This window comes from Amia ocellicauda, chromosome 4, assembly GCF_036373705.1.
Source record: "Amia ocellicauda isolate fAmiCal2 chromosome 4, fAmiCal2.hap1, whole genome shotgun sequence".
In the NCBI taxonomy this organism is placed as follows: domain Eukaryota; kingdom Metazoa; phylum Chordata; class Actinopteri; order Amiiformes; family Amiidae; genus Amia; species Amia ocellicauda.
In genome coordinates this window covers 21,117,659-21,406,016 of record NC_089853.1, presented here as the reverse complement: position 1 = coordinate 21,406,016, position 288,358 = coordinate 21,117,659, and the positions used below count along the sequence as shown (strand labels likewise).

The 288,358-nt window shown below is 37.5% G+C and overlaps 2 protein-coding genes across 3 annotated transcripts; both read left to right on the top strand.

The window, feature by feature from the left end:
* Positions 1-14,403: 14,403 nt before the first annotated feature.
* On the top strand, positions 14,404-32,560 carry LOC136748791 (protein unc-13 homolog B-like). The gene is made up of 10 exons (XM_066702836.1): positions 14,404-14,629; positions 15,346-15,375; positions 17,550-17,649; positions 18,231-18,348; positions 18,527-18,650; positions 19,558-19,631; positions 21,139-21,214; positions 24,967-25,105; positions 28,075-28,200; positions 32,254-32,560. Exons 1-10 carry the CDS (start codon positions 14,608-14,610, stop codon positions 32,558-32,560), a joined length of 1,116 nt encoding a protein of 371 aa, XP_066558933.1. The 5' UTR covers positions 14,404-14,607.
* Positions 32,561-91,327: 58,767 nt separating this feature from the next.
* On the top strand, positions 91,328-230,325 carry unc13c (unc-13 homolog C (C. elegans)). 2 transcript variants are annotated; one of them, XM_066701362.1, is made up of 33 exons: positions 91,328-91,997; positions 96,824-100,066; positions 110,618-110,640; positions 111,251-111,315; positions 115,406-115,484; positions 120,503-120,556; positions 124,790-125,009; positions 129,134-129,361; positions 131,683-131,824; positions 142,387-142,556; positions 143,518-143,633; positions 143,737-143,900; positions 148,885-149,035; positions 149,178-149,246; positions 154,718-154,807; positions 156,224-156,352; positions 164,713-164,846; positions 167,495-167,580; positions 194,444-194,570; positions 198,483-198,579; positions 200,579-200,722; positions 201,873-201,950; positions 203,683-203,760; positions 204,097-204,123; positions 209,127-209,215; positions 209,572-209,715; positions 210,511-210,634; positions 211,100-211,159; positions 214,724-214,804; positions 217,333-217,480; positions 227,666-227,758; positions 228,551-228,710; positions 228,971-230,325. In XM_066701362.1, the coding sequence occupies exons 2-33, from the start codon at positions 97,069-97,071 to the stop codon at positions 229,254-229,256; spliced, it is 6,654 nt and encodes a 2,217-aa protein (XP_066557459.1). In that variant the 5' UTR covers positions 91,328-91,997; positions 96,824-97,068; the 3' UTR covers positions 229,257-230,325. The 2 variants fall into 2 exon arrangements, with proteins under 2 accessions (XP_066557459.1, XP_066557460.1); XM_066701363.1 differs by lacking the exon at positions 204,097-204,123.
* Positions 230,326-288,358: the final 58,033 nt, after the last annotated feature.

Genomic DNA, 288,358 nt, shown 5'->3' with positions numbered 1-288,358 from the left:
CAATGTATTTCCAAAACAAGATGCCCTTAGAAAAGACACCCTTACACAAGACGCACCAATGACTCTTGGACTCATAGATAATATGCCTTTTCTAAATAAATAAATAAAGTAGTAAATAATTAAAATGCAAACAAATCATGAGTCACAAAGCATCAAGTTGTTAATTTTAGAAGTACACAGAGCCAGTGTTTGCAGCTAATGATCTAAATTACTCATGAGGTGACAGATACAGTCATGCACAGCAGCCAGATTCAACAGAGCACACCTTTATTTTCTGAAACACCAAGCTGTACACTGTTTGCAGATGAAGATAAAACCCAGACTTTCAAAACTCCCGTCACTGATACTGTCAATGAGTCTTGGATAAAAAGAAAATCATTAAGTTTAAGAGAATTTATCAGTGAGTTAGTAAGAATGGAATTACAAAGATTACTAACAAACTTCTTACACAAGGTGCAGACAATCCCTGTTAATGTTCTACTTGCTGCCAGCGCTACTTATTTCACATATGTTTGTATAGCTGATGCCTTACACATTTATTTTATTGACATTTCTCAGATAAAGAAGTTGAGATCACAATGCATAGTTAGGACACTGTCAACATGCACCATGATCTCATCGTAAACTCAGCCAGCATTCGCAAGCGCCATGCTTTCTTTCTGAAGCAAACAGATTTTGCTCAGAAAAATTAAAAATTGAATCTTATCAGAATTTCAGGTGGCATTTCAGTTCTGATACTTTACCTTTTCTCTCACGTTAGGGACACAAATTATCAGTTCTTCCTTTCCCTTTGGACTACATGATGTTTTTTAAAAAGACAACCACATTCATTTTATATTGATTCTGAACAAATTAATTATTATGGGTTTTAACTAACATCTCCTTATGACACAGAACTAGGAAAGACAGTAGGCGCTGTGTAGGTAGTAGGTAATATTTGTAGTTAATGAAATACACTGATGTGCAAACATTAGTTTCAACAGCAGATTGTATGCACTTTCAATAAGATTCATTTATAGCAGGGAACACTCAATCATGTGGTGTTCAATAATCTGTATGAAGGGAAACTGGGGCTGACAGTAAAGGACAGATGTCATTTGTTGTTAAATTCAGCTTCTTTTAGTTGAAGGTACCTGAGATATCACTTCAGCTGTAGGAAAAAAAAAAAAGATGTTTAGATATTTAAGTCTGACAAACTGACCAGAAATGAAAAATGGTGCACAGAGAGATACTTTTGATTTAACTAGAAAGAACCATTAAGTTCAAGGTCTCTTTTGCAGCAGAGACCTGTGGGCATGAGGTACAAGCAGAGAGATGCACATTTATCTTAATTAAGATATGGAAGACTTTGTAGGGTCAAATTGGTAAACCTGTTACAAATGTCATCATCATCATCATCATCATCAGCCTTTATCATGCCACTGCTGGATAAAGGCCTCCCCAAGATATTTCCATTTATTTCCATGTACAGTGTCTCTTTTCCAGGTCACGCCAGCAAAGCTTCCGATTTCATCTTCTCATGTTTTATGTGGTCTTCTTCTAGGTCTTTTGTCACCTCTTGGGACACATTTGATAGCTCATTTGCCCATCTTAGGTCTGTAATTCTTGCAATGTGTCCATCCCTTTACCATTTTCACTCTTCCAGTGATGTCACACACTTTTGTTTGTTTCCAATTATTTTGTTTCTCTGTCTCTTCTTGTTATTCCAGCATACATCTTTCCCTGCTTCTTTGTGTTGTCTGCAGTTTCTGTATCATTTTTGCATTTAGTGACCAGGTTTCAGAGGCAAAAGAGAGCACTGGTAGTATGTTTGATAATTTGTTTTCTCTTCAGGCAAATGGGGAGATTTCCTTTCAGTAATTTGCCAAATCGTCCAAATGGAGTACATCCCATAAAACATGATAGATATAACATAAAAAAGGATCTCAGTGTTTAAACCCTCATCCATAAACACCACCTGCTAAATCACATTGCTCCCAGTCACACTGGTCCACCAATTGGTCCACTAATACTTCTTCAGCCAGGAACCTAACTGATCAGAGGGATTCTAAACCCCGTTGTGACCAGGCCCAGCTTTGTCTAGCTTCAAGGATCTCACAGGGTTAGGCATTGGGATGCAGTAGCTGCTTCAATATCCCCCTTGAATATTCAGCATGTCTATCATGAGCAAATCCATTATACTGACAAAGCCACCAAGACAAATCAACCAATATCATAGTTTTTTTGTTGTTCTCCTAGAGTCAGAATGACAGACCTGCAGTACAATGTGTCACAACTGAGAATTCTCCAATGAAGTAGCAGCAATCTATTACAATGAACTAAGTACATACAGTAGGAGCTGCACTTTAAAAGCTACCTCAACACGAGTACATCAAGCCTGGGAGCTACTTCCACAGACAGCAGTGTGCACAGGGCAGTCTAGTGCTTTCAACACACTGCCTACTGTAGACGCTCCTCACACACATCTCCCTGCAGAAGGAACCACAGCACTATTCTTAATAATTTCACATTATATGGGCTGCAATAATATGGTGCCTTCTGGTGTTCTCTTTGCTGTGTCTACGATCCACTTAAGTGCAGTCTGTTCACTTATATGACTTATCGTTACAAATTACCGGTCTAGAAAGCATTGTGGCCATAGCTGAGAGGAATGACATATCTGTTTCTTGCTGTGGTGGGTAATTACACCCTGCTGCCTGGCAGAAAAACCTCCCAATACAAGGAATAGTCATTACCCTGCATTTTGCCTACAACAAATTGTAGGGATACTGCCATTACAGCTCGTCAATGTGTCACCCCGGCAATCATTTATTGGAGTGACATCCTATTGAAAATGGTTCATTTCTTCTAAAGTAAACACAATCCTGAAACCATAACGCTTCCAGTGAGTGCATTGCCTCTCGTCTGTCACTGGGTCCCTGCCAGTGCTGTGACTGAGGAGAGTCAACACTGCCACCAAGTGGATACTCCCAGGGCTGCATCAGGATGCAGAAGCCTTAAAATGCAAATTTCTAATATTTTGAAATATTAAAAAGTACTACAATTAATCACAGTAATAAAAACTGTGAAAATGATGATCTTTAAAGAATTTAAGTTAGAGGTTAAATTTACAACAGAACAGGGATACATGATCAACACAGCTTATATGACTACCCTGGTCATGTCTCATCCTTTTGACTTTTCACAACAGTTCGCTTTAGACCATCAATACATCTATTAATGCATTGTATCCATCTAATTGTATCTATTAATATATAGATACAATTGCAAAAGTTCAATTTCTAAAGCATAATAACACCTGTTTGATCGATTGGTCTATGCTATATTGCCTACTTGTTTTTTCCATTCTCCTGCAAGGGGCCAACAGAAAATTTAATCTGTAGAGATTGCATCAAAAACACTTGACTATAAGGATTTCAGGTTTTAGTGATTTGAAAATTACACACACACACACCTTATACACACAAACACAGGTAAATGATCACACTTATTGCTTTAGGCAACCTAAAGGCTAACGTTAAGTAAATTAAAATAATTTTCCTGAGGCACCTTATGAATAAAACATGTTTAACAATTCAGAAAACCACATGCTTGATACCTTAAAACTTAAATTTCTAAACCTGTGGTTGCAAAGACATTTATTTATTTAAAAAAATAAAACCTATGTTAAAAAGCAGCATAAGTCCCATTTCTAACTGTGAATACACATGTGTAGAGCATGTAAGGCATTATTTTCAATAAAACAGAACTGAATTAATATATTAATAAATAAAAAGGTCTAATAAACTAATCAATAATATCCAGAAAAGCCTGCAGTGACTTAGATTCACCAGAGTGGGGCAGTGGCCCACCTGTTTGTCATTCAGTAAAGTGAACAAATCAATTGTAAAAACGGTAAATAAGGGACTCACCATTGACAGGCAGGTATTCAACACTCTGAGATGTCCTCCATTTCCGTCACCTAAAATGGTACATAGAGCAATTAGAGTAGTCTGTACTAGTATCTGCATGATATGTTCTCCTTGTGCCATGTTTACTTCACATTCCAACATAGGAGAACTAACTTAAAGAAAATTAGTTTTGTAAAACTTCACTTCACTGCTGCTTTAAAATGTCACACAATGTCTGGAAGCCCAACAGTGAGGGATGTGAACACCAACAGAACAACAATGCTGTTCTGAACAGAAACAACAGGGAATCACACAAATGAAAAGAAACATAATGACACAAATAATACAATATTTAGAAGCATAAAAAATACATACAGTATATTAATTATGCTTGGGCAAAATATGAAAAGAAATTAAACAAATCCAGCATATAAATAAGGTATGCAGTTGTGTATTTAATCATATCCAAATATAGCACAATTATAAGAACAAAAGAACATAAGAACATAAGAAAGTTTACAAACGAGAGGAGGCCATTCAACCCATCGTGCTCGTTTGGTGTCCATTAATAATTGAGTGATCCAAGGATCCTATCCAGTCTATTTTTAAATGTTTCCAAACTTTCAGCTTCAACCACATCGCTGGGGAGTTTGTTCCAGATTGTGACAACTCTCTGTGTGAAGAAGTGTCTCCTGTTTTCCATCATGAATGCCTTGAAGCCCAATTTCCATTTTTGTCCCCGGGTCCGTGTGTCCCTGTTGATCTGGAAAAGCTCCTCTGGTTTGATGTGGTCGAGGCCCTTCATGATTTTGAAGACTTGAATCAAGTCCCCACGTAGTCTCCTCTGTTCCAGGGTGAAAAGGTTCAGGTCCCTCAGTCTCTCAGTAGGACATTCCCTTCAGACCTGGAATAAGTCTGGTTGCTCTCCTCTGAACTGCCTCTAGAGCAGCGATATCTTTCTTGAAGTGTGGAGCCCAGAACTGTCCACAGTATCCAGATGAGCTCTAACTAGTGCATTGTACAGTCTGAACATCACTGCCCTTGTTCTCAATTCTACACTTTTGACAATATACCCTAACAGTCTGTTTGCCTTTTTTATTGCTTCCGCACATTGTTTGGATGGAGAAAGTGAGGAGTCCACATAGACTTCTAGGTCTTTCTCATGCGTTACTTCATCTAGTTCTATTCCTCCCATAGTGTAATTATAGTGGACATTTTTGTTACCTGCATGTATTACCTTGCACTTGTCCACATTGAATTTCATCTGCCAGGTGTCAGCCCACAACTGAATATTATCTAAGTCCCTTTGAATAGCCTATGCTGCCAAGATTGTATCTGCTGAGCCACCTATTTTAGTATCATCTGCAAATTTGACAAGTTTGCTAACTATCCAAGAGTCCATATCATTAATATAGATTAGAAACAGCAAAGGCCCTAATACTGATCCCTGAACTCCTGAACTACTGAACTCCACTAACAACCTCACTCCAGTTAGAAGCAACTCCTCTAATTGACACGCTCTGTTTCCTATACATCAACCAGTTCATAATCCATCTACTTCCATTACCCTGAATGCCTACAGCTTCCAATTTGAGGATCAGTCATTGGTGTGGAACCATATCAGAAGATTTTGAAAATCTAAGTATATCATATCATATGCTTTCACATGATCTACAGCTGCAGTTGCATGTTGAAAAAATTCTAACAAATTAGTAAGACATGATCTGCCTCGTCTAAACCCATGTTGACTATCTCCAAGAATATGGTTATGTTCTATGCAGGTGTTAAAAAGATCTGCTAGTTTTAAAAGAGATTTAAGCTTCTGCAGTATGACATTATAATTAGCATAATTTCACAGCATGATCTGGACAGCCTTCAGGGTTGTAATGAGCTGACCGGCTTCTGAAGAAAACGTCTTTGCATCAGCACAATCAACCCCGAAATGAAAACCAAATCAAAAACAAGCAAACCCACACTTGCAGTAGATCAAGCACTCAGTTACTCATGTAGCCTGTGACATGGCCGTGCCCACACCATGAGTGGACATGAGTTTCTGCTATTGGTCTTAGTGCACTGAGTCTTGTGTTCTCTTGTTACAAAATGCAGTTCATCAAACATGTATCCAGGTGAATCAAAACCCACTCTGATTCCAGTATTATGTTGTAGGCCTAGTATTATACATTTTAATTTTATTGTAATTTATTAATTCATGTGCCTAGTAGGCCTCCATGTTTTGGGGGTAAGATTATATAAGATTTTGGATTTAAAAAAAATCAATTAAAATATATTTAGATTGTAAAGGATAATTATTAATATGATTAATGATAATGATATACAATAATAATCAGAAACATACGTGCGTCCTCGTAGCAGACCCAACACGTGCCATGCTACAAGCGTGTTTAAAAGATAAATCATGAGACCACTAGAGGGTGTGAACACCACACATTATCATTTATAACTATAGTTTTTCCATGTTAAACTATGCTTTACCATGTGCTTACCACACGACAATATTTTAGGGACAAAAGTGTCACAGCTTCATACTTAGCTCATAAAGTCCCGTATGACATTTCTCAATCCCTTACGACACTTCCAACACAGACCCTCTGGCCGCGTTCACGACACTTCTCTGCCGCTAGAATGCAGACGGGAGTCTGCGTGTGACGTCACGGTCTGCGCAGACGGAGCGTGGACAGCTTTGGCTTCGGAGCTGCAGACTCAGCAGAACAAACATGGAGTCGCTGCTGAGAGAAGTCAGGCCTAATCACAGAAGTTCATGCAATCGAAGTTCCTTCGTGCTGCACCAGCTTCACACTTTACAGTGTAATCAGAAAATGGGCCATTTACTCAGTTCATATCAGATTAAGTTGCTTTACGATCCGTTAATAGTCTTTAATTAGTTTAAATCTTTATTCCTACTCATTGTTGGGACACTTAAGGGTTAAATACTCACAAACAGATTTTGTTTGTGTGTGTACAATATTATATATACACTGGTTTCGAATCTACATTAAACCTGTGCATTCAGAGAAATACAGATGTACAATATTTTGTATGTATTATTTGTTGTTTTGAAGCCGCGGCTGCAGCAGCGCAGTTCCTCTCGAGCAGCTGCGCGGCTGTGCAGACTGGCGCAATGAAATGCCGTTTGAGAACAGATAGGCGTGCAGATGGGGTGTGTAAGGCGCTATGAAATGCGGGTTGCGGAGATACTGACAGAATCGCGGAATTCAGGGCCTTTGTTCCGCTATTCTGTTTTATTGTTCAACCAAACTGTAGAACTAGTTACTACACAAATACAAAATAAAGGTAGTATTAATAAATACACAACATAAACTGAATAAAATGAATATTTAAAAGACGGATGTGCAAATTACATTGCAAATGGTTTCATTGTTATAAAGTTTCCGACTTAAAATCCCGACTTTAAAAGGAGCATTTGAAATACACTCTTTAGATTAAAATATGTATTTTAAAGAACTATATATAAATGAAGCCGTTTCTCTGTTGTTATTGTTGTTTTGAAGTTTTACACACGTGTGATTTCAGTGAAGTTGTGTGTGGAGGTCCTGTGCCACAAACACCGACATGACTGCCTGGCTTTAACGAGGATCGGAGCTGCAATGTGCACTATTCGTTTAAAAAACACTTCTTGAATGGAGCATAATGGTATCCTGTCAATTTGCCACACACATTTCATCCCAAGCTTTTCTATCACAAACAATAAGGTCACTGACAAAAGACTGTCAAGTTATCTTTTGGAAATCACTACTTAAGCTGTGCTGAAAACAAACAGCTCTATAATAAATAATACATAACAGATACAGTACGTATTCAATTCAGCAGCTACATAAATAAAACTGTCTCGTTTAATTTAGATTGAATACTTCTTAATGTCCTACACGGGTCCAAAACAGCCTTTAATGAAATCATACAGTTAGCCATGGCAGTTGTAGTCTTTTCAGCTCTTTAATCTCAGCGCTTTGTATCAATAACTTGGGCTACATGGTTATACCTGAGCAGCTTCCTACAGAAACTGTACAACTACAGGCATCACTCTGTGGGCTTGTTGACACGGGCTGCGTTCAGCTGCGCACACTTTGGTCATTCTGCATGAATCTGACCACTGAGTCAATGTGACTGCAGAGCTATGAATACAAACACACTTCTTAGCATCAAAATACTAAATACTGAAACAAAAACAGCCCACAATGTAAAAAAATAAATGAAAACATGTCCAAATATATATTCTGGTATAATAGGCTATGACGATTCTAACTTAAAATTAAACTCACAAACTGCTCATTGAAGGGCCACAGTGAGACTCAATCCCGGGTTTCCTGCGCCACAATGCAGAGGCCTTATGGCAGCTCCACACAGACAGGCTTCAGAATCGCTACATTAAAAATAAAAGGCGGTATTAACAATACATTATATTTAATCTGGGAAAATAAGTAATTTGTTGCATGTTACAATTCAGCTTGTAATGTAACACTGCTACTAGGCATCAGGGGGGGCCCTAGCCCCTCGGGGCCTCACGCAACTGCATGGTTTGCATGTTGGGAAACCATGCCACTGCCCATGACTCAGTGGTTTAGAGAGTTTCTGCAGGACTACAGACAATGCAATGAGAAAACAAGATCCATTCCTGCAGGCTTTGGTCACTTTGCCACACAATGTCCCTATTGCTCTGAAATCAAGTCTTTATTAAACCTGGCAGTTTCAGGTACAGGACAGTTGGTGGGCCTCCCATCAACACAACAGGGTCAGTCATTTGATGAATGCCCAAACAGCTGCTGATTTCACAGACTGTGATCTACATTTAAGTCACAGGCATACAATTGACCAGGGGGAATGTATAGCTTTTCATTGCTGCACAGTATTCAAAAGGGTTAATCTACACATATTAACATTATACTAGAATAATCTGACATTCATTTACTTCTGTTACATACAAATCAAAATGGGTTGAGCTTTGAATGTTAAAATATAGATAACAAAAGTTTAATTTTAAAATCCCATTGGCCACATGTGTTTGGACCCAGGGCCCTGACCAATTTGGTGTCCCTTGCATCGCAGCCAATCATCGTGTTCATACACTCACACAGAAACTGCACAGCATGTCACATGTGCACATGTCTTTGAGATGTTCTTTATTAAAAAAAAAAAAACACAAAATAAAAACAGTATTAAAGAAACAAGTGACATAAAACGAATTATAAATACAATATAAATAAGAGTATTGCACGAAAAAACTATATTAAACTATATTACAGAAAACGTGTTGTGGGGGCTTTCGCTTCTTGCTAATATTTCGAATTAATAGTATTAAAATACTATTAGAATAAAAATAGTAAAAGTAAAATTAAAAAAAAAAAAAAAATCTTCACTCATGTGGGCGCCCATGGATGGACAGCGCCCCTAGCATTTGCCTATTCCGCCTGTTTGGACCTGTATCTGCTCTTGTTTTCAAATGCCACAGAATGAGAGACATTTTTTGTTACCAAGTCTCCCAACCAGGGACGCTGCTAGACGTCAGGGTTTAGGGGGGCAACGAAACGATGCCCAGGAGCTGCTGACGGTGTTCTCCGGTAAGAGCGGGGGGTGGGGGGTGATGACGGTGTTTTCTCCGGTAAGACAGGGGGGGTGCTGACGGTCCTTAGCCTTAGGGGGTTATAGCCCCCCTAAAATAGGTCTAGCGACGTCCCTGCTCCCAACTCCTATTTTTCTCCATTACATATATAATTGTTTATCGGATTGCAAACAAACAGCCGGTGTCTCTTATAACGCACTGTTTTAATGGAAACACATTGCGGTTCAATTCATATCGTTTAATGCGTAATTCGGATTAGTCCCGTTCAGTTTCACAGCGCATTGACAGCTGATGAGCGCAGCGCTGTCACTGCAGTCAGACACTGTGTTCACACTGCAGACTCGACCAATACAGTCACTTCACCAGCACTCACTCGCCTCTGCGTTTTTCTGTGCAGATGTGAGCGACATTCACCAGTGCATGTGTGACAGAGAGTGAAATGAATACAGTTCAGTCGCCTGAGCTATACTGTCGGTGCCGGTATTTTATTTTGCGTTTCTATTGAAGCTGCAGTGTGACAGCCGAGGCTCTGGGGGCGTGGCTTGAGATGCGTCACTCATGACGCGTTTCCCCGCCCAGGGCCGCTGCGCTCATATTGACAGACAGGCCGCATCGAAAACTTTAAAACACGGGTGTACGTTTTCACCGGCCCAGGAGCCTCACATATTAGTTGAGGCGGCTCTGGGCCAGATGCGTCCTTTCCCCAAGACAGCGGAGGAGATCCGCGAGGAAACTGTGCCGCCACACGTAACCATGGCGACGTTAACGCTATGACGTCACACTGGTTCCCGATACATAAATAGCGCTGCTTGAGCGAAGCATTCAGATCCTGAGCTCACCTGACAGAGCTGACGTCCCACCACACGCCTTAGCGACCCACCTGTTTTTGGACTATCTACCTGAGAAAATGTTTTTTCCGGGGAGAATCCTGCCGTTAGTTTTTCCAGCAGCGCTGGTGCTTATGGGCTGGTATTGGTATAAGTCGCGCAAGAACAAGCCCGACCCCAGTACCGACAAATGCTGCAATACCCATCCACGACCCATTTTCAATGCCCTGGCTGAGGGAAGGAGGTTCTCACCCAAGATTTGACGGTACATGGCCCCGTCCATCGTCCCTTTGATGCGGTGCAGTTGTCCTGTCCCCTTAGCAGAAAAACACCCCCAAAGCATAATGTTTCCACCTCCATGTTTGACGGTGGGGATGGTGTTCTTGGGGTCATTCCTCCTCCTCCAAACACGGCGAGTTGAGTTGATGCCAAAGAGCTCGATTTTGGTCTCATCTGACCACAACACTTTCACCCAGTTCTCCTCTGAATCATTCAGATGTTCATTGGCAAACTTCAGACGGGCCTGTACATGTGCTTTCTTGAGCAGGGGGACCTTGCGGGCGCTGCAGGATTTCAGTCCTTCACGGCATAGTGTGTTACCAATTGTTTTCTTGGTGACTATGGTCCCAGCTGCCTTGAGATCATTAACAAGATCCTCCCGTGTAGTTCTGGGCTGATTCCTCACCGTTCTCATGATCATTGAAACTCCACGAGGTGAGATCTTGCATGGAGCCCCAGACCGAGGGAGACTGACAGTTATTTTGTGTTTCTTCCATTTGCGAATAATCGCACCAACTGTGGTCATCTTCTCACCAAGCTGCTTGGCGATGGTCTTGTAGCCCATTCCAGACTTGTGTAGGTCTACAATCTTGTCCCTGACATCCTTGGACAGCTCTTTGGTCTTGGCCATGGTGGAGAGTTTGGAATCTGATTGATTGATTGCTTCTGTGGACAGGTGTCTTTTATACAGGTAACGTGCTGAGATTAGGAGCACTCCCTTTAAGAGAGTGCTCCTAATCTCAGCTCGTTAGCTGTATAAAAGACACCTGGGTGCCAGAAATCTTGCTGATTGATAGGGGATCAAATACTTATTTCCCTTATTAACATGCAAATCAATTTATTACTTTTTGAAATGCGTTTTTCTGGATTTTTTTGTTGTTATTCTGTCTCTCACTGTTAAAATACACCTACCATTAAAATTATAGACTGATCATTTCTTTGTCAGTGGGCAAACGTACAAAATCAGCAGGGGATCAAATACGTTTTTTCCCTCACTGTAGAAGAGAGAAAAGCGCCACTGGATCTCCTTGCAATCCCTTAATGCATCACGTCTGAAAGATAGGGAAAGGAGAAGTTTATGGTCTTGTTTAGATAGAGGATCTTTGCTTGTAAGCTGCCTCCTACCTTTGTTTTTTGCTTATTGGTTATTCCGGATTTGTATATTACACAGGGCTTATGATGTAAAACAGCTTTATTACTCTTCGGGCTCTTTACATTTTATGATCAATAATTATAATAAATAATAATAACACTTATATATACTTTAACTTACTATCATGGACCTACCTGCTATACAATAACAACAACTAAGCCTTAATTTTACATACAATCCTGATGCATACTCATTCTACCCTAAATTATATAGTACTACCCCTGCTTTGATTGCAGTCTATCGCTGATATTAACCTGCATACTACTGCATAATAATACATATCCAATAATATAGCATGCATAAAGTACTGTCGCATGCAGACAAAGTATCTTCAGATACATTAAACAGTAGTTAGACATTGACATCTATTTTAAGAGTCACTAGAAGTAAATTGAGTGGAGCTCCCTGCTGAAATTATTAATTTAGTATTTCCATTGTCTGTTCTTGAGAAGATTTACAAATCATTTTGCACTACTACATCTCTGTAGATACGCAAGTAAAGGGTACCAGTGTGTGTGTGTGTGTTTGGTTTATTTGGACTGTTTGGTCCAGACAGCTCCAGAGACTAATTTCCCAATACCGATGCTCCCTTATAGCCTTGACTTTAATTGTGCAGCGGATGGTGAAAGGCCTGACTGGGATGGACCAGCTTTCATCTTCATAAGTGGATTAACAGAATAACACATAAGTGCATGTTTGGGGGCGTGGGGGGGGGATTACTTAGCTGTATGATTTGTTTTGTTTTCATTTAGTAATTTGCATTTCGTGTAGGTGGGGATCTGGTGCCAGCAACAATAAATCATGCCTCACTGAATATTTGTATTTGGAAATGCAGCAGTAAGTCTTCGGCATTTCGCCTGCATTTGGGCTTCTGTGATGTGCTACAAATTAACTTGTTATGTTGGAGCTTCTGTGTTGACGTGAATACACAATTAGAGAAAAAAAAAATCACCTCGTTGGCTCCATCCGTGTGTTTCAGTGTGCATTTGTGACCTAGACCCTCAAGAATTCAAGATATTTTCACTTGAACTTTTATTCCTTAGTATGCGCATTTCCTCATTGCACACCACTTCCTCTTACAGCCCCCTATTGTGTTTGGTGTATGACATCATCACTGGATTGATACAGCACTTTCCCTCCTCAGCTGTCTTTTCATTCTGAGAATTCCTTCTGGGAAAACCGAGATGATAACTTGAAGCCAACTCCCTTTGTCTAAACCTCTCACTGCCTTTAATCAGGCCTAACTGATAACCACACATAACCTGTTACACTAAATGGAAAATAAAGATTTGATTTTCAGAACACCAAGCAGAGATTAATTCCCTTGTGCACCATGTGATTAAAACAAAACAAAGAAACATGTTTGTTTGTCTTTAACATATCTGGAACCCAATATATAAAGGGTAACAGCTGGTACTACACCTGTGTATGCAAATACATAGCCTACGTGTATCTGATGACATTGTTTGTTTTTCTGCATCAAAGAAAATAATATGTGCAAAATTGAGATGATGTGTTGTCACTTACTTTTAATTGAAGTTTCTTTATTTTATTTGATCACTGCATTAGCTTCTATTGGTGGTTCCTCTCTTGTATTTAGTTAATGTTTTAACTGGCAATGCTTAACATTTTTTATGGCATTTTAAGTACCAGTTTCCCTTTAAAACAAATTGTTTCCTTGACCTCCAAGTTAGAATCCTATTACAAAAGCAACAAAAGGAAGTTGAAATTCCTGTTCCAGAACTTTACAAATCTATAGCACCTCCTTGGAACCTTTATATTCACAGGCCTCACATAAATTGCAGCATAACAGCAGATAGATAGAAGTAAAGAGCTCAAAACATGGTAAATTCACTTAAATTCTCAAAATACATTTATATATTTGAGTTGCTTTCCATCAAGGATAATTTAGCACTTAATGAATGAGCTGTTGATTTAAACCAATCCTTTCCAGTGAAGTGCTACAAATACTGTATCTAGGTGGGAGAAGCAATTAACAACTAAGCACATACAATGATTGTCAATAATGTGCTTATGTATACACGTTATATAGGTCTGAGATTTAGGGAATGTGTGTATTTTGAGGGAGAGGTGAATGTGGTGGACTGCTTTACACTATACTGTATGTGGGGAGGAAATGCCACTACATTACTCTCAGTAAATACATTTTTGTAACTTCCAAGCAACAACATATGGAGGAATTTGATTTTGTCCATAAATTGCATCTAGAACTTTAACTGAGACTGAAAAGTTCATATTGTTTGCACACACCTACAGCAATAGTTCTGTCATTGTTATAACTAAGCTAAAATGTTTTACTGTCTGAATTTCACCCTACATAAAATGTAGACTACGTAAAAAAAATGTAAATGATGTATTACAAATGTGTACATGATGGTACATTTTTAGTAGAATTAACTTTAAAAAAATCATGACATGTTGCTTATTTATGAGCAAAATAAATTAATACACTTGTTGGAGTAGTGTGCCATAACATAATCAAAAAATAATATGTCACATAAGGTAAATATTGTAATACCAATACACGCTGATAGCTGATGTATGAGCAACTCTGAACCACTTGCAATAAAGGTTTGGTCTGTCTTGGCTGTCAGACTGCAAAACACTGAAATCCCATTTGCTCGAAGTGGATTGGAGAATTGAGCGGTTTTATTTGCATAGGATAGGCTGTACTCCCGGGTTGAGAGCTGGACATTGTGTCGCTCCAGTCCAAAAATATGTCAGTCCTCCGGTCCCTTCTGTCTAGAGTGGAGGGATCCTGTAAGTGTCTCTTGGAGGAAGCAGGGAGACAGCAGGGCGGACAAAGCTCCCAGCAAGTCAAGCTGTGCGCACTTGGGGAGGATGGCATTACTCTGCGTAAAAGGTAAACGCATTGGATACAAACTTTGCTAAGTGTATCGAGTTCCCGCTGGTAGATCTCTTAAGGGAACTAGAATACAAAAGTGCACAGATATATTCAGTTTATCGAATGGCTTAATTAATACAATTTGACAGTTTGGTTATGTGCGACAGAGAAAAGCATGTATAAAATAGTGATTGTTTGTACCTTTTTTCCGGCTTTCCCAAATCAAACGTAGGCGTTGAGACGCAGACACATGGTTTCTTCAGATCCATCGTACAAGTGTATCCTATTTTATTAAATCGACTGTTTCGTCAGTTTGTTTTTCCTTTAGACCTAAGTGTTGTCCTTTGTATAGGCATATTGCTTAATACTTTCGTGTTTGTAATAATGAAATAGAGAGATGTCTATGAAGAAAAATGCTGCATGCTAAATTGTTGTAAAATGGAAATAAAATAAAAGAAAAAGTGCCGGCGTTTTCAGTGCTGTCTTTTCCCTCTGTGTCAGTGGGTTAGGGCATAGGTTTTAATGGCACATAGGCGCACACACACACACACACACACACATATACTTTTATAGCTTATTAAATTGATTTGATTCAAAAACCATTGTTGTAGCAAACAAATTGTGGATATTATTTATGTATTTAATGGCAGACGCCTATATCCAGGGCGACTTACAAAATTTAAGAGCATTACAATATGACTTGTCAATGAGTGATTTTCCTGTTTGTTTTCTAGTTAAAAGAGGAAAACTCCATGGACCACCTGGTAAGTTAATAAAAATACATATATGGCATTTTAAATATTACTTACACTTTTATTATTATTACTTTAGTATTAGAAGTAGTAGTATTTTTTTTTGCCACTTCTTCAGTTTGTATTGTAAAAAAAAGCCTTCATCTTTAACAACAAAAAGTCTTCAAAATTTAATCTGATGATGACAACATGTAAATAATAAATATATTGTTAATGGAAATAAACATGAATATGGTTTTTAACAAATAAGCCTGTAAATGGGTCTTTGTTAAAACACATTTAGTGATGTCATGAATGATATTTAAAAGTCTGAGCTCTGAATTCAAAGGCAAAATTATTTGAGCCAGGAGTATAGGTTTATATTTCCCAGTGGAAAAATGAACCTAAGTAAGTATGGAAATGCAATAGATGAAAGCATTCTGTATGTACTGTTTGGGGTTTGGCCAAGTGCAGCTGGTAGCTCAACAGTGTTTTAAATAAGACTAATCACTTATGAAATATGCATCTGTGCCTCTGGGGACAGAACAAAAAATACCTGTGGCTTTTAACGAAAGCAGGGTAGTCCAAGACTCCAGTGGCTTCTAAAGAAATTAGAAACTGTGTTGAGCCAAAGAAAAATATGTCACATCCACTTTGGACACAGAATAGAAAATCAGGTTGGGCACCGACTGCTTTTTAAGATCTCTAGTGAGAACTGTTTCAAAGTAGTTTATCAGCAGGTTAGCATCCTAAAAAGTGCAAGACATGAAAAATAGCCATCAAGACAGGTATGTTTAAATAACAACTATAATACAAATCATAATAATTATAATATTAATAGTAAATAATCAAATCAGTAAATCATTTTGGAATGTGATTTACCCATTATTTCAGTTATTTTCTTTCTCTCTCTCTCTGTGTATATATATATATATATATATATGTATATATGTATATATGTATATATGTATATATATACACACACACTACCAGTCAAATGTTTTAGAATACCTACATTTTATCAGTTTTTATTTAAATTTACACAGTTTGGTGTCTCAATGTATTCTTTCTACAATGGAAATCAAATATTGTTCGGAAAGTTCTTCCCAACTCTGTTGCAGAAGTTCCCACAAATATGTTGCACTTGTAGGTTGCATTTTCTTTTAGACTTCTGTCCAGTTCATCCCATGTTTTGGGTCATTATCTTGCTGTAGGATGAACCCCTGACCAACTAGGCATATACTAGAGGGTATTGCATGGCGCTGCAAAATGCTGTGGTAGCCGTTTTGGTTCAGGGTGCCACTCACTCTGTGCAAATCACCGACTCTAGATCCAGCAAAAGAGCCCCAGACCATCACCTCCTCCATGTTTGACAGTTGTTGTCACATTCTGAGGAACCATCCTTTCACCTACTCGACAGCGTACAAAAACTCTTTGTGATGAACTGAAGATTTCAAATTTGGATTCATCTGTCCATTAGACCTTCTTCCAGTCTTCAGTAGTCCACTGGCAGTGCTTCATGGCCCAGGCAAGCCTCTTTTTCTTATTTTGCCATCTTAGCAATGGCTTTCTTACTGCCACTCGACCTGTGGCTCGAAGTCTTCTCTTCACAGCTGAAACTGAGACTTGCTTACTTCGACCAGTGTTAAGCTGTGCTTGAGGCTGTTGTCCTGTGAGCCGCCTATCATGCAAGCTGTTGACTCTCGGTAACTTGTCTTCTGATTGTGTTGTGGCTTTGGGTCTGCCAGACCTCTTCCTGTCATAGTTTCCTCCAGTTTCCAAGTGCCTTTTGATGGTGTAGGAAACTGTACTTAAAAACTGCTTACATTTCAATATAAACTGGAAAAATTGGGCTGTTCTAAAAAAAGACCGGTAGTGTACATTATTATTATTATTATTATTTATTTATTGGCAGACGCCTTTATCCAGGGCTTTACAAAGTGCAAGAATGCAGTACAGTTCAGAGCATAATGCAATTTACAAATTCCAATTTACATACGCCTATAGGTATAGCCCAGACACACTTATCATTATCATTTTTAGTATTTGTGAGAACAAATAACAATGTAAACCAGTTAGAATGATGGAGCTCTCAGTCAAAGACATTTTTTCACATTGTGGACTACTGTACATGTGTATTTCATCAGTTTTGCATTATACTCTTTTACAAGAAAATGAGTGACTAATATTTTTTTTCTAACACTTAGATAAATTCAATACGTATGTGATCCTTAAAGTGCAGAATTTAAAGAGCACTACTGTCACAAGAAGAGGTAATGAGCCGTGCTGGGAACAGGACTATATGTTGTAAGTATCGGACTCAGCATTTGATGTGCATCTGTACAACTATAGTGAAACTTTAAAGTGACTTTGTCCTTAATGACCTTCCCTGTCTTTAATTTAACCCATTTTTCATTTTGGGGATGAAATGTATAAACCATTTTATTCGGGGTGGGGGAAGCTTGTTTTGCTTGTTTTTAAGAACAATCATAATTGTGATTGGCCATTCTAAAAGTAACTGGTGATTGACTAATAGGCATGAGGGTATGGAGGGTTAAAAAGGGCAGGCTTTAAGATTCAGATTAGGTTTGATTTGAGGCAAGAAGATTCACCTTTGCCTTCTGACCTACAGGGTTAACATGGGCCATTAAGTAATACATCTGTACTCTATTGTTCTGCTCCCAGATTTTTCTTGCATATAATAAAGGACTCAAAATATATCTTACTAATGCTGTACCTGGGCAGGATCAATTAATGTTTAACCTTAGAATCTGCAGTTATGCATTGATTTTTCTCTGTATATTAAAAAATATCTTGTAAGAATTCAATTTGAATGTACCATTATTCTGACTCTTATGTCAAATTGCGCTTTTTATTATTATTTTCAGTGAAATTAATGATCTGCAAAAGGGTCTTATTGTAGAGGTGTGGGATAAGCGCTTAATATGGGACATGCTTCTGGGCTCCGTGTGGATCCCATTGAGAAGTATCGGGCATGCAATAGAGGTACGCAAATGTCAATATTGATCATCATATATATATTGTTCAATTGCATAATATGACAAGTTTAATTTTACTAGTCATTTTACAATATCATTTTGTCTGGAAAATAATCTACAGATGTCCCAGAACAACTACTCAGTAGCTGGAGGTTTCTCTTGTTTGTGTTTTGATGTCTCTTTAGGAAGGGCCTGGAGAATGGTGGGCCTTGAACACCAATGTTTTCACGGATGGAAGTGAAATATGCGGTGCTGAGAATCCAACTCTTCACCAGATCCTGTTAGAGGTCTTCTTCGAATCACCCGCAGGTGTGAACATCGTTTATCATAAATGACAGTTTTTTAATCACAGAATTTGTTTTTTTTAATTTTGTTGTAATGTAGTAGTTTCCCCTTCAATAGGTCAAACTCTTATATCACGTTAAAGAAAAGCTGCATCATACATAGTTATATAGGGCTGGTATTGAAATCTTTATGTGCATGCAAATGTAATTTTCTGACGTGTCTTGGTTATGTATATGGTACATGCATGGTCATTATGTGAGAAATGTAATATTTTGAACGACCACGAACAAACATTTTAGATTTATTGACGTTTTTTCTTATTTTTTTAAAGTAAATTAACACTTTTAAATTGCTATTTCTAAGCTTCTTTGTGGTGCACCAATACTCTACTTTTTTACAGTGATCATCACTGCAAAGATGCATTAGAATGTGTTTTGAGGTTTCCTGCAGGAATCAGTCTATTGTAAATAAAAATGTTACTCTTGGAGCCGTATCACTTGGATACAGTCTCTGCATATTTTCTAGACCAGTTATAAATCAGTTATAAATACAAACTGATGTTGTACTTTTAAGTTACAATACAAGTTACAAAGTTTTATACCATTGTAATACATGGTTTGGTTTATAATCTTTTCTTCAGAAATTAAAACCTGAAATAACTCAATTAACAGAAGTCAGAGCAGCAGCCATTTACCATGTGGAGGGTAAAGGTTAAAACAGAGATAAGATGATTCTAATAAGAAGTAAATACACAACCACCTATTTTTAAGTACTTCATAAACCATGTGGACTTAAATGTGATGCAGTCATGTTCAAAACTATTTACTAGTAACTTGGTTGATTTGAAACTGAATCACTGAGATTATTTGGTTTTTGTAATTGTTTCTTGTACTTTGATTCTAAACTGTTTTCTTAATATATATTGTTTTAGAAATCCCAGAAGATGAAGCCCATTTCCTAATACAAAGATTTAAAACATTAAGCACAGATGAGAGTACACATCAGGTAGGTTACTGTCTGACACAGCAGGGTTTCTGCAGTCATTTGAAAGTTTAAAGATTTTCCTTCAGTGATAGATTTTTGTATAATTTACATTTAATATCCAGCATTTTAGTTAATTTGTTCAAAACAGGAAGAGGGAAATGCACTGATTCCTTCCTTGTTCTTGAGAACATCAATATTGTTGAAGCTCTGTGTCAATATTTACAACTTCAGAACACTGTGGGGATAATCGTGGATACCTGGAGTGTGACCGAGCCACTAATTTATAATATGAACATGTTAAGATTTTTTTATTTTTGTTTTTGGGAACACATACTTAATTTTGTATATGTTAGATTGTTACATGCCTTTGCCAGACATTTTGCAAAGTATGAGCACACTTTTCTACAACAGGAAATAGTTTTAATCTTTGTTTTCATTGACAATAATCTCCACATGCAGCTGTCAACCCCTTAACCTTCAACAGATAAGGGCTATTTTGACAGCTATTCGCAAAATTTGGTCTAATTTTAAGGTATTCATTTTAAGCTGTTTGTAAATCCTTTTCTGCTATTAGTACATCTGTTTAACATAGGTGTGCATTTCATAGGTTAAGCCTATATAGTATTTACATTGTCTTTTCCTAGCATTATTCTTTCAATCATTTCAGTGTTTCATCATTACTATTCCAGTGAAATTTAGGCTACCTCTGGAACATGCTCCATTTCTTTCAGAGACCATTTCATTTCTAGCTACAAAAAATAACATCCAGGAATCATTGCAAGTATACTGCTCATCTTACTTAATTTTTAAACATTTTCCAAAACTGTGAGGTACAAAGAAGGTTAATAAATTAGTTAATATAGATCTCTGTGACACTTTGTAAAGCATACGGTTAGGATGAGTAGGTGTAACATTCTGCTCTGAATAAATGCAACCATTTTGATTCCTAATTAAACCTTGTTACTATGCCTCTGCTGTGTGATACTTCTATTAATACCTAAGCAAGTTTCTAAAGAATAGGTTGTTGTGATTTTATATAGTGATTGTGGACCCAAAGATTGGTCCATAAAACGTCTCAGTGTCTAAGCACTATACAAATTGCTTTCTGTTGATGAGAATTTTTTATATTGCTTGTGTGGGGCTGAACATTTATTGGTTCATTAATTTACACAAATTTGCTTATTTTGGATGTAGGACTTGGCAGCTGGCTGGTGAAAAGCCTCATTTACATATTCACTGCATGGTTAATTATGGACCTGTGGATACTGAAACACAAGCGCTTTCAATATAGTCCAGATATGCCAAATGTTTATTTTTTGTTTGTTTTTTACAATAATTAAATATGTAAAATGTGTCATTTGGGTGCATTTTGTTTTTTATGATCTGTATTTCTCACCTATGCCAGTACAGAGGATACTATCTTGTTTGAGCCTTTTAAGAACCATATTTTGTAACTTCTATCCTTTTGAAAAGAATTTGATGCACCCCACAATTCAAACTATGATGATGATGATGTTGTTTTTTATAGGTCTCTGGAGAGGGAGTTGAGTCATCTAAGAACACAGACAACCACACAGACTGTATTGAAGATGCTTCCCGCTGTGGTAAGTTGTGTTTCTTAACTTCACTGAGGAATCAATTAAACAAATCGCTGAAAAAGTCAGCCTCCATTGATTTTGATGACGGTAAATATTGTGGTATTGTTCATGAGATACAGATCATAAAAGCTGTCCATAATCGAGACCCCCACCCAACTTTTACATTGTTATAATTTCTTCAATTATATAAATGTGGATTGTGGTGGGGGTGTTTTAAAGCTCTTGGATTTAGTTCTCTTTTAATGTTATTAATTGTTCAGGTCTGTCAGAACTAAAATTAATTATAATAATTTCTTCCAAAGGCAAATATGCATAACAAACTTAATCAAAACCAAAAGAGGTCATGCTTTTTCGTATAGAATGACCGTTAGAATGGCCCATCTTACATTGTATTACCATGTTGTTTTTCAATTGACATGACGTTGAGAAGCATTTTTGTATTTTAGCACTAGAGGTCACTATAGCACTATGTATGTGGTGAAAGATTTTTTTATATCATTACTATTTATTTGTCCACACATTTTGTATACTGTCACTAACAAAATGAAGGTACTTAAACTGGCAAGCAGTTTGTTCACTGTTTTGTTTTGTTCTCTGTGGCTGTTTTGTTCTCATTATTACACATGAAATAGTCAGTTTCCTAGCAATTGTAATTACATTTCTTCTTAACCTTTGCCAGCTATTATTTGATATTGCTAGTTAAAGCACAGTACTAACAATGTATTATTCATGTTTCAACATACACTCACCTAAAGGATTATTAGGAACACCATACTAATACTGTGTTTGACCCCTTTCGCCTTCAGAACTGCCTTAATTCTACGTGGCATTGATTCAACAAGGTGCTGAAAGCATTCTTTAGAAATGTTGGCCCATATTGATAGGATAGCATCTTGCAGTTGATGGAGATTTGTGGGATGCACATCCAGGGCACGAAGCTCCCGTTCCACCACATCCCAAAGATGCTCTATTGGGTTGAGATCTGGTGACTGTGGGGGCCAGTTTAGTACAGTGAACTCATTGTCATGTTCAAGAAACCAATTTGAAATGATTCGACCTTTGTGACATGGTGCATTATCCTGCTGGAAGTAGCCATCAGAGGATGGGTACATGGTGGTCATAAAGGGATGGACATGGTCAGAAACAATGCTCAGGTAGGCCGTGGCATTTAAACGATGCCCAATTGGCACTAAGGGGCCTAAAGTGTGCCAAGAAAACATCCCCCACACCATTACACCACCACCACCAGCCTGCACAGTGGTAACAAGGCATGATGGATCCATGTTCTCATTCTGTTTACGCCAAATTCTGACCATCTGAATGTCTCAACAGAAATCGAGACTCATCAGACCAGGCAACATTTTTCCAGTCTTCAACTGTCCAATTTTGGTGAGCTTGTGCAAATTGTAGCCTCTTTTTTCCTATTTGTAGTGGAGATGAGTGGTACCCGGTGGGGTCTTCTGCTGTTGTAGCCCATCCGCCTCAAGGTTGTACGTGTTGTGGCTTCACAAATGCTTTGCTGCATACCTCGGTTGTAACGAGTGGTTATTTCAGTCAAAGTTGCTCTTCTATCAGCTTGAATCAGTCGGCCCATTCTCCTCTGACCTCTAGCATCAACAAGGCATTTTCGCCCACAGGACTGCCGCATACTGGATGTTTTTCCCTTCTCACACCATTCTTTGTAAACCCTAGAAATGGTTGTGCGTGAAAATCCCAGTAACTGAGCAGATTGTGAAATACTCAGACTGGCCCGTCTGGCACCAACAACCATGCCACGCTCAAAATTGCTTAAATCACCTTTCTTTCCCATTCAGACATTCAGTTTGGAGTTCAGGAGATTGTCTTGACCAGGACCACACCCCTAAATGCATTGAAGCAACTGCCATGTGATTGGTTGGTTAGATAATTGCATTAATGAGAAATTGAACAGGTGTTCCTTATAATCCTTTAGGTGAGTGTATATACACACCCACTCAAACTGTTCTGCTGTGAAGAAAATCCATACTCATCTTCAAACAATCACGGCTACTGGAAAACAATAAAGATAGCAGTCAGGCAGGTGCATTGGAACAGAGGTGAATGCCAGTAGCTCTACCAATTCTCAAAGGGTGTCAGCTTTAACTTCTAAGATTAAAGTCTGTACAACATAATAGCTCTGTGGTGCCGTGGCAACCACTGCACTACTCTTCAATTAAGAGAGAGACTTCATGTAGAAACCTTTCATGATAGATTAGTGGTTGCATGGGCTGTTTCAGTGGCTATGCTCCTTACAATGTCCCTGTGTGGGAATCCAGGAGCAATGGAGCAGCAACAACCACAAAAAGCCTACTATAAACAAAAGTATTTCCTTTTTCTTGTATCTATATTTTTTTATACATTTAATGTCTTCCTTACTCTTCCAAATAAATTATGTAACATGTAACATGTAACCAGTACATAGAGAAGGGAGTTGCATTCATCATATCTCTTCAGTTCCTGCCTTCCGATTTGAAGTATTAATTATATTAATGTGGAATGCCTATTTGTAAATACATTTAATATACCCCTTTTATCCTTTTTAACCTCAATATCTGTCCATGCCAACTAAACTGTTCTGCTAAATATAATAATTTGCTTTAGTGTATTGTATATGTGAAATGAAATGAGTCATGTACACCACACAGTGAGAAAAGACAGAGAGACAGAGTTTTATTTGAATGCATGCCCATCAGAAGCCCATAGCATGTCCAGGTGACTTTTGCTGTACATTTGTAGGTTACTGTATGAATGGTGGTCATGTAGCATTTCCGTAGTGGTGTTTTAATACATTTCTAAGCTGTACATTAAGTCAAACTGTGCCCTCGGGAGCAAATGCATTTCCAGTATAGATTGTAGACAGTAAATAGACAGTAAAGCCTTACAGGAGTAGAATGTACGATCGCAGGAGGAACATTTTTCAGAGGAATGCTCAAGAAAAGTCGCAAGAAAGAAAGCAGCCTTTTATTTAATGCATTTCTAATGAGAGAGTGCAGCTGCCCTGTGGCTTTGATAATGGCATCTTCAGTTATTTAACATCTCATGTTTCACACGTGTAATCATTTGTATTGTCCTTGAACTGGGTGAACGACAGCACTGACGGTGGGAATGGAGAGCAGGACTAGATTCAATCTAACAATAAAGTTTCTTATTGGTACATTCTTGCTTTAACTTCTGTGATTTTTCTTTTTGGATTGTAGAATTATGTGGCAGAAGATTGCACACGTTAACATTGGAACAGAAAAACATTAAAGATAGATGGAGAGTTTCAGAAATATTGTACATATTGTGATTACCTAATAAAATAGTTAATTTCTAAATTAATTAATTACTTTCTTAAAAATGGGCTTGTAAATTAACAATGTTTTTGTTGTTTGCTTGTACGCCAGTACTTTATAAGATCAATATAGTTAAAGAATGAATTTGTAAAACAAATTTAATTTATTATTGAAAGATGTAGTAATCTTGCCATGTGTGCAGTTTAATCCCATCATCTTTACTAATTCAAAGTGATTTGCTACATAGCATTATTTATATTTGAATTCAGCCATGAGAGAGAGAGTGAACAATGCACAGGTGGACACTATAATGCCCATTAGCTACACCCTGAGTGCACCATTAGCTGTTCGCCCCATCTTAATGACACCAAGAGTTTCATCCCTTTAAAATGACTTCTGTTCATCACTTGATCAGCCTAGTAGCTTGGTGACTGTTTACATTTGTGTGTCCCCTGTAACCTGCAGCTCCCCATGAAAATCATGACTGCGATGTTTGCAGTCCTCACAGTGCTATGTCACTCCAAGGAGCTGTCCAGAATCGACTCATAACCTTCCATGTTGGACCATTAAAGCTGAAAAGCAATGATGCGAACGGCAATTCCAGGTAACCTGCATGAACGCAGCTCTTTAAATAATGGGACTTATTTGGGAATGGGATTTTTGTCTGTTTAAAATAACATGGAAATTACCGAAATGTCTCAAAATCTATACATTTATACATTTGGTCGGCAATGTTAGATGTTGATTTTTTTTTCCTGTTTAAAGCTCCTTGCCCTTATTGCATGTTATGCTGGGTATTGACTACTGTTACAGCTTATTATCTCGAATAGCCCAGTGGGTTCCCTATTGAGAGTGACTGGGTTATTGGCTAATTTGTTTGAAATGATACATCACTGTATGTAGCCTGAATTTTTACATCTTGATGAGTTTGTTTAGCTTAATGGCATACCCCCATGACCCAAAGCCAGCTGTCATCTTGAAAATGATGTCAGGATGTGGACAATTAAATGGAATTGTTGTCACATACAGTGGTCTGAATCCCTCCACATTCTCTGTAAATGTTAGCCTCATCCATTAATACGTTTGTGAGCTGCAGATTGCATTTCTGCATAACTACCAGCTAAATTATTTCCCGAAGGACCCAGTCACAAAGATCTGCTGGTGCTCTTTTACATTTGTACATGCCTTTGAGCTGACTGCTAGGTGTATTTGTAGTGGAAATCAAGGTGAAAGGCTACAATGCAGAATGGAAAAGGCCAGCAAAAATGAATTTCCTCTCTTTTATCGTACGTATCCCAGCGGAGGGAGTATGAGTACCGAACTGAAGAACCTTAAGTTGGTGATAAGATCAAAGCTGTCATGTCTTCAAATGCAATGGCACTGAAAGACTTTAAGTGTCTGCTCTGGTACAGGGGAAACTTTCTTTCTTATACGGAGGTAGAGGGAATTGCTTGTGCATGCCGGTGTTTGTTTATTTATCTATTTTTTGTTTTTTACCTGAGAGCGCTTCTTATGAAAATTAAAATGTGCGATTGAATCTGAAGTCACTGATGAACTGCACTTCTATTACACTACTACTGTCACTGTTATTACACGGCAGATAATGCACAAGGATGTTCCTGTGTGGGGTTGAGATACCACAACACAGCCCTTATCTTGAAGAAACACAACCAAGTTAAACTGTGATATTTTAAATCCTGGGCATTTCAAATAAAGATTCCTTGAGTGTGGTTCCTCACACTCTGAGACCCCAATAAAGCTCCCTCACTGGCCTTTCATCCTGATTGGAAAGAAAAAATCCCAACACAAGAGTTCAACATCACAAAAACAGTATGAGGTGGTGATGACTAACCACAGAGGTGAGATTCAAAATGTTCTGCCACATTCATTTTACTTCAGGGGAAAAAAATAATAATCAAGTGGTGTCTCTTAAAACCTAACTTTAAGGTTTTTGCAGTGAGCAAGTACAGTCTTGTATTTTAATCTCATATATTTTTTATATATCTAAGTTTGTCAGATGTCAGTGCAGATCTTTTGTAACTCAGTTACCAAGACAGAGTCAAAATCATAAATATAAAGGCTAATATCATCATAGGTGCGATAAACCATACAGTGGTCACCAGCTGTGCTACTGTGCACTGCATAATGAATAAAGCTGAACACATTTGTCAACATAGCTTGTTTTTTGGGCGGTGAATTTGATGGCTTGGTGATTAAAACTTAAAGCAGAATGTGTCACTGTGGTACATTAGATATAAATAATTGACCCTCATCTGAGGGCACTTACAATTCTGTCACAGTTACTTTGTGGATGGCCTATTACACCAGATGTTTCACTAAGATGTGGGTTACAGTTCTCTTCTCACTCTTGGAATGTACTTAGCAATATTGGCCATCACTTTAAAATATTAGAAATGTAAGCAAATGTCTTGAAAATACAATGGTTAATGAAATAAGGTCCTAGACAGTTATATATTGGTTCTTTAGTATGTAGCATTTAACATATGTCATAAATATTTGACAACCTCCAACTTTATTTTCAATATAAAAGTCAGGATTACTCATGTGATAAAGTGATCTTTATTACCAAGCGTTACATTCCATTATTTTACATATTCTTGTGGCCTGCCTTTGACAGGAGAGCCAGAAAACAGGTTGAGGCTGGGGAGAGGAGGTCAATTCAAACTCACGGCAGGGGACGCTGTTTGTAGCGGGTTTAAATAGATTATTCCAATTTATTCATTGAGTTTTCAGTTTCTGTGTCAGCCAGTGGGCTAAGTTTTGCTGTATGTGTAGCAAATGTGTTTAAGGACTGGATACTGTGAGTTTCCTGCCTGAAACATCACATTATCTGAATACACAAATATTAGCACTCGTCCTGGACTAGCCCATGTTATTTAAGGTAGGATAATCCAAGCCTAGTGCCCAAAAAAACTACAGAAGTTCACATTTCCATATGCTTCTCCAGTGTGAAGAGCTGAAATATTATTGAAGGGGAAGTAGTACCCCCTGCAGGACATAAATTTACATAATTGCTTTTCTGGTTTTATAGGTCTGAATGTAAGGCAATGTGGTGCTGTATTCTTGGACGGCTATACAAATTGGTTGCCACAGGATAGAACTTATTTAAAAAAATGCTGCTCCCTGGTGTTCTTCCGGACAGGACAATGCCATGATTGATGAAACTAGTACTATAGTACTTTTCCACCAAGACAATCATTTGTTGTACTGTGTGATGATGATGACAAAAAGAGCCTTAGTCAGACACAATGCAATAGTTGGGAATGGCATTTTAAAGGAAGTGCTGTGTGCCAGTGAAGGCAATTACATGAGATGTTTTAATTTACACATTACTATCATAAACTTTTTCTTTTTTTTATGTATTGGACAGATTGATGTGCTTATGAGCAGGAAGTACTGGAGTGAAAGAGCAGATGCATGTGATTGTGCATCTATAAATCAAGGAAGATCAACAACAAATAAACACAAATAATGAAAAACTGTACAAGAGTGACATGATGTAATTATCTCAAACACATTTGTAATGTTTACATCTGTGTAATTATTCCATAGGAAACAAGGTAATGTAGACTTGCCTGTGAACCACAAGAATGATGTAGAATCGTGCTCAACCTGTAGCCAGACCCCCAGCTCTCAGCTGTCCTTGGAAAGCAGGCATCTACTTGAATTGACAGACAGGTGAGAAATAGAATATCCATATGGCTGTCATTATGCTATGAGCTTGTATTCTCCATTCCCAAGGTCAAGGCCGGATCACACTGCGGTGATCACTGGGTTGCCCACAATGGGGTGCCCACCCTGGAGCTGCCTTTTTGTGAAGTGACCTTCTACAAACTTTAGTCTGAGATCTTTGCATTTCCCACTTAGATGTAACCTTTCCTTGTAAATAATAATGTGCTCACCCATGTTCTTAACTGAATATTTATTAGGCTTATTTCTTTCAGCACAGTGCACATGCCGTATGGGGACTAGTACACATTTATCCAGGTAGTGATAGCTGCAAATTAAGAAATATCTATTGTCTGTTTAAGGTTATTCTGTAGCTGGGGTAATTGCATGTAGGTGTGAATATAGTAAATGGGAGTAAGAATTTGAGGTAGAGCTCACTGTTCTGCACTAAATATCATGAATACACTAGAACTATGCAAATGACTGTGCAAAGTTACTGAACACACTGGCAGAGTAGTTTCAAGAAAACCAGCTGGTCCAGAAAGAGTTTTGCATAAGACCTGCAACTTCGCAGCTGGAGATCCCATTCTCAAGGTTGATTTTAAAACCATACAGTCATCTTTATTTTCTTTGTAACCAGCTTAATGTATATCTGTTCTTGAGGCATTGGCAAGAATGAGGTATGTGTTGGTACAGATTTTAAAGTATAATCATTTAATCTATGCTGTTGGTTTTTATTATGTCTCTTCATGTTTTGTATTCTTTTGAAAATCTCTTTTAAAGCAAGCTTAGATGTATAATGCAAGATCAATTCATATGTATAATTTAATTCAGTTTATAAAAATCACTAGTTTAATTGAGAAGGAGTCTTATAAGCAGTCATTAGAAGATTTAGATTGTTGATTCTCAAACTCACACAAAGAATATACATGTGCTAATTTTGGACTCCTAATGTATTAGGTATTAGGGAGTATTAGGTATATTAGGGCTATTGCTAATCTAATCTGCTTAATTCAAACAGTTACATCAACAAGGAGCTGTTTACTCTTGTCACTTCAAATAATTACTGCCACATTCAATAATTATCTATAGCACTTATAGTATTCTGACACTCGGTTTTGGAAACATCAGCAATACTAGTGCAACACTTGATATCCAGTGTTGTAGGGAACTTGATTGTAGCTGACAGTTGGGTACAGTAAGAAAGTAGCTTGTGCCAATGACGCTCACATTTTAATTGAATTATTTTAATTTGTGTCATTGAAAATACAAAAAACAAATGCAAATTAGGTCCCTACCAGTACAATTAATGTTGTCTTCAGTCTACAACTTTGGACCTTATGGTACATTATACTTGGCAAAGTAAAATGAATAAACAATGTTAACTAATTGTGATCTGTTTACCCTTTAATTTATCATTCAGCTCAACATTTAATACAATAACAAAAACATCAAGGTTATCAGGTTGTCTTGTGGGATTTGTATGTGCTACAATTATATTGGTTCTTATTTTTTTACATTGTAGATGTTGGTTAATTCAGAAATGTTTGTCAGGAAATAGAAATACATATTTATTTATAGCTGTAATAGTTTCACCATGTAGAGCCTTTTTTAAACCCTAGTTCAGAATATATCTGTATAAACAATGTAATTACACTTGTGTTGGCTGGAGTTTCATTTTCTGTTCAGTGTCTCTCACAAAACTGACAGCTTTGAATGAATAAGAAATCTTGTTGGTTTTATTTCTACTTACAGCAAGTGACATGCTCAACAAATAAAAATCCATATGATGAACAAAGAAAGGAGACAACTCTCCTTCCATATCTGTCGTTTATCTAACGGTTTGCCAAATATTATGGAAAATGTTTTTTTTTATGAATTTGTCTCATTTCTCTTAAACTTTGAACATCATAAAACAATGTGTTTTTTGTGTCATTTCCTTATTGCGAAAAAAAAGAAAGAATTATGTCATATTAACCAATGCCCCCAAGTAAAAAGGTTCATCTGCCATGAAGAGATGTATATCAGTAAATTTCTGCATCACCTAAAGGCAGATTTTAGTTTATTTTTTATCTGGGTAGAATGAGTTCTATCCCCGGAGGCCTGAGGTCTTGGGGACACCGAAGCACACAAGGGATTGTGGAATACAGCTATGTGAAAGCACAGTTATTTTTCAACTTACTGGAGCATAAAGCCCCAAGAAAAAATCTAATTTTTATTAAACAGTACCCTGCAGAGAGGACTGATACAGTGAAGGGCTCTCATAAGCACTGCATTGAAAAGCAATTACAATAAAGTATCAATGTTAGCATAGCGTGGTTCAGTGAATTTCTGAATGTGTACCATTATGTTTGAATTCTCTCTATATATTACCAGTGAAAGAGGAAAAGTGTAGCAGATAATTGCAGGCCTGTTTCATTTGTACTGGAGCCCCGGCTATAACACAGTTGTACATGGGCAGCATTTACTTTAGTCTTGTATGTCCATTCGTGCTGAATGATGTCCATGTTGAATTATGCTTGTTTTTGTATGTAGTTTTTTAAATTTTATATTGAAAATAAAACTTATTTACTAATTAGTAGTCTTGTGACAATATCAACATAATGTAGTCAACATGATTCTGTATCAATGTCATTTCTGTTAAAGCTTTGGCATTGGCAAGTCTAGGGAGCCATGGCTTGTCCTTTATCAATATCAGTGTCGTCTGTCTTTGTTACTTCTGAAGAACAGCCACATATTTCCATTTTAGCTCTCTGTGCCAACTGATACTGTTTTGGATGCTTCAGCATTCTGGTGCCAGGAGTTACTGTTAGATAACAGATTCATTAAAAACTATATATATTTAGAGAGTGCTTTTCAAATATAATTTCTTCAAAGTAAAATACAAAAACTGCTTGATTCTCCCCTATCCATTTCCTGTCAGACACTAGAGATTAAATGAGCTCCTTCTACAACAATTTATCATTAATTTTCTGGATACAACCCTTTTGAGTGTCTTGCTGGATCTCTCTGTGTTATTGTCAATTCAGAATAAATGGTAACGGCTATTTGTGCTTGGATAAGATTCATCATTACATCAACAGAATACTGCAGGGTATTGTTAGCCTCTTTGGTGCTTGTTCTTCTTTTAACTGGCCCACTGAGATTGAAACTAGAGTAATTGGATAATTTTCTGTGCCTGGATGCTGATGTTTTTTTTTTTTTTTTTTTTTAATTGTTATCGTTTTGTTTTTATCAGCCTTGGGAATATATGTCTTTCTTTTATGGTGTTGCTTTGGCAAAACTTCATTGTGAACATGTTGACATGTCTATAAAGATTAATGTGAAAGTGAAAAAATCACTTAAGGCATTCTTAAGTGACTTAAGTCACTTTCACCAGTGTGTTGCTATCTATCGATTCTTATTTAATGTTATACTCTGTATAATCAATTATAAAAATCATACATTATAAATCATTCATCATGAATCATACATTTTAACATCTAAATATATTGTAGATTAAATACAAGTTGTTCGGCAAAAACTACAACTCCACTAGTGCTTTAAGTGAATCCCTTGACTAGGCTCTGGTCTTGCAACATGTTTGCACTAGCTATATAAATGCAATGTGTAGTTTTGTTTTTCTCTTCCTGATGAAGCACTTAAAAAACTTAGCTGACCTTGTTAGAGAGCCTGTTGCAGTCATTTAAGTTCCCTTCCTATGCAATATTATACCACTTTTCTCAGTCCTTCCTGATACAAACCACACTGATCGGAAGTGACACCTTTCCTTAGCAGTTAGAGAGCCTATGCATCACTGGTAGCCATTTATTCAGAGGTCCTACACTGTGTGTGGTGAAGAGGCAGCTGGCACGGCAGCATGTTTCTGTGCCTGGTCTCAATTCCAGTGGGCTTTCATCCCACTAAACACATCTCGCACACATTAAGGAATGGTAACCATAAACAGGCCGTTATGCACGTATGCTTTTAGTAACCCATCAGTATTCTATATGCATCAAAATTTAATGAACCTGTCCTGTGAACATAACTTTTTATTTCCTCCCAACCCCATGTTATCCTCAGCTGTTCTGCAGGGAGCAGACCGTGTTCTTCAGCGAATCTCAGTCAGCTTACCCCAGAAGCCAGCTACTCGGAAGCCAGTGAGTGTGATGCCACACATGAGTTGGTGGCTGACCTGGACTGTGTCTCCCAGTCGACGGGCTACAGTCCCCAGCCCCTCTCCCCCAGCCCCCTGAGCGACCAGGAGGACAGTACCTGCTGTAGCCGGAGCTCCTCCAGCTGTAGCTGCACCTCAAAGAATCCTGCAAAGATCGACAGAGACGCAGAGGTTGCTTACAGCAACGGGGTACCAAGGGAGGGGAAAATGTAAGTGAATCTTATTCAAAACCACAGGACATGAATCTAATTTCTTATTTTTTGGGGGGTGGAAGCAAAATCAATGAAAGATGTAGTATATGATGTTTATAAAAAAAAAGATATTGGTGTAATATTTACAGCATAGTCTCTGTGGGAATGCGAAAGAGTTCGCTGCCCAGAATAGCAGTTTGATTTACATATTTGTTCTGCTTTCTGATATTGCCAGCTCATACAATATTTAAACCTAAATGTGTCATTCAGCTGTGCTAACTTCATGAGTTAAACCGAAGCCAACCAAAAGAGGAAAAAAATTGACATGTTTTACGATTTAAGTAAAGTATATCAAAGTGCCACATTTACTAAAGTCGCTGTCAGGCTAAATTATCATTCATTACTCTCCAGCATTTTTTTTTCTTTCTTTCTTTCACAAATCACTTAAATAATTGTTGCATCAACAGAACATTTTGAAAAAAAAAAAATTAGGTGAACATTTTTACTTTTCCATTGAAAGAAATACAATTGTACCTCAGTGCTAATGGAAATGGAGATCAATGTACTGCCATTGGCACCTGGCATATGAAGCTTCATGAGGTAATTTCACTGCAACTGATGAAAGCTATAAATTAACAAAAAGGTTCAAAGGCCAACAAAATAGCTTCAGTCTCTACACATAGACATATGTGTATCTATATATCATTATAGATGTCGATGAGGTATGAATTGGCTGAACCAAATACTTTTTCCACCATTACTTAATCTGTAAAAAATGCCTCTCTGGTTTGGTTCTTCCCCGAAAATTGGCTAGGTACAAAATGCACTGGGCAGCTGTTTAGCACTACCATCATTAATGATGATTTGTAAATGTCTCAATTCCTTTAGTGCTCCTTCTTAAATTAGGATTCAGAGTCAGATTTATGCTTCTACAAAAACACAGGTGCCAAGAGTCAACCATTTTATTAAGGAATTGAGACAGTGGTTAATGTGCTCTATCATGTATATTTAGGAATGTGGATATATTATTTTAGTTTGTGTGGTTTAAATTCAGCAATGCAATCCGTGTGATAAGAAGGGAAGAGAGAGTTCAGTTTGAGAAAATACAACTCGACTGAGCGTGAGAGAGTTTGATGGACAATTCGTTTCAGTCTTGAATTCAATTACCATTTATTAAAAAATCAAGTTCTGTCATTTCATGTTTAACACCACATGAAAATGCATCCCTGTGACTAAATTAGTTTTCTAGATGTGACAAATATGTATTTATCATATATACATTGCAATTTGGAATTTAACATGTTTGTCCTGCACATTGAAGTTACCAGTAAGGTCTTTAATAAAACAAAACATTTTGAGTAGGCAATGAAAAGGCCACAGGTATTAAGTGAGCTGAAATAATCTGTGTTGGCATGTTTATATGTGTATGTGATGGAGCTTACTCTGGTGCTTGCAAAAATCTTTCTTTAGGGCAAATTTCCCTGATTGATATGAAGAGATGTGCACATCAAGCTCAAATGAACACAGATCCTCTATGTGAAATCCAGGTGATTACCTGGCAAGTTATTTTCATTGTTGAACAGAATATCTTAGTTATACCCCTCTTTGTAGCAATAGTGACTGCTACAAACTGCATAATTTCATTTTAATCAGTGTGTATTAATGAGACAGGTGAATGTTTTTCTTCCTAAACCAAGACATGTAAATGCTCTTAAAGGCTTTTCCTGGATGATGTATGGACTTGTCCTATACTTCAAAAGGAAAAATAAAAAGCTTGATTATTATTGTGAAAATGACTTACCATACCATAACACACCTCTAACAGATATAAGAACGATTACTCATGTATATAGTGCACTGCTTTGAATATCCCTTTGTCTAGAAAGAGATTTTGACTGTATGGTTGGAACTTAAATCTTAAATCAATTTAAAAGGTTTGTCAGATTATTATTATTATTTGTTTTTATATATATATATATTTTAAATTTCCAGTGTTTTATTTTAGTGGTTTTGTCTAATCTATCCAATTTAATACATAATGTGACAGTCCAAGTCTCATCAGTCGAGAGCTGATATTTTAGTGCCTCTTTGTTTTGGTGCCAGGGAGAAATTTCACTCCTGCAGATGTCACTGTGACTTCTAAAAGTATTCAAAGGAAACAGTCTATTCGGAGTGTTACAGGGAACTGCATACCGTATATGTCAAAGTAAGCTGCTTTCTGTGTAAAATGGAACTTAAATATTAAACATTTAATGCATTGCAGGAAAATTAATGCACTTCAGGGAGGCAAGTAAGCTAGAGTGATTTAGGTGTTTTGTGCAGTTTTTTAAATCTATTTTTGAAGGATCCTGTTCAGACTTGAGGTTATAATATTATGCAACTCCAAGAATTGTGTGATATATTTCAGTAATCCGTAGATTGTGAACATGAACCACTTTTGTCAGTACTTGATTGATGGCAATAAATTATCTATATCTATAAAATGACACTCTACCTTGGTAACTCGCTATATTAAAATAAATCCAATGGAATTGTTTAACAGTCTTCATTCAGACTTTTGTTCTGGACTTTATGCACCATAATATCAGTACAGTATTCTGTCTTTCATGTTGAAATACCAGACTAAGTGTGCCTGTAATTGGAGGGGAAAAATATATTTTCCACAAAAACAAATGACCATGGCATTTTTTTTTCCTGCTTGGTATTTCAAGAGGCTTAATGGAATATAATTGTATGACTTGTGGATACCGGCATGAAGTTAGGAGACAGAAACACAAATGAGTCAATGAACAGTGTAGGCTGATTTAAGAGAGTAAGAACAAGGACAACAAGTAGAAATCTGGAGTAAAGAATGGGAAAAGCACTTGAAAAGCTCAGAGGAAAAGATGAAAACAGTGAATTATACCCTCCTAATTAAGCAAATACAAAAAAATACCCCACTTAGCATTATTGCAGGTTTCTGTCATAAAGGGTTTGTCTAGCCTCAGCACAGAGCAGATCGACAGGATATACCTGGATATACCTGGTTGCCCATACATACTTTGCATACATTTCAGGTTGGACTGCTACAAACATGAAACTAAAACACACCGAACACTGATGTATAATTTTGCCTGCTAATGAGCATGCTTTCCTATCATCTTTCATCTGTCTTTTGAGATTTTTTTTTTTTTTAAATAGTGGTAGGTAACCACAGTGACTGGGTTACGGGGGTGCAGTAATTAATTACATTTTGAATTGTCAGCTGATTTTGACAAAGTATTTCTTAAACAAAATGTCTGTGTAACTTGGTGCTACTGGCAGAGTTGAATTAGCTTGCACTCCAAGACACTTTCATCCCAGGGTTTGGGCTCATTTGATCTTATACCCGGTCTCATTGAAGCTGATTAAGGCTGATAATAATAACAGGTCACGTAGAGTCTTCATCAGCCTCTACATCCATTAAGCCTAAACTTCTATCTGTGTGTGTGTGTGTGTGTGTGTGTGTGTGTATGGTCTGCCTACACCATATACAACATTCATCAAGAATATTGAACCCTTTTAAAAGTCACATTTTAAAATCCAGCACTCTGAGAAATAACCAATAACATTTAATGTTCCAATCTGTCTTCAGAGACCTCAATCAAATCTCAGTGAATACATTTATACATGTATCTATCTTTTCTCCATATTCTGACCTGCACTAAAAATGCAGTGATTCTTATTGTCAGGTATAGGTTGAATGTTGGTGTAGGCATATTCTTGATCTTCTGAAGTGATTTCCAAATAACAGGATGAATCTTCCCTGTTGGCATGGTCTATCCTTTGTCATAAGCTGACATAATATAATTGGCAGGTACTAGTGACCATGCAGTATAGTTTAACAGCTCATATGTTGAAAAATAATGATGTCACTGGTTAGTGTGCTACTGCTTCTTTCTGATGTTACAGATTTACAGATGGCTTAGAACTAACATATAATGAAAGCATTAATCTTTCTTCTTAAATCAATGCTTTAGAGCTACAGTTTTTGTGTTTCTGATCGTTGGCAAAGCAGATGCTACATCCATCAATGTTAAGATACACTGGGTATGATTCAGACTTTATTGCCTTTTAGTCAGGTTTGTGACTATAAAACACTTTGCCCAATTTACTAATATGCAAATGGTTAATCTGATTTAAAAGATCTCTTGTGATCGTGCTGGATTTGTTTGATATTATCACTAGTGGTATGGCCAGTAGTCAAATTCGATTTTTTATCAATCAAAGCTGAGGAAATGTGCACATTCATGTGAGGTGTTGACGTTCTGCAGGTTACATCTGTCCACCAGGTCAACTCGGCAGATAAACTGAATAATTAGTCTTTCGGATTAATTGATGGTTTACCTTACAAAACATAATTGTCAATGAGATGGGGCAAACAACTTACAGATGTACATAGATATATAAAGTAATAAACATGGGAAATTAGTTAAGTTGTTGTGAAAATTATTTGTTGTACATTCATCTTATTTATTTAGGCATCACACAGTTTTTCTCCTTGTACCACCAGTAACAAATGCATTCATTTGGATTTTATGCAGTTGCATTGTATTGTTCTTCTATTATCAAGCGCAGACATCTTTTGACATTGACACACTCTGAAGGTTGCTAGATTGATCTGGCTGAAGTATAGGCATTGATCACAAAACAAGCTGAAAGGAGCATGATCGTTTCAACTCGATTCCCAAAGGACAGGAGTATGCATTCAAGAAAAGCCGGCCCTTATTCTCAAGGTATTGATGAGACTCCTATGCAGACACATCCCAGATCCACACTGAGGAAGTATATCTGTGGTGCAACAGTAGCACATTGACTGCACAGAAGGGCAGGATTTATGGGGTAGCTTTCTTGGTCAAGCTGTTTTCGCTAAAGGATGTCAGTGCTTGGTATTGGTAACACGACAACAATAAAATGTAAGCAAAATAACATTGAACCCCCTACTGTAGAAATCAATATTTATATTACTTAAACATTTGTTCTGAGGGCAAGACTGCCTTCACCCTCAATTATTTTTTAACTAGTCTTTGCTTGATATGCTTGGTTGCCTTTCAGAGCTTAATCCTTAGCTGCCAAGGCAAAGGGCAGAACATTTAATAATCATTAGCAGTAACAGACATTCTGTAGTAAATTGGACAAGCTATCTGAAAGCATTCTTTCTTTATCTTTCTTTTTTCCCTAGCATGTTTCTGTCAAAAGAGAAAATGCACAATAGTGAAGGTTTTTAATCAGTTGATCACATCTCGGTCTTATTCTTGAGTACCTGTCTTCTGGAATAATAAGCAGCTTAATATTAGTAGTTTTAGTTGTGGCTTAAGTCGTGTATGTTTTTAATAAGTGGTCTTTTCTTGCTCTCGTTTTGCAGATGAAAATATTTACTTTCTTTATTATCCAGTTTAATGGCTTATAAATTAAAAGGCAAAACATTATATTAATTCCCAGTGTTGACTTGTTTTAAAATAGCCCATAGTCATACTGAGATGTTAATCTGTGCATGTGTAGCATAAAATGCAATAAGCATTTTGTTGGCTTTCTATCTATTAGATGTTTATTGGTGAAATTAGCTCACAATTGTCTATTTAAGAAGAAAGGGGGCTATAATTAGCTCATGATTACTGCATGCTAAGAGAGTGAGAAGAGCAATTTACCCCAGTTAGTATTTCAAAACAATGCATTTCTCTGAGCTAGCTTCCAAATAGTTGATAATTTTAAGACAAATTTGTCAAATTGCCTTCAGCTACAGCTTCTTTAATGATGCTGAATGTAAGAATCTCTAAACAGTTTTCTAGGGTGCACCGCATCTAAAACACACCTGTACACAGTGCACACACTCTCATCTTTGCTTGGTTGTTGTCCATATTGGTTAGTCTTAATTGGTGTGAAATTATACTGGAACAAGGAAAATGAATTAAAAAAAAAAACTGAGTAAATTGTAGCATACTTTTTAAATATATTTTGTCAGTAAGAATATCTGTGCTTTGTAAGTTTAAATATAGCAAGACCCTGAGACATCAGAAAAACTTTAAAGTAATTACAATGATATCTTACATGCAGACACATTGGGAATCAGAATAACTCGTTTTTTATTTGGCAGCATTTGGGCAGTTGTAGAATGGGAAATGAAACTTCACAACCCACATAACTGATAAAACTGCCTTTCAATTCTGTAAATTTTAATTGAACAAAATCATAATTTAAATGTTACTAATAATTGAAATGGTTTTCTAATAACACAAAGCACATTTAACAGGAAGGCCAAAGCAATGGCGGTAGAATTTTCCCGGGGAGCTCCAGTTTGTTCTGTTTGTTGATTCAGCATTGCTGTCCACTAAAACCTCCCCATCAGCTTTTGTTATCCTACTTTAACATGTCTTTCATGTGAGACCAGACTCGAAATTAACTGTAGTCTGTTGTTCATCCCTTTTCATGGCTGTAGTTATATCAGTTTTTTGACTGACTGCTTATCAAATGAGAAATGACATTGCCAGTATTTTCCAACCTAGCAGATGCTAGACTGCTGTCCAAGGCAAGCATCTCAGTGTGCCTGTGGGAGCGTCAGTCCTCTATGTGCCACATGATACGATGATGCACTGGGTTACCGTGGGTGAAGCACTGATGTGTGTTTTTGAATATACACCTGTGTCTAGTCATATTTAAAAGGAGAATCTCGATGACCGTGAATGCTCTTTTTCTTCTTCTTGGTCTCTGATTTTTGAATTGCTGAAGGCTAGTATAATAATAGGCAGCTGCTCATATATCTTTTACCCATCTTATAAGGAAAATCTCACCATCTTTTTCCGTACTCTAGGTGGCATTCAGATGAAAATTATATTGGTTTAATTCAGTGTTACAGCGAAGAGGTCTGTGCTCTTGATTGCCCCACAGTAGGAATAAGATCAAGAGCTGAAAGGACAATGAAAGGATATGACCCTTTTTCTGGGAGGCAGAGCAGTCAGGGTAGTGTAGGCGGGCTTATGATTTATAATCCCGGAAAATTACTCGAACTTCAGAGAGGAGAGATGAAGAGTCATTACCACGTACTTCAAACACACAGGAAAGGGTGCCTATATTTACTTCCTTTGCAATCGGTTAAAGCTCATAGTTCCATAGAATTTCCACAACTAGAAAGTTTTTTTCCCCTGGACATGGTTGCTTGCTTTTCCTTGACGGCAAGGATCCATTCACACAAAAAACAGATTTCCGGCAAGAGCGCTGTAGCTAGGGAATGAGATGTTACAGAAGCCTGTGGGTTTGGGAGAGGAGACACGGACCGATATTCTGGATGTGTTTGTACAAGTTCGATCATTTCCCCATTTTGCCATTGTGTTTACTGGGCTATTGGTTCTAACCATTCTGGTTAGAACCAAAAGTCTGGGTTTGCAGATCTGTGATTGATTGATTGCTCAGAACAACTTATTTTATTTTTCATTTTTTTAAGTTTGACATTACGGCATTAAAATAACATTTAAATAATTTGAAACAAACTACCATCAGAATTACTGTAATGTAGTCTAAAGGCTCGTTCACACTAGAGGTTTGTTTCGTATTTAGTGCTCTTCGGTTCTTTTGGGGGAAAGTATGAACAACAAATTTCGATTGGCAAATGAACTGAAACGAAACAACAAAAGACTTAGTCTTGGTCCGTTTGGCAAAATAACTGAGTTCGGTTCAGTTGGAAAAAGTAGAATGTGACACAGGAGGGTCTCGGTTCTTTTTCAAAAAGAAAACGAACTCCACATTTCCCCCAAAAGCGTGTACAGTACCAGTTAAGATAACGTGTGCATTTGTATTTGTTCATTTACTTATTGTTAACGGTAACGTCAGTAATCTGACAACAATTGGATATTGGGTATTCATCAAGGGTGTAACAAAGGTATTTCTCATTTTTTTCAAAATGGAATATAATGCAAATTAAAGTTAATATATCAGAACGTACAATTTTATCTAAAGATGTTGCATGTGAGTGAATAATTTTTCAATCATTTTGCGGCTTATTTGTACTTTTTTTTGGGTGAGAAAATAATTATCAGAACCCTTAATTTAATGTATTATGTAAAGTAGCAGTATATGTTTAAAAGTATGGCAGTAGCAGTAAAATACTCCTAGATGGATATTTAGAGGACGTCACACTACTGTATATTTTTTGTATATATTTGTATATAGGCAAAACAATCACCATTCGGCAGCGCAACGTGCACTGATAATAATAGTATAGCAGTCTATTGTTGTATTCAGTAACTTCATACAGTATGTTTAAATATTGGATGCGTTCATGATACAGACAATCGTCACAGATTCTGAAAATGAATTGCTTTGCTTGTCAGATCTGCATACATTCTGAACACGCCCATGTATAATTTGGTTGTATCAGAAGTAGACTGTCAAATGTGTTAGACTACTGCATGTAGTTATTTTATTGCCGTCATATGTATTTGTTATTGTATGCATTATGATGCCATTTCTTATATGCACTAATCATGTAAAATGTAAATATCCGGTGTATTATTCATACAAAACGAACCGAGCTCACTTGATTATTGCAATATGATCTGAGTCCTGAGAAAACACAGAAACACAGAGGCGATTCTAGGGTAAGTGGGGGCCCCAGGCAAAATAAATCCTGATGGTGAAGCCACGCGGTGGCGGAGTTTTCTCCCGTGAGAGCAGGGGGGGGTTCACATTTGGGGGCCCCCCCTCAGCCCGGGGCCCCAGGCAATTGCCTAGGATGCCAACCCCCTTGCGATGAACCTGCACAGAAGTGAACCACAAAAACCCGAGCACATATGTACACAAGGCAAGTGTGAACAGAAGCACTGACTGATACATTGTTTCAAAACAAATGAACCGAACCGATTTAGGTTGAAACAAACCCAGTGTGAGGGTGTAACATGTTTGTCTGTATTGATTGGTTTCATCACCCACAAGGTGAAGGGTGGGGGTCGGGTGCGATGCCAGATTGGCAGCAGTAGGGATGGGCCTGGACGTACTGGACCTTGGTGATGGAGACTAGCTTGTGGGACATGGAACGTCACTGGTGGGGAAAGAGCCGGAGCTGGTGGAGGAGGTGGAAGGTACCGACTAGATATAGTTGGTCTCACCTCCACACATAGTATTGGCTCTGGAACCAAACTTCTCGATTGGGGGTGGACCTGCGTGAGCGGCCCCGGGTGGGTGTGGGGATACTCACAAGTCTCAGGCTGGGTGCTGCACAGTTGGAGTTTGTCCCTGTAGACGAGAGGGTTGCCTCCATGAGGCTTCATGTCTCAGAGAGGAAAACTTTGACTGTTGTTCAGTCAACAGCAGTTCAGAGTATTTGGCCTTCTTGGAGAAGGTGGGTATGGTGCTCGATAGGGTGCAGCCTACCGACTCTGTAGTCCTATTAGGGGACTTCAGCGCTCATGTAGAGAATGATGGAGATACTTGGAGGGGGGTGATTGGGAGGAACAGCCTCCCTGATCTGAACCTGAGTGGTGAGTTGTTATTGGACTTCTGTGCTAGTCATGGATTGTCCATAACGGACACCATGTTCAAGCACAAGGATGCTCATAAGCGTATGTGGTACCAGAGCACCTTGGGCCGAAGGTCGATGATTGACTTTATAGTTGTATCAGCGGACCTAAGGCTGTATGTTTTGGACACTCAGGTGAAGAGAGGGGCAGAGCTGTCAACTGATCACCACTTGGTGGTTAGTTGGATCCAACGAATGCTGGTCAGATAGACCCGGGAGACGCAAACGAGCAGTGAGGGTCTGCTGGGAACGTCTGGCTGACGATACAGTGAGGAAAGATTTCAACTCCCACCTCCAGACAAATTTCTCCTATATCCCGAGTGAGGTCAAGGACATTGTTCAAGACCTCAATTGTGGAGGCGGCCGCAACAAGCTGTGGCATTAAGGTGGTTGGTGCCTGTCAAGATGGCAACCCTAGGACCCGCTGGTGGACACCAGTGGTGAGGGAAGCTGTCAAGTCGAAGAAAGAGGCCTTCTAAGCAATGCTCGCGTATAGGTCTCCGGAGTCGATTGAAAGGTACCAGCTGGCCAAGAGGGCTGCAGCAGTAGAGGTAACCAAAGCGAAAGCTCGGGTATGGGAGGAGTTTGGAAAGGCCATGGAAAATGACTATTGCATGGCTTCAAAGTTGTTCTGGCAAACCATTCGGCACCCATACTGTTCTCCGCAAGGGTGAGGAAACACTGTCCACTACTGGGGCGATCATTGAGAGGTGGAAGGAACACTTTGAGGAACTCCCCAAACCCGGTGGACACGCCCTCCTCGCAGGAGGCAGTGCTGGATAGCTCCTGCGAGATCGGATCTATCGCTGTAGCTGAGGTTGCTGCGGTGGTTGAGGGTTGAGGGTAGACGAGATTCGTCCGGAGATGTTGAAAGCGCTGGACAGTGTTGGGGTGGCATGGCTAACATGTCTCTTCAATGTTGCATGGAAGGCGGATATAGCTCCTTTGGATTGGCAAACTGTGGTAGTGCTCCCTATCTTCAAGAAAGGGTATCAGAGGGTGTGTTCCAACTACAGAGGGATCACACTCCTCAGCCTCCCTGGTAAAACCTATGCCAGAGTGCTGGAGAGGAGACTTCATCCGATAGCTGAACCTCGGATTCAGGAGGAACAATGTGGATTCCGTCCAGGCCGTGGACCTGCACTTTGTCCTTTCACAGATATTTGAGGGGGCATGGGAGTATGCTAATCCAGTCTACATGTGTTATGTGGAATTGGAGAAGGCATATGACCGTGTTCCCCGGGATGTCTTGTGGGATGTGTTGTGGGAGTATGGGGTGATGGAGCCGCTTATGCGTGTCATCTGGTCCTTTTATTCCCAAAGCAAAAGCTGTGTCCGTATTCTCGGTGTTAAGTCAAAAACGTGGTGGGTGTTGGACTCCACCAAGGGTGCGTCTTGTCTCCACTCCTGTTTGTGATTTTCATGGACAGGATATCAAGACGCAGCTGAGGTAGGGAGAGTATCCAGTTTGGGGGCTTGGAGGTGGCATTGCTGCTGTTTGCAGATGATGTTGTGCTTCTTGCCCGACTGTGATCTCCGACACATACTCGAGCGTTTCGCTGCCAAGTGTCAAGCAGTTGGGATGAGAATCAGGATCTCCAAGTCTGTGGCCATGGTTCTCTCTCAGAAAAGAGTGGATTGCCCTCTTCAGCTTAGGGGTGAGCAGCTGCCCTTAGTGGAGTAGTTTAAGTACCTTGGGGTTTTGTTCACGAGTGATGGTAAGGGGGAGCGTGAGATTGACAGCCGGATCGCTGCAGCGTCTGCAGTATTGCAGGCGCTGTATCGGTCCGTGGTGGTAAAGCGGGAGCTGAGTCGGACAAGGCTCGCAGTTTACACGTCAGTCTACCTCCCCATCCTCACCAACGTCATGAGCATTGGGTAATGACCGAAAGGACGAAATCGTGGGTGCGAGTGGCAGAAATGAGGTTTTTGTGCAGGGTTGCTGGACTCACCCTTTGGGATAGGGTGAGGAGCTCAGTAATCCTGGAGAGCCTTGGAGTAGAATCGCTACTGGCATCTGGTAAGGATGCCCCCCGGGAGGTTGCCTGTGCAGCTCTACCAGGCACGTTCCACTGGGCGGAGACCCCGAGGCCGACCCGGGCCACGCTGGAGGGATTATATCTACCGGCTGGCCTGGGAATGCCTGGGAATCCCCCAGGAGGAGCTGGAATCTGTTGCTGGGGAAAGGGAGGTCTGGTCTGCCCTACTTAGTATGCTGCCACCCCGACCCTCACCAGGACAAGCGGTGTAGAAAATGGATGGATGGATGGATGATTTAAAGGTATATAACATCTGACATATGTGTGACAATAGTTAGCATTACATACGCCAACCTGTTGGTTCATCAATAACACTCAGAATTGCTGCGACTATATTATTTTCAACCTCCGCCATTTCTAACTACCTAGTCCATTTCTTGTTATGGTCACAAGTTGTTGGTCAAAGGTGGCTTAACCTTTGTGTCGTGGTCACAAAAATGCACCCCTATTCTGATTGGTTAGAACATAAGAACATAAGAAAGTATACAAACGAGGCCATTCGATCCATCGTGTTTGTTTGGTGTCCATTAATAATTGAGTGATCCAAGGATCCTATCCAGTCTGTTTTTAAATGTTCCCAAACTTTCAGCTTCAACCACATCACTGGGGAGTTTGTTCAAGATTGTCACCACTCTCTGTGTAAAGAAGTGTCTCCTGTTTTCTGTTTTGAATGCCTTGAAGCCCAATTTCCATTTGTGTCCCCGGGTGCGTGTGTCCCTGCTGATCTGGAAAAGCTCCTCTGGTTGGATGTGGTCGATGCCCTTCATGATTTTGAAGACTTGGATCAAGTCCCCACGTAGTCTCCTCTGTTCCAGGGTGAAAAGGTTCAGTTCCCTCCATCTCTCCGAGTAGGACATTCCCTTCAGACCTGGGATAAGTCTGGTTGCTCTCCTGTGAACTGCCTCTAGAGCAGTTTTTCTTGAAGTGGAGCCCAGAACTGCACACAGTATCCAGATGAGCTCTAACTAGTGCATTGTACACTCTGAACATTACTGCCCTTGTTTTAAATTCTACACTTTTGACAATATACCCTAACAGTCTGTTTGCCTTTTTTATTGCTTCCCCACATTGTTTGGATGGAGAAAGTGAGGAGTCCACATAGACTCCCAGGTCTTTCTCATGCAATACTTCATTTAGTTCTATTCCTCCCATAGTGTAATTATTGTGGACATTTTTGTTACCTGCATGTATTACCTTGCACTTGTCCACATTGAATTTCATCTGCCAGGTGTCGGCCCACAACTGAATATTATTTAAGTCCCTTTGAATAACCTGTGCTGCCGAGATTGTATCTGCTGAGCCACCTATTTTAGTATCATCTGCAAATTTGACAAGTTTGCTAACTATCCCAGAGTCCAGATCATTAATATAGATTAGAAAAAGCAAAGGCCCTAGTACTGATCCATGTGGAACTCCACTAACAACCTCACTCCAGTTAGAAGCAAATCCTCTAATCGACACCCTGTTTCCTATACATCAACCAGTTTATAATCCATCTACTTACATTACCCTGAATGCCTACAGCTTCCAATTTGATGATCAGTCTTTGGTGTGGAACCTTATCAAGAGCTTTTTGAAAATCTAAGATTATCATATCATATGCTTTCATGTGATCTACAGCTGCAGCTGCATGTTCAAAATAATCTAATAAATTAGTAAGACATGATGTGCCTCGTCTAAACCCATGTTGACTATCTCCAAGAATATGGTTTTCATTAAGATGCTTCTCTATTTTCTGGTTACGTCAGTTAGCTGACGCAATGCGACGACCATGCAAGGAGGTGACGCATCATTTGCCGGCAATCATTTTCCTGCTCCATTCACACAGACCCACTGCTGGCAAATTGCTTGCAATTAGACTAGGAATCTTGCCAGAAAATTACCAGCAACGATTAACCGGCAATAACTCATTCACACAAAATGCCACCAAATTGCCGTACATTTTTTCAGTGTGAATGGGGTTTTAGACTGGCATTTTTCTTTAAAGGGAAGTAGTTAATTCCCTTATGCAATTGATGCTGAATCAAGCATCCTAAAAAAAAAACTGGATGGAGAACGTGCGATTGTGTCTGTTTCATGACAGGTCTTTGTACTGTTTCTGAAAATAGCTTGCTTGGGATTAAGCTTTGCTGCTTAAAATTCCTATATTGTTGACACCTTGAATTTGCTTTTTTTTCTTCAACTTTGTAAATAATTCAATACTTTGGGGAAGCAAAAATGTCTGGTCGTATTGGTTTCATTCTTAATTGTCAGACTTCTGGCTTCATTCCAAAAACAGGGTCTCTGCTGACATCTCCGGATGTGGCTTTTTTCCAGCCTCTTAGCCACTAAAATGAAAGTGTGCTTTTATTATGGAACAGAGATAGGTTAGTTGTTATAAAAATAACAATGGGCAGCAACTTCAATAGCAGTGTGGAACACCACTTAGGACTTGTAAGAAGAGGGTTGTGAGTTTAAATTTCAGCTGAGATCATGTCAGTTTTAACAGAAATGTGTTAAATTGTGTTTTAATTGAAAAATGTATATATTCTGTCCATCTCAGAGCTGCTCTCCAGAAACTTGGTTTAAGATCAAGTTTTGGTCTAGATGCAATGCTGGGCTTGGGGTACAGCTAGGTTAAATTACAGATACAGGTAGGAATGGCCCAAAAATTAAGTTTAGGGTTCAGCAAATGAGGTTCTTATATATTCTTTGCACTAGTAGATGTTTACCTGTAACTTAATACACAGTTCTTTAGAGAGAGGTGGGGAAATTAGACAATTAACTTACCAGTGGATCAGAAAATATTGACCGTGCTTTGTGGTTGACCTATATTCAATCCCTTTTCCATGCATATCAATCAGGATGCCACAACCTGAAAGCAGCAAACACATTAATATGAGCTCTGGGATACGAGTTTGCCTTCTCTGGTACTTAACATAAAAATATCCAGTAAAAGAATCTCTCTCTCTCTGTATGTATGTATGTATCTGTGTGAATGCGTGCGTGTTTGTGTGTCTGTGTGTGTATGTCTTGATATTAAATTATATATATTCACCGATCAGCCATAACATTATGACCACCTGCCTAATATTGTGTAGGTCCCCATTTGCCGCCATAGCAGCCCTGACCCGTCGAGGCATGGACTCCACTAGACCTCCGAAGGTGTGCTGTGGTATCTGGCACCAATACGTTAGCAGCAGATCCTTTAAGTCCTGTAAGTTGCAAGGTGGGGCCTCCATGGATCGGACTTGTTTGTCCAGCACATCCCACAGATGCTCAATTGGATTGAGATCTGGGGAATTTGGAGTCCAAATCTACACTTTGAACTTGTGATTCATCAAACCAGGCCACCTTCTTCCATTGCTCCGTGGTCCAGTTCTGATGCTCACATGCCCATTGTAGGCGCTTTCGGCAGTGGACAGGGGTCAGCATGGGCACCCTGACTGGTCTGCAGCTACGCAGCCCCATACGCAACAAACTGTGATGCACTGTGTGTTCTGACACCTTTCTATCAGAACCAGCATTAACTTTTTCAGCAATTTGAGCTACAGTAGCTCGTCTGTTGGATCGGACCACACAGGCCAGCCTTCGCTCCCCACTGGTTGGAATGGGCTCCTGTTGCCGGTTCACCGCTTTTCCTTCCTTGGACCACTTTTGATAGGTACTGACCACTGCAGACCGGGAACATCCCACAAGAGCTGCAGTTTTGGAGATGCTCTGACCCAGTCATCTAGCCATCACAATCTGGCCCTTGTCAAAGTCCTTACGCTTGCCCATTTTTCCTGCTTCTAACACATCAACTTTGAGGACAAAATGTTCACTTGCTGCCTAATATATCCCACCCACTGACAGGTGCCATGATAACGAGATTCTCAGTGTTATTCACTTCACCTGTCAGTGGTCATAATGTTATGGCTGATCGGTGTGTATATATATTTTTTATTGTTATTATTTTTTTTTTTTACATAATGGCAAGATTTACCATGTTTATAAAATACTTTCATAGAAAAAGTCCTTGCTTATTTTAGTTTCACCCTTTCAAAACTATATATTAAGACAAATCTAGATTTTGCATTGAAAAATTTCACTTTAGTATACATCTTTCACCTGTAGAGATGCCTTTGTGTGTGTGGTGTTTTCTTTGAAGATGTATTTATACATACTGCCCCAGAAACTCTCTTAGTCACCACGGACATTTAAAACAGTAACACAATAAAGACAGTATTTAAGACAATGAAGAAAGGTGTGTGTATCTCTGTTTCTGGGTATTAATATTGTGAGAGCTGGCAAGATGTGGTGAGGAAATTAACAAATAGACAAAGGGTTTGTTAGACCAGGAGTGCTGCTTGCTCTGTCCTCTGTCCTGTTCTCTGAGATGCTGATCTGAATCCCAGCAAGGAATACTCCAATGCTCTGATGCATGACTAGGTGAGGCTGGTACAACCCCAAAAAGTTGGGACAGTATGGAAAATGAAAAAAACAAACAAAAAGTCATTCAAAAATTCAATTCACCCTGTACTATATTGAAAACACATTTTTAACACATTATTTGATGTTTTACTTTGTGAATTTAATTTATTTTAGAAAATATACACTCATTTCAAATCTGATGACTGCAACACACTCCAAAAAAGTTGGGACAGTCGACTGTTTACCACTGTGTAACATCACCTTTTCTTTTAATAACACTTATTAAGGGTTTGGGCACTGAAGACACCAGTTGGTTAAGTTTAGCAATTTTCCCCCATTCATCCATTATGCATTTCTTCAGCTGCGCAACTGTACGGGGCCTTCGTTGCCTTATTTTGCGCTTCATAATGCGCCACACATTCTCAATCGGAGACAGGTCAGGACTGCAGGCAGGCCATGCTAGCACCCGCAATCTCTGCTTACGCAACCATGCGCTTGTAATCCGGGCAGAATGTGGTTTGGCGTTATCCCGCTGGAAATTGCAGGGACGTCCCTGGAAAAGACGACGTCTGGATGGCAGCATATGTTGCTCCAAAATGTGTACATATCTTTCTGCATTAATGGTGCCTTCACAGATGTGCAAGTTACCCATGCCATGGGCACTGACACACCCCCATACCATGACAGACGCTGGCTTTTGGACCTGACACTGATAACAGCTTGGATGGTCCTTTTCCTCTTTGGCCTGGAGAACACAACGGCTGTTTTGTCCAAAAAGTATTTGAAATGTTGACTCGTCGGACCACAAAACACGATTCCACTGTGCTACTGTCCATCTCAGATGAGACCGAGCCCAGAGAAGTCGGCGGCGCTTCTGGACAGTGTTGATGTATGGCTTCTGCTATGCATAGTAAAGCCTTAACTTGCATCTGTGGATGCAGCGGCAAATGGTGTTGACTGACAAAGGTTTACCAAAGTATTCCTGAGCCCATGTCAGGATATCCATTACAGACGGTTTTTAAGACAGTGACTTCTGAGGGATCGGAGATCACGTGCATTCAGAAGTGGTTTCGGTCTTGCCCTTTACGCACCAAGATTTGACCGGATTCCTTGAATCTTTTAATTATATTGTGCAGTGTAGAAGGTGAAATGCCCAAAATCCTACCGATTTGTCTTTGGGGAATGTTGTTCTCAAAGTGTTGGATTATTCGCTGACGCATCTGTTGGCAGATTGGCGAGCCTCAACCCTTCCTTGCTCTTGAAGGACTAGGCCTTTTTTGGGGGCTCCTTATATACTATGATTACACGATTGCCTCACCTGTTTCACATCACCTACTTATTTCAATTTGTCACATTGCTATTAGTCCTAAATTGCCCCTGTCCCAACTTTTTTGGAATGTGTTGCATGCATCAGTTTCAAAATAAACGTTTATCTTAAAAAAATAAAATAAAAAAAAAAAACTATGCAGTTGATTAGGTAAAACATCAAATACCTTGTCTTTATACGTTTTTTGTTTAAATACAAGTTAAAGTACATTTACAAATCACTCTTCTTTGTTTTTATTCGCATTTTCCATACTGTCCCAACTTTTTTGGAATTGGGGTTGTATTATAACTTGGACCCACGTATGGTGACAGTATTTGTTTTCTACTATGTTTTTCTTTTCAGTCAGTTTTTCAGATGTTCTGCGGTTCTCCAGGGTGACGGGTAGTTTGGCACTTTCCCTGTGCTGCTCACTTTTTTCTGTGGACCTGTGAGAGCTTTATAATAAATAACCTTTGAGTTCTATTTAACTTATACAGCAGTGCTTTTTGTTATGTTTACCTGTTATTATCAGTAGCAGCAGGCAGTACAGTGATGGCTGTTTTGTTGCTGCCTTGATTTACCGCTTACAGACAGATCAATTTTTACAGTATAGTAAGGCTGCAACAGGTATGAGTAGAACTTTGTTGAAATTAAAGTGTGATATACAACTACATTCTCCTTGTACCAGAATTCCGTGAGCTAAGCAATTGGGGGACATTTAAAGTTGTATATATACACATTGTATACCTTAAAATGACAATATATGTTTGTCTGTCTACACCGTGCCTATTGAAAGTCTATACCCCCTTTCAAAATTTTCACCTTTTGTTGCCTTATAGCCTGGAATTCAAATGCATTAAAATAGATTTTGTTTTTCATTTATCTTCACATCCTCCCCCTCAACTTCCAAGTGAAAACATATTCTAGAAAGTGGTATATAATCAAAAATAACAACCAAAATATCTTTGTTGGATAAATGTCCACACCTCTTTTAATAGCAATCCTAAATTAGCTCAAGTGTAACCAGTCACCTTCAAAATCACACACCAAGTTAAGTGGCCTCCACCTGTGTTCAATTTTAGTGAAACACATGATTTCAAGATAAATTCAGCAGTTCCTGTAGGTTCCCTCTGCTAGGTAGTGCATGAGTACCAAGGAGATGGTATGGTACTCAAGAAAGCCGTCCTTGAATTCACCTGTTACTGTATGTTTTGCCATGACTCTCCCTCTTTGTGCAGTTTTTCCTATGAAAGCTGAAGTTATCAATGCGCAGCAGCTTCCGTTCACTCCTCAGATGGTTTTCAAATCAGGTGGCGCAGGCAGCTTCAGAAGGCTTTTATTTTGGCACTGTGTACTTACAGCAGTTGGTGTTTTCAAAGCTGTCTTCCAAAGTAGTGTTTGTATCTAAATCAATTGGCTTGCATAATACTGGAAGGTGCGTGTGTGTATGTGTGTGTGTATGTAAATATATATATGTATATGTATATGTTTTTCTGCATGCTGAGATCATCGTAAATCATCAGGAATAGACTCTGGCTGTGAGAAGTGATGGGACGTGAACACCTGCTAGTGTAATATTACATGTTCAGTAAGCACAGAGGCTGTGTGTGTGCAATGTGTTTTTTTATGTAGCCCGAAGCCTACCACAATAACTGTTGCACTGTTGAAACAAGTGAATAAAACAAACAGCCATATATTCAAAATATCCCCTTAGTGCTTTTTGCCTCCTACGGTGTTCATTTGGTATTCAAGACGGTAGCGTTACGGCAATATGGAATAGGATTCTAATCAAACTAATGACATTTACTGAATTCTACCCTTTCTAGTCATCAGGGCTGTTGTGTTTTTGACCACAAATCCTACATTGAATTATTTTGGTGTGTGGAAGGGATTAAAAAAAATAATAATAAAATAAGAATTTAACAATTGGTAATTATATGAGCGGCTCTCCCAGTGGCAGCAGCAGAAGGTATGCGCCTCAAGGAGAACAGAAGGGGGGTGATATATAAGCAGTAGGTGAGAGATACTCTGCAGTGTTACATTTCCATGTTGCAAGAGGAGTCAGCACGACTTTATTAATGTCAATGGCAGTAAGCTGAAGATTACAAAAAGCCAGGATGAATTGTTTATGTGTTGATGAGGGGATTCACTTTGTAGCCAAGGCAGGTTGAAGCATTTAAGATCTCTCTCCTACTGACTAGTCCGCAGGGCTGATGATACCTTTAGATACCAACAGGCACACAAAGTTTTATTTATGTTTAAACGTAGCCTAATTGAAAATTGTAATTCTGTTTATTGACCTAGAACTAGATGTAGGTCAGTGATTTTGAATAAATACATTAATTTACCAAAGCTCTAGATTAAAGTGTGCCATAATGTTCAATCAGTCCGTCATATGTTTGAAATTATTTTGCAGACATTATCAATTGAACTGTGAACAAAGTAAGGCTATAGGGCAATGAGTGCTTAAATTCCAAATTACGATGATCAGTAAAAGAAACTAAATGGCACAAAGCATAAAAAACATATGAAAGGATACAAATGAAAGGAGACCATTTGGCTGATCTTGCTTGCTTGGTTGCTGGTAGCTTGTCTGAAAATCTCATTCAGCCATTTCTCAGAGGATCACATGGAATCAAATTCAACAGCGTGACTGGGTTCCTTATTCTAGACAACACAACACGTTAAAGAATCACCTCCTATTTCCACACTACAGTATTTTTAAAATACATCAAGCTGTACTCTTGTGATATGTGCAAATCACTTGCATCCTTTATTCTGTGCCCACAGTTTTTTGTGTGGTTGATATGATTGTGTTTACCTGAATGCGTGTTTCTGTTTTGTTTTATTTCAGGGAGGAGGATGTGATTTGCACCAACAGCATTGCAAAAAGCAGGTGGACCTCTGCTGTTCAAAAAGTAAGAGGATGGATATGTTTTTTGTGTAATCATTACTGTAGTTTCAACCGGAACATTGAAAAGTAAGTTTCATAGCAGAGTACCTATAAAATAGTACTTAGTGCTAATAATTTATGTTGGCCCTTTTGAATCAAACAGAGATTCCTGACCTACATGCAAGACAGCAGCCTATTTCTCATAACAGTAAATCTCAAACAAGCAGCTATTCTTTTATTTAAAAGTATTTATTTTAATACACTGTGTAGTACAACATACTTAGAAAAACTGCTGGTTCAATAGATCTCAATATGTGTATTAATGTAGTACAGAATTAAAATCAACATGAATCTTGAATGACTGTTAAGCTGCATCCCAGTAAGTTGTATCAATTCAATGCACATTTATTTGTGTGTATATATATATATATATATAAAATATAATATGTGTGTGTGTACACATGTGTATCTACAGTGACCCTCATTTTAACAGACTAATGGTTGAGGGGGATGTCTGTAGAGTCCCATTGTCCATTGGCCAACTGATGTTTTGAGCACTAAATCACACCCCACGACATGGAGACCATGGACTGATAGTTTAAATATTTTAAAATATTATAATGATTTTCATAATAAAAAATCAACACAGTAATAATAATAGTGTAATAATACCTGTACATTAAGAATACACATGCAGAAGCATAAAGTACATACCTTGAAAATTCTAGATAGATCAAGTAGGTTTTATTTGAAATAATGTTTGTTAAACCGAGGGTTTTCTGTATGTGTGTGTGTGTGTGTGTGTGTGTAAATTATATATATATATATATATATATATATATATATATATATGTATGTCATGCACACATACAATTAATGAAGGCATTGATAAGAATCTCTGTTTCCAAATGCATTTAAAGGTATTATATAGATTTTTATAAGCCCAATACTCATACTTGATTTTCAGTCAAACATTCATTTTTAAGTTGTACACCATATAATCATGGCCCAAATATGATGCATGAACCAACTGTTATGTGGCAGATGCTGCACAATCATTCCTTGCTAATGACTTTCTGAAACTCCAGGTAGATACCATCTGCTTTACATTAACCATGGTGGGCTCTATTTCCTGCAACTCAATACCCTGGATGGAAAATGAATGATACTTGGCCAATCACTGTGTTAATTTGCAAAAGTCTTACCTTGCCTTGAAAAATGGCAAATGCGAACTATTTATTTAGTTTTTTCTGTGGAGTATTGCATGGAGAAGTTCCATTGCTTTAATGCCTTTTTTCTGTTTCTCTTAAGGTATATATATATATATATATATATATATATATATATATATATATATATATATATATATATATATAAACACTATGAACGGGACAATTAAAATAGATGAAAAATGGCAAACAGAAATTATATTATATTGGAGATTAAGATTGAGGTGGAGATTAAACAATAGATTTCATTGTAGAAACCCCTGATCTATCCGCAAGCTTTGCATAAAAGGAAATTTAATATTGCAGTTTCTACTCTTCAAATGTAAAACTGTCACCTTTGTTTTATTCTAGCTCACTGATTTTCTACTACGGAAATATGAAATATTAAAAAAAGGACGCAAGGCCAAAAAAGTTTAATTTTGCAGCTGAATATTTGGCATGATATAGTATTTTTCGACTATATTACTCATGAAACGTTTAAAAGGAAATTCAGAACATTAAACAAACCTGAAACCCACATTATAATCTACCTAAGGTCATCAGTGTGTTTTATGTCTGTCTCTATCTCTGTGTGGTGGTGTGAAGTATTGCCATTTTATTATGTTCACCATTGAATACTGTAAAACCTATACTTAGAAAAGGAAAAGGGTATTTGTAGCCAAAACCTGCGTGGTATCCTGCTAGTTGCAATGCTGGTCTCTTAGAGATTAATATTCTCCTTTCATCTGAGAGACCTTTACTGAAGTCTGTGGAAATAAGTTGTCTTGTTTACAATGACAGCCTCAAGTAAGATGATGATGAGGTTGAAAATAAGTCTTCTGTTAAGCATCCTGGTTAATCCCAGTGGAAGTCATTGCCATGTTTGAGAGCTGACTGCTGTGCGCCAGCTCTGAGTTTTGAATGTCATCTCAATGTAATGTTGGTAAATATCTGCTTATTCAAAGCTGTGATGTAGCAGGCTTTTTAGGACTCCTTAAATCAGTACCTGCTTTAGACCTGGAATAGTGTTAATTTGGTTAATCTAAGTGAATAATTCTTATATAATATCATATTCATAATATAAAAAAATTAGGAGAGGGTGACTTTTTTTTTATAGAGCCTTCATTGTATCAGGATGAGGAAGAAATCTGGAAAATGGGGAGCAAGAGTTCTCCTGGCTGACTTGTTAAATATATTCATATAATTGAAGACATTTTAATATATTTGTTATGCTTTTATAATAACATTTCTGCATTTTTCTTCCTAGAAGTTTCTATCCAATGTATCATGTAATGTGAAATATATTATTTCTGTGCACCATCTTGAAAACAAGATGGAATTTCAGTGGGATAAATTAAGTTGTCTTTATTTAAGGAGTTAAAGCAACTGTCTTGTCCAGTCTTGGTTTAATGCAGTATATGTTTTTTAATAAAAGACTGGTTTAGTCAGACTAGAGTGAATGCATGAAAAATAATTGATGTGAGAGAAGCCTCAAAATGCTGACACAGGCAGATCCCTTGTATCCTCTGCTAAATGATAAGTTTTCAGTGCCAGTGCTAAAGCAATTCTACGTTGTGGCACAAAACCAAGACCTATGTGCTTTACAGCAGGAAAGGCAAGTTAAATCATTAATTTAGTATTTAGAGATCTTACAGTAAACAGAGCAGAAGGATTTAAGAAGTAGGTTAACCTTATCACTGATCAGGTACTTATAGACTTGCCAAGAAAACCTTCATTTTTATGAAGTAATGACTGTTGCTGTGCACTTCAGAGATTTCATATCCTCTAGTGCCCATCACACAGCCTAATACAATTTTTATTTGTTTGGTTTAATATGTGAATACTCCTACTAAACTGCCCCTGGCCCTCCCTGTGTCTCCTGTGTACAAATTCCCCTTAATACTGTTTTAATCACATGAAAGCCTTGTGGTTTTAAGCTTGTATTCATTTTATCATATGTTTAACGGCAGTCTTTTATCTTAATTTGCTTTACAAAGACCTGAGTTTTGACGCACATGAATCTCAGCATTTTTGATCAATTTAGCATCAAGCTGTTGAACATCTAAAGGCTGTCACATTATGCCTACACTCTTTTTCACCAATTAGGCCTACACTCTATTGATCCACTAAAGAAAAATGTGTGATGGGGGGCTCCATAAATAGAACTGATTGTTTTGATTTTTCAGATTTAAAGCTAAACAATCAATTTATTGTGGAAATGCAATATTCATCTGTCTGTCCTAAGGCATGCTATTTATGATACCCCAGTGCTTGTTTATATATATTCCAATGTATATTCAGTATGCTTTCTTAACTCTGAGAGTGACAAGGTGATTGAGCTTTATCCTCCAATTAGCAACGTTATTTACATATCAATTAGCAATATCGTGCAGCTCAGAGGTAATAAATGCATGTTAAAGGATGGCAAGAATAAGATGATTCCTCGTGCTCTTAGCTAATGAAGTGTCTGTGGACTTCCAGGATTACACATAGTCGATATCCTGATTTAGACAACCAAACTGACTGTTCTAACACAAGCCCACATCTCTCTTTGCTTGTGCTCAAGTGTAGCATAGTCTTGTTTGATTTGGATTAGCATGTAACTATGCAGCATTACCTGTTTAACTTGTCATGATAAATTTGCTTCATGATTTGCCATTCTACAATATGTATTTGCAAGGAAAACGGAATTTATGATGCATCCTACCTTCTGAAACACGGTGAAGTTATTCACATTGATTGCAGCCATAGTTAGTGCTGCACAATCTGAAATGTGTTCCAAGCAAATTACAATTTCATTATCTTGTAATGGGAACTTGTATTTTATTCAAATTTGCAATATTTTAACAAAAATCTAAAGATGCCCTAAATGCTTACTGTTACAGGGAATAAGCCTTGCCTTTCTTATGGAAATTATTTTCGATGTTGGTGCTCATGAATTGAATTTAAATAGTGTCCCGTAAATTTCTTATTACTGCAGATAAATAAATACATTTGGAGCTATGTATTTTAATATGGTGGAATTCATCTGTTTTGGTCAGTTAAATTGACATTTTTATTTTCATACATAGTTAAATTACTATTTATAATACATCATAATATTGTCTCTAATTTTCCATATTTACTAATACTTTGCAGCTTTGGTTTATCTGAGCCAAATGATGATAAGTTTTAAATTGGAACTTTAACAAAAGCTTGTGAATTGCTTATGTGGTTAGTATGGAGCAGTTACTTTATTCAGTTTATCCACTTTGTTTCCATGGTTTTGTCTGTGTTTCGGAGAAGAGTAACCTCCTGAAGAGTGTTATGCTTTTTGAACAAAACAAAGATGAATCTTCCTCAGATACATTTGAAGGTTAGCCCTTCCCATGAAGCAGGAAATGCAAATTGTACACTTCACTTTTCCAAACTTTCTTACTCTTCATTTACCATTCCCTCAATGCACCATGAATAATAACATTTTCCAGTCCTGTTTTATTAAACTTTATTGAAATGTAGTTATATGTTTTTCCCCAAGAGAGTATATTCAATAAATATCTATTTAATTATCCATGTAAAGAAATAAGCTGGAATAACAATACAAAAAGCAATTAATATATCTTTCCCCACTGAGTGCAGTTAGATGGTTCGTCTTTATCCAAGGATACTTCATGTACTGTGAGCACAGTTTTAAAAATGCAGGGAGAAGTGTGACCTATGCTTTTTGTTTGTTGAAGTCTGTATCATAAAAGTTATTTACTGTTCACACAAAAGAAACCGATTCTTTTCTCTATGCGCATTCAGAAAGGAGTGTGGAGTCCAACACTTCATACATATTATATATCCATTAGAAGTGAAGGGTAGACATTGCATATGTGGAAAAAAGATCACTAGGACAATGAATTCAACCACAAAATACCATTTGTGTTTACTGAAGTCTGCACTATGGCAGAGATGAATGAATAATTTCACAGTTCCTCATTTTTCCCTTTGTTTTTTCTGCAAAAAGTATAAATAAAACACATACATATGGCTAAGCTGTTTTGTCAATTTATGAGTGTTCGGTACAGTTTTGCAGATTTTTTTTAAAGTTGGTTTGTGAAGATGTGATAAATCTTCAATGCCTGATATCAAACATTGCACTGCATTGAGTATTTTTATTTTTGTTAGTGAATGTGTGTCATCAGATTGACTTGGTTATATAAAAAGCTAAATGAAGGGCAAAGTGCTTGAATGGCTACTGTATAATGCCCACAATGAATTAAACACACATGAAATCTCTAATCTGCTGTAAGGCACATGATACTTGGCTAACACTATTCAACAGAATTTGCATATTCTTCTCACTATCCCATATTGTGCAAAAGAAGATAGAGGAAATTCCCCATTATCACACATGCACATTGTGGATCGATTTTACGCTGTGGTTTAGAAGCAAGGTTCATATTGTTAATAATTATGATATGCTTAGGATGCTGTAAGGTAAACACTCTGGACACCAAAGTTACAGCCTTGAATGTGAAATCTTAGACTTAATGCACTGCCCTGTAGTCCTGGCCCTGCAGGATACTAGTCCTACAGTTTTGATACGTAATGTTAAATAGTGTGTCAGTAGAGACCTTGAAAGCATGTTAACCTGTACTAGTTAAGCATATGATGGGTCCAGTTAGGTCATTCAGAGCTTAGTTTGAAAGCAAACCAGAAGGCCCTTTGCATTTCTACAAGCAGCTTGGTGGACCTCTGCCCTCAAACCTTTTTGAAGCACCTAGCTGAATTTCGTATTTGCACTTGTATTGATGTAATAGGCCATGAAGTTTAAACAAAAATCAGTCTCTTATTCATATTTAATGTGTTTAGAAGTCTTCTGCTAAAGATATATAAGAAGTACTGTGGGGTTATTTTGGCGATTCTACGGATTTGTCCAAGGCAGTTTTTCCTTTTACAGCACTGTCCCTTAATTTTTCATGTCCAATTGTGGTTGCAAGAAATTGACATTCAATTTTTGACTCTTAAAGCCAGTCTTCAATTTATTCTGGAGGTTTAGTTTAGAGTGATGTGTTTTTCCGTGTATCTTTCAGGGCAAGTAATATATTTCTTGATATCCTTAAATGTTATAAAAGGTTACAACTTGCCATGTATACATAGTTGATGGCCATCGCCAGTGGAAGAAGAAATGCATGATTGGTTAACCTACTTCTTAAAGCCTTCTGCTCTTAAAGCCTTCAGCCCAGTTCATTTTGATAATCCTTTTAATTGATAACTCTTCCCTGTTTTATTGCTCAAGGCTTTATTAAACACTCAAATCTCCTTGCCGTCTGCCTGATGTTTGTCGCTTCATTCTTGTGTGTTTATGGCAGTTTATCCAGCTTTCTTTTTTTTTCGTCCGAAAATCGGCTTTGGTTGGGTTGCATGAGTACTAATATTGATGGCTTCCGTGCTCCCATGTGTTTACTGCTGTTTTGTAAATGCACATTACAGCCAAAAAATACATTACATTTTCCTTTCATACAACAATTCTTGATCAAACTTCCAAAAAACTTTTTATACACTGCAAATCTATCTACAAAGGTGACATCTGCATTTTAATTAGATGAACCCTGTCCGATTTACAGGTGGATCGCAGTGGATTAGAGTATTCCACATCTCTTCACAGTTATAGTGATGCACAACTGAGTATTATAATGCATCACTTGTCTTTAAGAGGAAAACCCACACATGAAATGCTGAGCTGAAGCCCCCTTAATTTAGGAAATTTAACTCTTTTCTAGTTTTCCCATTTTTATATACTTTGTGAAACAAATTCGTTTTTAATTGGTAGAAAGACATGATTTTAAATGCAGTATACACTCACCGATTAAGTGAATGCAATATGTGTGTGTGGGGGGGGGTGTTCTAAGGGAATATCCAGATTGCTATGTAATAGAGGGCCTTAAAAACAGCTTCTCTTTGCCCTTAATGAATACTGCTTCATTTGAGCATTTATGTTGTTAAAATAAATTTCCTTAAACATCACATCAATGCTTTTTGTATGTTTTGACTATTCTCGTGGGGCAAAAACTGTAATTAACTTATTCTAATTAGAAGTAATTTGTGATAGCTTGTGATGCTAACAAAAGCAGACTTTGCTTTAAGGAAGATGAACACGAAGGCTGCCTTTTTCAGATACTGAGAAATACTAACCTTGATGCATCCAAGCATCTGAGCAGACTTCTAAATATTTTAGCAGATGAATAAAAAAGATGTGTTGTCTTTGATGCAATGCAAAATGCAATGTGTTGATGCAAAACCAACTTACAAATACACTCCTAGAAGTAGTTCTCTTTATACTTCTTTATAAAATAGGGATGTTATATTTTTTAAATTTTGCAGACAGGTAGAGCTCTGTATTTGTCATGGGCATTAAGAAATCCAGATTTGGGAGGTACTTCTGTCAGCCAGGCATACTTTGAAGCAAAGGGGTTCAGATGAAACTGAAAATATTAAAGTGGTTTTGCAAACTCAATCTGTCCAGGTATGCACATATATCCAGACATTTTGTATTTATTGTTTGACTGTAGCAAAATGAATGACATAGTAATAAGGCAGCATCCACATCATTCAGTGAAATGGGATGAAAATAATAACTTTAAGCTTTTTTCCCCATCAGACTTTACTAGAAACTATTAACCTCTAATGTGTCTCTGCAGAACCTGCTTCAAATAGTATGCATAGATTTTGATGCATCCTCAGGTTAAATTGCCTCAGCTTAAACAATTTGCAGTCTCATTTGGAAAGTTTGTTACCTATCGTTCCAGCAGTGTTTTGAGGTGAATAGACCACCCCAAGGAATAAGATACGTTTCAGAGTTTGTAAATGGATAAGTAGATTCTCCTTATTTTTTCATGTTGTACAACCACATATGTCTTTGGAGAGATGATAACGATAGATTATGAATGCAACCCTGGTTATCTGGAAAAGAGAATACTACCCAAAGGGGGTGGGGCATTTTCATTATCCTTGGGAATTCAGTGAACGTACAGAACTGCCTCTATAGGCCATCATGTGCATTGTAGACTCTCTCTCAGTCGTCGCTGTCGCAAAAGGTCTTGAGCCCAATGTGGAAGGGCAAGGCCTCCAGTGCTCTGTAGGTGTGGTCAGTTCCAAGGCAGGCCACACAGGTTGTGTGTCCATCAGGCAACACAGCACCTCGACGTGGCAGAATGGTGAAAGGTGGTGATGGAGTGGGGAGTGCTATGTTCCATCATGCAGTGAGAGGGTTGTAGAATAGTGTCAGTGTCCGTAAGCAAACGTCCCGTTTAACCATAAAAAGATCTGACTCGCTCCCTTCCCAACAACCAGAAAATTGATCTCTGCTCTTTTTATGCAGGTTTGGAGGCAGTCAGGTAGAGAGCGGTGGAACAGGTGACCAGCCACTCATTTCCTCCCCCGGGGTCGGGGGATGTGCAGGGCAGTTCAGGGCGGTGATATGTTATTATTATTAGGTAAGTGAGAGGAGTCCCAATGAATGGCAAGAAGAGGTTAAGTGTCGAAGAGCGTCAGTAGATAAAGCAGGCAGCAATGGGAAGGTCTGCCTCATGACAGCCTATAGACACAGCTTTGTTAGACAGTTATTTTCATTGAGTTCCCACAGCAATGACAATGTCCCACCCCCTTTGGGTAGTATTTTTGTCTTGAAAGATGATAACCTCTCTACACAAATTGTCCAGCATTTCTGAAAAATAAACAAGTTTACTACACAGTTTAAGATGATACAATAATATGCAATGTATGAACGTGGATCATTCTAAATGCAGAAGTCTTGCTTAGAAGCATTTATAGACCTGTCTTTGGAATTGCCCTGAATCTCAGTAGCTATAAATAGAACTATGCATCATGTTTCAGTTAAATAGTCACACCCAGCTCTCACTGGGTATAAATGAGGCCTTTTGGCTCTTCCGCGATACAACAAAGTCCTGCTGATTGCACATCTCACTGGGGAAAAAAAACAACAGAAAATACCAGCACTGCCAAAACACTGGCTAATGAAGTGTTACATCCTTAACAGCAAGAAGTAAAAACATGATAAGGGTGGGAGAAGATATTGAAGATGATTTTGAGTTTTGTAAAGTTAACATCTAACAAAAACCTGAAACATGAAGAGAGGATGAGGAAAGTACGACAGAAAACTTGGAAGAAGAAAGATAATTAAAAATGCTAAACCTAAACTGGTTCTGAATCATAATCTGAACCAACCTTCCTGTGGCACATCACAATTCCAGTTCTTAATTAAGCCCTTTTTAGCCAGAGACCTTTAAATGTACCCAGTGGAAACCCACCATCAAGTATAGGTTTGTCATTTTGGAATGGGTGGTTCAGCTGAGTGTTATATTTACAGTAATCCTGGACTTTATCTGTTTATTTGCAAAAGGGTGAGACACAGTCTGAGGTGTCATTCCCATTTTAGCAGTTCCTGGGCCTAATTGGAAGCTGAATGTATTAAAGTCCTTGACTAGCCTTTGAATCTGTAATCTGGGAGCTGAAATTAAGCACATTTTAAGGGATCTGCATTGAACAGTAAAAATCTGCATGATTTATTTTGTGCTTGTCAGATTAATTCATTGGGAATCTGTACATTTAATTGAGACCCTTTAGCTGGATTGCACTATATATTCAGATTCTCCCATCCATTCAATCCTAGTAGTTATGGAGAACTGACAACATTTTGAGCCTGAAAATATTCTGGGGTTGATGTTTTTCTACATCACTAATTTACCAGCTGGTGGGTCTGGTTAGTTACTGGCTAGTTGAAGTTTGTTCCTCCAGGAATCCAAAAGGCTCATCAGTTCTTCAGCAGGAAGGAAAATTAGGCCAGACCTTGATATCAGCTAACACTAAAAAAATACCATTATAAATTCTCCCCTTTTAGGACCACTGCAGAAAGCCCCTATATTGTTCATGATTCTTTCAAACATTTTGTTTTCCAAAATGTCTTCTCATTTGAGTTTTTTTTAATATAAAATAATACATCATCTAATATGGGAGGAATAAATCAGACAGATGGATATGATTTGTATAATATAAAAAAGTGATTTACATCATTGTACATATTACTAAAATTGAGACAGCAGCTTCTTGACTATGCGATGAAGTGATTTTGAGTTACATGACAAATAAAAGAGAGATATGAAAATGCTTAATTACTAATCGAGGGAGATCCAAAAATAAAACCTATTTGGTGCACAAAGGACTGTGTTAATTAAATACAGTAAGTTATCCCTTGACTAAGTGCTTGTATTTCCAGGAGTTTAACCTCGCATATGACCATGACATGACCGATGTATGCCATGTATCCAGAGCTTTTAATGCACTGAACTGTTGAAGATGTGTGACAGTAGACTCAATTAAAAATTCTCATCTGTGAACTGAAAACATACTTATCAATTTCCTGGTATGTTCTCCTGCTGCAAGATGTTATTTAATGAATTCAATTCCTTCTTGTGCCATTTTTGTTTCTGAGCAGAAGAAAATGTACATGGAATAATAGAGTCTAGAAGAAGACTGTGGGGCTAGCAGTAATGTTCAATAATGCAACAGATGTTTGCATAATTTAGAATTGATCTGAATTTAGTTTGGGGGATGTTGCTACTGGAAAATAAACAAACAAACAAACAAACAAATAAATGGGCTCTCCAGAACATACATTGAATAAACTGTCAGAACATGAAACGAATGGTGGAATAATGCCCAGAAGGAAATCTGCTTTAAATGCAAAGCTCACTCAACCCTTTACAGTCCCAGAAGGACCCAAGCTGATTTATTTGCCTGTTGCCACATCTAGGGTCTACACTTTAAAGCTTTTGTAAGAATAATAGGTTAATTCAAATATGCTACTCTAAGAACAGGAAGATCCACATAACACTAGATTTGAATATCATACTTATAGCCTCAAAAACTAAAAAGGAGTCCTTTGGGAGAGAACAGCTCCAGGGGATAGTTAGTCTTAGATTGTATTTAATTGTAATATCATTACTGACTGAGAAAAAAATCATGCAAAATGAAAAGAATCTCACTGTAATGTTTCCAGATTAAAGACACCAAGTGATTTCATTATTTTTTCAGTGCAGCTCTAAACTGCATTGCCCTACAGACTTCTAGAAGCAGGCTATGATGAGAATAATTTCTCAAATATGACATTATTTTTATTAATTTGCAAAGTGATCGAATTATTGTGCATTTCTGTAGTGGGAGGCTGCAAGATGACATTTTGTTTGTACATGCAGATTTGTTTTCTACTATCACATCTTTTCTCATTTTACTGATGTGGATCCATCAGAAATCAACAAATTAATTAATCTTACCCATCCACTGTAAAATACCACACTAATCCTGTTATTGGATTACTCATAATGGTCATTACTGAGGGGTCTGAGGCCCAACTCATTTTGCAAACCAGATTAAGTAATTTGTAGGAATTTAAAACAGTTGGATGCCATTCTACTGTGCCACCAGAGTACGAAATTATATTACTATACTGTCATTGTCATTCCCATCTGGAAAGGTGCTTTATCACACCTTGACCTACAATGCCAGCCTGGTTACTTACTGCTAGTGAAGAAAATAAAGACCAAAAAAACATTGACTCTTTAGCATTGTTCTCCTACTTACCTACTCATCAATCAAAAAAGATTGCAGATTAGCTTGTAACGTGCACTTTTGGCGCTCTTGGAATTTTCATCTTTTGAATATTTTTGAGAGAGAGGCCTGTGTGTTTAAGTGCTTCATAAAGCAGCTGAAGGAAGCCACCAGACCTTGATATTTTACATGGTAAAACTAGGAATTTCACACATACAGAACAGAACCAATGTGCAAGTATTTCACTGAACTAACACGTCTGAGTATTCAGATACAGTAAAGGTAAACACTACTTATTGTTATATATCTATTGCATTATCCGGCTCTCCCTGTGATTGCCTTGAAATCAGCTTGCTTATCTTTTCTATCTGTTTAACCAATTTATATCATTTAAGTTTGTATCCCTTGATATGACTTTAAAATGTTTCACTTGTGACAACCCATACTGTAAACCTATTTAACCCCCCCAAAGCCTCACATTAAGGAAAACTAATAGACAAATGTGCTTGCTTCACTGCTTCTTGAATCGGAAAATAACTTGTGAGCCGTTCAACCAAGCAGGCAAGCAAGCATAGTAATGGATGTCACATTTTTTTAGATGAGCAGAATCTCATAGCAATGGTTTGACGGAATATGTTGAAACCTATAGAAACGCTGCTTCTGTTACTGTGAAACATGACTGTAAATCATGCAGGACTTTACGTGAGACATGTTGTTTTGAAGGCAAAGGGTGGTTGCACCAAATATGGATTGATTTAGATTTTTCTTCTGTTCACTCACTTTGCATTTAGTTAATTGATAAATATGATCTATTAACATGTCTATTTTTGAAATCATTCTTACTTTACAACATTGTTTCACACCTGCCTAAAACTTTTGCACAGTACTGTATATTTCAATATTGTCAACACATCTGTATAGCAGCCACAGCAGCTTGTGACTAAGACATTTTTGACAATTAAGTCCCATTAGTATTAAACCCTCAATGATTTGTCTCACTACTGTCCAATTGTAGCCCAATTTGAATGTATAACCCTGTTGAGAGGGGATCCAACATTATCTTTTTAATATGTCCTTATTTATTTTTGTAATATGAGTTTTGTCAGCTAATGCTTAATGTTATTCAGAAGATGAGAACATAAAAGCAAAGTGCATGCTTAAATTACTGAAGCAGTTTTGACCTATACAGTGCCCTAAGTTGAAGTGTAAGTTGACTTAAAGGAGATTTAATATGTACTGTTACATAACCTTCAGCAGAGAATTCCTTCTCTGTGGTCTAAAATTCCTTCAGATAATCTGAGCTCTGCTTCCTTTAAATATTACTCCTGACAGCTCAGGCTTAATTGGTATTAACTGCCAAACTATATATTTTCCAAAAATGAAGCATACATGCCAGTACAGGATAGCAATAGTAAAACATTTTTTTTTTCTTGGTTTAACAAAAATAAAACAAATATGTGATTATTTTCTTCTAACTGAATTTCATGTTTAGTTACCATCAACTCCTGTTTTGTTTTCTGCCTGAGCCCTTTGTAGCAGAACAAAGATAACTGTTGCAGGCTATCAAATGTACATGGCATATAAATACGATTGGCTTTTGATCAAAAAGCCTTGAAGAAACTGCACTGAACTATTTTGTATGCTGCAATTGTCCGATACTAAACATGAGCATTTTTCTTCCATATTCTGTTCGTTCTCTTGGTTTTAGTGGTGGGTCAAAGGTTACAGACCTATGGATAGTTATTGTAGCTCGTTGAAGGCATTCTGAACGCAGATTAAAAATACAAAACATACATTTAGATTTTGCCTTTAGTTACACGAGTGAAAGGGAGTGGATTACATTTCCATTACACTGCCCTCACTGCAACATCTGTGACTGTGCTGGTGCAGTGTGGGTAAGGTAGTGCTTTCATCATTCAGAACACTACCTGTTTATTTCTCTCGGCTCTACAGCTCTAGCTGATTGGCAGGATGATCTTCATGAACCCTGGGGATCATGGTTTGAATCCAGCCTCTTCTTCCCTGTATGTTTTATTAGGGATTAATACCAAGCCAACATAACTTGTGCCCTGGGGTAAATAAAATGGCACCTGTGGGTAAAACCAGGTAGTTAATGTGTTTACGCATGTGTATGTTCATCATCACGATACTCACATGATGGACTGTGTGACTTACTCTATGCGGCTTTGCCAGGCTCCTGGGGCAATGAAAGTGGGGGTTTGTGGCAGTCGGCCCACTTCTGAATCTCTGAGCTTGGGTGGAGTGAGTGTGTGGATTAGTCAAGATTTTCATTAAGTGGACAAAGTACTGTGTAGTGGATTGCTGCTAATAGCTATAGTGATGCTAGGAATCTAAACATGTCTGTAATATTCACACATGCAAAGAGTCCATTTTTAGTTGAGCCACAGGCAGCCAAAGTGGATTCAAGTGGCAGGCAGACAAGAACACACCCTGGCATCTAGTAAATGTCAAATATATACATTTTGTCTCCACAGATTTCTTGATGTGCTGCATTTATTTATTGGTTGGTTTGTTTGTTTTAGTTTTTTACATTCTTCAAATGAAAATGCAAAGCTGTAGCAGACTAGCATGGCAATATTTCCCAGCTGTTTATTTCATTATGTATCAATTTATATGTATTCTAATGAGCAAATTCACTAAAGTGTCATGGATGAATAGGTGTGATTGATATACATTTTAACAGAACAGACATATTACTAAAGTTTGTATTGGAATAAAATAAGCAACTTACTAGTTAACATTTCATGGTCAACCATGTTATATTTTGTTGTTCCTTTTCTTGTATAAATAGTGTGATGTTAAATACATTAGCTCTTTGACCTATAGACAACATTCATGCCTTGTCATCTATATATTTTTGAATTCTCTCAATTCTATGCCTTAGTGCCTTATTAGCTTAGTGCTCGCTTTTAGCTTCTTAACTAAAGAAGCAGAAAGGATTTTGTTGAATGAAATTCTTCCTTTTGATGTTGCGCCCTAAACCACAAGCTTCAGGAAATTTCAGTACCTTGCTCTTCTCCACAAAATGGAAGCAGGAGATGCATGCCAGTGAATAACAACAGGCTATCTGGTAAGGGGGGAGGGGGGGATGAATCAATCTGAACTTTCAGAGCTCCAGCCAGCTGTTGATCCAGTTCTGGTCCCATGGCTTTATCAAAGGGGTTTGGAAATCAGAGTCATGACTGGGGCATCAAAAGGGCCAGTGTATGCTGTATAGCCCTATGCAATTCAGGCCTTTGAAATTAGATTTGTCTTGTATCCAAGAACACAGGTTTATATTATATTTATAGACTTCCATTTGCTCATGGTCCACCTGTTTGTTTGTTTGTTTGTTTGTTTTCTCCATATTTATTTTTTTATATATATATATATATATATACACATACATACATATATTTATATATATACATACATATATATACATATATATTGTAGGATTTTACAGATTTTTAATGCACAGTAGTTAAAATAAAAAATAAAAGACCTGTAGATAAAATACTTTGCACACTATTACTGCATGTAAGACTTTTCTCTCTGAAATGTACCTTCCCTCTTACATTATTTAAATAGAATATAATTAAAATAAATACTTCAGCCTAATTGCAAATGAGATCCAATTGTGCTGTATTTTTCTCTACGAACACTCATACACGAAAAACAAAATCCTAACAATTTATTTATAGATACTTTTTGTTTTTTAATATGGAGCCATTTAAGGAGTCACATGGGGGAAAGCAGATTACAGTATTACTCACCCTGCATGATGTAAATGAATTATACAACAAGATAAATGACTGCTTCAAAACTAATTCCACAATAAACAGTGACACTTTGTCGGAGAAGAAACCAAGGGGGATACATTTCTGCACAGTAACAAACATTTCACTATTTTGGAAAGTGTCATCTGTTGATAAATATCTCACCTTTCAAATATTTATGAGCCCAATATAATTCTATAGATTTGTTTTCAAAGTTCCATACTTTAGAAGTCTGTCTGTTCAGTTTGAAAACTGAACATTTACTGATCATTTTTACACAGTTTTTAATCTTCATTTCTATTTTCTCACTGCATGGACATTGAAAGCCATGGATCTAGCTACCCTTGTGCTTTAATGTTTCTATGTATGCCTCCTCATGTTTGCTTTAAATTACATTACAGTCCTGGAAATAAAATAGTATATTTAAAAAAACACTGAACTTCCTATAAACCCTAGCAATTGTTAACATTGTTAACTATCTCATGAGAAGCTGATGTATGTGACCTTTTGTTTTCAGTAGTTTATGAGTAAGTAAAACATATTTTTCTTAAGTAACAATATTGTTCATCAAAGAAAGTCTAAATTCATTTTCACAACATCTTTATAGCACATTATGTTAGAATTTACATTGTGCTTTATTTTTTATTCATTTGAGAAGTATATTTGTATTGTTATGAAAGGAATAGTTGCTTTGGTCCAGATTGTCTCAATTTTGACAGCCATGCATTTCAAATGATCCATTATCCATTAATTTTTATTTTTAATATTTTTTGTGTAGCAGTACAGAAAACGAGCAAACATGCGCCAGCATTTACCCAGACTTTCTCAATCCTGATTGGGTTGAAGTTTTGATTTGCCTGTTATCATGTAATTCTGAAGTTCATGGAAAAACAATAAAACAATTATTTTGTGACATTGTGTAATTTAATCAATTCATGAGAATAAATTCAATTTATGGCATTTACATAACAGTTTTTACAGATGGCATTGAGCTAACCCTGAGGTACTTATGATTTTAGTTTGCAGGATGCCTAGGAAAGGTGTATTGAAATGGTGAACCAGGAGGTGTTGCTATGGAAATCCATCCCATAATGTAGGTACTTGACTAATCAGTACCACTGGTATATCCTCTAAGCTGCATAATTATGGTACTAGACTGCGTTTTCAAAACTATATAAAGTAGTACTTGTCGATAAGGGCCAACTGCACATCAGGGAAATAACTAAATTCAGTCCAAATGAAAGCTGGGTGTGCAAGCTTATACAACTTCAATTTCACCAGCAGTCGACTAATAACTAAAGGAAAAGCAAGCTTGGATGTGGACCTGACATGGACTACATCTCTAATTGCTTGGTTCACGAATATAGCAGCTCCTTTGGGATTATCTAAGTTACACACTGTGCAGCATTAAAGGAATAGATCTGCTTTTAATATGATTGAGACACGGATGTTCAGACGGAATAGCTTCAGCGACAAAGCAGTAGACCATTTGCGTTGTAAGGTAGAATGTGTGTTTTCTTTTATTGTTGTTATTGGAGGGATGTATTTATTCATCTGAAATGTATGATGCAAGTTCATACAGGGATGCAATTTTGTATTTCTTCTCAGAGATGCTCTTCAAAACATGCAGGACCCTCAGGAGTGTTGTCAGTGTATATCGGTATCAGTTTGTGTGTTTGCATTCGACTACCATTGTTGCATGTGTGTGATTGTACTCAGTATTGCTTTCTGCCATTTTTGTGTCAGGTCTTCACTTCCTTTACTCTCTGCTCTGGATGGTAATTGAAGTGTGGTCATGGGATTTCACCACTATTATATTATTATATTATGCTTTAGATTGACATTGATCTAGAGAGTAGTAGATTATTGCCCAGGCAAGCCTCCTATGAAGCTGTTGTTTATAATATTACACTAATAATTATGAAAATCTTTGTACAGTATGTATGTATGCAATAAATGTATGTTACATGTCCTGTAATTTGATTGAGAGAAGTGAGTCAGTGTCCTAAACTACATTTAATGTCCTGGATTTTGGCATACACACTTGCACAGTGGTCCAGCAACCGAGCTTTATTTAACTATTGACAGAATAAACAGGTTTTTAGAAATGTTTTCATACACTTATGTAGCTTATATCCTTTGTTTGGAAAACTCCTTCAGCACTAGGGATAAAGCCACTGATAATAGACATGTATAAAGTTAAAAAAGTTGGTTTTGAATATGAAAATCCCAAAAAGAAAAACAGCGAATGACAACAATTAATGATGAATCTAATAACAAAAAGACAAAGGACCATATTTTTTTATATAGGTTGAGTGGATTGAGAGCAAATTATTACTGGTACAGTATGAGGAATGAGATGTTTCAATCAATTTTGTAAAAACTAGATCCATGGTTAAGATATTTGATTGAATATAATACCCATTATAAATATATAGTTTTGTGATATGTGTACATGTGATACCTTGTGTTGTCCAGAGTGTTGCAACTGTGTTTGTTTGTTTGTACTCACTCCACAGGACACCACTGAAATGATCTGTTTACATCTCACTGAAATCTGGTAAAATGTGTTTTAATAAATCAATAAATCCACTAATTGTCTCCCAGCCCATTCCACAACACTGCACACCCCAAGACTCTTAATGTGAGTTTGGTTGTGTGACAGTCTTGACCCTTTGTCCAAAATCTCTCCAGATGGGTTTCCGTACTGTATAGGTCCTGACAGAGCCATCCATCATTTTGACCTTTTTCACAGCTAGAAACTGGCTGGCATCCTAAAAAAAGAACTGTCTGTGTGAACTCTAACTTAAATAGTAACAGCTGCTACCAACACATAGAAAATAGATCATTATTTTGTCATCATCTTTTCAACCTTGTTTGCCACTTGTTTTCAGTATTTACACAAATAAAATAAAATAAAAGAAAGGAATCTCTTATTTACCTGACATGACATCATTGTGACATGACAATTTGAACGAAGCTTGGAAAAAGTTATGTACAGCTCTGGAAAAAATGAAGAGACGACTGCAATTTTGTTCTTAAATCAGCATCTCTACATGTATGGTAGCCATTCCATTCCATTCATATTTGTATTTGGAATTTGGGAGAAATGTTGTCAGTAATTTATAGAATAAAACAAAAATGTAAATAAATAGTAAAACCAGAGAAACTGATAATATTGCAGCGGTCTCTTCATTTTTTCCAGAGCTGTATATTAGTTAATATAATGATGTACGCTTAATAATGAATAGCAGTTTGAGTGTGAAAAGGAAGGTCAGGATGTAGCCTTAAGGAGTGTTTGAGCTGACTGATGTAGCACAGTAAATTCAAAACAGCTGTTGTGTTTCATGCCTTCATGTTGCTCATCAACAGCCTTTTGCTTAGAGTACAGTGTTCTGCTCTGACCAACAAAAACATAATGATATGAAACGTGTTGGGAAATTCCTGTGTTCCATGGGTAACAATTACATAAGCCTTTGAAAGTTGAATTATCGGACGCTGTCAATGAGAAACAACCCTTATGTAATCCATTAATGTATAATTTTTTTGTTTGTGTCAGCTAAACACTTGTGCTGAGGCCTTGCGGAGTAAGTTCTATGAATTGCAATTGGACTTTGGTTTGGGGGACTTGGACTTGGACAATAAGGATTTGACTGCATCCCTGGTATGTTTTATATGTCCGTTAAGCAGTATGGTATGTTCCAGGTGCACGTATGCAGGGGTAAAGGGGCTTCACGTGTGGTGGTGCTGGTGCTGAAAAACAACTGCAGTTAACATGCCATAACACATGTAAATGTATTCGCTCCCTCCCGCTCCTGAGCTACAAAATTCAAAATCACTGCTACACTAGAACAGTATGCTGTGCCATTGTGATAAAACTGCAGTTGTTTTTGCTTTGTTTTTAACTGGCAACCTCTGATAAGCTTACTGCTGCTGCATCAAATAATTAATAACAATTCCTACATTCAGCCTTTAATGTCACTTTAAGTTATTCATGAATGTCATTTTAAAACGTTAATGTTGGTAACATAAGAGCCCAAGAGCACTTAAGATTCAAGAGTGTTCCAACCTTTGTATAGGATGGCTGGAAATAGTTTTTGATGTGAAATATGCAATCAAAATATTTCCCAAACTTGCTCAGTGTGGTTGGTGCAGGAAAAAGTTGAAAGCCCATCCATCCTGATGACAAAGTCATTGACAGGCCTGGATCAGAGAGATCAAGCATTATTCTCAGTTTAAGCAACATTTAGAGCTGATGCAAACAGCCAACACACAGAGTGTAGATGGATGTCATCCCTGAGAATTTGGGCAATCACACTTTCTGGTGAAGACAAGGAGATAAGTGCGGCCATCAATAATGATCCCACCCCATACTATGACACCCTGAGCACCACATCTCTGTCAGTAGACTGCACTGTGATGCATTAGTGGGAGGAGTAATTCCTCTCCTCTTTACTCCACACTCTGTCAGCAGCACCCAGGTATGGGTCATCTTCAGTGCTCTTGACAGGAAAAAGGTGGCCATCGATGTGGGAGTCCTTGTTTGTGTTGTCAGTGTTGTCAAATTTCAGTTGTTGTCCTGCTATTACAATTCACATTTATTTACATATATATGGACTACTATTTTAATATTAATCAGTTAATCATATCTGAATTTTTCTCCGCCTCAGTTTTAGATGAGATTGACTTACCAAGCAATGGATAAAAAAGCTTAGAATATTTATGTTTGTAATTATAATACATTTATTTTACAACATACATTGAACTTTCCTGTTATCCTTCAGTTTCTGTGACTAACATTGTATAAAAGTAATAACAAAGAAATATTGCCTGAAGCACTCTTAAATTATTCAGAGACCATAAAACCTTTTCTAAAAAGCTGTTCATCTTTCAAAAGAATGTTTCAGTGAAACAGGAGTTGGCTTTTTCGGTTCCCAAGTGAGCTAGTTCAATTAATTATTAGCATATTCAGATTAAAAGATGCAAATAAATATGCTTGAGCTTTGAAATATAAGTCAAAACAAAACCTTAAGAAAACTTTATTTGTTGCAGCATTTAATGGGGTGAGTGTCATAAAAAATACAATGTATATTCTGGTTAGGGATGAGTCATTTTGGTACAAAAAAAATATTCTGGGTGAAATAATATTACTGAGTAAAACTGGGTTATACTGGGTAAAGCTGTCTTATCAGAATGATGCAAACCTCAGACCAGAGGAAATCTAATATGCTTTCACTTTTATTGAGTTTTTATTGACTGCTTTGACTACATCGCGGCATGGTTCCCCAGCCTTTGCAGTGATGGTGAAGAATCTTGACACGGAAAGTTTCAATTTGGCGAACCATTTATGACCTGCTTAGACTGCAATTTTCCCGTGCTGATCAATGGCCGTACTTTTTTCTGATGCGTTATAGAAAAGGACAAAACATGAAAATTGTCCTCCCTCACCAATTACATTTTGCTTCATCCCATCAGCAGGAATCCTCCATAAGATTCTTCATACTATATATACCGTGGAACTAGTGTCATAAATACAGCCTTAGCCAAGGCACTTATTAAAATTTAAGAACTCACTTTATCTTAGTGACATATCTTCTGTCTTGCCCTTGAAAAATACTCAGGCCAAGTGTCTAGAGGTTTAGTGCAGTTTTGTTTTAACTAATAGCATACTGTACTTTACTAATTTTATGTTTTGTACAGTGAGTGGGAAAACAGCCCATTTCAAGAATGCAACTGTGTTTCGGGGATTCTGTGTTCCAGCAATTTCACGACTCGCGAATGGCTGCGGTTACATATATATTACTTTCTTGCCTTTTGAGGTGTATCCCTCGAAAAACAAGAAGGTTTACTGAGCCTTGGCTTTTTCTTTCCAAAATATAGACATCTCTGTTTTTCTGTAGGAACCCAATACCTGCCTTCCTACTGTGCTACTTTACACTTTGCGATAATGGAGACATTGCTATCTTCATTTTCAATTGTACTTTTCAATTACATTCATCAGCCCATAATTGAGGTGCTTTGTCTTCTAGAGTGAGACACTTTTTTTTCCTTTTATTTTTTTGTTTTCTGTTTTGCAATTCCCCTCCAGAGCACATCAGATGGGCCTTCCATTAATTAAACTGATGGCATACTTTGCTTCTTTTTAATGAAAGAATAATTAGTTGGTACAAGTAGAACCCAGTGTTGGTTTGCAGGCACATTTTTCTTACATGGATTCTAGATGACCCTGGGGGAGATTGTATTTGCTATTTTATTGTTCAAATTTTTAAATACAAATTTCTCATAAAACCAAAAGGAGGGGGGGGGGTGCAAAATGTCTTAACTACCAACATCTACACTGCAGTGTAGCTCTATTAGGAAAAGCAGCATGATGTTCTCGGATATTATACAGGGACATCCTGCGGAGTGACTGTAAACAGAATGGTATTGGAGCAGTGACTTTGGTATCCTAGCAATGTTAATCCTTTCATATGTTTTACTTTTTAACTATATCCCACTAAACATACATGACATCAATGCCTTGTTTACAATATGGTTTACAGTATTTACAATATATGCATTACATTTTTGTTTAGAAATGTGTAAATAAATATTGCAGCTTTACATTTTGAAAACAGTAGGTTACATACAGCTTATACAATATAATATGTTTCACTTGCTTGCTTGCTTGTGTCACTGTCTTCTGACTGAAAGTTACATGTTAAAGAAAATTCAGGACAAATCTTTTGTCTTCCAAAGATAATTTGTAATGATTACAAATTTAATTCAATGAAAATTAATTTAGTTTTCCTTGCATGCATCAATGGGTTTTAATTAAAATGCAAAGAAGTTGCTTTGTATTCATTTTAGATTAATCATAATTAATATGCCATTCTTCATCTTTTGTTCTTAGAATAACTACCTAGTAAAGAGGTATACACTTTTTGGGGAATTATTGAATTTATTTGTCCTTGTTATTGCCGAATTAGAATATATAGATTTTAGGGGTAATACAACTTTGAAAATTGTACTTTGGATCTGAGGTTACTTAAAAAATATGAATCCAATAACTAAATACAGTTTTGAATTCAAAGGTTACAGTATAGGAAGCTCCTGACTCAACTCGGGCTTCAATCAAATTGGCAGTCACCAGTCTTGAAATAACTTAAGAAAATTATGCATCCTAAGTTTATTCTTTTTGGTTGACATTGTTGTGCCTCTTCATATTGATAAAACCTGATTTCCCTTGAGGTGCTGCAAAGCTGCTGCTGTGATTGGATCTTAAGCTCTAGCTTTTTTATGAGGACTTTTGTGATTTATTTGTCCCCTGCAGAGCTCCTTGTGTATAGACAATCCCTGATAATCACCACAGCAACCAGTGTACTAGGCTGGGCAGACAGAGTTCCAGCAGCTGCAGGTTAATCTATGGCCATTGCGAACCAGTGTATGCTTCAGTGCAGAGCGATCCGAATCTAATGTTGGGTTGGTTAAAACCCAGGGCTGTCACGTCATATTACAAGAATTGCAGCCCACCTCTGGAAGGAGTTTGAGTCTGAGAATTACACCCTGCGGAGCATAATTTTGCATTAATAAAAGTGTTTATCTGCAATAAATTCACGTCAGTTGAGACGTGTGAGCCGATGATTATTGTAATTAATTATTATAATTATAAAGTAAATGGCTTTGGAAATGCTTTGAAAGGTCACTACAGTAAATGTTACATTTTTCTTAGGGGTATTTTGTAGATTGTCAGAAAATTCAACTGCAACAGATATCGCATGTCTATAGTGATGCCATCTGCTGTGTTTTAATGGAGGTCTGTAGATATGTCTGTTACTTTTCGTATTGGAATGGTTCTCCCATTATCTCGAGGAAAAAATGAAAACATAACGAACATAACTATAATCACAAGAGAACTAATACCAAGTATTTAAGATTCAGTAGACATTTACATTTTAATATTACACCTCCACATTTGATGTCAGAGCTGTTAACATACCTTAACAATTTTTATACAATGGAAGTTAGAAATCTTACCCCTTTTTCTAATTTGGGGGTTGGCACAGGCCAGTTCTCTCTGGTGTGCCCTTTGACCCCTGGCAGAGGAAAGATTAGCTAGAAGTTCTGGGAAGTTCAACAGTAATTGTAAACCAAGACTCTCAACTCACCTATTGATCATACGTCTGTGATGCCTCTCTGATTTGCAACATCTAATCCATTATGATTTCCACATCTGAATCTTACATTAAATCACTGGAAGATCAGATATTAAATTATGACTGTTGTAGTTTTTTTTTTTCATTAAAAGTCTGCCGTCTGCTTTGTTCATGTACATTTTTGCAGATCCCTCTAATTTCACATTGCAGCTGTTTTATCAAATATGATTAGCTTTGGATAAAGACACAAGAAAAACAATGCACTTATACCAGATCGCTGAAGCCCTCCTGAGGACCATACAGCTGCGATAGTTATACTGCTACAGGAGGACGCTAAGCATTGCATTAGGCTTAAATTAACAAATGCACATTTTCAAGTATCTGGTTTATAATGAGAACATGGCACCAGGTTGCAAGAGCATGTGAACAGTTAGGGAGAGGTCATCACTGGTTTCAGACTTCCTCTTTGTCTGCAATTTGAAGCTTCTGCTATATGTTAATTTTCTTCCCCTCTCAAACACATTAACAATTCCCAGAATTTTAACATCTGTGTGACTTAATCCACAGTGAGTACTTTCAATTGAAGTTCTTGCTTCTCCCTTATAAACCCTACAGCTGTATACAGTTAAACTCCTTCATGCTATTCACCTGCTTCTGACAGAACTGAGACTAGTCTGTATATATTTTTTGTTTGTTTGTTTGTTTAAATTGATCAAATCTAAGATTAACTTTAAATTACGGATGCCACCTTTGTTATCTGAAATGGAGAAACAGTTCCCCAAGGTCTGGGTTATCAGTATGGGTCATCAGCTTTGACACAGAAACATATGAAAAGCCTTACAGCCAAGCAGGCTGATAGGCCCCTGCATGGAACTGCGTGTGTCGTAATTGTTTCGGAGTATCCTCTAACTCTATATTAGTGATGGGCGATATGAACTGAAATTAATATCATTATATTTTTCATTGTACGGATGATAACGATATGATATCACAATATACACATTTTATAAGCCCCTCAAATATTATAATTATTATTCATGAAAGCAGATTGCTTTTAGCCTTATAAGAACATAAGAAAGTTTACAAATGAGAGGAGGCCATTCGACCCATCATGCTTGTTTGGTTTCCATTAATATCTAAGTGATCCAAGGATCCTATCCAGTCTATTTTTAAATATTCCCAAACTTTCAGCTTCTACCACATCGCTGGGGAGTTGGTTACAGATTGTGACAACTCTGTGTGAAAAATACAAATTGGACATAGTATGCATGTGAAAAGCTTTTTTTATTGTGTATTTTTTGTTTAACGTCTGTGGCAAATTTGTGCAATCGCATAACATAAATATAGGTATATGAATTATATAAGTATAAAGTATAATTGAATGTGAAAATATTTCAGTTACTCAGGATGTAAAGAAAATTAGAACAGTTTTTGCTACATGGAAAGGAAACTTTTTTTGTCTGTTTTCAGCATAACACCAGTCATTACAATGTAATCTTTTCAAAATGTAACTTTGTAAACATGCCAAAAGAGTGATTCATTCTGGGCATGGTCATTTTCTGTAGGAAGTCTGCTTACAGGCATTTAGCCGGAGTTGTCGATAAAATGTGGTGAGATTAAAGAGTTGAAAAACAGACTTCAAATGCCGTGGGTAACTAGGATTTAATGCAAGGCTGTTTTGGATTAGTTGTAGGACATTAAGAATTTTACCTAAATCAAAAGAAACAGTAAGTGACTGGGTTTTATTTATGTAGTGAATTGAATAGTACTGTATCTGTTATTTATGATGTATAAATACCTCTATTGGGGATTTATTCATGTAATTTGTAAGTGAATATGTACTGTATCTGTTATTTATTATTTATTATAGCGATTTTTGTTTTTTGCACAGCTTATGATGTATTGTCTTTGCCGGTGACCATAAGTAGTGATTTCTAACAAAAAAACTTGTTGATCACAATTTTTTGTCGGTGAGTAATTGTCGGTGACTTATTTTCAGTGATGAATTGTGGGTGATGAAAGGTCATGATGAAACGTGTGACAGATTGATGGGATATCCATCCGCTCATGCAAATGAAATAGCGCAATAGATAACATGCTTCTTGTTTTTTTTCTTTGATACAGTATGTTTATATTAAAAGCAAAATATTTGTAATTATTACTGTATCACGCAACTGAAAGTTTGAACAAAATATAGGCCTAAATGCCTTATTTCATTGTTTTTTAAATTATCACAATATCCATGATATGGCAAAATTCACATTCATACTGGTATACCCCCCACCCCTACTCTATATATAATATAATATTTTTATATTATAATGCATTATATATAGTGATTTTTTATTTACTGTATCATACTTACCTATAATTTGTGAACCCATGTTCTACGGACTGGAAGTCTGCGGTCTGTATGCTTGGGCTGTTATAGGTGTCTGGCCAAGTGGGACACTGCACACTGGGGCCTATCGGCAGCTTTTCTATAAGGCTTTTCATGCGTTTCTGTGTTAAAGATGATGACCCATACTCCCTTGGGGAACTGTTTCAGAATTAAAAGCTATCCTGAACACCACACACAAACTTATATCCAGTCATTCATTCATTAGCAATAACCACCAAATCCAGTACAGGGACACTGTGACAAACCTACATATGCATTTAATTGACACACAAAGCATGATTATTGCTCCCAAATACATTATTATCTCCTTTCTATGCTTGAGTCTGACATATACATGTTACTGCCTCCACACAAAAATGCACACCTGTGCTATTTATGTGTGTCATCACATAGGCTGTCAACACTTTTCTGTTCTTGCCAAAGCAAAATGAAGAACGTCTGGAGACCTGTGTATTTGGCTTTTGAAATATGTGTTAAAAGAGCACTTTTCGCAATTAAATTTTTTGTATATCTTTTATGCTGCATACAATAGCTATTTACACTTCTGTATGGGATACATGATTCTGTTCCCTGATACTGAAATGAGGTTCCTTGATATTGGACTGTATAAGTAACTGCAACATAATTATAGATATATTTGTTTTAGAAATTAAGAACTCATTATACTAGAGTTATAAAAACAACAGATAATTCTGTGATACATCTCAAGGTATTAATTGTAGGTTCATGCATGTATAAGTACTGTAGAGATTTACTTACTGAAATTGAGTTTCACATTATGCTGTTTATCAACAGATTAATTCCTCATTTTTTTGGCTGACAGTTCTTAACTAAAAAAAAATCAAGTATTTCTTTTAGAAATAAAATTACATTTATATTGCAATATTTGTTTTGTCCTCATTTTATTTTTTAATTTAGTTTGTGCCATTCTAATCTCCAGTTATTTAAATGATGTATCTAATTTGCTTGATTCAAAATGTTTGCAGCAGCAATAGACAAAGATTGACAAAGACAGAGAGAGAGAGAGAAACAAAAGGCCCCATCTACTGAATTAATATGACTAAATTCCCATGATGAAATCTGGAAAAGCATTTACCTAAATAGTGAAATTAATCCTGCTGTACCACTTGATTTATTTGATTCCTTGCATTGGAAATGTATGTATGCATTCAACATTGTGATGAATTGCATGCTTAGGTTGAGGTTTGGGGTAGTGCAGCTGATTAACAGGTAGTGAAAGTTAACAGTTGTGTTTTACTAACTCTTGTCTTGATTTTGATGGTGAGGGTACACCTGAGTTGAAGCCGCAGCCATATCATGTTGTTTGCAAATGGTGTTTTTGTGTTTGTTTTACTCCCCATGTAAGTTGCATTTAGGTATCAGTTAAAATTTCTCAAATTACATTGTTCGTTTGGTGTGATTTTCCTTTCTTCACTAGAAGAAGAAAATATCTTCCATCACTGTGATTGGTTGTACGCTGAACTCATTCATCCAGTCTGACTGACTAGAGGCACAACTAGCTCAATGTGACACTCAAAATCTAATGTTTTGTTTTAGCAATTTCATTTCACTGTTACAGTATAGAAGGGGTTCCTAATGTTTAGTGTTCTCGGTATATGACCAAAGGCGTGTATGCATTTAAAATTACCTTTCCACATAACAGCGGAAAGTGATAGAATCTTGATGTACTTTATCGAGACATTACGTCTCCCTAGTTAATTTATGGAAAACTGTGACCATAAAGGAAACTAGAGTTGATTCTATGTGATGATGATTAAAAACACTTCTAAAAAGCAATGCAATATTATATACTCTCAGTAAAACTCACTGTAATATTCTGAGACGATTGATTTTCAGTCCTATAGCAGACAGATCTTCTCAAAAGCTCACAGGTACATTGCTACTCGGATATAGGACATTGTCCCTGTGTCCCTCTCTATGAAGGTTTTATATCCGCAATGGGAAAATGCCTTTCTACCGTATAGACAAATCCAGAATTTTGTGACTGTTTCTTTACTGAAGTAAGCCGTTTCCCGGTCTTTGACGTGACATTTTGCACTTTTCCAAGGAATAATGCAGGCTTTAAGTCTTCCTTGAAGTAAACACTTTCTGGCTTTTGAGCTTGTTGAATGTGTAGAAAGCTGTAGGACACAACAACTACTTTTGTTATTAATTCAAAAAATAATATAACCACTACTTTAACTGTAATAGGAAAATGTGCTGCTGGATTTATGGTTTTCAATTACAAATTGTAAATTACCTGAAATGATCATTCATCTCTTCGTACCAGGTATAATTAAGTTTTTATGTAAAGTTCCGCATGTTCAGGGATTAATTTCCCCTTTGTATTTTGGTGTAGTCATCTGATTTAAGTGTTGCAGTAGGATCTGTATCAATGTTTTGCAGTACAAGATATTAATCATCGTGTGCCGCTTACCATTACACCTTTTGTGTCAGCTGGGACAGTCACATTATGCTGCCTTTCCTTTTCCTGGGTCTTTTTATTTTTTAATTTATGGATTAAACTAACTAATGAGTGTCTGAAGTGAATGAAAAGAGTAATCTGCTGGGAAACTATATTCCCTAATCATCATTACATGCATGTAGAACGTGTGCATACTCTTAATAGGTAAACGTTATGCAAATCTGATTAGTACTGAGAAAGTTTAAAAGTATAAATATGCATGTATATATTATTAACCTTGAAATTCCTACATGAATAATTAAAAGTAGTTTAGGTGGGATGACTCTGTATTAGTATTTAACACAGTGAAGTCATGTTTACATTAAGAACATCACTTTGACAGTTTTCATTTCAAGCAGTGCTTTTGGATATTTTCTTCAACAGACCATTTGATTAGGACCAAACCTCTGGGATCTAAACTGAAGTCGCTCTTGCTGTCAGTGTGTCCTTAGTTTGGTGAATTGCAGTGTTCATTACTTACAGTATCAGACAGATAACAAGTCTTGACTGTGAGGATAGGGCATGACAGGTACTGAACAAGAAAAGACCAAAGTCTGTCACTGTACATTTTAAACACCCCAAACAATCTGGTTGGCAGCAAAGCCCCCCAGTGGATTTAAAAAAAACGGTTTAAATAACAACAAATCTCTTATAATCTCATGGTTGGTAAAAATAAAATTATGCCAAAAAGCATCACCACCGTGTTGCGTTACTATAGAAATTAAATACTAACGTAGAACAAATGATCCAGGGCATTGCTCGGTAAGAATGTCAGCTCTGATCGTTCAAAAGTACCTTTCAAGTATTACAGAACAGATCCATTTAGGTAACACAGTGAAAGACTGTCAAGATTCAAGAGCCGGCATTCGGAACAGAATGTGACCTACTCTAAATCCCAGGCCATGTAAGTTGATGTTTGATACTAATCTTCACCCTCTGCTTAGACTGTACCGTATATAAAGAAAAACACAATTCAATTGACATGATTAGTGTTACTAAGCCCAGACATTCCCCATTTATAAATCTTATACTGTTGGCTAGAAGAGAGATTATGGGACAGAAACACCGATATGAACCATTATTTTTTTCCAAAGCTGTCTTGAGAGGGATAAAGGTAAATAGAGCATATCAATTGGAAAATGATTTGACTGTTTGACTGTTTGTGACACTGACAAACAAAATATGGAACGAGAAGAAAGGGGGAAAACCCTCAATAATAAATCCGTTTTGAAGCAGAATTTTGAGCTTGGAATGCAGGGGAATCAACTAAATAGTATTTCTTGAAAAGATTATTATAGACAAAAAAGTATATTCCTTAATAATAATAAGGACACAGAGCAATTTAGTTGATAAAGAAATACTGTACAGTAGTACTTGGATGGAGGTACACTACCAGAATCAGAAGACAAGTTTCTGAGAGTCAACAGCTTGCATGATAGGCGGCTCACAGGACAACAGCCTCAAGCACAGCTTAACACTGGTCGAAGTAAGCAAGTCTCAGTTTCAGCTGTGAAGAGAAGACTTCGAGCTGCAGGTTTGACAGATCGAGTGGCAGTAAGAAAGCCATTGATAAGATGGCAAAATAAGAAAAAGAGGCTTGCCTGGGCCATGAAGCACCGCCAGTGGACTACAGAAGACTGGCAGAAGGTCTAATGGACCGATGAATGAGAATTTTTAATCTTTGGTTCATCACAGACAAACTTGCACCACTCACAAAAACATGCAAGTATCATAGCAATGTTTAAAAAGATGTGTGATTTGGTGGTTTGTTTGTAAATATTGTTTCTATTTTGATAGGGCTTGACTTTTCCATTTGCAATAATAGTTGTTCTAATGTAACTGTGGCTAGGTTTGATAAATGTTTATGTTAAGACATTGCAGCAGATTAAATTTGCACTTTTCATATAATGTCCCTAGGCTCTCTTTCCCTGCTTTGTTATTGCCTTCTGCTTTCAAATTCTTGGCCTTTTTACATGTTTTATAAAGATGTTTGGGAAACATAAACAGTTGTAGTCCGGCCATCACTCTTGATATATTTTACACAAAAGACCATCTATTTAAGAGGAAATTAATTATATTAATTGCATCTCATTGTTTTAGTTAATTACTTTGTTAGCAGGTTGTTGTCTGAACAGTCTGTAAACACCCACCATATAAAAGAAGCAGTAGCATCCTACCTGTGTAAGATATCATAGACACAGAGCAAAATGCTTAGCACAATGGAAAATCAGGAAAACACAGCACTTTGGTACATGCATGGTGCAGAAATAAATCTAAAACATTGTGCCCTTTTACAGGGAGGATAGATATCATGTCTTTCCAAGGATACAAATGTAGTCCAAACTGTGGTGTCTGCAAGCATGTCATTTTTTATATTTGTCACTTCCAGCAACAGTGTTTACAGGCTGTGATGACTCTGGCTCTGAACCAGGACTCCATGAAGATGGATACTACAAGGATCTTTCTCCAGACGATGGCCCATCTGTTTCCCCAGACAGATTTGGATAGATATACATTTTTGGTCTTCATTGTTGTTGTTACTTATTAATTAAGACCTATATTGCCACCCTCCCCCACTTTATAAATAGAAATGGAATGAAGAACAAATCTTTAGACTTCAGAATGATCCTGTGCTGCTGAACTGGACTGATGCTGCACCAGGTTCTGTTTGTAAGAACCACCTGGATTTACACTACCGGTCAAAAATTTTAGAACACCTAAATTGTACCAGAAATTTAAGCAGTTTAATGTCTCAGCGTACTCTGAAGTGAAAGCATACAACAAATAAACAATTGAAGATAAAAAATGTAACCCCTTAAGCTGACAAACCCCTCTGGTACCATAAAAAGGGCACCAAATCCATGTGCTTCTCTTTAATCCCATGTGTACTTTTCACTGTTGTGTTGTTTGCCAAGTGTTTGGTATCCTGTACTCCACACCACAATGATTTTACATAATTGGATCTGAACTTCTCTGTGTTTAATAGAACATCAAATTAATTGTTAGGTTGTTCTGAACAAAACAAGCCTATTTACAAAGAAATCCGATCGAAACTGAGTGATCTGTGACCGTCTGAATGAGACACCCCTTCCCCCTCCCCCCCCCACCCTGAACAGACTGCACATTTACCACCCGGGCTCTGAATGATGGCAGGCGACATGGAAACTGTAAATTGGATGTGTTTGAGAATGAAACGCGCTGGTAGCCAAGAGAATAAGCTTTCAAACGATGTGCTCATTGTAGGAACACAGTGTAACTTTATGCACAGGAGCTGCGCGTAACACTGCCAAATAATGCTTAAGAGGGTGTAGTAACACAGTACTCTGAAATGTACATTGTTTTTTAGTTTTTGGTAACCTAAACTTTTATTTTTTAACCTCTGGCAGTTTAATGCTTACCTTTGTACCATTTCAGGTTATTCACTGGACTTGCACTGCTTAAATTTCAATAAAAACTGGAAAAATGGGAGTGACCGGTAGTGTAGATAAAGGCTATTTCTTTTCAGGTAGAAATGCAGAAAGTGGCTGAATGTCTTTGAGGCACACAATTATCCACGAAAAAACACATATATGTATTTTTCCTATTGGGAAATTTAGGTGACGATGTGAAAGTATAATTTATTGAATGCTTAAATTGTGAAATGTGAATATTTTTCTAAATCACATATATAAAGGCTTCTTTAACAGGTTTTAATTAAACCTTTTGGTAGAAATTACTTATTTCCAAGTACAAGATTAATTCAGAATCCTGCTTGCATGAAAAAGGAAATACTTTCATTATAATATTGATTTTATTTACGTTATTATTATTATTATTATTATTATTATTATTATTATTATTATTATTATTGCGTACAATTTTACATATACATTAGGAAAATCTTGGAATGAAAGGCTACCTGCTGCCAGTACAAGTAGGAAAAAAATTATGTGACATTCAGGGCAGACTCTTGTGATACACTTTTAAGACCACTTATTGAAAATAAAAACTCAAAAGCAACACAGTTGCTGTGGAAATAGTGAAAAAGAAAAGGACATGAATCACATTTTCACATTATTTTTAACTAATTTGATTAATATTATATTCGCATTACACAGACACAGAATACAAGTCTAGGACATCTACGACACATGATTCAGAAAGATGTATATGGTTCTGTAATAGTACATTAACTCTACTTTATTCAAGACAATGAGCTACATTTAGTCCTAGCTAATCACAAATGTCAAACACAATGGCAGTTCTAGTCTGGGGTAGAACCAAAAACACGATGTTTCATCAGCATTGCATGTGCAGATGTGTGTTCATCAGCCGCACATGCAGCAGCGGATAGAGTGAAAAAGGAGATGCAGTCTAGTGATGCATTGATTTTGACAATTCTTGATTATCTAACCAGCAGTGTACGACTTCCTGTGATAGATAAACCAGCTGAATTACTCGGTTAATAGGTATAAGCATTTACTGCTAATTAAATGATCAACGATAAGCAAAGGGAATAAAAAAGAAAATAAGAATCCAAAAGTATTTAATGTCAAAGCATATCTTTCCCGGAGTAAATTTTTTAGGCACTTGTTGATAAGAATCGGGCTGTTGTTTCTTGCGTTTTCTTCTAAGTAAATGGTTTTCCATAGCAGGTGTGCAGTAAGAATGCCAAGTTCAATTCATTACGTCTTGGTCTTTCTAGTGTTTCACAGGTTGGTAGGACTAAGTCTTCAATCCACGCAATCCGTCCATGTGTGTTCTGAAGGCACTCTTTGACAAACTCGTGTTTTGTACTGCCACATACATTTTAACATATCTTTGAATGCTCTTAAAATCCATATGTAGCTTCCTAATTTGCAACTCAGTCTTTGTGTTCAGAACATGTTTTGGTCTAATGCTGAAGCTAGAAAACTTTATAAAAATATCAAGTGAAGGAAGTTGTTTTTTTACCTCTCCAAACTAGTTTTCAGTGACTTCAGACAAATCCCTTTAGGTACTAAATGCCTCATGGTTAAACTTCAACTTAAATATCTTGCACAATGATCAAAGGAAGAAGAAGAATAATCTTGTTTAGAAGTATATTTGTCTAATGGTGGTTCTGTATGAACTTGTATTGCTATGGCAGGTTTTAATTGGCTCTGCAATAGGATATTTTTTCATAACATATTTTGTTCCCATTAAAACATTCTCTTATACCCCTAATTGCATTGTACTGTAGTCAAAAACTTTAGATGTGATGATCAAAGTGATGAGTTTGTTTCATAATTGAATCAGTGTTTTATTTATTTATGGCAATGATTTGAACAGGTTCAAAATATTCCTCATATCCATTTTATCTTCTGTATTTAATTTTCTGTCAATTGACTATTTGCTTTAAAAATATGAAGGGATATATCAGGAAAACAATTTCACTATTGAATTAACAGTAAGTATGTGTTGTGAATGGTAATGACAAGACAACAAAACAACAAAACACCAACCGGTGAGAGATGTGAAGCATCAAAAGGGAGCCAGACATCAGACATTATGCATTTAACTTGAGCAGCTACCATCCAAAGGCTTTGAGAACTAAACAAAAAGAAGAAACAAACTAATTCATTTCTAAAAAACAGATAGGGCATGTTTATGAAAAGGACACTGTTCTGGAAATAATGACATTAAAATAAGGACTCCTGTAAATGGTATTTTGCTCTTAGTTGCAGTTTTTGCCTTCAAGTACTAATACCAGCAAAGACCAGTCAGTCTTTTATCCATAATTATGTATCTCATTAGAATGATAATATTACCAAACAAATACCCCTTTTAAAATGAGATTTAGAGAATAAAATATATTTAAAAATACTGTAGTGTCAAGAGAAGACAGCTGTTTTTTAACATAATATCCCCTATTGCATTAACACTGCATTCAGGAAGCAAACATGTAGCTCCAGTATTTGGGAATACTTGTAAGAATACAAGACTGAATACATATGTCATATTCAGTGTCATTGAAGTAACCATATACTGTATTCAGCCAATGGCACCTTACTTGAGAGCTCACATTAAAGCTTATCCATGAAAAATAAATGTATTAATTTCAGGGCTGTAATGAAGGAAATATTTTGGTGAAAATTTGCACAATGTATTGGTTGCATCAGTATACATTTATGTGATTTATTATGTAATATTTTAGGGGTTTGTTACGTTTGTTGAGACCTTAACAGTCACTAGTGTTCTCAGAAAGTGAAGCATTACTTCTTTACTGTCCCAAATAAACTTTACAGGTTTGGTGTTTGTAAAAATAAAAAGCAGAAAACTCCTGAAGGGGTTACAATGATTTATGCATGTGATGGAAAAGTTATAAGTTACATCTATATTTAGACAATTCTTTGAAGCCAGAAAGATGACTTAAATAATGCTGAAAGATAGCCTCTGTCATCTTGTCACCAACAGTAAGAAATCCCTTAACACAGGGTGCCAGACTGTGGTTTAAATTAAATATACTAATTATTTATTTTTTCAAACTTTTACATTTCTTTAATTGTGCAGGTGTGTGTGTATATAATATAATCCTACTCAATTTTCTTTTCTAGAGTTATAGTAATTAATCAGCCTTTTTGTGCAACAGAAAGCCAGAGGGATAAAGATTTTATCTGCATTGCAGCATTCAACCACGTTCTAGCAGGGTTTTAGAGCTCGATTCAAGGAAGACATAAATGCTCTCCATTACCTACAGTTACCACCATTTTGGCATTTATGTATTGTAGCAAGAGGTTTAGAAATGCATTTATTTCTGTATCAAAACAATGTAGCTGAAACACTATAGCTATTTGTAATAAAGTGTATGGTTCTGTATTACAAATATTTGCTTCGGAGTATTTTAAGTGAAAATACTTCTAATAAAATCACGTTGTTTCATGACTAAACTAATGTAGTGATCTGGTGCATCTCAATAACAGCTTTAAATTGTCACATGGCCATTTTGCTAGACTGTTTGTTGATGTAATTGTTATTTCTGGATAAATATATATATATATATATATATATATATATATATGCTTCTTTTATTCTAAAAGTACAGAGGAGCTTATGTGTTTTGTGCAAGCCTGTAATGAACAGATATATAAATATATTTTATTTTATTTTCCACAAAGTTTTTTGCACTGCCAGTTCTGCAGTTTGAGATTTATTTATTTGTATTCCCTACTCAGTGCTCATATTTTCTACATGATTATCAGGACATATATATAATGTCAGTCACTTTTTCTTTCTCTCACACCTCTAATTTACCGTGGTATGTGCTGACATAAAACTAGAATTGTAGGTGTCAGGTGTAATCTACTGAAGAATAGGGAAGTCTGTATTGCAGATGTTAGTAACTCTGGGATTAAAATCAAAGCATGTTTTTTATAGTGTGGCTCTGTGACCTTTAGTGTGTCTGTAATATTCTTAAATGTCAAAGAAGTTGGTCTTTTATGATACCGGTTGTTACAGATTCTACATTTTATCTTCCAGAAGCTCGGCTACTTCAAATGCTAATACATTCATTTCTCAGACCTGATTCAACTTTTTTTTTTTTTTTACCCATGCCATTTAATTCATATGGAAAATAACTTGCAGCCTCTAATTACTTTTCATCATCCTCAAAAAGTAGTATGCTTCCAATGACATCTCCAATTCAGTGTGTTCCCTGTCCATTTTTGTCACAGAGACAAGAGATTTTCCCTGCACTTGATATACTTTTTTTGGGATCTGCGGTATGCAACCAGGTCCCTGCAATTCGACATTCCTCGAAGAGCCTAGCACATTTCACATTGCTCTTGTTCTTGATTACAAACACACTCCTACCTTGCACTGGACATATTTATGTGCATGTATACGAGTTGAAAATGGCATAAACACCAAACTGAATCTGAGATCTGTTTTGTAAAAATATTAATACATTTTGCTTCATACTGTTTAATAGAAACAAAATACCCTCAATGCTAACATATACTCAATACAATATAGCTACTAAAACACAGCTGACTTAAAGAGAAGTTATAAAATGTGTGGAATGTAGTTAGAATGGTTTCAGGGCATGTGGGAAATACTGGCACATCTTAGGTCTTCACTGTGCTTGAATAAACCAAATAATATACCATGACATCATTAGAAATTAGAGTCTGCGATGGTCGCCTTAGTATTACACACAATTTCAGTGTTACAATTCACAATGGATCAGGAAACAGATGACACAGAAGTGATCATTTTAGCGTGAAAGTTCTCTGCATGAGTCAGATATTCAATTTCCTTTGACATCACAGAAACTGGAGTACATATCAGTATGGGTCCTGGCCACTGGCTTGAGTGACCACTGTTGGAATTTCACTTTTGTTTCTATGCTAATCAGTTATCTATAAAGCAAAAGCAAGTGACGTATTTTGTTTCAAGTTAATATATAATTATATTGCACACAAATGAAGTTAGCTACTGCTAAACCTGTAACAGAATAGTAAAGAATGTATTTAATTTCTATTCTGAAGATGGCTAATGTTTCTCAGAATTTGATTTGAATTCGACTCCAAATGATTTGTATCTTTACATGATACTGTAGACCTTGTAAATGGAGCCTCCAATGAAAATAACTTGTTATATATTCATGCAGTTGTCTCAATCATTACATTTATTTAGTTCAACTGTTTTGCATATGCATTACTCCATTACAGGCATCTAAGTAAAACCTTTGTATTTTATTTTATTTTGCACATGATAAAGGAGGTCATGGGCATTATCCCTTAAGCAGAATGTCATATGAAGTTGTTTTTAAATGTTTGTTGTCGTGCTTTTCCAGTGATCTTGGATTAAAGAGCATCAGTAAATGCCATTAGAATAATACAAAAGATTGTTTTTGGAGAAATGCATACCAAGTCATTCTCAGATGAACATTACCTTTTACCCCAGTAGGGGGTGTGCAGTTGCCATGCATGGATTCAGGGTTTGGTGATTGAACTAGAGAAAAAAAGGCCTTTCTCCATTATGATGGAGAAAATGCAATGTTCTTTGTATTCAAGGCAATTAGTGCTTCTAGTCTTCGGATACCATGATACATCAAGAGAATGTACTCCTACTGAAAATGATACATTATATTAAAAACATGATTTAATTGTATGTGTATTATTTTATTTAACAGCATTTGCTGCTACAGTAATTTACTAAGTGTTTTTATTTTAGACAGACAATAACAGATAGTGTAATTAAGTTCTCTACTTAGGACTCTTACCAGTACAGTCTACAAAAACATTTTACACAATCAGTGTTCACACAGAAATAATTTAAATATAAATAAGTGTTAATACTGGGGATAAACCTGCAGTCACATTCAGTGTTATATTTTATCATATGATTTGTCATACAAAACTCTCTCTAGGTGAATCAGAGTTATTGTTAAGATTCTTGATTTTTAAAGCACAGATTAGTTCCTGGGAGGCCAGAGTGCGACTGAAAGCTGGTAATTATGTTTTCTTATTCTACAACAATTTAAGATGATGCTGGTGCTTTTATTGTTATTAAATTAGGATGATAACTGGATTTGGCAATCAGTTACATGTATTCATGCAAGATTGTCTAATAGTAGGTACATATATATATATATATATATATATATATATATATATATATACACACACAAGCACACATATATGGAAAATAAAAGCCAATGAAACTCCATTTTGCATTTGTATATCTTTATGTAATACTTTCAGATTAATCAATTTTGTTACAGTTTGTGAAGCTGCTCCAGTGAGTTGCTTTAAATAAACCTCTCATCATTCGCACCTCTTAGCTTTATATTGAATTGATCCATTTACCACCCTTACCCAGAGCTGTTAAAATGAGCCAAGATCAATGCTCATCAAATTCCTCAAAAGAGCCATTATTGCAACGTTCAGCATGTGAGCAAATGGGACCAGAAATCATGAAAGCAGTGAGGGTCACGTTCAACTGGTAAATTAAAGGTAAAGTGAGACGCGGCCCTGGCAACCACATTTCCTCAGCAGACCGGAGGCTGAGTCTCAGACTGTTATCAGCGCTGCAGCCACTGATGTGTCTTCTCGCTTTCTGAGAGCATCACATGTGTTTTATCTCTGAGCAAAAAGCTTTCGCTAAGCGCATTTCTCTCCATCTGGGAAGCAGGGGAGCTGCTTTCTACACTGGAGTGAGAGCAGACCCAGCTGATGCAGTGAGGAATGACTTCAGTGGCAGGCTGAAGGGGAGAGCGATCTGTGAAGTAACCAGCAGTCCTTCATGCATCAGGATGCGTACTTTTTTCCAGACACTGGCTGCTGTAGCATCTCAGTAGTTTGCGAGAGGGGGGACCCTGACTATCAGTTGCATCACCCGGGCTTCCAATAAGCATAAAGGGAGAGGGGACAAAAAGGCAGAATGGCTTGCTGCTGCACCTTGAATTGAGAGCTATGAACTGTTGCAGAGATTTATGTGGCAAACGTGTTGCAAAGTTGTTCAAATGTACTGAATGCAGCCAAGGGAACGTGTTGGAATTTGGAGGCGACAGAGATACTACTGCGGACTAACAGAATGCCTGATTGCACATGAGTTAAATCATTAGGAAGCAGCTTCATGTTGTGTTGTACGATTTTCTGGCTCAATGGCAAAAGGTTTTCTTCTTTTTCTTATTCTGCTTCTGCATTAATGGGAGACACTGAATTGTAATTTCAGTTACTGGTGGGTAAATGTAGTTTGCTTTTATAAGGAATCTCAAAACCAGGTATGTACTTCTCTGTTTGTCTATGTTGTAGATGTGCCAGTGTGTGATATATTATTTCTTGTTGCTTAGTAGCATAGCTTACATTTTTTACAGTAAACTTACACTATAGAGGAATATGCAAGGCTCTCTCTTGTATATATTGTGGGTGTATAATTTATAAATATATGTATTATATAACATAACAAAAAATAATATTAAGAATGCCTTTTTTGGAATGTTTACCTGTGTTTTTATTTTTTAAGCTGTCTGTGTGTATAAGGTTACCGTTTCTACAGTTTATGCTAATGCACATATGCATACATGCTTTTCTGACTGATAATTCAAATGAACTGCCTGCAGCTTTGCTTTGAAGGGATAGCTTGAGTACAGCGTATGGTAGATTAGCTCCACAACTAGTGCATGGGGAGAAAAAAAAGCGGTCTAATTCTGAGAGCTTCTGTGTTGCTGTCATCCACAGCCCTTAACTGCTGGAGCTCATGTATGCATGAAGAATGAGCATAGGCAGCATACTGATGTAGAATACCAGAGCATTTAATTGCTACATATTTAAATTAATATTGAACTGCTCAATGTACAGAAGCACTTGGTTGTATGCTCACTGTGCCTCCTGAAGAGCAATGTTTTATTGTGGTGAAATGTATACTTTCAAAGCAATGTACAAAAAACAACAACCTTTGCTGTAAAAAAAAAAAAAATCCCAACATATTTTGTTGTCAGCCATGTTGCACAGGCAGCAGTAGTAAAACCACTTACCGTAATTATGGTAGTGGGTGGGTGGGGCTCTTTTTTCTACTGCTATCTTGTGCATTTATCAGGAGCTGTAGATGTCTCATGAGTGCCAGTCACTGCGATTTCACAGGTCACAGAACCTGTGTCTGTAATATATTGATAATGTTTGACTCAGTATCTGCCTCTGCAGAAGCTTCCAAAGCAAAACATATCTAATTCAGGAATAAAACAAAATTCCCTTTTGTAATTGACTTGCTTATTAGTGTCACAGGAGAGGCAAAAATAAATCTTCCTTTTTCGTTTCTGCATGTTGTCTCTAAGATCCATTTTACATTATATGAGGCAACTCAATTTAGCTTCTAAATCTTATTTCAAGTCAGATCTCATACATTGCTTGGCAACCTAATAATCCATATAGAAAGTATAGTCATACTGCATGCAAATTGACTGTTCATTCAGTGTTCGGACCTGTAACAGTTATCTTTATCTGGACTCCAATTTTTTACACTGCCTAATTGGTGTTTTATAAAAATTAAAAGGAAGGCTGCTCTAAAGTGGCTTGGTGGCAGGTCCTTGCTTTTAGTAAGTTACAGTAAAGCTTAAGTGATGCTGTGGGCAACTGGTTCCAATCACCCGTATCATCCCTAGTACACATCCTTGGCTCATGTTTCTCCCTGGGATGTTGTTCCTCTGATCAAGTTACTTTAAGTTATTTGTTGTATGGCTTAAAATAATTTGTATACCCAATATTTATTTCCTGTACAAAATCAATAATGTTATATCAACTATTTGAACATTTCAGCGAATTAGTCTTAAAATATAGATAAAATGTATCTACATTCGTGTTTGCTGCATATTACCAGCTGCACCTTCCAGGAATGTGGATATTATCCACTCATTGATTCTTCATGTCTTTAAATGAGATCAGAATATTGTTTCTATAAGATGAGGAAAGATGATCAGATGTCAGGGTTTAAATAGACAGTTTCTTCTTGTTTTTTCACTAAAGAGCAGACATGGAGTCATAGGTGTCAAGGCTAGGGTTCAGTTGAGCAGTTCCTCAAATGCTTTCTTCAATTAGTGTAGAAAAGTGGCACCTGAGGAGAATAAAGAAGAAGTCTTTACACTGTGCTTTTCACTGCCAGCAAAGGGTCCCCTTTCTTCCACAAAGGGTCCTGGTTTATAGCAGATGAAAAAAAGAGAAGCTGTAAACCAGTGACCCAGTGCTTTAAAACTAAAACAACATGGTGCCAGTATTTTATCACATCATTGTGTTATCAGAAGTCCCTGTTGTCATGCAGGTATTGAAGCGAAGCTGTAAGGAGAGTGAACATCATATAGAGGTTTATCAGCCAACGCCTGATAAGACTGGGACATGCTGATTCAAATAGAAAGGCTCACACATGGGAAACTGGGATTAAAAAATGTCACTGTATCTTCAGATTTAATAATAAGAACATCCCAAGTTACACTTTATTTCACAGAGTAACTGTAAAGAGAGATTTATTTATTTATAAAATCCTTTTGCATTTAGCACTAGGAAATCATATTAACATATTAAAGATCTATGTTTTTCATATTAGATTCCCCCTTTTCATAAGCTTCAGCCTCTAGTGACCCAAAGCCATTTGTATTTTCATTTCACTGTATGCTGAAAATGTCATTTTTGTGGGCTTACCTGTAATACAAAGCTGACAATGTCTATGTATAAAAAGGCTGGTCAAGAGATTGATTGACAGATTGACATCACCTGACAACTCTGGTCTTGCGGTTCTGATCTAAGCCATTTTGCCCTGCCATCACAGGTGTCAACTTTCAGCTGAACCAGATGTGTTCCTTCACAAAGATACTAATTAAGTGCCAAATGGCTCTCGAAATGAAATGCCACAAAGCTCATACAACCAAACATGTGCCTTTAACCCATTTGACAGACAATTGTCAATATATTGACTAATTAGTTACTGGAGATGTAGAAGTACAAAATCAATAATGTTTAATGCTTCTGTCTTTAAAGTTAGACCCAGTATCAACAAAGATGTGCACTTAATTGCACATCCAATAGCTCATTGAAGTCTACAATTTTAGGCAAGATCAGGCAGCATATGCATTACGATTGCCGTATAATCAGCTTATGCCCATAATGTACAATTCTTTTTCTATTATTCTGAGATGGAATTGTGTAATTCCTCATTACAGTGCTGTCCACCTCAAACCTTGATTTATTTAGTTGTGAATTCAGAGGGCCTAATTTGTATACTCTCACGTATCATACAAAAAATGCTTCAGTGTTACTGTTATGTAACAGTATAACAAATGTATGGAAGATTAGTTAAATGCACTTTTTAAAATTATATTTAAAAAATGTATATGAAAACAATTAAATCAAGTGGTATGCATGTTTACTTTTTAAGGTAAAAGTTTAGGTGGTGAAATCGGTAACAATGTCACATTATTGTGCTGACCAGTCTGAATTATAGCAAAATCATTGTATCTACCCTTTATTAAAGGTTGATATACAGCAGACAAGAATTAAAGCATCATGCAACTTAAAATGAGCTGATATTGACTCGGCCAAGTTAGGGTTTGATCTCTTTTCAGCACTGTTTCCTAAGCCTAATTGCCAGTGGTGCAAAATCATTAACAAGGTCTCCCTCATGTGAAAGAAAAACAGTCTGCTATCTCAGGCTGCAACTTTATCTCATTAGGCAATGACTTTTTTTTAAGTTCCTATTGTTATGTTTTTAACTTTAATCTCTGTGAAAAGCAGTCACAATCACTTAATCACATAAATTTCACCAATGGAATTATATATAAAATTCATAAACGTATTTGTTTCCTGTACAAATTCTGGATCTCTGAAAAGTGAAGTAATCTATTTACCTGTTATCTTTATTATCTTCATAAGCTGTTCTTGCATGCACTTTAATATGTACTTTGAATACTTTTTAAGATAAATTGTTGCTTCCAAATAAGTGTGCCAAATGGAAAAACGAATGTAGCTTGTAAAGATAGCAGGGAAACCCAAACCCAAATATCATAATTGGCAAGCATTTGAATTTGAGTGTTTGCCAGTATCTTTTGTCATACTACAGTACACTTGCTTAACACTTTTTAAAGTTGTAAAATGATGATACATACACTGAACATTTCCCTTCAGCTAACATCTTTTAAATGTAATATGTTACTACATATGCTCAACATGAGTTATTATGAATCTTCCCACCTCCAGCCTTCTGTGCCGCTAAAATGAACCTTTTGCATTGCACTCTTTAGTAATATATTAAATGTATATCATGGGGCATCAAGATATTATTAAAAATCCTATAATTTATAGAATATAGCTTCTAAATTGTTATTTACATTCTGTTTATGTAAACAGTGTTTTATTCCATTCGTGATGAAATTGTGTGTTGTCATTATAGAAGCCCCAGAGAATATAGTTATTGTATGTTGCTTGAATTTGTATCGCCAAACTTACACTAGCATTATAATCAGTGTGCACAATTCTTTTAACAGCCTTAGACAAATGTGTTTTAGTCACATGTGCATTTCAGGAATTCGCGATAGGATCACCCCTTGAGATCTCTGCTCCACAGCAGTTTGGGGTGTTGAGGCAATTCAAATAATGGCTGTTGTAACAAGTCTGCATTTTAGTGATATCAGTGTTTTAGCTAGCTTGACAGAGTTTGGCCTGTACATTGAGAATTTGCAAGACCTATTGGTCATCCTCAGTAGAAGAAAAATGGGGAAACATGTCAAGTTGGTATTTCCTGTGTTGTTGTTTTTTAAATCTGACCTGTTTTAGTTGACTGTGACAAATGTGTATAAGTGGTTGATGCAGCTGTTTTAGTAATCACTGTATATTTTACTAACAGACGTAACAGGCAAGTTTGCTTCTGCTATCCCTTCAATGATGGTTGCTGTTCATTTGGAATATATTTGATTTCCATTGAGTGAATGTCTACAATGACTGTGTGCATTGACAAAAAATGTAAAACTCTGTTTGCTGTGTTACTGCTATTACGAAAGATCTTACCTGTACATATTGTCCATATAATGTGTTTATTGTGTATTTAAACAACATTTTTTCCTTGTAGAGTAATGCGGTTAGCCATGAGGAAAGCCACTGGATTTTACAATGTTTCTGGTCCTCCCCTAGGATTTATATTTTTTGCTCTCTTACATAATAAAAATTAAAGACAGCTTTGAGGGCCACTTCATCCTGTCACATAGGCTTTTGACTTTCTAAACAATTTTTGCATATGGGTGTGCTTGTGATTCTGGATTCTCAGCCAGATCAGCTTTATTGTGTTTGGAAAACAGTGACAAAACATTGCCCTCCATGGTTTCTGCCCTACTCAAGAGCCTGCCATCTTACCTTCTAAAGATTTGCAAAGGAATGTTTACAAAGAAACTGGCAAATACAACAAAGAAGAAAGAGAGCAGTCAAAACAAAAAGGAGCTAAAATTGACCCCGGCGGCCCAAGTTCGGAATCCAACATTATCTACAGCAATAAAAAGCACAGTCAAAAAAATCGCCAAATGTTCATCAGCACGCAACTTATCCCTTGAAGAAGAGGACGGCAAAAACGAGTTCTCGCTCTCACCAACGTTTAGTTACCGTGTAGCAATCGCAAACGGACTCCAAAAAAATCTGCTTTTAGTTAACAATAATGAAAGTCTCCTCCAAGAGGTCTTGTCCCTTGATAGCAGTTATTCTGGCTCTCTGAGTGAGTTGAAAGTTGGTCATAGATTCGATGAACAAAAAGCTCTTACCATGCCAGTAAGAAGGAATAGAAAAAGCTTGAGCAGCCTGGCCCCCTCTGAAGGCAGTTCTGAGGGGGAGCGTACGCTGCACACACTGCGGCTTGGCGCACTGCGCAAACTAAGAAAATGGAAGAAAAGCCAAGAATGTGTCTCCTCCGATTCAGAGGTAAGCAACTGGAAGAAAACTCTGGGTATCCGAAGCAAGTCTTTGGACAGAGCGGGACGTCAACAGAGAACAGCAACGCTCGAGCCTGGCTTCAGCTCCACGGGCTGCATCAGTCAGACACACGATGTCATGGAAATGATTTTCAAAGAGCTTCAGGGAATAAGTCAAATTGAAACTGAACTCTCTGAGCTGCGAGGCCACGTCAATGCCCTCAAGCACTCCATTGACGAAATCTCCAGCAGCGTGGAAGTCGTGCAGAGCGAGATCGAACAGTTGCGCTCTGGCTTTGTGCAGTCCAGACGAGAAACGCGTGACATACATGACTACATCAAACAAATCAGTCACCAAGGTAACAAAGTGAGCCTGAGATTCTTAAATGTGCCTGAGGATAAGCAGGAAAAAGTTGAAACACTCATTTACCAAATTTTAAAAGAGAAAATGGGTTTCGCTGATGCACAGAAGACACTCAAAATTGAACTAGCCCATCGTTTGGGGCAACAAAGAGAATGTCCCAACGCTAAACCTCGGCCCATTATAGTTTTCTTTGCAAATCCACAAGATAGGGATTTAGTATTAAAGAAATGTTATAAATTGAAGGGCACAGGCATATCAGTCTCCACCGACAGCCTTGCTCACGAATCAAAAGAGAGGAAAGACAAAGGCATGACATCTTCTCAGACATATGAAAGCATGGACATCAAGGTGTCAGTGAAAGAGAGGTCTGAGCTGGATGACTGGGACTCCATGGACAGTGATAAAGAGTTAGAAACGGACTTAAATAGGAATAAATATGCAATCATTTCCAAAGCACCATTCAAGAGTAAATCTGACAAAAAAAAAGCGGAGTCGCATGACACCAGAACCCATGAGAGGTCAGCTTCCGGAAGCGCATATTCCAGCACCGTACAGTATGCCGACGACAGCTTTCAGTCACCTGGATATGATGGCGATGAGAAGCAGACAAAGCCTTATTACACAGATTTAACTCCTGTGTGGCTTTCCCAGAGCGATTACTCCACACCCAAACTTAGCCGTTCAGAATCAGATTTTTCTAAGCTCTGCCAGTCCTACTCTGAGGATTTTTCAGAGAGCCAGTATTTTAGTCGAGCCAATGGATGCTCCCTTTTGTCATCTTCAGATAGAGAACTTTGGCAGAGAAAACAAGAAGACATGGCCTCTTCTTGGTACACTAGCCCACCTAGTCAAAACTTAAGTCAGGAAAATCCACCTTACGTGGAGCCAAATGAAGTGGAAAACACTGAAACCATTGACAGCGGTGTTAGCAATGGACTGGTGTGTATTTCAGGGGACAGAAGCCACTATAGTGATTCCCAGTTGTCTTTGCAAGGTGATCTTTCACCTTGGAAGGATTGGCATCATTTAGAACAAGGTGCTGACTCAGGCCTTGATGCTTCTACTCTGCAGAACGTAGTTTCTGAGGTAAATAGCCCATTTGATCCCATTGCGAATAATTTCCCAGAAAACATTACAAAATGTCAAGAGGTGGACCTTCAATTTGAAGGAGAAGGAGAGAATTATATGACACTTGGAAGCAGTTCCTCAACTTGCCCGGGATTCGAGAGTGAAACTGTGAGTCAGCTGGATGCCCAGAGTGACCCTTACCCAGAATCCAATGCAAATCATTTCTATCAAACCCCAAACAGGTCCTCAATCATGTACCGTAGTCAGAGTGAAATCAGGAGTGACAATTGTGAGGAAGTGCCCAAATCATGGCATAGCAGGCTTAGCATAGACTTGACTGATAAAACATTCAGCTTCCCTAAATTTGGATCTACTCTCCAGCGGGCCAAATCCGCACTAGAAGTGGTGTTTACCAAAAGCAGCCAGAGCCTGAGTGCTGCGGAGGAGCCAAGCAATTCTACATTCATGGGCCGATTTAGGACTTTGTCGCAGTCGACCGCAAATGACTCCAGTACAACAATTAATTCTGATGTATACACTGAGCCTTACTACTACAGGGCAGATGATGAAGAATATAGTGAACAGGCAGTCGACAATGAAACAGATTATGTTGAAGTTATGGAACAAGTGCTTGCCAAACTGGAGAATCGGACAAATGCAAATGATCCCGAGGAACAATACCAATCGTACGATGTCTCTCAGGAAGGAAATTATGTGCTGGAATATGATTGTAGCTACGATGAGCAGTATGATACCCCGTATAGTGAGGAATATGATGATAACGAATTAGCAGGAGAAACACCAGAGTTTGAATCATTATTATATGTGGAAGAGACTGAGGAAAAGGAGGATGAAAACCAAAATATCCCAGAAGAAACAGTGGAGATTCAACCCAAAAAGAGGATACGACCCACCTTCAAAGAAGCAGCATTGAGGGCATATAGAAAGCAGATGGCAGAACTGGAAGAAAAGCTGCTTGCTGGAGGTACATACAATGATTTCTTGATTAGATATTTAGATCCTGATTTTGAAAATAAGAATTAGACTTCATCAAAGTAATGTATTGTTATGTACTAGTAACATGAAGACAGTAGGTGTTTAATGAAAAGTACCAGCAATGTACATCATTAAAATGAATATGTAATATTTAAATATGTCTTCGGAACAAGAAGAAAATACATTTTTATGGGGCATTACTTTTTTTCTAAAGCAAAATATTAATTAAGACTAAGTAATTGGATGTGCAGCAGATGGTAATTGCCACGTTTGCTAATCAAATATAATGTAAAATCTTCAGGGGGAGAATAAGGTTTTTGAGTTTTAAGTAATTGGTGACTTGGAGGCATTTATCAGGCAGGAGAGGAAACCCCAGTGTCTGTTACTGTAGAAGCATTAAGACTGGAACATTGAAGATGCAGATTTTCTTACAAACGGTGATCCAGGGAAGATGATAGCTGTATTCTTTTGTTCGTTTTTCAAATCTGATTTGTGTGTGTGTGTGTGTGTGTGTGTGTGTGTGTGTTGAGCTGGGTATTTTGTATTTAATATTTGAGACTTGATGGGAATTCCATTGAGCCTTTCTTCTAATTGGTCATACAATAGTTTATTTCCAGATGGTACCGTACATATTGTTTTCTGAAGTGTTTCTCATGTACGTGTGCCTTTGTGTGATGGTAGGGTTTAGCCATAAATCAGCAGTGGTTACCAAACTGAACTGTGTGATTAAAGTAATTTATAATATTGTGTTGGAAGTCATCATCCAAGCTTTCATATATGGGCAGGGTAGCAGAATAAAGTCAAGTCCTAGTCCCGTTCAGGGCACTGGCGAACAGCGCTCTCATGATTGTGTAGCAGGGTCATGTTTCGAAATCGGGGTCAGTGCCCAAACCAGGGTCGTCTGTCCGTAATTAAGGTCCTCATCTGGTATCTGGTCAGTCGGTTATTTTGACTTATCGCTTTCTGTCACACTGCTCACGCTCTCCTTACGCCCTCCCCTCTATTCCCCAAAGTTACTCTGTAATGTCTGTGTGCTTTTAATATTGTGTGTTGATAAGCTTCAGGTGAGGCTGTCTGGCCGAGCCGGCAGGTAGGATCCTAGTACGTTTCCATGTCCACGTCAGGTGTAAATGGGAGAAGGGGGAGACGCTTGCAGCCACATATACCTGCCATCGTAGATCATACTCGTTGGGGCATCACAATATATATGTACAAATTTTTGTTTGTTTTGTTTTGTTTGGTAGAAAGCACAGTTGAAGAATACCTGTTGAAGCTGAGGATGTTTAGCCATTATATTATCTCTTAAATATAAATATATTCCCTTAACGGTGATGGATGAGGGTGTTGAATGAACATTAGCAGTAGTAGCATAATCATGGGAGAAGCAGCTGTTTTATTCATATCCTTAAACTGTGCTCTGTTACATTTAGTAAAACACTACACTTATTCAACCTGTATTGTAAGTCTCTACAAGCTAGAACCAAGGTTTGCAGAAAAACAATTAAGATCAAGAATGATGTTTAAAAAACATGTATTTTATGTATATTTTATATTCATTTTATATTTAAAAGATTCTGAAATTGAAGACACAGAGAAACATATTCAGCTGTACCAATGCCATGTTGGATGGCAGTATATTGATTCAGAGTGGGAACAATCAACTTAACTGTGTGGAACAACATGAGCTGGGTAAACCAGAAAAGAAGTTTGCAATGGTTTTCCATTACAGTTGGCGTGGTGCCTAGGGACTCTCTTCTACCTTATTTAAAACAAACAAGCCTCAGACTTTCATATGGCAACTGTTCTCACAGTACACCTTTTACATAAGACACAACAAGAACAAGTAAGCCAGTGGCTGAGGTCAGCGCTCAATGAAAGCATATCACTTTTATGTTATAATTGTAGTTAAATAGTTTTCAGTGTACTTCTGTTTTGTTGTTGTTGTTGTTTTGAATGGAGTCACAAATATTGACTTAAACCATTTTATTACAATCTGTTATGGTAATTCAATAATGAGTCACATGAATATGTTTAATCTAACAATTCTCAGATTTGTGGCGTTCCAAGTAATCTACCTTATTAGGTATAAAATATGCACTTAGCTGTTTAGTTTTTGTTTGCACTGTCATTTAATGTGTTAGAACATCAGTCTAACAGGGGTCTGAGATAAAGACAGTCACGTCTCCTTAGTAAGATAAATCAAAAAATGTAGGTTACCAGATCGTGTTTCCCTTTAAATCTGTGCTTTATTTCTTCATTTAAAAGTGTTTTGGCAAGCTATTGTGATTCTGTTTATTGTAAAGAAAAGCAACGTCTTTCTGTCCCCCCTCTGTACAACACATATGGATTTGCCCAATAGTGTATTAAATGTGAAATCAGTTTAGGGCAGAGCTGAAGTTGTCTATTTAATGTCTTTCATACACTTAGGAAGATTAGATTGTTTATCTTTGACTCCAATTACTCCAGTTTTCATTCAATATATAAGCATATGACTATTGTTCTCATACTATGACTTGTTGTATGAAACATAATGCAAGCCCACAAGTGTGCTGGACTGTCCTGCTTTGCATTACAATTTATGTATCATGTAACTGTAGGCACGTTTGAATTCACTGGAAATACCCCATGACATATCATTTGACATACCATTGTAAAAGCTTAGTCAACTGAGTGTGAAAGGGATAATTGGATTTTGTTCAATGTTACGTTCAGCAACCCATTTAGATTTTCCATAATTTTAGAAAGGATTTTTTACCCCCAAAGGAATATCCTCTAATACCTGAGGACACTGTACAAATTTAGGATCAAACATGAGCCTTTCAATAAGTGTTTTTGGCAGTCGACTCAAATGAAATCAAATTAAGTCAGTCTCATCTTACATGTGAAGTCAATAGATTTGATTAACAGTACTTTTTATTGTCTGTAATTTATGATATATATATATATATAATATATATATATATATATATATGTATGTATGTATAATGTTGTTCTTCAATATGTCTGATTTTAAAGTTTTCCTCTATTGCCTTATTTCTCATATTTGGTAGTAGCAATAGTTGAGATTTCCACCAATGCTGCACTGAGATACCTTTGGTAGTCACATAGTGATTAATCACCTGGGACATACAGCATGAATAAAATATAACAAGCACATTTATCTTTAAAGGGATGATATAGAACACTACCAAGCAATAACAGTACTGTTTTCAAATCAACAGTATCTCTGCAGTATTATTCCAATAGAAATGCTCTCTTTAGGACAGAGTGTCTTATTCTAGACTTTAGACTTTAAAGAAAATCCTTGTAACTCATATTTTTTCTGTAAGCTCATAGACTAATGCAGTGCAGCACCTTGGACTTTTAGTTGTCCATTTAAATACTTATTTATTTATATCCAAGGCACAGTAATTAATTCTGCTCTTTCAGAATACAGCACCCAGTCTCAGCACTGTTTACCCCAAATGTTGATATGACAAAAAGAAATGTGTCTGCACCTTGCAATAGAGTGGGGAATGGATTCCTCTTTATATACAGGGTTGCTGGGCTTGATGAATCAGGGGTGTCAAACTCCAGTCCTCCAGGGCTGTAGGGTCTTCAGGTTTCTGTTCCAGCTGAGCTTCCAATCAGTTAATTGAAAAAATTGTTTAGTTGGACAGATTGAACATTTTTCTCCTTTGTGTTGGACCAGAATTTTTTGTGGTATATCTTTATATCAGGTAGCTTTGTATAACCTAGGGCAAATATTGTAAATTTGTGTTCTTGAATCGTTTGTGGATGGCAAATATACAGATTTTTGTTACATCCATCACAGTCTGATAAAACATATATATATATATATATATATATATATATATATATGATGTATCACATGAAAACAATTTGCATCCACAGAGCAATCCATCTGGATTAACTAGCTAGCAGCGGTGAAATGTAATGAAGCCTTGATATATACAGTATAGATATGTATATTTACACCGATCAGCCATAACATTATGACCACTGACAGGTGAAGTGAATAACACTGAGAATCTCATTATCATGGCACCTGTCAGTGGGTGGGATATATTAGGCAGCAAGTGAACATTTTGTCCTCAAAGTTGATATGTTAGAAGCAGGAAAAATGGGCAAGCGTAAGGATCTGAGCGTCTCTGACAAGGGCCAAATTGTGATGGCTAGATGACTGGGTCAGAGCATCTCCAAAACTGCAGCTCTTGTGGGGTGTTCCCAGTCTGCAGTGGTCAGTACCTATCAAAAGTGGTCCAAGGAAGGAAAAGCGGTGAACCGGCGACAGGGTCATGGGCAGCCAAGGCTCATTGATGCACGTGGGGAGCGAAGGCTGGCCTGTGTGGTCCGATCCAACAGACGAGCTACTGTAGCTCAAATTGCTGAAAATGTTAATGCTGGTTCTGATAGAAAGGTGTCGCAGTTTGTTGCGTATGGGGCTGCGTAGCCGCAGACCAGTCAGGGTGCCCATGCTGACCCCTGTCTACTGCCGAAAGCACCTATAATGGGCACATGAGTATCAGAACTGGACCACTGAGCAATGGAAGAAGGTGGCCTGGTTCTGATGAATCATGAGTTCAAGGTGTTGACTTGGCCTCCAAATTCCCCAGATCTCAATCCAATCGAGCATGTGTGGGATGTGCTGGACAAACAAGTCCGATCCATGGAGGCCCCACCTCGCAACTTACAGGACTTAAAGGATCTGCTGCTAACGTCTTGGTGCCAGATACCACAGCACACCTTCAGAGGTTTAGTGTCTATGAGTCCATGCCACAACGGGTCAGGGCAGTTTTGGCGGCAAAAGGGGGACCTACACAATATTAGGTAGGTGGTCATAATGTTATGGCTGATCGGTGTATATATATGTATATGTATATGTGTGTATATATATATATATATATATATATATATATATATATATATATATATATATATATATATATATATATATATATATATACATACATACAGTGAGGGAAAAAAGTATTTGATCCCCTGCTGATTTTGTACGTTTGCCCACTGACAAAGAAATGATCAGTCTATAATTTTAATGGTAGGTGTATTTTAACAGTGAGAGACAGAATAACAACAAAAAAATCCAGAAAAATGCATTTCAAAAAAGTTATAAATTGATTTGCATGTTAATGAGGGAAATAAGTATTTGATTCCCTATCAATCAGCAAGATTTCTGGCTCCCAGGTGTCTTTTATACAGGTAACGAGCTGAGATTAGCAGCACTCTCTTAAAGGGAGAGCTCCTAATCTCAGCTCGTTACCTGTATAAAAGACACCTGTCCACAGAAGCAATCAATCAATCAGATTCCAAACTCTCCACCATGGCCAAGACCAAAGAGCTGTCCAAGGATGTCAGGGACAAGATTGTAGACCTACACAAGGCTGGAATGGGCTACAAGACCATCGCCAAGCAGCTTGGTGAGAAGGTGACAACAGTTGGTGCGATTATTCGCAAATGGAAGAAACACAAAATAACTGTCAGTCTCCCTCGGTCTGGGGCTCCATGCAAGATCTCACCTCGTGGAGTTTCAATGATCATGAGAACGGTGAGGAATCTTGTTAATGATCTCAAGGCAGCTGGGACCATTGTCACCAAGAAAACAATTGGTAACACACTACGCCGTGAAGGACTGAAATCCTGCAGCGCCCGCAAGGTCCCCCTGCTCAAGAAAGCACATGTACAGGCCCGTCTGAAGTTTGCCAATGAACATCTGAATGATTCAGAGGAGAACTGGGTGAAAGTGTTGTGGTCAGATGAGACCAAAATCGAGCTCTTTGGCATCAACTCAACTCGCCGTGTTTGGAGGAGGAGGAATGACCCCAAGAACACCATCCCCACCGTCAAACATGGAGGTGGAAACATTATGCTTTAGGGGTGTTTTTCTGCTAAGGGGAGAGGACAACTGCACCGCATCAAAGGGACGATGGACGGGGCCATGTACCGTCAAATCTCGGGTGAGAACCTCCTTCCCTCAGCCAGGGCATTGAAAATGGGTTGTGGATGGTATTCCAGCATGACAATAACCCAAAACACACAGCCAAGGCAACAAAGGAGTGGCTCAAGAAGAAGCACATTAAGATCCTGGAGTGGCCTAGCCAGTCTCCAGGCCTTAATCCCATAGAAAATCTGTGGAGGGAGCTGAAGGTTGGAGTTGCCAAACGTCAGCCTCGAAACCTTAATGACTTGGAGAGGATCTGCAAAGAGGAGTGGGACAAAATCCCTCCTGAGATGTGTGCAAACCTGGTGGCCAACTACAAGAAACGTCTGTCCTCTGTGATTGCCAACAAGGGTTTTGCCACCAAGTACTAAGTCGAAGGGGTCAAATACTTATTTCCCTCATTAACATGCAAATCAATTTATAGCTTTTTTGAAATGCATTTTTCTGGATTTTGTTGTTGTTATTCTGTCTCTCACTGTTAAAATACACCTACCATTAAAATTATAGACTGATCATTTTGTTTGTCAGTGGGCAAACATACAAAATCAGCAGGGGATCAAATACTTTTTTCCCCCACTGTATATATGAGCACATTACCCTGCTTAGAATGCCTGGTGTCTTGGGGAGACCCACAGCATCAGTGTGATGTATTCCTAGTATGATTATTTTTTACATTTTAATTAGATTTATTCATTTTAGGGGGGAAGGGCAGCTTAATCCCCTATAACACTGTTTATTTCCCAAGGTTTACTGCATGCTTGTGCTAGTACGGATACAAACTTTACTATCATAATTTGTCTGTTTTTGTCTGCTCATTCCTGACCATGCTGTCTGTTCTTGTGGCTTTTCAGCTGAATCTCCATGGGTTTATACTCTCTGCCAGCCCAGTCTTCACTTCAGTAGAACAGCTACTGGAGTGAGATGCTAATTCTCATTCCCAAGGGCATTTTCAAACCCGGTCAGCATTGTTCAGAATATTCATTTTAGTCTAGTAGTAAGATGTCTTATTTTTTGAAATGTTGAACCCTGGACTACTTTCTTCCTTGATTAAGTATGCTGTACACATGCATTTGCCATAGAGCTTTATTATATACACACACATGTATACATACATTTCTGATGTGCAAAATGTGAGCATACAGAAATTTGATTGTGCTTGAATTTCTAGTGCAGGTGAAACTGAAGACTGGTTTTCTTTCATTGTTAGTTACAGCTTGGTTGTATTTTATGGCTTTATGGTCCAGTATATGTGCAGTTGTTATTTTACTTTATCTGAAAGTGGTAGGAACGCTGTATTCTATGTAGACTTGTGTAGTTGTGTTGAAACAAGCAATATTTGGAAAATGTAATTATCCCTGTGGCTGTTTAATCCACTTCATTAAGTATGTTTTACCAGATCCCACAGGGTTCTCGTACTGGTTCATTGATTTCTCCCATCTCTGCACTGTGTCTGAATGATGACCCCCCCCCCTCCCAGCCATACTCTCGTCTTTTACGTAATCAGACCACAACCTATTTAACTTTTTTACAATGTGGTCCATGCTTTGTAATAATTGTGATGAAATCGATTTAATTAAATCATCGTGTTTTGTAACACTTCATGCGATCAGTAATTCAGTTTTATTAAGGCTTTCCAATTAATGCAGAAATGCGTGGATTCATTTTATTTAGTTGCTGTCCATTCCGTACATTACAAGGTTTTGCTTTGCCCCATTGATGCTAGATTTTCTTTCTTTGTTAGCTGTAATAAAATCCTGTGGTGTCTTATGTATTATGTTGAATTATACATGTCCCATCGAAAGCAGTGAATATCAATCACATGCAAATATTAGATCATTTAATATTTCCCTGACCTGTAAGCTCTATGTTTAAAAGAGGCTTTTGGACTAAAGATTTTAGATTGAGCCAAACGCTCTTAACTCCCTAGATGTTTAAAGCTTCATAATGGAAAACTAATCTGAAGCTATCTTTATTTTTTCACCAGTTATGAAATTCAGTCAGTTTACAATCATCTTTTGTATTGCTAAGTGCACTTTCCTCAAATAAAAAAAGAACTTTATTAAGAGCGCAAAATAAATATAGTTTTCTAATTTTAAATAGCTTAATTTAGATAATTGGGTGAACCATTTTGCCTTTTGTGATAGTACAGTGTTCTGTATTTTAGCTGAAAGTAGATAATCTGCAACTGCTATTGGTAATTTCACTACTCACATATCTTGTGTGTACTGGGTGGCTCCTTTCTGCTCAAATGAATCACCATGTTAATTCACAAATGTAGGAGCGGTGTTATTGGACAAGTGTTTTTGGGAGCGATTGTTAAAGGGAAACACCTCTATATTGTACCAGGTCCCTATTTACTGCACTTCATAAATTTCCATGTGCTTTCCACTACTGGTTTAATATGTCTTTTTCAGAAACCTAACCATGACATTTTAATTAAAAGGTGGAAGATAACAGTTTTAACAGAAATATCAAGGCAAAGCCAAACAGAACTTATCATGGGATTTAGAACCAGCAAGAAATGACAAAAGAGACAGGTGAACTTAAAATAACATTTTTATCATATGTATTTGGGGAACAAGAGTCTCTGTCTGTGTCAAAGATTAAAGGCACATATTGTGTAGCATCTAACCAAATTAGACAATGCATTTTATTGTATTGTTTAATAGCTTGAAGCCTGAGGCCAGCTTATGAATAGATGCTATGGCTGCGATCCTGTCCTCTGGACAGTGTTGAGTATTTCTGTATTTCTGGCACACACCAAGGGACCATTCTCCTAATATCCAGATTGCAGATTGCCTGGTCCTATGAATAATGCTGCCATCCTGCTGTTGGAGATAAACAGAAGGGCTGGAATGCAGATAAATCCATTTTCATCTGGCACTCGAGCCTTCCAGGCCACACATTTGTAGAGTAATATTGTATAATGCAGCAAAAGACAATGTTTGATAAATTCAAAGGAAAAGATGACAATAATATCATTAAATAATGTCCTGTTAGTTTACATATGCGAAACTGATCTTGTTGATTGAATATGATTAGGGTTAAATGTGTGCAGGGTGGTTTTGAATAGGAGGTCCCTGTGATCACAATTAACTCAATGTAAGCTTTATGTTGTTTACTTCATGAATGCTCACAAAAGAATCACAGGCTGTTACACACTGACAGCAATGTTGTGAGTAATGTGAATGGCAAAAAGTATGGTTTCAATGCATATTAATCGGGCATTATTTGCCTGATTTCATGTCTCACAAGAGTCTGATTAAATTATTCACAGTCATTGTATTACACAATGCACTTAACCAGAGGACATAATTTGTATTTTTGTACACAATATTATTGTTGGTAAAAATAATTTCATTACTGTTTTTGATTGAAGTGCATTAAAATCATGCAGTCTCTTATTTAGATTATTCGCTGCACTGAAAATGCCCTTAAGGATTTTTGAGGTTGGTAAAAATAACAATATCTAACTGCAAGAAGGTTAGAAGAACAGAAATGCTCTCTGAAATGTCAATCCATCCAATGTTTGACTATCCCTGTCTGCACAGAACATGGGGATTAGTTAGTAGGCTGAGGGGATCACTACTTCTTGGGTTTTGATCCTTATCAACATGTTTCAATTTTTCTTTTCAAACTGGCTTATAAAATGCCTGGGTAGACTTCTAGTTGTTGTTGATTCATATTTTTGATTATACATAAATTCATGATTTGCATAATTAAGAAGTACTTGCTTGAACTACTAAATTGTTTGTCAACTGCGAGTTTCCTCCTGTGTCCTGTGTCTTGACTGGTATTTTGTAACTGTTGATTTTTTTGATAACTGGGTCTGCATATATGTAGACAAGGTATCCATATAGACTGGATATATGGGCTTTGTTGTGGGTGACAAGGCATAAAGAAATATGTCTTCCACAAGACTGGTGGATACTGGACCTTATGCCCTTGGCCAATAATCAACCACTGGTATCCTTTTGTTGAATCAGGATGTCACAGCAGAGGAATACAAGATATTACATTGTTCACATCACTATTCTTGTACAGATACTGGGGTTTCCAACTTCTTGTAGGCGTGTATTTATTGATATGGCAATATGGTAATGATACATTATAGTTACGAAGTTTGCAAAAAAGTGACAATTGACTGACATTGTTTAGACTTGAAGATCAAATTAGACAGTTTTATTGTTGTCATTCCCCTTTGAAAATGAAGCAAAAAAAACATATGCTGCACAAGCCGTTATCCATACCACACCAGTTATGTACCATTTCTATTGCTGAACATTAACAATAAGCATGATACCGTTTTATACAAGAAAAAGATGCAAGAATGTGCGTCTTGGCATATGCAACACCTCTGCAGAATTTAATTACTAAGGATTACCTTCTGGATCTCTCTAGAGACAAAATTATGTTGGTGCTTTTTAAAACATACAAGGATATGCAGCAATGCATCCATAAATTCTTGTTTTACAAAAAGATAGCCTCGGATACAACAGTCTGTTTTGTTTTATATAATAAACTACCCATAAAGAAGTCATTTTCTAACGTGCTATTCCCCTCTCCTTGGTTCTTTTTCAGATAGCACTGCTTTGGACTCCCAGGTCTTTAATTGCTGTTATTCATCTTTCATTCAGGCTAATTTCTTTTAGTTTTTCTGTCTTTTCTGTTTCCATTCTCTGTCAGTGTGTTGTACGTGACCATTTCATACTGTCACTAGAATGTTCTGCATGTGTTATGAGGTGCTTCTTTAAAAAAATATTATTTTAAATTAAATTATCAAGAAACTAAATGCATTTGTAAACTGGACAATTCTACAATATGAAGACTAACTCATGCACACTAAGGTAAAATTTGCAAATAGTGCATGCTTTGTGGATCAGTAAAATATTGCTTTAAGCAGTTCCAAAGCTATTGACGCAGTCTTAATTATTACAGTGTTATAGGTCTTATTTTAAAATTAAACAAAATTAAGTACAATATTCAGTCCAACAGTATAGGATTTTCTATGCATTCTTGTGCAGATTCTTAAACCACATTAAATCAAATGGATGTGTCACTATTGCCTACATGTATTTTTATGACTGAACTTTATATGTATGTAATACAAACCTTTGAATAATGTAAGATGTGCTTGAATAATGTTTTAAAATGGTGGCCTGTAAACATATAAAGAATGCATTAAATTAACAATTTAATTACCTTTCTTTGAAGGCGCGACTAGCAAGTGGCAATGTTTTGGATGCTTCAAAACTTTATGGGCTGCAGGCCGCTGGAGGGTAAGTTTAATTCATTTTAAAACCCATTTCTAAGCAGAATATGGCAGTTTTACCTGCAATGTATAATCTTAATGCCTGCAATGTAGTATTTCAAAAGGATATAGAAATAGATATATTGTGTACAGAACAATATGTTCAGTAATTTTGCTAAATGTTTCAATAAACTAAAGTGATGAAGTTAAGGTTAGAGTTGTCTTTCTACTCACTTAACTGAATTAGGTGTTGATTTCTAGCTTGAAATCGTGTTGCGGGCTAGCTCTGGAGTTCAGGCTGTTGTTGGGGCATAAAATTGGGTAGGTAACTATTGCTGTAATACTAGTCAGTGGTTCTGAACGTGTCACTTGCTGTGCAGGTGTCTACCTGCATATCTTCACAGGGGTGTAAAATTGATCACTAGGGCAATGTGAAGCAATACTGACTTTACAGCGCTTACGGCTTTAAAAACATCACAACATATAGAGGGTTCACAGAGGATATGCTCCCGTTAATTTTGTATAAATGTATGAACATTTTGACAAGGGAATAACAAAACCAATCTAAATCACTACTGTAGGCACGTAGATCACTCCTTCCACTGACTCTTGCCTGTGGCTCCTCTCAGCATTGTCCTGGAGGTCTGGCAATCCCTAATGTTCACTATATTTGCTCTTTCAGAGAACTTCTCATTCATTTCTCAAACCTTTTGCTCCCTGTACTGTTATTTATGAGGAGCAGGTATTTCTTTATTTCCTAGTACTTGAAGTGCCCTTCAGTTATTACTGATGGAGTCCTTTGACAAGAACCTGTCCCTAATAAACAGAGGCTTTGAGTTATGCCTGGATACAGAGACCAGCTTCCATCAAGATAATAAACATTACATCTGAAAGTATAATAATATTATTGTATTTGTATTAATTGTGGTGCATTTGATTAAGCATTAACGTAAATCTCCATTATTAGATTCCTGTTTTTTGGTTTGGTTAGTTTAATTATAAATGTATATACATTGTTATTTCACAAGTATGTATTTATGCAAACACAATATTTTTTCAAAAAGCCTTTTTAAAAATGTGTAATTATAAAGTACCTGGTTAAATTAACTGGCCTAGATAATTCATTTTGTGTGCATAACAGATGACCTGGGAGCAGCTGTGAAAATGGAAGGAATTTGCAAATGGTTACTGAACAGCATAATTGCAAAATTACCTTTAAATGCATTTAAAAATTGGTAATTTTGCAATTATGCTGTTCCATTACTGCTCCATTACTGCAACCCATGGCAATCTCCATTATTGTGGAGTGGGCTTCAGATTTCATATAGTGCTCTTCTGAAAGTGAAACATGCTCTAAAGGAGAATAGGGGCCACCAACCTATGGGATATTGCCTGTCAGGACACAAGTTACTGAGCTTTGATTTGTATCCGAGTTGCTGAAGGCCTTCGTGGGAACTGATGTAGGAAACTGACACTTTTTGAACTGAAAGAGAACATGTAATCAGATCTCTGATAACTAGTCTACACTGTGTAGAACAATGGGATTTGGGGGTCATATTACTCTCTATTTAATATGATATAATGAAATAAGAATAATATATGTATAATAATAATGCTAATATTTCTGCTCATTTGCTAAACTCTAATAGGCTCATGGCAACCATCCTTTTATTTTAGTGATCGTAAGAATTGGATTCCTGTTTCGACCGATATTGTTAATGCCTGAGACAAATGTTAGAGGTTATAGCCTTTTAAAATGATGAGTTATTCTATTGCTGATTTTTATTTTTATTGTTTTGCTCTGATGATTTTCGATGGACAGTGCACGTAAGAAGTCACAGACACTCTTCTTGGTTGATTTAATTCCCTCCAGATTCCCTAATATGAACATTTGAATGTAGCTGATGAGATTGTGTAATAATGTTAACAGACAGCAATGTGTCTGTTCTGTCAGCAATAACATCAGGATGACCTAAATAACATGTCTACAATTTCATCTGTGGGAGGTGTCTAGATCTTGAAACGGGAGTAATCATTAACTTTTCTTATTTTCAAGCTGCTTTCTATTTTTTTCAATAGAGCTTACTAGTTTGTTTAAACTGGTATTATAGTTATTATGAGTTACCTCTGTTTGGTTTGTTATGTATGTACAACAGGGACATCCTGCTTGCTCAACATCAGGAACAATATCCTGAATGATCCTTTCCAGGAAAACATAAAACTACAATTTGTATCCACATATTTTGCCCTGGGCATCCAGTCTACTGATGTCAACATAATCTTGACTAACCATGCCAATAAGTAGTTCATTTAATTAACTGAGAGTGGGGAAGGACAGAAAATTATAAGACCCTGTAGCATTTAAGGACCAGTGTTGGAAATCTCTGTGGCATTCAGTACTTCTTTGTTGTAATTGCTTTAGTTATGACCTCCTAAGTCCGCTGTGAAAGGTGTTTCCACAGCATTCTTAATTCTAAAAATAAGACCGGAGTCCATCCTCCGCCCATATTTATTTAATTTTAAGCACCAGTGGCAGGTTAATAATTGCTTCAGTCTTTGTAATAAAGCTCTGCAGATTATGTTTGCATTTGAACTACAAATATTTAGCTGCAGTGTCACAGAAACTATAAATGTAGTACACATTTAATAAGCCACAGTAAACTGAAGTATTCCAGTTAATATAGTTATGAGTTTCGCATGATTATATTCCATGTTTCCAAGTTTTTTCAATCTTAGGGTATTACACTGGTCACATTCAGGTACATTGGAAGGTAGCTGTTTGTGATTTTGCTTCTTGCAGTAATCTGAGATGAACATACAGTATAAACACAATAGTATCTTACAAGATGTGGTGCTGAAACATGAACTGGCTGCCTCACAGCTAGATGTAGATGCTTCATTGGAAGATTTCAATTCCATGAGAAATGGAGAACAACCATGGGAGTGTTACTTAGATTTGCAGCTAGGTATTGATGGACAAGAAGCATTAAGCGGCAAAAATGTTGATGGGATTTTGGGAAAACTTTGGAAGACTTCAAGGAAAACGAGTAGGGATAACACAGACAGGTAATTTTGTTAGTCTTTTAAACTATGGTATGACATGTTCGATTCACCTTATTCCATAGGTGTTTTGTTTTGTCGTTAATGATAAGCATGATGATAAGCATTCTTCATAAACAGCAATCTATTACCACCATTTTCCACTTATTGAAGATAATTATAGTTGAGGTTAATATTTTCCTTTGAGTTTTCAGAACGATAATCTAATTTAATTACCTCAGAAACATTTGATTGGTGATATTTAAACATAAGAGATAAATAGCAATTTGCCAGAAGAAGTATGCGCTTTCTGGACGAGAGAGTCCCTTTAGAGAAAATTATTGTACCACACTGGCTTTTGCCTGTTGTTGTATTTGAATTCTTTAATATATTTTTGTCTTTTCTTACTTTCTTTCTCTCTTTTTTATAACTTAATATTTAGTCCTTTGTTGGTTAGCTGGCTCTGTTTCCTATCTGAAAACTGACCATTGCAATGTTCTGCTTGCTTGAATCTGTTGGTTGGAGACAACGAACTAGACTGTATGATGATGTGTATCAGTGCCAGGTTTTACAGTTGTCTTTAAATCAGTGGTTGATCTTGATCTTAGCTAGTTAAAGTGCAGTATTTTGTATGATATATTACTCACTATACTCAGCATATTCTGAGAGACAATGTTGAAAAAAGTATCATGAAATTAATTACATCAGGCTTTTATAATAGCAACACATATACAACAGAAACCGAGTTGTTGTTTTTTGCTTGCTTTACGTTTTTTCAGCTATTCCTATTTCATTTTCTCTTCAGGATTTTCTGATCCATAGCAAAACAGATCTGCTTTGTACAAATGGACATTTGGAAGCCCCTTCTCACCTGAAGCACTAGTCACTGTGCTAACTTGCCATTTCTAGATGTAGTATGAAGTACTACATAATATGTTCAGGGAAAATGTAAAGAAATATGCCTTGAGTTGTTTGCTAACCTAGTAAATCAAGCCAAATGCAGCCTTTTAGTTTCAAGATCTCACATGCTGAATGGCATTATTATGATATTAATATACACTAAATCTGTCTTCCCCTAGGCCTGGCAGTATACTTTATGGTATTGACAGCATGCCAGATTTACGGCGAAAGAGGACGATGCCCATTGTTCGAGACCTGGTGAGTTATCTCCTTCAATGGGACTGTGTTGATTTATTTAAAAATGATCTGCCTTATACTTCATTATAGAGGACGTGTGGGATTACATTCTTGCCTGCAATAGCATCCTATATCCCTGTGTAAAATCAATCTAACAATGCTATACTTCATTCTCATTTACAGTCATCGTAACCCAACATCATTGGATACAACAAAGTATGTTGCAGGATTATAATAGCTCAGAGGATATATCGTAATTTAATTAGAAGTTAAAAAATGTTGCATGTATAGCCTACAGAAACAGTCCCTACACAGTCCGTGGTGCTGCCATCCCAAGTTAACTTGTGTGCATTGTATTGATTCAACTTAAAACCTGGCGTTGGAATGTGAGAACAGTTCAGATCATGTAACATGGGCCAGTGCTACATTAAGCTTCTATGTTTTATGTGAAAAGTGTTACTGTTGGTATCTTATATTAAGTTATTATTTAAATGTTTTTTTCTGTCTTGTCTTGTACTATCAATACCATTATTTGTCAGTTAATTCACACACATCTATTATCACTTATTCTATTGATTTGCAAGTTTACAATTAGTGGTATCTATGTTGTAGAATTAAATATGTGTCTTCTTAAACATAGGGTTTCAGTCGACCACATACTTGTAATCCTCATCTACATGGAAGTCAAATGTACTATTAGTATTACTAATATTCCATATTAAATGAAATTCTTAATTGCATCTTAAATTTCTACTGTTTAAACCATAAATTACTCTTTCTTACACAACACACATACAGTGAGGGAAAAAAGTATTTGATCCCCTGCTGATTTTGTACGTTTGTCCACTGACAAAGAAATGATCAGTCTATAATTTTAATGGTAGGTGTATTTTAACAGTGAGAGACAGAATAATAACAAAAAAATCCAGAAAAACACATTTCAAAAAAGTTATAAATTGATTTGCATGTTAATCCGTCGTCCCTTTGATGCGGTGCAGTTGTCCTGTCCCCTTAGCAGAAAACCACCCTCAAAGCATAATGTTTCCACCTCCATGTTTGACGGTGGGGATGGTGTTCTTGGGGTCATTCCTCCTCCTCCAAACACGGCGAGTTGAGTTGATGCCAAAGAGCTCGATTTTGGTCTCATCTGACCACAACACTTTCACCCAGTTCTCCTCTGAATCATTCAGATGTTCATTGGCAAACTTCAGACGGGCCTGTACATGTGCTTTCTTGAGCAGGGGGACCTTGCGGGCGCTGCAGGATTTCAGTCCTTTACAGCGTAGTGTGTTACCAATTGTTTTCTTGGTGACTATGGTCCCAGCTGCCTTGAGATCATTAACAAGATCCTCCCATGTAGTTCTGGGCTGATTCCGCACCGTTCTCATGATCATTGAAACTCCACGAGGTGAGATCTTGCATGGAGCCCCAGACCGACGGAGACTGACAGTTATTTTGTGTTTCTTTCATTTGCGAATAATCGCACCAACTGTTGTCACCTTCTCACCAAGCTGCTTGGCGATGGTCACAATTGGCCCATTCCAGCCTTGTGTAGGTCTACAATCTTGTCCCTGACATCCTTGGACAGCTCTTTGGTCTTGGCCATGGTGGAGAGTTTGGAATCTGATTGATTGATTGCTTCTGTGGACAGGTGTCTTTTATACAGGTAATGAGCTGAGATTAGGAGCACTCCCTTTAAGAGAGTGCTGCTAATCTCAGCTCGTTACCTGTATAAAAGACACCTGGGAGCCAGAAATCTTGCTGATTGATAGGGGATCAAATACTTATTTCCCTCATTAACATGCAAATCAATTTATAACTATTTTGAAATGCGTTTTTCTGGATTTTTTTGTTATTCTGTCTCTCACTGTTAAAATACACCTACCATTAAAATTATAGACTGATCATTTCTTTGTCAGTGGGCAAACATACAAAATCAGCAGGGGATCAAATACTTTTTTCCCTCACTGTACATGTCATAGAAAACTCAATTAAAACAAGATACTCTATATTGTATATGTAAATACTTTAATTTATTAATTGATGCTTACATAATACTCAAAAAAGTTGATGCTGTATTTGTCCATATCTCTCATGAAAATAAAAACGCACATTTACCTGGTAAGTATGTGTTGTTGTTTTTTTTTTTGTTTGTTTCTTGTTTTTTTGTTTGGTTTTTGCGTATATACTTATCATTTGTACATACCCATACTGACTATGGGTGATATTTTTCAGTGAGTTGTCATGGTTTAAGCCTCTTGCTACTTGGTTGTTTCTTTGCTCAGTTGTTTTTTTATGAGTGAAGCTTGAAATTTTGACAACTCAGCCCAAAAATATACATGAGGACATCATTGAATCTCGATTAACAGTGCCCGGGCTTATAAACCATGTAAAAGCGATATGCAACAAAGCCTTTTACACCCCAGATGAAGTCATTCAATTCAAGGGTTGTATTTGGACTTGATTTTTTTTCTTTTTTGAATTCTACAATCTCTGTTCTGATTGGCTGGGTGATATGCTACTGTGCAGTGAACATTGACCTAAAAATGTGTTGGCCAGGGGTTAGATATTAGGGATGGGGAGCTACAAAATTCTATGCAAACCCATCATTAGAACTGAATATTATTCAAGACACAGGTTTCTCAACTTTGAGCCCATATGACTCTTGACTTCAGCCTGAGCCTGTAATGCCTGTAGCAACCTCAGCATTTTCAGTGCATGTTCAGTAAATTTACATTAACACACTTCAGTTCATGTAGAGTTCACTATCCCCCCCTCCCCCCAGCCTACATTTTATGCATTAGATAAATATCGCTTTCCATGGACCTCTGCCATAATTTGGCTGTTAGATAAGGAAGAATGGGAAAGAACAATCCAATATTGTCAGCTGTCAATGTCTGCATTATTTGTAGTCCATGCTCCAGTACTAAACAGATCTGCAACATTTTCTTTATTTCCACCAAAAATATTTAAAGTTTGCATTTTAATAACAGCGTCAGTTAGCATTGTGCTGTTTGCTGCACAAATTAGATTTTTTTGGGTTGTTTGTGACATGCGCAGTCTAGACAGCAGAAATATTAGAAATTCTTCACATAGCATACAGAACGCAAAGCATGATATTGACATTTTATTTATGCATGTGTAAAAATATATTCCTTGACTCCGATGGGTAAATAATAATTTCATACACTTCACTCTGCTGTGTCCTGGAAAAATGATCACTTACTTATTGCATGGCATAAGAACCGCCCATGCACTCAATATAAGCCAGCACTGTCTATTCCAGACAATTGCTAATTGTTGATTATGATCTGTATTTAATTTCTTGCCTGATTAAACTGTTTTATTCTGTATTTTCTTTTCACCTTGCTGCTGGATATCATAGGCCTTGGTAAGTTAAGAGTTGCATATTTCACAATTTTTGTAAACACCCACAATGACTTTCACTGCCTAAAAAGTTAAATAAATGACCCTGTACATTTTAATTGCCCTTGGTTTACAGAATGTAATCATTTTTTCTTTCTGTTTTACACTGTAACAACTGATGGTCTATATATATATATATATATATATATATATATATATATATATATATATATACACACACACACACACACACACACACACACACACACACACGCATACGCATACACACACACACAATGCAAACAATAGAGACCTGTGGAGAAAGGGACGTATGAATTTGCAGAATATTCATCTGTTATGTCGCCTTCGTTTTCCTAAACATTCCCAGGGTATCCCTAAAATCCCCCCTGTTTTGTTAACTAAATTACAGTATTTACCAGTCCAGTCTGTTGAATGGCTTTCTTCAGCATATGGAGGACACTAATGCAGCCTTCCATGTACCAGACACAGACGAGAACAGATACTAGAATTTCGCGGCTTGGAATAATCATAGACCTAGCATTTAAAAATGTAATTGCTATTTTACTGCTATGCCATTATCTTTCATCTTTTTTTTGGTATTCATTCTTATTATTATCACAAGCATTTTTTTTTTAATTTGGCTTCTCCTCCTAGAAACTTAGATACATTAAACCATTGAAATTTGTGAGTCTAGCCTTGGTATCTTCAATAAGCTGTAGAAATGGAATGGATTGAAATGCACAGCCAGTGTGGAAAAACCTTTTTATCGCCTGCTGCTCTACAGAACTTTGATAAAATTTGCCTTAAACTGGCTTTGACTACTAGGAGAGCCTTAATCCAATTGTAACCCCTAGGAAAAGCATTCAGTTTATCTTAACAGACCAAAAAGCAATGCCTCTTCCTGCAATAGGTTCTTGAGGCTATTTTGTGGAATAATTAATGTGGGTCTCAAAGCAATAAAAACAGATTTGGTCAAGTGTGCACCAAAATGCAGTATTCACCATATACTTTTGCAGAAAGTCAGGACATTTAACATCAATCAGTAAATTAAAGCCATTAAAAAGAAGGAACAAACACCACAATAAAAGAAAACTATAACAGTTACGCTGAAAGGCTTTTGAGAATATGCAGCAAATCACAGTTTAGTGTGATGCACTTGATGCTTGTAGCTCACAATATCTCACAATTGTTGGTAACTGTAAAAGCCATGATAACTGTGCTTATGGATTTTGATTTAAATGTCTATATTCAGAAGCAGTTTGCATGCTCCTCCAGCACTAAGGCATGCTATCAGAAATTAAAAATACATTATAATTTTCTGTAAATAGAAACATTTCACCCAGTTCTTTTTACAGAACAATATAAATAAATATAATAGTCAGTAACATGCATTGTATAATCAGTACGCACACACACACACACACACACACACACTAATATATATGGGGTTATTGCATTACTCAATCTGGATCATTTAATGTATGGTAATTCTTTAAAGTGATTTTTTAAAGTCAATGTAATGCTAATATCCCTGTAAGGAAATCATGTATTTTTAAGCAGAGTTCATGAGAATGTTTTATAATTATCTTTGTTTATTTATTTGATTGATTGATTTTTTTTCTACCATCCTTTAGACTTTGGCTGCTCGAAAGGCAGGCATATCATTTGCCCTCGTGACCAGATCTACCTTAAACAATGAAGACCTGGTGAGTCTCTCTGTTTTATATGGTATCGGCAGATCAGAACTGCGGTGACTAATAGGAAGCAACAGAGGAAATCTAATGTAATGTGCCATGCATAAATGCATAGCGGAGGCTGTTCTGGGAAAATATTTAGACAAATTCATTCTGACTAATTTTACACTAAGTGAAAACAGACAGTTTCGTGCTCTAGATGTGCCATTTAAATACACTAGACAACATATAATGCACTCTGTGGGGCAACTACAGACACACCACTGAGATGTTGAATTTGTGCTACTTTTTTGTTTTGATAGTTTGTGGACGTAACACATTCCTATGAAAACAATGAGTGAAAGCATAGAGTGTGTATGATTGATATTTGGTATTCTATTTGGTTCTTACTTCAAGCATATAAACTTTTCTGATCTATTTATGTTGGAGAACACAAAAAGAGGCTTGAATTAATGACGGAGAAATGTGCTTTCCTGTTTTGGACCCCCAGAAGGACTTGCATTAATTAATTGTAATCCCCTTTTTACAATTTGAATAAAAAAGAGAGCTTTATGTGTTATAGATAATCTTACATTGCCTTTTTAGCAAAATATGTTCCAAGATCAATCACTCAAAATGCTGCAGGAATACCTTGCAAATGCAAAGCAGTTTAATATAATACTTCTTAGGGTATTCAGCTGATTCTTCTGTGCACATTGTTACATAGAACAAGACTGACATTTCACTTTAAAGGAAATAATATGTATTTATATTGATGGAGGTGCTGAAGTTGATAAGGATTAAAGGACCAGAGCATGCAAGGGTGATTACAGCTCTTGTAGCCAATGTGGAGAGTGATATCACAAATTGCGGCAGCATTTCAAAGTAAATTTAGGACAACCAGATGTCAGGGTGTTATCCAGTGCATTAAGTACACAGCACAGTATCCCTGTAAGGAATTCCAATCCAACATGTTCAAACAAACACAGCCATATGTTAAATATGTTAATAGTGAAGAGTGACATATCCACATTAAGCCTTATGTAAGCTACAGTAATCTTTAACACCAGAGAACAAATCCTTACATAATGAACAAGGGAGGCCGTGTATTGGAATTCCAGCGTGATATCGTAACTAGGTCATTCATGAATTTACTTTTCACTCACTATGTTTGTTGTCCAGAATATAATTTGATATCTGGTGATACCTGGTGTAACAGAACACATTATTGTGTACAGTATGATTTCCTGTAATACTGAAGTTTGTCGTGGTCCATGCATCTCTATGTATTGTTCTTACGGTGTAGTGTTGGACAGTGTGGCGCATGTTTTGCAGCACCACAGTAGTTATCAAGGGGCATTGTGGGTGATTTTTGGATTGTTAGTTATGAGAGCTCTTCAGCATTTAAGATATGTGTTCTGGATGTTTGTTTTTTTCAGTGACAATACAACAGCAAAACAGACTAACACTTTTGAGATATAACAAATCAAATACGTCTCATTTGGTTTTGATTTTGAGTTCGATTACATTACTAACAATCTAAGAGCACACTTCATTATTTTACAAGTTTCTGCAAGACCCCATCTTTGATGAGGCTGTGTCACTGTTTCATTGCCTCTCAGTATGCACTCAGTATTTCTTGCTGGTTGCATTGAAATGTGCTGTCTGTTTTGTTTTGCCTGTAAAATGACACCACACATAGTTACAACGCTGTAGATTTTTCATTGGTTAGTTTCTTTATTTATATGTTGTGAAATGCAATTTCTTCTGCTGACATGCAGATGCTGCCAGAAATAAAGATGACACTATGTTCGGCTACACATTTGGTGCCCATCAATCTTCCTTTGTAAATACAAAAGATCAATAATTCATGTGTGAGGGATGTAGCTCAGTTTATGTAATTGCAGACAGTATTACTTTAGATGTTAAAAGCCAATTAAGATGGAACATGAGCTGTCAAAGCAACTTGGTAAACAATGTCCAAGTCTTTGCTGAGTGCCCCAGTTATTATGGTTTATTTAATAAAAGCACAAATTACCCAGATTGTCAGCTGCTTTAACTGGCACTTCCGCATTTTACAAAGCATGATTCATTAGCAAGAATACAAAATAAAAACAAAATGCATTTTCAAATTAATTATGGATTTTCTCTTTGCTTAGAGTAAGTATGTAAATGTATTTGTTTTTTCTCTATGTGAGTGTAAACTGCATGCTTGTGTGGACAGGGTAAATAAGGCTTTGAATTTAAATAATTAATTTTTAAATTAAATATCAGGGCTGCCCACCTGAAATCTCTCCAAGTATTTATTTGTCCTGGCTGTTTGTGGAGGGTGCTGATATGTGCAGTGGCCTCCTGAGATTTTGTGTTGCCCTCCAGTTCTTATCACACATATTAAACGGCTCAGCTCCCTTAAGTCTGCTGGAGAGAGTTTCTTGCTGGGGCAATTTGCCGAGCTGTGAAGTCAGTGGATAACACGTTGACATCTGGTTTGTCTAAATTCCCTTGGATTAAATGTGCAGTAATTTAAAATCTCTCAGTTTATTGGATGTTTCATTCAATTATGTCACTAGCTCCGTTGTAATGATCTGGCTTTGGATTCGATGTCTCTGCCTTTCACTCCAAAGAGTATTTGATGTTAATGTTCATTCACTAATGAGAAAAAATCTGCCCCCCTACAGGTATTTATCTATGTGCAACACAGTCTGCACCTACTGGCAACATTAAAGCAATACTTTATAAGGTTCTTAACACCGAGTCCTTTTTAAACAAAATCAAACTACAGGAACAAGATGCTCAGAGGTTTATATAACTAAAATAGTGAGTCAGTCGTGAGTTACTGTAGCCCCCCATTTCTTGTAATATGTTACAAAGGATTGGTTTGTAGTTTGAATTTATGTATTCATTGAACATAAATGCCCTGTTTTTAATGAGATTCCTCTTCATGTTTGCTCTCTGGGTCCTTAGGCTGTGGAGAGTTTTATTTCAATATCCGTGTGTTAGAGGGAATTAGGTTTAATAAATTGGTAATAGGCTTTGTAGCGGGAGACAAAAAATTTAAATAAAAAGATTATATGGCACGCTTGTCCTAAGTAGGTTGTATTTCACTGGAATCAGGTTTGTTTAGGGTGTGCTGCCTAGCAGACCATATCAAAGACTTCAGATTTATTGCACATGCATCGAATTCCTGTGTCTGTTGATGACATGTGGAGTATGTGATGCTTACACATACATACATACATACATACATTGATGTGACAAAATCATATAGCTGATTAGAGTTGTTTATGCCAATAACCCATTTGAGTTTAAACTCATAAACCATTGGAACGGCATTTAAACCAATTGCAATATGACTCACGACTGTTCAGCCTTGACCTTCAAGCCATTGAATACAATCAACAGAAAAGAGACATACATTTGGCATTCTAAAATGATATGGTTCGTATGAACATAGATACAAACAAGAAAATAATGTGTGTGTGTGATCAATTAATACACTTTCTTTCATATGTGTATGTTGTGTATTTTTATGGCATTTGAAACAGTCCATATGAATTATGATAACATTTTATGATAGATTTACATTATTTATCAGAGAGTTTGTGTCTAAAGCAATGGTCATCATGTCCTATAATTCATGCAGTAATGCACCAAAAATAGATCCATAGCTCTGTTTAAATACATATGGAGTCTACACCCATGGCACTGACTTGATAAACAATCCAAACAGTGTTCAGTACAGTGAGTGCACCGACATCTACCAATCACGTAGTCATATAACAATGCAGGTAATACAGTTTTGATTGCAATGTCATTTTGTGCTCAAATTATAATTTTATTTAATAGGTAATTTCCAGGTTTTTCATTTAAAGATGTTATCAGGTCTGTGACTGCCTTATATGCAAAAAGACATTGAAAGCAGCAGCACGAAGCTTGAAATGATGGGAGAGGGTAGAGGAGTGCTTTCTTGCCTTTCTGTTTTAATTGGAGTTCAATTTTGGCCTTGAGGGAAAATAATTCTCGCTGTCTGTATCCCAGAGGGTCAGACAGAACAGCCTGTTATGACTTTTGCTTGCTGAGAACAGGCCATGACAGTTCTATCTTTAATGGTGGGATTTTGTCATGTGATGAAATAAAGCTATTTCCTAATGCCCCCTTGAGTGACTGTAAGTGACTGTATAGCAGCTACATCTTTCATGTGTGCTAAATAACATTTAAGATCTAACAGCGCTTCACTTCATTTTTTTGTATTATTTTCTTTCCCAGAAACTGCATGTATTCAAGAAAACATTGCAGGCCTTAATTTATCCAATTTCATCAACCACACCTCACAACTTCGAAGTCTGGACAGCAACAACGCCCACTTACTGCTATGAGTGCGAAGGACTGCTGTGGGGCATCGCCAGGCAGGGCATGCGCTGCACAGAGTGTGGCGTTAAGTGCCATGAAAAGTGCCAAGATCTCCTAAATGCCGACTGTCTACAGCGTGAGTATTTTACGCTCAGTTAACATTGCCTTTGGAATCTTTTTTTTCTTTGCAAACTAACTGGTAGTCACTCATCCACATAGGATTGCAAATGACTCTCTGCAGTTGATATGTACTACACACACAAAACAAATGGCACCTGCATGGCAGTCAAAAGCATGCTTACAAAGCAGCGCACGCTGCAAATGTCATTGTACAACATGCCTCCTGGCAAAGAATAAAAAAAGTGCTGTTGGAGATCATTTGTCAGAAAGAAACTTTCTTAGGGAACATTTTTAGGGAACATATCACAAAGATTTGTGTCAGAAACTTTGCAGATGCAACTGATTCTGACCTTTTCAACAACATTCTAGCTTAAAGAATTAAAGGGGAAAAAAAGTTGATTATATTAGATAAATGAGACTTAATAAAACAGAATTCAAACATTTAACATTGTACTTTTAGTGACTATGAACACCTTATTTGCACAGAGCCGAAACGTAAAACCCTGTCTTCAGTATCATTATAGCTAGATCTTACTTCACCATTTTCAGAAGTTTTAAAATTCCTATAATGCAGTTACAAGAGTTTTTAATGCTATCTTTCAAGGATACTATTGATCAATATGAGCTACTTTTACCTCACATTGAAGGACAGAAACCCATTTTTCCCCCATCTGATTAACATATAAATAATATCCAATCCTTAGATACCTCTCTGTTCTGTATGGGAATACTCAACTTTTATTGATTAAGTTTTGCGACATGTGAAAGCATTACCTGTAAAAACTGTACACACCGTCAAAGAGTGGGCTGTGCATGATCACAAGGTATTGTTTCAGTTGAGTTCCTAAGTAGAAATATACCATGCTATCGCCACATCAATGTTTGTTGTGAAGATACTATACATATTTAAATAATCGTGTTTTTGGAATCCCTGTAAATTCTAGAATGTGTACTGCATGTTTTCACAGTATTTAGGTCAACATCCTAAATTAAAAAAACAACAACTAAAAAACTGATTGTTTGTGGGTAGTTCTGATCGGATTTTAATATAACAGAGGATACAAACCACGTCACAGCATTTTCCTCTTCAGATTCATTCCCAGGAAAATCATTGCAGTTTATATTGACGGTTCAGTTTTACAGATTGTTGATGAGGTAGCCTGTTGTTGGTCGCCTTTTTTTCCTCTGGAATATAATGCCAAAGCAAGCATTACAAACCAAGAAAACATCACACGCCACACTCTGACCCACTTCTTGTCAGTCGTACAGCTTATCTCATGGGGGCGTGTTCATTTTCAAAATATGATTATCTGCATCCGTGTAGTCACAGCTGTGAAGGCATTTATGTGAGTGTTTAGTTATTATTAATGTTTAAGAAAATGGGATGCCTTAGCGAGAGCACTAGGAACAGAGAAATAGTTTCTTTCTTTTTTCTAAATATTAAATCAAATTTAGGAATTGAAGACTGTTAAATTGTTTTTCTGTGGAGCTTGATTTGTTTGACTTAATGTTTAAGTATTATGACAAGAAGAATCAATGATAATTTCAATGATACTTCACGTATCCATTGATCTGTACTGTTCTGGAATCTGTGAGCCAGTCTATTATGCATCAAGGGTCACGCCGAGGGCAGTATTTATACCACTTATAGACCAGAAATGGGTTCTTTAATGCTCTGATGTATGTCTTGCTTTTTCATATCTGAAATGACTGTTTATAAGCTTTGGAGTGATTTTAAAAAGGCAATTTTCTATATATAAAATGGATTTAACAAAATAACTGTCCAAAGTATAAAATAGAAATAATACATATATATATATATATATACAGTGAGGGGAAAAAAGTATTTGATCCCCTGCTGATTTTCTACGTTTGCCCACTGACAAAGAAATGATCAGTCTATAATTTTAATGGTAGGTGTATTTTAACAGTGAGAGACAGAATAACAACAACAAAATCCAGAAAAACGCATTTCAAAAAAGTTATAAATTGATTTGCATGTTAATGAGGGAAATAAGTATTTGACCCCTTCGACTTAGTACTTGGTGGCAAAACCCTTGTTGGCAATCACAGAGGTCAGACGTTTCTTGTAGTTGGCCACCAGGTTTGCACACATCTCAGGAGGGATTTTGTCCCACTCCTCTTTGCAGATCCTCTCCAAGTCATTAAGGTTTCGAGGCTGATGTATGGAAACTCGAATCTTCAGCTCCCTCCACAGATTTTCTATGGGATTAAGGTCTGGAGACTGGCTATGCCACTCCAGGACCTTAATGTGCTTCTTCTTGAGCCACTCCTTTGTTGCCTTGGCTGTGTTTTGGGTCATTGTCATGCTGGAATATCCATCCACGACCCATTCCAAGATTTGATGGGACATGGCCCCGTCCATCGTCCCTTTGATGCGGTGCAGTTGTCCTGTCCCCTTAGCAGAAAAACACCCCCAAAGCATAATGTTTCCACCTCCATGTTTGACGGTGGGGATGGTGTTCTTGGGGTCATTCCTCCTCCTCCAAACACGGTGAGTTGAGTTGATGCCAAAGAGCTTGATTTTGGTCTCATCTGACCACAACACATTCACCCAGTTCTCCTCTGAATCATTCAGATGTTCATTGGAAACTTCAGACGGGCCTGTACATGTGCTTTCTTGAGCAGGGGGACCTTGCGGGCGCTGCAGGATTTCAGTCCTTCACAGCGTAGTGTGTTACCAATTGTTTTCTTGGTGACAATGGTCCCAGCTGCCTTGAGATCATTAACAAGATCCTCCCGTGTAGTTCTGGGCTGATTCCTCACCGTTCTCATGATCATTGAAACTCCACGAGGTGAGATCTTGCATGGAGCCCCAGACCGAGGGAGACTGACAGTTATTTTGTGTTTCTTCTATTTGCGAATAATCGCACAAACTGTTGTCACCTTCTCACCAAGCTGCTTGGTGATGGTCTTGTAGCCCATTCCAGCCTTGTGTAGGTCTACAATCTTGTCCCTGACATCCTTGGACAGCTCTTTGGTCTTGGCCATGGTGGAGAGTTTGGAATCTGATTGATTGATTGCTTCTGTGGACAGGTGTCTTTTATACAGGTAACGAGCTGAGATTAGGAGCACTCCTAATGGTGCTCCTAATCTCAGCTCGTTACCTATATAAAAGACACCTGGGAGCCAGAAATCTTGCTGATTGATATCAAATACTTATTTCCCTCATTAACATGCAAATCAATTTACAACTTTTTTGAAATGCATTTTTCTGGATTTTGTTGTTGTTATTCTGTCTCTCACTGTTAAAATACACCTACCATTAAAATTATAGACTGATCATTTCTTTGTCAGTGGGCAAACGTACAAAATCAGCAGGGGATCAAATATTTTTTTCCCTCACTGTATATACATATTGCTACTGTGGTACAGCAGAAAAGTGCATTAGCTTTATAATTTTCACCATTTCAGGAAAGTTCTGATTGCTGCTCTCTGCTGTAAGGATGTTGTGAAACATTTTAAAGTTACTCATCCTCTCCCTTTCATACACTAATGAATTGCCTGAAAACCTAATCAAGTGATTTGCATTATGACTAATGATGCATTCAATGCTTAAAGGTTAAGTAAACTCCATTACAACAAAGGTTACATTATATTTTCATTTCTAAGTGTTGATTATGTGCACAGTGAATGTAAAAGAGCTTGTGAAATACAATTAATTGTCTCTTTTTAATGATTGTGACTGTTCCATTTTGTACAGCAATACTTTGATTATTCATGTTCAAACACATTTTAACAACACAATGTATTTTTTTTTAATTGATTTCCTATATTGATGACCATACTTGAGATTAAAGACATAGACTGCAAAATTCAATAATGTTGAAAAAGTAAAAATTGTGCTTAAGTTTAGATTGGGGGTTTAGACTGGGGTGATCAACAAAATAACCTGGATGAATCTGTTTAATGTGAAGGGAAGTGTTAATACATGCCTTCCAAAGACACTGAATTTCTCCCAGAGTTTAAACTATAACTATAATTTGGTTTCTCAGACCTCAATTACTATCATTCTTGGACTACCCTACCTGGCTAATCCAAGAGTAGTGCTGATGTGGGTGTGTGAAACCAGCCCTTAGAGAAATGGGTACATGTGTGAAAATGTTATCTGCTCTGTAGGGGCTGCGGAAAAAAGTTCCAAACATGGGGCGGAGGACAAAACCCAAAACATCATCATGGCAATGAAGGAGAGGATGAAAATCAGAGAGAGGAACAGGCCTGAGGTTTTTGAGGTGATTCAGGAAATGTTTCTGATCTCGAAAGAGGACTTTTCAACGCACCTGAAAACAGCAAAACAGAGTGTACTGGAAGGCACTTCAAAGTGGTCAGCCAAAATCACAATTACAGGTACCCTTTAAGGTTTTTATTGGTGTTTTTTTATAATATGTGCCTAAAACAGCAAATAAAACATTGATATACAAAATGCTTAAGAGGTGTCTACAACAAATATAACTTTAACTACAGCTACAGTCCCTCTGAGACCCTCCCAGTCTTCAGCAGTTCCCTTACATGAAAAACACTGTCAGCCTCTTAGGGAGTCAAGCAAGATCACTGCAAATGTCTCCATTTATATAATAAATGCCAATAATAATAAAACAATATAAGAATAATTATAATATTGTACAACCTCTTCAATTTAAAGCAAACAGGGACAAACTGAGAGGCATGCAAGAGATGCTGGTATGAAGAAAGTGTTGCTATTTTAAAGCTCATATATGCATTTCTTGGTTGTAACTTTTGCTAGCTGAATTAAGTGTGTAGACAAAAGGTAATGAAAAACATGTTCCCAGACTTTACTCACATTGCCACCAGGGAACATCACTTCCTTCATTGCTGTAGGAAAAAAAATCACATCCTGCTCTTTGCTCAGGGAGAGAGATAGTATTATTTATTTAACATTTCTCCTTTGAATGACAAATTAAATGTATTCACCTGAATACCATAGAGATTTTATTACATTTGTACCAGATTTTAATTTTACCTGAAGCTGTCAGAAGATGGTCAGCCTTTCAATTTTCGATTTCACTCGTTAATTATATTATTAGTAAAATCAGCCCTGGGCTAACTTGGTGACCAGATGTGTCTGCAAGATATAATTCTGTCCATCAGCAGGAAATCTCCTGAAATGACCATATTAAAAGGATTAATTTCACATAAGCCTTGTGGTACAGAAATATAAAACATCAAGATGTTCTAGACTTCAGACGCTGGGAGTAAATCAAGGCTTCTGGATCTGTACTGGAATTCCACAGAACTAAATAAACAGTCAAGTGAAAGCTCTGCAATTGCTATAACCACACCCTTTCTGTAATTTCGGTTGGTTTTTGTATAACTAAAAGATTTTCAATTGTGCCTTTGTTTGTTGATTTGTACAATAAGTAAAAAAACAGAAAAAGAAAAAGAGGAAGAAATGTTGAGTTAATACTGGTCCACAACAGTAATCTCCCTTCTAATCTGTGTGGAGGATGGCCGGGCGTTTTCAATCATGGTGTTCGCCAGGTGCGTTGCTCAGCAGCAAAGAAGACATGGTCTCCACGGCAACCGAGCCTAGCAAGGCAGAAATTCAATTGCAGTGTCATTTGCCTGCACCTGTCTTGACTTTGTGGCTTCAGTAAGAATAAGTTATTGCCACGACTGCACTTTTTTTTCCACCCTTGCATTGGGCGATACATGTAAACAGCCACACTTGAATGAATTCAAGGAAAGTGCAGGGTTGTCTTATGACAATGATACATTTATGTGTGTGTAAAGTCAGAGCAGAATTAATATAACTGGTGTCGTGTAATAATTGGATTAGGGGAAAGAGAGGGTCACAGGTGGGATGTCATAGACACTTGTCACAGATTACTGTGTTTCTTAACCTTTACCATGCTCTCTGTGACCCTACAGTATTGCTTCATTTATCAGGATAGTTTATCATACTCCAGCAGGACTTCCCTCATTAAAAAACAAAAGTAATAATCATGCTAGCTTCTCCAGATGCAGACAAATCCAGGTGACATCACTGTAGATCTGTATACTCTATTACACTGTATTGAACTGAGTAGCTATGAATCGGACATTAAGCAGTGCTGCCATAATCAAATACAGTCACATCTGCAGTCTTAATTCTACTCCAATGCTTATTGATGTATTTCAACAAAACACCTGAAATGCCTTTCATGTGTTTTCCATGATCACAGATATCCTGATGTATTGAAAGGTACTTAACAATTATCCTAATTTTACAGTCTTTGACATCCTTTCAGAAAACACAGGCAAAGAAATTATGCATTCTCTGCATTCATGTGAAAGCATAAATGGCTGATCCGCCAGGGGACAAGTGATAATTCATGATGGGTTTTCAATTTATGTGTAATACTAAACTCTCACAAGTACTGCCACTGAGTAAATGTAATTGATAGCTTTAAGATTGCAGTGGTGATAAAAACATAAAAATAAAGCTAACTACTTGTATATTTAGTGTACAGTTTAATATTTTTTTTAACAGAATGCATTATAGAGAGATACTGTACTGTGCAATTTTTAAATAAGCATTGGCTTATTTAGAGTTATGTGATGTTTTAGCCCTACAATCCAGTAAATCTAACTGTCAGTCAGTACCAATTCATGCTTCACCCCATTCTGTTCATCGCAGGGTGCTAAAATCTTTCCTTTCTCCTCCACAGTCCTGTGTGCTCAGGGTTTGCAAGCCAAGGACAAGACAGGCTCCAGTGACCCATATGTTACAGTGCAAGTTGGCAAAACCAAAAGGAGGACAAAAACAATCTTTGGAAATCTGAACCCCGTCTGGGATGAAAAATTCCACTTGTAAGTATAATTGCTTAGCTTCTGGAGGCAAATAATTAAGCTCAGTCTATTTTAATGGAAGCATCTAAATTATGATATCAGAAGAAGAAAAAAACATCTAATGATGAAAGTGTGAGTGAAAGTGTGTAAAATAAGTGATTTGAATGAATGTTAAATGACTTCTTCTGCCTTCCTTGAATCTCTGAGTAATATAATTAAATATAAATGAATCACATACAAATGGAATATTTCTAAAGCTGAAGCAGCCCTTAAAACCCTGCTCAAATGCTCATTTTATTTCTTTCCATTATGACCGGACACCCATGTGATTTTAAAGACAACACTGTTGTTGTCGAAGTGTTCAAGGAGCGACTCTGCTATGAACTTTGAAAATGGATGTAGTGAAATATCATTTGTATGCTTAACAGCTTCCCCTATAGGAAAAAAATGGATTTATTTTCATAGTCCAAAGTCAGCAGCATTGCCTTTTGTATCCTTGAGTCTGCCTTAATAGTTTAAGAGACGTATCATAGAAGCTGCTTGGAGTGATTAAACACATATTTTGCCTGCCTATTTTCTTGGGCTATAGTATAAAAGAAGCAAGCTTGTTCATAAAGCATGCTACAAAATCAAAGAAGTACAAACCGAAGAAAGCATAAAGTTTGAATGTGTTTTTAATTTAGATGCGATTAATTGTTTTTATGTGATACACTCAGCTTTGTGTTTTACTTTCTGGACTTAATTCCACATGTCATCTTTAGTTTTATTGTTTTAAAAGATTGGAGAGACTGTAATGATTCCCTTTATTATTATTATTATTATTATTATTATTATTATTATTATTATTATTATTATATGTTTTCCACTCTTACTGTGATAGAGATTCTGCAATATGATGTTGTATTACCATCAAGAGATTATGAAGGAAAAAACCTCCTTCCATTTTTTATTTTTTTATTTAATAAAAATAATTTATGACACCATCTACATTTATGGCCTTATTATGCTTTTAAGTCTTCAGTTTTATAATTCTTTAATTCGTCTCGGTGGCTCATTAAAATACATAAAATGTTCATGTCTGGTCATTAGAAAAACTGTCAGTTTAATAATAGCAGTGATAAGTTCAGCTGGTGGTTAATATTTTCTGATATGCTCTTTAACAGAAAGCAGTTCCCCATTACTATTCTCTGGATTGACAGCAGTAGGGGTTATAGGGTGGCACCCGGAGAAATATAAGCCTTTTTTCTTACAATCAGTTCCTATTTTTGTCACGGATGGCCCTGGATGATAAGTTTTGCTCTGGACAGGATTCCTTAATATTTTCTGCAAATAGACACACTGTTTATTATATTTTTACTCTTTTGAAGAGATTTGTCACTTCATGACATGGAGAACTGTTAGGATGAGTTAACTATATCTAATCAGCTCATGGAATTTGCCATAAGATCATATTGGCAGGGTCCTCTTATGCAATTCATACTGTAATGGATTAAATGCAGTATAAAAATACAAACACACTGGAATGAAAAGCATAGTGGATTTCTTATCTTTTTTCTTGGTGTGTGCATGAATGCTGGTGTGTTTGTGTAAAGATATTCTGTTTGCTCAAATGACATTTAAATCTTTGAAACCAAACACTATCCACCCCAATAGAAACAAATCAAATTAATACATGTGATAGGAGAGGTACACATGTGTTGAGCAAAATCCACACCTTTTACTTTTTAATATTTGCTGTGTTCTTTTTTACACCCACTGTGGTTTGTGTCCAAGCCAGATAATCTTCTGTTTCGAGACCTTTTTCACCCTTATTCCAGACTGGCTGTACTGTATGCAGCAATTTAGTCGGTATTCAATTAATAGAAGAAGATGAGACTTGACCTGCACAAACTGGAAAGTGTTTCGCTCAAACAGCAGATACTTCATTACAGGACTCTTCTCTTTACACTGTCAGCTAAGCCTATGGTTACATCTGCCTAATGCTTCCTCAGCTGTTACATGAAGCATAGATGTTCTCCTTGTAAGCTAGAGTGGAGGAGATAATATAATTGTATAATTGTAAGGTTGTATATTTTTTGTTGGTCAATTCCACAGCCAATGACTTTCTAGCAAAAAGCCAACATTGTAATTGCAAAGTGTTAGATCTGTCTGGAGTCCAATAAATCACGTTTTTTATTTATTTTTATATTTGTTTTATTTGTCTCTTCCCTCCAACGACAACAACAACAGGAAAGAAAAACAGGATAAACTTTGTCATGATTTTTCCCAAAGTGGCCGAGGTACAATTGCAATATTTCAGGCTCTGGCTATGAGGTGTGCTGAAGAAAATTGCCTTGATTAATGCAATAAGACTGATTGTTTTTCTTAAGTCTTTCTTCTGTACTGCATCCCCCTTTTTGAAAGTGATGTAGTGCCAGACCCTATGATAAAGAAGTACAGTATGATTCTCACAATAAAAGCTTTCGAAATTTCCTGCACGTACCATCATGAATGAAAACACAATATATTTTGGGTAGTTGTGTGTGACAGGGGTGCAGTGCTGTGATGCTCAGCCAGTGCCCCACAGCACAAAAAGATTCTTGTATTGATGATAGAAAGGTTGTAAAACCATCTGCTGCCCAGGGACTTCACTGCAGCACATAGATCATTATTTCAGACTGGCTATCCCAAACACACTGCACAAAGTCTCATCTCCGAGGATGGGAATTCAGATGTAATACAACCAAGATATGAAAAAATCATTTACCTTTTTCCCTTCATTGTGAGTGCTCTTGTTATTAATAGAAGACCAACACCAAGCAGTTTAAGCAGTTACCCTTAGTTAATTCCTCATAAGCAATGTTCTTGAGTTACATTTGCAGCTTTTCTGATCCTGGAGGCTTTAGCATAGTTATTATGATAACTGCTTTATGCAGTAATTCACCAATAAGTACCACATCTGCTTAATCCAATTCATGTAGTCCAAGAATGTCCTCACTGTGCTTTAAAAACACAAAATTAACGAATAAATACATTAATCCAAACACTTGTTTGTAAAACAAATTGTAAATGATCAACCTCACAAATAGGCACTGTAAGCATTGTTCCATTGCTTTAGCTTCATCATGGGAGAAGTGTAAAGTAGCTTAAGCCACATACTATTTATACATAATAAATAGAAAATTAGGAGAACCCTTAAGATGCATGTTGATATAAAAAGCGCCCTGATGAACCCTGTTTGTTATCATCAGAGGCCAATCTTTTTCAGCCTCTATTTGCCTATGGGTTTCCCAGTGTCTTGATTTCAATATCCAAAATTCCAGGGAAGAAAAATAATTAAATGTTTTATAGAACAGCAGCCTTAGGAAGGCAGGTAATGGTGTTAATTATTAATTCAGGATCTGAGTGGTGCCTGTAATCTGAGCCTCTCTCTACAAAGTACTGTTGAAACATACAGTGAGGGAAAAAAGTATTTGATCCCCTGCTGATTTTGTACATTTGCCCACTGACAAAGAAATGATCAGTCTATAATTTTAATGGTAGGTGTATTTTAACAGTGAGAGACAGAATAACAACAAAAAAATCCAGAAAAACGCATTTCAAAAAAGTTGTAAATTGATTTGCATGTTAATGAGGGAAATAAGTATTTGATCCCCTATCAATCAGCAAGATTTCTGGCTCCCAGGTGTCTTTTATACAGGTAACGAGCTGAGATTAGGACCACTCTCTTAAAGGGAGCGCTCCTAATCTCAGCTCGTTACCTGTATAAAAGACACCTGTCCACAGAAGCAATCAATCAATCAGATTCCAAACTCTCCACCATGGCCAAGACCAAAGAGCTGTCCAAGGATGTCAGGGACAAGATTGTAGACCTACACAAGGCTGGAATGGGTTACAAGACCATCGCCAAGCAGCTTGGTGAGAAGGTGACAACAGTTGGTGCGATTATTCGCAAATGGAAGAAACACAAAATAACTGTCAGTCTCCCTTGGTCTGGGGCTCCATGCAAGATCTCACCTCGTGGAGTTTCAATGATCATGAGAACAGTGAGGAATCAGCCCAGAACTACACGGGAGGATCTTGTTAATGATCTCAAGGCAGCTGGGACCATAGTCACCAAGAAAACAATTGGTAACACACTACGCCGTGAAGGACTGAAATCCTGCAGCACCCGCAAGGTCCCCCTGCTCAAGAAAGCACATGTACAGGCCCGTCTGAAGTTTGCCAATGAACATCTGAATGATTCAGAGGAGAACTGGGTGAAAGTGTTGTGGTCAGATGAGACCAAAATCGAGGAGGAGGAATGACCCCAAGAACACCATCCCCACCGTCAAACATGGAGGTGGAAACATTATGCTTTGGGGGTGTTTTTCTGCTAAGGGGACAGGACAACTGCACCGCATTAAAGGGATGATGGACGGGGCCATGTACCATCAAATCTTGGGTGAGAACCTCCTTCCCTCAGCCAGGGCATTGAAAATGGGTCGTGGATGGGTATTCCTGCATGACAATGACCCAAAACACACAGCCAAGGCAACAAAGGAGTGGCTCAAGAAGAAGCACATTAAGGTCCTGGAGTGGCATAGCCCGTCTCCAGACCTTAATCCCATAGAAAATCTGTGGAGGGAGCTGAAGGTTCGAGTTTCCATACATCAGCCTCGAAACCTTCATGACTTGGAGAGGATCTGCAAAGAGGAGTGGGACAAAATCCCTCCTGAGATGTGTGCAAACCTGGTGGCCAACTACAAGAAACGTCTGACCTCTGTGATTGCCAACAAGGGTTTTGCCACCAAGTACTAAGTCGAAGGGGTCAAATACTTATTTCCCTCATTAACATGCAAATCAATTTATAACTTTTTTGAAATGCATTTTTCTGGATTTTGTTGTTGTTATTGTCTCTCACTGTTAAAATACACCTACCATTAAAATTATAGACTGATCATTTCTTTGTCAGTGGGCAAACGTAGAAAATCAGCAGGGGATCAAATACTTTTTTCCCTCACTGTAAGTCTAAACGAAAAAAGAACAAAGTACAAGAGGACAGTCGAAAGTAAAACTGCTTCCAGATAGGTGGATATCTGGACTCGAGAGAAGGTCCTGTGCAGTCCTGTGTGACTGTGTCTTCAGAGAACAGAGGAGGACACTGCTATGAGAGGCTGTTCAAGTCAATTTTACAGCTTGTTTAATATGACACATGCTGAAATGGCTATAACATATGGTGAAATGGCTATAGCATAGCCATTTCACCATATGTAATTCAAAAAGCTGTAATTTTGACTTCTAATATTAGCCCCTCATGTGACAGTATGGGGTGGTTTCACAGACCCAGATCAGCAGTAGTCTTGGACTATCCAATGTTACTTTATGTAGAGCAGTCCAAGACTAGTGCTAATCAATGTCTGTGAAACCAGCTGTAAGTGTTTGTGTCAGTGCCTGCAGAAATATTACTACAAGCAGTCAGGTGATACAATCGGATTGTTGTTTGACATTTTGTAAATAGTGAGGTTATATAATTTAATTTAATTATCTTGAACTGTGTTAGAAAACAGGAAAAATTATGAAAAAATAAACTGGTTTGAAATTGTTTAAATTACTCTAGTCTAGGAGACACTGTGAAAGACTCCTCATGAACACAAATTTGCCAACCAATTTAATCAGGAAGTAATGGAAATGCATGATGATGCCTTTTTTCACTAATTTAATGTTAGCCTTTTATGGAACATATAATTGGAGAAGGGGATATTAATAAAAGCAGTAGTTGTATCTTTATCATTTCATATGAATTTATGTATTTTGCTTATAATTACATATTTTTAATGAAAGGATCATTTGTTTGTTGTTTATCTCCAGTGAACTTGGTTATTTTCTCTTCCTATTTTGTTCTCTCACTGTAGGCGGCAGGGGTGGGTGGTGCACAGAAAGCAGTTTAGGAATTTGAGAGCCTACAGTTAAAATTACTCAAGATAAATACAATTGACTGACTCAGCACGTTTGTTTGCAGAAGTTTTAAACAATGCATGCTGTAATTATAGAAACCACTTTTTAAAGTATTTGCTTTAGAATTGTACTGAGTAAGTGTCCTGGATTTATAAACGTTGTTTTCTTTTAGTTATTTTTAAAACCCAAGGATGTTTATTTTGACTTGTTCTAGAGCTGTACACTCCAAATGCATAGCCACCAATGCCACTAAAATCCAGTGTAAGATCAAAAATTACGTATTCATTTAGGAAAGGAGAGAGAACAGGGATTGAGGAGATTTAAGAGGGATTGGAAGCAGTGGGTTGTTTTTATTCCCTCACTGCATTCCAACTAAATCCAATGTCAGTGTTTTCATCAATTTAACACATGCGCGTGCACCAGATTTTTTTTTTTTTAAAAGCACACAGAAGCAACAAATCGATATATATTTGACTTAAATTTGTAAGACATTCTGTTTCCAGAATAGCAATTATTAATTAGGAGGGAGAATTTGGATTGTATTGTGTAGTTAATTAATCAATAAACCAAAGTACACCGGTCAGCCATAACATTATGACCGCTGACAGGTGAAGTGAATAACTCTGATAGTCTCGTTATCATGGCACCTGTCAGTGGGTGGGATATATTAGGCAGCAAGTGAACATTTTGTCCTCAAAGTTGATGTGTTAGAAGCAGGAAAAATGGGCAAGCATAAGGATCTGAGCGACTTTGACAAGGGCCAAATTGTGATGGCTAGACACCTTCAGAGGTCTAGTGGAGTCCATGCCTCGAAGGGTCAGGGCTGTTTTAGCGGCAAAAGGGGGACCTACACAATATTATGCAGGTGGTTATAATGTTATGGCTGATCGGTGTATCTCATCATGGTGGCCAATGTTTTTTCTTTCTGTTGTCCCTATGTTTCATTTATCTACTTAAAAAACTGAATCTATGTTTAGTATAAACATTATGATCTTGTCACAGCAGCTAAGGTTAAATCTACATCCTTAAAATGATTACTCACAGTGTAGTGCTGTAGAGATGTTTACCATGTTCTAAATAATAAAAATGAATGAAGTAATTAATAATAGTAATAATAATATACAGTAGTTTATTGTGATCTATCCTAGGGAAACCTACCATTACAGTCAAACAGAGTCTCCAAAGTGTATTTTTTTTCCCCTTGAGAAAAGTCCTATGCAATATATAACAACTTGACAATCCTCCCACGTGCAAATGCATTCAGGCTTAATTCCATTGCATCTGACAGTCCCCTCAAACCTTCGCTCCCACCTCTTTGCCTGGCAAGGATCCCCATCTGTGAGCTCTGTGTCCTAGCGAACCCACGGCCAACCTCCGCTCACCGCGCTATGCGTGAAGAGAGCCAAGCAGTGATGCCCCTCATGCGGAGGCCCGTGGTGAATGTGTACCACATGTCTGCTCTGTGGAGAGTCACAGCTGAGAGCGTAGGGGAGCACTGACACCTTCTGTTTCAGCAGCTTTCAGTGGAGGGCTTTTCCCATTGCACATGAGCTTATTTGGACATATCATTTGGTTCTGCTTTATTGCTGTAGTAATGTATGAGAAAAGGGCGGTGCACAAGCCTGGTTCTGAAAGGACTGGCAGTGTCTTTCCATTGTCACGGCTGAGCTCTCCAGTCTGACACATGAATGCTTTAATTCAACTGATTGAGCACCACGGCCCAATTTCAATTTATATTTTTTTCATTGTAATGCGAGTGTATGATTGAAACATATCTGATTATTTGTATTCTGTTCTGATCTGCTTTGTGCATGTACACATTCCACCAGTGGATTCAAACCAGTGCTCGTCTAAGCAGTTAAAAAATGATCTAGTGATCTATTATGTTCTAACCATTGGATTTAGGATTGTTTACACTGAGTGCTATCTGTTTCTGCTAGTGCTCCAACATTTTTTGAGTACACAACAACAAATCAGCTGAAGAGTGTTTGGCAGTATTTGAGTTACTGTATTATGCAAGTGTGTGCAGCTTGGTATGCTTTAATGTCCAATGGGGTGGGGCAGTTTAGTACTTTACATTTGCATTTAGGGCTGGCTGTGAAATCCCTTTGTATTATTTAAAACCAGCTACCCCTAGCTGCAGTGGGACTATCTCTTGCTTGATTTACTTTTTATTTTTTGCTCAGAGCTCTTTTTTTTTCTTCTATCAGTGTGTCCAGGAAATTTGCCTGGACTCTTTGCTTGAGAACAGCAAGATGTTAGGATAAAGGAGTGTTACACTTATTATTTTGTCGATATGTTTTGTGATGGGTGCATGCCTCAGGCACACCAATTGCCCAATTTAGAACAGTTGTGTGTGTGTGTGTGTGTGTGTGTGTGTGTGTGTGTGTGTGTGTGTGTGCATAAATGTTTGGATAATGCTAGAGCTTGAAATCTAACACAAATACATTATTTCTGGCAGTTGTAAATGCAGCATACAATTATTTTCATTCACATATTCTCTAAGACCAAACATTTCAAGCTATATATTGAGAGTGAATTGATAATAACAACACTAAAGGACAAATATCTCTGTGTGTCAAAATCAAACTCCAATTTTGTATCAGCAATGCATTAGTGTAGTACTAGATTATCTCCACATTTGATACAACCCACCTTTTCTGTTGTAGTAACTCATTGATTACAATTCCTAGGTGGATTGGAACATATAGATTAATTCTCTAAGTCTTGTTTAGCCTTTACTTTTGTTTGTACTAAGTTCAGGTTTGACATGTTGTATCTCTATTAACATCTCAGTGCTGATTTAAGGCTTCAGTTGTTAGGCTGTGTGTGTTGAAGTGAGTGATGGACACACTCTGACAGTTCATCGTTTCACAATTCTGAACTGCTTAGTTTTCTTTCCAAACCTCAGATCTGCGTAAATGAGCAGGAAAAATGCAGACCACTTTATATCATTATGAATTTGTTTTACTAACGTGATAGGCCACATCCCCCGTACTCTACTCCCCATTGGGTTCTTCTCCTTGCCTTTTATTGTACAACTGTATCAGTGACTGTAAACTCCCCTCTTTAGACATTTCATTTACTTTAAACTTGGCTTTTCCGAAAAGCCTCAGATCTGTAGCACAGCAGAGAAGACAGAGATTCATGTCATTTAAAGCAACATTTAAACAGTCAATGATGGGAACAGTCCCCGTTGTATGTTTCAATCGATTACTAAAGCACTCATTCACGCTCTGTTTTGGGATTTATTTAGGTTGGTATTATGTGATGTGTATATACACTCACCTAAAGGATTATTAGGAACACCTGTTCAATTTCTCATTAATGCAATTATCTAACCAACCAATCACATGGCAGTTGCTTCAATGCATTTAGGGGTGTGGTCCTGGTCAAGACAATCTCCTGAACTCCAAACTGAATGTCTGAATGGGAAAGAAAGGTGATTTAAGCAATTTTGAGCGTGGCATGGTTGTTGGTGCCAGACGGGCCGGTCTGAGTATTTCACAATCTGCTCAGTTACTGGGATTTTCACGCACAACCATTTCTAGGGTTTACAAAGAATGGTGTGAAAAGGGAAAAACATCCAGTATGCGGCAGTCCTGTGGGCGAAAATGCCTTGTTGATGCTAGAGGTCAGAGGAGAATGGGCCGACTGATTCAAGCTGATAGAAGAGCAACTTTGACTGAAATAACCACTCGTTACAACCGAGGTATGCAGCAAAGCATTTGTGAAGCCACAACACGTACAACCTTGAGGCGGATGGGCTACAACAGCAGAAGACCCCACCGGGTACCACTCATCTCCACTACAAATAGGAAAAAGAGGCTACAATTTGCACAAGCTCACCAAAATTGGACAGTTGAAGACTGGAAAAATGTTGCCTGGTCTGATGAATCTCGATTTCTGTTGAGACATTCAGATGGTAGAGTCAGAATTTGGCGTAAACAGAATGAGAACATGGATCCATCATGCCTTGTTACCACTGTGCAGGCTGGTGGTGGTGGTGTAATGGTGTGGGGGATGTTTTCTTGGCACACTTTAGGCCCCTTAGTGCCAATTGGGCATCGTTTAAATGCCACGGCCTACCTGAGCATTGTTTCTGACCATGTCCATCCCTTTATGACCACCATGTACCCATCCTCTGATGGCTACTTCCAGCAGGATAATGCACCATGTCACAAAGGTCGAATCATTTCAAATTGGTTTCTTGAACATGACAATGAGTTCACTGTACTAAACTGGCCCCCACAGTCACCAGATCTCAACCCAATAGAGCATCTTTGGGATGTGGTGGAACGGGAGCTTCGTGCCCTGGATGTGCATCCCACAAATCTCCATCAACTGCAAGATGCTATCCTATCAATATGGGCCAACATTTCTAAAGAATGCTTTCAGCACCTTGTTGAATCAATGCCACGTAGAATTAAGGCAGTTCTGAAGGCGAAAGGGGGTCAAACACAGTATTAGTATGGTGTTCCTAATAATCCTTTAGGTGAGTGTATATGTATATATATAAGATAATTATAGTGAATTGTAAGATAAGTTCCTTTATAAAGGGTTTTGATTACATAGTGTCTTGTAGATTCATGATAGCAAGTGATATTTAAACATGGCTGCTGTTTTTGTTTTTGTTTTTTGTGTGTGTGTCTGTCTGTCTGTCTCAGTGAATGTCACAACTCCACAGACAGGATAAAGGTGAGAGTCTGGGATGAAGACGACGATATCAAGTCTCGAGTAAAGCAGCATTTCAAAAAAGAATCTGATGACTTTCTTGGCCAAACAATCATTGAAGTGAGAACGCTGAGTGGGGAAATGGACGTCTGGTACAACCTAGGTATGTTCAATAAGCTCATACTTTGTCCAGAAAAATGGGGATGGTAATAAGACTAGTATGGCACATTACCTTTGACTGTTATACAGACTAGTCATACAGCTCAGCTTTAAAATCTGCAACTGGCCCAATGAATGGAAAAACTATGTTTGAGTATAAAAAAAATTAAATACAAAATCCTCAAAATACACAAATTAAAACTGAATCCCAGAAGTAATAAAATCTTCTTGGCTATATCCATTAAATACCACTTTAATTTCATTTTTTAAATGTCCAAATTTCTATTTAATACAAAATTATTGTATTGCTTCATAAATCTGTCCCCACCATGTTACAATGTGCTATAAAGAATAGTTATACGTATTTAATATGGAATTAGAGGGGCAGTTTCAAAGTTATTACGTATTGTAATGCCCCCTGGCTTTTTGATTAATATCTTTGTAAAAATGGCAATTTGCTTTCTTTTGTCTAGGTCTTTCTGGTTATTTTTCTTTGGCAGAGGCTGTATCTGTAACATTAAGGTCAAAGTGCAGTGGAGTTACAGCCACAGCTGAAATAAATTATGTTGTCAAATATATACTTGTGTAACACCACAATTGCCACCCTTTGGGATCATTTATTATATCACCACGAAAGTCTGTGCTAGGAAACTGACAGCTGGAGGAGACATCCTTAGAAAAATGTTGCTCGAGGCAGACTCTGTACAGCACACTTCAAACCAGCACTGATCCCTGTCAATTAAGTAAAAAATAATTAAGTAGTGAGACAGTGCTGTAACAGTGTAACCCCTAATTTGCTCACCATTTTGTTTCTAAGGAACATGCAGCCAAGATCAAACACAAACATGACAATATTTTCACCTTCCTGGATTTAACCCTACTAGTCAATGCCAATAAGTCAAATGCAAAAATAAAATGCTCAGTAACTAGTCCTGTACTGTGATTTGTTTTCTATGTCTCTCCAGAAAAGCGAACAGATAAATCAGCGGTATCTGGTGCCATTCGACTGAAGATCAGCGTAGAAATGAAAGGCGAAGAAAAAGTGGCTCCATACCATGGGCAGTATACATGCTTACATGAGGTAATATTCCTTTAACACCTGTCTGCCTGTCTGTCTGTCTATCTCTATTTATCGATCTTCCTTTTTGGAGCAGCAGATTTATGCAGGGTTTGCTTGTTTCTAGAACCTGTTTCATTATTTGACTGAAGTAAAGAATGGTGGAGTGGTGAAGATCCCTGAGGTCAAAGGTGATGAAGCCTGGAAGGTTTACTTTGACGACGTATCTCAAGAAATTGTTGATGAGTTTGCCATGCGATATGGAGTAGAATCTATATACCAGGCAATGACGTGAGTAAATTACATCTCAAAATTATACACTTTTGTGTAAGGTTACTTTGTTCTAACATTTACTGAAGGGGTCATAAATTGAAAATCTTAAGCAGATCATCTGATACTTGTCTTTCTGACTTAGTTAAAGCTTAGGGGAGGTGCTGAAAGAGCTATATGTGTCAGAAGGATGAAAGCTGACTCTCATGTAGACACGATTTCCATGTTTCACCAGGGATTTATGAGAAGTATGAAACTGTGCGTCTTTCCCTCCATGGACTTTCAGTCCAGGCCAGACTTGAAATCATTCTTGTCTTAATGGCTTTATAAATCATGATGTATATTCTTCAGGCAAGGTTTCAGAATGCTCCCTTTTCAGACTTAGATTGCAAAGCTTTCACAGCCTTCAGAGCCTCCAAGGCCCCAAATCCCCCTCTCAGGGAATGGTCTTCAAAGGAAGGACCAATTTAGAGCTGGGAGTTGCATGGCCTTGTGCTGGCCTGTTTAAGTGAGAATACAATGTTACAGAAGCAGGGGAAAAGGACCTGTATAGTGTATCCTGTTACATACATTGATGAATAGTAATACATTCATATTTTAATAATAATTCATTCTTTTCTCTTTCTTTATTTGGGCATCCAATCTGTTGTTTAATATGTATTTTGAAGGCAGTCCTAAGGTAAAAAACATGAGGGGCTAATTAGGCTAGCCAAGACAGTTCCTGTCACAGCCACAAATTGTCATCAGTAATGCATCATAGTTTCATGTCATATATTTCCTGCTAAGGCAACCCCAGGCTTTGCATATAATACCAAAGGAAACCATAAAATCAAACACAGGAACCCACGCATGCCCTGGCAGCAGTGATTTGCAAACGATAAAGCAAAAACAGTGTAACTCCAGAAACACAGGCACACAAGCGATGCAATATCCCCTACTGGAAATGATGAGAGGAGGAACTGGAGCTTGGCACACAAATTATAAAAAACACCTGTCATGAGGATGTCATTCCATAATTAAATCAAATGCCAATTATTATTTCCATAGCTATTCAGAGTTCTTCACTCGCTGACTCACTCACAATGCATTGTTATTTTAATATACAAATTGAACTTTAAGATGGAAGAACCACAATTCATATTATCAATATTTTACATTAATTTCACTAAAGTGGTTTGTTATGTAGTCTCAAAGACTGTCGCTGCATTACCTTCAATTTTAAAACCATTATGTTCCATTTTATCTGCTCAGTCTCTGAAGTATTGTACTCCAAATATTTTCTTGCAACAATGAAGTCAATATGCCATTTTTAAACTGCAGAAAATGTCCCATAAAAAAGGTTTTGCTAGATATTGACGAAGGGAAATATACTGCAATGTTAATGGTTGACTCTTTTTCCTCAGTCAAATAGCAAGTTTCCTCAAAATACAGCATCATCCATCAACACCTTGCTACATCTGTTGAAGTCAAGCCAATGTCAATGTGTTTCTTTTCACTTTTCTCATCTTGCATTTGTAAACGCATTTTGCAATCACTTAGCCAGCTTGCCATTTAGAAGGGGGTGTATCATTGAGGAAGTTGTCTCTTTGAAGTCTCTGCCAGCTGCTGGAGAAATACAAATTCCAGGTGCTTCCATCACATCTCTGCTCGGAACAAGGTTTTTCTCTCGCAGTTGTGAGTGGCATCAGACAGGTATCAGCCATCCTCTAAGTAAATCCATGTAGAAGAACAGACCCATGGAGGCGTCACAACATTTACAGCCCACGACATGTTAGGACAAGTACTAGATACCCCGCTTTAAGCCAAAGGGCAGAAACGACCTAAACTTTGCAACTGTCCATCATCTATTTGCACTTCTGGTAGGTCTTACTCTAATCCCGTTGTTCAGTCACTTTAATTTTGCAGTGTGTTTGCTTGACTTCAGCACAAAATGCAATAAAAATTATAATGTATAGCTGTAGCTGTCAGCATCGTTATCCAGCGAAAGGCACGTCAGTAATTATAATGTGAAAAACCTTGGGAAGAAACAATTAGAAATGTCTGCAACTGAAACAAATTAGCACTCATCCCATTTTGTAGGAAACTAAACCCTTGATGCAAATAGTGGGTTTCATAGCCATTTAATTAGGAAGTGAATCTGCCCCCGAACATAACAACTGAAAGAGAGGAGTAAACTCAGACCGCGGGACTGAAGAAGAAAGGGGTGGTGACTATAATGATTCCGTAACACAATCTTGCTACACAGCCTAAGCTTAAAACTCAGTATTGTAAATGTTTAGAAACTACACATGCAATTTATTTATGTAAAATGTACAATGTGTTGTGTACACAAAATGCTGCAGGGGCAAGGCATTCATTTTTTAAAAGGATGTCTTCTAAAAGAAATATGTATTAAATTAAGAAGTGTGTGATCTCAGTTTTCTGTTAATTATGCCTGGAACCATATTTAAATGATTAGAAAAATTAAATATTTATATTCAGTGAAATATTAATCTAAAATGTAAGCTTGGACAGTAAGTGATGAGCTGGAGATGTAGTTTTTTTTTGTTTTTGTTTTTTTCTGGGGCCATGTATAATTTGTACATTATCAAATTAATAGACTAGAGCTACTGGAGCTTGACAAAAATATTTATAACTAATAGTCAAACATTGTGGAAGAGTGAATGTAGGCAAAAGAGCCAGACAAAACCCTGCCACAGATGTCAGTGGTTTTTAACTACTGCTCCTGTACCCCAGTGTGGGTTTTTGTTGCTGCTAAACTCAAAATTACTTAATTGAAAACTTAATTAAACTATTATTGCTTAATAGTATCTTTTTAATTACTGTCAGGTGTTAAGTAATTGGAGATAAGGATTTAAGGATCAGGGAACAATTTAATAAAGTAACTTAAAGCTCTCCGGGAACATAAACCAGACTGCTGGTCTATGTAACATTTATTTAGTGACAAGAATACACTACAGCTTTATCCTATGACTGGCTACATAGGACTGACTGTGATTCCACCTTTGTGACCTTGTTAAAAATATCAGATACATCTTTTTTTATCTTTATCTTTATCTTTTATCTTTTTCAATACCTACTTCTTGACAGGCTTTTTACAGTATACATTACAGAGTAATAAACTTTTGAATGAGAAGCCTTGTTTAAAAAACGTCTCTTAGGAAACCAGTTTTGCACACCATGCCAGAGATCATCTTGTTCATAAAAAATAATGTCCAGTTACCAAAAAGAACTGTAATAGTAATCTGGTGGCCTTTATAAATCATATTAGCAACTGCCTTTTATTGCTATAATTTAACACGCTAACTCAAAGTTGCATATTCCATATTAATTACCCAAGCTTCAGCTAAGGTCCAAGGTAATTAGTGAAGCTGTGGCTTAGGACCTGTTAAATAGAGCTTGTAGTAGTCTAATTTTCTTTGGTCCTTGAGGACCAAGATGGCTGTGCCCCGTGGCGGTTCTCCCTTTTGTACCTAACCTGAGTGTAGTATGTAACTCAGAGGGATGGAGCTGTGCCCCCTGTCTGCTCAAAGTAAAGCCTAATACCCAGTATCTTCCACTGATTAATTTCCACTGTGTGAACCTGATCTGAATTCATTAAGCACGAGAGATGTGCTTAATCTGGAATAAATGACACGATGGTCTCACTGATTCTATAATTACTTTTATTGGCACATCTTCGTACGTTCATACCTCAGGGGAAGCAGAAACTGATTAGAACTTTTTTCCAGGCAATTTCATTACCATTAAGGGGGTAAATTAGCTACATCTTAAATGCTAAATATTTTTGACAGATGTCTGTTATTCGAAGAGTATTTAAGTGCAGTGTGAGCAAACATGGTGTGTCAGCGTGGGTTCTCGATGGACGCTGGAATGCTGAATAAATGTCAGCATGTAATGGGATTAAATAAAATCATATGTCTTCATTAATGCAAAAGTCTCTCAGTACAAATCTCATATACGGCCCAGGGGCTCTCCTCAAAGCACTCAGAGGAAAAGTGACACGTTCAGTTTTAGCCTAAATGTGCCCTGTGTAACCACTCACAATCTTAGTTTGCAATGCAAGTAATTTTCCATAAAGCCCTGCAGGGTCAGAGCTAAATTTAGTGACCTGCTGTGCTCATGGACTATGACTGCTTCCTTTCAGTGTGTGTGCTCTCCCTAATGAGCTGTACCTGACAGAAGTGATGTTCCTCTGAGACCCAGGTGCTTTGCAGTGATAGTGTTATACTGTTCCACCCAGGCCCTTTAAAACAGAGCACAATTTGCTCTTTTGAAGCAAAGAGTGTTAGGTGTGTGTGTGTGTGTGTGTGTGTGTGTGTGGCAGGGGGTGGTGGTCTTCTTAATCTGGGTATAATTTCTCAAGATACACCGGGCCACAGTTTCCTTATATACAGGAGGTGCAATGTATACTGTGAGTTCACAGGTGAAATGTAGGGATCAGATACTGTTTAGGATACATTTCATAAAAGGGAGGATAATAAATTGTGTGGTATCATCAACAGCAAGTTCACATTGATGATAAATCATACTGTGTGCTACTGGCCACAGTATGATTTATAAGCACATGGTAAATCATACTACATGTAGACTTTACATGATTAGAACACATAAGGTTTTCCATTTAATTTGGGACATACATATGCTTTCCTTTCAGTAGTTCGGACTACTGTGATTGAAGTATTGGAGTTATTTTGGCCTCAACCTGCTTGACTGAGTGAGCAATGGCCTTGGAGAAGAGTGAAGCTTGATTGGGGATTTTGTCCTCCTCCCAAACTTTAGTTTTCATTTTGTTTATTTAGTTTAGAATTGTTTTTGTTCTGTTTTATTGTTTGTTTGTTTGTTATGTTTGTTTTGACTGTTTTCGTGTGACCTTCCTCTGACAAGGTTTGTGCCTGGCAGCTATAGGTATTAAGAGATCTCTGTGGAGCCAAAAGGAATTATTTCTTATACCCTTGGTTTTGTATTTAATATTTGTTCCCCTGTTCTTCTGTTTCTCTCCCAGCCACTTCTCTTGCCTGTCTTCCAAGTACATGTGCCCTGGAGTCCCTGCAGTAATGAGCACTCTGCTGGCCAACATCAATGCCTATTATGCTCACACCACAGCCACCACCAACGTCTCAGCCTCGGACCGCTTTGCAGCTTCAAATTTCGGAGTGAGTTGCACAGTTTTATTCCTATAATACAATTGCAAGAGTATGATTATATACAACACTGACTGCTTAACCCCCTCAAAGTAAAACCACAATGTGAATGTGAATGTGGTATTGTGATATATTTGTTTTGTTTTCTACACAGAGAGAAAAATTTGTTAAACTCCTGGATCAATTACACAACTCGCTGAGGATCGACCTGTCCAAATATCGGGTATGTGTAGTTTGTGGAACAAGTCTGTTGTTATGCAGAAAGCAATTTAAATAAATTAGGCTTTTGAACTTAATTTAAAAATTGGTCATATTCACCTGTCTATTTAAAATGCATTATCTACACTATAACAACAGTCTGATTGAAAGAAATGTTGATAGGGTTGTAATTCAAAATTTCTATAATCACGATCGTAAACATAATTTGTGTGCCGAATACATTCTGATAAAATTGGAATCAGAGGCTGCTGACTTCAGCATTACTGAAGGGTTGGCTTTTAGTGTTTAAAGTAATGAAATAAGTGTATAATGTACAATGCTTTTGTTTTGTGTACTACAAGGGATCCGTGAATAAAATGTCTGTTTTTATTATTATCCTTTGCCATCCATAACTCTTAAAGTAAAAAGGCTGAAGTGCCAGGAAGAGCTGTGGTTATCCCAATGAGATATACTAGCTCCATATTGATGGTCCCACTAAACCCCAGGCATAATGCAGACTCCAATGATTTAATTTCCAGACTGGAATTGATCTTGGCCTTATATGAATTGTATAGCATTGACGTGTTTACCCAATTCAGCTAGGGAATATCATACTCACTTTATTTGAAGATGTAACACCTAGGCTTTTCCTGCAGAAATTGGAAATAAAGTCGTATAGTAATGCAATTCAAATCAATAGAGCCTCGGAATACATGGGCATGGATTCTTTATTTTTTCTAACTAAATTCTGAACAAAATATAATTGGCTTTTCGTAAAGGAGCGAGAGGGGTTCAATGTATAGCAAGTGCGGCAGCAGCGCCGGCTGTGGTGACAAACTGTTTGTTGTTAGGGCAAGTCTACACCGTACCTGACTCCTGGATAAAGCATTTTCCACTTTAGAGGCCATTTTAAACTTCATCTTAACGTAGCAGAGTGTGATTTAGCAATGGTGACAAAATGAGACGTAGCAGTTACTTGCTGAAGACTGTCTAACAGATTGTATATTGTGACAAAATAAGGTGTCTGAGACCTTCGGTGCATTTCAATTCAAGGTGCGGTGTTTCCACCCCCTGCTTAAAACACATGAAGCTGACGATGCAAACCTCACATTTAATATTATGCATTGCACTATATATTAAGTTAAGGGTACCAAACAGAGATATATAAGAAAGTATTGGTATATTATATATCTATACTGCAGAGTCCCAACTAAACAGTCCTTGGTTTGACTTTCATTTACATTTCTTTACTGCAGAGTAAGTCAAGCAGTTCAGATCCCTAAACATATGCTCGCCGCTTGTATCTGCTGTATCAAATAACTAAAATTAATAGTTTAAGTTCTTCAGCCATGTCACTGTTGCCGGCATTTCCATTTTCATGTCATGACTCATAAAAAGCTTCTTTGATATCATCAGCTAATTTACACAGATTTCATAAATTTGCCAGATGTGATCCATTGAGAAACCTTTGATGCATGTGTTTTTAGAACATTTTAGTATTTTGAAATATCAGATGAATTTTGTGCTTTTAGTGGGCGTTTAATCTGGAAAAGGCTATCATTTCTACTTCCAGTGAGATTAAAGGCCTGGATTAAAAGACAAACTGCAGACCACCTGCCAATGGAAAATTAAAAACATAGTTCTTAGTGATGGCTTTGCATTTGTTAGATGGAATAGTCAACTGTCAAACAAGAAGCTGTCAAAATTGAAGAGGCATATAATGTTTTTAAATTTGACATTTCAATCACACTCCCCACTCTCTCTCCTTATGCTCCACTAATTATAAGGGTCATATACACTCACCTAAAGGATTATTAGGAACACCTGTTCAATTTCTCATTAATGCAATTATCTAACCAACCAATCACATGGCAGTTGCTTCAATGCATTTAGGGGTGTGGTCCTGGTCAAGACAATCTCCTGAACTCCAAACTGAATGTCTGAATGGGAAAGAAAGTGATTTAAGCAATTTTGAGCGTGGCATGGTTGTTGGTGCCAGACGGGCCGGTCTGAGTATTTCACAATCTGCTCAGTTACTGGGATTTTCACGCACAACCATTTCTAGGGTTTACAAAGAATGGTGTGAAAAGGGAAAAACATCCAGTATGCGGCAGTCCTGTGGGCGAAAATGCCTTGTTGATGCTAGAGGTCAGAGGAGAATGGGCCGACTGATTCAAGCTGATAGAAGAGCAACTTTGACTGAAATAACCACTCGTTACAACCGAGGTATGCAGCAAAGCATTTGTGAAGCCACAACACGTACAACCTTGAGGCGGATGGGCTACAACAGCAGAAGACCCCATCGGGTACCACTCATCTCCATTACAAATAGGAAAAAGAGGCTACAATTTGCACAAGCTCACCAAAATTGGACAGTTGAAGACTGGAAAAATGTTGCCTGGTCTGATGAGTCTCGATTTCTGTTGAGACATTCAGATGGTAGAGTCAGAATTTGGCGTAAACAGAATGAGAACATGGATCCATCATGCCTTGTTACCACTGTGCAGGCTGGTGGTGGTGGTGTAATGGTGTGGGGGATGTTTTCTTGGCACACTTTAGGCCCCTTAGTGCCAATTGGGCATCGTTTAAATGCCACGGCCTACCTGAGCATTGTTTCTGACCATGTCCATCCCTTTATGACCATCATGTACCCATCCTCTGATGGCTACTTCCAGCAGGATAATGCACCATGTCACAAAGGTCGAATCATTTCAAATTGGTTTCTTGAACATGACAATGAGTTCACTGTACTAAACTGGCCCCCACAGTCACCAGATCTCAACCCAATAGAGCATCTTTGGGATGTGGTGGAACGGGAGCTTCGTGCCCTGGATGTGCATCCCACAAATCTCCATCAACTGCAAGATGCTATCCTATCAATATGGGCCAACATTTCTAAAGAATGCTTTCAGCACCTTGTTGAATCAATGCCACGTAGAATTAAGGCAGTTCTGAAGGCGAAAGGGGGTCAAACACAGTATTAGTATGGTGTTCCTAATAATCCTTTAGGTGAGTGTATATACAGTACTGTGCAAATGTTTTTGGCAGGTGTGAAAAAATGCTGTTTAAAAATAGACATGTTAATAGATTATATTTATCAATTAATTAAATGCAAAGTGAGTGAACAGAAGAAAATTTAGGCAGCCTCAGTTGCTTCTCTCTCTTCATGTAATCCCAGACAGACTTGATGATATTGAGATCAGGGCTCTGTGGGGGCCAAACCATCACTTCCAGGACTCCTTGTTCTTCTTTATGCTGAAGATAGTTCTTAATGACTTTGCTTTATGTTTGGGGTCGTTGTCATGCTGCAGAATAAATTTGGGGCCAATCGGATGCTTCCCTTATGGTTCTGCATGATGGATAATTTTCTGCTTGTACCTCTCAGCATTGAGGAGACCATTAATTCTGACCAAATCCCCAACTCCATTTGCAGAAATGCAGCCCCAAATTTGCAAGGAATCTCCACCATGCTTCACTGTTGCCTGCAGACACTCATTCGTGTACCGCTCTCCAGCCCTTCGGCAAATAAACTGCCTTCTGCAACAGCCAAATATTTATAATTTTGACTCATCAGTCCAGAGCACCTGCTGCCATTTTTCTGCACCCCAGTTCCTATGTTTTTGTGCATAGTTGAGTAGCTTGGCCTTGTTGCCACATCGGAGGTATGGCTTTTTGGCTGCAAGTAAGCATGATGTGTCTTTCATGTGTCCGACCACTGTGTCTACGGTCCTCAACGTTGCCGTTTCTTTGTGCTTCTTCAAAAGAGCTTGGACAGCACATCTGGAAACCCCCGGTTTGCCTTGAAATGTCTGCCTGGGAGAGACCTTGCTGACGTAGTAGATCTACCTTGTGTCTTGTTGCTGTGCTCAGTCTTGCCATGGTGTATGACTTTTGACAGTAAACTGTCTTCAGCAACCTCACCTTGTTAGCTGAGTTTGGCTGTTCCTCACCCAGTTTTATTCCTCCTACACAGCTGTTTCTGTTTCAGTTAATGATTGTGTTTCAACCTACATGTTGAATTGATGATCAATAGCACCTGTTTGGTATAATTGTTTAATCATACACCTGACTATATGCCTACAAAATCCCTTGTACCAGGCAAAGGGTGGTCACACCAAATATGGATTTGATTTATATTTTTGAAAGCATTCTTACTTTACAGCATTTTTTCAAACCTGCCTAAAACTTTTGCACACTACTGTATATATCAAGTAGCTAGAAGAAAATACATTTGTAGACAGTTCTATTCCATCAAATCCCTATCAAAACCTGACTAGTCTGGACTTCAGGTTGCATGTTATGTAGTAAATGCAGTTAATTTGCGATTTCTGATTTTATATCAACAAGTGTATCTATTCTCAGAATTATGAGCAGAGAAAATGCAAGTCCCAGGTATCTATCTGTCCATAAAGCTGAAGTTGTATCTGTTTTACAGCTTGGTGGAGATGCACAATAGCTCAGGGCCTGTCAGAGAATTTCAGAGCACTTTAGAATGCAATTGAGAGTTCACTTTTTCCTTATATAACTTACAACAGCCCGCCTATGGAATCAACTGACATTTTAAAACTGGAGCACACAGAAAAATCGCCATTAGCACAACAAAGCTGCTTCAACAATGATTCTGCAAATTGAAGGCAAAATGTTCCACTCATTTAGCAAAATGGGGGCAGGAATAAGCTAAAAAAAAATGCTTTTAACACAAGACCAGACCAGCAAAGTCTGACCTGAAGAGTTTTTGTTGAAGAGCTCACAGGAAAACAATGAGTGTGATTTGTTGCTCTCCATTTAAACAGCTGCGCATTCATCTTAGAAGATGATAATGATTGTAATGTCGAAGTCTGTCTGCTGGTGAACTCTACTTCAGAGTCAGTAGATTATTTAATGCGTCTCCAATTAATAATAACGATAGATAGAAAACGTGATTATAACAATAAATAACCATTTTGTTGAGAGATATTTGACTGAAGATTGTTTATTAGCCTGTAGAGGGTGTTAAGACTTATCAATTTTTAAACAAAAAGATTAATTTAATGGGGGCAAATGGAATGAGACCAGCTACTACTTTGGACAATGGCTACGGTCTACGGTCATTTGAAACTAAGGGAACATTTCAATGAGGTTTAACACAGCCCATGTCACTCGGTACTAAAAGCTTGGAATTTTATTGATCTCTTAACAGCATGGTATCTGGCGATCATGATCTTTAAATGCATCCCATCATTATGACTGCTCTACACTGCAGCTTTATGGCGTTGAATCATTCATTTTGTGAACTTTATTAGATAGACACTCTTTAAAGCTTTACATCATGAAAGAGTAAGGTGAGAGACGTTCATTATTGTACTGTAAATAGAGCAGTGGGAACTATCAATACCATCATTTCTGGCAAAGGCAATTTGTGATCAATATCGGCTTCCTAGCTCAGAGTAGAGAACAAAAAGGAAAATAGAAATAGAAATAGATGTGAAGTAGCCTTTTCCCTTTTGTAATTACTAGGATAATTTCCCTGCTGGCAATCCTGAGAGGCTCCAGGATTTAAAATCAACAGTGGACCTGCTAACCAGCATCACCTTCTTCCGAATGAAGGTAGGATGATATTCATTTAATCTGCCAGCACAGGGAGAAAATCACAACTTTCTGATAAGGCCAGATTTCATTTCTTATTCTTGATCCCTTCTGATTGTATGTATTTATTGTGTGTTATTGATTGCTGTCAATGGTGCACATTTCTTTGCTTCATCATTTCAACATTTGGTGCTAGAAGGAAAATATGAATTCTTCTAATCTTCAGAGGCTAATAGGCTTTTTTTTGTTCAAATGAACGTTAAACTGTCTGTTGAAAGTGTCCAATGTTATTTCCATTATGTTGTGTTGATGCTATTCAGCTGACTTAACTTGCGCTCTCCACTCTGTCACTTCATAATCTAACTCCCTTTCAATGTTGGCTGAAAATATCAACCTATTTCCACTTAATAGGAACAATCAATTCAGTGAGAATTACTGCTCGGCTAAAAATTGCACCAAGGAAGTCTGTAATTAAAGAACATTGATAACACACAGTTCATTAAAGCAAAAGTGCTGTTTTATGGTTTGCATACACAATCAATACTATTCATAAAATGTCCTTATTTTCAATATTTAATATAAACATGATGGATTTTTTTTCTGCAGTTACAGTTTATTTACTTTAAGTTAAGCACTGCACAAACATCTTATTAAAGCATTAGAGCAGTAAAGACTAGTTCAGTGCCTTATACAATATAAAGATTGATTTAATTGTAAAAATTGCTATACTCTGTAGATGTACTGTAAAATACTGTATATCTTAAGTCTTCAGTAAATCTCTCCATATAACAGTTGTAATGGAAATGCACTACGTTTTAATCATAACAATGTTATTGTATGTAAAAAAATTATGTAAAGATAAATTATATATGTTCCTTGCTTTTTTATGTAATTCTCAATTTATCCAATTTTTTTGAGATGCAGCCTATTTATCGTAGATCCCATTATGGAAAAAAAAAGCTTTACACTCTAATGAGCAGAGGGTCTATTTAAATAGGCATGCAATGCATGGCTCAAATGCAAGATAAAGCTCATCAATCTTATGTGTGGCATCGAAATAAAACTGTCACTCTCCTCCAAGTAGCTATTGCCCACCATTGTACATAATTTACATGTTCCCCTCACTTCAATGTGCTGCTTCAGTAGTGAATGCTGAACAGTCATGTGGGACAGTGTTATCTGCTCAGACACAAAATATGCACCTAGAGGTACAGTAGCCTCTCAGTTATCTGTGTGCAGTTTGTCTGATTTTGTGGATTAACCTTGCACCTGAAATTATGACATAAATTAATAACTCAAGGATCTGACTTGCCCATTTAATGTTTTTTGGAAAATGGAGGTCATTACATTTTGTGAGAAGTGTTCCCTGTGGCTGCCTATTAGTGGGTATACTGATTCTGAATGGTAATTATATTTATTTGTTCGCTTGACATTCAGGTTCAGGAGCTGCAGAGTCCACCAAGAGCAAGCATGGTAGTAAAAGATTGTGTGAGGGCTTGTCTGGACTCCACATACAAGTACATTTTTGACAACTGCCACGATCTCTACAACCAACTTCTTGATCAGGTAAGACAGTGGATTGAGAACTCTCTTGCAATACTGCTGTCAGGATGATCATGATTCCACTCAGTCTTCTACAAACCCGGTTAAAACAGTCAGACTTGTTTACGTTTGTTGTTCACTGTGTTTGGCATATGGGTAAGGCTTCATTCATCCCAGGGAATGCAATGAATCTGCATTGTTCACTGAACTACAGTAAGCTCTCCTCGTTCATACGCTCAAAATTAAATGTGACCAGTTCTTTGACGAAAGCAGAAAATGCGAATATTCATGGTTTGCCCAACATACAGCAGTATGCTTGCTCTATAACTATATAAACAATCTGCTTTAGCTTCCCGCACCTCTCTCCATCTCTCCAACGCTGACATATCTCTTCCTCTCTCCCCCACCCATCTCACTCTCCCACAGTCTGATGGAAGCTGTGACCACAGTAAATTCAGTGCCGTACAGTTAATTTATTTTTGCCACTGTGAGTGTTACAATAAAACACAGTCATATTTTCATTTCATATATTTTAATTTACAGCTGCAGGGTATCATATATGAATGTCATTATGTTTATGATTTTATATTTTTAGTTCATATACAATATAGGTAGGGTATTCGTTGGAGACTTCACATGGCCATATTTACATATGCCTATTAATCCCATAAAGTATATGGTTCTTTCCAATGCAGAATTGTCTAGCACAGCATTCTTAAGGAACATATAGAGGAGGGGGCCCACTGTATATGGAGAAATGTACTCCATATCTCACTAAATCCAATGATAACAAAGCTGGTTTGGGCTGTTTGGTGAAAATGATACTGTGCTCAAATGTGAAAGATTAAATTTAAGCAATGAAAAGATACGGAAAACCCATATTCAGGATTCAGGACTCTAAAAATAGATCATCCAAGGATACAAAACACACTGTGAATGCTACAACCATGTGGCAGCAACATTGTTTACTGAAAATGTTGACAGTAGAAGTCAAACTTCACACATGACATATTTCTGATTTAATTACTGTGTTCACACTTAATCTATTCAACCATGCAGGCAAATACATCGAGCCATGTCTTTCGTGTTTAATTCTGCCAAGAGCATGTGTCACTGAGAGATTTGATAGGTCTAAATAATATACTTTGTACCACTGGTACTTTCATTCTCACAGATACATTAGAGGAATATGTGAGCTGTTAAGTTGTTGACCTCCATTGTAACAAAGTGTTTCAATTTTGTAGCCTCTGTGGTGGGACACTGTGGTGGGTTGTGAAGCTAGATAAACCTGTGAATTGTACAGAAGCTCATGGAATCATTTTATGTCACACTTCCATATTCTGGTCATTAGACACTTGGTATTAAAAATGGTTGTTTCATTTTAAATTGTAAATGTGGTAATCAAGGTTTTGCCTCATCAGATGCCACTAGAAAATAATGGCAGGTTTTTGCGTGATAGTCTGGACTAATGAGCTTCGGTCTTCCTTGGAATGCGAAGTGGTCAGTTATTTTGACTTGCAATTTATACAGCCTAGCAGATGTTGCTGAAGGAGCTAGACTGTGCATATTCATTGAAAAAGACATGAAAAACTGAGAATGCCAGGGAAATTGTTTGTGTTTAAGAACACATCCTTCGTTACATATATCATTTTGACAAGTAATTACATGATATAATGGCATAACGGTCAACAAGAATAGCCATGCAGATTGTTTTAATATCATTTATGAGGGATAATTAAAAGGGGTTAAACATTTGCAATGGATAGTAGATTTTTTTAATCACTTAAAGTATATGTGTGTATATATTTATACAGTGTGTAAACATATATATATATATATATATATATATATATATATATATATATATATATATATATATATATATATGTGTGTGTGCATGTGTTTGGTTAATGATAATCTGAAGTCTTCAGACAAATAAACTGTAGCCTACTCTTTAATAGACAAGGCCCAGCAGTTCTTCCATTCCTTTTCATTTGTTAACATCAAACAAAAATGATGTAATGTACTATGACAAATGTTACAAATGTTAAGTAATGTATTTCCCTGCCTCGGCTGATTAAAATATATTGCCATTATTATACAGGTTCTGATGTGTGCTTGAACTGATGATAGTTTTATTCAAGCATGTTTAATTGTTGCTAGTTGCTATTTTTGATGTAGGCACTATATATAAACTGCAGGGATTCTGCTAAATAATTCAGAGATAGGTATGATAAGACGTGGCAGCAGACAAAGTGATTAATTTTATTTAACTTGATTCAGCAGCCAGCACATATGGACTCTCTTAGTAACATTTGGAGGCTTTCTCATTCCAAAGCCTACAATGATGGGAAAAGAAATCGGCCTGATGGATGTCAACAATGACAATGGCACGATTTACTTGTGTATACGCCATTCTTATTTACTGGAGCTATTATGCCATCTTTCTTGCATGAGTGTCTCCTGGGAAACATCACAAGGACAGATTTGCATGATAAAATTAGAGGATGCCAGCAAAGGATAGGAAAATCTTAATGATGTAAAGTGCTCTGTGTATAGGATTATATTCAGATTCTTCTGAAGTGAATTCAGTGCAAGAAATAATGTAATTGAGAGCTGTATCTTCCGCATGTGAATTCAGACATCCCACTTAATATCACTTCAAAGCAACTGAGTATAAAAGGGGAATAACCATATGTCACTTCATCAGGAGTTTACTAATCATTCAGGAAAATGACTGTCTCTGGCCAACACTTTACAATACAATGCCACATTTCTGATGCACTAAGCATTTTTGTTTTAGCGTTCACTTTGTGCTTTCTTGCATATATTATTATTATGGTGGGACCAAAGTATATGTTAAATACTCTTTATAAGGTTCTAAATATTACTGTATTTGATGACATATCTACAGTATGTGACAGACGATACATGAATGTTACTGAGCATGAAAGTGCCTTGAATTAAAAGTCATGTGACATCACCTACTTTGAAGATTAATTAAATAATAAAATAAAAAACTGTGACACCCGAATGCAAGACTTAACATCCACATGAAATGTATATAATAATGTTTAATAAAAGTGGAATTTCAGTAATCACTGTCATCTCTTAACTTGGTTTGTTCTAAGAGCCCAGGGGGTTATTAGCAATTATTGCAGCTTGGAGGGTGGACACAGCTGTGAATTATGTCCCTGTCTAACTCACTTGAAATATAAGAATCCATTTAATCAACGGTTATACAGCTGTCAGCAAAAGGAGAATTACTCCTCATGCGGCTCTCCCAAGGACCCCTACAATGTAACTAATTCTCTGATTGTTTTAAAATAGCTATCATTTACCATCTGTGATGTGAATATTTAATGGCAAAAACACATTGTATTGATCCCCCAATACATTATTTCAGCCATAAATTCCTGTCAAAATCAATAGTCAAAGAGGGTTAAGCCAGAGGTTCACTGAATGGAAGCTCCGAGGAATATGCTTAAAGGTCCCATGGGAAATAAACTATATCGTTTTTCATTGTTACAATACACTGAAGAAATTATCCACCTCTTTGCAGGAACACAATGGCACGTTTTGCTTCTTTCAAACCTGAAAATCTGAAAACCGAAGCACTGTCTCCTCTATTTAGCTAATGCCCCTGGGAAGCTGACGCCTGTTTAAAATGCTGCCATGCTGTGGATGAAATGGTATAATTGCGGGTGCAAATGGTGATGCCTGGCGTTGTATTTTTTGTACAGACAGTAAAGGATCTAAAGCATATAATAACAGAAGCACATTACCCAACAGACATATTACCCAACATATTCAAAATATATATGTAGGGGAAGGTAATGTCAGTGCATTTGAACAAGTAAAGTGTTTGAGGGAGGGAAAAAAAGTGGCTAGCAGCCCAGTACGGTTATTTTATGGAAATCATCAGCTGTAGAGCCATGAAGATTGCTCAAGGCAGCACACATCACATGGGAAATCCCGGATCAGCTTGATTTAGAGAAGTGTTCCGCTCAGTAGAGATCTGTAGCTTTAGAAGGCTAAACACATCAAATGGAAACCCACATTTTCTGAATAAAAAAATGAATAAATTGGGATCACTACGTCAGTTTAGTTGCCCTAGCATTCTGAGCTACACCTCACAACTGCATACTTTACAGAATGTGTGTCAGCTACAGTAGTGCATGGCTGACCGCTCAAGCAAAAACACAGATACTGAGAGAAACAGACAGCAAGCACTGTGATGTATCCATTGGTCTTAGTATTTTTGGTTTTGCATACATAGATACAGATTTTATTTTATTGTATTTGTTTTGGATATGAGTACATGGCTGGGAGTCTCAGCTGGTCTGAGTAACATATACTCCTATGTATTCATCATCCAGTTTGTCAAGTGTGAGGAGTCTGCCCACCCCAGTGAGAGGGAGACAGTGGTTGTTGTTGATAATGGTGTATATATGCATAGTTCAGTGCATTTATAATGATGTATATGCAGTTCTTGCAAAAGTATTTAGACAGGAGACCTTATTAATGTAGGGCTGCAAAGATATTTCATTATTTCCAGGTCGGAAGTGATGAAATGAATAGACACGCAACCCCCCCAGCTCCCGGCCATTAGTACATCTTTCACTGTGCAGATAACTCCAGCATTGCAGTGTCAAATGAGAAGAGAGCGGTGGTAAATACAGATTCGAGTCTCCTCCTTTTCCATTCAGTCGCTCCAGTTTCTGTCTCTGGTGGCTGGCGATGTATTATTGCCAAAGGCTGTGTTTTTCACGGCTTCTCTACCTATAGATTTCCTGTAGAAGGCTAATATGCTTCATGGCTTAACAATCGCTCTCAGGCTCCACAGAATTATAAGCTGTAAGCATGGTGAGGAATTCAAAATTCACAGTGAAGCATCAAACAAACCAGACTTCTTACTCATGCTCATTTACTATTTTTTTAAGCTGAATTTATGTGTCCCTTCAGCTCACAGATCAAATACTGCGCTATTATCATGCTAAACAGACGAGCAGTCCATGTCAAATACTGTATATACACGATTAAAGGTTTTAAATATATCGTGTGTCTATACAGAATATTACACTTAGTGCAGTCATACTACTGGCCCTGACCTAGTACTAGTTAAACAAAAATAGATTTCTATTTCTATCCAAGATTAAACAATATTGTGATAGCAATAACAAAATTGTGTTGGATTCTGGAAACAATTGTATCCATTGCCAGTGTGCTGTATGTTATTTATACAATTTTATGCAGAAGAGGTGTTGGAGTAATGATTGTAAGTAGGATTTTGCACCTCCATTGCCACTCACGCTCAAACTAAGTGTCTAGAAAATGCACCGCCTGCTGTGTCATTTGAAAGATATTTACACCCTCCTTCTGAGCAGCGGGCCTCTGTGAGGACCCTTTGACATACCAAGGTTTGAAAATGTGCATGCGAACGGTTTTAACTAAGACTTTGTCATGCAGGTGTGTTATTATTTGTGTCACCTTGAAATGTAATCCTCTTTTTCCCGAGTGTTTCTTAGTTCATCCGATTGGATAGCAGACAGCTCTTAATGCTCCAGTGAAGGCTTGTTGGTGACCTTTGTTCTTGCTTTCTTCATTGTATAGCAGATGCTGATGCTGGAGTCAGTCTGGTTGTGCCACTGAGAAGATGAAATCTGTTATGATGGGGATACATCACATTCAGTTTAAGTGATGAATTGTAGCCTTCTTTCGTGTCCCACAGTGACTACCCATCTACTTTAGAAATAAATACTTAAATCCTTATTTTCATTATACAATCACATGTGAGAAACCAGCCAATCACAGAACAGTATTCCCAAACATTCCAATACCCGTGCAGAGAATTATCAAGAATAAAAATTCTTCAGATACTTAATGATGTTTCAGGACACTTAAATGCTAATGATGCAAGTTTCACAGGATGTGCATTTGTTTTTGGGTCACTTACAGCAGATCCTGAACCAAACCATTTTAGATGGGGGTTGACTGTTAAATTTGTCAATCCTTACGTGAGTGATTTATAATAAGTTAACGGGTCGTGTGAAGGGTGTCTCTTATTGTGTAAGATGTCATTTTTTGCAGTTTGTGTAGCCAACAGCTTTGCTCTGTTTCGCAATCCTCTCAACCAAGCTGCACGAGATGACATATCTTATACAATAAGAGACACGCTACACACAGTTTATTAGCTATTTTTTCACTTAAATTGTTTCCTTTAATTAGTTCGTTTTTTGGCCAAGGCTGGTGTAAATGTTTTTGTTTTTTTGTTTTTTGCAAGGCTATAATTCTAAATGATTAATAAGGTTATCTGCAATATAGATAGATACTTAGATATATAGATATAGTAAACAGAACAATAGGCTTATATTTTGTAAACCTCTAAATCTCCTCCACATTCTGAAAATCACTGACCTGAAAATAGATTTCTGTGTTTCTGTTCTTCAGCATTAATGCCAGCATAGCTCTTGATTTACTGTGAAATACCAATAAAGCAATTTAGATAACGGCAGGGAAATGTACAAAAGAAGAAATCCATTGTAGGAAAATCATAATTTCAGAAAGTGTTCCCTGCCTCTGTGCACATTTACCTTTTCCATTTGTGGACTGAAAAGAACATGGATCACTTCTTCCATATGAGCGATATACTTCCTGTTAGAGAGAGCATATGAATAGAAGGTGTTCAGAGACATGCTGAAGTTTCTATTTTTATGTTTATTTGTATGAATTTTTCAGGAGGAGAAATAATTAATCTTCCCTTCCCTTGACCTTCTGTTGTATCATGATTATGTAGAGTAAGACAGTAGTGAGAAGCTGATTCAGTTCATTAGGTGATCATTAAAAAACAAAAAGACCGAATAGGAAGTTTCAGGAATAAATTTAAGTAAACATGTTTTTAAAAACTTTTTATTTTATAATGCATATATCATGTCATAATTGTAGCTTTAGAGTTTGTGCTATACCCATTCAGGGAGAATGGTTCATCAAAATGCCTTGCTTCAATGTTTTCTAATAATATGAAATTAGTGATTTATATTAATACTGGTGACTTTATGATTTTGATTCAACATTGCGGGGAATCTCGGGATTTCTTCTTCAATTTAATCTAAAAAGAAAGCTAAGGCTGGGGGCAGTTAGTACTGCCCTGGGGCAGGAGGCTGGACATACAGGAGGTCTTATGAAAGTGGGTGCTGCTAGATTTCTCCCAAGTGACTTCTTAAATCAGTCTCAATTAGGAAAAACTATAATAGTGTTTATTATGAAGACATTCACAGTGCGTCTCCATGGAAGTGTGCATAATGCAGCAGCGGGGAGAAGATGTAGGTGTTCCCTCCAGCACAGGATTGAGGCCTGGCTTCTGAGCAGGCAGCAGCATTCTGGCAAATTGCCCACACATTCTCCTTCAGCCTGGTGGTTTTCAAAGAGACAGAGAGCTTCTCTGCTCTCCAACATGGGCACTTTCTGTCAAAATCCTCATAATTAACAGGGATGTATGTATGACCCCAATGTCAAGCTTCTTGCATTATTAAAATCACTGTTAACCACTAAGCAGTCTTGTTTGCCTAATAGGACGGCAGCTATAAAAAATATATATGTGCAAAGAAAAGTAATTATGCTATTCTATGGTATTGTGAACAATAGCTACATTTCCTGTCATTTTCTTTTAATAAAACCAATATATATATATATATATATATATATATATATATATATATATATATATATATTAGTTGCAGCTCTAAGGCTTATGATGACCCACACTTAGCCTGTGGAAAACTTGAAAGTTAGTTGCTTAGTCATGTGAGTTATCATTGATTGCTGTTCGTATCACTAAGCAAGTTTAAATAAAAAAGGTAATGACTCAGTATCAACCACGAATCTGTGGAATTAGTGACTTGAGCTGATACAAAACAGGGATGCTGTGAGTAAATGTAGATGAAGAATTGGCAGACATTGCCTAGTCTGTCCAATGTGTACATTTGAATAATATCATTTCGTCTCAAGTGCTGCAAGCAGACAACCTGAGTCTTGTCAGTTTTCTCCCTTTTTTCCCCCTCTTTCCCCCTGTGCTGATGTCATTCTTTTCTGAGAAGTGCTTTGTTGATCTGTGCCCTTTAATGAGATACCCACGAGGGCTGTGCTCATTTTAACTCTTATGAAAATGTCATGCCATGTGCTAAATAAAACATGAAGAATGTATCTGCAAAAACTCCAACGTAGGTACATGGCATGTTGTAAATGATTCATATCCACTACAGACTGTGAAGCTGTATCCCAAGTAGCATGCGAGACATAAATCATTATCAGTGTTCCATTTTTAACCCTGTCCCTCTCATTTTGTTGTTTGTTTTGATTGGTTGTTTGTTTATTTTTCTATGCAGGCCAAAAAACTAGAAATCCCAAGAGAGGAGCAAGGACCCTCTATCAAAAATTTGGATTTCTGGCCCAAACTCATCACACTGATGGTCTCTGTGATCGATGAAGACAGGACAGCATACACTCCTGTTCTGAATCAGTAAGGACCACAATAGTGGGGACATTTTTGTCATCCAGACAGTATTGAAGACATGTTCCTTCTCCACCACCTGGAATCTATAGCTATTGTTTAACATCACTAATTCCTGTGGCTATTGCACTGGCACAGGAGAGCTGGTGACAGCACAAATTCATATTATTATTATTTGTATAATGTGGCAACCAGAACTGAGCCCAGTGTTTTTAAAAGTGCATGGACTCATGCATTATGCAGTGTTAGCATGACCTCCCTTCATTTGAATTCAGCTGTTTTTACTTTATGACCAAGTATTCTGTTAACCTTTACTTCACAGCCCCACACTGCTCCACTGATTTGCCTTTTTTATGGGTTTAATGATCTGGTTCTACTCTGTTGATATTATGATTTTGTTACCATACATGTCCTTTTCTCCTGCATGTCATATTTTGTATTTATTTACAGGAAATTGGATTTTTCACTTCTCAGGCTTCTAGATTTCCTTTGTTTTGTGCATATTGCATATGGCTGGGTTAAAGGTTAGGGTTAGGGTCATAGGTCTCATTTTCCTTTTTTGCTTTTGATTCCAGATCCATTTGCATGATATATAAACTGTGAATGAGAGAGCATTTTTGCTTAATTTTATACTTAAAGGGTGCAAGCCTGGCAACAGCAAAAGCCCAAGAATAACTGAATAGTCTGTGCATGCCTGAGAGGTCATGGGATTGCAAATTTAGCAGTACAAAATAATTTAGAAGATGAGTGGTTATTAATTATTTATTGCAGTAGTAACCTACTGTCTAAGATGGGTATTTGCTGGAAATTGGAAGCTGCAGGACAACAATAGCCTTAAATACGATGGCTGCCACGTAAATAATATAAATATAATATAAACTGCAGCAACATTATAACCACAATAAATGCCAGTGCTACAGCTTACAGATCATCTTCCAAACCATAATTAATTGAAGAGAATATTGAAGCTAATTCTAAGTGGATAGTATAACGAGAGATATAATCAATTACACTTCGCAGTTTCTCTTGGATTTAAAGCCATCATTTCATTTTTTTATTTACAAAGTGTAGTTTTACTTTTTAAGTGTAGATGGCATTCACACTTACACAGGATTCATTACATCCAATGGGTGAATTTTACTTCCACCTTTAGGAGGAAGTGTTCAAACACTCTTCAGAGCAACACAGAGTAGTCTTAAGATGAAGGTCGTCAATACTAGTGTAAGGGCTTGACTTCAGACCCTTGAAACCAGTATGAATTATTTAACTGACTTAAATTATGCAGCTGAAAATTCAATTGATGTTTGGCACAGATTTTCTAGAGTATACACATTAACAGTGAATATGTATTTAAAAGAAAATGCAAATCAGATGCATTTGAAAGCAAAACCGGTTTAGTCCTAATCTTTGAAAGTGTTATCCCTCACTGCACCCTCAGGACTCCCGAGTGACCGTCTTCATAGTATTTTTAGTTCTTCCGAATAGGATTCTCTTCGCCGTTCCTAATGAAATTGAATGTTCTCTCTTCAGGGTGATAACTCAGGGATTCTGTTGCATTTCTATTCAAGTTCTGATTCAATTGATTCAAACAGACTCACTGTGCTCTTCTTTTATGTGCTTCTGTGTATTTAGGGGATCATTTTTTGTGAAACCATCAGAACATTTTGAGTGTGGGCTTCAGTCATAACAACAAAGCATTTCTGTGGTGGTTCCTTTCTTTTGTGTTGTGTTTAACATGATATTTGATGTTATTTATGTGATTACCATCACTGGTTGTCTTTTTAAGTCCAAATGTTTTGTTGTTGTTTTTATTTTATTTTTTTGGTTTGTTTCATATTCGAGTTATGAAGTCTCAACTACATCACAAATTCAACAACAAATTCCTACCATAGGTGGAGAAGGGGTGGTGACTTGTGCTTTCTGGAAGGATTAGCGATAAGCTGTTGATAATCATTTCAATAGATTGCTCTGCAAGCATGTTGCTATAGAAACAAGATGATAATCCTTATATTAGGGAGTTTAAAGTCTGAAATATTTAAAGGGAAAACTGAGATTTCCTGTAAAGTAACAAAAAATAATTTGTTGACAGCTTTATGTGATATTCTGAAAGCTTGGGTAATTAATGTATTGGCTTCGAGCATTCAATCCTAAAAACGCAAATCCTGAAACATATAAAAATAAATGCTACACAGCTTGAATTTACATAATGTTATGTGCAGTAGCGCCCACCTGTACTGTTGCAATTGAAGAGAGGATGCTTTAATTCCAGTGATCTGCAGAGCAGATTGAACATTAAGTGCTTGTTTTGTTTCTCATTATATAAAAGTTTATTTCTGATGACACTGTTGTAATAAAACAATGGTGGTGGATGTCACAACATGACTGCCTGGCCTTGATAGTAACATCACTGTTCTCTCCACAGTCATATGGAGGGTACACAGTGGTGGGAACCTTGTCTGTTAGCTATATTACTTGGAGGATGAATACAAGCAAAAGGATGAACATGTAGGAGTACTGAGTCGTAGAAACATTATTACAAAATTCACAGTAGTTTATTTTTCCGTGTTTCAACAACCAACATTTTGGGCACTAAATACCATATTTAATACATTTATTTGTTTTTTATATGTGACCTTAACTGACTTCTTTGATTTTAGGTTCCCTCAAGAGCTGAACATGGGCAAGATAAGCGCAGAGATCATGTGGAGTCTCTTTGCCCTGGATATGAAGTATGCAATGGAAGGTTGGTAATTCTAATCATGTTTGTGCAATAAGTTATACAGGAGGGAAGTTATCATGTTTTCATGTAGTTTACCTTTGCCTTGTCAGTTAGTGTAAGTACACCCATGATCAGTTCACATCGTTATTATATATGTATCCTTGTGTTTCCATGAGAAACCGAGCTTTCAGCATGTTCCAATGTGTTACATTAATTAGGTAATTTAGTGCTTTGTCACTATCTCATTGGGGCTAAGGATCTTTGGATTACAGTACAATGTGTTTCCCATATTGATTACCTCCCAGAGAAGAGAACATGTTGGTTTTTATCAAGATTAAGCATTGATCCCACAAATAACGTTTCAATGCTCCAGAGCTGAAAGAGTTTGCTTACTTTTATATCAATGACGAGAAAAACATGGTTTGTGGAAAACAGATAGAAGCACAAAAGCCCCATTTTCACTGCACAGTACAGGACTTGTCTGAAAGTCATTTTGTCTTATAAAATATGCATGTGTCAGGATTGTTTTCTTGGTAAGAAATGTAGCTGTGTGGATCACAAATTAAGTAAGGTCCATGTAATATTAAATCTATGTCATGGATAAAACTCTAAAATAGTGCTTAGTTATTGAGTCAGACTGAGTTTGGAATAACAACCAAATAATAATCAAAAGCAAATCTGTGCAAATAAATTGTGTTATTCTGTAGATAGTTAGGATGATGCTTAATATTGAATGATATTTAAGATTCTTCATATTCTTCAGAATGTGAGGACAAGCTTAAATTTAAGGTGATGACATTTTGAAGATAAAATAAAACACTAGAAATAGCACCTATCCTTTCTGGTGCCATAGATATTTATGTTTACTTTTATAATTAAGATTGCAGATATGAAAGTATAAGTTGCCTTTCAGTTAGTTTTGCAATATGTCTGCACCTGGGTTGCAATACGTTGTCAGAAGTGTTGATTCAGAATGACTAGATAATTAGTTGAATCGGTTTTGTGTTTTTACTTAATGGATACCCACCACTGAATACATGGATTGTAATATATGATTGATGTATGTTTCAGACTTTTAAAGTAATCAGTTTCTAAAATCACTACTTGGGATATACATGTTTTTTTCTGTTTAGGTTTTTCTGTTGTTTTCTGTGTTTTGTACTGGCTCCTACCACATCAAAATCATAGTTGCCATTTATGGAAATGTGTACATGTTGCTGTGGAAACCAGGCAGCACTACTCGATAAATCAATTTTTCTTCATTATGTAATGCACACATGAGCACACGTGTTGTTTATTCTAGCTATAATAAGGGCAACATGTATAGATGCGTTCTTTTTCCCACTGAACAGTCATTCCATACAGTCTAACATGCATATTCCTGAAGATTGACTGTAGTCTGGATGCAGCACTTTCAGCCACATCTTGTTATACAGCTGTCTGCCTGTGAATATATATCTCTCAGCAAGTGATTGGGCCAGTCCACTGTCATGGGAACTGACGTTCTGCCTCAGAAGGTTATGACTTGAAATCCCTGCAGTGCTAGGGATAATAAAATCAGAATTAAAGTTGTTGCGAGTTTCTGGGATTGATAATCCATAGGAAAGGAAATGCTTTCACTTTGACGGGTCTGCTATTTCTCCCCGCCATTAAGCTGTTCTCAGTGTTTGTGTGTGTAATGTGAATATGTCTTTTAGAAGGGACAATCCACTGTCATGTAGAGGATTCATCTGCCTGACTATCATTATGAGCCCAGCGTCTGGATGGTTTATTTTAAGTTTATGTTTTGAAGTTAAAGGTGAAATTTTGATTAATGAAAGAGATTACACTATTCTGTAACAGACAGTATGCTTTTGTCAGTTGTGGTATTTTTAGTCTGTCTGAGGAAATCAAATGTTTTATCAGAGCATTATTTATTATGATGTCTGTGAAATATGTAGAATATGAAGGATGCCACAGAGCTTATTCGATCCAGGGACTGGAGAAATGTATTTGGGGTATAGAAATGCAGGCAAATAAGGTTGTTTGTTGCTAAGACACCTAGATTGACATGAATTCAAATTATATGTTGATTCAATCTGTGAAAACAACTAGAAAGCCATTAAGCTCTGTAATCGTGTGCTGAGATTTTTTTATTTATTTTTCCCCCCCTTCATATTCACATGAATCAGAAATGAACACCATACAGAAGAATTGATGATCTCATATGTAGAGTATTCAAAACAAAAATGTACATATATAGTTCAAGCGGACTGTTCTGATGGTTGTTTGTCTGTTTGTTTCCAATCACATGGGTCAGACAGCATATGAAAACATTTGTCTTGATCAGCCATTGCTGGACTTAGTAGAATTACCAAAGACTTTAATTCTGTGCTTCATGCAACAATCTTGGTCACTATATCACTGTCAAAAACTTTGTCTGTCTTCACAAGCCTAATGAATGAGAAGCCTTGCACATCATTAGGATTTCAGAGGCAGTGCTCAGTATGTCCCTGCCACGAAGAGTTCATTTATTTTTTAACCGCATTCAGGCATTATCCTATTCCCCACTTTATTTCAATCAGGACCTATTCAATGTGCTGGAATTTAGCCAGAATTTGATAGCATACAAAACCATTTTATTTCCTTCTGTACTTGCTGCAGTTGTAAGAGAAGGTGTTTTGCTTAAGATTGTACAAAAAGCCTTCATGCATTTTCTTTATAGAATTCCCTGACTGAATAAAAACAGCACCTGTCCCATATATAGAAGAGGGCACCCATTCGAATTGTTAGCACAAGTGTGATATAATTTGATCATTTAATATCTCCTATGACTCTTATTGCATGCCACAATATACCCCACCATTCTGTAATATTCAAAATAGAGATTGAATGGGGGTAGAGGCATGCTTATATTGTCCAATTTATCCTCTTGGCATGGTTTGCTCGCTACATATCTGGGTGTATTCTAAAACACAATAACATCCTCTATTGGACCCATTTGAGACCTAGATATTTTATATAAATGAGCGAAGTGTATGACACTTGCAACAACAGACCAAATAGGTGGCCTGTGTTATATTATTCCCGTATGTGCTGGCTGGCTGCTCATTTTCTTCTGTCAGGGAACTGTATATAACACAAAAGCTCAACTATTGAAGGTCTCTGAAAACATCACCAGCAAGGTGGCAGGTCATAACTCGTTCTTGTCCTCTGTGCTCTCTGAAGAAATACAAACAGTGTTTCACTTTAAACACAATGACTTTAGCTGTCCTACTGCTCTATTTTGAGATCTGTTTGTAGTGCTTGCTTGCCCATATGAAAGGCTATTCATGTTTGTGCAAGAATCAGAACTGGCTGTCCAACCACTTTCCATCCGCCCAAACAACCCCCTCTCCATCGCATCTTTTATTCATTGTGATTCATCAGTCTTTCTGTTTGAGAATGTCAGCTGTAAGTTACCAATCTATTGTAGTTGAAACAAGAAGTCATTTTTATGTAAAAGAAAGCATACAGTTAAACTTTCTGTTAGAATACATACACAGGTGTTCCGTAGTTCACACATGTGAACGGTCAATCAGCCAAACAAATCCCCAGACATTTTTATTTGTATGACTGAGGGAAAAGTAAGGAAATGATCTTGCAAATGCATGAAACCCATCTTAATGATGTCTTGCTAACGTTATCATCCGCTACTAGTCGTAAGTCAGACTATGACTAACTTTCTATTTTAAGTTCAGTTAAAGAATGCTGTTTCTCATAAGACTTTTCACTGGATCAAATACAAATTTAATAGCTGTACTTAAGTGGAATTTGAAGAACTTACTCCACTGAGCCTCATATGATAAAATTTAAAATACTGTGCCTGGAATTAATATGGTATGTAGATTCAGATACCTTCCGGCATGCAAGATAGCTTATAACAATGAAAACTTATTGCCTGAGGTTCAGATGCCCTTTCACCAAAACGCTTCCCCAGGCCAACCTTCTCTTTGTCCTGGTTTCATTCCCAAAAGAGACGTGAATCGGAAGCAGTGTTACTTCTGGGAATTTGTGCAACAGAAGATATGTCTCAGTGGTGCCATCAGCTGGTTTCTCTCTGTTTTATTCAACTACGGAAGATTGAAATGTTTTACCTTCAGTTCGATTACACAGACTGAGTAATAAAAAGGTTTTATGGAAAGGAAAACACACCATAAATTGACCACATTTTCAAACAGCTTTTTTTCTCCTTTTTTTTTTTAAAGAGAGCTGAACTGATGGAGAATAAGATTATTGCCTTAGTAGACATAAAAAACACATCTGCAAACCAATAACCCAGCTTCAGTTTAATATGGTTTGAGAATTTGTGAATTTCAAGTAATGTTGTAAAAACATATAAACAAGTAAATGGGTTTTCTTGAGCACCAAAGCAGGTCATGCTGCTGGACAGGTCATGCTTAATTATTTGGGGGCGGATTCCACTCGGCATTGATAAATGGCTTGATTGTAATATTTGGCCAAAAAGGATTGCTTTTGTCCAGTTTCTTATTTTGTCTTACATGAATGGTGGATTGCTACACATGAAATATAGCTTAAAAAAATAAAGTATTGTTAAAGATAAGGAAAATAAGTCAATGAAAAATAAATTGCAGGAACACATGAAGTCACAAAATAGAGAGACAATGTCTTATTGCATGAAAGAATACCTGTTTTTGCAATGTTATTTAATATACACTCACCTAAAGGATTATTAGGAACACCTGTTCAATTTCTCATTAATGCAATTATCTAACCAACCAATCACATGGCAGTTGCTTCAATGCATTTAGGGGTGTGGTCCTGGTCAAGACAATCTCCTGAACTCCAAACTGAATGTCTGAATGGGAAAGAAAGGTGATTTAAGCAATTTTGAGCGTGGCATGGTTGTTGGTGCCAGACGGGCCGCTCTGAGTATTTCACAATCTGCTCAGTTACTGGGATTTTCACGCACAACCATTTCTAGGGTTTACAAAGAATGGTGTGAAAAGGGAAAAACATCCAGTATGCGGCAGTCCTGTGGGCGAAAATGCCTTGTTGATGCTAGAGGTCAGAGGAGAATGGGCCGACTGATTCAAGCTGATAGAAGAGCAACTTTGACTGAAATAACCACTCGTTACAACCGAGGTATGCGGCAAAGCATTTGTGAAGCCACAATACGTACAACCTTGAGGCGGATGGGCTACAACAGCAGAAGACCCCACCGGGTACCACTCATCTCCACTACAAATAGGAAAAAGAGGCTACAATTTGCACAAGCTCACCAAAATTGGACAGTTGAAGACTGGAAAAATGTTGCCTGGTCTGATGAGTCTTGATTTCTGTTGAGACATTCAGATGGTAGAGTCAGAATTTGGCGTAAACAGAATGAGAACATGGATCCATCATGCCTTGTTACCAGTGTGCAGGCTGGTGGTGGTGGTGTAATGGTGTGGGGGATGTTTTCTTGGCACACTTTAGGCCCCTTAGTGCCAATTGGGCATCGTTTAAATGCCACGGCCTACCTGAGCATTGTTTCTGACCATGTCCATCCCTTTATGACCCATCCTCTGATGGCTACTTCCAGCAGGATAATGCACCATGTCACAAAGGTCGAATCATTTCAATTTGGTTTCTTGAACATGACAATGAGTTCACTGTACTAAACTGGCCCCCACAGTCACCAGATCTCAACCCAATAGAGCATCTTTGGGATGTGTTGGAACGGGAGCTTTGTGCCCTGGATGTGCATCCCACAAATCTCCATCAACTGCAAGATGCTATCCTATCAATATGGGCCAACATTTCTAAAGAATGCTTTCAGCACCTTGTTGAATCAATGCCACGTAGAATTAAGGCAGTTCTGAAGGCGAAAGGGGGTCAAACACAGTATTAGTATGGTGTTCCTAATAATCATTTAGGTGAGTGTATCTTTCTTCTCTGGAAAATAAGTCCTGAAGGAAATCCACAAGCGCGTTTATTTCCTTTGTGCCACAGAGAAGTACGTTAAGCTTGCAACTCATAAAACACTTTGACTGTGTATAAACTACTATACTATGTTGGCCAAACCATCCACATGTATATCCACATCAACCTCTAATTTTCTTTCTATGGTAATAAAAAAGCTCACAACTAAATGCAACTTATGTTTATTGTGCTGATAAAATATTGCCCATGACTAGACAAAACACAAAAATAAACTCTCCTGACAGTGTGGTGCACATTGAAGTAAACCAGCACAACTCATTTGCATGTCAAAAGTAACTGTTTGATGAAACAGGATACACCAGAGAATGCCTAAAACAGTTGCATCTTCTGTGTTCAAGAGATTAGAAAGAACTCTGCCTAATTTAATATATCTCCATGGACATAATTGCTAGCTTTAAGGCTTTGAAAGACAATACATCAGTGCTGGAGCTTGTGTTGGGCTGTGACTTGGGATCCCAGTGACGGTGAACTGAGATAAAATACAGAGAGCATCCTTCCCCAACCAGTTAACATCCATTGACTAAGATAAATGATCCTTAATATTATGTGTGATTTGGGAATACATTGTAGCACTTTTTAAAAGTATTTCACAACAGGCATAGCCTTTTGTTCCCCACAAAGGCAAACTATATAGACATTGTATGCAAATTCACTATGAAAGGGCACAGTACCATTTCTCAACTGCATCTTGTTACTTTAAACTAGTGTAGCAGTTCCTTAAGTGTTTATGATGCAAACATTCTAAAAATACTGTAGTTGTCTTTCATAAGTTTATGAAGCACTACCCTGTTACACATTATTTAAATACACTGCTCAAAAAAATTAAGGGAACATGTAATCATCACAGTATAACACCAAGTCAATTAAACTTCAGGGATATCAATCTGTCCAGTTAGGAAGCCTAAGCGATTGTGAATCAATGTCACCTGTTTTTGGTGCAAATGAAAGTGACAGCAGGTGCACTGGAGAGGCAACAAGCAAGACAACCCCCAAAAAGGGAATGGTTTTGCAGGTGGTGGCCACAAAAAATTGCTCTCTCCTTATCCTTCCTGACTGATTCTTCTCTAGTTTTGTGTTTTGCTAGTGTCCTTGTCACTACTGCCCATTCAGGTTGCACAGGTAGTCCAGCTCCTCCAGGATGGCACATCCATACATGCCGTCGCAAGAAGGTTTGCTGTGTCTCCCAGTACAGTCTCAAGGTGAGATGATGAGAGCTGGACAGGGCCATAGAAGGGCATCAACCCAGCAGCAGGACTGGTATCTGCTCCTTTGTGCGAGGAGGAACAGGAGGAGCACTGCCAGAGCCCTACAAAATTACCTCCAGCGGGCTACTGGTGTGCATGTTTCTGACCAAACTGTCAGAAACAGACTCCATGAGGGTGGCATGAGGGCCCAACATCCTCTAGGGGGACCTGTGCTCACAGCCCAGCACCGTGTAGCTCGATTGGCATTCGCCAGAGAACACCAGAATTTGCAGGTCCGCCATTAGCGCCCCGTTCTCTTCACAGATGACAGCAGATTCACACTGAGCACATGTGACAGACGTGAAAGAGTCTGGAGACGCCGTGGTGAACGTTATGCTGCCTGCAACATCATCCAGCATGACCGGTTTGGCGGTGGGTCAGTGATGGTCTGGGGAGGCATATCCTTGGAGGGTTTCACAGACCTCCACGTGCTAGCCAACGGTACCTGTGCTGTTAGGTACCGGGATTAAATCCTCAGACCCATCGTCAGACCTTACGCTGGTGCTGTGGGCCCTGGGTTCCTCCTGGTGCAGGACAATGCCTGGCCTCATGTGGCCAGAGTCTGTAGGCAGTTCCTGGATGACGAAGGCATTGATGCCATTGACTGGCCCTCACATTCCCCAGACCTGAATCCAATTGAGAACCTTTGGGACGTTATGTATCGGTGCATCCGACGCAGCCAAGTAGCGCCACAGACTGTCCAGGAGCTCACTGATGCCCTGATCCGGGTCTGGGAGGAGATTACTCAGGACACCATCCGCCGTCTCATCAGGAGCATGCCCAGACGTTATCGGGAGTGCATACAGGCACGTTGGGGGCCATACACACTACTGAGTCACATTATGAGTTGCTGTGATGAAATTCACAAAAGTTGGAAGAGCTTGTGATTTAAATTGTTTACTTTGATTTTCAGTATAAGTTTGAATCCAGCCCTCAATTAGTTGGTGATTTTGGTTTCCATTGACCGTTTTTACGCCATTTTGTACTCAAATAATTACACAACGTACAGTAAAGATTTTGATCTTTAATATATTTCGTTCATCGTGATCCGATGTGTGATTTAAGTTTTCCCTTAATTGTTTTGAGCAGTGTATATGTAATTGTTTATCTGTTCTGTAAAATGCATGGCTTTGGAAGTGGGTCCAAGGAGCACGTAGAATACAATTCACAACCTTGCCTGTGGGTCTCTGCCTTTTTGCCAAGTCATAGCATGTGTGATTTGAATGTGGAAGATCAGGGTTTGACTCCCCGTGCCAACTATACCCCCAGCATTACAATGCATATAAAAAACAAAGGTTAATCATTTGTCTGTGCAGATATATCCTCAAGTATTTTAAATTGCTTATCTGATGTGTGAAACTTGCATTTTAAAGTTTGCAAGCCTGCAGGTTTTTAATGTATTGAAGGTCAGCAATTGCTGCACAAGATGGATTTGGTTTTGTTTGTGTTACTTTGGTAGGAAGTCATTACTTAGAACAACATGAAAAGTTGTTTGGTATGAAATGATTGAAAGAACTGCACTAATTATGGAAGATGTATATTAGTCCTGTGTGCTGATAGGTAGAATTCGCTCAAGCAGCATTTAAGAACCACATGATAAAAATATAATCTTATTGTTTGTGTGACTTCTTCTCTACTGTTGTTGAACAGTTGATGTCCAAATATTTTTTTTTAATCAGTGTAGAAAAAAAAAGATTATAAACAATAAAATCTCCTCCTCATCATCATCACCATCATCATCATTATCATCATCATCATCATCAGTGTTGATGCCTTTATAATATCTGGCCTGTTAATTGTGAGCGACAGACAGACCAGCAGCAGGAGCAGAATCGTGAGAGGCGGGGTGTTTTTTTTGTCAGTCAGTGTCAAATATATGTCATTAGTACCACTGCTATAAACCGCACTACACTATTATCAAATGCTAGAAAAATGAGCTTTGTAAAGATTGCCGACTTGTTCTGACGAAAAAAGTTTCTGCGTCACATGTACTGGCCTACAGACAGCTTTGATAGAATTTTCTTCATATGAGGTACCATGAAGACTGGATTAACTCCTGCCGCTTTGCGCAGTGTTCCTGAATTGAAAGATTAATCCTATCTCCAGTCAGTCAGTTTTCCCAGCTATTGCTTCTGATATTAATGTAAGATCCGTTTAAGACTTTAATTCATGGTAGATACTTAGTTTGGACAGTTAACCTTAATTAAATCTCCAAAGAGTGGCCTGTCAATTGAATGGAATTTATTATGGCAGCTTTACACGCCCTATGATGCCCAACTCATCTTATTGCCCTAATAACTTATCAATCTCCCATCTGTTTTCATATCAAAATTATATTCTCTGTGTGTCGAATTCATCAGTATAACAAGAATCCTAACCAGCTGTCTAGTACTGTACAGAGAGCTCATAAAACCAGAGATGGATCAAACTGCTACACAATGGGAATTTTATTCGCATATATAAACATATATAAATTGATTATTTTAACCTTAACCTAAGACTGACAGGTTCAATTTAAATAAATACATCATCAATAAAGACAAAGATAAACTTTAAAAAAGTACTTCAGGTGGCTAAACTGTCTGCGGAGGCTGAATGCCCAGAAATGCATATGACTTCTTATCACTGCACAAACAGAAACAATATGTGCTTTGTGTAGGCATCACACTTGTTAAGCTCATTTTCGGGAATAACCCGCTAAAAGGATCATGAAGTCTAATGACGATCCTCCACTGTTTTTCTGGGCTTCTAAACCAAGCTGAAAAACGGCATTCAGGTTATTTGAATTTCTTGTGACTTTCATGTCAGTGAACACTGTTAAAAAGGTTGACCTTCTGTTCAGGGTACAGAGCCATTTTCTTTTCCAGGTGGAAGGTATAATTCTTTGTGAGCTGCTTACCCACTGAAAGAAAATCAGAGAAACTATAAAACAAGAGGTGATTGTGCTGCTTATTGTATATGTAAGCAGTAATACAGTTTGCATAAGGAGATAATAGGAGTGTCTTCTCATTATTTAAGTGTTCTGTTTAATTAAGTCTTTGATGCATTCTCTGGGCTTGGTCCTGGGCTGTCACTAGGGTACTAAATGTGAGGAATGTAGCTATATTTAGCACAGTCGATTATGCAATAAAGCCTGTCTTTTCTATCATGAAACTGGTGTGTTAATTGAGGTAAGAGTTCTTCTCAGACTTTGGTGAAACTGCATTAATCTTATTCATTTGCTTTGAAAAAATGTATCAGTCAGTGTACTTGCTGTTCACAATTGTCTTGTGTATCAACGTGTTGAGTTCGTTTTCGTGGTTAATTTCCATGTTTTCTCAGGACTCAGATTATATTGTAATAATCAAGTGAGCTTGGTTAATTTTGTATTAATAAAACACCGGATATTTACAGTTTACATGATTAGTGCATATGAGAAATGGCAGCATAACGCATACAATAACAAGTATACAATTACAAGTTATTGGGTGAAATGTGGGGTTTGTTTTCTTTTTGAAAAAGATCAGAGACCTCCCAGTGTCACATTCAAGTTTTACAAGCGAGCAAAACTCAATTATTTTGCCAAACAGACCGAGCTCAACTCTTTCGGTGTCTCGGTTCATTTCGGTTTGGCTCGTTCGCCAATCGAAATTTGTTGTTCACACTCTTCTCCAAACTAACCGAACCGCACTGAATACGAAACAAACCTCTAGTGTGAATGAGGCTTTAGACTGCATTACAGTGACACTGATGGTGGTGTGTTTCGAATGATTTAATTTGATTTGAATGCAGTAATGTCAATTCTTAAAAAATGAAAAATAAAATAAGTTGTTTTGAGCAATCAATCAATCGCAGATCTGCAAACCCAGACTTTTGGGAGATATAGATATGCACACAATGTAATGTCATGCTTTTTTCCTCATTTATTTCAATTGATTTAACTTTGCTGCAGTTTGTCAAGACCCCACACAATGCCTCTCGTCACGCAACCATGAACCGAGAGCCGAGTCTCATACTGGGTTCACTGGTTCAAATGATCTGTGAATTCTGGGTCCAGTGACCACACCGCAAAAACACACAGCCATACAACTGATGAAATGGGAATAGTACGAAAATGCATCTACATTGACGTATCGTTTGCCTTTCCCTCCTGACTAGTTCTTGGTAGTGAGTCCGAACCGAACTGTTGGCCTGGTTACAACCAATAGCCAAGTAAACACAATGGAAGGAAACTGGCAAAACGGGGAGATGACCAAACTTGTACAAACACGTCCAGGCTATGGGTCCGGATCCACAGGCTTCTGTGTTCCCATGGCTACAGCGCTCTTGCCGACAGTCTCTATTTTCAGTGTGAATGGATCCTTGCCGGCAATTTTCCGGCATTCAAAGCCAGTGTGAATGGGGTGCAACAGGAAAAAAGCAGGCAAACATTGGCTGCAATTTTCCAGCATGTCAGTGTGAATGGGGCTATAGAGGAATAAAAAGACAGGTTAAAAGTGAAAAAGGAAAAAAGAAAATAAGATGAAAATATGATTATGAAATCTAGTCAGTAAAATGCAAATTTATATCACCATTAAAATGTGTATAGTATAATATAGATGAAATATTAAATAATACTGATGAAATATCTGTAGGTTTCCCTCCTAACTTGCATTCAGTACAATTTAATTTCACCCTAGTATAACAGTAGACACTGTAAGTCACAGAAGAGTAACCATGCTTTTCAGACACAGCGTCTTTGTTTATTCTTCAAGGGAACTATTTTTAAGGATAACTTGGAGTGCAGCATCTTCACCTTCAGGTATTATGGGATTTTTTTGTCCACTGTCTACCTTAATTGGCCTGGGTTTGGCATTTACTTTGTCTGCGATTTCAGTGGGGAGTATTTTTGATACCTTAGATGAATGTTCAACAAGATCGTCTTTAACTGTTGGCAGAATAACGCAGGATTTTGAATTCCACTTTGCAAACAGTGTCTGACGGAATTCGAGGCAACCCAAGAGACTTGTTCTTTCACATTAACATAACCCTGCAGCCACTGGGCAAGGCCTCATCCCAGAACACAGTGTGTGGGAGGGATGGACTGGAGGCCTTAAGGAAGCACTGGTCACTACAGAAACATACTTGCACAAAGTACTGCAAACTCTGAGTGACCCATTTAATCAGAAACGTGGATGAGTCTGGAGGGAAGGTTGCCCCCTAGCTAGGACATCTTCAGATGACTCGATTTAAAGAGATGTGACCAATAAAAAAAATATATATATATCAAAACCTCTTCCTGATCAAAAAGATGTGATCAAGGGAAGTCCCTTGCGTGAGAATAGAATGTCAGTTTGTGTTTTCAGTCTCTGTTTAACATAACATGGATGAATAGAGTGTATGTGACCTACAACTATGCAGTGTATAGAATACAGACATTCCTTTTGGGGTAACACAACATCTGCATCTTTTATTCCTCCTCTTGGTTTGTTTCTCGTTCTTACCCCAAAGGTGCTCCATTGAAGCGATTGTGCTAAACCGCAAGTTTTAAAATACTTGATAATTGCAGGGAAAGCAACTATCGAGAGTTAAATTCACGAGCCGATGTCTAGTGAAAGTGCAATGTAATGATTTTCTCAGTATAACTTCTATAATTGCACAACAAACACGTTTCCCTGAATGGGTAGTTATTGATTTAATTATACCTCGCTATTGGATCTTTGCTTCAAGAGCAATTCACTGTAGGTTAGTTAATAATCAGTGCTAACACCATGCCTTTAAGTGGATTTCTGAAAGGACGTACTAAGAATAAGTCCACCTACTCCATTCTTGGCCAAGGGAACCTAGTATTTTCGAAGTTCTGCATATTTGTGGAGTAGAGAAAATATAGATTTTGCCAAAGCATATTCGTGTGGGTTTTGAGCTCTTGTTTGTGTTGTACATTATCACAGTTTATTTGTAATCTGTATTACTGTATCATGTGAGCATGTATGTCTGCCGGGGGTCTATGGCCCTCTATTACAGTCTTTTGATGTTGAATTTCTAAATCACTTACAGTGTGAGGGTAGAAGTCTTCAGGAGAAAACAGGTCATGACAACCAGAATACCCACATCCATAAGAGACCTGAGTTTTTAAGTGTTAATAAAGTTTTTAGGGAATAACAACAAACAAATCCAGAAAAACGCATTTCAAAAAAGTTATAAATTGATTTGCCTGTTAATGAGGGAAATAAGTATTTGACCCCTTCGACTTAGTACTTGGTGGCAAAACCCTTGTTGGCAATCACAGAGGTCAGACGTTTCTTGTAGTTGGCCACCAGGTTTGCACATCTCAGGAGGGATTTTGTCCCACTCCTCTTTGCAGATCCTCTCCAAGTCATTAAGGTTTCGAGGCTGACGTTTGGCAACTCGAACCTTCAGCTCTCTCCACAGATTTTCTATGGGATTAAGGTCTGGAGACTGGCTATGCAACTCCAGGACCTTAACGTGCTTCTTCTTGAGCCACTCCTTTGTTGCCTTGGCTGTGTGTTTTGGGTCATTGTCATGCTGGAATACCCATCTCCGACCCATTTTCAATGCCCTGGCTGAGAGAAGGAGGTTCTCACCCAAAATTTGACGGTACATGGCCCCGTCCATCGTCCCTTTGATGCGGTGCAGTTGTCCTGTCCCCTTAGCAGAAAAACACCCCCAAAGCATAATGTTTCCACCTCCATGTTTGACGGTGGGGATGGTGTTCTTGGGGTCATTCCTCCTCCTCCAAACACGGCGAGTTGAGTTGATGCCAAAGAGCTCGATTTGGTCTCATCTGACCACAACACTTTCACCCAGTTCTCCTCTGAATCATTCAGATGTTCATTGGCAAACTTCAGACGGGCCTGTACATGTGCTTTCTTGAGCAGGGGGAACTTGCGGGTGCTGCAGGATTTCAGTCCTTCACGGCGTAGTGTGTTACCAATTGTTTTCTTGGTGACTATGGTCCCAGCTGCCTTGAGATCATTATGCCATCTTGCATGGAGCCCCAGACCGAGGGAGACTGACAGTTATTTTGTGTTTCTTCTATTTGCGAATAATCACACCAACTGTTGTCACCTTCTCACCAAGCTGCTTGGCGATGGTCTTGTAGCCCATTCCAGCCTTGTGTAGGTCTACAATCTTGTCCCTGACATCCTTGGACAGCTCTTTGGTCTTGGCCATGGTGGAGAGTTTGGAATCTGATTGATTGATTGCTTCTGTGGACAGGTGTCTTTTATACAGGTAACGAGCTGAGATTAGGAGCACTCCTTTTAAGAGAGTGCTCCTAATCTCAGCTCGTTACCTGTATAAAAGACACCTGGGAGCCAGAAATCTTGCTGATTGATAGGGGATCAAATACTTATTTCCCTCATTAACATGCAAATCAATTTATAACTTTTTTGAAATGCGTTTTTCTGGATTGTTTTGTTGTTATTCTGTCTCTCACTGTTAAAATACACCTACCATTAAAATTATAGACTGATCATTTCTGTGTCAGTGGGCAAACATACAAAATCAGCAGGGGATCAAATATTTTTTTCCCTCACTGTATGCCAACAAGCGTGGAGGGTGCTGGCATACAAAAAAGGTGGGGGATAATGTGTTTGGATAATGTAAATATTTCCCCAGCTGGAAATTGGATGTTTAAAATAAAATATTTATTGAAGTAAGCAAATAAGTTGCAGAATCTACAGTAAGCTCATGGTGAGAGTGTTTTGCAGTTGAAAGTGGTGTTTATTTTAGTTGAGTTGATATGAGCGTGAAGAGGGCATTTGTTATTATCTCGCTAGTCATTAAAATCAGCAGAATCCTCAGGTTTAATCTTTTAAAAATGTTTGAAATGAATAAATAAATAAATAAATAAATAAATAAATAAATAAAACAGCTAGAGATTGATCCTCATCTGTGTTGAATAACCCTTCTGTATGCAGTATATGAAGTCTTGAATACATTTTTGGGGGTAATATAATGAAGGCATTTGGTAGTTTAGATATTCTAAATACTTGCTGAAAAGACAGAAATTCAGGTAAACCAGAAGCTGCTAAAAGTTATGTCACTTGAGAATAGATACATGGGTAAGAGTAACTCTCCCTGACTTCCTCAATCATTTTACTGAGCAGATATTGTTGTCGTTCAGGGTGTCATTTTAATGCTGTATTCTGAACCTCTGTCATTGTGGTGTTTTTCTACTTACCCTGTTAAAGATGTAACACTAACAAGATGTAATAATTGATTATCATGTGCTTTAAAATGGTACTGTAAGTGCTGCTTCCCCCCTTTTTTCCATTTACAAATTCTGTTCATTAGTCCACTTTCAGGAAGACAGAATCTTATGATAGGCCTTGTCTCGTTTCAATGAGATGATAGCTGTCAGCGCGATTCGTCTGGTTTTCATTCTCTCAGGATTTCATTTTTCCCTTCTCTGAATTCTACAGCAATAAAGATCTGTAAAAAAAATATTTTTAAAAGAAGAATAAAGCCCAGGGTTTAACTGAACAGGCTTATCAGTTCTGCTGACTAGTTACAGATACACTACAACATATTTAAAATATCATGCCACTCTGCAAAAATGTTAGCCAGAGGCAAGGAGTAACGACGGAAAACCCTTAAGGCCATTCGCATTATATCCGAGGATAAAAGTGTTAAAACTGAGACAGGCCCTTCTCACAAAATGAAAACTATCACAGATGACTGCTTTTTAAGACTTTATGCCACACATAAAGATCCTTGTTTTTCTGATCCCACATGGCCTACGACCTCTGATTAGACAGAAACGGGTCATTTACTCAGCACTCAGAGCTTCCCTGGGGTCAGCGAAGATTGCAGCTCATAAAGATGGCAGATGCTCTCTTGAAATAAGGTTACACGTTCTAGATTAAATATTTTAGATGAACAGTTTGACTAGAACAGAGCTGTCAACTGAGACTTTATTGGAAAGCAGAGATGACCAGTGATGTGCTTTTCGCTAGCTAGAGGATTGAGAAAGACTCTGACCAAGGTTTGGGGAATGATAAATGTTCATAACAGTTACAAATAAGAAAATGGCAGCAGTGGAAAAGAAAGAAAGTGAAAGAACTGACCTGACAAATGACAATATCAAATGACTGATGCTTAAACAGCTCTAATATATTCAAAATGGATATGCAAGAAGTAATGTATATGTTATATATATTTATAACATATATATAACATGTATTACCCTTTTCATAGTTTCTTAAATAACCCAAGGCCCTGTAGAATTCTAAATATCCTTTGCAAACTGGGACAGGTATAAACTACTATTTGGATAGGATTTATTTCTTTATTTTTGTATGTTGCTTTCACTAGCTGCAACCTATTTCTGACTTTAAGCCGATAGCTGCTTGTGCCTGTAGAAATCCCAGAGGCCTAGTTAACTGATACAGCAATACAGGTCTCTATATATAGTCCGAGGCATGGGAGGAGAAAAAAGCCAGCAAGGGGGCTAGTTTGACTACATTGTCTCCAGAAAGGTCATTTATTTATTATAAAAATACCTGGCCTGGGGCTTCTACTATTTGGTTTGAGTTTGGCTGAGTCAGTACTAGTTATTATTGGAAGAATTTTGCCAGCTGCCCCCTTCCTTCCAAAGCTACTCACACTAGTAATAAATAACTCCTTGACATCATTAAGAGCTCTGTCTTATGCTAAAGCAATGAATTGCTCCAGTATTCCTTGAAAAAAGCAGAAAAAACATTCCTTATCTATTGTTTCAGGATAGTTTTCTACTCCTGCCAACCATGATTCTAAAGATTGTTTACCCAAGCAAGCTTTTGTTTTGTATTTAAACTGGTATTTCATTATTGATAACTGTTTTTGAAAAGTATAAACCAGGCTCATGACACAACAGCACAGAGTAATTGGATTTTGACATTCATATATTTTTATATCCGACTCTTGCAGTAGCTTTCTGTAATTACCTCTTTTAAGAATAGATATTGTGTGTACGCTGTCTATCTGGCAACATTTGAACTACTGGACACTTTGCACACTCATGGTCTCTGAACAGCTCATTAAAATGAAAATCTCAGTACTGGCTCCACAGTTAAAACAATATGAGCCATATATTCATCACAATTAAATGTCATGTTTTTTATTGCCCAGTGGTACAAAATAAAAACAATAAAAAATATAATTTGCTTTTGATTACATTCATTAGCACTCAGAAAGATTAACGTGACACTTCCTCATTAGAAAAAAACAGGTGTTATCTTGCCGCAGTGGTTGTAAAAGTAGTTTACAAGTTTATAAATTCGACCCTAACTCAGTCTGGTGGGATTTCAAGTATGTTTTAGTTTGCCAGGTTTCAGTCAGGCATGTAGACAGAGTTCATCATTAATAAGGGAAAAACAACAATATAGTCAAGTCCCCTCTGAGCCCAATTCTGAATGCAGCACAGATACAATGCTGGTCAGTTAAATTCTGACATAATGATTATAACTCTTTATCTGTTATAAAATACAATTTAGTCTACTTTATAACTTTTCAAAGTTACACAATCTTATTAAAACACTTTTTAAAAAGCATGTCTGTAAAACATGTCTATATGCAGATAAAATAGGTGAATGTGGGCAAGCAGTTTGCAATTAAATACTTATGTACAGTGAGGGGGAAAAAAGTATTTGATCCCCTGCTGATTTTCTACGTTTGCCCACTGGCAAAGAAATTATATAATTATATAATCTATAATTTTAATGGTAGGTGTATTTTAACAGTGAGAGACAGAATAACAACAAAAAAATCCAGAAAAACACATTTCAAAAAAGTTATAAATTGATTTGCATGTTAATGAGGGAAATAAGTATTTGACCCCTTCGACTTAGTACTTGGTGGCAAAACCCTTGTTGGCAATCACAGACGTCAGACGTTTCTTGTAGTTGGCCACCAGGTTTGCACACATCTCAGGAGGGATTTTGTCCCACTCCTCTTTGCAGATCCTCTCCAAGTCATTAAGGTTTCGAGGCTGACGTATGGCAACTCGAACCTTCAGCTCCCTCCACAGATTTTCTATGGGATTAAGGTCTGGAGACGGGCTATTCCACTCCAGGACCTTAATGTGCTTCTTCTTGAGCCACTCCTTTGTTGCCTTGGCTGTGTGTTTTGGGTCATTGTCATGCTGGAATACCCATCCACGACCCATTTTCAATGCCCTGGCTGAGGGAAGGAGGTTCTCACCCAAAATTTGACGGTACATGGCCCCGTCCATCGTCCTTTTGATACAGTGCAGTTGTCCAGTCCCCTTAGCAGAAAAACACCCCCAAAGCATAATGTTTCCACCTCCATGTTTGATGGTGGGGATGGTGTTCTTGGGGTCATTCCTCCTCCTCCAAACACGGCGAGTTGAGTTGATGCCAAAGAGCTCGATTTGGTCTCATCTGACCACAACACTTTCACCCAGATCTCCTCTGAATCATTCAGATGTTCATTGGCAAACTTCAGACGGGCCTGTACATGTGCTTTCTTGAGCAGGGGGACCTTGTGGGCGCTGCAGGATTTCAGTCCTTCACGGCGTAGTGTGTTACCAATTGTTTTCTTGGTGACAATGGTCCCAGCTGCCTTGAGATCATTAACAAGATCCTCCCGTGTAGTTCTGGGCTGATTCCTCACCGTTCTCATGATCATTGAAACTCCACAAGGTGAGATCTTGCATGGAGCCCCAGACTGAGGGAGACTGAGAGTTATTTTGTGTTTCTTCCATTTGCGAATAATCGCACCAACTGTTGTCACCTTCTCACCAAGCTGCTTGGCGATGGTCTTGTAGCCCATTCCAGCCTTGTGTAGGTCTACAATCTTGTCCCTGACATCCTTGGACAGCTCTTTGGTCTTGGCCATGGTGGAGAGTTTGGAATCTGATTGATTGATTGCTTCTGTGGACAGGTGTCTTTTATACAGGTAACGAGCTGAGATTAGGAGCACTCCCTTTAAGAGAGTGCTGCTAATCTCAGCTCGTTACCTGTATAAAAGACACCTGGGAGCCAGAAATCTTGCTGATTGATAGGGAATCAACTACTTATTTCCCTCATTAACATGCAAATCAATTTATAACTTTTTTGAAATGCGTTTTAAAATTATAGACTGATAATTTCTTTGTCATTGGGCAAACATACAAAATCAGCAGGGGATCAAATACTTTTTTCCCTCACTGTATATTTTTCATATTACAAAATATAGTTGCACTTGTCTTTCAGGATAATTGTAAAATAGTTCTTGTGTTTCTCAATAAGGGGTTGAGGAGATTTAAGACACACAATTGTTTAATTTAATATTTTGTATCTCAGGAGGAAAGAGCTTACATATTTCAGGCCTGGCTTGGCACAAAAATAGTCCTAATAAGCGCCTTATCTGTGAGGTGATTTAATACTATGGGTTGACAGAGTAAGATATTAATGATTTGGAAAGTGTGAAAAAATGTGTTTCAGGAATTCAGGAAGGATGGTTTTGCACAAAGCAGGAAATGTCTTCTCAAAGAATTATTTGTGCATCTAAACATTGCACTATGCATTCATGCAAGGGACAGAGATATGTATTATTCTTCCTAAATTCAATATCCTATGTCATTTTGTGTTTCATTCACAGTACAATTGTCATGTTTTTAGAGCACATACCTTTCTCACTCGGAATTACATCAAACAATAGATGTGCTATATCTCTTTTGATGATGCTATCCACTTGTTTTGCGATAACAAGACTATGAGCAGAATAAAACTTCCAGTTCAATAATAAAGACAATTGTCTACACTTCCGGATAGGAATGCGTTCCCAAAATGTAAATGTTTTCCTTTCACACTGAGCATTATGGATTATAGAATGGTTGGAAGCTGCAAGGTTAAGAAAAAGAACAAAAGCCAGAAAATCATGGCATTGTACTTTTTCAGATAATCCAACCCCAATGTATTTGAGAAAATATAATGAGAAATCCCTGGGCTACCCTATCATGTCATGGCATTTGCTTTAAAAGTGTCCTGTGTGGCGGCAACAGTGTTTATGTAGACTGTTATTGTGGATCTTATCCCAGCTTTGTACCATCCTTGAGGCATTGGTAATTGTGCCTGGAGGCAAGAACTTCAATTCGGTGGACTTCTTTGACATCACCTGATTATATTAGGGTCACATCTTGTTTTCTTTTCTGTAAGACAGGGTATTGATGCAGTCAGGTTAAAATATTCAAAGGCATCTAAGATTATTTTTTCACACCTATGGTTTTGCTGCAGGCTCTTGAATCTCATATTGGTTACGTGAAATTCTTCCTCATAGAGTTCCCCATAGCTCCTCCCTATGGCATCCTCGGTGGTTGTTTTCTTATTTTCTGCCTTATTCTGCAACATGGCTCATTATTTTTGTGAGACTTTTTTTTTAAGCTGGTGTATTTTTTTCCTTCCTGGGGTTCCCTGGGTATTTGAGGCCTATATTTACTAAGGGCTCTGTTTTTCTGCCACATGCTGAGACTTTGATGTGAATTGTTACGATAAGGCCAGGCTTTGATTTAAGTTAGCTGGTATTTCTGATGGCAGTGTTTTAAGCTGTGCACATGCCTTGGGCTTCAAATCTGAAACCAAGTTGGAAAAAAAAGTGTTCCCTGTCACTTTTCTTGATTCTTATTGTATTTGTGTTATTAAGTAAGGCATACTGTACGGCTGCTTGCTCCATAATAATGTGATTCCTGTGAAAAGAGATGTGACAATTCCCTTGCTGAAGATTGTACTGTTTATTTGTGTAGGAGGTTGTTTCATTTTGTTCCTTTATTCTCAGGGTGAGTGTAAACTAAAGCTATTGTGAAATTTAAAAAAAAAGAAAATAGAAGATGGCTCATGTGTGGAAAGTATTTCAACTTTTTTTAGGCAAACATATGTGTCAGCAATTGATGGGTTCCAGAAAACAAAAAATGTGGGTGATATATGCTCAGTTGTTGTGTTATTCTTAAAAAAATATATTACATTCTGAATCTTTCACCAATATTACTCTTTTGAAACAAAAATTATCAGAATGATACAATGGGGGATATTGAGGAGCCCAGTGCCTAGAAGTACAGCACTTTAGAAACTGCCCTCATTTCCAATAGGTTTCTTATGTTTTTGGAAGATTCAATCCCAATTTGTATGTGCATTCAATCTGCAGACAATTCCTGAAGATGTGTTTGCATGTGATGCTGAATGTAGAAGAACAAGTTGCATGTCTGGTCTCAGACTTGCAGTCTATTGAAGTTGAAGTGCTTAAGAAATACAGTTTTAAATGAAAACCTGACATTTCTGTGTCAGAAAATACTTTAGCTTCCACTGTCTTTAAAGATCATTTCTCTGTTGTAGCACAAGTTCCTGCATCTCTCCCACAGAACAGCTCACCTCCCCCTGAGTACTAGAAATTTGGTCAAAGTAGATCACAGAACGTCAAACTCTGGATGCCTCACAAAAATAGTACATAACAATTTGTAATGTACAATGTTCTACTTGTTGCTTTTTTCTTGGTCTGTTTTTGTGCAGCAGTGTTCATCATCTCCAGAGGATAAAAGGGTTAAGAACTGAGCAAGGTTAAACTTCCTTGCCATCTCTCGCCCTTTCTTACATTCTTCTCCCTCTCCCCCCTGTTATCTTCATTTCTCAAGTCAGATGGCAACACTGAATTAATATATTCCTCAGGATAATAAATGCGGGAGATCCAAGCAAAACTTAAGGGTGCAGCTGCTCAGTGTGGGCTTGCAGCGCTTTGGGGCCCGTGGTGTCAGTTCGGTCTTTAATCAGAATTGAATATTTTCTGTGATACTATAAAGCTGCCTGCAGTACAAACTAACAAGAGTTATTAAAGTGGCGCTGTCACATTATATCTAGTCTTCCTTCCAGTATTAATGGATTATGTAAGAGTGTATGTGTGCTTTATTTTACAGATGTTTAGAGATGTTGATATAAATGCTATAGAATACATAATATTAAACAAGCACCTAAAATAATGAAGAATATGGTTTAACGTGGCATATGTTATGTTTTTATGTTTTTGCCTTATTTCAGGGTGTTGAATATAATAAAGCATTTAAAATGTCTTTGTTGTTATGAAATAAAACATGTACAGCATGTTTTCAGATAAGGCCTATTTAATGTAGCCACCCATAACAGGGTGTAAAATAGAGACTTTAGTGGTTACCTGTGTAGGTAAACCAAGCCATAAAATATGGTTCAAGGAGCCGACACAATTCATCCTCAAGTATTGGTACTTTTGGTCCTTGCCTGCTATATTCATTTCAACAACACGTATCTGGGGGCTCAAACTATGAATGTTTGAGATTATGTGGCTATTAAAACATTTAAATAGACCTCTCTGCAGTGTTCTTTTATTTTTATCATTCCTGTTCAGCTCTTCTACTTTTAAACCTTTTGTGTTTTCTGAATTCATTAACTGTTCCCAATTGCTTTTAAATAAGATATTTGTTCAAGGTTTGAAAGCTGCCATGAATGGCAATTAAATATACAGTACTGTGCAAAAGTTTTAGGCAGGTGTGAAAAAATGCTGTAAATTAAGATAGACATGTTAATAGATTACATTTATCAATTAACTAAATGCAAAGTGAGTGAACAGAAGAAAAATCTAAATCAAATCAATATTTGGTGTGACCACCCTTTGCCTTCAAAACAGCATCAATTCTTCTAGGTACACTTGCACAAAGTCAGGGATTTTGTAGGCATATAGTCAGGTGTATGATTAAACAATTATACCAAACAGGTGCTAATGATCATCAATTCAATATGTAGGTTGAAACACAATCATTAACTGAAACAGAAACAGCTGTGTAGGAGGAATAAAACTGTGTGAGGAACAGCCAAACTCAGCTAACAAGGTGAGGTTGCTGAAGACAGTTTACTGTCAAAAGTCATACACCATGGCAAGACTGAGCACAGCAACAAGACACAAGGTAGTTATACTGCATCAGCAAGGTCTCTCCCAGGCAGAAATTTCAAGGCAGACAGGGGTTTCCAGATGTGCTGTCCAAGCTCTTTTGAAGAAGCACAAAGAAACGGGCAATGGTGAGGACTGTAGACACAGTGGTCGGCCAAGGAAACTTACTGCAGCAGATGAAAGACACATCATGCTTACTTGCAGCCAAAAAGCCATACCTCCGATGTGGCAACAAGGCCAAGCTACTCAACTATGCACGAAAACACAGGAACTGGGGTGCAGAAAAATGGCAGCATGCTCTGAACTGATGAGTCAAAATTATAAATATTTGGCTGTAGCAGAAGGCATTTTTTTCGCCGAAGGGCTAGAGAGCGGTACACGAATGAGTGTCTGCAGGCAACAGTGAAGCATGGTGGAGGTTCCTTGCAAGTTTGGGGCTGCATTTCTGCAAATGGATTTGGGGATTTGGTCAGAATGAATGGTCTTATCCATCATGCAGAACCATCAGGGAGGCATCTGATTGGCTCCAAATTTATTCTGCAGCATGACAACGACCCCAAACATACAGCGACAGTCATTAAGAACTATCTTCAGCGTAAAGAAGAACAAGGAGTCCTGGAAGTGATGGTTTGGCCCCCACAGAGCCCTGATCTCAACATCATCAAGTCTGTCTGGGATTACATGAAGAGAGAGAAGCAACTGAGGCTGCCTAAATCCACAGAAGAGCTGTGGTTAATTCTCCAGGATGTTTGGGCCAACCTACCTGCCGAGTTCCTTCAAAAACTGTGTGCAAGTGTACCTAGAAGAATTTATGTTGTTTTGAAGGCAAAGGGTGTTCACACCAAATATTGATTTGATGTAGATTTTTCTTCTGTTCACTCACTTTGCATTTAGTTAATTGATAAATGTAATCTATTAACATGTCTATTTTTGAAAGCATTCTTACTTTACAACATTTTTTCACACCTGCCTAAAACTTATGCACAGTATAGTATATCCATGGAGAGAAGTTAGTGGCTGTTGTTTTAAAATTCAGAATAGCATTTCACCTGTCCCATGGTAGTAAAATAGCCATATTTATTTTAATCCTTCAGTCATTTTTGCACTGTTCCCAGATGAGTGGCACATTTTAAACCCCTGAAATATTTATTTTCATGCATGAATAATTAATAAAGTTGAACATTTGAAGCAGGTATTATTAATGTTCTTTGTGTCAACCCATTCTCATGGCTATAAAGTATACTATTAAAATGTTCCTTATGTCTTCATGATTAATCATGACAATTTGAATCCTGGAAGTGGAACGCTGAGAAGTCGGTACTAATGAAAAGCAATAGCAGCACAAAGAGGTTTGTGTGATTCTAGAGTCAATCTATCAAGATTTCATATGAAATGAAAAGTAGCCCAAGATAATAGTTCTGGCATTTCCTTGTTACAAACAGGTACAAGAGAGCAATGGTGCCCCAGCCGCAAGAAAGGTAGAGGGTGTTATTAGATCTGAATCCTCTTAGGAAAGGAAGCCAGATTGCAGCCAAACATGATGCAGTCCCAGGGCAGAGTGATGGCAGAGTGTGAAGCTGCCTAGTAAAAGGTTAAACTGGGAAATTCTTCAGAGAATCAGTTGTAACCAAAAGCAAGATGTGTTTCTCAACAGAGGCGTCTTCACTCAGCATCAAAATAGCAACCAATGAAATCAAAGGATGTCAAAGATTTGTAAAAATGCAGAAAAGCAATTTAAAAAACAACTTGGAATCTGAGTTTTCACAATTCCCCATGGAAGACTCAAAAAGACAGTCTCCTTTCCCCTTGCTTGCTGAGAAAGTCTGCATACAGAATGACTTAAAGGAGTTTAATAATAATAAATTACCCTTTTCTGCCAGCTGACTGAAAATGTAGTTTATTTTTGCTGAAAGGAGGTAACAACGACACGTTAAACATACAAGTACACTTTTAATTTAAGTATACATAGCTTCACTCATTCTCTGTGACTTAACAATATTAATTTATATTTCTGAAGATATTTCCTTGTTTATTAATTTATATATTATGACACAGTGGGGGGTGTCAACCGCTGACGTGCGGGTATCTCGGGTGAAGGTCGCAGCAGGGAAGTGAGATTGTAGTGAGAAAACAACACCTAGCCCGGGTTAAGGCACTAGCCAACACTGTTGTGGCGGCCCTAGCTACTCCCGGGCCACTACTCGGTTCCCCGGTAGTCGTTATAGCGAAGCAGGGGTCAACCACAGTAATCATCATCGTAAGCTGGTCCAGGTTGGGTTTCCAAATCAGGGTCTCACACAGCCAGTCAAACATCAGTTGGTCAGTTCGCTGTTTCTTCTCTCTCTCCTGTAACTCACTCTGTAACACTCCAAAACACCCTCCTTGCTTTTCCCCTCAGGTATTCTATGAAGTGATGTGGGGTAGTTTTATACTCTGCTGATCTTCGCCGGTAGCTGTCCGTGTCTTCCGCCCTGCAGCCTGTCACAGTTGTGCTAGCCGCTGGGTTCAGTACCTGGTTGTGTGCCCCACAGGCTGTGAGTGTGTGGTTCTCCGGGCAGGTTCTTTGCGGCACAAATATAATTTACAATTGTGATACGGCAATTCTGTGCCAACTGGGATTCTTATACAGACGTTGCACACAGTGTTTGTTTTTTTCTCTCTTAGTGTGTGCCCTTATAATGAAATCTCAGACCTTGATGTTGTGTCTATGATGGTATTGAGAACATGTTTTTGTAGTTATGTCTCTTATCTGCTCAGTAATTATCTGGCTGCTTATTTTATACCCTGAGGTTAAAATCATCTTAATACCTTTTACTAGGCTGTCAGTCTTTTTCTTTCTACTTATTTTCTCCAGTGATTTAATGGGTACAGCTGCTATGGACCAGTTTCTTAATACAGTATTGAATGTGTTCTCCTTCCAGTTTAACTTAAATTTTGTACCTAGTATAGTTTAGTTAGATGCTTCTTTCTGGCAAGGTCATTCAAGTTTTTCCTTAATAACTGTTAGAGTTTACTCTTTAAAATATCTCAAAGGTTTTAAGCATGTTTAATGAGCACTCCCATTTTTCTTCCTTTTTCAAACCGGGCAGTACAGTACACTGCATTTGGCATAAATTCACTTTCTCTGCCTAATCTCAGTTCTCTTAACCAGGTAATTAGACCTACAGGACATCTACGAAAAGGTTTATCAACACTTTGAAACTCAAGGTATCCTTGGTATCCTCGTTATTTTCCATCTGCTGGGTACTTAAACGTCTTAGGTGAAAGAAAGAAATATTCAGTTGACAGCTGCCAGGAGTATCCAGGGGCTCTGCAGTAAAGATGAGGTTATATTACAATTACTTTATTTTTTCCAAGGTTAGAAACTACAGTTGAGTTGCATTGTGAATTGTCTATACATTTTAATAACAACCCGTCTTAATGGAAACATTCCATACCAAAACCAAGAGCACATTATGCCAAATAAGCTCCAGCTCGCATTAAGATATGTTGATGCTCTATACCTGTAGGCACAGCATGAGAAGTATTAGAGAAAGGGATAATAGGATTTATTTGGTCTATTGACAGAGACTGTTTAAACAAGTCACCAGTACCTCAGACCTCTCTTCAGGAATCTCCCACAATGCCTGGCGCCTCTTGTATTCCATGTAGGCTCTGTGATTTAATCTGCTCTGTGAAATACATTTTTAATGCTTTTAAAATATGATAATCTGTCATTGATTTAAGGTCATTTTTACATAATGGGGTAAATTCCAAAATGTCTCCAAATAAATAACATTATTTTTTGTTTCTTGTTTTTTATCTTGCAGAACACGACAAGCATCGCCTATGCAAGAGCACAGATTACATGAATTTACACTTCAAAGTGAAATGGTTTCATAATGAGTATGTCCGAGATCTACCTGCCTTCAAGGACTCTGTCCCAGAATATTCTCTGTATGTATTATTATTAATCATAATTTAAAAATGTAACAAATTTCTAAATTTAACCTTGCTTAATTAATCTTATTTTCAATGTCAATGTGTAGGAGTTTTTGTTCTTCTCTCCTCCATGCTTAATGGTTAATTATTTATTTCCACATGTTGTATTGACTGTTTCAATCTGTAAAGCACTCTGGCTACCTACTGAAGAGTCCTGTACCAGATAAAAATATATTGATTGATTATTCATATTGGTGATAACCAAGATCTACCTCATTTAGCAGCTAGCTAACATAATGTGGGTGTGTTTACATATATTCATTGTTAATTTTTAAATGTGCTTTGATCGAACAGAGAGTAGTGTGGGTGTGCAGTCTGTGCACATATTTATATATATATTTATATATATATATATACTCACCTAAAGGATTATTAGGAACACCTGTTCAATTTCTCATTAATGCAATTTTCTAATCAACCAATCACATGGCAGTTGCTTCAATGCATTTAGGGGTGTGGTCCTGGTCAAGACAATCTCCTGAACTCCAAACTGAATGTCTGAATGGGAAAGAAAGGTGATTTAAGCAATTTTGAGCGTGGCATGGTTGTTGGTGCCAGACGGGCCGCTCTGAGTATTTCACAATCTGCTCAGTTACTGGGATTTTCACGCACAACCATTTCTAGGGTTTACAAAGAATGGTGTGAAAAGGGAAAAACATCCAGTATGCGGCAGTCCTGTGGGCGAAAATGCCTTGTTGATGCTAGAGGTCAGAGGAGAATGGGCCGACTGATTCAAGCTGATAGAAGAGCAACTTTGACTGAAATAACCACTCGTTACAACCGAGGTATGCAGCAAAGCATTTGTGAAGCCACAACACGTACAACCTTGAGGCGGATGGGCTACAACAGCAGAAGACCCCACCGGGTACCACTCATCTCCACTACAAATAGGAAAAAGAGGCTACAATTTGCACAAGCTCACCAAAATTGGACAGTTGAAGACTGGAAAAATGTTGCCTGGACTGATGAGTCTCAATTTCTGTTGAGACATTCAGATGGTAGAGTCAGAATTTGGCGTAAACAGAATGAGAACATGGATCCATCATGCCTTGTTACCACTGTGCAGGCTGGTGGTGGTGGTGTAATGGTGTGGGGGATGTTTTTTTGGCACACTTTAGGCCCCTTAGTGCCAACTGGGCATCATTTAAATGCCACGGCCTACCTGAGCATTGTTTCTGACCATGTCCATCCCTTTATGACCACCATGTACCCATCCTCTGATGGCTACTTCCAGCAGGATAATGCACCATGTCACAACGGTCGAATCATTTCAAATTGGTTTCTTGAACATGACAATGAGTTCACTGTACTAAACTGGCCCCCACAGTCACCAGATCTCAACCCAATAGAGCATCTTTGGGATGTGGTGGAACGGGAGCTTCGTGCCCTGGATGTGCATCCCACAAATCTCCATCAACTGCAAGATGCTATCCTATCAATATGGGCCAACATTTCTAAAGAATGCTTTCAGCACCTTGTTGAATCAATGCCACGTAGAATTAAGGCAGTTCTGAAGGCGAAAGGGGGTCAAACACAGTATTAGTATGGTGTTCCTAATAATCCTTTAGGTGAGTGTATATATATATTCATTCTGTATATACTCAAGACACTGAAACAATGAAAAGGATTTTTTTTTGCAAGGTGGGCTCCAATAACATATTTAAAACATTAAAAAGACAACTGTAAAAAATAGTTGGGAAATAAACGGTAACAAAGCTTCAAACACAGGTCCAGACAACTGCTCATCTACACGGTACTTTCATCTCTTTTCATCAGTTTTTTAATGGTTTATCAAATTCTTCAATACTTTACTATGGTTTTACTGCAATTGTCCTGCTGTATACCATGGTATACCACAGTAATAAGAGCTTCAGCAATGGTTCTTAGCCTTATGCATGTACTATTTTATAACAAAATGTCATTCGGCAAATGTTGCCTTTTTGTTAATTATAATGCACCAGATCACTAGAGCACGGATGAGAGTCATCTGTGTCGTTTTGTAATTTCTGATTATTTGTGTATTTATTTATTTTCTAGTCAATATATGGATTTGTTGTGCAGACATTTGGACAAATGTTTGTTTTGGGATTGGTAATACATTACAGTTAAAGTTGACAATTTACAAGCGTAAAGCTGTCACAGAACACATTTGTAATCCTAAAATTCAATTATGGTGCAGTTATTATGAAGCCATGTAGCCTAGAGAGTCATTTTAATTAGGAGGCTCTTGATGTTGTCGTACTTAAGTTAAAATTGATATTTATTGCACTATCATTGCAAAATCAGAATATCACTGGAGCACATAACAGGAGTTGTACTTTAAAGGTACATGGTTTACCTATGATTTTTAGATGCCACTTGAAAAGATGGAATCAGATCAGATTTTCTTCATTGCATTTAGCACATATTCAGCAAACAATAGCACTTTTTCCTTATTACATGTTTAACAGTATATATCATTGTTGTCTTGTGTATGGTTGGCCAATATCCCCCTGGGCCTGCACCACACCATTTTTAAGGAGCTTGTGCTCTCTAATAGATGGAGACCCTCATAGAGTGTATAGTAGGGGTTCCCAACCCTGCACTCTCAATTAATGAATTAAAACCTGAATTGAACTTCATAATTTGCTTCATTCTATTTTTTAAATGGTTTACCGTACAACAAGTTGGAGAATGCAGGTGCCTTATATAATTTAATATTTAACTTAACATCTCCAGTGGTTGAAAATGATAAATGATCTCTGATTAGGAAATGTTTTAGTTCAGTTCAGCAAGGAATTGAGATCTTGCAGGACACTGTGTCCCCAGGACCAGGGTTGGGAAGCAGTGATGTGTAGTACCACGATACCTAAGAGACACTGACTTGAGGAGCATTGTAGAGTTGTGTTGTTTCAGCCCAATGTGCTGGTTGTCTGTATTTTATTATTATTATTTTACTGTTTTATTTTCCATACTTTTGTTACAGCCTCCTGCCCCCTGGGTGCTAACTAATGGCATTCTATACAAGATGTTACTTCCATGCTTCTCAGTATTTCTCCCATTTTAAGAACCTGTTTACTTTTTAGCTATAAGACCCACAACAAAAAGTATTTTACTTTTCTAACTAGGAGCAATTGGTCAATACAGAATTTAAAATATTTAATTAAATAATATTCATCATTGTAATTACTGTAATTTTACACTGTTTACACTAAATCACTGTTTTTGTTTGGTTTGTGTTTCCTGCTTGTGATGTTTATTTCTATGGATATGGATTTAAAAATAGTAAGAAGTGTGGACTATTTCTGTGTTTTGATATATTACTGATGATAATGTATAACACATTTATCATTTTGTTGAAAGGATGTTTCTGCATTTAAATTTTGCATTTGGTGACTCCTTAAACTACATAACTGATTATAAACTCTCTTTTGCCCTTGGGAAATGCTAAATCAGTCACAGATAGTTATTTCTGGGCTCCACACAGTAGTTTTATCATCTACTCTTTCAATTCAATACACTGCTAAATTAAGAATCTTCTCAATAGGAGGATTTTCTTTGACCTAGTGTCTTAAACTGTACTGCTTTACAAGTTAATTGAATCAAGTGAATGCTGCAAATGAAGTTTAGTCCATCTAATGAGGCTTGACTGGGAGGGAACGCATACAAATTAGTTTCATACAAAAAGTTGGCTTTCCTTCCGTCAGCAATAAAACTTTATAGATACATTCATGTAACGTGTCTCTATAAACAGTGCACAAAACAAATACAAAAGTTTGGGTGGAATTCAGACAAACAACCATGCCAATGGTTTTAGGTCTATCATCTTTTAAACTGCACAATGCAATATATTCATCACAGACAATGATTTCATTTAATTTCTTACAGGTGGTTTGAGCCGTTTGTCATCCAGTGGCTGGATGAAAATGAAGATGTGTCAATGGAGTTTCTCCACGGTGCATTGGAAAGGGACAAAAAGGATGGTGTAAGTATTGTATTGTCAGTTACTGCTTTTAGTTACATTTAAATCCTGAGTATTGCTTTTAAAACCAGGCTATTACAGATGTGTTTAAAAGAAAAGGTTTCAGGAATCTTGCAGAGATAATTAACACAGTAAATCTTAGTCCTCACGCTTAGATGATCTTCCTCTGCAGACAGCTCAGGGACTCTCTGCTCAATCACACACACGACTATTAAAAGTAGCAGGATATGAAAACAACATTTGTAAGTTGCGGGCAGAAAAAATGTTCCTCAGTAGTGCTAATGATTTAACACTTCATCGTGAAAAGCAGACAGGTTTGACTATCATTAATATATATATATACACTCACCTAAAGGATTATTAGGAACACCTGTTCAATTTCTCATTAATGCAATTATCTAACCAACCAATCACATGGCAGTTGCTTCAATGCATTTAGGGGTGTGGTCCTGGTCAAGACAATCTCCTGAACTCCAAACTGAATGTCTGAATGGGAAAGAAAGGTGATTTAAGCAATTTTGAGCGTGGCATGGTTGTTGGTGCCAGACGGGCCGGTCTGAGTATTTCACAATCTGCTCAGTTACTGGGATTTTCACGCACAACCATTTCTAGGGTTTACAAAGAATGGTGTGAAAAGGGAAAAACATCCAGTATGCGGCAGTCCTGTGGGCGAAAATGCCTTGTTGATGCTAGAGGTCAGAGGAGAATGGGCCGACTGATTCAAGCTGATAGAAGAGCAACTTTGACTGAAATAACCACTCGTTACAATCGAGGTATGCAGCAAAGCATTTGTGAAGCCACAACACGTACAACCTTGAGGCGGATGGGCTACAACAGCAGAAGACCCCACCGGGTACCACTCATCTCCACTACAAATAGGAAAAAGAGGCTATAATTTGCACAAGCTCACCAAAATTGGACAGTTGAAGACTGGAAAAATGTTGCCTGGTCTGATGAGTCTCGATTTCTGTTGAGACATTCAGATGGTAGAGTCAGAATTTGGCGTAAACAGAATGAGAACATGGATCCATCATGCCTTGTTACCACTGTGCAGGCTGGTGGTGGTGGTGTAATGGTGTGGGGGATGTTTTCTTGGCACACTTTAGGCCCCTTAGTGCCAATTGGGCATCGTTTAAATGCCACGGCCTACCTGAGCATTGTTTCTGACCATGTCCATCCCTTTATGACCACCATGTACCCATCCTCTGATGGCTACTTCCAGCAGGATAATGCACATGTCATTTCAAATTGGTTTCTTGAACATGACAATGAGTTCACTGTACTAAACTGGCCCCCACAGTCACCAGATCTCAACCCAATAGAGCATCTTTGGGATGTGGTGGAACGGGAGCTTCGTGCCCTGGATGTGCATCCCACAAATCTCCATCAACTGCAAGATGCTATCCTATCAATATGGGCCAACATTTCTAAAGAATGCTTTCAGCACCTTGTTGAATCAATGCCACGTAGAATTAAGGCAGTTCTGAAGGCGAAAGGGGGTCAAACACAGTATTAGTATGGTGTTCCTAATAATCCTTTAGGTGAGTGTATATATATATATATATATATATATATAGGGTTATTTCCAGGTTTGCTAAAACATACAATATAATTTAAAACTACAGATTCCTTGTAGACTGAAATATATTCTTGTAATGAAAAAAAAACAGCCAGTAGCATCCAATTGCATCTGCTGTCACCAAACTTTTAGGAATACATACAGTATACTGTATGTCATTTACTTCTGTGCAATGTCTTTTTCTGAATTGTTTTCATGCTCTGTGTTTAGGTAGGAGTATAGAAGCAGAAATGATAACAGCAGCCTGTGAGAGACTTGTCTTACTCCTAGGGTTTCAAAGTGCAGGTGGAAGGACATAGTTTCCCTTGGAGGATTAACATGGCCAATATGCAGAAGGGCTTTTTCATAATCATAGTGGTTTTAACCTTTTCAAAAGCCTCTTTCTCACACAGTGCACCAACAACTCTTCTCCTTTTCCAACAGTTCCAGCAAACATCAGAGCACGCCCTGTTCTCCTGCTCTGTGGTGGATGTCTTCACACAGCTCAACCAGAGCTTTGAGATCATCAAAAAACTGGAATGTCCCAACCCTCAAGCTTTAGCCCATTTCATGTGTCGATTTGCGAAGGTGAGTAAAATTGCTTTTGGTTAAGTTTCCTCTGGCTAAAAAGCAGAGATGGGATATTGATTATGTTATGCAAGGTTTTCTGCAGGATACGGTTTTTGACATATCTAATTACTTCCAAGGGGATACATGGATAATCTGTGTATTATTAAGTTACTGTTCTTGTTTATTTTTTTGTCAGAGCTTGTGAAATTAATTGTCTATGAGACTGGGTAGATGTGTGCAGGTTTTCATCCAGTGTGTGACAATAGGTAATTTATGCTTCTTCTGCCTTGAAAAGTAATCTAACTCTCAAGATGCTACACAAGTATGACTGATACTGTCTGTAATACACATTGTTTTTTGTTTGGGAAAGATATTGGATTCGGTTTTTGCTTCTTAGTGGTATTCCCTGGCTTCTCATTTTCTTGAGGCTGTCAGACTGTAAAATGACGGCACTCCTGAAAGTCAACCAGCTGGAACTGAGGCCCAACACGTTAAAGCACTTTAATTTGAGAGAGTCGGGGTGCATCAGGGGACTTAACTTTAATCATGATAAAGTTTGTGCAATAGATTTATGGAGAGGCTTCACCGCAAGGCCATGCCAACACTGTCCCTTGTTCATCGCTGCCCCAGCACAACAGGTTTCACCTCACAGCAGCTGGGGAAGATGCCTCTCAAATTGAACTTGAAACCTTTTTATTGGATGAGGCAGGAGATCAGATGAAACGTTGTACATCAATTCTTAACACGGAGGCTAGAAATGTATTTTCTTTTGTTTCTTTTTACACTTATTTTATATTGGATGCACTAGATGGGTTAATATTCTTCAGCTAAAAACATCAGGCAAATTTGCCTTCACCGGCAAATCCCCAGGAAATCTATCAGAAAACAATGAGACATAAACATGTTTATTATACAATTACATCGCACCATTTACCAATCATAAAAGGCCATTAATCAATAGTTTGACTTTGACTTTTATTTTTTGTTCTCATTTATTTGTTTGTAACCATATAGCTGCTGTTATCAGTGTACACTTGATGCTTGAGGATTGAATCACAAGAGAGCAAAATCTATTCTTAAATAGAATAAATGTATATAAATGTATGTAAGTAAGTAAGTAAGTGCTCCTTTGGCAATCTATCATTTATTATATGATTTTCTTTTCTAGACCATCAACAAAGTGCTAATCCAGTATGCTGCAATTATATCAAAGGATTTTGGCTTGTACTTGTCAAAGGAGAAATTGGTAAGTGCTAATATTTAGTTCTGTTTTATTGTGTATTCTTTAATACCTCTACAAACTCTATTCTAACATTGGAAATACTTTGAAATGAGACATGGAGGCTGAGTTTAGTACTAGGATTTTATTTATTTATTGTTCATTTAGTCATTTCTTTGATGTGCACATCACAAATGATATTAGATTACTTACGGTTTGTGTAAGAGAGATATGAATAAAAATTAAATATATATTGTAGTCATTTAGACCCCTGATTTCACACCACAGTTCAGTTCTTGTGTGGCATTCCAGACATACTAATTGGAATGCTGTGTTTAATCATTCTTAATACTGCAGTTCTATTTACAAGTAAATTACTGGATATAATTCAGTTGTGCGTTGACGCAAATGTTAAAAATAAGTGGAATTTTAACATTGTGTAAAAAAAAAAGAATCTGAATGATCTAATTTGCCTTGTAAGCAATTATCCTGTCCAAAGAATTGGGGGAAAAACTTGAGCTGGTATAAGCTGGGACAGTAACAAAAATAAATCTGTCTAAAGCTGTTACTGCACATCTACCTACCACTGGCAATTTGTTCACGAGGAAGAATTTGCTACATTGTAGGAGTCACTCAGTGGGGCACCTACCAAAATAAGCATTCTTGTTTGAACACATATTTTTAGTCAGGTCCTGCATCGTGTTCTAAGAATGAAATCAGAAACACAAGAATGTGAATGCCAAGCTGGCTGGCCAGTAATTAAGCTGTGTCCACAAGATCTACAGTATCCAAAGGGTAGACGACATTCTAATAAAGTTAAACATCTGATAGAGGGGTATTTAGTACTATCTATTGCACTAAGAGGACTTGCTGGCTTAAGCATTATTGTATTCTCAAATTGGCAACTCTCCCTCACCCAAGACTCCTAAGCTAAAGATTTTCTATAGCAGCACATTTTAGAAGTGCAGATCTACTCCCCATAGTCATGTTTACCACAAAACTTAATGACTGTGGAGACCTTGGTTCTGCCACTTTGTGTTACTCAGTAGACTGTGGTGCCAATCTTCTGACAGCACTGCCCCCTATGTAACCGACCTCCTTCTTAAAGTACCTTCAGACAAAAAGTGGAGTAATTGTCCTGCCACTTAATATGTAAGAAAGGAAATAAAATGCGCCTGGAAAAACCATAAAAGAGTCTTCCTTACTTGAACCCTATTACTTATTACTGGAAGAGGCCTAGTCTATTCACAGTTAGAGATGAGGGTTACATTGTCCATTTTCTTTACAGCCAAAAGTGATTTCCATTGTCCTGCAGCAGTTTTTCAACCTGCCTCTTTTGGGAAACAAAAAGTATATATAATGCAATGTAGACAGTGTAGACAGCAGCTCTTCACAGGCCATGACAGGTACACAGAGGAATTTCACAGTATTCAGAAATTCTGCCGCCGTATAATTCTTCCTCTGACAGTAAATAATGTGTCGGAATCCTTAGCTCAAAATAAATTGACAGTGGCATTACTTTCCGGAATACTTCAAATAATCCTTTTCATTATGGGTGTGTATAAATCACTTCCTGCAACTTGACTTCCTGCAAAGTCTCCTCAAATTTCAGGCATTTACACATCTTACACTTGTAGACAGCCACTCAGGCTATTCAAAAAGACTTTGTTTAGTGATTTATTATCTTCATTATAAACAAATGAACAGTCTCATAGTAAATGATCTCCATTTTGACTCTTTTTCATTGTTGTCATTTCAGCCCTGTATCCTCATGAACAACATTCAGCAGCTGCGCGTCCAGCTGGAAAAGATGTTCGAATCGATGGGAGGCAAACAGGTTTGTGCTTATGGCTTTGAATCTATTTTATTTCTGTTTTTTAACTCTACTATGAGCTATTTTTAAAATTATTTTAAAGCTAAGAAATAGATTAACAGAAATGATTTATTTTAGGTTGATGTGTTCTTATTTCATTGAAACTGCTGCAAATAAGTAGCTGCCTATGTTCTATTAAATGCTGTTCTCATTTCTTGCATGTTGCATTTTTTTCAGTCTAAAACAAGTGCGATGTAATGTGATCAGTATTGCTTTTAAGTTCTGAGTCCTGTGAGCCTCGTCTGTAATGTGTCTTTGTCTTTGTCTGTTGTTTTTGTTTCTGATTCTGCTGGGCGGCAGGAGGAAGGGACAGATTCCTTTTGTAAGGTCTGTTAATAGGACTCTTAATATTACTATAGACAAGGGCAGACATGAGAGTGAATGCACGTCCCATAGCATGTTCCTTCCCCAGATTCAGGAAACAATCTGCTGCATAATAGCAGAGAACGAGACATTCACTGCAAGCTCCTCCACGGCCAAACATCCCTAGCCTGCATAGGTTTATTGTAATAATATTTTAAGCTCGATTTCCTGTTACTTTTATACCCTTGGCTTGTTCAACAGTCGCTTTTACAACGCGGAGTTAATAGTCAGTGTTGCATTCCTTTTCATTTGACCATCGCTCCTCGGTTTAGAGTTGCTGCTAACAATGCATTAAATTGAAGATTTCAGTATCAGCATGATAGAATCCTCAAGGGACTACAAATCTTCAAAACTGCGCTCACAGCATAGAGATTATAAATGTCACAGAACTGAGGGCTAGGAATTGTCTTCCTCTAGACTTGATATTGCCGCCTCCACAACTGATTCTGTTTCAGGGGTCAGGGGTTATCCAGTTAAAGAGTGGGGTTATTTAGCACATAATTAAAAAGAAAACAATTCACACCAAAATATTTCATGCAGAAGTGCAATCTAATTAAACACTGCAGGGAAAAGTGATGCTTTTCTTCCCAGTGGTTGCATTTAATATACCAACTGAACACATTAATTGCAGTATATATTGCAGAGAATTCGAGCATTCTATTCTGTTTTTCAAAGATATAGAACTGCTTCTGAAATTGTAATTAGTCTCAGATACTTAGACAGTATACATATATATATTGACCACCCTTGATCTTCTGAAAAAGCACACCCACGTAGAGGAATAAATTAGGCTTTTGTTGCACATGAGTTTAATCCACTTCCAGTTTTTAAGTGCATCAAAGTTTATTGGGTTCCCTTCCAACAGAGCCCATATTTCACCAGGGTCCTGTGTGTAGCCACATCTCAGCATGCTGCCGAACCTGTTGGAATATTAAGACACAGCAGTCAGTCTGGTCCCATTTCATAAACCAGTGACTAAAACATTTAGTCATTTCCTACATGACATACTACATTTTGTTTCAAAGAGAAAAAGTGTTTTGGGCTGGCAGCATAATTAACGTATATCCCTTTTTGCCCTTTATTGCAGTGCTTTTGATAGCATGCAGTCCTCAGTGTCTGCAATGATTTGGGTGACAGTGCTGTTGCTCCCAATAGGTTTTAGTCTGTTTTAATGGAATGTAGTCTCAGGCTCCATAAAACACCCGAGAACAATCACATAAGGCTCTGAGTCATAAGATGCCTTTTTCTTATGTTGTGCTCTCTATTATGTCTAAGGTATGAATGGTGGCACAATGATAAATGATAGTTTTAAGGCGTTGAAATTCAAGTGAAGACTGTAATTCTAGTTTGTCAAGCAGTCTGTCGATGAGGAGTAAATGTTTTGTGATTTGTCATTTTAAAGCTACAAAAGAAAGTTTTATCCAGGGATAGGTAGAGTACTCAAAAAAAAGGTAAACATGCTGGTACCAAATATTTTTTCCTACTGTCAGCTCATAGTAGAACACCTGGTTAAGTATTTGGATTGGTGTGTTTCAGTTAATTATCTCGATAGTAATCTTTTTCTGAAGGTAAATTTGTAGTACCCATAAATATTTAGATTAAATCAATCACGTTGCTTTCCATATACTGCGTAGCATGCCCGGATATCTTCAGTGACTTTGTGACATCTGTCAAATCTCCTTAGTCTATCTTGGCCTTTCGGTCTCTTCTCACAATAGTAGCTTCGGTAATCTGACAGTAATCTGGAGAATTTATCATTATTTTCTCCCTCTTGGAGATCAAACATTACAAGATTTGACAATAAGCAACTGGATTGAGGTCCAATCGAGGTCTTCCTTAAACAGAGGCATGGCTCTTTCCTCTTACAGGCTGAAATCCTTGAGGTTTTCAAACTAATTAAGCACCATCCAGTGAGGGCAGGGAGGTCACTCAACTAAGACATGTTGGCAGCCTAATTGAAACATCTGGTTTTATTCTTAATTAATTGTGAGCATGATGGACTGACTTCTTATGAAACAAAACCAATATAACGCACTGAGGAAAATATATTTGGATGTTTCAGTACACATAACAGACACTGATTAAAGTGTTATTTATTTATTTATATTTTTAACCTTGATCCTTACCCAATCACCGAACACCCTTGATTGTAAGAAACAGGATCAATGCTTTAAACATGAGGAAGGAGGATTAAGACTGACAGTGTATCAGTGCATATTGAGAGAAAACATTTAACTGGTTAGTGCAAACCAAAATGAATTGACAACTGTCCCCTTCGTGTGCATGTAGCAAATGAGGAATTCAATTTTAAAATAACACAAATATATCAAAATCTATCATTGGGAAAAAATATATTGCTAGAGATTGGATTCCTAATGCAAACATTGAAGCCATGCTAGCATCATACTGTTATTTATCACAGATTGTGCCAATAGCTGTTGTAGAAATGTCTGCTGAATATATCAGGGTTATATATGTGATGTGCATGAGGCATCCGTTCATTATATTTACGCCTGCATCATCCAGATCTGCATGGTTTGCACTCAGCATATATATATTTTTATTTGTATGTCAACTTTTACCCCGCGCTGATGGATTTTCTTTATTTCATATAATGAAACATATCTGTCAATCCTGCAGAGGGCTGGATGGCCTACAAATTGATCCTGGTATCTATTTGAGTGCACTGTAATGAGCACCTTAATGGTACAAAACTGATTATTTCATTTCAAGCTTCACTCCTCTAGCCTCTGCAATTGAGCACTATTTTAGTACATGGCATTTCAATTGCACAGGTTGTTGTTTTAACACATATAAGACTATTTTTTTTGTTTGTTTGTTTGTTAGTTTATGTTGAATGCTTTCCAGCACTTTCAGCTTGGTATTGCTAAAACCAAAAATTACCTATGCCAAGCTTTACCAAATGCACTTTTGAAATTATATTGTTTGAAATCATTGTTTCAATTTCTGTGTCAAGAGTTTCAAAGAGAAATCTGTTCCTACATGAGGGTTTTAGTTATAATTGTAAAAAATGCATATATATATATATATATATATATATATATATATATATATATATATATATTATAATTAGCTGTGTAGTAAGATGGTTCTCATGTGGGGGTATGGGATATTCAATTTGTATTAGATAATTAAAACATTTTTGTCAAGTCTGGTGAAGAAAGGAAAATAAAATCAGACATGAGTTAAGATGGTAGCAGTTTAATGCTTGCAAAATCATATGGTGATTTCCCCAGTACATCTGTGGTTCAGTATTACACCATCTGATCAGACAATGCTTTGAAGCCAGTGGCTGCATAAGTAAAATAAATCACTAGCCCCTGCTTGAATAGTACGAGATTATTTGTTGAACACAGAGACAAAAAGCCACAAGCTTTTGCTTGATTTCCCTCAACCACACAGGTTTTACATTATGTGCACACAGTTTCGTTTTTTAAGTAATGTTTTAAGGAACATTCTTCTAATGAATTCGAGAAGTAATGTAGTTTACGTTTTATTTTGTTGTATAGCTCCAGCTTGTCTGAATTGCTTGAAAGGCAAGGAAATGTTTTCTACCCTAGAACAACTTACAGGAAGAGTAAGAAAAGGATACTATAAGTGCCTTTTACATAATCTTTGAAGCTCTCATCCAGGCAATCATCAAGAAGAAGGCACTTAGACTTTGCATTCAAAGGAATATTGATTAGTGCGAACACAGAATATCATGGTCTGGAAAGTAGCTGGTCCTTCTTTTCTGCAGGGAATGGACCTTGTTAATCCATTAACATTACTTAGTAGATTGTGAATGGATGGTACATTTAGTTAACCCAGTCACCCCTGAGATTACTCATATGTTCATGCAACAGGAAATTGAAGTGCACCGGAAAAGGTTTTACGGAAGAACAGCTTTTTTTCAATCAGGTCACAGTCTGTGTAGCTTTCGGGGTGGGGGGTTAAAATGGTTGGGATTAATGATGTTTTCTCGTTGGTTTGCAGGAAGTAAGGCTTCTGATTTGTTTTAAAAGATTTAGCTGTGGAAAAGCTGACTATTAAGTAAGAAAAGAAAATGGGGGGACTTTTACATTCCATAGTGATGAAATAATAAAACTGGAATCATAGTAAATTACTTAAAACAGAACCATTAGGACAAAGGTGTAAGACTTACTGGTTTTGTACATTTTATCCTTAATCCAAGTTGTTTCTTTAGCTCATTAGGCTGCCAGATTATGTCGCTGTCTTCTCTGCAGCATGCAGTGCTTTTTGCAACACTAATGACCCATGAACCAATAAATGGTTTCTCAGTACAACGTTAACTATGAATACCTAAAAGGCCATTCTCCTTTGCACTTAGCAGTGTGAAATCTATTCAAAGTCCCGAAAACACCTTCAATAAAAAACACAAACGTGCTCGATACACTTCATTTCATTTTCATAATAAACCTAGTTTTTTGAAGGCTATTGCTGGTGTCTTCATGCTGTGCAGTATTTAGCCTTGCATCTTACCACTGTTATGAGTGTAGTACAGTGAAAGGAAGGAAGTACAGGTTAGACAGATAGTCATTGTTTAAATAACCTCATGTTCCTGGATAAAGTACAATTGTACTGACTATAGAAAGCAAAGCAGATTTTATTTTTTTACGATATAGGGACTTGATGTTTCCCTTGAACAGGGTGATATTCATTCAAATGAAACTGGTCCAGATAGATGAGGAGTCAAACTCTGGGTGCATAGAGATGACAGAGTTGGACAACACATAGCCAAGGTCTTCTCTGCATGGGCTGTTATTTGAGCTATCGTAGATGTGCGTATGGAATGCCTGGCATAAACATCTTGGTCGAAGGCCTGCGTGTCCAGAGCTGTGTAAATGTTTGATGACATAAACGTAATTGAGACCTTATTAACTTTCAGGTTATGTACATTGTTTTTGTCTATTAGGTTGTTTCAAGCACTATTTTTCCTTTCATAGCTGGATCCTGAAGCCAGTGATCTCTTGAAAGAATTACAGATAAAACTCAATGCTGTCTTGGATGAGCTGAGCTCAGTTTTTGGTTCAAGGTAATAAACTATTTAGTTCATTTACATTACTTACCCATCTGTTCAAATAACGTATCAGTCTTTAAGCATAGTAAATGGCATCAGTGCTTGGCACTAAACTAATATTTGGTTTATCATATTATGTAATTTTTGTTGTAATTTTTGTAATATGTAAGTTTTGTCCAGGGGCAAAATGTGGAAGCTTAGAACCTGATAGGTTTATAATAACTTGCAATAAAAACTTGAGTTTTAGCCACTAATCTGTATTAAACCATGGGAAAAGAGACAAGAAATATTGGTAATATTTTGTCAAAATCTTGTTTTAAGAGAGAAGAAAGACATTAAATCAATTATATTATTTCTATAATTTCCACCAGTTTCCAGTCTGTTATTGACGACTGTGTAAAACAGATGAACCAGGAACTCGGTCAAATGAGAGCAAGTGGATCTGCGAACAAGGGCAACGTGGCCATGGATGCAGAAACAGTCCTAAGACCACTGATGGACCTACTGGATAAAAAGTAAGACTTTATACAGTGTTCTATGTTGTGAATGTGGTTAACTATGTGTATCCACAAAACCAAAGATCAAAATAATGAAACTTAAACTGTACACAATGCAATACATGAAATATGGACAACAATAGTGCTGCAGGCTCATAACATGGGAGAAAGTTTAGAGTGATTGTTATAGACCTGTGAAATGCATATTAAATCTACCATGTGATAAGATTAGAGAGAGATCAAATTGAATCAATTACCCAGTAACTGTTGTGACTGCAGATGGGTTTGCTGGCAAACACGCGTTTTGCAACATGGAATACCTCTTGTCATTTCTACAGACCATAAAAACAGATTTACTATGCAAACTTTTACACTGTTCCACACTGAATGCTTCATAGACCTTAATAAAAGCTGCATTCAGGGCAATGGGGTATTACAGAGAATCCTCTTTAATCATATGCAAATACTAAATCCCTTCAAGCCTAAACTTTTTTTTTCTCCTAAGCTCATGGATTCATAATTCACAAAGATTAAAATGTAAAATTCTAGATTGTTTTCATTTATTTATTTTTTTAAATGTATTTGGGGTTTGTTGGACTCTAATGTATGACTAGAAATGTTGTATTTTTAGTTTTCTATAAAACATGTTACTGAGAGAGCCCAATTTATTGGGTTACACAAATCTGTCAAGAAGAACTTGTTAACTTGAATGACTGGCGTAGTATTTCCAGAGTGTCTTACAAGCTGACTGTCTGATGTAATAGAAACAGTAGTGGTAGGATTTATTATTTATATTGAATTATTATTTTGCAGCCTCACTTTGTTTGCGAAAATCTGTGAGAAGACGGTACTGAAAAGAGTTTTGAAGGAGCTGTGGAAAATTGTTCTAAATACCATAGAAAGGCAGATTGTCTTGCCTCCATTAACAGACCAAAGTGTGAGTACCACTGGAAGTTTCTATGTAGTCTTACCTTACAGTCCCTCTTTCTGTCCCATGCCCTCCTTCTTTCTTCTCTCTCTCTCTATCTCTGTCTAAAAAGAAAGAACCTTAATCTGTATTGCTTCAACTGAATGTGGGCAATAAAATATCTCACTATGTCTTCAAAACCTGCCTGTAATGGAAACTATTGGTTGGCTATTGCTTTAGTATAATCATACATTGAAATAACTGACAAGCAGGTTCTGGAATTCAGAATTCAAAACTGTTTATTCTTCATGATTCCAAACCTTCTGCATTATAAAGAAATTGTATTAATAAGTTTAAAATGTAAATATCCATCTCTTACCACAAAGTACATTGTTCTCTTTATCAAAGAAGGACAAAGCTAAGATTTTACTTAATTCCTATTTAAATATATAGTCATTAACTACAACAGGCGTTTATTTTTTTTGTCCTATAAAGCAAGGAGCTCAGATGATTTTCAGTGCCGCAAAAGACCTGGGACAGCTGTCCAAACTGAAGGTATGGCTCATCAATTATTGACATCAGTCCCTCGGTATATGTAATTTGCAACTTGATATTTCATGCTGAATTTTGTTTTTCTGTTTAGATTAATGAAAAACACCTTCTACATATCCATTCAGATCATCTTCTCTAGTACAGTCATGAAGTAAAATGTCTCTGACAGATGTTCAGTTTTCTTTTATATCCCATTGCAAATAGAAGTAACAAGGTGTACAGGGTAGAGATTGTGGAGCAGTTTGACCCATGCAACTTTAAAGTTGCTTAGGTATATGGACTTACTATTGTCATTGAGCAGACTGAGCTAAAAACATTTTAAGCATCTTATTTTATACTTGAAATACTACAGTTCAAAAGTTGCATTAATTAGCTAAATGTTTTAGACTAATTAAATCGAAGCCTATTCAAACCCCCAGGAAACCCATATAAAATACTATTACTTTGGTGTTTGGTAAATGTTTTTGTTTGTTTGTGGTCTTGGTTGTCTGTACCTCAATGTAGAATTATTTTATGTTCTACGCTTTATTAAATGTACTCAAATTGTATTTTATTTTATTACTCAATTCCCTGATAATAGAAGTTGATGTTGAGTTCTAACATCCCCCAGAGGGAGCCTGTAGACAAGCTGTAGTTTGCTGTTTGATTGAAGCCATTTGATCACTTTATGCAGCTAAACATCAGAAATAACCAAAAGCTCAACAAAATGATTTAGAATTGCTTGAAAAAGGTACAGGTGTTTTTTGTTTATTTTTTAGCAGGCCATAATATTTATAATCATTTCTTAATAACAGTGTCTGTGGCATATAGAAGCATTATTTTATTATGCGGAGTTGTGAGAAGCATTTCAAGTCATAGTGATTTAGTGATGTACTGTGATTTTATAATTGTACAAAATGTACAAAACAAAATCTCTCCCATCTTAGCATTATTTGTGGCCTACAGTTCAATAGTAATGGGCTGGTTATTTAATTACCCTGTTAAATGAAGATGGGCTTTATCACAATATTGCTAAGCTAGTAATCAATCAAAGTCAATACCAAGAATACATTACAGACCCTTCAGAAAATAACTGAATTTAGTTAAGCTTTTTGTATGTACATTTGAAAATAAACCGGGTAGTGCTGTACTATGTACTGTAACAAATGTGAAACTTGCTAGGTGCATCCTGCTAGGTTCACTACAAATGTCTGAATATATGTATTTTTGTAATGCCAGAAGGGGAGTATTAAAATAGCATCCTGTAAAAAGTATATAAATAATAAAAGTTAATGCATTTGACACTACAACTTCTGTTGCTTTGTATTGAGGGAAAGCTGAGATGTAAACTAAGCATGATGGTAACATTGCCATAGCATGGGCTTGACAGTCAGGAGAGCTGTGAGGCTCCTTAAGGCTTGGGTCACCCAGTTTGAGATGTGTCATTTGGTCATTTACCACCCACGGCTCAAGTGTCCAAGCAGAGCTGCTGGGGCCACAGTGCTCACCTTGAATCTCCACAGCCACCCCCCCCCTCCGGAGGCTATCGTGCAGCTCTGACTCAAGATCGATTCACAGCAGGAGGTAACACTCAGCTTGGCTCTGGCACCCAGGTGTCAAACGGTGGTAGATTTCTGTTATATAAAGCTGCTTGTGAAAAGTGCTGGAGGGCGGTTTTGTTTTGTTTTTAAATGCTTAATAATTTATTTGATGTGACTAGGGAAAAAACTGCACCTCAGTTGATTCAATTGCTTTTGACCAACTTCAGGTCTGTGTCTTTTAAGTTCAAACTAGAACATTTGATAATTAAACATAAACAGTACATCCATGAATCGTTTAGCGGATCCTTATCGCCTCGGTGATTGCTGGAGCATGTCATTTCCCAAAATTATCTGTGGGAGGAAAAAGAAACTATAATTGAGTACCTGTAATCTATCCTTATAATTCCTCAGTACATGTATAAATTATTGATACAAAACTAAAAATTAAACACAGGTTTTTTTTTTTAACCCCCAAAACATTTAATTGGTCCCTGATTGTAACTTATTTGACACAACACATTTAGTTAGTGAACCATTATAAATGCGTGTGTGCAAGTATTACTCTCACGACTTATTAGTAAGCTTAGTGGCCGTAGGTTGACTTTAATAGAGAGTAATAGGCAGTCTTAGACTTTCCTAATCTCAATGCTGTCAGTGTACATTCAGCTGGAGTTAACAACTAATCAATATGCTTCGACAAAGCATTAAAACTGTTGTATTGAAACTGAGCTTTCAAAATGACCTTTTGGGGGTGAGATCGATGAACAGCTGCTCCCACATTAAGAGTCATGGGCGCCCCCACCATCTAATTTTTTTGGTAGTTTTTTTGTTGAGGAGTCTATGATTGCTAGCTGATGCAAAGTCGTAGTAGCAGATCTAGCATCAGTCTGCCCTTCTTGACTCTTAACAGGCATGGAATAGGTGTAATTAAGAAAGATCTGCCTCTCTGTATAGCATGTATAGTTACATAGCGCAGATTTTCAGGCACTACAACTGTATTTAGTGACCTCCCTTCCTCAACATAAGACTACAGGCTTCAAGACATTATGGATATTATTTCTGGTCCCCCTGGAAACTGGATACATGAAGCCATAAGGCTACAAACAAATGAAATCCAAGGATGTTTCAGAATCCAAGACCTCCACTTTGATCTTTGATGGCAAACATGTTTTTCAGTGTTTTGGCATCTATCTATAAAAGTCTTCAAGGAGCCATAGAAAATGCAAAAACACACCCCCTTCTGTGAATGAGCACACGTGAAGCTCCGGCTCAGTTTAGAATTGCTCTGCACTGGCGATGCTTCCCAGGAGTGCAATGCAAAATTAAATGATTTTATTGCACTGGCTACTGGAACATATCCTCAGATGAAAGGAGCGGGTTGTGAATTGTAATAGTGTATAACCTTAGCCGAGCTTGGTTTTTGTTGTTTTGTTTTGTTTGGATTAATGTTACACAACATTTATATAAACAGGGGTGTAATCGGATTCTTCCCCAGAATATTTCATATCTGCTAATCTGTGGGATCTCTGACGTTCTGTTACTGTGGTATTATAAGAGTCGGTCTGTCTGCTGATGACTGACAGCTTGCTGTGCAGGTGTCGCCTGTCAGAGGTGCTTTAGCTTTCTTTCCCTGATGAGTAACAGTCTCTGTCTGACCTACAAGTGAAAGCCTAAGGCATTGAGAAATTGATTGTGGTGCTAGGATGTAAGCTGACTTGTATAAATCTACTTTCCTGTTGAGCTGAATCTACACCCTAATATATTGGTCACGACAAAACAGACTTAGGATCTTTATTTTATTTCAGAATGTCCTAATATTTTTTTGTATATACTTTTATTTATGTGCACATAAAAAGGGTTATGGTGTGAATGCTGTCTGTGAACATTTCTATTCATTGTCCAATTCCATATGACGATCAATGATAATAAGAGAGACTCCATTGTGTTTATTTTATGTTTTTTTGGTAAAACATGTATACTTCCAAATAATGCACATCAGTATTACAAAAATAAGTTGATTTTAAATTAACATCCTTTGTTTTTGCAGGAGCATGTGATAAAGGAAGAGGCCAGGAGCCTGACTCCACGCCAGTGCACAATCATGGAGGTGGTGCTGCCTACCATTAAGGTATTCTGTTTTATTCATTTCCTCAGGTCTCCATTAACAAATCTGTGTTTAGACAAGCAGAACAAGTAAACTAGATTATCCCTGTATCTTTGTGTTTAATTGTACCACTGACAGTGGTTTCTTTATCTTCATATAAGGGTAAATAATTAGATATCCTTTTTTCTCCTCATTACCCATTTGTAGTTATTATTTTAAATCTTCCTCCTGAAACATAATTTCACCACCTAATTATTGACCACCTGTATTTAATTACTGCCGCTGTTCAATCAACACCCACGCCAGGAAGGGGGTATAATTTGTGAATTGTTACCAGTAATATCTCATGAATTTGTTGTCCATAACTTTTTTAAAGAAATGTGTATCTTTGCTATTGAGGTCTAGGTAGAATCCCAGTCCTGTCTGCATTAGCTTACTCGCTCTATCCTGGGGTCCTGGAGGAGATTAATAATTAGGGCGAAAGAAAAGATGAGGCTTGCTTGTTTTATAGTGAGCTGAGAACACCTAGAAGCCATCATAATCTGTGTACTGCATTTTGATAATGTGGCTGTACCTCGCAGAATTTAATTGATTGTGTCTCCAAGAGCACATCTCCACATTTGGATCAATCATGACTTAAAAAGTCCTTGCATCATTATTCTATGTAGAAAGTCCCAATTAACAAAGTTAAGCAGGAAGTGTGCTAGCTGAAGCCTGGTGGCCTGGGTTTCAGGTAATGGCAAATGATTTAGCACCATGGACAGCTCACTCCAGGGTTTTGTCACACTCTAATGTAGTGTTTCCTGTCCCTTTAAAGCTCAAGGCCCACCCCTACATCACATTAAAGTTTTGCATGGCACACCAAACCCTTCTGCACACTCCCCCTTTGTATAAACTTGAACATAAAACTTTCCGAAACCTCCGCTTGTCCTGATGCACAGACATATTTATTCCTGATAAATGTTAATTTTGTTATGGTTTTATCATTTATGGTTATGGTTATGGCTTTTTCTCACGTGTCCTGCCAGACGGCAAACACTGGTTGAGAAACACTGCTTTGTTTCATAACTTCAAACTCTCCACTCTTGTGTTGATGGAGAATGCTCTGAACCACTCCTCATCTGACAACTGACAAGCCGCTCTTAGGAAACATATTAGCCGAAGTTATGTTTCTCATATGTTTTTGATCAATAAAGTAAAAATTTGAAAAAAAAACATCAGTCCTCTCCAGAGAAACTAGTCTCAAAATCTTATGCCCATGACATGTCAAGATGACACTGTGTTAATGTGAACCAGACTGATATGATAGTACATATGATGAGATAAGTATTCAGATTATATTGAAATAAAATGGGCTTATTTTGTTTTTGGTAATTGTGTCAAGTACAATCAGCACATCAGTGTGGTCTGGAAGCCATTAAATTATCCTTAAAACAGTTGTGACAACCTGATTTGCATTTGCTTGGTGATTTTGCTTTTTAATTTGAAGTCATTATTTTCCAGATTTTTATATATACTACATATCTGCACAAAGGATTTGAGACGTGGTATTATATGTGTAGAGATTTACTACTCTAACTAGTGTTTCTGTATTCTACTCTGGCACAGTGAGCAGTAACAAATTATTAAAACATGCACACATAAAGGCTGCACACAGATCAATGTACCTTGAAAGAAACAAGTCGTTATCCTGAACTCTCTGAATGTAACTCATTTGCAACCCCTGTAATTGTCAGAGAAGGGTAAATAGTCTGAAAAATATGGTTGGGTCACCTTGCTTATTCAAGTCCCGTATTTCAAAACATTTTGAATTTGGTGTTTTTTATTTATTTATTATGTTTTTAATTGAAGGAAAAACATTTTACTATAAATATAGGAAAACACCAACATTGCCAATACAATGTTTTTAGTTGTATTGTTTTGATTACATGTTAAAGGCAAGTGATTTTAATAAGATGTTGAAAAGTACAAAATGAGCCTGCCTAATGTACCATCTATGGCATTAGGAGAGCAATGAGCACCTAAACAACACCTACCAACAAGATCAACGCAGCATTGAATAATCCAGCTCGATAAAGCTGGGAGAGCAACAGGATAATATTTGCAATGGTGCCAGAAAAATTAATCTTGGGATGAAATACAGCAACAGAAAGCAATTTATTATTTTACTTCTCTTAAATAATCAGTTTTGTTGATTTGATTTAATTCACTGCAGTTCAAGAAGGTTAAATAGCTGTCTGTATTTTGACATGGCTTTGGACAGCATTATAATTTGATTGTGACAACCATCGTCTTGTGGTGTTGGGAGGGAGGCTACAGGGCAGGACTCAAGCTGGGAGCTGACAACTAAAATCAGATTATTTTTGGGGGGGATCCACACTTGACATATGAAGCCTTAGATGAACCCTGTTTGTCTTCATAACACAAGGAATGAGCAAGTATATAGTCTTCCTGCCTTCTCCCTGTTACCCAGAATTCCTTGTGCATGATTATTAATATATACAACAGTTATTTATTGACAGAAATGTGTATGACCGTGTGTGTTTTCTCAGCAATATTTCCATGCAGGAGGAAATGGACTGAAGAAGACATTTCTAGAGAAGAGCCCAGACTTGCAGTCCCTGAAATACGCTCTTAGCCTTTACACACAAACTACAGATGCCTTGATTAAGAAGTATATATGCACCCAGAACACTCAAGGTAAGGAATTTCCAGTCAAAAATGATTGATTTTAAGAAAGTAGGAAGAGGCATTTCAGTATAGTGTTACAAATATTTCAGTTGCTTGATGCAGGATCAGTTTATAATTTACATAATTTCTTATGAAGCAGGTGTCTCCCTCTCTCATAACTTTTCCATTTGCATGTCATCTTAGGAGAGAAATGAAAAGTGTATTGGATATTTACATTACAATCATTGGGACTCAATGGAATCATAGATTGTCATTTAATATTAAACAGGCAATCTTATGAATGTATACCTTTTGGGTCAAGATTTAAGTTATTAGTTTACAGTATATTAGGGTCATATGACCAATGATTTTTGTTTTTGAATTAAATTGATCTCCCTGCTGTTCATCTTGTGATACTTGAAATACATGCAATGAAATAAAACCAGGGGCCAGATTAAATCAAAACTTTTATAAACCCGCTAATAGAAAACTACACAACTATCCATAATAGCGGTTACATTTATGATTAGAAGAAAGTGGCATCTTACTAAAAATGAAGCCGCAACTGAGTACAGTTCTGTAGTTTTCTATTAGTGGGTGGGTCAAAGTTTTGATTTAATCCGGCCCCAGATTTGAAATGCATGTAAAGAAAACTGTGACACTTTTCTATTATTTGTATTTCACACTTATTTTACTAGGAGGTCACAGTGAGATTCAAACAGCTGAGACCTAGGATGATCCTTTTCATTTTTTAGTTTTTTGTTCATACAAGTGAGACCTAGAGCTGGATTAAATCATCTTAGTAAAAATGAAGCCGCAACTGAGTACAGTTCTATAGTTTTCTATTAGAGGGTGGGTAAAAGTTTTGATTTAATCCGGCCCCTACAGAAAAGTATGCTTGCCGTCAATGCCGGTATACAAAATGCTCTGATGGAGAAGAACCCATAACCTTGTCTGTGATTGATTTTATTAAACACATTGCCATGATTACCTACAGCAAAGATTATATTTAATTAAGAGCTCAGTTAGGGTATGGGCTTTGAGTCAACAGGTGTGTCTGTATTTGTTCCCGTGGCTTGTTTGAGAAGAAAGCTTACTCGGTTTGCATCCTGTTATTTGCATGTTCCCATCTTATTGACCTGCATCATAATTACCTGTGGCTTACTCCCCCAACCCCTGGGGCTTGTTATTACCTAGGCTGAAGAACTAGAAAAAGCTATCAGTCTCATTCATTTCCTTTACAATTGGGCAGAGGGAACAGCAGGCATTGTTTGGGGCTACTGATGTTTTCCTCTCCGGCCCCGGGGTTAATAATTTATCAAGCACAAAAAACACAGCATCTATCAAAGCTGGTAAAATAGAGTTACAGTCTTTAAGTTCCTGAAAGTGATAAATGTTCTGTTGTGGTCCACCATGTTGAATAAATTGTGAGGTATTTTGACAGCACATCAGCTTCTCCTGCCTTTTGTGCTTATTTAGATGGACTGAGGGAAACCCTGAGAATGGAAAAGGCACAATATCAAATTATTCTGAACCATTAGTCAGATAATGTAGACTCTTGTTTTTGGAGATACAAATTACTTACTCTGCTTTCTATACGGCATTGAGTGAGATGATCTGGATTGTTTCAGATTGGTTGGAATGCCTCCATGATGATTTTTTAATTTGAGAACACGATTTTGCGATATTATTGCTTTCTTCTCCTGCTACCAGTGGGAGTGTGTCTGCTTGAAACTCATTTAGAAAGGGCATGAAATTTCCAACTGGCAGCTGGAACTGGATTTGCAGAATGTGAACAAACTGATGTAGCAGTGCAGTCTGCAAGCTGATAAGATTGTATAGTAGAATCAGCTGTGACAGTAACTAGAAATCCCAGGGATGTAATTATCATGGCCAGGATTACATCAACCTCATCTTAGTATATCCATGTCAACACTGATAAAGTGCACAGGATGGATACTCCCAAGGAAGTATGAACCAGTAGTCATTTTAGATGGGGAGACCTTTGTATCAGGGTAATCTGTTTTGGAAAAAAGAATGTAATCAACTAGGAAATAACTCCTTAATATGTCAGAGACTTTCTCAATGTTAAAGATTCACTTCCTGGTTCCTACTGAGCAGAGTTTTTATTTTACATACAGATAATGCAGTTCAGAAAATATCATATTTGATTAATTAACTATAGTTCACGTCATGTTATTTTTATGTATATTATGTATAGTTGCATGTCTGTATTTTAGTAAGTTAGTTAAGACAATATACATTACTTTGTAAATGGTAGTGTAGTCAGGAGAGTGAAAACATTAGTCTTAATTCACTGCAAACGCAGCTAATTTCTTTCTGTGAAACTACATTAAACAAGGCTGTTAAAGATTGCATTTGGTGTTTTTAGTTCCATCTGAATTGATTCCTTAAAAGAGGATGTTTTGGAGTACATTAGACAAACCGGCTGTTACCTCCATTTGAAATAGAAATGAATCCGTTACGAATGGCATCTCAGCCGATGGCAGCAGCCAAGGTTTCATATATGCTAATTTCCTGTGCATGACTGAGAGGCTGCCCTCCTGAGAAAGCACACTTCCTTATATTAATGTCCAGTTAGCTCCAGGTTTACTAATGAACAAACTGTGCTGCAGATGTCCTCCCACAGAAAGAGGCACAGGGGTTGATGCCATGTGTTTACCCAGTGAAGTTGGAAAACAAATTCAGGTGACCCTGAAAGGCAGACACAGTGTGTGTAAATAGACTGGCAAGGGGCGGGGGTGGGGTGGGGAGCATGAGATACCATACTACAGGTGATTCCAACGAGCTTAGATAATATGACAGGAAAGATAGACACACAACAGGGCTTTTACACTAGCAATAAACAGATTAGAAAAAGGAATCTCAACTATGACAAAGCCAAAATCTGACAGGCAGACATAATTTACAACCCTGGCTAAAAAGAAAGATATTCATTCTCTCTGGCAGCAGAATGTCCAGAGGCAGATTTTCCTTTATGTGCAATACACACATTTTGCATGTTGTGCCACAGCATGCAGTTGGCTACAGGAAAATGTGCATGACATGAAAGCAAAGGCTATCTTATACAACTTTGATATAGCCTTTGAATACACCACACCAGTTAATGAAGAGTTTGTATCAGTCTAACACACTGATGTGTGGAAACAAAATTACCCACTGCCAAGCCAAAACTAATTAATGGAGAGAGGTTCAGGAGATGGAATAGAAATGAAAGTATATAAACCTTTGAATAGTTTCCAATAAGGCCTGTAAGCAGACCATTTATTCATAAAGATCATATGTGGATGAGTAAAATGTAATGCTATAATTGCACACAAAATAAGCTTAAACCTCTTGAGCATTTCCAGATCAAGCACGTCATGTAGGAGGCTTGTTATTGTGCTGACTAATGTAGTTTTCAGCCATTTTGAAAAATGCATGGAAGACCAGTAAATGTATAATAATAAACCAAATAAATACTTTCATAATCTCAACATATCCAAGCTGAATGTTACCACAAGAGGTATTTCTGTACTCCACAAGCAATACAAATCAAACGTGAGATAGAGAGCTGTTGTATTTGAGTATAGCCTGCCAGTATACTTACTCATCAATCACAAAAGCCAAACCTGGCTCTTCAAGGCAGCTTCCTGGTTGCAAGAGGCTTTTTGCTTCTGTAGAAACACTTCATCCATTGCAGCTGGCAGGTGGGTCAAAGTTTTGATCTAATACAGGTAACAATTTAAAAAATAAAAATAAAATTAAACCTTCTCAGTGTTAGCTTTAAAATATATATGTATTAATTCCCAGTATACACTCGAGACATTATTAAAATTAACTCAATACAAGAACCACTCTACTGTCTGAATATGAATAATGCTCATTTTAACTGGATAGTTTGCAAAGTTCATAAATACATAGACTGCGCTGAGCATACCCTACTCAATAAATGAAGACAAAACAAAAGGAAAGTCAGTCAGTTGGGATTGACATCATAACATGTATGTCAACTTACACGTACACATAACCAATTAAATTGTCAGATGTGGGAATACACTAATTCTCACAAATGTTATTCCAGTAGAATAGTTTAATCAGTGCAGTTTTTCCCATGGAGCGTGACATTTCAAATGTCTTTCACAAAGGTTTGCTCCTATCATTGTGTCCAACCATCCACATCAATATGTGAAGAGATTTTCAATATTGATGCTAGCTAGAGGTTAGAATGAGCCAAGATCCCATTAAATTTTTTAGTGATAGCAGTCCAGGCACTGTGATCACATTAAACAGGCTTCTGTGAGCATGTGGGGCAGTGAAACCAGCCTTTGCCCTGTAGTCCCCTCCCAATCACTATAGCAGAACATCCCAGCTTCCACTCAGGCATCACTATTGATTCTGTCTCCACAAAACAGATTACATTTATCGGGAGCCAAAATGGCAGGACTAGCCCCAACGCATATTTATTGGGGAAGGAAAAGGAAATGTGCATTCCAACCTCTCAGACTACACAATTTCCCACGTATACACTGTGCTTCATTATTACATTACTAAGTCTAAAAGTTTTTGTATTTTTTCTCACTATTGTGTAGGAGTGATACCTTTCTATTAAAATGTAATTTAAAATTTGAACGCAACTGACTATTGAAACCCTCTCAATCCAGGCCATTATTTGTTCGATATATTTTATTTTATTTACTAGTGTTGTCCCATGGCAAACAATTGCTCATTCCCAGATGTGGCCCAGACCCTGTTAGTTACTACATTATTGTGATGATGATCATTATTGCATAATTAATAGGCAAATATTCTTTTTCTTTATTTATTCTGTTGTATAGTAATGCCCTTAATTAATAATAATCTAACACTCATACATTTTTGATAAGCCATCTCTTGAGTTGCTCTTCAGCACAAATCCCTTGATCTCACTGCAATAATCTACTGGTCTTCATTGCCCTCCAAAGCACTGTCTTTTCCCTGACATGTCTTTTCCTGCTGAGAGATGCTGTGGATAAAGATCACCTTTTCCTCTGCAGTTACAGCTGCTTTATTACAATACTCTCTGACAGCACACTGTCCTCTGCTATTGAAAATCTACTGCCAGGCCCTGGCCCTTTAAGTTTTACTCATAACTTATTACTGAGGGGCATACTGTGTCTTTATCCCCCTCACTAATTGACCTGATTACAGCTTGTTTTGCTTTGCTTTGCTTTTTTCCTCTTATCATTTTGTCTCCCCAGAAATGTCTGCTGTGTCCTTATAAAAAGGCAGCTGTGTAAATATAAAGCTTATGGCTTTGAGGGGTATATCTGAATTCACAAGAGCTTAACCGAACTCAGCACATCCCTGAGAGCACTCTTGCTTCAAGTTTTTCAGTCATCATTTGTGCAGCAGTGTGGAACGCTATTCGGTTTGAGGCATGAGAGAGAACAAACTTTTTCTTTCAACCACACCAACCGACTCCAAACCAAAAGCTGTGCCGTCTGCATCATCATGTTCATTTTAGCTCAGTGGATAGCACGCTGACGGGAACTGATTAATCAACATCTGCTCTTTTACATCGATAAAAGGACTTTTTGTCTAATGTCTTCCTTTTCTTTCTTTCTTGTTTTTTTTGCTAATGTGCATCTCCTTTAAATATATGAAACTCTTGAAATCTATTTAACTGATCTAAATCATTAGGAGATATCACATAGCTGGCTTTATACCATTCACATTCACATGCACACAGAGGGCTGCCACTGCCATGTGCTCACACTGCAGAGAAAAGGAGCAGCTGTATATGAATTCTCATCCTGGCAGATTTAGTACCTGCAGCAGAGAAGTTTAGATCCTGTTGTACAATCAAAGAGAAGATGGATTCTTTATTTTATATGCAAAGTATTAAGGTCATTTTTAAGGTCATGTTCTTAAATTCAATCTCAATTTTGCATAAAACAAGTATTTTAAATGTAATTAACTTTACAACTTAGAGGGAACAAAAACTGCACTTAAAACTGAAGTCTTTTACTAATAATCGGATCATTTCTAGCAGTCATGTGAATATGATCCTAGAAGCATGGGTAAAGCATGCATTAATTACTGAAAGTAAACCAGTAACATTTCTATATTGTATGCATACAGTACTCCAATGCTTTGTTGTTTCATTCTGCACTTTTGTTCTTCCAATTATTACAGTATTAGTTCAATCCCAGTCCCCATACAACAAGTGTTATGCTGTATACCAATGAATCATTGATTGGATAAAAAAAAGCAATATATAATAGCTAAAGCTGCCTGGTTATATTACCTTTATTTATCTTGTTCAATACAAATATCGTGATGTTTGAATAAATGCATTTATACTGGGCCCCTAGATGGATGTCAGGTGGGCAATTAGAAATATAGCACTGTTACGCTTTGCTCCTCCTTTCTCTACTCTCGCTTCCCCATGGATGTCTGTGACTAAGGCATGCTGGGTATTATTTAATTTAATGTCTTCTTTTCAGTCCAGTCATACAGTCCATACACACTTTCAGCTTTTCATTTTCATTTGTTTCACAAATATCTGGTTTCATATCTTTGTATTATTGCATATCTCCAAATAATAATAAAACATGCACAGGAGTTAATAATATGCAATTATGTATGGAATAATCATCATCATAATAATACAATATAAAATTGCATTATTAAAATTGCACTTATCAGCAGCTCCTCATGATCAAAAAAGAAAATTATATTTTCTCTCTCTCTGTATCAGATGTATTTGAAAATTGAATCCTGTACCCTGTTTTCTATAACAGTGCTAGGTGTGAATATTAGCTTTTAACCTTGAAGAGCAACACCAGTGTAATTGAGGACAAAATTCCCTTCTTGCTAACAGGAAGCTTTTGAGGTCCTGTCTGCGAGTGAACATTTCTAGGTGATGTCATTCTGCCCTGCTTGCCAAAAGCAGCAGCAGCAAAAAACAGAAGGGGGGGGGGGGGGGGGGTCTTGACTGAGCTTATTTCTGCTTTGCTGCATAATGATAAAGACAACAGGAAAGTAAGAACCACACAAACTGCAGGAGATATCAACAAGGAAAGCCTATACATTACAGAGGCAGAATACAAAAAGAGCTTATGAATTAAAAAAATAATTACAACAAAAAGCTCTCCTAAGAGATACCAGATTGAAATGTTTAGTTGTTTTTTATCAAAGAGCACCTTTTTACAGTTGAGTAAATATAAAAAAAAATGATGGTGTCTTTCTTGAGTTCATAGAGTATATTATTATTCTCATCAAATAAAAAGGTATGGACATATTGTACTGTTTATATTGCTGGAATACAGACTCCTCAATTTAAATTCTAATTGGTTCAATCAGAGAAATAAACTGAGTCCTTGAATAACACCCCAGCGGTGCATTTCTGAGTTTTAATGATTGATTGAAGCTCTTCATCGAACTAGAGTGGAGTGGAGCACAGTTCCTGGACTTACACAGCACATTTTAATGGTTCAACCTTTAATCTGTGAATTTAGTGGGCAGAGGAAAGTTTCTGCAAATACCTTCGAGGCTGTCAAGAAGCTGCAAGGACTAAATTGAATGATTAGATTTGTTTCAGTATAAACACAATAGAGAATTAGAAGGAAATATCCTCTCTCTCTCATTATATATACAAACATGTATACACACACACACAGGCTAAAGCTAATGAGGTCATCACAGTCCACATGTCCACCTAATTTATTGCAGAAGAAGGGGAGATGCATTGAGGCATGTTTTTATTTTTAGTCCAGTTCTGCAATATGACTAAACCTCTGGCACGGACAGTCAACATGTGGTCAAATACAATCTTCCCAACTGCTTAAAACAAATCTAAAAAAATCAAAGCATTTCAGTATTTCTATTTTTAATATAGATTTTCTTTAAAGACAACTGTATAACTACATAATGGCAGCTGGAGCACAATCTAAGCCTTCAGCTTTAAAATCCACAGACTCCAAAACAAGGGACAAGGCATGGATTTTACAAACCATGTTGAAGGAATCACAGTTCATTAAAGGTGAAATACCTTGTGTTCCACTTGATTTTAATACATGCTTCTTTATGTATGCCAGAACGGGACAGAAAATAACTCAGTTGGCATAAATCCAAAAGATAAACACCCAGCATGCCTCATGAAAAGCAAATACATGGAGATTCTCAAAGCTTTTTGCTCAAGGGTACAATGCACTAACCCCCAAATCCCCCCCCCCCCCCCATTTTGTTTTAATCTTTAAATGTATCCAGAGATAACATAGTTATGGGAAACAAAAACACAAATATACTCACAGAGCGGTAGTTGGGGGGAATTATAAACCACGCAGGACAGTGTGCTCTTGATCAAAGAACACTGAACTGCTGTAGTGGTCATGTTTTGTTCAGAGGAGACCCATTTCTGGGGTTAGATGCCTACATGTCAGTCTGACAGCTGACTTTTTTTTTCATTCTTCCTTTTTTGGATAACAAATACAGCTGGCATATCCAGTCATGGGGCACATTAATATGATTTAATGTGTCACAACAGTGGCCACAAGCATCTGAATAACTTTTCGAAGAGCTTCAGGAAGCATGCTGGGATAAACAAATAATAGAAGCAATTTCATGACGAAGCAAATCCTTGGACCTTGCCAATGTCAGTGAGCTGTACAGCAGCAGGCTTAGAAACACAGGCTTTTGTGTTTGGAAAGTGTGTTCTTGGGTCAGACTCAGGCCCAGAATAAATGTCAACTTTAACCCACCTGCCAATTGCAAAATACAAACCTAGTACTTCATAATATGTTTGTCAGAGTCTTCTTGCTTCCAGAACAAAGCCTGTCATCAGCTAATGGGTTTGCAATGATAGGTTTGCAATGTGCAATCTACAACATGTCGGCTCGCTATTTACCAACTACAAAATGATTAATTTTTCATAGATTTTATTTCCCCCCTCACATCCCGATCATATGTCAAGAACAGTGTAGATTCATTATCTGGAGATTAATGAGGAGACAGGGATTTCTTTTTTTTTTTGTTTGTTTGTTTGGCAATTATTGATTAGGTGATACGAGAACATTACAGTTTATCGCCAGCAAGTGACAGTTTGCATCTGTTTCGTCCTATTCTATCTTGTTAAATATCAGTCTCGTCATTCAGGCATTCACACACTTGTCCTGGAGAGCTCTGACATGAGCTCTGGCATCAGCAAACAAGTATTCCAGATTGAGTGGGAGACGAGAAGGGGAATGAATGCTAATGTTCAGTTTGCTTTTATTATTGTGTATTCTTTTACCCATCGCTCTTTTGAACTTTGTCCCACTACAATTTCATATATTTTACAGATATTGCTTCAAATGCACGAACCCACTTCACACTAATTTTGTTGACGTGGTCGTATTTGTATCACATAACATACTATGTCCATCTGGTATGCTCAGATGTGCATATAACTGTTTGCTAAAGAAAGAAAGACAAATAAAAAAATGTCCCATCTTCATTCAGACAGTTGGTATCTATCTCTAATCAACACAACTGGCTCTAGTTTTAATACTCATATAAATAATTTGAAATCAGAGTGAGGGTGGGCATTTCTCTGGAATTAAATTCAGTCTGAAATGTTGTGTTTTTCTACTTCTTTTAATCTACCAGACCTTTGGTGACAGACTGAGATTTTTTGCTAAAACATAAATTTGTCCACAGAGGATACAGAGCTGACAATCCAGGGACAAATTAAACCAGAAATTCTGCCTACAAAACACATCAGATTAAAACGCTGCAACATAAATACAAGCAAAAGATTAGCAAAGAGTATTGGAAATGTCTTGGGTCCTGAAAACATGGTCCCCGGCCTGCCGTTTGTGTGAAATGAATTGAACAGAGCAGCAACCCTCAATAAAGTACAGCAAGTTTTCAATACCAGGTCAAAGCATTGTGTGCTATTAAATTATATGGTACTTGTTTACCCTCATCAAATCATTAAGAAATGCATGATCTCCCAGGATTTGCAAGACCCAAATTTAATCAAACTAAATGGCAGCGAGGTTCTATTCTCTTGTTGGGTCGGCTTCATAAAACTTCATCCCGAAGTTACCTGATGATTTCCCAAAAATGCTGTTTCAAAACACACACTACTTGGTCTCAGTACTGTTGGTATTACAGTGTATGAAGATTAGGTATGAGCTTTTTTAGGCAGGTTAATAACAGATGAGCTGTGTTTTGTTTTACAATCTTCAGGTCAGACATCTAATGGTTCGGTGGGCGAGGTGTCTGTTCATGTGGACCTGATCACTCACCCAGGGTCTGGGGAACACAGAGTCACTGTGAAGGGTAAGATTCATGACCTTGTATGTGTATTTTAAAAACTGTTGCCAGGAGTCTGATGAAGAAGAAAAGCGTTTTTTGTAAGACTAGAGGATATTGTTTTCTGACTACAATATTGAACTGGAAATTCCTCTTTGATAGCGAGTTAATATATTCAGGTCAACCCAGTACATACATGTTATACATTTGCACCTGTTTCCTGGGATTTCTTCCATTCCAACCTATTTATAAGGGTGATTTGTTATAAAGTAGGAAGAAACTGCTAACTCCTGATAGCAGTTACATAATTATTCAACCTTAATAATGACAGTCTATAACCATAGACAGAAATGGCTATTGAACCAGTATCCCATCTGAAATTGCATTAAGATACTGATCTCTCTGTGCTAAAAGCGGGAGCTGCCTGCACATCTTGCTAAAACACCATTGTCATTTAGTTTCTGGGAATATTAAAACAGCTTTCCACAGTGGAGCTTGTAATACTTTAGTGCTTTACAACATGGGGAAAATATTGTTAACCCATGAAACACTGAACCTTGGTGTCAGCAAGATTAAATACACTGTTCACCAAACAATGGATGGATCAAAACCAATTTAAACACACCAATGTACACTCACAATAGTATCTGTAAAACCTCTGTTCATAATATTATACTGTAACAAACTAACCAACACAGTGGTAGCGGCTGAATCAAATGTGTCCTTTGTCAGTCGTGTTCGAGGGATGCTGTGGTGAGGATTTTGTACACCTCTGTATTCCAACCCTAATGTTCTCCACTCCTGCTTGAATCCATGCAGTGGTGGCGGTGAACGGCCTCCTGTGGCAGACGAACGCCATGTTCCGTCCCTTCGTGGAGGTGAACACAGTGGGGCCCAACCTCAATGACAGGAAGCGGAAGTTTGGCACAAAGACAAAGAGCAACACATGGTCGCCCAAATACAATGAGACATTCCAATTGTAAGTAATAACAAACTTTTTTTTAAAATTTAATTCAGTTTCTTTTCAAGAGTACTTAATTGGGGGGGTGGGGGGTCATTAAATCCCTTTATACCTGACATTTACAGTTTCCAACTGTCTATACCACCTGGCATTCCCTGTAGTTAACATCTGCGCTTACTGCGTTTCAATAGGCAACACGAAGAGCTCCTTTTCTCTCAGCGTGTAGATTGAACTGAGGGGCTCGTTGTTGATATTCATATTTCCTTCTAATCACACAGCATTCTGAGCAGTGACGATGGCCCCGAGGCCTACGAACTGCATCTCTCTGTGAAGGATTACTGCTTCGCCAGGGAAGACCGCATTATAGGAATGACAGTTATCCAATTAAAGGACTTATCAGAGAAAGGAAGCTGTGCATCCTGGTATCCTTTGGTGAAAAATATCAACATGGATGAAACTGGATTAACCATTCTGAGAATACTCTCCCAGAGGACCAACGATGAAGTGGCTAAAGAGTTTGTGCGTCTCAAGTCGGATTCACGGTCTGCCGAAGAAACATCCTGAAGAGAGTCCAGGAGAAGTTGTATCGTTTGTTTAGTGCATGTGTGTAAACATCTGTTGGAATGTTGATTTGAAATATGTAAAAGTGTTTACCTATACTTACTATGAAGTACTATATTCTACAGGTTATGTTAAAGAGATATTAATTAAATACCTTTTTTGTACTACATTTAGTCTTTTTTGAACAGAAAACTGTTCAGATAAAGTGCCAAACCAGAAAAAAAAAATGGTGATCTTGGTATCTTTTAAATTTGCTTGATTATTTTGTTCAGAGTGTTATTCATTCTCTCTTTAACTGTGTAGCATTTAATTGTTAAGTCATTTATTTTGCAAAGTTGTCCTTTAGTACAGTACGTTACACAGCACCTCTTGTTCCGCATGTCCTGTTTTCAAACATGTTACCTCCTAGTATCTCACAGTGATCACTAGCCTGGGTCTTATTCCCCTTCTTTGTATTTTGAGCTGACTCTAAACAGAACATTTTCTAATATGGCAATGACTGCTACGTAAACCTTCATAGGTGTTTGTAATTTTATAATCACTGACAACAATGAAGACAGCCTCTTCTGTGCCATCAGTTTAAAAAAGAAAGGGTGGCAGCTTTTTTTGTCATTGGCCTCCAACCTTTCTGAATAATCACTGTGAAGATGAGCTTTGAAGGCAAGCTTACATTACATTGCTAAGAGTTTGATATTGTTGTTTCATAACTAGAAATAACTTTGTTCCTAAGAAACTGCCAAAGTTATATAAAATGTTTGTACAAAAAAAAGCAATCCATGATCCATATGAGAAACCAATATAGACATGTGCTTTACATCTTTTTTCAGCGCTACATAACTGATTGTTGATGGGCTGGTTCTAAGATTCTTCTATTTTTTGACTCGTGTGAAGCTGTTTACCATTTTGAAAGTTGTAAATGTTGTTTTACTTATTAGTTATATCAGCTTCAGGCATTTTATTTATTTTCTTTAAAAAATAAAAGGTTTAACATTTGGTAATTATGCAACATTCCTATGTATTGCACTGATGGCGAATTGTATGTCATGTAAATATATTTAGTGAGAAATTCTAATTCTGTTTTTTCTTTTCATTCTTCATAACACTCAAGGCATATATTCCAATAGAAAGAAAAAGACAGCAAAGCAGATTACATCTATTTAAATAATTTGCTACCAGTTTTTCTTTATCATATTGAGCAAAAGGTGGCACCTTCTCTGAAAATTGTATATTATGCAGCAAGTACCCACATTCAAAATCAGGACATAATGACACATTCACAATAAGGAATCCCAAAATAAGAACAAAGACAGACAGACCAAGGCTTCAGACATAATGCTTTTTGAGGTTTTTTCTGAATAAAGAACATCATAGGAACATATATTTACTTCCAGCAGGAGCAAAACGATTTTACACACACTTCAGATGCATAAACATAATTATTTACTTTTCTGCAATGAATGTATGTTGTTTGTTCTTTTTTTGGTTTTAATGTTTAAAAGCATCTTTTGATTTTTCTAGTCAAATTTTCTGTCCCATGTTTTGTGGGCTGCTGCTAAATTCTCAAACCTACAAGCTATTGTGAATTATTTAAAGAACACCAGCCTCACAGTTCCTTGTAATGTAATATAATGCAGTGGAAACCAGTAAAATTCAAAATTATATTGTAGTTTACTACTAAAATACATTGAACTGCTTAGAAAACAGAACAGCATTGTACCACATATATACATATAAGCACCTCTTAGAGGAAGGTTAGTATGTGTAGTATGAATAGTAGTATGCGTGTGTGTTTTGGTATTATGTTCAGATGATTTTCTGTAGTCTGGATCTGGAAAACTGGATTTAAAATTCTACCATCTCTGATTCACACCAAACATAGTTTTAGGGCTGTTAGGGCTGTTTCAGGCACCAACAAACATTTTTAGGTCAAAGAGTGAAAAGATATAAAAAGGTGAAAATAAATGTTTTTCACCCCTCATGAAATATTAGTTGTCTATACTGTACAGTAGTAATTCAAGTTATTTATTCTGTACTATATTGTAGTTATGATTCAGCAGCGATATTGGTCTACAGTGCATTCTAGTTGTAAAAAAATAATACAAAATTACAGATATATCCATAGCCTGACAGACATGAAAACAAGCTAGGCACTCCCTGGTGGCATCCCTTGCAGTATTGAAATCCCTCGCTTCACTTTATATGTCCAATAGACTACAAGTTTCAGGTTCACCATGTCAAAATACTGAAAAACACGAGATACAGAAAGGGCAATTGACTGCTATTGCAGCACGAAATATTAATTTCACCGGCTATAAAAATTGATTCTTTTTTTCCTTCTACTGATAATGTGTTGTTCATTTGGTCGTGTCATCAAATTCAAATTAAATGTCGGTAGCAGCAGCACAGCAATTATCATCTTCATATTATTCTGATTCATTTTCAATATAGGGGGCAGATTAGGTTTTGCTTTTAAATCAGAAATGGAGGAGTGTTGATTGCTGCATAATTTGTCAGGGCATGACCTGTGAGTCTCCAGATTATGATTTTACTTTAATAGTGAAAAAATAAATAAACAGGTTTGTATGGAAACTGCAGGGTTCCTAAAAATTAGAACTAGAACAATTTATATCAGTATCATCAATTTTGCTATTTTATTTATGAAAAATATCAGAGTCTGCTGAGCTTTTTACTTTGGGAAATGGATTTATTTATTTTAAAGACATATATAGATAGATAGATAGTCTATCTATGCAATTAATGTGCAGGAAAGAGTACTATAAATGCAAAGTATGGGTACATTGTACACTTTAAGGGAAGCAATGCCCAAGATTTTCATGTGATCAATTACCATTTAAAGAATTAATTAAAAACTATGTTGGAGGTTATGAAAGGAAAAAAAAGAATCTAATGATAAAATATTAATCTGGAATTATTCAAACTTAGTGTCAGTCATTACCATGGCAAGAAAATGAGCAACACAAGTGCAGACGTGAAATAATAAATTATTGAATCCATACTTTGTTCCTATACAACTCTTTTTCTCAGTATGGGTTTTATCTGCAGTCTCACATGAATTCAGCCTAGTTACCATGGATACTAAGTTTGCAGCACGACACTGAGAGCGATCTCCTATTTATTGCCCAGTGCAAAATTCAATAACCAGCACCATCAGAAAGGGTACCAGGCCTCTTGGGTTCAAAATGAACAATCTACTTTGAATTACATTTATGAAATTGACATCATATAGCAGGCTATATAACATTATCCTACAGATATTCACAGAATGGGATAAACTCCTAAGGCTGCCTTCTTTTTTATTCATCGTTTTCTATAGTATACGTTTGCAATGAGGATTAACCTTGGATCTTTTCTATACAATATGCCTTCCAATTCCCATCACAAGAATGATTTGCATCCATTTAATTTAAATATATTAAGCCTGTGACATAAGCTCCTTTTCATAACTCGGAAAATATATGAAAAGTGTGTTTTGCTTACTACAATGTTATTATGTCATGTGTCAAATGTTCAAGGAATTATTAACTGACCAACAGTGTTTTTGAAAGTATTCAAGTATTCTGCTGCCTGCAATGGCCTGGTTTACCCTGCTTTGCACCCTGTGCCTGCTGGGGTAGGCGCTGCCTCACCATGAGCCTGTACTGGATGAAGCGTTTGTTGAAAATGGATGGATGGCATTTTCTTTTCAAAATTTTCCAACAAATACCAACTCCAATCTTAAATTCCTATTCCCTTTACTTCACTTTAAAGAGACAACTTGCTGTATTTTGTAGTGTGTGTTCAGACTGTCCTCTGATTTTCATTACATGACATTTAATAAACCTTCATTTATAAATGCATCTCCCTGTCTGCTGAGATGATAGATAGAGACTACAACCCTAATCTAGACCTTTTCACACCTCCAGTTTTCACCTGTTATGTTGTGTAAAATCAGAAGAACAAACGTCTGGAGCTTTGGAGGTGGTGTTATCCAGTACAATTGCATGAGTGTCACTCAGGAAGACTCCCTACTGCATGCTTTATCTGGTGTGATCACAACATTAAAGCCTCTTTTTGCTGTTCAATATTGGGATTTTATTTTTTATTCATAAAATTTTAAGGACCTAGAGAAAATGAATTATTTTGGCACAGCAAAAAGCAAATGGTATCCAGTTATGAGAACCTTAAATGTCCTTGAAATTTTGTTAGACAAATTAGTTGGCTCAGAAATATGATACACTAGACACAATTTTCTATTTGGCATTACTGGCCATTTGTAATAAAACAGAATGAGGAGAATATTTGAATTGTAAGGTTCTGTCAGGATTTTCCACGGAAGTGTTCTTGAAAAACTGCGATAAGATTAATTTCACTGCATTTGCCAAGAAGGTGCTATTCACTTCATAACTGACATTTTGCTAGATTAGACAATGGGAGTTTAATTAGATCTGAAGGTGTACACTTATTTGAGTCAATTAATTCTGCAGATACAGGTTTGTTAGTAAGTGTATGCGTGTATGATTAATTCAAAATCATGTTTTCACGTTGCAGCAAACTAGCTGGACCACCTGTATGTGCAAAAGGTCTAATAAGCTGACATATTATATATCATATTTATATTTCTTGTATATACCGAAAATCTTCAGAAACCCTATCCTGCGTTTTTGTAATAAACCTTATTTCATTTTAGCTTCATATGTGGTAGAAAGGAATGGAATGCAATACAATGCACACCATGACACTGAGGAAGTGGAAATAACATCTTGAACAGAGTTGAGTTCTTTGTGTTGAATCAAACACCATTTCACCTTGCAAATAATCTGTACTATATAGAGAGCATATGTTAATATATATATATATATATATATATATATATATATATATATATATATATATATAGAGAGAGAGAGAGAGAGAGAGAGAGAGAGAGAGAGAGAGAGAGAGATGGAGACTTGCATTTGATTTAATGCAATAATAAATCACCTTTGAAAAGAAAAGTCATTTTTACATGAAGGCCAGAAAGAAGACCCTGTTGGTTAAGAAGCACACTTCTGTCAAAGACAAATCGGTGTTACAAAAGTCGGAGTTTGTTTTTATACAGATATTCCCCTGTTGCATCCATTTTAGTGCATAGTTTTGTCTCATCCATCTTTCAATTGCTCAGTAATTCCCCTAAGTCTGAAACAAGACTCTTGCCCTGACTGATTCAGCTGCCTAACATTTGAAGCTCTGAACAGCACAATCCTCAAGGTGGTGCACTACGTGTTGTCCGCTCCCTCTAAAGTGACACTGATACATTTTTAGACTTGCAACAGATGCAGGTAATTAGCTTTGATTCAAGATTGAAGCCAAAGTTCCAAGAGACATTACTTGGCTAGGACTTTTCTCACTTTCTGTTGCATTGCAGTTCAGACCATAGCTGAGAACCACAGAAGAACAGCATTACATGCTGCCAGATTTCTTATCCTCATTCAAGTGTTTTCCATAAAATAAAAGGTTTGTATAGATGTCCTTTGTGTTATTAATAAACCATGCAACTAAAGAGGATTGTGGAGGATTATACTCTCATTTGAAAAAAAATATATTAAAAAACACAATAACGTCAAACTGGCAGCACAAAGGGAGTAGGATTTGACCATTGTTTTACAATTACTTCAGCTTTTATTCTTTGCATATGCAATTCAAGAATGTCTTTATGTTGAAGTAAAGGAAATACATACTTAAATGCTCAATAACGGTACAGGAGTGGGATTAAAAACAAAGGCAGGCTTCAAACCTAAAGTCAGTTTAATTGTATGCATTTGCATTTAAAGTGCTTCTCAATCTTAAACATGGGGTTGTGGAGGAACAGATCACCATACATCTGTATTTATTCATTTTTTCTCCTGAAAACAAGAACTCTTCCCAGAACAGAGCGGAGGAAGAAAAACTGCCACTTCATGTCAATGGAATTCAACGTGGCAATATCAAATTAGTGTCAGCACACTGTAGCTACATGATGTAAAGTCTTCTGCTGGGGGATGCTGGGATGAGGCTGTTTAAACTAGATTATCATATATGAATCTGTATGAAGCTTCTAAGAGCTTCATGCATATGTTTTATGCACACAGTAATAAATATATGCAAGCAGACAGCTGAATTACCCACTTAACTATGCTGCATTTGAATGCATTACTGCAAGAGTGCTTTGGGTATTTGATAGACAATTTTCACTGATATTATGTATAAGCAATTAAACAGACCTGTGCCAGGAAAACATATTGGTAATATACACTCACCTTAAGGATTATTAGGAACACCTGTTCAATTTCTCATTAATGCAATTATCTAACCAACTAATCACATGGCAGTTGCTTCAATGCATTTAGAGGTGTGGTCCTGGTCAAGACAATCTCCTGAACTCCAAACTGAATGTCTGAATGGGAAAGAAAGGTGATTTAAGCAATTTTGAGCGTGGCATGGTTGTTGGTGCCAGACGGGCCGGTCTGAGTATTTCACAATCTGCTCAGTTACTGGGATTTTCACGCACAACCATTTCTAGGGTTTACAAAGAATGGTGTGAAAAGGGAAAAACATCCAGTATGCGGCAGTCCTGTGGGCGAAAATGCCTTGTTGATGCTAGAGGTCAGAGGAGAATGGGCCGACTGATTCAAGCTGATAGAAGAGCAACTTTGACTGAAATAACCACTCGTTCCAACCGAGGTATGCAGCAAAGCATTTGTGAAGCCACAACACGTACAACCTTGAGGCGGATGGGCTACAACAGCAGAAGACCCCACCGGGTACCACTCATCTCCACTACAAATAGGAAAAAGAGGACAATTGTACAATTTGCACAAGCTCACCAAAATTGGACAGTTGAAGACTGGAAAAATGTTGCCTGGTCTGATGAGTCTCGATTTCTGTTGAGACATTCAGATGGTAGAGTCAGAATTTGGCGTAAACAGAATGAGAACATGGATCCATCATGCCTTGTTACCACTGTGCAGGCTGGTGGTGGTGGTGTAATGGTGTGGGGGATGTTTTCTTGGCACACTTTAGGCCCCTTAGTGCCAATTGGGCATCGTTTAAATGCCACGGCCTACCTGAGCATTGTTTCTGACCATGTCCATCCCTTTATGACCACCATGTACCCATCCTCTGATGGCTACTTCCAGCAGGATAATGCACCATGTCACAAAGGTCGAATCATTTAAAATTGGTTTCCTGAACATGACAATGAGTTCACTGTACTAAACTGGCCCCCACAGTCACCAGATCTCAACCCAATAGAGCATCTTTGGGATGTGGTGGAACGGGAGCTTCGTGCCCTGGATGTGCATCCCACAGATCTCCATCAACTGCAAGATGCTATCCTATCAATATGGGCCAACATTTCTAAAGAATGCTTTCAGCACCTTGTTGAATCAATGCCACATAGAATTAAGGCAGTTCTGAAGGCGAAAGGGGGTCAAACACAGTATTAGTATGGTGTTCCTAATAATCCTTTAGGTGAGTGTATATATATAACCAATATGTTTTCCTGGCACAGGTCTGTTTAATGCACACATCTATCTTGAATTTAAATATATATATATTTAAATTCAAGATAGATTCCCACACAAGACATAGTTGAGTTCCTTGAAAATGTTATAGATTTTGCAAAACGTTATCAAACATGTTTCAGTTTTGGGATGCTGCATTCTTTAAGAGTGAAGATATTCTATACATATCCAACTAAAACAGGGAGAAGATGTTCCTGCTTTGTTGTTGGGCAAGGACTCTCCGCATTGCTTCCCCCTCCTCCCTCAGCCCTGGGCGATCTGACTGTACTTCAGCACATGTACAAAGACTCATACACACACAAACACACACACACCAACTGATACACACAGACACACACCACAGTGACACGCACGCACACAGACAGCTGTTTGCAAGACATCTACTACTCCCACCCCAGCTGCTTCAGCATTACACATCTGAGTACTGCCTCTCCCTCCAGTCTGCAGACAACAACCTTCATCCCAGTCTCACACACCAGCACCAAATCACACAACCTATAATCACATTGGCAGTATTGGTAAGGGAAAACAAAACAAGCAATCAGACCTAATTTTACACAGAGCACCTTGCCACCTCCCCTGCTCATATCCACCATCCCCCCTAATTTAATAATAACACCACCAGTAATTAAAGTGGGAAGCCTTTTATGCATGACTGTAGTCACAACAGCCTCTACAAAAAGCTTCCCTCTCATATCATCAAGGAAAAACACAACTGGTAGCATATAGTGTGAAATTAAAGATAACAGATGAGAACAATGTAGCCCGGCTCCCGTCACCTTCCAGCCACCCTGTCACTCACTATTCCGCTCAGGTTCACCAAAGAACAGGAGGCAAGACGGAGGAATAATCCACTTTTGGCAGTTAGCAAATTCAGCCATCTTGTAATACTGGATTTAAGAGCATTAAACGACACTTGGAGCCTCTCTTAGACCTCCACCCTCTACCTTATCCCTACTCCCAAAGCACTGAGCTGTAATATATATTTTCCAGCTTAAGAAAAACAAAACCAGTATTAGTTCTTAATTTTACTTTTCTACAGAAAATGATGAATACATCCATTAATCAATTACATTTCCACAGCATGAATAAGACCAGATGCTTCCTAAAAGTACAGACTTCAGCACTAACACTTCAATTATATTACATAAAACTTTACACCTGGGACAACAGCAGCCCACAGTCCTTCAGGAGGACTAATTGCTCTGATAGGCCTTCTGTCCATGTGCTCCACATTCGTCTTTCTCCAAAGACGTCCGTTTGGCCATTAGCACTCTTCTGGAGGGCTAGATCTATATTATCACTCTAATCCCCATTAATTTGCTCTAATGAAAAAAGTCTGGATGTGTCATCTGAAATAGGAGAAATGAACACTGTTGTTGAACTAATTTTGTGTCTTCTCCCATATCATTATGAATTAAAGTTATAAAACCTTTAAAAGGAGATTAACATATTTATAATCGAGGGGGTGGAAAGAAATCAAAATAAATGCAAATCATGCTTAGCTGCTCCCTAAACAATTGTAAAGTGTTATATTTAGAGGCTGCTGTTATATTTTTGTGCTGCTACTGGATGGGTAAACAAGCTGGTGGTGTGCCAAGTCATCACGTTGATCAACGATGACCTTACAGTAAACTTAAAAATCTACAACAGTTCTGTATAAATAAAAAAGTAAATACAAATTGGGTTTTTGATTTTCTCTGAGGTGTCAAGTTGGCACTGGTTCTGTGCAAAGAAACTGATACATCATAAGAAAAACTAAATATGCGGTTGCATGAGCCAGATGGATGACTCTGACCCAGCACTTCAATTTCAACAGTGTAAATAAGAAAGGTATAAAACAAGTGCTGATGTGGAGGAGATATTAGATTGTGTTGCGGGAATTCCATTTCCTCCTGTGGTCACCACTATGCTGTCGATGCTCTGGCCTTCTTCTCTCACCTGTCCTTTACTTCTGACTTTACGTCACAGATTTCTCACGTTCTTACCTCACACTCATCCTGTCAAAATCTGACTTTCTCTACAACACTTCTTCTGGCTTCTCTGTCTCAGCTTTCCTTGATTCTATCACCCTCTCTCTCGCTCTCTTTCATCCACAGCCAAGAACCTTGGTTTTACCCTTGACCACTCCCTCTCTGATTTGCAGGACAAAACTTCCCTGGCACACTACTGCTTTTTTCTCAATAACATCTACAGGGTCCATCTATCCTTGGCAGTATACTCATAATATATTCATATTGGCCGTCTCTCTCTCCAGTCTGGCCTCCCTGAGTCAGCAACCTCCAACTTCACCTCATCCACAACTCCTTAGTACTGCACTCATTTTCTTCTCTTTTTCCTTCCAACCACACTGATCAACTTTGGTACAATATAAGTTTTTACAGTGCCCTGTAAGATTGTACCGCAATTACACTGTCAACAAACACCAAACCTGTAGCATTACCGGGGGGGATAAACACAGTTATAGGTAGCTTTGTAAATCTGGGCTTGTATGCATAAACATCTCAGAATTACTCCTAGGAATCACAGTTAAATTTAGTTTAAGAGTAAGATTACTTCTCGCTCACAGTAGGAGGTAGAGTTAGTCATAAAGTCTCTTACACCTACTTTTAGCTGGGAGTAGGATCCAATCCTAGGAAAAACTTTTAGCATATTTTCACGACAGTTTAGGTTAGAATACGGCTCAATGTGATATATTTTCTTCATTTTGGCAAAAAAAAAAAAAAAACATGCACGATCACATTTAGACAAGCAGAAGCAAAAAGACAACTATAGGAATATGCTAAGCTAACTCAGACTTTTATTTGTTTATAATTTGACATAAAATAATACGTTTTCCCCTCAATCCTTCATTACGAGGACGTTATGGTTCTACGTGGAATTAAAATGCTAGAATAATTTCACATTCATAATCACAATCATAAAGTATACATAAAATATCTTAAAATGTATCCTTCCATAGTACATACGAAATTGTCAATAGGTTGAAACACTGAGGTACATTCATGAAGGGTTTTACACCGATTCGCTATTTCAGGCACTTTAAAAAATACACTCTTTTCAGACAAATTAAAGTTAACATAACATGCGTCACCGCACATACAGTTCATTATGAATATGCTTTGTGGATAATTTTTCATTCATTTTGCAGCTTTTTTTTTGTTTGTTTATTCATGTTAAAAATAGTCAGATATAGAATCGATGTAATGTAAAACCCTTGATGAATATGGGCTAGCATTGATTATTAATTGATTCGGCTAGCATTGATTATATAGGAATAATCATTGATTATGAATGCGGCTTGTTTTGGGGATATTTGCGCGCTATTGTGGGGAAATCAATAAACTGTCGGACGATCTCGGGTACTGTTAATGCCATTATGGTTTGATAGAACATTGTGCTTATTGAAGGCTGTGATGATGATCCCAAATCCTCACTGCTACATTGTTGCATTTTCCCTGTGGCCAGACACTGCAACATTGTTACCAGCTGTACTCTGCTGACAGTGCTGCATTTCTGACAGAGGCGGAAGAAACTGTATTTCTGACTTGTTCAGTAACAAACAATATTAAATTTCTGTCCAATCTATATCGCCACAATAACTCTTTATCATCACACTGCTGTAACACGTCTTTCCTTTCACGGAAGCTGCACTCAGTCATCTTCTTGCTGCCGTCTCCAACTCTTAACTAGTTAGGGACCTCATGAGGTCTCCTAAATATTGGACGAGTTAGGAGTACTTTTAATTTAAAGAATCTTTATGAATAGCTTTGAATAGCTAAGAGTAAAAGTAGGAGCAAATTGATGTCACTCTCAGCCACTAATTTCAGGCACTAAAACATAAAGGTTTAGAAAACACTGTTTCCACTGGAAGAAGAATCCACCAGTGTGAGATTCAGCCCAGGACTCTGGATGGGATAATTAGCCTCCTAGGTCCTTTCAGAAGGGAGGCTGCTGATGTGTAAAGAAGGTTCATTCAAGGGGGCCATTAATCAATGGACAGATCCAAATGAGCCCGTCTGCTGGGGAGGGAGCTGAGCTGCATGGAGCCCTCCTTCGGCTACAACGATCTGCTTATGAGAGCATGGGGCTATGGAGAGCCAGATTGTATCAGGATATCCTTTCCAGACCATTGCTGAGAGGACCTGTCACACAGCTCATTTGTGGCCCCCTGATGCATCTCGAACAAACATCCTACTCCTCCTAACTGCTCCATCCTGTTACATTAATTCTCATATTCTGGACCATCTGCACCTAGAGGTGAAGACTAACGTTTCCTAGTATCCCCGTTTGGATCGTGCTAAAGGATTGATTTTCCTGTGTGTGTCATAGGGCTCTATTCATAGAGTGCTTTTCTTCACTCTTTTCTTTTTTAAATGAAAAACAAACAGCCCTTATTGCAAAAAAACGATTAAAGTGCCTGCTGGGATTCCAAAATTAGCCTCCACAAAGATTTTTCTGAAAAACAAAGCTGTAGTAAATGCCTTGTGAACATGGTACACAGTGTCTTCCTCCCTGCATGTATATTCGGTCCTTTTCTCTTTTTGTCTCCTTGCAGAAAGCAAGTGTGTGGTTATAGAAGCCCAGCTGTATGATTCTGTGTGGGATGGAGACACGGGTGTGTTCAGGTTAACCCTTGTGGTTTCTGCTGATGAGTTCTGATGTGTTAAGGGAATGTTCATGTTAGGCTAAGCTGAAGGAATTTACATGTAGGCTGACTGCTAATCGCATGAGTCAGTAGGGTTATGAATTCTGCTAGGGGGGAAAGTACAGTGTAAGCAGCACAGGAGTGGCATGATGCAGCATCGACACTGAGAGCAGCTTGTCACAGAGCATAGTTTTGAAAATCTAAGGATTGCTTAAATACATATCCATCCATCCATCCATTCATCAATCATCCTCTATCAATCCACACACACAGACACAATTTATAGAAGGCAAGCAACCTAAGCAGCATGTCCACGCAGATACAGGGAAAATATGCAAAACTCCTTCCAAGGCTGCTTATCCGCTGTGCCACAGTGCCACCGTGCCACCCATCCTCAAATATGAATATGTTTTATTTGATTTGTTATCCGAATGAAGAACCACAATGGCCGTTTCCCTTGCTGAACTTCCCTGCACCATTTATCACAAGCAAATGTCCTGTGAGAAACAGAGAGGCTGCCTGCCAGTGTGGGAGGGCGGCCTTCTGGCTGGTTAATTCTCAGAGACATTCCTAAGCACTAGAACATGCAACCACCAAAACGAGCATCTAAATATAAACATCTGTGTGCGATTTCGAACATCAAATAAACACTGAATGCACCAGGGGAAAAGTGGTGCTGTCCTTGATCCGAACACTAAAAGCTCAGAATATATTTCTTAAACAAACACTGTAACGACATATAACAGATCGGAGAACAGTAAGCAACATTCCTGATCATGACTGCCTCTGTGAAACTCTGAGTAAATTCCTTGGAGAGTAAAAGCACAGTTCAGTTCATTAAGTTGGTTCAATGGCCATCAGCAGTGTTCATGTTAGTTCTGTTCAAATCCAGTACACTAAGATGCTCAATTATGGCTACCAACGAGAGAGTAAAACAAGTGCAACAAAAATAGGACTGATATTGTTGACGGAAAACTCCAGAAACTTAACATACAAAGTACAAACACACATACACAAACACATATGCATACAAGGACACATGGACACACTATATTTTGCAAGATATGGGATCTGGAATATTTTTCAGTCTCCTAATATTAATTCTAAGGCAGAATTCCCCAAAGTAGTGAAGCAAGTTCTATAACATCTCTGGTTTGGTATGCATCAAAACAAGACAGATGTATATGTTTTAAAAGTTTCACCTTTTCACCTTCATTCAGCTGGTAGATAGATTTGTTTTACCTCCAGAGAGTCTTCCTAATTTTGTGTTTGAAGCTTTTGCTTTAGCTCTTTCATCCTCATTCCAGCATGTGAAAGCTTTCTCCACTCAAGAGGGTATTGGCTTTGTGTCTCTCCCTCACTTAAATAAATCTAACCTTCACAGTAATGTTAGGTATATGCAGTCGAAATGTATTGCCTAGCTGACCATCATACATCCTTTTCTTCTTCTTTTTCCTTTTTTAATGCAGGGTTTACCAGAACCCAATCTTTCAATTCAAACTAAGATGACATTCTTTATTGAAGCACCTTACAACATTCAGTTTAAACAACAATCTTATCTCCTATACTGACAATAAATTGGGCCTTCCAGAGCCTTAGCCAGACACGGTGTAATGACTTATTCCAGCTGAATGCCCTCTTTCTGCATCCAGGTAGGGGATAGATCTAATAGTATGATTATACAAAGGTTGTTTATAATGGCTCTCACTGTCTAGAAACAATGGGCAGCTGTTCCAATGTTTTTCCCCCTCTCTCTTTCTCTGTACCAAGATAATATAAATACATGTACATTAATCCTGCGTGTTTTGCCGTCAGTGCCCTAGTGCCACTTTCTATAGGAAATGTTTGACTCAATGTCCAGTTCTCTGACCTTTCTCTTGATAGAATACAATTTTAAGTACAAACCTATGAGTCAAAAGGGGAAAAGAGCAAGTGTTTAAGTTAAATGTTTATCAAAATGCATAAAATGTAATAGAGCCCAGATACAACTGTCAAGCAAAAAACACAAATCATACGAGGTATAATTAAACAGCGCTTGCCGTCAGATCACGTCCTGTCCAGCTGACGACATTGGATTTGAAATGGCAGGGCGTGCAGGTTTTAAAGGAATTAACAATTTTTTGCAATGCTTTTTCCACCCAAGAGCAAGCATATATATTTGTTTTAATGAGCAAGATAATAAGATATTGATTTAGTTTCATTATTAAAACAACATCCTTGCAAGAGATCATTGATGGCTGTTGTGAAATGTAGAGGAAAATAAAGTTGTAAAAATAAATAAAATATGCAGCATCACAATTGTAAGCACATCCTAGACCTTATTTCAAATCCGCCAATAATATTGATATGAACTATCAATAAACTGTTGTGTTCTTGGAACATGTGCACTAACTTCTCAGAAAACTTTAATCAAAAGCCCCATCAAATCTGCTCTAGAATTTCATTTTAAACAACAATATCCTCCATTAAATAAAACAAAATGATAAAATTATACAGCATATTTCTTGTGTTGTTCATGGGATGTACAATTATTTTTGCCCGAAGCTGTAGACACTGCTCTTTTAATTCGTTGATGGTGCACAATACATTTTTTTAGTTTCCAATTTGCGGCTTAAGTTTAAATCTGAGACATTCTTTCTTCTAGACTCCAGAAAACTCTACCATGGTCTCAACATCTTAAATTTCCTCTCTCGTCCTGTGCATGTCAATCACGAATCAAGTCATAAGAGCTCTGACTGTATGGTGACAGTGACACGTGCATCTGCCTAAATGGAGTTTACACAACTCAGTCAACACTGTGACCACAGGAGAGACTGCAGGGTTACACTTCATGCAACCTCCACAAAATAGACTGCACAGAAGACTTCTAAAGCTCTGATGCCACCGGGGAGATGACTTTTCCTTTTCAGTGTTCAACCAGATGGACCAAACAGCCTCCAGAGGTGTCTCCTCATAAAAAGGTCAGACAGACACCCTCTATGGGACACCATCAAGGTCCCGTTGTGGAAGTAAACAAATTAATGTAAATCTATTACACTTCATGGGGAGAATACAAGAGAGGAACACTGACTGAGAATTGTGATTAAGCCTGACCAGAGAAAGAACTGAAATGATCCAAGCATTTCAAGTCATACGTTTTCCTCGTAATAAATCCTCCTCTGCTGCTGCCTCATTATATATATAAAAAGAAAAAAAATCCCAGTGTGACTGTAATGGACAATTACTGAGGAAGATACGGCACTGAGTGACAGATTTCAGGAGTATGTGAGACGTTAAGTAGATGCTCTTTTTGGAGGACAGAAAATGTCACCTACTATACATCACAAAGGAGCAGTCCCAGGTTCCCGGAGGGTTAATGGAATTTCTTTGACAGAATGTCGGGAGATACAACGATCTATAGCTCTGAATCCCTCTGGATTCGCTAAACATTGACTAAATAAGCAGCTTCTTTAAAGGGTCTGTTTTAAGAAAAAAAAAAAAAAGACCAGTCCCTCCATTTATTATTTAAACTTGCAGGATTTTTATTTTAATTATCACCATTGCTTTTGACAGCATTCCAGCTGTGCCAAAACCATTTTCAGCCTTCACAGCATTGGTCCATATGTGTGAAAATAATTTTTGTACTTTTAATTGGTTAGAACTATACCTGCCGAGTACCTTTGCCTTATGACACTCTCCAGAATGTCACATGGGTTCCGGAAGTGCATCTTTAAACATTCAGTAGAAATACCACCTATCACAAGCACCTGTGCTTCTCAATACTTTAGGAAGGCTTCAATCTTGTGCTGCTGTGTTTGCTGATCTGGTTCAGAGTGGTGTTGCTGTCAGATGAAACTACTGCATTCCTCATGGTATAGATTTCTGTGGCTTTATACCAGGTAATGATCGTTGGCTCTCTATTCTCTTTAATCTTCTGACAGCACAGAGACAGACCAATCTCTCTCTTTAGCAGAGTTTCTGCAGAAGAAGGACCCAACTACAGTACACAAACAAAACAGTGTAAATATACCCCCACCTGCACTGCCGACATTTTCTCCTGGGAATTGGGTGGTTCACCTTCAGTACCTCAGAACAAAAAGCAAATCAGGTCACCGATTAGGAGACACAAAGTGTTTGTGACTGAGACGGACTATTAGCATCATTGTGAAGCAAAGACATTCATCTGAGGCCTGCAGCTCATTTTGTTATTTAAGAGAGTGCTCTGGATGGGGTGTAGAGAATATGATTTCCATTTAAATCTGATTCTGCCACCTATCTCACATTAAACGCTGTAGTCAAAATGTTATATCGTGGGTCCTCTTTCCTTGCCATCTGCCTTGTTAAAACAAACGCTGAGATTTACGTTTTCTAAAAATAAAAAGAGATAAGGAAAAGCTTTGACTAATTATTAGAGACTAAATGTTCCCATTAATAAAACACTTCCCAGAACTTGAAGCAAGCATTTCTACAACAGTCACCATTTTCGGTCTGGACATGAATAAATACCGGCTCTTCAGTCTCATTATTGCATTCACGTAGGAGAATGTCTAGTGAGACCGTGAAAGTGCTTTGGTCTTTCTATCAATTGTTTTGGTAACACAGACAGCATTCTCAATAATACATTTTAGGCGACACAAAAGTTCCTACACAGAATTCGAAAACAGAGCCAGTGAAATACCAGCTGTCTAGCTGCTAATTGCTGCCACAGGGCATTATCTTGGCACTGTTATTTACTCTGTCTCTATTTACAGTCTCACTCCATGTGTTGTCAAAAGCTCCCCTTCAATGCTTTTCGGTGGGAAATGTGCATACTGACACCGAATAGGTCACCAAAGCTATGTTTGACCTTTTCTGCACTTGCGGTAGATTGACCATCTGGCTCTTTGGACATCGGGGGGTAATTTCATACTGTGCCATGTTGGGAATTGGACAGAAGGGGAGGAGCCCAGACTCCCTGTGGTTCATGTGATTGGAGTTGATCGCGCAGGTCAGACTTAGCTAAGTATTAATTGTGAAGTCACTCCTCAGTTGTTAGCCAGCACAGACTGACATGCTGTGGCAGCTGGAGAGGGCTCCCTGTTAAATTAAAATTTGACAATATGTTCACATAAGGTTGGGGGGGGGAAGATTTGAAATAGTAACTGTAGCCAGTTGGGGGTGGGGGGTTGGGTCTATACTTTATCTTCAAGGTAGTTTAAACAATAAACCAAGAGAATGCTCCAAAAAACACAGAAGATTTTGGAACTTAAACAATGCAAATGACAAAGCCAATACAGACTCACTTTAAAAGTGAGGAATGCAGAGGATGCTTGTGAATCTTTTAAAACATAAACATTTCCAGTTCGTAAAAAATAAGACAGGCATGAGCTTTCTAAAACGAATAAACATAAACCTGTTTGCTACGCTGCTCTATTTCAATTTTCCTCTGCCCTTTCTATGAATGAGGTTTGCATCCTGGGGCACAATTCTATTTGTTCCCCTTGGATTTTAATATATGCAAATATATACAATTAAGAGAAACAGCGGCTAGTACTGCATTCACTCACACAACACACCTGGAAACACCTTGGTTCCCAGAGGATAACCATGAGTAAAGAGGTGATAACACGGATATTCAGCTCACAGCCCAAGCCCAGGGGAAGACAAGGTTATTTTTAAGAGCCTCGCTTGTGTGCTAAGAAATCATAGAAAGCACAATTTTTTAGGACACGTGGAATAAAAGATCGGGTATCACATAAAAAATGTCATGGGGAAAAATAGTTCTCTGTTGAATGTCCCACAAGGCAGGAACTGGGTTAAATAAAAAAAATAAAAACTCTTCAAGGTAAAGATATATAGAGCTCTCTTCTCAGCTTTCAAATAATTTAGTCTTCAGACAACAGCGAGATTCCAGTTAAAAAGATAAAACTTATTCAGGAGAAAAGAAAAGTAATGCAATCCAAAGAGAAAATAAACCCAACAAAATACATATAAACAAAATGCAATCATTTGAAAAGACACCAAAAACTCAAAGCAATCTCAAGGCAATACTTTACCATTGTAACTGAATGTTGTTACATAGACTGAAAAGGAAACTGAAAAAAAAAATAAGGATCTTAAATAACTAACTCAATGTGTTTAACCTTCAGTACAGTGCCTACATTCCTCCCAGTTTAAATCTCTGTAAAATACATTTATGCATACTAAGAGTTTATACTAATAATTTCAGAATGTGAAATTCATTTGTTATAAAATAATTTTGGCAGCACTTGACAGGTTTAAATGGATGGATTTCATTCGGATCAGGGTTTTCTTTGGCCTTCAAAATATCAATTCTTCCATCAGAGAATTGAAGTTAACGGTCTCCTACTCTAACCACCTTATCATCAGTCAAAAATTTTTGTTGAAATGCCTGTTGCTGGAACTTACTGGTCCTCTGCGATTAAGATTTTGCAATTCCCTGGTGTTGGAGAAGCTTGACAGCTTTGACTAGACACACTGAGTGAATGTGAATTGCCATTCCCAGCTCATACACCTATCCTGTCAGCACTGCTATGCAAAAACATTTGTGCACTTCAAGTTCCTCATTGAAAAATTCCTCATATGAAACAATTTTTGTATTGTTTGCCCCTGTATATTGGCGAGTATAATTTCTATTTCTGATAACTTTCACTCCCGTCAGAGCCTTGTTGAAATCTTGTCTAACGTGTTTCTCCTAATTTCTAGCATGAGCAATTTTTGCTAATTTCTCCATACCAGCCTTCAGGATGGTATTGCCTCTAATGTAATTTGTTCTGCTGGCCAACCATGAAACCGTTCAGGGCCTTTTCTTTAAGAGGCATTGTGCACTGATTTGTTTATTCTTAATGCAATGTTGTCCTAGGACAAGAAGCAATTAACTGTGTTTGAGAACTATGAAGGACTGGGTTTCATGAATTATAAATATAATGGCCAGTTTGTTTGTTTATGTGGGGGGGGTGTACAATTTAAAGTATTTTGCAATAAAATAGGTTTATACTTTTGATTTTTCTGTGTTGATTTTCAGTATATATGCTGATTATAGATGTCTCTGTGAATGTTTAAATTTATGTTTCTCATATATATATAGTGACAAAGTGTGGGGTGGACATGGCAACTGGGGCTCTATAGGTGGGGTCTCTTTGGTAAACAGCAAAACGCAGGCAGTGGAGTACAGTGCAAGGAGGTGATTTTATTACATGCAGTACGCAGTGGGGCAAAACAAAGACACATACAACAACCAAACAAAACCCTAGCTCTTCATTGAGCCTAAGCTAAGCACAAGCACATGTCCCTACTCTAAACATATAACTAACAAAACAAACAAAAAAAACAGCAACCAAGCCAAAATCAGTCTGTAATCAGGGTCAGTTTTGAATGCTATAGTGCGTTGTCTGGGTTATTTTCTTCCTTTGTTTCTCACTGTCTCCTTCCTTCCTTCCTTCCTTCCTTCATTCATTCACTCACTCTCTGGCTCTCCTCTCTGCCTCTCCAACAACAAAGGACATCGGGCCCAGCCAATCAGGGAAACTCCATCCATCAGGTGTTTCCCATAGAGTGAGACCTCACGAGGAACATGGGAGGTGTAGTGCTGGGCAGGCTGGCTTTTCCCTGTCCTGCCCAACACTTTGCCACAAATATATATATTATTAACTTACACGCTTACCTGCTACATAGTCAGAAGCAGAAATAAAGGAAAAAGCGTCCTAATAAAGCATGTTTTCATAGTGCAATTTGTACAAAATAGAACTCCTTCTATAATAATTTATCACATTACCAACTGTTCAGAATTACCAAGCAGGTTCTGTGGTTAGTGTTTCATGTGTCATCGTCATGAGTTACTGTAAGAAATGTTAAGCAAATGAAAACATACCTGAGCAGTGCCCCTGTCTAACAGAGCCTTCTGGCCATTCTTTACAACGAATACATGCTGCATTATCTCACTCTGTCAATACACTTTCACAATATCAAATCCTGCAACTGTTATTAACAAGGACACATGTTCTTCCTGCATTTTAATTTGAATAGCTATGTGATAAGGAATGCCCCACATGACTTTTCTTCCAATGGACATGGAATAACAGCTGAGGTGGCATAAAATATCTGACTGATAGGTTGGGGACACTGCTGCTGTACCCTTGAGCAAGGTTCCTTACCTAGATTGGTCCAGTAAAAACCCAACTGTATAACTGAATAATTGTATGTAAAAATAATGTGATATATTGTAACAATTTTAAGTCACCCGGATAAGGGTGTCTGCTAAGAAATAGAGTGATAATAGTTAGTTATGGATTGGACTGTTCACTATTGTATTTATTGTTTTGTGTTTAGATATTAGAGAGGGACTTGTTACATGTTTAGTTAGGCTCAATAAGGAGTCAGGTTATGATTTGGTTTTGTATATTCAATGCGCACTTCTATCCCCACATCCCCATGTTTGTGTTGCTTAAACACACCTTAGCGCCCCGGCAGTGTGGGCCTAACCCCCCACACTGTCACTCTGGGTACTATTCAAGTATATGGTATGATAATCCATGGAGAGTAAATAGTTAATACAGTATAGATAATATGTGCATTTATTAAAATAATTTAAGCTTTTGTCTTAATTTTTGTTGGGCACACCAGCTGTAAGTTTCACATCATTCCTAAAGAGCAGGACTCCATTGTAAGAACTAGGCCTTTCAGAAGGGCTTTGTACTACAGGTTGTGACTAACATTTTAACACGACCATTAGTGTCCAAGGCTGTCTGGAGAACAAGGCCAGACATTGAACACATGCTTGATTCAGAAATCCCATTATGGAAGACAACCCCCCACCCTTGTCCCCAAAGTGGGTGGTTTAAAAAGCATAACATTCAATTAGTGTTTCAAAGGGCTGATACTTTAAATTTAATTATGTGGATGTACAAAAATAAAATAACATTAAATAAATAAAAGAATGATCTCTCAAGTAGTCTGTGAAAATAAAAACCTTCTAGCAACACCATGACTTATAAATAAAAAATAAAACAAAAAAAGTACAGATTTAAGTTGTGTAGTGTCATGCAGTCATTTTGCCTGGTCTGGTCTAAAACATCTCAGTCAACATTTGGTTTACTTGCCTCAGATAGTTTCAATGTGACAACTGTAAGTGACAAATAAGACATTAATTTCTACATATCTTTTGGCAAACAAAATCAGCATATGCACTAAAACAGATTGTCAATGCAACGAATGATGGATATTTTCTATATAAATTATTTTAAATATCCTTATAAAATCACAGTAAGTCAGTGGCAATATACTGTCATATGAAATATGAAGTCCACAAATTCATCAAATTTTCTCTGCAGATCAGGTGGGCTATTCTGTCTTCCTGTCTGTGCAGTCAGTGCTGCATGTATAATGCATCTCCGGGTCTCACACTGCATCTGATCAGCTGAAATTAGATTTTTGCACACACACCTTCTTACTCTGTAATAAAACATGATATCAGTCATTCACAGAGGGAGGTTTAATTGTGCTATGTCACTAAAGGTTTGTTGCACTCTGCTTATATGCAGGGCTGAACTAAAGTAAACTTAAAACACTAAAAATGATCAGTAACACTTTATATTAGAGTGTCATTAATACATTAGCAGTACAAAGTTTATAACACAATTAGGAACCATTAATACAGCTTTTTTTAAATGATCAATAAACCTTTAAAATATATCATTTATCATTTATTTATTTTTAAATAGTGTTTTGAGAGCTACTTAATCACTACCTTGTTTCAAATCTTTATTATAAATGATTAATCATATCTTGACATATTATACATTTGATGTGCTACATGTTGGAATGTGAGTCCAAAACCTCACCGGATTGTCTTTGAGAATTCTTATGCAATATTTTACACTGCTAGAGAGTATATTTTCTGTATGTGCTGGATTTACCTGCACAATAAAACATCCGTATTCCAATAAGCGATTAACTGTATTCGATTGTCTGGGGAGTCTGGTCTACTAGATTTGGGAACAACATGAATCTATATTCCAGGTTCATACTACAATATTGTCATACTCTGTTAAACAACTAGGTTTTTAATATTTGACATAAAGATCATCTGTGTTCAGAAACAATACCATATAATATGATGAGGATATGATGCTCTTTGAGCAAGATGAGGATTTTCTCCTATAAAAGAATGGCTCATGAAAGCACCAAAAGATTAATGTTTTTTGTTGCAATGAAATTTAAAAAAGAAAGAATATATTTGTCTCATAAATACTCTTCTGCTGAGAGGTGAAATTTTGTAACTAAACAAATAGATATATAGATAGATAAATAGATAGATAGATAAATAAATTACACACTTTTTCACAAACTCCAGCACAATCACAGACAGTAAATCACCTTTCATCTTTCATACATGGTCAGCAATATCAGATATTTTGGAAATTCTTTATCCTTCAAGGCTAATTTTGTAATTATTATTATTATTTGTATTATTATTATTATTACTATTATTAATACTATAATGATTATTACTATTAATAAGAATCTCGATAACAGTGCCACTACACTTTATATTACTACTACGTTTCTGTTGGACTGAATCCCAATATAAAAGCAACATGAGAGCTTTGTGTATTACAGTATTAGAGGTTACAATTTGTTTCAGTTTTTTAGGAAAATAACGACACATTTCAAAGTCATTATAAACAGTGGAGCTTTGTTGTAGGTTTTCTACTCCTACACAGTAATGATGTATAATGATAATGAAGCTGTGATGAGCCAGAGAAGGTCAAGCCCAAGGGAGACCTAAATCATAGTTTGAAATGTATCATTGTGTTTTCAGAAGAGGAATACAATCAACACTAATCTCATGGTCAACTCTCTGCCTTTTGTTTCCAGCTATTGATTGCCTTTTTTATTGCTAGCAACAAATTACTTTTCTTTTCCATTTAATTTGATTTAAAAAAAGAACCATACATCATCATGGTAGTTACCCATTCACACCTTTCCCCCCCTTCAGTGGTCAATACAAGAGACTTCACACCGCATATTTAAAACTGTTACACACTTCAGTGGACCCGGGAAATAACTCTCAAAAACAACATAAAACTCCATTACAGAAATAAACTTTTCGGCAATCTGAATCAGGCTTTTGTCTGTGCTTGTCTCAGTAGCTTATGCATTAGTTTCATCTTAAAAAATAAGAATTAAATTATCTGTAAGTAAAATATAAAACTGTTAATTTAAAATCTGTATTAATTTTAATTATAAAACTCAAAAGTGCAAAAAACGATCCAGTATCAATTGGCGCATACCACAAAATCGACAGCAGAGAAAGTTTTTGAAATTAATTTTCAATTATTTTCTAAATGAAATGGAAAGAGCAACTGTCATGTTGCAGCAAACACAACCATGTATTATAGCAGGGAAGTAATACAGTGAGGAAGGCTGCATGCATTGCGTCAGCATTTTAATTGAAGAATGACTGAAAATAAAGTTTAGGAGCAGTTTGTGTGATACTTTCCATGTAGGCTGTATTCACTTTAATAACATACGACTGAATCCACAAAGTTGGGGGTTGGGGGTTGGGGGTTGGGGGTTGGGGGTTGGGGTTGGGGTTAGGGTTAGGGTTAGGGTTAGGGTTGGGTTAGGGTTAGGGTTAGGGTTAGGGTTAGGGTTAGGGTTTAAATCACAAGTGCTTTAAATCACCTTCTATTACAATATCCGATAGCACCATTTCCAGCATGAAGTTACTGTTCCAAGAAAGAGTTATAATTGCAGGAGTTATATGTGTTATTTTTCTAGCAGGACACTAGGGAGAGGGTTGCCCTAGAAACTTCAGAATTAATGTTTGTATCTAAAAGTGGAACGTAGCTGACCATTCCTAAGAGCAAGTGCAGAACCAATGGGAGCCAACTGTGGGCATGTATTGCTTTTACTTTCTTATCTATTATTTTAGTTTTTAATGTGTAGTATTTACAGAGCTGTTACACTTTATTAGGGGGTCATCTCACAGTGGATAATTTCAAACTGTGGAAGATTTGAGATTACAGTCGCCTGTTGCTGTGATAGGGCAAGAAAATTGGTGTCAGCATTGTAATCCAATCCAAGTGCTTCAGTTCTGGCACACATTATCATGCTTGAAATCAGATTAATATGAGCTAAAGAATGTGTAAAAGATGCAAAAATGTAGAATCTTAAGCTTATATATTAGTAATGATATTCTAGTGCATGATTTGCACTGTTGCGATTTAAAAAGCTTTAAAAGTCTTGCAGAAAGAAAACGAAAAAAATAAAACTTTTGGGCTGGTGTTTATGCATTCACCTTTAAGCATCATATAATGGAAAGCTCAGCTCATTCCAGGCATATTATAAAAAATGCCTCACAAAAATTGTGAATAGATTTTTACTAATGGGTCACAAAAAATATTCAAATGAGTATCTTGCGACTCACTTTTAAAACTTTATCTTAGTCGATACAACATAGATCAGTATTTTGCCACATTATTTTAATGTCTAATGTCCAATCTTAGTACACTTGCCCATCATATGCTTTTGCAGAAGCCTGGCAAAAACACAGAAGAAGCTGATGTATTAAGGCTGAGAGCATAAGGAGCTATAAGCACATACAGGGATAAATGAAAAAATAATTTAACACAACATCGTCCCACAAGGGGCTTAAATTATCCAACAGAAATAACTATTCTTCATTGATTACCCTGCCTAATTCCCTTATATCCATTTGAGATGGCAGTAAGCATTCCTTTGTAGATTCTATTGAGCCTTCAGAATTGTGGGTAAAATATGAAACCAAATCTATTTCTTAAAAGGGCTCAGTAGCATACTAATCAGGTGACTGAAAAGAGAAGCAAAGACTTTTTCTGTGGTTCTCTGTGAAGGAAGATGATTACCCCAAACAGTGTCTAGGAGTGGACCAATACCTGCCTGAAAGTGATGAATCACACTTCCCCTAATAGCAATAGATCTTACGCCATCTTGCCTACTATGCTGTCGTGATGTCTGGACACCCTCTCATCTGCACATCACTCAACTGCACTTTATTTCAATTTTTTATGTTTTTTCCATTCTCTATCATCCTTTGACTGTTTCTTATTAAGCATCAGTTATTTAAGCGTATGTGGAAATATGGAAATGCACTTGAACCATGCACCAAGGATTAATTATCCTTCCATCAAAGTCTTCTGCTTTTGTAATTACAGAGACAAAATAAATGAACACAAACCTATGCAATAGAAGGATATTCTGTTAACAAAATCCACACTTTACAAACTGGACTCTCTAGAGCTGGGGTTCCCAAAGTGCAGCCCGGGGGCCGAATGTGGCCCTCAAGGATGTTTGGTGTCCCCCCCCAAAGACAACCTTCAACCACCACTTTCTGAACCTTTACTATATTTTTACAGTTTCTGAACATTTTCTGTTACAGATTGCACATGTAATTTGTGGGAAAAAAATAAAACAACAATTAAAGTTCATAAAAAGGTATGAATTGGGACATATTTCAATTTCTTTGGTGGTTCATTTTCTACTGCGGCCCCCCATCCCATGCAACCTCCATAAATAGACCCTTCATCACCAGACATTGGAAAACCCGGTTCTAGAGGATGTTTAGTATAAATATACCAACTCTGATTTACATCCAAACCACTTTAAGAAACGTGTTTTGTGAAACCCAATATTAAAATTATATTTCTTAGCAGACACCCTTATTCAGGGCAACTTACAATTGTTACAATATATCACATTATTTTTACATACAATTACCCATTTATACAGCTGGGTTTTTACTGGAGCAATGTAGGTAAAGTACCTTCCTCATGGGTATAACAGCAGTGTCCCCCATCTGGGATAAAACCCAAAACCCTGCTCTCAGGAGTACAGAGGCTACTCCAAACTGATGCCCATATGAAACCTTGTTTTGGTTCTTGCATTAGCCATTTGTCTAAATTATTTTGCCATTTCACTGGATATTAAAACTGCAATCTCATTCATAGGAAAGGTTAAACAGATCAGTCAAGCCAGTATCTTCCCCCACGCAAATGTTTTTTGCTCAACATAAACATTTTGTAATTTGTAGTTGCTACTTATGCGGTTAATCAAATATGCTTGAATGGGACCTTGTGATTAAATTAATGAAAGAAACAACTCACTCAAATGGCCTTCACCATTAATTTGAGTAACAGGCTGAGAACTGGTAATACCCGTGCCTTGAAAAGTATATTAGCTAATACAAACTGAACACATGTAAAGTAAGAAGCATTGCATTGCTGAAAAATTAATTGATTTTGAGTTTATTACTTTGATAAGGTTAAAACTAAATGGGCAGCTTCGGTGTTAGGTTGCCTTGTTCTTCCCCGAGTTAAAAAAAAACATCAATCAGAACGAGTGTATTTCTGAGGAGCACAAAGTCAGGAGTCATACTCACAAATGTAACACAATCATTTTGGATCCTAATAGCTCATTTATAATGTTTCCTTCAGATTGCAGGGATAATGTCAATCAGTACACAGTTTCCTGGAAGAGAACCATTAAAGTTAATATCCACTATTCAGAGGGGTGTGATAAACTGAACAATGCAGTCAACCTAAATCAAGGCTATTTTTAATCCCAACACTTTCAACACTGAGACTGCTTACACATCTTGCTGACTTACAGTTCACTTCCCTGTTGAGTTTTCTTCTTCTATTCTGTTCATAAAACTGAAATTAATCATTTAATTGCACAAAGAGAAAAGCACAAACACTATATCGTCTGCATCTCTATAAAATGTCAGATAACTCCACTAACTATATCCGAGTTGAAAGACTACTAATTAGTCAGTTAATATCTCTTGTGGTGTCTCCTTTCACAGAGCAGGTAGTAATTTGTTGAATTAGCAGAGGGTTAATTGGCACTAACCATTAGATTCCCAATAGGTGCACAATTTCCTTGTCTACTAGTCTATTAATTTAACTCAGATAATAAACATTGCTAGGTACAAACAGAGACAAAATTTTAAAATGAATGACCCATAAGAATCTGAGGTGATATTTAACAAACGAGTGTTTTCTCATTGCTAATGACATTTCAATTAAAAGTTTCATAAAGATGTGCAAAATACTTGGAATACATCTGTTTTAAATGTTTTAATTGCGCTTTGTAGAGCTCTTTGTGCTGTTAGGCCTAGGGACAGAAGGTTGAAATGTTCGGTCATTTGCGCGTCATTTGAGCTGGAAAGAAATCTTTGAAATTCCATGAAAAAAACATACTCGTCTGACTTCAGTGCAGATCAAATTAAACCCTTTGACCCAACATACCTACCCAGTACTTTCAATTTGGTAAAAGCTTGAAGCCTAAATATTTGTTTTAGTATGTAGGGCAAAAGGATGGAACACACAAAGTGTTATATTTCATTGTATAACATGAAGATAATAGTTCTGAATATACTTAAAGCTTGCAGTTATAAACAACATCCTTGCAAGAAAGGCACATTCAAATCACAGTATAGGAGCCTAAATCACACTAAATAACCCATCAGTTAAACCAGCGAGCATGACTACTTTTTTGCCAGTACAGGAATTATCCCTAAGTAACTAGCATTTCAAACATAGATCTAACCCGAAAAAAATGCAATAAAGATCACATGAATTCCACTTAAAGCCATGCATGACTGAATAGAAAAGATGTTCTTTAAAGGCAGATACAGTTAAATTACTACGACTGCTTTAGCTGTATTTCCCCTAAATAAGTTTCTTTTATATTTTAATAGGTAAGGCTTTTGCTACAGCACATATACAGAGAGTGAGCTCCAGAGGTGTATTTATTTAAAACCTTACGCCTCAGGCTTGCTATAAGCATTAAGATGCAGACGTGGAATGCTCTCACTCAGTAATGGAAGCTCATAAAACAGTTGGATGGCTGAGTGAAATGTCTAATACTGAAAACTGAATTCTATAAAATGTAAATTACTGGACAAGTGTATTAAAAAATAAACATTCACAGCCAGAATGCAGATCTTCTCCTTCATAAAAAAAGCTTTTGAGACTAATTACAACTCAGTTGCTCATTTGTGTTCAACTATAGTGTTCAGTGTATCCAGAAAAATCATAATATAAAATTAAAATATGCATGTATGAGCGATGTGTCTTATAAATGTGTTATAGATATGTTATAAATGCATCCTCTATCAGAATCCTGTTTGGGATATGTGTGAGTGTTGCAGCAATTTTGCAAGCAAGAGGAGTGTAACTGAATATCAAACTGATAATTTAATAATGAGCAAAGTTCCATGGTTACATTAAATCCAGATCATGCAAATCAGTAAACGATGATTTGTGACACACATGAAGATCCAAGTCGAAGCAATGTTCAGGGCATGTCATTTACTGCAGCTCTCTCACAATCCTCAGAGTGAGGAAATCCACATTCTGTTCTCACTGAAGCCTAGACACCACTCTCAGACGTAAGCATATTTTAAGAAACTAGACTCTTTGAATCCTTCTGGGGATGACACTTCATTGGCAAATGTGTCTGCTGGCAGGTGTGCACTGATTTTTTGTATTTTTTTCTCCTATCTTGATCTCCAGAGAGACATCATTGAGAAACCCTTGAGGTACCCAATAGTAGCTTGTTTTGTAATTCAGCTCTTTCTACAAATATTAAATAAATAAAACAACATTATTTAAAATAAGAATTATTATTAAGGGCTAGCCATATATCTAAGTTAGGCACAATAGAGCCCCTTTACTAGATTCACTATGTAAGAACCAAAACGAAAACTTGTAATACCCACAATCTATTCATTTAAATATTCTGATCTCGACCAATCACAAGCAGATGATAAAAGGAAAAGCTCTGCCAGAAAACAGTTTCAGGTGAAGAAAACAAAAAGAACAGATGCTGGGTACTAACTTCTGATATTAGCATCTTTAAGCTTTTGTTGTCACTACCACAGATGGGATGAAGATGCATTGCATGAGCTGGGATTTTGGTAATTAGTCTGATTGCTAAAGAATCATAAATATTTTATCAAAACCATTTTGAACATGTGGGTGGGGATGATCTCCACCTGCAACAGAGGAGTGGAAATCCATACAACACTGAGTTAGTCACTGGAGGGCCTGCAGGAGGAAGATCTGATACAGGCAGACAAGATTCAAATGGAAATGTTTTGAATACATAAAAAAAATATATATAATCATTCAGATCATTGACTCTGGGATAGACATTCATCTTGTGCTAATCCAGAGGATTTAGTTTTAAATGCCAGTGTTTAAATTACATTGAGATGCGTTTCTCACTTCTCACTGCACTGCCCTGTTTCATGAATCGACACGATCAGTAGTTGATTAGTAAAGCAGCAGTGTCAAATTGGAGGTTAGGGAAACAGATTTTTAATTAATCTAAGAAAGAAAGAAAGTGATGTGGAGGACATTCTTTAACCATACATAAACAGTATAGAAGGTCTACACCCCCAATGAACATTTCAATGGGGTGTAGCTCAAGTTTCTTGTGGTGGGCAATGGTTTGCATTTTTAATTAAGGTTCCACTGCTTGTGTTAATAAAAAGTGCTTTGGGGGCAATTAAATAAGCTCCTTGCTGGTTGAGAACTTAACCGAAAATAATGCTACCTGATTTTCTTTTGGTTTTATATAAATTAAGAACCAGAAAAATATTCTTCAGTAGAAGCTGCTGCTTAAGATCTTTGGGGGCCGTCTAGAAACAAATCCTTGATTGAGATGATTGCATAGCTTATTACTTTATGGTTCTATGCAAAATCATTTGATAACATCTATCTGTGATGGATAATGAGAGCTATAGTCTGCTGGGGAAAGTATTTGCTTCACTGCTAGGCGAATCATTTTTTCCCGCCTGCAGCATATTTTGTTTCATTTGCTTTAGTTTTGTTGTTTTTGGTTTGAGTTTTTTTCCTTTTACTTCTCACCCATTTCCTGAGAAAACATTACACTCGGACACTGAGCTCCCTTCTGCAAGCGTTGCGTGAAAACTAAAATAGATCAGAACAGTTTTGAAAAGTTCATGGTCTGAGAGAGATGATCTATGGACCTATCTTAGGCCTCTGGGGGTATGAGTCGAAATCTGACTTCAGTGGAAGGTGATAGCATTGCGAAAAGCCGGAGTCCTCCCCAGTCCCTCATGGCCTGTTGTCCATATCTGAAAAAATCATCTCTCCGCTTTGTGAATTGCTGGCAGCCCGTTGCTCAGAAGACAGTGAAGCAGACGCCAGAGCCGCTCTCCCTGATGCCTGTAGACCTTCATTACCCCAGAGTGCACTGCACAACTGTGGCGTGCGGCCCCTCGTCATCACTCATTCTATAGATTTACTTAAATGTTGATAAGCCTCCCAATGAACAGCAGACAGGCAGCCTGGAGATTTCTTGCACCCAGTATCAATAGCAGCTGAATTATCTATCACTCAAGGTGAGGAAAAGAGGTGTGCTTTGCTCATCGTATTTAACTTTACTGTTATTATAATTATAATTATTATTTTAATTCCTACCTTTATTCTTCCTCTATCCGTTATCCTTCTTAGCGGAAAGCTCAGTTAAGTCAAGCAAATATGAAAATAAAGGTTTTTCATTGGAAAATAACTGTCTGTGTGTGTGGGGGGGAGGGGGTGATAGGAGGGAGGGGGAACAAAAAACATCCTAGTCTTTCCTGAAGCTGTCAATATCTGGCTAACAACCAGCAAGCAAACAGTGAGGCATTCTGGACTGGGCCTGCTTTTCTCATGTTCTTTCCCATTTAGGCAAACTTTGCTTTCTAACAGGAGGTGTGTGTTACAATTACCAGATGCTCACACATTGGAATTCAGAGCAGGTTTTAGGATCTCCACACACTTGCACACAACACTGGCTCGCCTCTCACAGGACAGCACGAGAGCTGATCTTAAAATAGCTTTTGTTTGCTGAATGCTAATTTCAGTCATGTGATTTACCAGCTTCCAATGCTCTGAAGAAGAGTACAGAGCAGGCTGAGAAGAAGAGCTGCTGTAATACGCTGGTTTACACACACACACACACACACACACAATCACACCTCAGATCTCGCCTCCTGAACAGGAGAAGAAGGAAAAAATTCTATAGTTATTTTTCATTGAATTTTTAATGATTGCCTCTCTATGGGAACAGCTTGATTAAAAAATGTTTTTAAAAATCAAGAAAACCCAGGCAGGTTTAATTAATGTGATTAATTATACCAATTCATTTTATAGTTTTGTTTTGTTTTGATGATGGAATAGTGTTGAATGTTTTAATAGGTCGTCATAGCTGTTTTTTTGTTTGGCAAGAAAAATCTAAGTTTCATAGCATTTCACGTCTTTATATAAATCGAGTCTAAACTCATTTAAAAGGCATCTAGAGAGCACTAAAGGGGCTTTATTTTTCATAACTGTATATAGCTCTGATATCATATTGCCATTTGATTTTAAAAATATGTAAACATACTTGATTGAATTATTTTTCTGCCATGCATTTGGAAACCAGACCTAACACAACATTTCTTTTGCCCCTTACATATGCATATAGGCTGTGTCAGCCTGCGCAAAGGAAAGAAAATCTGTAATAAATTGCTTCTTGTGGTTTAATGCAGTCTAGCTGTGCATTATGAAAATGTAATGAAAATCCCAATCTACCAGCAGTCTCAAATTTGGAGTAATACCTGCCTTATAAGGTCACTTTAAAGTGTAAATTAAAACAGCAATCCCGTAGGATTTACTATACAGACCAGGATATTACTGAAAGCTTATGAATATTTTATTTTCATGAATATATGTATGCATGTACAGCTTTTGCACACCAACACATTTTGGAACAGACAAACATGGAAGACAAGTGATATTTAAGGTACGGCAGTAAAGTTGCCATTTCTGTGTTGTTCCTATTAATTGTTATTAAAAGCTGTTTAAAACTATTAACATCAACTAAAGCCGAAGACTGTCTGTCCCCTTTTCCTAGTTTAATAATCGGGGGGGGGGGGGGGGCGGGGGGAATACAAATCACAAAGCTGACAAACTATCTGTCACTTGGGTCAAGATAGAATTAAATCTTTAACCCACACGCCAACCACAGATTCCATACCTATCAGTCAACAGTGCTCTCCCAGATTGAACAAACAAGAGGGCTCTGGAACACAAAAAGGCGCCACCCAATTCCTGTTTTTTTGTAATTTGCAACCTGTGTCTGGTTTCGGAGTTAATCAAAGCTTCCATCTCCTAATGAGCGATGCAAACTCAAGGTTGCATGACAGAACATTGATGCTAGTTCAACCAGATTGTAATTACAAGGAAATTGTCACCTTCATTTACGTTTTGTCTCATCCAATATCATCCTCAAACTACCTATATTTTACACCATAGAGTTATTAAACGTTATATAACACGTCCATCACAAAATGACCTGCCTTCCCCAAGAGAATGCTCACTGTGGCCTCAGAAACCCAGGCTGAATTTCCTAGCAGTGTGCATATTGCATGTGTACAGTCTAAATCCTGAATGATATCCAAAGGAACAACTGCCAAAATCTCAGGAACCCCCCTCCCCCGAGGTATTGAACTGTGACCCTCCCCCCCACTGTAATGATGATTTTGTTATTCTAGTAAAACAGAGGCAATACAGTGTGAATGTGTAAGCTGTCCGTGTTTTCAGTTGTATCTAAAAATAGAGGCCATTATGCAATCAAGTGAATAAAAAAAAAACTCCTACATATTCATAAATAATGCCACAATTCAATCAGTTTGCATTGAAAATAAAAATATTTACTTTAGTCCAGAGTTAAAAGTAAAATGTGATGTCAACTAGATTCATAAGATAAAAAAAGGGTTTCATAACAAACACATAATTGTTGTTTCCACAACCAGCACAACACAAGCACGGGCTGCTGCCACCCTGGGGACTAATACATGGTTTTCTATCTTGTGGAATTTCTTTAAATTGTTTAATTATAGCCTCAATGGGCCCTGAGGGACCCTTTTCGGCTTCATTTGATAGGTGCATTTTGTGTTTTTCACTGCAAATTAAACATTTTACAGTCAAGCAGGAAATGCGATTTTAGTTTTAGACAAAACTAGGTCTGCTATACCTCTGGCCTTAACCACCATCCCCAGTCATCTTCCCCCCACAACACAATAGTCGTCTTGCCTATAACTCCATCAAACTGAGCAAAGAAAGATACAACTGTAAGGATGAACCTAGGGTAGCATTAAGGGAAAAGCAAACAAAGTCTGAATCGTGTGGTATAATTTTGATAAAGAGAAATTCATAAAAAAAAATAACATGGGAAAAAATGAGAAACAGCAGAAAAAAATATAAAGAAACATCCAAAACATTGAAAATGAATGTGATGTGGACCCAGGCCCGGCTCTTTGGGTGGGCCTCAGGGGGCCTTGCCCCCCCAGTTTAGATATAGTGCCCCCCCCAGTATCCGATTCTAAATTGCCATAAAAGTCTGCATGCACCCATAGAAAACATTGATAAGATTCTGGATTCAAATTACATCTATAGACAATAATAATAATACCCTCAATAGTACACCTGAATATGTTCCCTGCTTTTATCTTTTGTTATAGGCATAACACTTTTAGATAGCTAGAAAACGCAAATGTAGGCTAATAATAATTAACACCCAAACAAGCACATTCCAAATAAAACACGCACAAAAACTGCAACCCGCGAGGTTTGTTTATAACAGTAAGATCTTTTTTTTCTTTTCAATTTTGAATAATCAGATGAAAGTAAGCATTATATGTAAATTCCTTTCTGTACGATAACTTGGTGTATATGCGCACCTGCGTATTGCGCATTGTAGAGAGCCTCAACTTGACTCAGACGCTACATTGTAGCTAATCCTGTAATAATAACAATAATAATAATAAAATCTGAAGGAACTGTATATAATATTGTATTGTAATCATATGTTATATGATTGATTGTTTCCATTGTTTAATGCCATTATAAGGAAGTGAAATGGAAAAGAATATGATTTAATTCATTTTACAAAATGGGCCCCCCCACTAAATAAGTGGATGCCCCCCCAGAGCTATTAAGCTGCCGCCAGGCTTGTGTGGACCTAAAAAGAACACTACACCAGTGCTTTTTCACATATGTTGTGAAAGTTGATCTCAGAGTACCTTTTCTGTAAGTGAAAGAATTCAGTCAAACTGTCTACCAGCAAGGCTGCAACCCCACTCCTCTGAACAGTACGACTGATCAGAACTGGATATGACCCCCCACCAATATCAAAAGAAAACACTAGTAGACAAGCAGTGAAGCTCCAACTGGCAAGTTCAGTTCACAGTTTCACAGGCAACCACTTGTTTCTTGAACACATAGTCAAATATTGATTTTGTAAAATAAAAAGATTCCCTCTCCTATTTTTTTCTATATAAATGAATCAATATAATAGTTTAAACTTATATATGAATAATCATAATAAAACTACCCCCAAAAACATGTTTCACCTACAATGAAAAAACCAATACAGTATCACAGCATCTGAAAAATGTTCTTAATCCAGCCTGGTCTTAATGACGTGCCACAACATGACATAAATCAATGAGCAAGCCCAGCGGGAATGCAGTCCAGATATGCGATAGACAGATGACCTTGAAACTATTAGTGTTACTTTGGAGAAGTTTATTTAACGTCCATATTATTTTTCAGATTTACTTGAATTCTGTTTGCTGCTCGACATCTGTCTCACGACCTCAGGTAAGAAAAAACATCAAGTGAAGTTCATGGGGTCTTGTGTAAAACAGTTTTAAGGCACATCAGTATGAGAGAATATAGTTGCAGCAGTGGATGGCCGGAACACATTTTGCAATCCCATTACTTTTTGTTCTGTTTAGAGGGAAATGGCTAATGACTAAACTATTACTTATAAATTGTCAGCAGATCATCCAGTTTTTGAAGGAAGATAAAAGCATATCCCTGCCTTTACCAGAAATATAATACAAATATATACATATACAAATATAAATACATACACATACGTATACCTGCACATACATCTAAAAGCTCTAATCTACAAAGGTTTACAGCAGTTGAGACTAAGTTTGAGACTGAGTTCAAAGTAGGGAGAGTGAAATGAGGTCTCCAGCAGAGGAGTAACTGCATGTTTAAGTGACTGTTTCTGATCCTACACCGCCCAAGCTCTTTCCATCTGCAGACAGCATGTCTGCCTTTGCACCAGACAGTTCAATTTTGATTCTCTAACACTGTCTTCAATAGCAAGTTAAGTATACTGATTTACCATGCCAACAACTCCCTTTACAGAAGGGGATGAGGGAGAGCAAATGCTGCCAATCTTTCCATCCAAAATCATGCATAGCAACTTCTTAAATAGGTACAGTGTTGGAGGACTGTAGCTGCAGTGCAGGCAGGTGGTAATGGTAATGTGCAATCACCAAATAAAAGTTAAATTCCATGTTATTGGCATGCACAACATTACCATTGTGTGACCGAGACCCCCACTCTTCAAGCTCTTTAAATAATGCAGAAATGTTTGATGCCAAGGTGATGATTGGAAAGCAGGCGAGTGATTGCCCCTTTGAGAAGGAGGCCAATGATTGAGGTCACAGCCCTTTTTTCAGGAGGATGTGAATAATGGTTCAAGATTCACCTATCTTGACATGAAGGCTGATCTATCTCCGCAAAAGGCAACAAAAAACATTCCTGCACTGATTGCATGGTCCTCAGGTCTTCACAAAATAAATCCTATTGAGTTTGAAGAAGAGTGGATTTCCCCATTAGTGCGAGATGGAAGAGGATGAAAAAGGTGCTGGGGGGCAGTTGGGATAAATATTACACTAACAAACACAAGTGAATTAGTTTCAATGTTATGCATTTATAAGGCCTTGGTGTATGCTTCTTAAATAATAAATAATGAGGAATAGTTTAACATTACCAAGGCACTGCGTTAAGCTATGGAACTGGCAGTTTCAGCTTTAAAACTGGTATATACAAAAAAATTGTTTGTTTTCTAACGTAAAATATCAGGTTTGTTTAACATACATAAACTTAACGGGGCTCCAACAGAACTGGGTTTTCTTTGGGCTGAGCAATGCCAGACAAAACAAGGATCTGATCAGAGATTAACACTTCCAAGGGGAAGTGGAGCTTTCCCATCCCACGCACACCAAACAAAATAAAAACAGGCAGGGCGTATCAAATCAATGAAGAAATTTGTTTTGCAAAAGCTATCAGCGGAAACGTGCATGCACCCCATGTGGCCAAGTACTCTTCTGCAGCAGCTTCCAATTTATTTATTTCACTAAGAGTGGAAAACTACGCTTTTGCTGATGTAGACTGTGCTGCTTCCCTCAATACAGCCACATCTTTCATTCTATGTAGGCAGCCGTGTCAAAGAATGACATGTTTACTATATTGCTCGTTGAGGTTCGGAAGTGGATAAACAGTCTGCATGTTGTGTATATTTTTTTAGGTTATTGTAAAATACAGATGTGAGATATTTTGAGAAAATTAAAGGAAGGAGCATTAATGGAGATATAATAGGTTATCTTGCTGTTTTAGGTCTTAGTCTTTTTTTTATCTTTCTACACATCGAGCATTCAAGTACATCAGTTCAGCTGGAAAATACTATACATCTTTCAAGCCTTTGCAGAGTTCACTGTCTCTTGGAACATGGTTACTCAGTGTAAAATATGTTAATTTAATATTGCAAAACACTGGGAAGATTTCTTTTTAAACAAAAGCTAAATTCATACTATGCAGGTTGATTTAAAATATGTTAAGCCTTAATTCTTTTTTTTTTTTAAAGGGTCAAAGGGTTAAATTGCTCACTTATTATAGCCAGTTCCTGCATTAGGTAATTTAGCAATGGAAATGCAATTGACTTTTGAAAAGTGACTATGAATCACCATTTTAGTTAATACCAAGTAGTTAATACCAAACGTTCAGAATCATTTCTGTAATTCAACACCAGTATTTAGTTCCAGCATAGTCCAGCTGATTCCATCATTTCAGTCAATTGAATCATACACTCAAATGAGAATGCGTCTCGGACATCGTGTGCCCAGGCTCTTGGGCGTTGAAAATAGCCCATATCCAAGAAACATGCATCAGAATGACTAATCTCTTAAACTCCTGCAGCCTCATAACGACATCATCACACTGACACACAGGAAGGAACCTGACCAGGAACAAACCAATCGAGAACATTACAGGTGTCATGGTTCCCAAGCACTCACCCTCTATTCCCGCTAGAGGCTGCCATTTCCCTGCCTTTCCTAGCACTCTCCCAGCAATCATCCTATTAACATTCCTCAAACACCCTTGTGCACTCCTGCTTCCACCCTCTGTTCCCATTAGCCCTGCACCTCCCTACCTAGTTTCCTGTTCCCTTTATAATCCCCTCACTTCCCTCAGTCGTGGTGAAGTTTTGTCAGTTCACCCTGCAATCCTGAGCATTCTCCTTGTGCCCTCTCCTCGTGCCTTGGATTTCCTTGTTTCCGTGACCCCTTGCCTGACTTCCCGACCACGACTCTGTCTCTCCCTTGCTTGCTCTGTTTGCCTGATCGCCTGACCATTGCCCGTGACCACGACCACGTCTGTGCCTAGCCCTGTATTGCCCTGATCTGCCAACACCCGACCCACGCCTGTCTGACCATCCCTCGATCACGCACTGCAATTGGGTCCCCTGTTCCCGAGTCCCACGAAACGTGACAACAGGTCTCAAGATGGGAATTAAAGTAGCTGAAGAACTGGGTCAGAATCTCACCATTATCCTTTTCAAGCTTTTCTTAGAAAGAGATGGTCATGACACCCACTTCAGTGCTGTTTACCTTTCAAGAAACAACATATTCCCCGAGCTGTGCTCTTATCAGTCTCAAGCCCTCTCATGGTTTGACCTTGGGAATCTCTAAATATTTAATTCGAAACAGACCACAGACCTTGCAGTGTATTTTGCCATTTCATGCTTCCCTAATTACTTAGTCATCAGATTCAAAGGCTAAAGGTCAGATTATTTTAAAGTGTGTCACAAGTACAAAACAGCTGTCTGTGCTTCTTGTTTCTATTGAAAGTCCACACTGTACTGTGTAGAAAGGAACACACTCATTTGTAATGCATGGACATCATAAATGATGCAGAAACGAAATAAATCACATTATATATTATTGCTGTTACCCAAAGGGGGAAACCTAGATCAGAGAAGCAGAAAAATGCCATTTGCAAGGCAACATGAGGATTTTCAATATTGCAAGGAGATGCGATTTAGGTATTTGATACAACGTACTGGAATACAAAAATCGAAATGGAAGAATTAATTAATGTTAATTCATAACATTAATTACAGTCAATGCTGTTGCAGGCATTTATTCATTCATTTGTACTTAGCTTTTTTGATAGAAGTATTGTACTATTCATATTTTCAATAGTATTTTTAAAGTCAGTGTATAGTTTATAGCAGTGGTTGTCTGTACAGGTTAACATGCTTGGTGACTTGGCTATAAATGTTTAAGCACAGTGTGTACTGTATTTATGTCAGTAGCATAGAAGGACACTATGTACCAATATCTGTTCCGCCAACCTAAATGGTTAACAAACAACTGCATTATAGCTCTCTTGCCACCATCACAAACTGCCTTCTGAATAATTTCAGTGTTAATTAGGATAAAATTAAATTGGGTATACTGAAAGCTTGCTGGCTATCAGAAAGTAGGTCAAATTGCCAGCAGAAATTCACTCTGTACCATTCACTGACATGGAAAATGATTTGAAACTTCTTCATAGGTATTTTCACTTAAGAGTCTTGTATTTATGCTTGCTCTCAGCAGCAGTATCATTTTATGGTTTGTTTCGGTTTCCTATTCCCCTGATTTTCTGCTAAGCAGTGAATGCTTTTTTCTTAACCGTTTACTCTCACCAACTCATTTGCAATTCCTGTGTTTTTGGCATTTTCCAACAACACTGTGGCAACCAAGGCAGGGTTTAAAGTCCATTTCAAATCAAAGTTTAAAGGGTTACCATACAATTTATATCCCAATCCTGGCAGCAAACCACCAATTCTGTTAATTGGTGCTTAATATAAAAAAACATACTATACAAACGTATATTTTATTAAAAGTCTGCTCTCCATAAATTCTAATCAATCCTGATCCTAAGAGTCACAACACTGCAGGGTTTTTACAGGGTTACCTCATACAGACTGAACTGCAATGTAGCGTCAAAGTTTGGTGTTGGCTAATGTTGTGATTCTGTCTATCGTTAATAACAGGGGAGATACCTGAACATTCAACCCAAGTCAACCCTATGAAGTATCAAGTCTTTGTTTTATTTTTGCTTTTCCTGAATGTCTACTAATTTCCATCAGGCACGGTTTAAACATGACAGTTAACCCTTTAATCCCTTTTGGGTGTTCACAAGTCTCCAAGTAATTTGTTGGAATACTTCAAAAGGTCACTGGCACCAGCAGCCTGCAGTAAGCAATTTCATCTTTGCAAATGTATTGACTGGTAAATAAACATCTAAACATCTGAGGAAATGGGGTAGGGTGGGGGGTTGCTCTGTCAGAGAGCAGTGTGGAAAGTAATCAGGCTGTCAGCTTCATATCTGAAATCCTGCAATTGTGCCTTTATCTGTATTAACAAGACAACATTAGCCATAATGACTATATACTTCAAATAGCACCAAGAAAATTTGCCTTCATTCATTTCCATTTCTCCATCTGGCACTGTGTGCATTCTGACTGATAAGTGCTTGTGTTCTGTTTTAGCCGTTTGCCGTTTTTAGTTTTCTCAGCTTGCCTTAAATTGAATATATATATAAATAAATAAAAGAAGCAATGTGTTATGACACAGCAGTTTCTTTCCTCAGAATCATGCAGGACTCCCGGGTGACTTTTACCTGCAGCGAAAGTGAGGAATATTACCTCAACTCAGGAATAGTCAAATACTTTCTGTATTCCCTCAGCATTATTGATGAGAGAGAATCATGAACTTTTCATCGAAATACCTGCAATCAAGTCCTTATCCTGAAAACACAGGACAGAAGACCTCTGTAGTTCTTTCCCACAATGAAAAGGTCACTGTGACATTTAAGCCTTTGAAAAGATAGTCCTGCACGTCCCCCTACTAATATTTAAACCCCAAACTTTGATAAATTGGGATAATCTGTGGGAAAAGCATTGACCCAATGGAGAAATAAAAGGTCCTTTAAGGATACTAATGGCTTCAAGCAATGAATCCTGGAACCCGAAAGTCATTTTGCCACAGGTTTCCTCCCTCTCATTATGCATCTTCACAATTATGCTTCATTAAGTGTTTTTTTATTCCAACACGATTTTTCAAGCAATGAACAACGTCTGCACACAGCTACCAGTAACAGCTGACTCTCATGATCATGATAAATTATGTCAAACGGCTGTCATATTAAATGATCGCATTCTGTTGTAAATGTGCAATTATTTTGATTGATAACTTATAATAAAGATCATTAAATATATATTGTCTCGACCAGAACACACCTCGCTACCTCCACTCCCATTTCTTCCTGCACTCCCTCCAGACCACTCCATAGTATTAGGATGTATGCTAATTGTACATTACACTTATTCTATTTAATGCACTTTGTAATGCTTTGGTAATGTTTCTTGTGAAAACTGTAAGGTCCCCCAAGGTAATGGTATCTGCTTAGAAATCAATAATAATAATAATAATAATAATAATAATAATAATAATAATAATAATAATAATAATGTGAGATGACTGACCTGGATCAGATCACCTGCTGATAGCACTCAATTAAGCAAAATATTAGAACAGGTGCATCCAGGAAACAGACCAATGTTGTTCTCCTGTTGCACCACAGTCCAGCAAAGTGAGGTGAAGGCTCTGTCAAGAATAAAACACATTCAGAATACAGTTTACTCTTATGCTTAATTTAAGAGCTGGTGTCTTCTGGACTTAACCAATATAATGCTAAACAAGGTTAACAGGTTTTGAGATGCTGGAAAAGCTGTCATTTTCTATCTTGTTTTCTTTCTTAGCAAATTAATTGTTATGGGCTTGTAATAATAGGGAACTCCCAATTCCCAAAGTCTCTATGATGTATCTCATAAAAGTACATCACATATTCCCAATGGTTTAATTTGAAATTGGTGCCACATTAAGCAAAATCTTTAATTCTGAAGAGCCATAGGCCACACTTCCAAGAGAAACATTGTGAGCGCACAATGGTATAAACAATGTCTCCATCCAAGAAGACGGACCAACTTGTGTGACAAGATAAGAGAGCAGAGCACAAAGACTCTGGTCGGCTGCCTATTCAATGACCATTCAGCTAGCAGTGGCAGAGGGGAGTCCGTCTTCATTGTGATACGACCCATTACAAACCTATTCCTAAACTAATACGGGAAGGGGGGGGGTACAAAAAAACATTAAAACAACATTTCCATTTACAAAGTTTATGACAGTGTCAAAACAGTGAAATCTAACTAGGTACATGCAGACGTCCTTGAAGGCCACTGCCCTGCAATGCTGCATTTTGTAAAAACAAGAAAATCTATTTAACTAGCTATCTCCACCTCTCTCAGGACCTATATCCCCCACATTCACTTAATGTACAGGGAAGGGCAGAGACAGGGTGTCTGTGTGTGTGCGTGTGTGTGTGTGTGTGTGTCAAGGGGGTTGGCTTTGTGTCCACAGTTAGAAACTAAGCAGCTTGTTGGGGTGAACGTGAGCCATGCCAAACAAGTGTAACATGGGCTGACATACCACTGGAGTCAACATCATCTGAGGAGAATTAAAGCTTGCGTGAGAAGAGGCAGGAGGAGAACTGTGAGACTAAAGGCGAAACAGATCTGCCCTCCTCCCTCCCCCTGAAAATTCATTGAAAACTCCAGCAGCAGAGACGAGCCCTGAACCCAAAGGTGCCGCCGCAGGATTCTGAGAATAGCCATTCTAATGAGCACTGCAGAATCAACTGGCACAGCATTTCTTTTCTTGGAAAGCTAAATGTTGCCAGCAGGCATTGTAGGTGTAGACTGTGCAGATTTCATTTTCTATCTATGATATCTAACTCAACAGCAGTCACAGAGCAACCATAGGACGTTAATGCATTTTATATATATATATATATATATATATATATATATATATATATATATATATATATATATAAATATAGTATATACACACACACACAACTTTGTTAACACTATCTTTGGGCAATGAGATCATGGCGTGAGGCTGTGTGGTTTTATTTATTCCCTGTTATTTTATTCTATTTGAAGTTTTTAATAACCTTTGCCCGCACTCACAGTAGCTGGTAATAGGATTGCTCATCTGCAATTTCTGGACTAGCAAGCCTCTGAAGCAACTCACTTCCTCCAAAAAGAAGCTGAGGTTTTATTTCTTTATTTCTTTATTTATTTTAATAGGCCTCAAGGTTCACCAACACCAAGGCCAAAGAAAAAAAGTCAATTAACCAAGGCCAGGTCTTTTCACATTGTAAGCCCAATGTTTAAATGGGGAGTGCTGATATAAAATTAACTCCAGACTCAGATTCACTTAAAACCAGAATCTGCTCTTATTATGAAGAGTTCTGCTGTATGCTAATGCAATAAAGCCCTCATGCCGCAACACCCCCCCCCAACCCGCACACAGACACGCACTTGTATTTTCACCCTTTAGGGGGAGGAAGCTCAGCACTGTGCAATGTCATGAAAAGAATAACACAAAATGGTGAGAGAGGGGCTTTAGAGACAGGGAAGTGCAGCCCAGCACAGAGACAGAGAGTACAAGGGCGTCAACACACAGATGGTTAAGGGAAGTACAGATAATCAATCCAAGAGATAATGGAGTACAATTGTTTACAGCAAGGGTGTGTGTGTGTGTGTGTGTGTGTGTGTGTGTAGAGGCACTGGAGAATGTCTCTGAATTTTAGTGCTTATTGCTGTGTGGGGGAGATTTAGCTAGGAACAAACTTAACAGATACTGATTAGTCTGAGCTGATAGAAGTCTTTTTGACTAGGAAGTCTCACTGGGATTCACAGTCAGCCAAAAGGAGAGGAAAACCTTTCACTCATTATTTGCAAACCTACAATGTAGCTTCATCAAGCTCCCAGGCAGCCTCTCCTCACTGGGTCTCCATCCCCCAAAAGTAATGCAAAGACTATCATCAAATATAAGATTATACAGTAAAGAGTATAACCCAAATACGTTTTTCTATGTTAAAACCCCCAGACAGAGCTGTTTCTGAAGCTTATTCTTATTACGTGGGAGTACAGAATGTCAACAGCCAAAGGTGATCTGGAAAAAGTGCAGGCTCTCCGTGAGAGTGACAGACGTGCAATAAGCGTCTCATATTATGAATTTCAACAACTTAAAGCACATTAAATTCAAATAACAACAGCTGTGCAGAATTGCTTTACCTAATGCAGGCAGTCTTACACAAACTACAGAGTGTTTTCCACTTTTTCCAAATTATGTCTGAACTGCTATTGGGCAATTCTATGAAAAAGTAGACACAGGCTATTTATGTGTAATAAAATATCGAATTACAGGATCCATCATGACTTTCATGCACTAGTGTGAGGTGCATCATATTTTGAGCTGAATTCATTACAATTCAATGTTCCTTTGGATCTCATAATGTTCATGGTTTTAGTTTGTGTGCCATTATTCAGAAGAAAAGCAGCAAACCTGCTTTTGGCATGGGGGCATTGTGAATATAAAACACAATGCCCCCATAGTTTAATAGATACACAGGGAGGTATTCAGAAATTCAAGTATTAAAAAAATATTTAGTGGGTGTCCCATATGGCACAAGCACGTCTAAAGGTTTGGTCTCTGCTGCAACTGAAATGTCTGACTGTATTTTCTCATTTCAAGTTGCTACAAACTGAGGAGCTCAGCTGCAATCTTTAATTATCAATCACAATGATAAAATGGCATGTGAAAGGTCTGCACGATGTTCTTCATGTATGATACATCCTGTGCAACACACTGTGTATTAGAGCCATCTATTGTTAAAAGACTGAATCAAGACACTATGTGACCACTTTTCTGCTGCAAAAATATTCAGGAGTAATATTTAAAACTGAAAAGTAAGAAGAAAGAGAGCAGACAAAACACCTAACTTTATCTTTGTTCTTCTCTCTTTCCAAAGGGATCAAAAATAAGCCTTTTAAAAATGCCCTTGAATAAAAAGGGATGTTATTGCATAACCTTGACAGCAGTTTGAAAATACTTTTTTTTTTGAGCTCTTATTGCAAAGCATCCCAGGGCACTTAATTAAAATAACAGGTGTTCAGAATTTAATTATTCCATACTGAGTAATTGCCTGAAATTCTTTAAAACAGAGGTTTTACCATCTAGAACAACAGAAAAACAAAAACGACCCGTATCGGGTAAAACTAAAATAAAAATTGGTCATTCGGTGGTGAAAAGGGATAAGGCAAGAGAGAAATATAAAATGCATCTATCTCTTCTAACTTCTTTCAGCTTGACTTTCGTTATGCATACAATGTAGTAACCACAAAGAAGAGGCACAGCCTGCTTGCATCTGCTGAAAAACTGAAAAGGGAGAATTAAGAATCATGCAGAGGCATTTGCCTTTTTTGGGCAAAACACCTCCAAAGGGCTACCTCTCAGAGCACTTTGATTTAAGACTCTCCAGGAATTCTCCAGAGGAGTACGTGCACACGGACCCAATTAAATTGCAGGGGCTCTCGTTGTACACAGAGCACAATTGCAAACAGCATAGACCAGTGCATACTGTAAAAATGATAAATAAATGTGTCTTGTATTAACTCCTTGAGGCTGGATGTTAGAAAGAGGTTATCTTAACCAAGCAAAGAACAAATATCATTGCAACCATAAGAGGACAGTTAGAGATCTTAAAATGCAACAGCAAATGATGCTCACAACATCTGCAGAATATTGTATTGTGATGCATAGAAGATAAAGGCTCTGGAGCTGGGATTTAGGTTACAAAACAAGGCAGGCTTAAATATAGGATTTGGGTTTAGGGATGTACTGAGTTAAGGCTAAAGTTCGGTTTAGGTTGGGATTGGAGAGTTAATGTTCAGGTTATGTCCCATTTGCACATTAATCTGCTGTTTATAACTATTACTTGGTTATATATAGTAAGTGAGTATTAATTATGTTCATATAAATTGTACTGAACAAAACAATATCTTACTAATTGTAATATCAACCAATCAATTTTGCTGCCATATCAGGCCCTATGTCCGGCTTATAGATAACAATCTCCAAGATCTGTATTAACCACCCATCTAAAAAGTGAGAAGAAGCTGGGGCGACTGCTCTGTGTTGTGCATTTAAAATCTTGAACATACATGTATATTAACTTATTTATGATTTCAGAATTAATTACAGTATTGATAGCTTTTTGAATGTATAGCAATAGTGTCAGCCCAGGACCAGCATTTCGAAATCATGGGCTGCTTTGTAAAGAGCTAGTTAAGCAGGGTCTCCAAGGATTGCCTGCCTCAATGCTTTTTATTAATTGTGCACAACTGAGACACTTCAGGCTTCAGTGATCAGGAAGGCAAGCACAGGTGATTATAAACTAAATCAGTTTGTTTCATTAAAAAAAAGGACTAATAAAAAAATGAACCAGGCAGTATGGAATTGAAGCTTTTGATCTGAAAGTTAACATGTGGATCCTGTCTTTTTTTAAGGTAACTTTGATCAGTCATTACATCCAAGAGCAGCCCTTCAACAAAGACTGAAGTGAAGGTTAGCACCCAGTTGGGACAAGCTTTAATTCTGTCATCAATTAAAGATAGCCTAGCCTTGTGGAGTAATGACAGAGGCTTGTATCCCTCTTTACACACATCAAACAAAATGTAATCATTCACTATTAAGAAGAAAAATACACACACACAAACATAAACTTTATATATCATTCAAGATGGGATGAACACTTGTGGAAATCTCTTCAGAAAGAAGGTTGAGGAGATTAAGACCTAGGGCCCAAGGACGAACAATGTCCCTGAAGGTGACAGATATCCAAGTGGAAAGTAAACCTGACTCCAAGTTGGCTTACTAACACATGAAAAATACACCTCAGTAGATTAAAAACTGATAATTGACATACATGGCTTACTGCAGAACTGCTTTTATTATCAACCCTTTAGTGACTGAGAAATTAACACTGTGTGTTGAGATCCTGCTCCTATCGCATCACTGACATTGTTCTCAATGCCTGAACAATCATAGTACTTTCCAAAAACAAGCAGGGTGTAAAACAATACCCTTTTTGTACATCTGCATTCCACGTCGAAGGAAAAATATTTCAATAGGTCTTTCAAAGGAACCAACAGCAGATTTCTGTTCTCTGGAGAGCAAGTGGTCATCTTCCAGGTAAATCCACATTTGTTTTGGATGCATCAGCCTCCAGGCCAAAGTTTTTTAAAATGCCTCTCAGATGTATTACACTGTTGTGGGTATTCACATGATGTGCTCTGTAACAATTCTACCACAGCTAAAAATCATTACACCTCAAGGTTCGCTGGGCTTTTCAAATACCCCCTGTAGATAATTTTTTTTTTCCCCAAACACGTCGCATTTTGCCTTTCCATTCTTCAAAGCAAGAGTCTTCTATTTTCTTTTCATATACATTAATGATAGATACTGAATCAGAGATGAAGAAGATTATGATTCTGGTTGTTAAATACAAAAATATATTACCATTTGCAGTCCTACATTGAAAAAATGAGTCTTATTGTAGCTGCCGCATTTTGTGGGAAAGCATTTTTGTAGAACATCAAAGGGTAACACCTGACAATAACGTAAGAAAATTCTGTTGAATTAATATATGAATATCTCAGGAATATCATCTGAATGCTTCATGCACTTCCTCCGAGTTCTGCTACTGATTGCCTGTACAAGCCCTAACCCAAACCCCAGTCTGTAACCACATACCTAACCTTAACCTATGCAGTGATGAACAACATTTTACTTTTTCCCCTAGATTTACAATGCCCATAGTTCATAATATTCTAGAAAGATCTACAATTGCATTAGTTCAACAATTATTTGACTTCAAAATAATAATAATCAAATACAAACTGCAAACCAAAGCACAGACAGTAGTATTTACAACTCAGATTGAAGCAGCAAAGTACATCGTTTAGTTTAACTGTTTGGACTGCATAGAGTGCTAATGAAAAAGATACATAAAAAAGAAAGACTGCAGCTCCCTGATACAGTGGATAGTACCCTGCCTTCCTGTAACATGGCTTATTAGCATGCACCCATAGCACTGCATCCCCACTTTATTGTGATTAATGGCCTGTGTTCATACATTGATCCTGCACATGACAAAAAATGCCCTGCACCATATTACAATATAAGCCACTGAGGAATATCTCTCCAGTAATTAGATATTCGATCTTTATTATCATTAGCTGTATTTTATTTTTTAGTAAACACTTCACATTTGCACATATAATCTTTGTAGTAATTCCCCATGATGTGCAGCATCCTCAGTGTTGACCAAAACAGGGTTTTGTAAAAAACCCTTGTGATTAACATACTTCAAGTGTTGTGCACTTGACCCATTAACTCAAAAAAAGAAAGAAAAGAAAAGACACCAGCCACAAGTAATTAAAATTAAATAAAAACCTGGCTAAAACTCTATATTTTACTATTCTGGTGTTGTATCCCCCGGTGTAATGAATATGTGTCGGGCGACATTTGAAATATTTGCAAGTCACTGGGATGCTTCCAAAAGGACTAATCAATTACCCTTGTACCCTATCCTGTTTTATTTATTTATTTTAATCAGTATCCCCTTCAGATGTGAAAAAGATCAAGTGCAAGTAATTTAAGCAATCATTCTCCTGATAAATTAGATCCGAGCTGTCAAGCACTCGCCAAGACAGAGATGAGTTGCACCATGTCCCTCAGATTGATGGAAGCTGATAATATGAGCAACAAACAACAAGGCTCTTCCAAAACCCATGAAGAAAAAAAATATTAAATAACTAATTACATACATACATAAAATACAGATGATTTTCTTAATTTCACTCTTTCAATTGCAATTAAGCAATTTAGAACAGAATTAAACAATAGAGAAATAAGCCTACTATTCAGAAAATCGAATTCTCAAATCATCATTAAACACCATTTAATTTAATCTACAAGACTACTATGAAGTCTGATTACTAAGAATATGTTGTTTAGATAATATAGATGATTAAATGTGCACCAAGTTAATGTGTTAGAACCAGTTAGAACCAGTAGAAACGCAACCCTAGCACTACTGGCAACCTACAATTACTATAAAAATGTTAATAATCTAAATTAAATTTAAATAAATATAATTAAGAGAATTGCTCTTTTGAAGAGTTTAGATTACAGTTAAAAGTGAAACCATGCCCAATCTGAAACTCACCGTCTTAGATAAGACAGTAGGACCCCAGCCATATTATAAGAAGTCAAAGTGGATTGTGAAGATGAAACTCTTACCTTAGCCCCATTCCTGAAAATTAAAATGAAAAATACAATTGAAAGAGATCATTTTATTGGTATTTAGTCATTAATATCATGGCAAGGTTAGGCCTTCTACACAGGGATTGGCTTTAAACCCATAGTATTTCATTCTGAAGATCTTGGAGAAGCTGTTAGATAAAAAGTCTTAGATATTAAGAAGTCCATCGTTTTAATCTACACATTATGCAAATTTGATCTGTCTAAAAGATCAGAAGCATAACTGGTAACCATGTTCTCACCTTGGTAGCTTAGTATTCTCAACAAGCACTTTTACAAGTTACCTCATGTAGTTGCATTCAGTCACTTTGACATGACTCATCTACAACGCAAGGTATTGTGCTATCCTTGACATTAAAGTTCAGATTGTTTAACTGTATCATATAAGAGGTTCTTTTGATTCAGCAATCCTGATTAATAGTGTGACGCCTCAGAGAAGCAGAAACATCAGAGCAAAGTAAACCTACAGTCCAGTTTTTATATTTTGCACTTCATATTTTCTGTTAGGGACATTTCTAGAAACATATTATCCTTAAAGACTTGTCAGCAGTAAAGTTTCCTTTGTGGAGCATTTAAAAATATATATATATTTCCTTTCCTAAGTGTTTTACCTTTATACGACTCAACAGTCCTTCTTAATATTGGGATGTTATGTACTGCATATGACTGATGAGTTTGAGTATTTTAGTTAAGTGTGCAATGAAGAGAAAGCTGTGAATGTAGATTTTTGAAATAGTACAGAGTACATTGATTTGGATAGTTTACAATGAAGTTCAAGTTCAATGTCCATTTACAAAAGTTTAAAAGCTGCAACTTGTCCTTATAATGGACATCTGTGTTCCACTTTCATCCTTGAGAGAGACAATAAATAAATTACAGTAAGGTGGGTGATGAATTAGAAGGATAAGACCTCCAGGGAGAAAGAAGTGGTTTTGATAAGAAGGGGCCGAGGGAATAGCTTTCGTAAGGGAACACTGTGAGTTATGAAGACTGACGAGATGCCAACTGTTCTAGTGTTCCCTCGACCAAAGAGAGGGATCCTGGGAATTGGGTGTGTGACTGCTGCAGCTAGACAACAACCACAAACACAGACAGCACCGGAATTCATTTGCGTTTCAATGGCTGTTCTTCTTCGTTATTTCTTATTTTTACAGGATATAGATACTATACGGAGACATTACGCAGCCCTATTCTGTTTAATTCCTTTGGTTGCTGTTCCACCTGCAACCTCTCTGAAGTCCTGTCTTATTTAGCCCATCACCCCTGTTACCCTCCCTGTAACCTTATCCCAGACTCCTTTCCTTGAAGAATGAAGCAGAAGCATGACAATTCTTGGAAAAGTGCTCAATTACTAGCAGAAGAGGTATAGAATCCAGCAAAGTATGAAATGACATTCCAGCCGATATCATCAAACACCTTGTACAATCACTCCTCAGAGAACAGTTAAGGTCAATATAAAGGTGCTGTATTATGACTTAACACCAGGGGGGAGGAAACAGTGAAGAAAAAAAATGAAGATGAATAAAATAAATGAAATGCTCCTTGCTTATAATGTGCATTTTTGCCTTACGATTACTTCACTGGGTAAATAATTACGGGTGTTCCTAATTTCACATGTAAAAACTGAATAATTAATTAATTTTCTGCTCATGAATAACTATTACTGCTGTTTATTCTGTAGATGTTTTATTGGAAGTTTAAGATTTGTTAGAACATCAAATTGCATGTAGTTACATTTTATTTATGGATTTCATATGCATGCAATCCACTGAGGCACCTAGGACAAATGGCAATTCACTAGATGATCTTCAAATGCACTTTTGAGAAGCCCTTGCACTATTATACATTTCTGAATAATCTCAATCAGAAAAGCAGCAAGCAGAGCGGTTGTGCTCTTCCAAGTTTCAGCAGAGAGAATTGACAGTTTTTCACATTTGTAAGGTGGCACACTTGGGGAAATGCACTGCCTTCGTTATTCATTTCAAACCCTTCATTTGGGTTATTTTTATACAGATATTGTTACAAAGAAATGATGCACAGAATCACAATTACATATGTGCTACTGCTTACACACATACATATATCTCTAAGTGTGAGCCATGATGTTTCAACTACCAGGGAACAGTCCAGGGATAGTTTTGCAAAGAAACCTGCCGTTCCCAGTTTCACTCACTGTATTGGCATAATTAACAAAGAAGAAAATCAAAAAAGCCCCTGTGCTCCTCAGCTAAACTGTGACTTTACAATTAGGTGAGGATAAGAAATATGAAGGGTACCGAAAAATACACAGACGTACATACATATTTCTTCCACGTAATGCAACAGCTGATAAAATAGAGGGAAAATGAAATCTGCTGACTATGCTGTAGTCTCTGAAGGTACGGCATACACACTGCAATTATTTTCAGGCTGGGAGAAGTCCACCCGCAGCTACCTTGCTCTTGTGTGCTCTTCAGAACTTGACAGCGGCTTATTCTTATTCTCAACAGCCTGACAGTTTCAGTAGATAAATCAGAGCATGCATACAGAATGGCACTGCACACACCTAGACGCAGCAGGAAACCCTGGTTATACCTCACTATATGCAAACATATGCAAAATCCTTCTCAAGAATATTACAGGTTGCATATATATGTTAATTACATATACATGTTTCTACAAATTTATATAAATTAATAACATGAACATGCAATGACTTCTTGTGATATGCATTTGTGTTTCACTGAATTTCCATTGAAAAGCAGCATGCATGTCGAAAAAGCAGTGTATTCAACCACTATGCATGGGCAGAATGCACTCAACTTCATTTCAAATGAGGATCTGCGCTACACTAATGGAGAAAAACAAACACAACACAACAGCCTGGAGAAACAAGTCTACTACAGCTTGATGTTGGCAAGCAGTTAGGAAGTGAGGGGAGTCGAAGGAAGTGCCTTTCAAGTCATATGGAGGGAGAGTGAGAATATGCTAGCAAAAGCACTGACCAGTGATAGCAGCATGTTATAGGAGAAAGAGCTTCGGAAATATTTCAAAGTGTCCTTTAAATGGCACACTATATATTAAACCACATATTATAAACAGCTTAACGTCACTACAGTACCTGCATTCAAATTATATATATCAAAAAAATCAATAGATCATGCACGAAACACTAAATATCAAAGTACCTATGTGGGGGTGGGAGTTGCCCAACGGCTCCTTCCAGAAAAAATCATTTAAAAAGGTACAACCCAGCCCAGTGCACAACCCAGCACAGCAGGTGCCCTGGTTTATTATTTTTACCTGCTGTCGCTGAAGTGGCAACACAGCTTCAAAGCCTACTGCTATGTTATTATATATATAGGCACAGCACCTGTTGTATGTTAATGTTGTGTTGTTTTATATCTCTCTTCTGGAAGGCATCCAAAGCCTTCTCTCTCTTGCTCCCCCTCCTTGATAACAGAAACAGGCCTCAATTCATACAGTCAAAACATGTCGTTAGGATATTGACTGTAGTCCAAATATATATATTTATACACACTACAGGCGCTCATTCAAAGGACTAACCAGATGGGATGTCACAATATCTCAATAAAAAAACACAGATAATTACACACATAATTAGAAAAATTAAGGAAATGGAAAATAATGTTTCATTAGATCAGACTAAGACAAAGTTGATACAGTATGGTTTAATGATATAAATACATTTAAAGTGCTTTGATATTAGTATGTTTTGGAATTTAATATATACCTCTATATAACTCTGCATATCTGAAGTGCAAATACAGAAAACAAAAGAACAAGTCACCAAGTTACTACATTTCCATTAAATCAAAACTTAAAACTTAAATCAATCAAACCCATAATCTGTATTCTGTTACAATTCGTTTATTTTGACCAATATATTGAAATGCAGTCATAAAAAAGGTGACAATTAACAAACATTAATTTGTTTGGACTCTTTTTGATGGAGAAACCTACAGTGATAGCATCCCCCACAGCCATACATAAACAGGAAGTCCTCATTACCCAGAGGGCAATCAAGCTGAGCTGTAACTCAAAAATGTGAAAAACTCCCTGCTTTCAAAAATCTGTCAAGGAAAGTAATAAAGAACACGACTGCACCAGAAATTAAATTGATAACTGATGCCAATTGTGACTTTAATTAATTTTGAGGAACTGTGAAATGTATTACAATACTTTATTATTTTTATTTTTTTACTTCTGATGTATTCTGCCGATCACCCAGTGTTTTGGGGATGTGATTTCTAGTACAAGGTCTAATTAACTGTACATCCTGTGACTGTGTCCAACCTTAGGGGCTGAGGATCATAACTGCAATGCTTTTTGGAAAATGGGATTAGCACTACCGTGACACCATTGTGATTATGTTAAGAATTTGTTCCCTTCAAATTCTACAACATTTTTTTACTTTTTTTTTTTTTTTTTTTATCCCATTGTAGCATGAAGTCTTGCAGTTATAAATAGCTTGTTGTCAAAATGCAGGCAAGAAGTGACGAGTGGGATTGCCAAATTTAGTCACAGGAGAGCCTGCTACTGCTCAGCTGTGACTCAGGACTGTCCTAAAAGCACAGACCAAATCAGGACCGAGCATGACGCCTGCTTGCACCAGCACAGACTACACTGCAAGTAACTGATCGCCCCAGTGTCTGAATCGGTACATCCTGCTGCAGTCCCAGGTGAGAGAAGTTCAAGATTGTTTAGAAGATGTTCAATTGACGATAAGGCTGCGAGGGAACACTGAGGTGTCTGCAGAGTCAGATCAGGTCTGCAGAGTCCCAGGACAGAAGATTGGACTATCTGCATTTTCTCCTGAAGTGCCAAAATCCTGCAGGTTTTGTTGGTCTCTCTCAATCTGGATCACACGGTAATTCTGATCAATTATAACACAGAAAAACAGACGTCCCTCTACAGCACTCTAGAACCAGTGATGCAGACCCCTGCTCTAAAGAAATGCAGAGGTGGTAGGTGGTAGGTGGTGGTAGGGTGTGCCATCTTCACAACGCAACACACTCTCTGTGTCTGTCTTGGTTGACCACAGCAGAGATGCACTCAACCTTGGAGCGCATTTTTACACGAGCGGGAAACCTGAGCTTTCATCAGAGACTTTTAATAAAATGTTTCTAATGTTGGGAATTAAAAACTCTATAACACAAACTCCCTTGAATTCTCTACAACTGATACACTTGGCACACTACGCTATGGTAAAGGCATCAAAGTCTGCTTCCAGTTTGCTCTGCAGTGTTTCCTATGTGTGTATGATGGAGGTCCTGATGGTGACGATGATCCAGAACACTCTGTAATCAGGCAAACAAGCTGTCTGAGTTTAAAGTGCTGGACTGCACTGGGCAATTGGTTTACGAGGCAATCCAGCTTTAAATATAAGTCGCTTGGCACATCTATTGGCTCATTTCTGTGGGATTCTGTCTGTGCAGATAATTAAAGATGCATGTGATTGAAGCACAACAAAGTATGTAAAGAGACCCACTGGAGCTTTATTGAATGGCTCAGTGGTTGCCACAAGACCATTGGCAGAGGGCTTCTAGCTTTTAAATCATTTGCCTAACCCATCAATGGCCACCTGTGTTTGACTACATTGCACTGATGTATGATTTTCCCTCACCCAGGTTTCAGAAGAACCAGCATGGCTTATGCTCACCACAGACACAAATACTTAGGGGATATAGCCTATAATATACACAACCAATTGACTAGATTTCTTTTTTTTATTTGGACTATATGTTTGGAGAATATTATAGAATAAAAAATGTATTCCAATTCATGTATTCCAATTAGGAGACACTAGGCACATTTACACTGCCATTTCTGATCCAGATCAAATGCATCTGTAGCATCAGAAATGGCAATGTAAACACTCAGCGATTGTATTAAATGCACCTCTCAGAGAGATGGTACAGATTTGGATCAAATGCATCGGTAGCATCAATAACATAAAATTGAGTTTGGACTAGTGCATATCAGAAGACCCCTGTGGTGGCTGAAAGTTGATCCTGATCAAATGGCAGTGTAAATGTGACACCACTGACACCTACTAATGCGCCTACTAACTTCAAACAAAATTCACAGTTTTGGTAGAATCACAGAAGTGTCAGGCTAATTAGTAAATGTGGGAAAAGTTAATATTAGCTTAGCTGGAAGCCATAAGATGTTGCAGGCCTACAGGAGCTGAGGTTGAGAATCTTGATTTAAACCCAAACCAGCTTTTTAGAGCAACAGTGTATAACATATACCAGTGTCCTAGCTAGTGGGTTTCTGCTACTCTCCGAGGGGTATAGGGCCTGTGTTTGACATGATTTGCTATGTCAATTACAGACAGATAATGCTAAATACAGGGCGGTATAAGGAATGACATGCTGATGCCGATAAAACAATTTATTCCACCATATGCTTTATATATTTAAAAAAAAGCATACTTGTCAAAAATGCATCTTTGTCTTAGCACAGCTACAAGGATTTATATATATATATATATATATATATAAACATATTTCAAACTCAGCAATGCACCACTCTTTCTAGGTATTATGTAAGCAGCACAAAACAATGAACAGCTTATAGATCTCAGGCCAATGATTATCAGTCAGGTGCTGTTTCGTGCTAGAGTATCTGACAGCCAGCTTGTGGATTGATGTTACTGTTATCTTCCCATCATCACAGCTGATGCTCCTAAAGTTCTTGTAGGTAATGCTTGCCAACAATCGCCTCTGACTTGATTATTGCATGAATCAGATTCACCCACTCTGCCCATCTAAGAGATATACCATTGCTACTAGTTTTGAAAATAAACATGGAATATTTTTCGCCTCACAATTTCTACAAAAATGTTTAAGAGAAAATTAGTTTATCTCCCTCGTATTTTTCAACTGGTGTCCAAGAGAGAGAGAGAGAGAGAGAGAGAGAGAGAGAGTGAGTAGTGGCTTCTGGAAGAGCAGCGCCCGTGGGCTAAAGCAAGGCGTGCGCGGCACCTGGAAGCTGCGAGATGAAGCAGGTGTATTGCGGCTTCTGGAGGCTGCTCCAATTGCGCCTAGCATGCAATTTGCGCACCTGGAAGCTGCGAGATCTGCGGCTGAAGCAATTAAGTGAATGCAGCTTCTGGGGGGCCGGGAAAGCACAGGATAAAGCAGCGATTTTATGCCACTAGCGGGGACCTGAGGTAGTTGTAGTTGTTCCATAGACTGCAATGGGGGGCTATATCGTGAAGGCTCAATGCGTATGCCTTTGTTTCCAGGAGCTACAGGTGTGGCCCCCACTCGCCGCGACTGCATAACATTTTATTCTACTAGGCGCTTCGATGCGTGTAGAACTGCGAGGATCGGGTGCACAGAGTGGGAAAGATATAACCTTTCATTAAACAATTGTAGTTTTAGAGAGAACATCTTTGACTTCCAAGATCTCTTCCCCTGAAGTGTACTTTAATATAAATTATAATACCATGCATTATAAAAATTGACACTTTTTGCAGGTAATTAACAGAATCATTATGAAGACTGGGGCAATTTTATGAGGAGAAAAGGGCTAACGACATCAGTTAATTTAATGAAGACGGCCGACTCAAATTACGGCTTGCAGGACATGCACATTTGGAATAATATTACCCCATTAATAATAGACGCAGCACACAATTCAGCAAACTGCATGCTTTCCCAGTACTGAAACAAAGCCTTATCTACAGCATTTCTTATTAAAAGATTAGTTTTTTTGTCTGTAAAGCAAAGCAATGTGAGCTGCCTCTTTTTCAGTCTGACCACTATTCTCTTTTAGACCAATGCTCTTGAAATCACTACCAACTTGTGCATATCTTCCTTTTAATTTGCACAGTTGCACCTTAAATTGGCGTTAAACAACCTTTGGTTAAACGGTGATTATCCTACACATGCAGCGTGCGCGCATTAGGCAGGGTTATATTAGTTGCAGTAACTTATGTTTCTGTGAAGGTTTTTCAAATTAGAAATTCTAAGATTCATGAAAAAAAATATATATATATATATATTGGGAATTCAATCATATGTTCTAAAAAAAAGAAATAACTATTTCAGTTTACCTTTATACAGCAGTAACAAACAAGGCGTTTTTAATTAGCTGGCGAAGTATGTGTTCCTCTTTGATCAGGAAGGTACTGCCCTCTACTGGTCAAAACGCTGTGTTGTTCAGGACCCTGCAAATGTCTCCGGGCAGAACAACCAATAATCAGATGTGTTGTGATGCAATTATTTTGATTTGTAGTGCAGTAAAGAAAAAAAAAGCCTTGCAGCTAACTGCAAGCGATATCCGCACAGTCTTGGTTCTTTGTACACAGTAAAGAAACGCCAAAGTACTTGGTCTTTATTACTGCGCGATTAACTACTGATGTGAACTAAAGACGCTCTTCAATATGGTTAATATTTATTTATACTTATACTTTATATTTAAATGCATTTTTTAAATTCTGCTATAATAATAATCATAATAAAGAAGAATAATCAATTGGCAACAAAGATATTTTAATTTGTATTTAAAAGCAGCTGGTTCCTCATTCAGCAAATTAGGATCTCTAACAAATAAAGCAAAAACATAAGGAATGGTCTGAAATCCACATGGCTGAGTAGATGCAAAAAATTCAGATGGAGTGCATTTTTAACTGAAAATATTTAAGGTATTATGTAAATGTAAGCTTTTAATGCAATGCAAACAAGAGTTGTTGTTTTCAACAAGAAATGCAATTTTGTCATCGTAGAGGGTTGCATGTTCATGTAAATAAGTTCCTTGAATCATGCCTGCGATAGTGTGTGAAAAGTAGGCCTTCTGGTTGTTAAAGGCAGAAGCAAGACTCTGCGACCTTTGCAGGCTTTACTTTTGTCCTGGAAGAAAATAGACGGTTACCTTGGAAACCAAATTCAATTGTGTTAATAATCCAAACCCTCCGAGGTGAAGAAGGTTTTAGGCAGGTCTGTTTTAATTAGCAGTTTGTTGCAGTATGTGCTTCCTCCAGGTGCTAATATATATATAATAAACACCTGCATATTTAGCCCTTCCTTCTCCTAATGCCTAAACTTGAGTATTTGCATTAATCTAAGCAAAACACTAAGAACTATGCTTTTGTTTGGTTTTACACTAGTTTGAACTCCATCTAATTTGATTCCTTTTTAGAATCACCACTTCAGACTGAAACAAACAGTCCATAAACAATGTTACACCATCTATTCTTCTCCTTTTCCACCAGTGTAATGCATTGTTTGCACTTAATAAAACAATGCATTCTGGCCATTAAACTCTTCATTAATGCAGAGCTTGTGTACAAACTGTTTGGTGTCGGGTTAGTTCAATGGGCCTAGCTGAATAATGAAGGAAGAGACACTGTGAAGCTATCGATTCTTCCCCGTTCTATTCCTCGGTTTACCTCCCTGTGACACAGGAGGATCCAGCTAAGTGATGGATGGATTCCTCAGTTTCATTTGCACTCCAGACGGATGAGCTGAGTGTCTCACAGTGGAGGGTAGCCTTCATGACAGAGCAGCCTGCACTGGGAGTCAGAGCTGGGCCTGACACATCCTGGCACTGCCTAACGTCAGGCTGAAACTGAAATCCTGACGAGGAATCGAAGCATTCCTGCGGACAACAGAGGATAAAATGACTGCATTCTGAAGAAGGGTAGGTCTAATCAACCAACATATGATTAAAAGGCACTACAGCTTTTTTTTGTTTATTTGTTTATTTTCCAATGTGCTGACCTATTTTGTAACAAAAAATTGGTTGTCAGGACAAACCAATATTAGTATGTACATATACACTCACCTAAAGGATTATTAGGAACACCATACTAATACTGTGTTTGACCCCCTTTCGCCTTCAGAACTGCCTTAATTCTACGTGGCATTGATTCAACAAGGTGCTGAAAGCATTCTTTAGAAATGTTGGCCCATATTGATAGGATAGCATCTTGCAGTTGATGGAGATTTGTGGGATGCACATCCAGGGCACGAAGCTCCCGTTCCACCACATCCCAAAGATGCTCTATTGGGTTGAGATCTGGTGACTGTGGGGGCCAGTTTAGTACAGTGAACTCATTGTCATGTTCAAGAAACCAATTTGACATGATTCGACCTTTGTGACATGGTGCATTATCCTGCTGGAAGTAGCCATCAGAGGATGGGTACATGGTGGTCATAAAGGGATGGACATGGTCAGAAACAATGCTCAGGTAGGCCGTGGCATTTAAACGATGCCCAATTGGCACTAAGGGGCCTAAAGTGTGCCAAGAAAACATCCCCCACACCATTACACCACCACCACCAGCCTGCACAGTGGTAACAAGGCATGATGGATCCATGTTCTCATTCTGTTTACGCCAAATTCTGACTCTACCATCTGAATGTCTCAACAGAAATAGAGACTCATCAGACCAGGCAACATTTTTCCAGTCTTCAACTGTCCAATTTTGGTGAGCTTGTGCAAATTGTAGCCT

Excerpts from the sequence above, each read along its gene's own strand:
- unc13c (XM_066701362.1), top strand. The coding sequence starts at position 97,069 with ATGGTTTCTGCCCTACTCAAGAGCCTGCCATCTTACCTTCTAAAGATT. Across the intron at positions 164,847-167,494 it reads TACACTCCTGTTCTGAATCA|GTTCCCTCAAGAGCTGAACA; the intron begins GTAAGGACCACA and ends CTTTGATTTTAG. Across the intron at positions 167,581-194,443 it reads TATGAAGTATGCAATGGAAG|AACACGACAAGCATCGCCTA; the intron begins GTTGGTAATTCT and ends TTTATCTTGCAG.
- LOC136748791 (XM_066702836.1), top strand. The coding sequence starts at position 14,608 with ATGGCATTACTCTGCGTAAAAG. Across the intron at positions 15,376-17,549 it reads AAAACTCCATGGACCACCTG|ATAAATTCAATACGTATGTG; the intron begins GTAAGTTAATAA and ends TCTAACACTTAG. Across the intron at positions 18,651-19,557 it reads CTTCTTCGAATCACCCGCAG|AAATCCCAGAAGATGAAGCC; the intron begins GTGTGAACATCG and ends ATATTGTTTTAG.